Genomic DNA, 244,109 nt, shown 5'->3' on the forward strand with positions numbered 1-244,109 from the left:
TTGACGCTTCGCTCCCTCGCTCCCGCGGCCCCGCGCGAGGCAGCAGCGCCTTTCGATGAATACGAGCTCAGATAAGGAGCAGCCCTAGCAGAGGGGCTGCTTGGCCACAAACACGTCCTTGCTGCGCTACGCGTGGAAAACATTGATTTGCAGAAGGTGATGGGAGCAGCGCGCTCCAGGACGCGTCCCTCGTCGGGGAAGCTGCTGCAGCCAGCTGCGCGGGGACTGCTCCGATGGGCTGTGGGCTTGCATTGCTTCCCCCAACAGCCCGGGTGTCTGCACGCAGGGAAGGGGCTGTTCCTGCTGGGCAAAGCCTCGTCCTCCGCAGCACACGGGGGGTTTCACTGCTCCACGGGGACGGCTGGCACAGGGGGCTCAGGGTGATTTTGCTGGGTCACGGCAGCTATTTGGAACAGCTGCTGCAAATGGCGCTTGTATAGAAGGGAGATTCACAGCTGGGCTTGCCGGTTTGCCTGCCTCTTGCTTGCTTGCCCCGGGCCGGGAGCCCTGTGCAAGCTTCCTTGGGCCTTGGTGCTGGCGGAAGGCAGAGGCTGTAGCCCTGCACAGCGCGGCCCCTCAGCGGCACTGCTTTTGGGGGGCACTTGGGAGAGCTGTCAAAGCTCACACCTTGCCATGCAATCGCCCTCCAAGCACGGAGAGCCGGCCCTTCCTCCGTGGAGGCTGCTCAGGAGCTGCTGGGCTCGGCGTGTGTTCCACGCCGGGGCAGGTCATGCCCTGGGAGGGCCACGGCAGCCGGCGTGGGCTGCGGGAGGTGGCGGCTGGAGCTCCACAAGGCCGGTAGCCATGCTCCCATCCCCGTCCCTTATGGTCCCACACACCTTCCCCAGCCCACCTGGCCACCGACAGCCCCAGCACCCACACACACCTCATGGCGTGCCCCATGGGCACCCAAAGCACTGGCCCTGGGCCACCCGCCTTTACTCCGGGCCCTTCCCAGACAGACACGGCACAGGGATGCTGCTTGACGGCTTTATTGTGCTCGGTGGCAGGAGGGGACGGCAGCGCTGGCCAAGGCTCAGCCCTGACACCCACCAGGCCAGGGACGCCGGGGCAGCGGGGCGCGCTGCCTGTCCCCGGCCCCGGCACGCAGGCGCGCTCAGGACAGCCGCGACAGCCCCACCATGTTGTTGGCCCTGTCGAAGATCACGTAGTACTCGCGGATGAAGACGTCCCCCAGGATCCAGAGCTCGCCCGCCTCCGTCGGGGCGTTCATGCCTTGGAAGCCGAGCATGCAGGAGCCATCCATCTGCAACAAGGACACGGTGCATGGTGCTCACCAGCTGCCGCACACCCCCGACACCCCCCGCTCCCCTCCCGGGCGCCATGCTCACCTCTATCACGTAGGCGCGGGGCGGCACGGCGAAGGCATTGCCGTGGATGTTGAAGACGACGTCGGGCAGGCTGCTGATGGCGCTGCAGCTGATCTGGGGAGGGGACACGGTGGTGGCTGGGGCTCAGCGGCCACCCCAAGAGGGACCACGTGCCCCACGCAGCCATGGCGACCCGTGCGCCAGGGAGCAGCCCCGGGCTCCAGCCGGCCACCCCCAAAGGTGCCCAAAGCCCCGCGCGCTCCCCTGCGGCCTCACCTGCCCGTTGGAGCCAACGCTGACGCCGAGGGCACCCAGGATGGCTTTGAGGGCTCCGTTGGGCACGGCCAGCAGTGAGGTGCCCGTGTCCACGATGGCCTGGCAGCCTTTGGAGCAGGCCACGGGCTCCCCACCGATGGAGACGCTGGGGACAGGGGAATGGGATGAGCCTCCCGGGCACAGGACGAGGGCTGGCACCCCCTAAAACACCGTCTGGGGGCAAGGGGAGCCTGCAGGGCCTACCTGTCCATGGTGATCTGCCAGTAGGTTTCGGCAGAGAGGGGGATCCAGTGGATGCCGTTGGTGGTGTAGGCATGGTCGATGGCACCAAAGAGAACAAAGCTGCCTTTCTGCTCGTCCCTGCAAGGGGGGAGCCCTCAGCTGCGGGTCCCACACCACCACCACCACTACCACCACCACCCCCACTGCCACTGCCACTGCCATCACCCAGGGGGGCTTTGCTGCCATCCTCCACCACCGGTGATGCTGACGGCAGCGCTGAGCCACGTCCCCCAGCAGACAACGGGCAATGGTGCCACAGCCAGCCCCGGTGGCAGGGAAATCCTCGGCAAGGGCTGGGCGGCTCCGGCCAGGCCTTACTTGCTCAGGTAGACGGAGAAGAGGTCCTTGGCCACGAGGCCTTCCGACATCATGTTGTCAAAGACAGGGGTGGCTCCGGAGGAGGCGATGCTGGGGAAAGCCAGCCCCAGGATGCCATCAAAGAGGCAGTAGGAGAAGAAATTGCCAGGCTCGATCTCAGCCAGCCCAAAGATCTGGTCGATGACCTTGATGTCTGCGACCTGGTCGGGGAGATGTGGAGAGGGGCTTGGTTTGGGCAGGCGGTGCCCCAGTGTCCCCGCTCCCCTGGCACGAGGGGGCCGCTGCGCCACGCCTTACTTTGACGTTGTCGTAGCCCAGGACGCCGATCATGCTGCCAGTGCCGTAGGCGATGTAGAGGCTCTCGTTGGTGCCGACGAAGGTGGAGGAGTCCGCTGGATTGAAGCGGCGGTGGTCCTCTGCGGGGAGGATAGGGAGACGCTCACGGTGCGTCCTGTCCTCGGGGACCAAGGATGAGCCTCCAGTGCCTCCCCCATGGCCCGACCTCCCTTGGCAGAGACAGGGCAGAGCCCTCCTCGGCTTCCAGCCCCCCCAGACACCTACTGCAGCCCGGGCTGGAGCAGTACACCGAGGGCACCCACAGGTTGGAGGAGCCGGTGTCAAAGATCACGGTGAACTTCTGGGGTGGGGTACCGATGGAGATGGTGCCGAAGTACGAATTCTGTCAAAGCGGGACAGGGAAGGGATCAGCGGGGTGGGTAAGGGGCTAGCAGGACGAATAAGTGGCTAGTGGGATGGGCAAGGGCTTCGAGGAATGGGTAAGGGCTAGGAGGAATGGGTAAGGGGCTAGTGGCTCAGGTAAGGAGGTAGGTGGCCGGGTAAGGGTCTAGGTGGTGTCGCAAGGGGCTAGTGGGATGGTTAAGGGGCTAGTGGGTCACGTAAGAGGTTAGAGGAATGGGTAAGGGTGTAGTTGGTGCGGTAACGGGCTAGCAGGATGGGTAAGAGGCTGGTGAGTGAGGTAAGGGGTTAGGGGGAGGTGTAAGGGGCTAGAGGGTCAGGTAAGGGGCTAGCGGGATGGGTAAGGGGTTAGAGGAATGGGTAAGGGTCTAGTGAGGCAGGTAAAGGGCTAGCAGGCTGGGTAAGGGGTTAGAGGAAAGGGTCAAGGTCTAGTGGGTCAGGTAAGGGGTTAGGGGGATGGCTAAGGGTCTAGCTGGTGACGTAAAGGGCTAGCAGGTTGGATAAAAGGCCAGTGGCCCTGTGGGCTGCGCAGCCGCTGCCAGCCCCTCTGCCCCGCCATGCTCACGTCCAGGAAGTTGATCATGGGCTCCGCGGAGTGCTGCTTGGGGAAGTACTTGTCGGCCAGGTTGTAGGGGTGCTTCTTCAGGTAGTCCTCCAGCAAGCCATGCTCCTGCAGGGACTGCCGCAGGGTCTTGGCCCTCCTCAGAGGGACCCTGGGGTGCAGGGGAGAGGGGAGCCCATCCGTCAAAGTGCCTCGGGGGGGTGGCGGGTACCCCCGCCACGTGCTCGCCCTGCGCCTCCTCCCACAGACCCTCCTGTGGGACCCGCGGGCTGTCCTCGCTGCGGGGACCCTCGGCCATGCCCATGCTTGGGGGGTTGCAGCTCCTTCCCCCATCCCTGCTGCGTGCCGGGTGCCAGGCAGCCGCCCCGCTCGCCTCCCCCAGCGTGGCTGCTGGGGGTCCTCGGGAACGCACTGCCTCCCAGGGAACCCCCACACCCCGCTGCTCACCTGGACACCAGGCACTGGGACAGGGCCACCAAGCCCAGGAGCAGGAGCAACTTCATGCTGGCTGCTGACACACGGCCACCCAGGCAAAGAGACGCGCCGAGAGTGCCACCGGCCCCACACCGCCTCCTTATATCCCAACCACGCTTGTTTGGACAGCGGCCCCGATAACAAAGGCAAACGGCTCCGGGGGGACTTATCGCAATGACCTTAAGGCAGACGCGGGCAATGCCAAGGTGAGGGCTTTCCATCTTCGCTGGCCTCCAATGCCGCGGCGCAGGGATGCTTGCAGCAGGCTGGGGCTGGCACAGAAGCACCAGGGACAGGCACTGGGGGACGGGGGAGCTGGGCAAGGGGGACATGGGGCTCCCTGCGGCCATTTCTCGGCATTTACCCATGCTCCATCCAAATGCCTGGGCATTACGCGAGCCAACAACACCGCTGCGGCTCAGGAACCGCGGCGTAAATCAGGTGCCATTACATAAAAGCCATTATTTTCCAGTTGGTTCTAGCTGGCCGGGACACCCACTGCCACCACAGGGGACGACATTTTCCCCAGCCCCGGGGCACCTGTGCTACGAAGGCTCCTGGGGCTCCTCAGGACCTTTAAGATCATCCAGTCCAGATTTCTCTCTCCTTATTTCCTCCAGCCCTCGGATCAACTCCATCGCCCTCCCCTGCACCTCCTCGAGCAGGTCCACGTCTTTCTTATGCTGTACCTTAGGATCCTAGAATCGTTGAGGTTGGAAAAGACCTTTAAGATCATCCAGTCCAACCGTTAACCTAACACTACCAACTCCACCACTAAACCAGTTAAGGGGAGAGTCATCATTTCAGGTTTCCTGGCTTGCTGGCTGCAGTAATTCTGAACGAAAGTCAAACTAATTAAGGTTGGAAAGATCCTCTAAGATCCTCAGGCCAACCATCAACACAACACCACCACACCCACTAAACCATGGCCCAAAGTGCCACCTCTGCCCGCTTCTTGAACCCCTCCACGGATGGCGACTCCACCACCTCTCTGGGCAGCCTCTTCCAATGCTTCACCACTCTTCCCATCAAGACATTTTTCCTAATGTCCAGTCTACACCTCCCCTGACGCAGCTGGAGGCCATTTCCTCTCGTGCTATCGCTAACTACTTGGGAGAAGAGCCCAACCCCAAGGCTGGAGGCTTCAGACGCCTCCCTCTGTCCCAGGGCTGCCTGCGGAACTGGGCCCAGCTGGGAGGTGAAAGCGGGAGCAGGCGGGGGAAAGAGCAGCTCGGGATGCCGCTGCTTGGACCATGCCAAGGTCGCCCACGCTGGGCTGCGTCAGAGGCGCCCGGCGCTGGACCGGCCGTCCCAGCCTCCATCACAGCCCCACGGGCGTGACATGTGCCTGCTGGCACGGTCACCTTGTCCCGCGCTCGGGGGAAAACAAAGCCAGACCTTGCGCCAACGAGCTGGCACCAGCCTGACCACAGGCACCGTACGGCCTGAAGATGCCTTTCCTCCCTCGGCACCGCGTTCAACCCACCTCTGAAGACTGAAACCATTGAGGAGAGCTGCTAAAGTGCACCGGCACAATCAAATGAAGAAGAACCTGCCAGGAGCTGACGGGCCATGTTGGGAGACAAGGGATGAAGCATCGAATTCTCCCTGAGCGAAAGGGAAGATGGCAGGTGTTTGGTTTGGGGGTTGGGGTGTGGAAGGGACAAAGTCTTGGCTGAGCCCCAAAATGGAAAGTCCGGACGTGGCAGGAGGCCACAGCCTGGAAACCCCGCATGGAGCCTTGGCAGCGTCTTCCCCACTGGCCTCGTGAGCCACTCTGTGCCTGCAGGTAGCTGTAAGCTACAAAGAAAATCAGCGCTTGCACAACAGCATCTACTTGACGCTTCGCTCCCTCGCTCCCGCGGCCCCGCGCGAGGCAGCAGCGCCTTTCGATGAATACGAGCTCAGATAAGGAGCAGCCCTAGCAGAGGGGCTGCTTGGCCACAAACACGTCCTTGCTGCGCTACGCGTGGAAAACATTGATTTGCAGAAGGTGATGGGAGCAGCGCGCTCCAGGACGCGTCCCTCGTCGGGGAAGCTGCTGCAGCCAGCTGCGCGGGGACTGCTCCGATGGGCTGTGGGCTTGCATTGCTTCCCCCAACAGCCCGGGTGTCTGCACGCAGGGAAGGGGCTGTTCCTGCTGGGCAAAGCCTCGTCCTCCGCAGCACACGGGGGGTTTCACTGCTCCACGGGGACGGCTGGCACAGGGGGCTCAGGGTGATTTTGCTGGGTCACGGCAGCTATTTGGAACAGCTGCTGCAAATGGCGCTTGTATAGAAGGGAGATTCACAGCTGGGCTTGCCGGTTTGCCTGCCTCTTGCTTGCTTGCCCCGGGCCGGGAGCCCTGTGCAAGCTTCCTTGGGCCTTGGTGCTGGCGGAAGGCAGAGGCTGTAGCCCTGCACAGCGCGGCCCCTCAGCGGCACTGCTTTTGGGGGGCACTTGGGAGAGCTGTCAAAGCTCACACCTTGCCATGCAATCGCCCTCCAAGCACGGAGAGCCGGCCCTTCCTCCGTGGAGGCTGCTCAGGAGCTGCTGGGCTCGGCGTGTGTTCCACGCCGGGGCAGGTCATGCCCTGGGAGGGCCACGGCAGCCGGCGTGGGCTGCGGGAGGTGGCGGCTGGAGCTCCACAAGGCCGGTAGCCATGCTCCCATCCCCGTCCCTTATGGTCCCACACACCTTCCCCAGCCCACCTGGCCACCGACAGCCCCAGCACCCACACACACCTCATGGCGTGCCCCGTGGGCACCCAAAGCACTGGCCCTGGGCCACCCGCCTTTACTCCGGGCCCTTCCCAGACAGACACGGCACAGGGATGCTGCTTGACGGCTTTATTGTGCTCGGTGGCAGGAGGGGACGGCAGCGCTGGCCAAGGCTCAGCCCTGACACCCACCAGGCAAGGGACGCCGGGGCAGCGGGGCGCGCTGCCTGTCCCCGGCCCCGGCACGCAGGCGCGCTCAGGACAGCCGCGACAGCCCCACCATGTTGTTGGCCCTGTCGAAGATCACGTAGTACTCGCGGATGAAGACGTCCCCCAGGATCCAGAGCTCGCCCGCCTCCGTCGGGACGTTCATGCCTTGGAAGCCGAGCATGCAGGAGCCGGCCATCTGCAACAAGGACACGGTGCATGGTGCTCACCAGCTGCCGCACACCCCCGACACCCCCCGCTCCCCTCCCGGGCGCCATGCTCACCTCTATCACGTAGGCGCGGGGCGGCACGGCGAAGGCATTGCCGTGGATGTTGAAGACGACGTCGGGCAGGCTGCTGATGGCGCTGCAGCTGATCTGGGGAGGGGACACGGTGGCGGCTGGGGCTCAGCGGCCACCCCAAGAGGGACCACGTGCCCCACGCAGCCATGGCGACCCGTGCGCCAGGGAGCAGCCCCGGGCTCCAGCCGGCCACCCCCAAAGGTGCCCAAAGCCCCGCGCGCTCCCCTGCGGCCTCACCTGCCCGTTGGAGCCGACGCTGACGCCGAGGGCACCCAGGATGGCGTTGAGGGCTCCGTTGGGCACGGCCAGCAGCGAGGTGCCCGTGTCCACGATGGCCTGGCAGCCATTGGAGCAGGCCACGGGCTCCCCACCGATGGAGACGCTGAGGACAGGGGAATGGGATGAGCCTCCCGGGCACAGGACAAGGGCTGGCACCCCCTAAAACACCGTCTGGGGGCAAGGGGAGCCTGCAGGGCCTACCTGTCCATGGTGATCTGCCAGTAGGTTTCGGCAGAGAGGGGGATCCAGTGGATGCCGTTGGTGGTGTAGGCATGGTCGATGGCACCGAAGAGAACAAAGCTGCCTTTCTGCTCGTCCCTGCAAGGGGGGAGCCCTCAGCTGCGGGTCCCACACCACCACCACCACTACCACCACCCCCCCCACTGCCACTGCCACTGCCATCACCCAGGGGGGCTTTGCTGCCATCCTCCACCACCGGTGACGCTGACGGCAGCGCTGAGCCACGTCCCCCAGCAGACAACGGGCAATGGTGCCACAGCCAGCCCCGGTGGCAGGGAAAGGGCAGAAAATCCTCGGCAAGGGCTGGGCGGCTCCGGCCAGGCCTTACTTGCTCAGGTAGACGGAGAAGAGGTCCTTGGCCACGAGGCCTTCCGACATCATGTTGTCAAAGACAGGGGTGGCTCCGGAGGAGGCGATGCTGGGGAAAGCCAGCCCCAGGATGCCATCAAAGAGGCAGTAGGAGAAGAAATTGCCAGGCTCGGTCTCAGCCAGCCCAAAGATCTGGTCGATGACCTTGATGTCTGCGACCTGGTCGGGGAGATGTGGAGAGGGGCTCGGTTTGGGCGGGCGGTGTCCCAGTGTCCCCGCTCCCGTGGCACGAGGGGGCCGCTGCGCCACGCCTTACTTTGACGTTGTCGTAGCCCAGGACGCCGGTCATGCTGCCAGTGCCGTAGGCGATGTAGAGGCTCTCGTTGGTGCCGACGAAGGTGGAGGATTCCGCCGGGTTGAAGCGGCGGTGGTCCTCTGCGGGGAGGATAGGGAGACGCTCACGGTGCGTCCTGTCCTCGGGGACCAAGGATGAGCCTCCAGTGCCTCCCCCATGGCCCGACCTCCCTTGGCAGAGACAGGGCAGAGCCCTCCTCGGCTCCCAGCCCCCCCAGACACCTACTGCAGCCCGGGCTGGAGCAGTACACCGAGGGCACCCACAGGTTGGAGGAGCCGGTGTCAAAGATCACGGTGAACTTCTGGGGTGGGGTACCGATGGAGATGGTGCCGAAGTACGAATTCTGTCAAAGCGGGACAGGGAAGGGATCAGCGGGGTTGTAAGGGGCTAGCAGGACGAGTAAGTGGCTAGTGGGATGGGCAAGGGCTTCGAGGAATGGGTAAGGGGCTAGTGGGTCAGGTAAGAGGGTAGGTGGCCAGGTAAGGGTCTAGGTGGTGTCGCAAGGGGCTAGCGGGACGGGTAAGAGGCTAGTGGGTCAGGTAAGGAGTTAGGGGGAGGTGTAAGGGGCTAGAGGGTCAGGTAAGGGGCTAGCGGGATGGGTAAGGGGTTAGCGGAATGGGTAAGGGTCTAGTGAGGCAGGTAAAGGGCTAGCAGGCTGGGTAAGGGGTTAGAGGAAAGGGTCAAGGTCTAGGTGGTCAGGTAAGGGGTTAGGGGGATGGCTAAGGGTCTGGTTGGTGACGTAAAGGGCTAGCAGGTTGGATAAAAGGCCAGCAGGCCTGTAGGCTGTGCAGCCGCTGCCAGCCCCTCTACCCCGCCATGCTCACGTCCAGGAAGTTGGTCATGGGCTCCGCGGAGTGCTGCTTGGGGAAGTACTTGTCGGCCAGGTTGTAGGGGTGCTTCTTCAGGTAGTCCTCCAGCAAGCCATGCTCCTGCAGGGACTGCCGCAGGGTCTTGGCCCTCCTCAGAGGGACCCTGGGGTGCAGGGGAGAGGGGAGCCCATCCGTCAAAGTGCCTCGGGGGGCGGCGGGTACCCCCGCCACGTGCTCGCCCTGCGCCTCCTCCCACAGACCCTCCTGTGGGACCCGCGGGCTGTCCTCGCTGCGGGGACCCTCGGCCATGCCCATGCTTGGGGGGTTGCAGCTCCTTCCCCCATCCCTGCTGCATGCCGGGTGCCAGGCAGCCGCCCCGCTCGCCTCCCCCAGCGTGGCTGCTGGGGGTCCTCGGGAACGCGCTGCCTCCCAGGGAACCCCCACACCCCGCTGCTCACCTGGACACCAGGCACTGGGACAGGGCCACCAAGCCCAGGAGCAGGAGCAACTTCATGCTGGCTGCTGACACACGGCCACCCAGGCAAAGAGACGCGCCGAGAGTGCCACCGGCCCCACACCGCCTCCTTATATCCCAACCACGCTTGTTTGGACAGCGGCCCCGATAACAAAGGCAAACGGCTCCGGGGGGACTTATCGCAATGACCTTAAGGCAGACGCGGGCAATGCCAAGGTGAGGGCTTTCCATCTTCGCTGGCCTCCAATGCTGCGGCGCAGGGATGCTTGCAGCAGGCTGGGGCTGGCACAGAAGCACCCTCCAGTTACTCTGCGTCCGCAATGGAGAGGCACTGGGGGACGGATGAGCTGGGCAGGGGGACGTGGGGCTGCCTGCTGCCATTTCTGGGCATTTCCCCACGTTCCATCCAAGTGCCCGGGCATTACGCAAGCCGACAACACTGCTGTAGCTGAGGAACCATGGCATAAATCAGGCACCATTAGATAAAAGCACTTATTTTCCAGTTGGCTCCTCAAAGCCGCTAGCCACGGGCCCTTGTGGGTGTGACTCCCGCATGGGAGAGCCTGTGATGGAGAGGAAGGTCCTGCTGGAAGGTGGAAAGGGTCCTTGCTGCAGCCCCACTGCGGTGAGCGGATGGTGACCAGTGGGTGTGGGTAAGGAGCGATGCGGTGGGGGAGCAGGGCAGTAGGTGCCCCCTCTCCTTGAGCAGGGATGGAGGTCACAGTGATGCCAGGGTGGACTTTCCTCTCTTTGTGGGAAAGGTGTTAGCTGGGACATTCGTTCAGCAGAATACATCTGCTCAGGGTGGGGTGATGTAGGGGTGAGCTGCCTCCAAGTTTTCCTGCTGCACTGATGCTCATCCTGCATTAATTTTGGTAATGAGCAGAGTAACCTCCCTTGCTTTTGGGGCTGCCAAGTTTTGCCTTTTTTTTTGCCAGAACATTAGAGGAAACAAAAAAAGACAAGTTTTTCAAGAGCTGTTTATCTTTTTTTTTTTTTTTTTTTTCCCAATCAGTCAGCACGTTCAGACATAACATAAACCTCACTGGGCACAGAAGGCAGGGACTCATGGCAGTCCTCTTTCCGGACAAAGAGGATGTTTGGGGCGAATGCTCTTGGTCACCCTGACAGCGATAGGTTTGCCAGCAACTATAGCTGCATTGCCCAGAGCAGCAAACGGACTAGAGAAGCTGCAGCAGCTGAAAGCCTGCTCTGTTTGGATAAAAAGGTGTGTCCTGTGTTTCTGTGCTGATATACGGGGTTTCTAGGTGAGCCGGCCTCTTCTGAACATCCAAACTGCAACCCAAATTCAGTGATTGTATCATGTAATTAAGACTCGAAGCAATTTTCCAATCTTTTACTGCAGACAGCTTACTGCACGCAATTGTTGCTGAAAAAGAGCTCCACGTGAAAAGCTGTAATCACTGATGATCAGGATTTCATTTCTTTCAATGGAAAGAAATAATTTGTCAAATTATGGGAAGTTTTAGGATAAGCTCATTCTTCTGTCAATAGATTCCCATCACCAGGAGCCAATGAAAACCTCTGTTTTCAGACAGGTATTGATTTTTGGATGTATCATTATACACAGTATGAAGAAGTTGTGGAATTCAGCACCAGAAAAATCTCAGAACAAATATGTAGCACCATTAAAGTCAAGAACAAAGAATTGGGAGAGGATGGAAAATAATCACTTTTGGGGTGTGAAATGACTTTCTGATAAGGCTACGGAGACACTTTCTCAGCTGAGAAACCCTGAAGTGCATCTGATCAGTAGAGGGAAGGTTTAAAGCAGGTCAGCCAGCCCCCTGCCCTGGGAACTGCACAGCTCTCAAAACCGACTTGGCATCGTCGCTTCCTTCAGTCTTGATGGCTAATTCCTGGGGGAAGGGTTTTGCTGGAGAAACATACAGGCTTGGTCTTTCCTGAGCTGGAAGTGGTAGTGGCTCATGCTGATGGCTCCAGAGATAAGGGTCCTCTCCCTCCAGGACCTGGCTCTGGATCCCCCAGGGCAGGTCCACTGCAGTGAGGCGGCTGAAGGCAGCTGCCTGGCAGGACAGCCGGATTTCAGCCCTTTCCTATTGCACTGAGCTTCCCTGTGTTGGTGACAGTGTAACTCCGTGGCTCCACCTCCTTCCCGAGCCCTTTCCATGGAGGCTCCCTTCAGTCTTTATTATTATGGTTTTCGCAGCCCTCTGGGGAACATCAGACCCTTGGAGTTTGGAGGCAGATGTGGTGTGACCCATCTATCACTTAACATCCTTCCATGCCCTGGGACAGGAGGGGGAAATCAGCAGCACAAACAGCCTGGTGGGTTCATCGTGTTGGTAAAGATGGGGATGGCTCTGGAGGCAGCAATGCTGGGGTGGCCAGGCTCGGGATGCCGTCGAAGGGGGTGTAGCACAAAAAGGAGCCAGACTCAGGCCAATGGTCTGTTTGCTGACCTGGATGTTTCCAACCTTGGTAGAGAAATGGAAGGAACAAGACACGCCAGATTCTGGAAGAATCTGCCCTTTGCCCCCAGAGGGAGCAGGGAACCCTGAGGAAACTCAAAAACCAAGCTGCAAAGAGCTCGAAACACAACTCTGCTGCATCCCCACCGCAGCAGAGAAGGCGGCTGAGGGGAGGGCAGGGAGCAGGCAGTGCCTGAGGCAGACAGTGGGGCACAGGCTGGGTGCTGGGGCATGCTGGAGACAGGGCTGGGTGCCCAGGCTGGGTGGCAGAGGGTGGCTGCTCTGTTGTAGCTCTGCTTGGCGGCAGAGGGCACCAAATGATGGGGAGATCCCTGCTGTGTTCTCCAAAAGCAGATGAAGACCAGCTGGAGGGATGGATCTGGAGGCTTTTAGTTCTGCTTTGCCTGTTCCTGATGCAGCTGTGGCTGGGTTATGGTTCCTGTTCAATAAAATCCCCAAAGCGCTATGCTTGTGTTCAGAAAATGTAAGATTTCAGTATCTCGTTTCGGCGTCTGAGTAAAGCTGGATTTGACTCCCTGCGTGCAGAGGCTCTACCTGGGCTCACGATGAGCTTGGGCTATGCAGAAGCATTAAACGAGTCATATGGAGCACTAAAATAAAGCAGCAAGCAGCCCCAGATGGGCTGGTCAGTGGGTGGAGGACAGCTGGTGGTTGTGGTTGACTGCGGCGGCTGAAGAGCTGGGTGGTGACTTTGACCCCCCCCGCAGAGATGGGCTGCGGCTGAGGCGGTGCAGGACTGGTGACAGGAACGTTTTACGCTTTGCTGCTTCCAGTGATTGGCAGCAATTTGTGTGTGAAGAGACAGCCCCTCTAAAGGCTACATGAGATGCACTGGAGGTAACTCATAGGATTCCCTGAGCAATCTTTGTTATGAACAACAGGAGATGGGCACCTCCAAAAGCTGCCGTGGCTCCCAGATGTTGCCTGAGTGGCAAATAAATAAATAAATCCCTGTGTGTGGATCTCTGTCAGGAATGCAATAGCCGCAAGGCCAGGTGACTTGCAAATTCTACAATCAGTCCTGATGGCCAGGTGCCTAAAAGCCTCAATGGGAACTGTACAAGGTTAGGTAACAACACTTAGGACGCATTTGTCGTGGGGCTCACCCCCTGGGCCAAACAGGACTGTATACGGCTTTTCAGGCTTTCTGTATGGCAAAGGACTTTGCTGACTAAGCACAGGAACTGCCTTAACTTTATCTGTGCAGGCTTGAAAAGCTCAGCCTGAAAAAAAATCACCTTATTGAGATATACCTTATCTTAGTAACTGCAGATTAAGGAAGCAAACTTGTTTTCCAGTCCCTGTTCCTGGTCTTTCTGTCCGTCCCATAAAGGCGTTATCGTACGTCACACAGTTGCTTGATCAGAACCGTCAGATGAAAGGCACAAAGGCAGAGAGGAGGGACCTCCGGTTTGAGGCTCCTAAGACGTCAAATTCCTGTGATCTGATGTAAGAATGTTTGATTAAGTTATCAAGGACGCCCGCAGAGATGTCAGCTGATCCTTGCTGAGCCGGTGGCGGGTGGACTTTTGCTGGGGTAGGACCTCCAGGCGGTCAGGCCAGCTCGCTCTACCTGCTGTGGGTGATCCAGGACAGTGGCTAGTATCTTTTGTGGCCTCGGTCTGTGGTTGTTAAATCAGCGAACGTTACTCTCTGGGTTGCCTAGATAGTGGCTGGACCACGTGGACCACAAAGCTTCCTAGTTGTACAAGGGCAAGCGCAGAAAGGGAACTGGTTTGATTGCGGCTCGCTTGTGTGAGAGGCGAGCGGCAGCGAGCCAACAGACGGCCAGACATACACCTGTGAGATAACAGCTGAGAAGAGCTGAGAGAAACGGTGCTTTCTGATAAACTCCTGCTTAAAAGATGGGTGGGATTATGAGAAAGGCTCTTCTTTCGTCTGAATCCTTCCTTACCGAGGACCACAGGTAACATTGTCTTGAAAACAAACAGCATCACATTAAAAGAAATAAAGAACAGCACCATCAATTTTTTTTTTTTCCTTCTATTGGGAAACACTCCAAATTTCATTTGACTCCTGAGGTCAGGAAAATTCAACCAAAACCACAAAAGAACTTGGCCAGATAATAAACAAAAGGTGAAATCTGACAAAGGATCAGGATTGCTGAGATCAGCTTTGCACGAGGGTTTTTTTTTTTTTAACCTTGCTCTCTAGTCTTACACTGCCACCCTCCACTTCAGAGCCCAAGGAGCTGCAAACATCAGCTGCATTGATAGCAGACTCCGGAAAGTTTCCATTTCACTCCAAAACACTTTCTGGATTATAGCTTCATTTCCTCAGGAGAGTAAGATTTCAAACTGACCTAAGCTGCTTCAGAAGGTGGCTCTGTAGCTGAATGCTCCTTACGGAAAACATTTTACTCCTTTCTGCCAGTTTCATCCTAGGCCACGAGTGCTCTCTTCATCCAGAACAGCTCAGCTGGTGCGCGCACTGGAAATTTGGTACTTGGTGTAATTTGAACACTTACCCATCTTCAGTCATTTTCGCTCATGGTGCATATTGGCTATCGGCCTTTGCATCTTTCACCTAATGAAGTAGCTGTGTGATGTGTCATAATGACCAGCTGAAACCATCTCTTACACAAATTAACGATGCTAGTAAACAGATAATGGGCACATCCTTCAGTGTTAACCAGAAAATATCTATTTATCATATTTTTGATTGCTGGGTAACACTCTATCATTTAAGCAGATACTTTTCTGTTTCTTCCTTCATTGCAAAGAACAAATTGGAACACAGCTTAGTTTATCCTCTACTCAGTCCTTACAGTTTAATATAAATTGTTAACTAACCATGCTCCAGCCCTTCCATGTCCGCGGAGACAGCTTCTCAAACAAGCCTTGAAAATACCAATCTCCTCTTGGAAAGTCAAGTCCCCTTTCTTGCAATAACATTGGGGTTTGACCTGATTATCAGCCACGCTATGAACAAATTGTCCTTGATTAAACCATAAGGTACCTACTATGATTCATATGACTCATATTTATTATACAACAGGACTCACGTGGTGTGTGTCTCCGGCGGAGACGAGAGGTGCCTTTCCCAAGCCTGGATCGCAGCACTTCTGTAACAGCTGGGTGACCTTGCCCAGCCGTCCGCAGTCTCCTTCACATTCCTCTCCCCTCAGCACCTCGAGCATGTCTCATCCAGCAACGCGGAGCTTTTCCCCATCCTAATGCAATTCTTAGCCCTGCTCACATCCGCAGGAACATGGAAGTATGGGTGGAAAAGTGGAGGCTGGCTTCATGTAGAGGGTGACGGGATCCGAGCTTCCTCTGTCTCATGCTGCTCAGGAACTTTCCTGTTCCATGCAAGGAAGAGCTAACACAGGTATTCAAGAGGGATTTGCTTTTATCTCTTGGTTCCAGCTATGCCACCCCAAAAAAATGCCATTATATGAATTTTTGGCACGTTGTTGAGGTCTGCATGTACTGCCTCAGCGCAGCGGTATCTCAGCCCACAGCTAAGCACTCTGTATCCATTATCTCACCTTCTCTGCTTCTCTGTCCTCTCTTCTCTTGCACTTCCATCAACTCTTATGTCCCATCTCCAGCTCTGCTACACCTTCACTGACACTTACCTCTCCAAGCTCACGTTGTCTCCATCCCTTTACCTGTCAATGAATTTTTAATTTAATTTTTATTTCTCACAAGGCTGGACTGCTCAGGATTACGGCCAACAGAATTCCAAGTCACCCGAAACAACAGGCATTTGAGTGCTTGTAACACCAGCTGCTACTCAGCACGAGACAACCTGCAGAGAACAACGTGGCTTTGCAGCAGCTCTCCTTGCTCTTAGACCTCCGCAAAACATGAACTGCGTGGGAGGCCCCAGCTGCAAGGCGCTGATGAGGTCGTGACAAGGCAGAAACTGCTTCAAATCTCACCGTAAATCCAACCCAACGCTTGAATTTCAACCAGCTGCCTGCTCTGTACGCAGCACTAAGCTTTGTTGTAATGCCCTCCTTTTAACTCTTGTCATAACGATTAATCTCGCCTAATCTTTGGCTGTGGCTCTATGGCTTTCTGCTTTTGTGAACGAGCCACTGAAGACAAAAGTGTCCATGCAGCAGCTGCTGCTCAGGGCTCACGTGGAGACTTTGGATCGACGTACAGAAGAACCCGCAGAGCTGCTCTCACTGCTCCAAACCTCGATGGCCCTGATGGCAGGCAGGGCGACGTGGGGAACGTGCGCTCACCAGCAGCTTCGACGAGCAGCTCCTGTTTTACCGTCCCTGGGCTGACAGAGGAAGCTGACAAACCTGTTGCTAGCAGTGCTCAAGCTCACGCTGGAATCAGGCAACGCCAATGGCCGTACCCAAGTTAATTTGCTATGGTGTTGAAGACTGGAGTGAGGACGCATCGATAACACCACAAAATAATTTAGCAGACCGACAATTTTTCCAGGAAGGCATAAAACTCAATTAGAGTCAATTATAAGGGAGGCACAGCTGGGGGAAGGTACCAGAGTGTCAGGGCAAGCCCTACGTGATACAAATATGTAAGACGCAGAGGCTCAAGCAGGCCATAGCTCGAGGAGAGCTACACCAACAGGCAAAGACAGCGTATTCGTTTAAAAAAGACAAAGTATTTAGAAAATACAGCCTCCCTGCGCGGGCACGGTAGCCCTGACACAGAAGCCCAGGGCCCGGCCGCGCCTCCCTCCGCCTACCAGGCCGCCACAAGATGGCGGCGGCGAGATGTACCACCGGCCTCCCCCCCCCCCGCCGGGAAGGGGAGCCGCTTCGCCCCCCCCGCCCCAGCCTCGCGGTGGCACCGCCCACTTCCGCTCCCACGCCGGAAGCCGGAAGCGGGCGGCGGAGGGAGGGTCGCGGTTGCGCGGCGGTGAGTCCCGGGCCGGGGCGGCGGAGCCGGTAACGCAGACCTCCCCCCACACACACACTTTTGTGTCTTGCGAGGGGAGGCGGACCCGGCCAGCTGCTGCCCCCGGCGTTCACGGCCCCTCCGGTGGGCCATTGCAGCCGGGACCTCTGGGTTGGGGGGGCTCAGGCCTCGTACCGGGAGCTGCGGCCGCGGGGGAGGCCCCGTTCCGCCCGCACCGTGGGCCGCAGCCTCCCGGTTGCCGTCCCCCCCCGCCGCCCAGGGCGGGCCCGGTGTTGGCGGAGCAGCCTCCGCCGTGTCCCGGTTGGAGAGCGGCCCCGGGCCGGCCTCGCTCTGCGCTCCCCCGGGGTGGTGCGGCCGGCGGCCTTGGGCGGGCACCCCCGGCGCGGTGGGGGGGGCTTCCCCTTACCGGGGACGGAGCACCGAGGCGATGACCGGGGTGCGGCAGTCCGGTGGGCAGCCCTTCGCCGGTGCCCTCGGCCTTTCCGAGCCACCGGGGTCCCTGCGTTGCCCCTCGGAGAGGCAAAGTGTCACCTCGCTGGCTGTGTCTTACCGGAACGCTGCTAAAAACCGGCGAGATCCGTGAGGCGAAAGCCCCTGCCCCGTGCTGGTGCCCGGCCGGAGCCGGGGCAGTGCCCAGCTTTTTCCGTCTGCCCTTCTGGGGGCCATGCTGGCACTTCCCATGGACCATCTGTGATCTCTGCGCCTGCACGGCAGCGGGGATTGAGCTTTCTGCTTGCCACTATTCCTAATTTTTCCCTCTTATGCTCTGTGAACCTCGTTAATAACAAAAAAAACCCCATAAGTTTATTTCTGTATGCAGAGTGATGAAGTTACATACATGTATACGTAGTAAGGGAGCTCGTTTCCCAGCTTGTACGCGGTTGTTACTCAGACGGGTTTGGCTGGATCCTGAGTGAAGAGATTTGGTAACCCTCAGCCTTACTTTGTCATCCTGTGTTACGTGCAGAGGCTGATGCAACGTTCCCAGAGTGCTGTCGTTGGGATGTTTCACCCAGCTGAAAGGTAGAAGAGCCGCAAACAATTAGCACAACGCTGAAATCCCCGCTGGCTGTTTGGTATGTCCCTTTCCCTTTCAGTGGGAGAGCACTGCTCCCGTGTTTCTCACCTGTTTTTTAGTGCATTCCCATATTATTATGTCCCGCATCTTAGAACCTGTGACATGAACATCGGATATTTGCTAAATATTATCAGACAGCCCGGATTATTTGGAATAAGTCATGGACATCATGCAGAAAATCCATTATTTCCCTGATTTTAGTAATATTTCACCATTTTTTTATAATCGCAAGTACTGGATCAAGCTCACCACGTATGATTAAGGCTGTCACTTAATGTTTTCTAAGCGTAGCAGCAATAAGGGAGGGAAATGATGGCACCACATAGCTTGAAAGGAAAACACATATAAAAAAAATGCGTCAAATGAGACAGGAGCCAAGGAACTGGAGAGGTGGTGAGGTACAGGAAGACACAGGTGGCGACAGTGGCCCCGCCGTGGGCACAGTTGGATGCGAGCAGATCTGAGAAGTTTGCTCGGCAGAAGGGGAATCTGGAATGGGACGGTGGAGTGAGAGCCAGCTGGAGTTTGAGAGTCAGGGTGACGTCGCCCTGCTATCGAGTGGCTGTGAGTAGGTGTTCCCTTGACAAAACTGTCTGGCGCACACAAGAAATCTTTCCAAATACGTTGTGAAAAGGAAAAAAAAGTCAGCTGCCAAAGCAGGAACAAGTAGATAACGTTCTGTTTTCCTTCTCGCTCTGCCCTCGGGCTCACTGATTCTTTATAGCACAGGGGAACCTCTTTGGCATAGCTGTTTCAAGCAGTTTAGCAAAGCTGGTTTTAAATCCCTAATAGGATTAGGATCTATTTGCGGTTGGCTTTAGAAAACTTCGTCTTTATTTGACTTCCTTTCCTCTTCCTAGGAGTCTGCAACTCCTCTGAGAGGATGGACACCCTGAGGAACCGGACGGTGGAGGAACTCCAGGAGCTGCAGGAAAATGCAGAGGAGATTGAGCGCCTGGCCCTGGAGTCCCAGGAGGTCCGTGCGGACGGCGTGACGCCAGCAAGGAGCAGGCTGGGCTTCGGTAGCACCTCACCCACCGTGACTGTCACGTCTCCTTCCGCAGGTTCAGGAGCTGCAGCTGGAAAGGGAGATGGCCCTTGCTGCCAACCGGAGCTTGGCCGAGCAGAACCTGAAGTTCCAAGCGCCGCTGGAGACGGGGCGCACCGACCTCTCTAACAAATACGAAGAGCTGCAGAAGCTGGCTGAGCGGTGTAAAGAGCAAAAGGCAAAACTGGGTGAGCATTTGCAAACCTTGCACCCTTTCCGATGGAGTCACGTGGGTTGTAGTTAGTGCAACATCCTTCCCTTTTGCTTCTCTTGGCCATACTGAGCAGAAAAACTTTAGGGTGGTGGCAGAAAGGTCTCTGCTGTGTATAAGATCTATAGTCTCCTGTTTCTTGGTCAAACTCGGTTGGACAGATCAAGGATGCTGTCCCAGCGAAGAACCCTTCTAGTGCAGCAGTGGCTGAAGTTCCTTCCTCTTCCCATTTTCTCTGTGCATCAACAGTTTCCGAGGCAGGAAGGCACTCCCATGAGAGTGCAACAGGGCTATGTGCTAATGATTTTTCCCTGCTTTGTGTTTAACGTTTTGCTCTACTGCTCTCTTTGTTTCCCCAGAGAAATTTTCAGCAGCAATGCATCCTCAGACCTTGCTGGATCTCTTGCAGGTGGAAAGCCAGAAAATCGAAGAGGAGTCTGAGGTGAGCTTAAGGTTTAAATCCATTAGCAATTTGAGCAATTAGTCCTCGAAGACTTGCAGTTACACTCCCAAGCCTAATCCTTTAAATCAAGGATTATCTCTTTGTAGTTTGGCGTTGTTGCTCCAAAAAATTGGACTGCCCTTTGTTTGCTTGTGTGTGGTGCAATGGTCCCCTGTGTGTCTGACAGAGACATAAATCCTGAGCTGGGCTTGGGGAAGGAGAGTAGAGGGATGCAGCGCTGAACCCGAGGCTGTCTTCTCTTCCAGAAAATGGCCGAGAAGTTCCTGGAGGGCGAAGTGACCCTGGAGACATTTCTCGAGCAGTTTTCTGTGATGAGGAAGTTGTCTCACTTGCGCCGGGTCAGAGTTGAAAAGCTGCAGGAGATACTGAGGAAGTCAGAAGCATCTCAGGAGCCCGGCAGGGACTCTCAGCAGCAGCCGCCTCCTCACGTACCTGGGCCCGCAGAGCCGCCGAAGCCGCAGCCCTTCCCTTCAGGGGCTCCTTCCTTCCCTTTGCCCTACAGCCCAGCCCCAAGCATGCCGGTCGGCCCCACAGCCCACGGAGCTCTCCCTCCCGCTCCTTTCTCTGGCTCCCCGGTCACCGTGGGACACGTCGCTTCCTCTCAGCCGAGCAACCAGCCCACGTTTCCCTATAAACCTCCTCCAGGTCCCGGATACCCACCAGCGCAGGCTGCCGACTCCGCGCCGGGGTATCCCAAACCGCCCTCGGGAGGCTCGACTCCAGCGCCAGGCTATTCCTGGTCTCCGTCCAGGGGCCCGCCTCAGCCCCCACCGTTTCCTGGCTCTCACCCCTCTCCTCCGCCGCCCAGACCCGGGTACCCTCCCTACTTCCCCGCTGGGGCAGGGAGACCGCAGTGCCCCTACCCGACCCAGCCCCCGCTCCCTACTTTCCCAGTCCCCCCGCAGCCTCCGTATCCTCCTGGACCGCTCCCACCCTTTGGGTACCCCCCAACTCCAAACCCTCAGCGCCCTGCTTGGCCTGGCTACTAAATCAGGACTCCTGGGGAGCATCCTCTGCTGCTCCCTCCTCTTTTTGTGGACTGAGGAAGAAGAGCAAGCCCAGAGCATTGCTCTTCGACCCGTGGGTGCGAAAGCATTACGCAGGATAAGAGACGGTAGCTGCTCCGGGGGTCGGGCAGGCTTGACGCTGCCCCCGAGGGCTGCGGCTCTAGGTTGGGTTTGTGACGATCGCTGGTGGGCTGAAGCGTTTGCTTCCAAATCAGCTCGTCCAGGCTCTGGTGTGAAAACCAGCGAGTTATCGAGGTACTTGGCTGGGGTACGCGGGAACGATGTGCACTGATTGCAGCTGCTGCGTGCCGGACCCCCTTGTCTGTGTGTGTGCGTGCGTGCGAGAGAGACTGCTCCGTGTGTGCCTGTCGTTCGCTTTGTGGGTAACAGATATAGTATCGTAATTCTAAGCCTTTTCACAGGTCTTTAAAAGACACGCTGGGAATCTCTGACAGTATTTCTGACACAAAATACTCACTGCTTTCCAAGGACCTTCCTGGAAGTGAGAGGCAGAGCCAGCCCGGCTTGCAGGCGATTCGTAAGCGATTGCAGCAGGGAGAAGCAGGTAGCTCGCCCCTTGGGTGGGCCAGGCCTTTGAGATCTGTCTGTATTTTTATACTGCTGCGGGATAACTTCCACGCCAGCTCTGCTTGAGCCCTTCCCAGCCGGCTGTGAGGTCGGGCTTCCCCCCAGCGCTCTCTCCGCCTGCGCGGTGAGGATGTGTGCTCCAAAGCAGACGCTGTTCCCAACTTTTGAGGGGTTCAGGTGCTCCCAGCTCACCCGGGGAGGAAAAAAAAACACTTTGCTGCTGCTCCTGTCCAGCACAGGAGCCTTTCCCAGCCTGTGCTGGCTGTGCGCTGCCTTACCGAGGGCATGAAGGTTTCGGTAGCTCCCCAGAGTTCAACACATGGATATTATCTGTGCTTTTGAAGTAAACCGGGCTGGCACAACATCTCGGGCTGCTGCTGCTTTTGGGGCACGTGCCTTCGGTCACGGGGAGGAGTGGGAGTCGGTGCCTCCTGCCCAGCTCTGTGAAACGCAGCCTCCTGCATCCCTGGGCTCTCCTGCAGCGCCCGGGGGAATGGGGCGATTATTTGGGGTGCTACAGGCTCCAGCCTTCCTCACATCCCCCTTCTCAGGAAACACTAGGTCACGGAGAGAGCATCAATGTTAATGGAAATGGGATTTGCTTTGCTCAGCACTTTATACTACAAATCCTGCCCGTATCCCTGTAAGTTATTTATAAGGAGAGATTACTAATGGACTAGAACAAGGCAAATGCTTGTGGGGTTTCATGGAAACAATTCCTTAACTGTGGTTAATTACAGTAATAAAATTTGATAAATTGCACGCCGGGTCACAGCAGTGGTTGCTTTCGGAAATGACAGGGCATCCAGCTGACGCTTTTTTATCGATCTTTTTATGCCCTCCTGGCGTCCTCACACCAACTTCCTCTTGATTTTGTCAATAAAACCTTTCACCCTCTCGCAAGACCATCTTCTTCAAACTCATCTTTCCTGCTTGCTTGTTTTCATCTTCCCTAAGGGGCCCCTTTGCGTGGGGCTCTTCTGCCTCAGCCCGTCTCTCCCCTCCTCTGGCACCGTTTCTTGCTCATCCCTTGCACCGGCGCTGTCCTGCATTTTCCCTCCCCGGCTGGCGGGGTTAATGGTCTGAGGAATGGCACTGGTAGCGTTGGAAGGAAGCGAACAAGATGTAATTACTAGAAAAAAACAATTTTATTACGACGGTTATTGCTTATTAAATATCTCAGACTTGTTCCTACTATTTCTACCCTCCCTGCGCTCCTCCCATCCGTGCTTTGCTTTATGCATCTGCCCAAATCTCGCGCCGTCCCACGCAAACACAGCCGAGCGCATGTCTTCATGGCTCCTCCGGGAACCCGGCAGACACTGGTCTCGCAGTCTTTCTCATGAAGCTCAGCACCCCGGTATCGGAGCGCCTGGCAGACAGCAGCCGATTTCGCTTTCAGCCCGGCCTGGGTGGGAGGAGGAGTGTGGTTATCCTGGTTTTGAGAGACGGAGAAGCCGGCAAACCCCCTCCAAACGGCCGTGAGCGTGGCTGCTCGGCTCTCAGCGTGGGTATGAAGCCTGCTGCAACCCAGCTGCCTCTTAGACTCATACAAATAGCTTAAAAAAAACCCAACCAACCCCACCTCGCACTCCCCGATGAGGGAGGCTCAAAAGCAAGAGGAAGCTTTCTCAAAAAGATGCTCGGGTACCGGGGCGCAGCCGAAGCCGAGCCAGGCTGGGGTAGAGCTGAGCGATGCGTGCCTGGTGCCCGCTATGAGTGGATACGGAGGAGCCCGGGCGGGTTTGGCTCTGACTCTGGCAGGGTCTGGGGGGAATCAACCCCCGGAAGGTCTTCCATCGCGCCTGGGGGGGTGCAGGCGTGCTTTCTCCCGAGGTGAGCAGCGCAGGTATTTGTCATCTCTTCCGTCAGCTTCGTTCAGTTCATCATTGCGTAGAATCACAGAAGGGTTTGGATTGGAAAGGGCCTTCAAAGATCATCTTGTTCGATCCCCTGCCACGGGCAGGGACATCTTTTGCTAGGTCGGGTTGCTCAAAATTTACTTTTCTTGTGCTGCATCCCACCTCTGCCTGCAGGGCGGGAAGTTGGCTGGTGAAGGAAACGAGGTCGCTTGCCAAAAATGCAAGAAAAGCCGCTAATTCAGCAGTTGCACAGCTTTGCTGCCACGTGCGTGACCACCCCTGGGACAGCTTTGGGTGGCAGGCAGGGGGGGCGGGCATGGCTCAGCTGGGGACCAGGGCAGCCCGAGGGGGTCCCAGCTCTGGCGAGGAGAGGGGGGAAGGTCACACTCTGCGGGCAGAGTGCAGGTCGTAGTCGCTATCGGAGGAGTTGTCCGGAGGATTGGAAGCTCTGCACGCTCCTTCCAGGGCTGCGGGGGAATGGATGCGGCTCATTACGGCAGCTGGGGATGCACCCCAAACCCCGGCATTGCCCCTCGCCCGGTGGTGGCAAAAGTTTTGCCGTGATGCTCTTGCCTGGGCGGTTCATCCCCACCGGCGTGTGTGGGAAGGGAGCACGGAGGAGCCATTCCCGGCCTCCTCCTGCGCTTACCTGGGTAAGCCGAGAGGTAGGAGCTCTTCTGGGGGGGCTGAGCGTAGTCGTTGTCCCCACCCTGTGCCCGCTGCCCCTCGGCCCGCGGCCTCAGGGTGACGGTGCTGTTACGGTGGAAAGAAACTGGAAGAGACGGTGGGAGACAAATGAAGATTGAGGGGGGTTTTGGGGGCTTGCAGCAGCAGGTTCGAGGCAACGTACCCGCCCCACCGCCCGGGAGGTGAAGGGGGCTGAGTAAAAGCGGGACCCGCTCCTGCACCGCGAGCCGGGGCTCGGCTCTCCCGGCTGAGTTAATATCGCGCCGATGAGTCAACGCGGTGGCAGGAAGCGAGAGCCGGGGCTGGGCGCGAGCGCCGCTCACACCTCCGCCCGCCGGCGCCTGCTGCGGTCCGGGAGCGAGCGGCCCCCGAGCCAGCCCCAAACCCAGCCCCAGCCCCACGGCGGGGGCACTGCCGCGCGGCTCCTCACCCGTCTGGTTGAGTCCCGTGGGGCCGATCCACTGGCGCTGCTTCTTTTTGGAGACTGGAAGGCAGAGGTGGGAGGTGAGAGCGGGATCTCTCCCAGGACCTGCCTGATGCCCCTGCCCCAAGCTTCGCGCTTCCTCTGGCTGCCTCCCCCCGCACCGGCCCCATATGCCATCCGGAATAATCTCCCCCCTCCCGGTAATCCCCCCGCCGCCCCGTGAGACCCTCCGCCTGCTCTTTTGTGTCCGCTCAGTGCCTAATCCCCACCGCAGCCTGCAAAGCGCACCCCAGCCACCCCCCTCTGCTTGCCTGCGCTGCGTGGGGCAGGCTTGGGGACGATGGGGCAGGCTTGGGGACGATGGGGCAGGGGGGATTTGTGGGGCTGAGCGGCACATGCACCTCCCCAGCCCCTCTCCCCAAGGAGATGGGGGGGAAAGAGGCAGGGATGGATGCACGGGAGCTGCCAGCCCTGAGCTGCCACGTGGCGATGGCAAGGCTGAGGGAGGCAGAGCGGGAGGAGGAGGAGGAGGAGGAGGAGAGGATCCAGAGCTTGTCACCTACTTCTCTTCATCAGCCTCCTGTAGGCAGGAGGGCCGCAGATGAGCAAGAGGATGCCGAAGAGGAGCAGGGCCAGGCAGATGCTCACGATGGTGCCTGCCGGCACGCCCGTGGGATGCGGCTTTGAGTCCTGGCCTGGGGGGAGGACGGGCGTCACCAGACGAAACCCTTGTGCCCAGGCGGAGGCTGATGCCGGGAGCTTGAGCACCCACTGCCCTGCCGGGAGGGCTGCGGGGAGCCCTGGCAAGGTTTTCCCCATCCCCTGCCCCGAGCTCGCACGCTCTGCCCATTCCCCGGGTGTTCACACGTGGAAATCCCAGCTCCCAGCATCAGCCGGGGATGCCTGGCACCGGCAGCGCTGCCTGTACCCCACGGTCCCACGGGAATCAAGCCCAGCACGGCGGCTTACACACGACTCTGGTCCGGGAGCAGGTGCTGGGGGTCTCAAATCCGGTAGGGCAGAGGTGCAGGGTGGAGACCTTGCAGGCGACACCCATCGAGGAGGGGTCCTGGACCGTGGTGCTGGAGGAGAGGTTCCCACACTGCAGCTCCTGGCACAGCTGCCTGCCCCACGCGTCCCGCCAGTCCTTGTTGTCACATAGTGCCCGCCACTGCCCCTGGTGAAAGACCTCCATGTCCCCTTCGCAAGGCGTGGGGCCGGCTGCCAGCCTCCGCAGCGCCCGGGGCGGGGAGCCTGGGGGAGAGAAGCAGAGAGAGGGTCAGACCCATGGGGAGACATCGCGGCCGGCTGATGGGGCTCGGCATCCTGCCAGCACGCGGTCCTCCTTCCCCTGGGACCGGCGCAGGGATGCGCGGGGCATCTCAGCTTCCCCTTGTGCCACGGGGACCGGGGGATGTGCGTGAACCGTTCCAGGCCCAGGCGTTGAGGAGCTTTGAGCTGTCCCTGTGGGGAACGCAGCGGGGAAGCCCGCTCCGCCAGCTGCCGCGGTGCAGCCCCTCAAACCCCCAAATCCCGCAGGCGGGCTTCTAAGCTTGGGCAGATGGCAGGACGCGGAGCGAGCCAGCTCCGAGCCCGGCGGCTTGGCTCTCCGTGCCGCGGCACCAGCACCAAGCTGCTCTGCAAGGAGATGCTCGTGGCAGGGAGATGCTCACAGCCGAGAAGCGTGGACGAGCATGGTGCCGGGCTCTGCCGGGATACCCCGCACACCCGTGTTGGGTTTTGGGGTGCTAACATGGCGCTTGCTGTGCGCTGCGCTCGCTGCCCGGCTTTTCCTACTTGCAGCGCTGCTGCATTCGAAGCTCAGGGCTGGGGGTGCCGCTGCCAGGAACCGAGCACGCCGGGGAGATTTCCTGTTTTGCCTTCGCACACAGGAGAGGAAGGGCGGGAGTGGGTGGACGGGGTCCATGGGGCAGGCGGGGATGGGGCTGTTGCCCTGCTCAGGGCTTCAGCTGCCCGGCCAGCCCGCAGCCGGGCATCCAGCCCAGCGATCACCCCCCCGGGGCTCTCCCACCTCCGCAGCGGGGAAAGCAGCCCACGGCCCCGGAGCACGCCGGGAGCAACCCAGCCGGTCGGCCGGGGCAAACCGGGGGTCCGGGGGAAGGAACGGTGCTGCACCAGGGCGAGCTCTCACCAGAGCAGGTGATGAAGGCAGGCTTTCCCCGCCACCGGGCGCTGGTCCTGTTGAAGCAGTCGAGGAGCGAATGGCTCTCACAGGGCTCCACCACCTCCCACCGCACCGGCAAGTGGCTTCCCCGCTCCGGCTTGCCACCGTCCTGGATGTTGATGATGGCGCCGCAGCCGACATCCTGGCAGATGCGGGTGGCTAGCTCTGGCCAGATGCCTGGGCTCGCCGCCACGGTTCCCCACAGCCCCTGCTTGTGCAGCTCCATGAAGCCCGAGCAGACAAAATCCCCGTCCACCAGCCGCAGCCTGGCCGGTCCTGGCAAGGGACAGGGCAAAAAGCATCTCGTTACAGACCGGGACGACATTTCTTTCCATTCTTGAGCAGAAAGTCCCCGAGCCCGCCACGTCTGAAGCTTAATTAGTGCAAACACTATCAATGAGATCAAGCCATCTCGCAAAGTGGTGGGCCGTTTGCTCCCCGGTTTGGCCATTGCCGCTCCGCTCCCCTCTGCCGTGCCCGGGGCCGGGCAGGGATGGGGCTCTTACCGGTGGGCTCCGGGGTGGTGGTCGGGGGCACCGGTGGGGGCTCGGGGGTGGTTTTCACCAGCTCTGAAACGAGAAGAGAGGGGCCAGGTCGGGGCGGCTGGACCCCAGGGCTGGAGGTGGCCAGGGTGGGGGTCCAGGCTCACCGCTGCAGGCGAGGATGGCATGCTCTGTGCAGTTTCCCAGCTTCCAGCGGCACAGCGCCGGCGGAGATGCCAGCTGCACGCACGACAGCAACGATGTGTAGGACTCCTTCCCGCTGTTGAAGAGGATACGGGGGGGCTTGGCCGTAGGGGGGCCGCAGCCCAGCCGCTGGCAGATGACAGCCCCGACCTGGCTCACGCTCTCCTGGCACACGCGGTTCCAGCCGCCCTTCCACTTCACCTCCAGCATCCCGGCACAGCGGCAGCCGCCACCGGTGAGCTGCAGGCTGGGCTCTGCGGGGAAAACACAGGCGTTAGGGGCTTTCCTTCCCTTTGCAGTGCATCTTCCACCCGGGGCTGGAAAAGCCCTTGCCGGCTCGTCGCTGCAGCCAGGCGTGCGGCTTGGCACCAGCGTGCCCCGCGATGGCAGCCGGGGCTTCTCGCAAAGTGGGGCAGGAAGGAAACGGAGTGTTGGGGGGTGCATGGGCAGGCGGGGGGCTCAGGAGGGTGCAGGCGCCACGGGGCTGAGCCAGGGGACCCGGCTGCAAGAAGCCCACGATGCAGCGGAGCCGGCTTCCCGGCCGAGGCAGCTCTGGCAGCCGCCATGCTAACGAAGCCACGGGCGAGGGCCGCTAACGATGCCGCGGCGCGGTCCTCGAGGCGCTGCCCGCATGCATGCTCACCTCCAGGGCTCATGACCACTCCTTCATGCCTGGGCACGGCTGCAAGAGACAGAGGGACAGGGCGTCAGTCCGGCTGCTCACCCCGGGCAAGGCAGGAGCCCCCACGCTGGGGCAGGGGCTCCTGGCTCTTGACCTGTCGCTGGTTATTTTGGGGGAGAAAGGGGATTCTGCGGGCTCGGGTCAGCTTTTCGCCAGGGCAAAGATGCCGCCAGCGGCAAGCAGCCAGCGGTGGTGGCCAGGAGCTCGCCGGCCGTGCCATAGTCGGCGCAGATCCGGCTGTAATGCCGGGGGGACACCTCTGTCCCCAAAGCTCAGCGGTGAGGACGGAGCCCCGGGCTGGCCGCGTGCCCCTCCGGCGCCGGGGGCCGGAGGAGGAGGCTGGGTCCTGCTGGCTTTTTCCTTGGCAATAGAAGAGCATTTTCTGGCTTTCTCGGTGAATTTGCTCTCACTCCTCCTCCTCACACCTTTAATTAAAATAAATAAATACAAACGACCTCATGCAACCGGCCATAGTGCTGCCTGCCAGGCTGCCCATCCGTCTGCTGGTGGATAATTATGGCTGAAAAAAGACGGACAAGGGCGCCTGCTAATTACCGCTGACTAGCTAGCATCACCGCGGGCAGGAAGGTTTGGTCACGCAGCAGTGGATGGTGCCACCATCACCGCAGTGAGCTGGAGCGGCGCGGTGCCGGCGGATGCCACGTGGATCAAGGGGTGGCTGAGGATGGCAGGAGTTGGCAGGGAATGAGGATGGGGGGATGGCTGGCTGCCCCCCGGCACCTGTAGGCTCGCTCCTGGGGTGCGACGAGCATCCCAGGGACCCCCAGAGTTGGGGGAACCAGACCTGCATGGCCCCAGCCAAGGCGTGCCCGTGCTCACCTCGCTGCCCGCGTTTCGGCGGGGGCTCGGCAGCCCCGCCGCTGGTCACCAGCCCCTCGCCCTGCCTGGCCCGAGCCCCTCTGCTTCGGGCTTGCCCAGGGCGAGCACATGGGACCCCTGGCACGGTGCCATGGGTGAGCTGAGACGGGCATCCCGCTGAGCCCATGGCCAAGGGCACGGGGCTGAGTCACCTAAAACCCTCCCGGCTGCCTGGCAGCAGGAAAGCTGGGGGGTTTCGCCATGGGATTTCAGGGGTCCCGGGTTGGGGCAAGGCTGGGTCCCCCTGGGCACCCCCGGCACCGGAGCTGCCAGCCCGGCGGGTGCATTTGGGTAAAGCAGCCAGGGCCCCAGCACCCCCCGCCCCTCCGCAGCGCCGTGCACCCCACCGTACTCACCCCACATCCCCAGTAAGAGCAGCAGGCGCAGCGCGGACAGCCGGGCTGCCGTCGGCATGGCCGGCCGCCTCCTCCGCCCCGGCGCTGGCGGCTGAGCGGGAGGCTGCCAGGGGCACCGCCGCCTCTGCTACCCTGCCCAGGGAAGGCAGGCGAGGGGGGACGGGCAGGAACAGGCTGTTTTTCCTCCCTCTGTGGTTTTCTGCGTCACGTCTGCGCTCGTTTGAAGCCTCAACCTGGCAGCTGCCTCCCCAGGTCCCGCTGAGCATGAGAGCAACAGCAAAGGGGAGAGAAACCCGGGGGGCTCAGCCCCCACCGCATCCCTATTCCGGAGTCCCCCCCCCTCAGCCCCCCCATCTCTGCAGAGGGTGTGAGCCCAGAGGGATGGTGAAAAAAAAACCAATGCTGGGGGGTTCGGGGGACCCCAGCTCTCCCTTGGGTCCCCAAAAAGCTGCCGGTGGCTGGAAGGCAGCATGGCCAAGCCAGAAGCACCCGGAGCTGGCACCCAAAGGAGAACTGGGGGACATGAACTGGGAGGTGCAGGGGGGGTTCTGGGTGGTCGGAGCCGGCGGCATTCACCGGGCGGAAATCCCAGCCCCAGCGGCAGCTCCCTGGTGCCGGTGAGCTGCTTCAGGAGCAGGCATGCTGGATTGCAGCATGGAAAACCAACGGCCACTAAACCCACCAGCCCAAGCTCCCACGAGGGCCGGATCCCACCCTCGCTGCCGCAGGGAGACCTGCGGCCGCTCTCACGTAACAGCGGTCCCTGCCAAAAATAGCTTTCCCGTGCTGGTGGCTGCTTCCCTCCTCCTTCTCGCCGGCTTGCTTCAGCTCTGCCCCGGCTGCACCATCACCATCACCGCTGCCTGCGGTCACCCATGGAGGTGAGCGGCACCGCTGCACGGGGACAGGAAACACGCCGTGCCAGGCGCTGCCCATGCCACCGGCTCCTGCAAAAGGAGCTGATGCACGCTGTGCCATGCCACGCCACGCCATTCCCAGCCGCCACGTGCCCCGCAGGCCACGGCAGCGCCCGAAGCACCGTGATGGCCCCCTGGGATGGGGATTGGGAAGGTTTCATCCAGGCATGTCCTTGCTTCTCCCAGTTGCTGGCACCCCAGGAACACCGTATATCCCTGCAAGGGCACGTGGGGCACGGGCGGTGATGGAGAGGGGAAGGAAGAGGCGTTAATTGATTGTGCCCTAATTAATTCCTCCAAATCCAGGTCATGCATGCTAACAAAGGCAGCTGTTTTCCATTGACCCGGTGGTGTTTCTGCTGAAAGGAGAGTGCCCGGCTGGTGCCTGGGGAGTGGTGCTGGGGGGACTGAGCTTCCCGGGCAGCTCGGTGACATTGGGGAGAGCTCCCGTCCCCTCCTGCTGCCACTACCCTGGGCTGCTGCCCGGAGCCATGGGATGCTCTGGTCCCCAACCCCAGAGCAGGAGCTCAGCTCCCCTGGGAGTTTCCTGCCCCAAAACTCTCTCCGGGTTGAAGATTTTCCATGACTCAAGAGGAAGCTCGCTGGGGTGCGGTGGGTGGCAGGCAGCCGTGGGCTGCTGGGTGCAGGCAGGGCCAGGCAGAGATGCTCAAGGAGGCCGAGCAGCGATGCTAGGCGATGCCGGCAGCATGAGCACGCCGTCTCCAGCCAGGCCCTGGCATCCCTTGGAGGTAACCCAGCTCTGCAATCCCTTCCCAGCTCCTTTGGCTTCTTGCAGCCTCCACATCCCCTTGGCCAGGCAGAGCGGGGCCCCGTTCCTGCCCGTCCCCGCACTGGGCAGCGCTGAGCCCCCGCATTGCAAGGCTGTGGGCTGCTCCCGCTCATTCCCATCCCTCCTGGTCATCCTGGGGGGTCCTGCTGGCCCCCAACATCAGGCTGGGGCTGTGATGGGAGCAAGCCCTGCTGGGGTGTCCCATGGGGTGCTGGGGGTCCTGGTGCTGCCCCCCACCCACACATGGGCTCTGGGCTGGCACGGCTTTGGCAATGCACTGGGAAAGGGGTGCAAGACCCAGACCTGCTCCTGGGCCAACCCTTCCCATGGGACTCAGCTGGGGCTGCACCGGGGCCAACCTTGGGGGTCACATGGGGAGCTGAGACCCTCACCCCAAATTGACTTGAGGTCAGTGATTCACCCCGAGCACCCCGGGCCACTTTGCCTCTAGGAAAAGTCCACCTCTCCCCGTTATCCGAGGATGTCTGACCCCCATGGATGTGGGGTGCCCGGGGCCCAGACCTCCCCTCCGAGCCGCGGCTGTGTCTGGAGGCTCTGAGATGGCACAGGTAGGGTTTGTGCTGCAGCTCGGTTAGAGCATCCCTGCTTGCCGCCAGCGATGCAAGTCAGCTCTGCATCGTCTGCATGCTGTGACAGATAAGGATGATTATAATATCTTTCCGGAGGAGTCGGGGGGAGCGCTGGGACGTGCTGACATGCTGCCTGTCCGTGAGAAGCCTTTTAAGAGGCAGGAGCTGCCTTTGGTGCGAGCAGGAATGGGCTTTTCGGCTGTCAGCACACCGCTGTTATCCTAATGATGGTGGAAGTGGCGTTTCCCAGCACCTGTCACCGCGTGCAGGACCAGCAGCTCGAATAAATGGTTGGCACTGGTGTGTGGCTGGAGGTGATGCATGGGTCCTTTGTCCCATACCATGATGGGAACTGGGTTATCCCCCCGCTTCGGAGCATCGGTACCCCCGGGCATCGGTACCGCCCGGGCATCAGCATCCCCCAGGTCACTGCCCAGCCAAGCCATGGTCCAAAATGGCCCCAAGAGCTGCCCTTGCAAAGGTGCCACCACCTCCTCCCTTGGCACGGGGAGTCGCGAGCGCAGCTGGGGGCACCCCCTGTGCCCACCCCCCGTGCCCGCTCCTGTCCCCCCTCTGCTCGCAGCAGCCACCTCCTTGCTCTCGCCTCGCTCCCCTTTGTCTAGGGCTTTGTTGCTATTTTGGTGCTTCCTCCCTTGTTGCGGCACAGCCCCTTTGTTCGGGGCCGCCGGAGCCTCTCGCCTCGGTAAACAGCTGAAGGATGTGGCGGGGGGCAAATTTTCCACGGGGGCAGGTCTGAACCCCAACCTCCGCCGAGGCTCCACCTCGCCGTGCCCGGGGAGATGGAAACCCGCCGGTGGGTGTCGGAGCAGGAGACGCACCGTCGGGTTCGCCTTGCCGGCGGAAAGAGCTACGTGGGGCGCAGGGAAGCCCCCTGGGGCAGGGGGACAGAGGGGTCCCAGCCCATGGCTTGGAGCACCTAGCTCAGCGGGGTGCAGCCCCCCAAGCCCATCGGTGTCCCTGTCCCCAAGCTGTGCATGGCACAGGGTGATGCTGCTTTGCTCGGGCATCCTGCTGGGGCTTGGGAGGACCATGGGATGCCCCAGCTTTCTCCCCGGCGTGGGGGATCATGGAGGGGGTTATCCCTTCCTCGGGGGCCATACCCCAACCCCCTGAGCTCTGGGCGAGGGGGACAAATCCACCCTGGAAGCTGGCTATGTCCCACTTCCCAGCTTGGTATCTGCCCTGCAGCCCCAGGCTGGGGTGAGAAGGGTCCAGGACCCCCCAGCACCACCATACAGCACTGTCCAGTGTGCTCAGGATGGGACCCCAGTGCCTCCCCTGCCAGCATCCCTCAAGCCCCCCAGCCAGTGTTTATGGGCACGGTGGCCAGCGTGTCCCCGGGATGGGTAGCCCATGGCCCGGCGGAGTGCGAGGAAGGTTGGGGGGGTCTCTGTATCCATCGCTGTGTTGCCACAGAGTGTTGGGGATGGCTGTGGGACACTGCGACCCCGCATCCCCACCACCTGCCCCCCTGCAGGGCCAGCCCTGAGGACCGATGGCCACCCGCAGTGCTGTGGGGCTGGATCAGGCCCTGCCTCTCCCCTCTCCCTGCTGCCGTGGGCTGGGGACGGGAGGTCTGGCTGCTCCTGCCCTGCCCAGCTCCGGCAAGTCCCTGCCAGCAGCCGAGACCTGCGGCCGGTGCAGGCGATGCCGCTCGCCGTGGCCGTGACCAGCCTGGCAGGGGACCGCAGGAAGGGACATCTTTGGGTCACTTATCCCTTGCTGCCCCACGGGCAACCGGGAGCCCTTGGGAGTGGCTTGGTGACCCAGCCTTGCTGGCCGAGAGACACGGCGACCTGCTGGGAAAAGCTTTTAATTGCAGCACGCAGCCCAGCACATCTCGCCTGCGCTGAGCATCCCCCCCCGGGTGCCACCGGGACCGGTGCCCGCGCCCAGGCATGGAGGACAGACGGAAAAATCGAGAGATGTGGGCAGCGGGATGGCGAGTCCTCGGCTGCACGCAGTGCCAGGTCCCCCCTGCCATGCCCCTCTGTCCGTGGTGGTCTGGCAGCCTCAGTAGGCAGAACCCTGGATGTCATCGTAGTCGCTGCCCTCGGAGGAGTCGGGGTCCTGTGCGTGTCCCCCCGAGGGGCAGGACGGAGCTGGCCAGCCTGCAAGGGAGAGGCCGTCGGGCAGAGCCGGGCTGCGAGCGGGAGGAGGATGCTGCGGGGGCACAGGAGCCCTGCAACCCCCCCCGTGCCGCCCAGCTCCTGCCCTACCAGCGCGGGGTCCTCACCGGGGTGCGGGGACGGGTCCCTGGGTGGCTCCACGCCCTGCACGTTTTCGTACCACTCCCCCGAGGATGTGCTGGAGCTGTCGGCGGGATCGGGATCTGCTGGAGACACGGGAACCCAGGGGTGGGAGAGCACTGGGGTGGGTACCTGGGGCATTGCTGGGGGAGCTGGGGGAAACAGGTTCTTTTACTGCCACTTTTCATGCCTGCGCCCATCCCCTGGGGTCCCCGACTCCCATTCCCTCTCTGGGGTTGTCCCCATCCCTGCTCCCATCCCCCGGGGTCTCTCCATGCCTGCTCCCATCCCCAGGGCTTTCCCCATCCCTGCTCCCATCCTTGGGGTCCCCCCACCCTCATTCCCCTCCCCAGAACTGTCCCCATCCCTGCTCCCATCCTTGGGGTCTCTCCATCCCTGCTCCCATCCCCAGGGCTGTCCCCATTCCTGCTCCCCTCTGCAGGGCTGTCTCCATCCCTCTTGCCATTCCCAGGGTCTCTCCATCCCTTGCTCCCATCCTTGGGGTCTCTCCATCCCTGCTGCCATCCCCAGGGCTGTCCCCATCCCTCTTCCCATCCTTGGGGTCTTCTCCATCCCTGCTCCCATCCCCAGAGCTGTCCCCATCCCTACTCCCATCCTTGGGGTCCCCCCACCCTCATTCCCCTCCACAGGGCTGTCCCCATCCCTGCTCCCAATCCTTGGGGTCCCTCCATCCCTTGCTCCTGTCCTTGGGGTCTCTCCATCCCCACTCCCATCCCCAGGGCTGTCCCCAGGGCTGTCCCCATCCCTGCTCCCATCCTTGGGGTCTCTCCATCCCTACTCCTGTCCCCAGGGCTGACCCCATCCCTGCTCCGGACCCTGGGACCGCAGAGCCCACCGGCAGTGCCCACCTGTGCCAGGGAAGTTGCTGTAGCTGTGGGTGGTGGGTGCTGTGTGCTGGTGGGTGCCATTGGCGGGGGGGCAGACCCAGGTGTGCGGGGGGGGTGCGCCGTTATTGCAATAGGGCTCGGAGGAGGAGGAGGAGGAGGTGGAGGAGCTGCTCACCCTGCTGCGGGACGGGGGGCCCAGCCTGGCCGGCACTGCGGGGCACAGGGCTCACGTTAGCCCCGGCTGCAGGGCGGCCCCTCACCCACCCATGGGCAGGATGGGCAGACAGCCAGTGCTGCAGGACAGAGGGACAGGCACCCCTCGTGTCGTACCCTCCACGGGGAATGGCTCCATCCCGTCCTGGCTGGGCATCAGCGGGAGAAGGGGGTCCCCGGGCGGCCGGCGCAGCGAGTCTGCGGGGAGGGCAGGGAGGGGGCATCAGCGGGGGCACCCCCGGGCACCCCGGGGCAGGGCGGTGGGGGTCCCGGGCCCGGGTGGGATGCTCACTGTAGAAGGTGGAGAGGGCCACGGGCGGCTTGCTGCTGAAGTCGTAGTGTTCGTAATCGGAGTCGGAGTCCTTGGCAGCGGGAACGGCTGTGACTGGCGGGTCTGGGGGACAAGACAGGGATGGGGGAGCCATCGCCAGCCGGGACCTCCTGCCCCACAGCCCCCCGCGGCGGGCCGGTGATCTGCCAGACCTACCTGGTCCTTTGGGAATGCTGGAGGGCATCTCCCTGTAGTCGTTGGAGGTTCCGGAGGGCACGTCGGGGCTCTGGGCGCTGTGGGTCACCAGGACCGGCCCGGCTACCCCGAGGGAGGACACGGTGTGGGCTGTGGGGACAAGGAGGGGGTGCGCCCGCTCAGCTGCTCCATGGCACAGCCGACCCCGCTCCCGCGGCTGAGCTGAGCCCAGGAAATGGGGTGGCCCTGGCTGGGCTGGCAGTGTCACCCCCCGCCACGGCCAGAGCCTGCCATGTCCCCGCTGGGGCTCCTTACCGCTCATCTTCCTCACCCTCAGCAGGGCGGCGGTGAAGGCCAGCACGGTGAGCAGGAGCAGTGCTGCCAGGACCAGGCAGAGGATGAAAAGGGGCATGTGCAGGAGCGGCTGTGCCCCCGCGGTCGGGGAGCCCTCCTCGGCTGCGACAGAGAACGGACACAGCTCGTGGCACCTGGGACGCCCTCTCTCCAGGTAAGGGGGGGAGAGTTGGGCGCTCCCTGCAGCCCTCCCAAGCCCGGGTCACAGCTGGAGTTCTGCAGGACACTCACCGCTCAGGAGCGTGACATTGCCCGGTGTCACCACGGCCATCGTGGTTGGCATCTGCAAGCCCTGGGAGCCTGGCAGGAGGGGGACGGGGGACGGGGGCGGAAGAAGCCGGGTTGCAGCTCATCTGCAGGGGACCCCCATGGCCACGAGCAGGCGATCAGCCCCCCCAACACCCACGGGGCCAGGTGGGGGGGTCCCATACCGTTGCAGATCACGCCGGCAGCCCGGGACTGGTGGCAGGGAGCCGATTTATTGTAGGTCCAGTGGCAGTCGGCCAGCGATGGCTGCTGGCTCCCGCACTGGTAGAGCATCCTGCCGGGTAGCGTGTGGCCGAAGGAAAGTTTCCGGAGGGGCTCCCCACAGCCCAGCGTGCGGCACAGCATGCTCGCCTCCAGCTCGTACCACGTGCTGTCGCACACCGTGCTCCACGTCCCACGGAAAAAGACCTCGACCCGGCCGGCGCAACCGTCCTGGCCGCCGGAGAGCCGCCACTCCTGGTGTTCTGCGGGCAGAGAGCGGAGCTGGGGATGCGCTGCCTGCGCCCTGCCTGATCCCTCTGCCCACCAGATCCCAAACCCTGCTTGATGTCTGCTGGACGCGGCACATGCCAGACCCACCTGAGCAAACCACGCCAGCGTCTTCCTTGTGGCTGCAGTCATGCTCCGACGTGGCCGGGCAATCCCAGAGATGCTCCTCGTGCCCCTCGCAGCCCACCTCATCCCGGAGGATGGGGCCGGTTCCCCGGCCGAAGGCAGCAGCGTCGTGGACACGCACAGCCCAGCCACACTGCAGTTGCCGGCACACGACGTTGGCGTCGGCCAGGTCCCAGGCGTCGTCGCACACCGTGCCCCAGGCACCCGCCTGCTCCATCTCCACCCGGCCCTCGCACCGGCTCCGGCCGCCGGCCAGCCGCAGCGTGCCGGGACCTGGGCAAGACGGAGGGGAAGGGGGTAGAGGCGGCCCTGGCACCGTCTCCCATGCCACTGCCAGCTCCACGTGGCAGAAGCAGCGGGATGGGATGCCGCCGCCCCCAGACTCTCCCCTCCCCACCGAAATGTGGGTGCAAGGAGGTCCCTGGCCCTCCCGCGCTCACCTGGTGCCACCGAGATGTTTCCAGCCGTGCTGCCTGCCGGGGTGCTGGGAGGTCCCATCCATTCTGCAGGGGCTGCAAGGAGGAAGGGGCAGAGGGTACGAGGGGCTGAGCCCACCGGGATCCCCCCATCCCTCTTCCCAGGGGCTGGACGGTCGCTCTGAGCGCGGCAGGAGGTGGCACGGTGGGAGCACGGGGCTGATGGCTGCAGGACAGACGGACATGCCACCGGACAGACGCACAGCCAGCGCCCCGCCGAGAGCTGGCAGCCGCCAAGGCGAAAGCAGGAGTAAGGTCAGTGCGCACCGGGGGGCCAACCACCCCTTTTTTGGCTCAGCCCCGGCTCTCCTGGCAAGGCGCGGGGATGCGGCAAGGAGCAGACGGACCGGCTGCCGCCAGCGCCGGAGGCGAAGCGGGCGGCTCGCCGCTCCCGTGCCGGCTGCTGGGCTCTCGGCAGCTCACAGATGGCAAACCGGAGGGATGTGGCTCTGCTGGCACCCCGGCACGCAGCCGTGGGGAGGGTGGGGGGCAGACAGGGAGGGTGCAGGAATGTGCACCCCGGCCCCCCGAAAAAAATATGCTGCTCTGGGGAAGGATGGGCAAAATGGGTGGCCCTGTGTGGAGCCCCCTCAAGCCCTGGCCGCGCGGGCAGGGCTCTCTTGCACCCCTAAAATTCAACCCCCGTGTCCTCACATCAGCCCCCCGCAGGGGTGGGGAACGTGCCCCGGGGCCAAATCCTGGCGTGGGATCTGTTCGCAGGATGGGGGAGGCAGGATCTGACCCTAAATGCGGTGACACCGGGACACGGCTCGCCGGTGGGAAAGCTGAAGCGTGGGATGCTGCCACGCAGCCGAGCTGCTGCCGCCGCTGCCGCCCCCCAACCCACCGCCCCTGCCCCCAGAGGGGGTCTGCCCGCTGCCTGTCCCTGCCTGCCCGCACCCCCAGCACGGCCCCCCGCCAGTCGGTGCCGCAGGGGAGTGGATGCTGCTGCCAGCGGCGTCTTATTTTAGGGTTTTTCCCTCTCCCCAGGCACCCCAAGGGCACGGCATCATTCCAGGCACGGCACCATTCCGGGCGCGGGGCTCAATCCCATCCTCCCCGTCCCCTCGCTCCCATCCATTTGCCGCAGCATCACATCAGCAACACAGCAGCAGCCTGCTGCAGCTGAGCTGCTCGCCGGGCTCCTGCGGTTATCCTGGAAAAATTCACCATTCGGCTTCTCCGGAGCGAAGGATTCACCCCCACGGGTGATGCGAGGTGCGCTCGCTGTCATCGCCACCAAAATTGTGGCTTTCTCTGTACCCCAACTGCATGGGGCGCGATAATGCAATTATTGCAATAATGATTTCTGACCAAAAAAGGGCACTTTTTTGCAAACCGCTACGTCAGCCCGCCCTGCTGACAGGGCCTGCTCCCACCTTTGCTCGTCGATCGCTGCAAGAGGCCTCTGTAGTTATTTGGGGGGGACTGGTGGGGTGCATGGGTTGGGCATCCTGGGGAGCCGGTGGGCTCCATGGGAAACCACCGCCTTAGCCGGTGGGCTCTGGTTTAGTGTTAAAAAGAATTAAAGGAAAAGGTAAGGGATGAGCGCAGGAGAGGGGGGACGTGGTGGGGAAGTGCTGCTCCGCGGGGGTCCCGGTGCCGGGCAGCACCGTGCCTTGAGCAGGCAGGGTGCAGGCAGCCGGCAGCGCGTCGGCGAAGGTGCGGGAAGGAGCTGTTAGCGGAAGCGAGGGCGATGGCGACGGTTCCCTGATTGATCAGAGGCATCGAGGCTGCTTCTGGCAGCCATTTCGGGTGTGAAACCACCCTAAACCCTGCCAGACCCGGGGGGGAGCAGGCGGCATCGTCCCCAAAAACCATCCTGGGGTGATGCTGCTGATGCGAGCGGGTGGGTTTTGGCCTGTGTTTGCCAAAACCGGGAGAGCATCGCCCTGTCGCCGCAAGGCCAAGGGCGGGAGCCGGCGGGTGGGACGGCCCCGTGGAGGCCTTTTAGGGTCCCCAGAGTCACCAGCCCCCAGCAAGGACCCCTGTCCCTCGGTCCCAGCGGGCAGCGAGGGGCGCGTCGAGGAGCGGCGGAGGTCAGACCGGCCGTGCCGAGAGCCTCGGGAAGGGGAAGAGCTCGACTTTGCAGAGCTGCCTGCAGAGCGTTCTCGCTCGGCACCGAAACCCCGCCGGTAACATCTATGTGCACGCACCGGCACCCCCTGCCCCAGCAGGACCCAGCCCGGGGAGGTGGCAGGTACCAAGCTCCGAAATCAGCAGAGCCGCCACCCCGGGGTCCCGGCACACAGGAAGGGAGAGGGTGGGGATGTTGACGTACCTGGTCCAGACGCTGCGGCGGAGAGAGCCGCCAAGAGCAGGCAGAGCCCCTCCATCCTGCTCAGCGGCTGTGGGGCAGCCCCATGGCACTTGGGGGGGGGGATGTCGGGTGGTCCTGTCCTCCTGCCGCCTCTCTCAGCGGCTCGGGGACATGGTTGGGACGCGGCCCCGCGCGCTGCCTGCCGCTCGCGTGCCGTCTGCTCCCGGCTTGTGGTCGAGGGCTGCAGGAAGCCAGCTCAGCGCCGTGGGGCGGAGGAGCGCGATGGGGTGGCTCTATCCTGCACGCTCGCGGGAGGGGAAAAGGGAGGGGGGGGGGGGGTCAGGAGGAGGTGGGCTCCGTTCCGGGGACCACGCCACACGCTTGCGGCTTCCCGCGGGGTCACGGGTGTCACGGGGACCTGGCGGGGTCACGCTCAGCCCCCCCGGGGCCGCGGATCTCGCAGGAGCCGCATGGTATGCCGTCATGGCACGGGCTTGGGACGGCATCGCCGGTGACGCCGTGGGACTCGGGCTCCCCCAAGCTCTGGGACCTCCGTGGGGTGATGGAGCAGAGCGTGGGGCTCCCTCCTTCTCCCCCATTTTCTAGGGTTGAGGCGGGCAGGAGGATGCTCGCGGGGCCAGGGGCAGGTGTGACATGGCCGGCGCCTTTCGGTGCTGCCTGCTGGAGGGTCCTTCACACCCCCCTGCACCCCACGGCATGAGAGACCCGCAGGGGACAACCCACGGTGCCCCCAAAAACGTGCCACCCAGCTCCCCCGCCTCTCTGCCTGCCGAGCCCTGGCAGGAGGGAGGTCGGCGGCAGGTAGGTGGATGTTAAAAACATGGTGGGCTGTGCTGGGTGTCCCCCCCGCCGCAGCCAAAAAACACGGATTCAAGGCTCTTCCCTCGCCCAGTTGCTGCTCATCGCAGAGCTCATCACCCCCCCCATCCCAGAGAGCTCGGCCCTCTGCCAAGTGGGGCTGCCTGACGGCCGGGGCCGCGGGGATGCCGGGAGCCATGGCTGCGGGCTGCGGAGCTTTGGGCTCTTCCCCTGCCCCGGGGAGCCCCGGGGGGCTTGTTTTGGGGCCAGGAGGGGGTGCAAGGGCATGGAGGAGCTGGAGGATGCTGCAAGGGGCTGGAAACTCCTGTGGTCTGGGTGGAAGTTTGGGGGTGTGGAGGGCTGGGAGGGTGCATGCCCGTTGTCTCTCACCCCTGAGCTTCCTGCCTTTCTCAGCTACTAATTTTTTGGTTTTTTTTTTAAACTTACGGAAACTTAAAAGCTTTGCGCTGTCTTGCTGCCGAGTCCAGTGGAAAATATCAGAGTGCGAGAGGCAAACAGGCACACACAGCCCCCCCCCCCAGCCCCATTTCCTTAGGAAAGCAGGCTGCAAAATAAACCCCTGTGCACTCGTGACTCAGGGATTTTGCGGGGGGGTGTGCACATGGCAGCCCCGAGCTCGGCTCACCCCAGCTTTGCATTGGTCCTGGGAGGCTCCGGTGGGTGCTGGTGGGTGCACAACATCCCCCGGCACACGCAGGGCTCGGCACCCCCCATAGCAGGGGGACACCCCAACCTCAGCAAAGGGTTTTGGTGCCCAGGACCCAGGAGAGCTGTGCTGGTGGCGGGGGGAGGCAAAGCCCCCGCCTGAGGTTTGGGGGACACAGGGAAAGCCCCAAGAAAGGAGAAGCTGTGCTGGCTGACGGGGATTTTCGTTTCTGAGCCGTCATATGATTTGTCTGTTCTGCAGGAATGGGGAACTGGGAGCCGGGGAGGGACAGGAACGGAGGACGCCCACCCGGCGAGGCGGGCAGCCCTCAGAGGGGCCAAGGGGGATGGAGAAGGGGCCGTGGTGGGACGGGGACCCCCGGCTGCATCGCCCGCTCGGGGTGATGAAGAGCAGCAGAGCCAGCACCGAGAGGCGCGGTGCTCCGGGGCAGGGCATAGCCAGGACGGGGGACGGCGGGGAGCGGACCCCCTTGCTGGGGGGGACACCCCTCAAGGGGCGCGGGGCAGCGTGCGCGGCCGTGCTGGCGGTGGAGGCTCTGGAGCGGGCGGCTTTCTTCGGCATCACGGCCAACCTGGTGCTCTACCTCACCAGCGGCACTTTCGGCTGGGGGGACACCCAGGCATCCTGCGCCTGCCTGCTTTTCCTGGGGGCTTCCTACCTGCTCTCGCCCATCGGCGGCTGGCTGGCCGACGTCTACCTGGGCCGCTACGGCACCGTGGCCCTCAGCTTCTTGCTGTACCTGCTAGCGGCATGCCTGCTGCCCGCCACCGCATCGCTGGACGGGCGCCTTTCGGTGTGCGGGCAGCTGCCCGCCAGCACCATCCGAAACTGCTCTTGGCACCGCGGTGGGACGTGCTGGGGGAAACCCCCCGAGCAGTACTGTGCCCCCACCATCTACAGCGGCCTCCTGCTCTTGGCGCTGGGCGTCAGCTCCGTCAGAGCCAACCTCACCTCCTTCGGCGCCGACCAGGTGAGTGCGGCAGCCAGCGGCATCCATCCCCGTCTCCCCCTTCCCAACCGGCTCCTCCCAGCACCATGCCATGGACCTGTGGGTTTCCCTTCCTTCTCTGCCGAGCCAAGGTGAGTGGGGTCTCCCATGGGGTGGAGGAGATGTGGTTGCACCCCATAGATCACCTCCAAATCCTTCAAGACCCCTGGGACATCCGTGCTGGGGGAAGGAGGGAGGGAAGCCGAGAGGTGAGGGGTGGGAGGGTGGTGGGATGGGGCATGGGGGGATGCAGGAGGATGGGGGGACATCGGATGAAGCAGAAGCCCTGCATTTGGGGTTGGGTGCTGCCGGGGCTGAGAACCAGCCCCGAGGCCCGTCCCTCCACGCTGGCAGGTGAGGGACCGGGGCGGTGACGCCATGCGGCGCTTCTTCAACTGGTTCTACTGGAGCATCAACATCGGAGCCGTCTTCTCCCTGCTGGTGGTGGCCTTCATCCAGCAGAACGTCAGCTTTCTGGCCGGTTACCTCATCCCCGTCGCCTGTCTGGCCTTGGCCCTCCTCATCTTCCTCCTGGCCACCCCTACCTTCGTCACCAAGCCCCCCACGGGCAGCCAGGTCTCTGCCATGATCAAGCTGGCCCTACAGAGCTGCGGTTGCTCCTGGCTGGGGGGCAATGGGGCCAGGTAAGAAGGGTGGGGGGGTCTGCGGGGGGCTGAGCCCTCCCAGCCCTGGCCTTTCCCACGCTGTCCCTCTCCCCAGGCTGAGCGCTCACCAGTGGGAGGCTGGGGACCCTCTCCCCAACAGTAGACCCCAGCCCGGAGCCCCTTCGCCCGAGGAGGACCGTGCCAACTTCCAGGTGCTGGCCCGGATCCTGCCCGTGATGCTGACCTTCATCCCTTACTGGATGGTCTACTTCCAGGTGAGGTGCCGGGTGGGCTCTGCACCAGGCAGGGACCATCGGTGGTGGCAGGTCCGTCGGGGAGCTGAGCCCGTGATGCCACCATCCCACTGCCTTTCAGATGCAGTCAACGTATTACCTGCAAGGTCTGCACCTCCACATCCCCAGCATCTTCCAACACGGCCAGGACCGCGCCAACACCCTCCAGGGCTACACGGTGAAGGATGGGGCCAGCAGCTCCGTGGACCTGATGGGTGACGGCTGGGGTGGGAGCCTGGGCATCCCATGAGATGCTGAGCTCCCCAGCGCCAGCTGGGGCTTGACCTGCCTCTGCCCCGCAGTTCCCAGATGCCTGGCTGCTCCTGGCCAACGTGGTGGTCTTGCTAGCCTTGGTGCCCCTGAAGGACCACGTCATCGACCCCTTCCTAGCCCGGCGGAGGCTGTTGCCCTCAGTGCTGAAGCGGATGGCTCTGGGCATGTTCTTCGGCCTCGCCTCCATCCTCGCAGCAGGTAGGACCCAGGCTGGGGCGGGATGCTGCGGCGGGCAAGGGCTCGGTGGGCGCTCAGCCCCCTTGCCCGCATCCCACAGGCATCCTGGAGAGGCAGCGGCTGCAGTACGTGCACCGCAACCAGACGGTGTCACAGCTCATCGGCAGGGACCGCTACCTGGCTGCCACGCTGCCCATCTGGTGGCAGGTCCCCCAGTACCTGCTCATCGGCATCAGCGAGCTCTTTGCCAGCATCCCCAGTGAGCGACGCCCACCTCTCTCTGGCCCCGGGGTACCCACCGCAGCCCCCCTGCCACGGTGGGTGGGTTTGTCGGAGGAACCCCGAAAGGTTCAAGCCTTTCCCCATGTTCTTGCTGCTTTCCCGCAGGCCTGGAGTTCGCCTACACCGAGGCCCCCAAGTCCATGAAAGGAGCCATCATGGGTCTCTTCTTCTTCATCTCCGGGGTGGGCTCGCTGCTGGGGTCGGGGCTGCTGACCCTCCTCTCGCTGCCCACCCACGGGTGGATGCGCTGCCTGGAGGACTACGGTGAGTGCTGGCATGGGGACACGGGTGTCACCTCCCGCTTGGGGTGTCTTTGTGGGGACAAGAGTACACCGACACGGGGTTGTCCTGAGGGCCACCACCCTCCCCCGGGTTCTGACCACCCTCCCGCTGGCAGGGAGCATCAACAGCTGCCGCATGGATAACTACTTCTTCCTGCTGGCGGGGATCCAGTCGATCACCTGCCTGCTCTTCGCCTGGATCTCCAGGCGCTACCGGAGCCGGCCACCGCAGCCGGCTCCCCCCATCTTCTGCACGGGGCTGGAGGAGGACTGAGGTGGTGCCATGGGGGGGTAACTGGGCATCACCCCCCTCCTTCCCTGGGGACAGGGGTGCTGGTCCCAGTGCCAACAGGGCATTGGGGGGCGGGGGGGGGGGGGGACAGGACCCCAGGCAGCCAGAGCGGTCACCCCATCTCCGTGGCCCCATGGGTTTTTGGGGAGCTGTGGGGATGGCTCGAGCCCCGGAGTGGGGCAGAGGGAGGGGGGGGAAAGGTTGGGTGGGTGCCAGCCCAGCGTGGGGAGCCCGCCAGGAGCAGGGTGATGGGGGGGGGGGGGGGGGTGTGCTGCTATCACCCAGGGCGATTTGGGAGTGTCTTGGGATCGCTGGGGGGCTACTGGGGGGACTGGTGGGGTGGAAATCCCCATGGCATCCCTGAATAAAGGGACCTGCTGGCCCATCGCCTGCAGCTGCTATTGCAGGAGAGACACTTTGCTGGGGTTTGGGGGGGATCGGGGACCGGCCATTGCAGGGGGGGGGGACACCCAGGAACAGGCAGGGATGAGCTGCTTCCTGGTCGGGGGTGTTGGGGCTGGACAGGCTGAGGAGGAAGGCAGCAGCCCCTTCCTCGTGGCAGGACACGGGTTGAGGGACCTCCTTCCTCCAAGGTCACCCAGCTGGGCCAGGGCCAGGACCGGCCCCCGAGCCCATCTTGTGACCACCTCCCACGTTCGTCCCCACGTGGAACCAATGTCAAGGGCATGTGCCCATCCCCAGGAGCCCGGCGGGCTCAGCCATGCCTGGCAGAGCCGGTCCCCACTGGCAGCACCGCGGTGGTACCCCCAGCACCACACCTCCACCCTCTCCCATCCCTGCCGCCCATGCCCAGCGCTGGCAGGATGCGACCTTGCCGGTACCCGGCGGTGGGAACAGATGCCATGGCACAGGGGGAACTGCCTGTCTTTTTTTTTTTTTTAAATATTTTATTTTTGTAACAACGTCAGAATTAAAAATATTCCATAAATAACAGCCCCTCATAGCAACCCCTTCCTGGGGCGTTACAGGTAGAAAATGCCAGTCGTACAAAACGGATGCGTGGCCGGGGGTGAAGGTGGGGAGGGCGCGTGTGCCCCCCTCCGCCCCACGGCACGGGTGGGGCGGGGGGCACGGGACCCTCCTCGGGATCAGACCACAGGACTCATCATCATCATCATCATCACTATGAACACAATGTCGCAATGAGACCCAAAGCAGTAAGGGCACCCTGGCTTCCTCCCCAGTGCCACCGAGGCAGGGGCTGCTGCGGACCCCGAGGAGGGGGATGCTCGGAGCTGGGTGGAGACACCCCCCCCACACACACACACACCCCCCCCGGGCATCTGGGGCTGGTCCCATGGGTGGCCCCGCTGGGGCAGGGCTTGGGCCACCAGAAGGGATGGGCCAGTGGTCCCCAGGAGCAGCACAGCCCGCTGCGGGCATGGGAAGGGGGGACACGTCCCCTCGGAGTGGCGCGGGGAGGAGGTTGGTCCCTTACTGGTTTGCCCGGGGCTGGGGGGCCGGGGGCAGCCCCCCGGGGTCAGGAGCTGCCCCGAATTCTCTCCATGTAGCTCCTGAGCTCCTCGGGGTCCCGCAGCCCCATGTCCTCGCACACCCAGCGAATGTCATCCTCGCTGGCCACCAGGATGGACTGGACGTTAGGGGCGGGCTGGGGGGGCTCCTCGGGGTCCCGGGGGGGTGCGAAGGTGACGAATTCCACCCGCTTCCTCCGGCCGCCCCCCGGCGTACCCCTCTCCTTGCGGGGTAGGGGAGCCCCGGGTGTTGGGGTGCCGGGGGGACCCCCCGTTTCGGAGCTCGGCGCGGTGCCCGGGGGCACCCCGCAGCAGCAGCGCCCGGCCTCGGTGCCCGCCTCGGGGGCCGGGGGCTCGGGCTGCCGGCGGTCCAGTTGCCGGCTCAGCTCCTCCTGGTCGGTGCCCAGCCAAACCCAGTTGTGGGGCTGGGGGGCCGAGGGGGCCGCGCCGGCATCCGGCAGCTCCTTCTGCTGGTAGCGCAAGACGAAGAAGATGCAGTTGACGAGGAAGATGAAGATGGCCAGGCAGAAGACGCCCAGCAGGACGTACATGCCGATCTCCAGGTCGGTCACCCGCTCGGGAGCCTTCACCATCTCATCCTCCTCCTCCTCCTCCTCCTCCTCCCCGCCAGCGCGGTTGTGGCCATAGCCTTCCTCCTCCTCCGAGGAAGACCCCAGCCCCTGGAGCTTGGTGGAGGCAGGTCCCACGCCGGCAGGGTCCCTCCGCCGCGGCTCGCCGGCCGCCGTCACCGCCTCCCCCGACATGGCCCCCTCAGCCCGCGAGAAGGGTGAGCTGGGCCGGGGCCGGCCACCACGGGGCTGGGGGCTACCAGGGGTGGGGGCACGCCGACCGTCCCCCACCTCAAGCCAGGCGGTGCCGGTGGCCAGCGCGGCCGCCCGGTGCCGGCCCCGGCGGCAGGCGTCTGAGGGGTGCAGATTGAGCTGCAGCAGAGCCCCCCGCCCCGGCCCCTCTGCCACAACCCACGGGCGGGCGGCGGGGACACCGGGCGAGCCCCCCACGGTGGCCACGGCGGGGTCCAGCGAGGTCACGGTCAACGCCGCGTCCTGCCAGCCGTACAGCTCCAGCGGGGCCAGCGTGCGGTCAGAGAAGGACAGCCAGACGGACAGCATCGCCTCCTGCCAGGGATGCCGGCAGAAGGTGGCACCGGCGGCGGGGACCGGGCACCCCGGCACTGCCCACCCTGGGCACCCAGGATCGGGCCCCCCCCCACCCACCCACCCATCTCACCTGTTTGGGGGCACGCAGGGTGGCCGTCCCCTGGGCGGTGGCGGTGAGCACGGCGGGGTGGCCCGGCTCTGCCCGCAGCGTCAGGGACAGCCCCGACACCAGCCGGGCGCGCAGCTCCGTCACCGTCACCTTCTCCTCCGACACCGCCAGCATCTGCTCCCCCAGGATGGAATCCGAGAGCGGGGAGCGGACCTGGGGGCAGGGGGGGGCACCAGGGAGACCTTGTGAGCCCCCAGACTTCATGGCCTCCACCCCTCCATCCTCCCGGCGTGGCCCCCCAGACCCCCTTTTCCCTCCCTCCAGCCCCTCCAGCCCCCCCAGGACCCCTTCCAGCCCCCCTTTTCCCTCTCTCCAGTCCCTAAATCCCTCAGCCTCCCCTGGGACCCCTTCCAGCCCCCCTTTTCCCTCCCTCCCTCCCTCCCTCATCCCCCCCTGGGACCCCCTCCAGCCCCCCCTTTTCCCTCTCTCCCTCCCTCATCCCCCCCTGGGACCCCCTCCAGCCCCCCCTTTTCCCACCCTCCATCCCTCAGCCCCCCCAGGACCCCTTCCAGCCCCCCTTTTCCCTCCCTCCCACCCCTCCATCCCTCAGCCCCCCCTGGGACCCCTTCCAGCCCCCCTTTTCCCTCTCTCCAGCCCCTAAATCCCTCAGCCTCCCTTGGGACCCCTTCCAGCCCCCCTTTTCCCTCCCTCCCACCCCTCCATCCCTCAGCCCCCCCAGGACCCCTTCCAGCCCCCCTTTTCCCTCTCTCCAGCCCTCCAGCCTCCCCAGGACCCCTTCCAGCCCCCCACCTCCCTCCCTCCAGCCCCTGCACCCCCCAGCTCCCCTCTGCCCCCAGGACCCCCCCTCCACCCCCCCCCAAAAGATGAGCCCCCCACACCTACCTCCACAGAGGTGACCCCAGGTTCCCGGCCGACCACCACCGTGCCCCCCTCCAGCGAGGCCACGCGAGGGTCCTGCACCCGGGTCCGGCTGGCCACCAAGTGGGTGACATCCAGGAGCCATTCGGGGCCGGGCAGGTAGGCGAGGTGATGGCCACCATCGAGCGGGTGGGCTACAAAGTGCGCCAGGACCCTCACCGCCGTCCGCTGGTACTGGGGCCGGCAGCCCCGCGCCCGCCGCTCAGCCTCCTCGCCGGGCTCCTCCACCTCCGCCGGGGCGCTGGGGGTGGCAGGGACACCGGTGTCACCAGCCCCACGGGGCTCAGTGGGGCTTGCCGGGGGGTGTGCCATGGGGGGGGGGGACGACGTGTCACGAGTGCGTGGGGGGTTGGCGGGGCAGGGGTGCACGGCACCGTGGGGCTCAGCAGGCAGGGACCTGTGTCACGAGTGCCACGGGGCTCAGCAGGGCTGAGCGTGGCCCCTTACATGGAATCATGGAATCGTTGAGGTTGGAAAAGACCTTTAAGATCATCCAGTCCAACCAGTAACATAACACTGCCAAGTCCAACACTAAACCAATTAAAGGGAGAGGAATAATTTCAGGTTTCCTGGCTTGCTGGCTGCATTATTTTTGAATGAAAGTAAAACTAGGAATCACTAAGGTTGGAAAGGATCTCTAAGATCATCAGGCCAACCATCAACCCAACACCCCCATGCCCACTAAACCATGGCCCAAAGTGCCACCTCTGCCCGTTTTTTGAACCCCTCCAGGGATGGGGACTCCCCCACCTCTCTGGGCAGCCTCTTCCAATGCTTCACCACTCTATCCATCAAGAAATTTTTCCCAATATCCAATCTAAACCTCCCCTGGTGCAGCTTGAGCCCATTTCCTCTCATCCTATCACTGGTTCCTTGGGAGAAGAGCCCAACACCCCCTTCCCTGCACCCTCCTGCCAGGAGCTGCAGAGAGCGATGAGGTCTCCCCTCAGCCTCCTCTTCTCCAGGCTGAACACCCCCAGCCCCCCCCAGCCGCTCCCCACCAGCCCTGTGCTCCAGACCCTTCACAAGCGCGTGGGGCTCAGCACCCCGTGCCGGCTCCCTCCTCGCCCATCACCGCGGTGGCGGGGGGTGGTGGCGGGGACCCCCCCCCCGGGTGCCGGGCTCACCTTTCGGGGCCGCCGGGCAGGCGCCAGCCCCGCACTTGCTCCAGCGCGGTGTCGCCCAGCTGAACGCGCAGCGGCAGCAGCGGTGCCCAGACGGTGAAGCGTAGCGAGGCGTGCAGGCGCCGCGACCAGAAATCCACCCGCGCCCCTCGGGCACCCCGGCTTTCCTTGCCCCCCACAAACACCGCGTCGCAGGCATCCGAAACCTGGGGGGGGGAGGTACGCAGAGGGGCAAGGGGAGCGGGCAGCCCCTGGGCAGGGTTGGGGGGTGGCGGGGGGACGCCGGGAGCCCCGCTCACCTGCAGCACCTGCTTGTCGGCCGACTCGCAGCCCGGCGGTTCGGTGAGCTCGGTCACGCCGCCCCCAGCCTCCACCATCACCAATTTCACCGGCACGGCACGCGGGACCCCCGTCAGCGGGGCCGTGTTCAAGATCTCCAGCTCCTGCGGGACAGAGCGGGGCTGAGCGCGTGGTCCCGGGGGGCCGGGGAGGCACCGGGGTGGGGGGCACCCACCTGCACCAAGGGGACGAGGGCGCGGACGTCCCGCTCCGAGACTTGGATCTCCCACACCAGTTTGTCCTTCTGGGCCTCGGGGTCCTGGCCGGGGTACTCCACCTGCCAGGTGAGGGGCCGCGCTGGCGCCAGCCCCCCGGTCCCGTTCTCCACGGCCAGGTCCAGGTGCAGGAACGTGGCGGAATCGGCCGCCCTGTGCCACCACAGGGGGATCGGGGCTGCCCCATGCCCCCCAGCCCTCCCACTGGGCCATACTGGGATGGGAGTGGTGCAACGCACAGGTCCCACTGGGCCATACTGGGACGTACTGGGCCATACTGGGATGGGAGTGGTGCAATGCACAGGTCCCACTGGGCCATACTGGGACATACTGGGATGGGAGTCGTGCAATGTGCAGGTCCCCCTGCTCCAACCGGGCCATACTGGGATGGGAGTGGTGCAATGCATAGGTCCCACTGGGCCATACTGGGACATACTGGGACAGGGGCAGTGCAATATACAGGTCCCCCTGCTCCAACTGGGCCATACTGGGATGGGAGTGGTGCAATGCACAGGTCCCCCTGCTCCAACCAGGCCATACTGGGATGGGAGTGGTGCAATGCACAGGTCCCACTGGGCCATACTGGGACATACTGGGACAGGTGTGGTGCAATGTACAGGTCCCCCTGCTCCAACTGGGCCATACTGGGATGGGAGTGGTGCAATGCATAGGTCCCACGGGGCCATACTGGGATGGGAGTGGTGCAACGCATGGGTCCCACTGGGCCATACTGGGACATACTGGGACAGGGGCAGTGCAATATACAGGTCCCCCTGCTCCAACTGGGCCATACTGGGATGGGAGTGGTGGCACAGGTCCCCCTGGGCCACACTGGGCCATACTGGGCCATACTAGGACAGAGGTGGTGCAATGTACAGGTCCCCCTGGGTCATACTGGGACAGGGGTGGTGCAATGTACAGGTCCCCCTGCTCCAACCTGGCCATACTGGGATGGGAGTGGTGCAATGCATAGGTCCCACGGGGCCATACTGGGATGGGAGTGGTGCAATGCACAGGTCCCCTTGCTCCAACTGGGCCATACTGGGATGGGAGTGGTGCAATGCATAGGTCCCCTTGCTCCAACTGGGTCATACTGGGATGGGAGTGGTGGCACAGGTCCCCGTGAGCCATACTGGGCCATACTGGGACAGGGGCAGTGCAATGCACAGGTCCCCCTGCTCCAACTGGGCCATACTGGGATGGGGACAGTGTCATGCACAGGTCCCCTTTGCTCTTACTGGGCTGCATTGGGCCCCCATGCAGAAGTCCCCTCCCGTCCCGGGGGGGTCCCCAAGGACCCGGGGCAGCGTCCCCGCTCCCTACCTCCAGCCGCCGCGGGCGTCCCCGCTCCGCCGGCAAGTCACCACGGCCGTCGAGTGCTTGGGACCCCGGCTGCGCTCCAGCTGGGCGGTCCAGGCGGTGGGGGACCCGGGGCGGGCGGCCATCACCTGCAGCCCCTTCTTCGCCTTGATCCTGCCAGCGGACTCCGGTCACACAACGTCCACCTCCCGGCACCCCCCCGGCCTCTACGGGGGTCCCCCACCCACCCGGGGGAGGGTGGGCTCACCGAAGCGTCAACTGGTCGGCGGTGAAGTTGTGCCGCAGGGCGAGGGTGGCGGTGAAATGCTGCCCCGGGCGCAGCGTGGCGTCGGGCACCCGCAGCAGCACCTTATCGTCCAGCCGGACCTCCTGCCGCCGCGCCGGCTCAGCCGCCCGCAGCTCCAGCGTGCCCAAATACCACGGTGCCTCCCCGCCGCGGCCCCGCTCCCGGCCCCCGCCGCGGCCGCACTCCCCCGGCCCCGCCACGCCGTAATGCAGCTCGGCCAGCTCGGGGGGCTCGGGGCGCCCGGGGGGCTCGGCTGCCCGGCGGCGGCTGCGCGGGGCAGGGGATGCTGGGGAGAACCAGCGCGGGGGGATCTCCAGCTCCACCACGCAGACGCCTAGGGGTGCCTGGAAGGGAGAACGTGGTCCTAGGGTGCGGGGGGGGGGGGGCCAAGCGGGGTGGCCCCCCAGGGTGGGGGGGGTCTCCAGCCCCCGGTGGGTGGCACTGACCTGCATTCGGCATGTCCCACGGGCCACCCGGCCCCGGTGCTGCGCATGGAGGGCGACGCAGGGCAGATCCCCTGGGTGATCCCGCTCCATGGAGTGATCCCGCTGCCTGGGGTGGTCCCGCTCCCCAGGGTGGTCCCGCTGCCCCGGCAGCCAGTCGGGACCCTGCAGGTGGAAGAGGACGCGGGCGAAGGGCTCGGCGGGGGACACGGCGTTTTCGAGGGAGACGGCGCGGATGGCCCAGGCTGCCGAGTTGTCCCTCCCCGGGGGGCTCTCCGTGGGCACCTCCTGCAAAAAGCCAGGGATGGTGGCAAGGGGGCCGGGCTGCCCCGGGGTGGCGGGGGCGGCGGGGACCATTTTACCTGCCGGGTGCTGAAGGGCGAGTAGGTGGCCTGGACGAGGGGCTGCATGGCGGAGCCGTGCCGCAGCAGCAGGAAGGTCTCGGTGCGGGCGTGCAGGGAGGCGTTGGCGGGCAAGTCCTGGTCTGCCCGCTGCAACCGGTAGTACTCGGGCACGCCGAGCACCTCCAGGTCTGCCGGCAGGTACACGGGGTCCGGAGGGTCCCCGTCGCCCCTCGCTGCGAGGACAAGGGCTGTGTCACCGGCCTCGGGGGCCACAGAGGTTGCCCCGGGGTGACGAGCCGGGGGTCTCCGCGCCCACTTTCCGCGTCTGAGGCTGCAGCTTGGTGCCACGAGAAGAAAGCCGGCTTTGGCAGTGCCGTGGCATCGCACAGCCCCCCGACCCCGGCCATCCCAGCCCCCTCGGGGACAGGGTCACGGCGCGTCGCCGGAGGTTGTCCCTTTTTTGACGCTGCACCCTCGCGGTGCCCCCCGGGAGCGGGTGCTGGGGGGCGGCGTGGCACCCCGCTAGCGCCAGGGTCAGCGGCGGGGGGGCCGGCACGGGGGTCAGCACGGTTTCTCCAGGCCTGGCTGCTCCCCACTAACGAAGCGGCGCTCGTCAGGCTGCCCCGGCTCCGCCAGCGGCGTGGGGTCCCGCTCCCCCAGGGCGGAGAGGGATGGTGCCGGGTCCCGTGGGGTGGGATCCAGGATCAGGGTATCCAGATCACAGGGATCCCCGTACGCATGGAATGGATCCCGCCGGGATGCCCGGGCAGGGCTCACCCACGGGGCTCGGGGATAGATCCCACCCGATCCACGGCTCCCCGTGGGCATGGGAGCGGGGCAGCTCCCCGGGGCAGATCGCGGGGGATCCGGTGAGCGGGGAGGGAGGGAGAGGACCGGGGCAGATCCCGGCTTCCCGGGGGCAGCGGATCCCCTCGGACTGCAGGGATCCCGCGTGGATGAGGAGGAGATTTCCCCGCCGAGATCGCAGCGGATCCCACCTTCCGCCGGGGGATCCCCTCCGGATGGCGGGGGATCCCAGCTGGTGGGAGGGGGAGCGGCTGCTCTCCGCCCCGGAGGAGACCCTGCGGGCGCGGGGGGGAGCGGATCCCCTCGGGATGGAGCCGGGAGGCGGGGGAGCAGATCCCGGCGATCCCGACGGCGGGGAAGGCAGCTCGCCCCGGCTGGCGGGAGCCCGGCGGGAGCGGATCCAGGCGGGATGGCGGGGATCCCCCGCCGCCACCGGCTGCGGAGCCCGGCTCGGGGCTGCCGGCGCTGCCCGCGGCGGGGCCGGTACCGGTAACCGGTGCCGGTACCGGTGCCGGTACCGGGGCGGCCGCGCTCACCTGAGGCGCAGAGCAGGGCGGCGGCCAGCAGCGCCAGCCGGCTCCCCGGGGCCGGGGCCGGTGCGGGGGCCATGGCCGGGCGGGCTCCGCGGCGCGTCCGTGCGAGCGGCTCCGCCGCTCCCGTCCCTCCGCCTCCGCGCCCAGACAATGGGGCCGGGGCGGGACCGGCACCGGCGCCGCCTCGTCCCGCCGGGTCCTAAACACCGGCCCTGCCCGCCCTGCGCAGCGCCGAGCACCGCAGCGTCCCCGGCCCCGCTCCCCGTCTCCGTCCCCGTCCCTATCCTGCTCCGCGTCCCCGCTCGCCGTCCCCACCCCGCTCCCCAAAGCCATCCCCGCTCCCCATCCTGCTCCCCATCCCTGTCCTCATCCCCATCCCCATCCCTGCTCCTCATCCCACTCCTCATCCCCATCCCCATCCCTGCTCCTCATCCCCATCCCTGCTCCTCATCCCACTCCTCATCCCCATCCCCATCCCTGCTCCCCATCCCACTCCCCATCCTGCTCCCCATCCCCATCACACTCCCCATCCCTGTTCCCCATCCCGCTCCCCAAACCCACCCCTGCTCCCCATCCTGCTCCCCATGTCCATCCCCATCCCCGTTCCCCATCTCCGTCCCCGTCCTGCTCCCCAAACCCATTCGCCGTCCTCATCCCTGCTCCCCATCTCCGTCCCCGTCCCTGTCCTGCTCCCCAAACCCTTTCGCCATCCCCATCCCGCTCCCCAAACCCATCCCTGATCCCCATTCTCATCCCTGCTCCCCATCCCACTCCCCATCCCACTCCCCAAATCCATCCCCACTCCCCAGCCTGCTCCCCATCCTGCTTCGCAAACCCATTAGCCATCCCCGTCCCACTCCCCAAACCCACCCCCTCTCCCCATGTCCATCCCCGTCTCCATCCCCATCCTGCTCCCCATCCCCATTTCCCATCCCCATCCCCACTCCTCATCCTGCTCCCCATCCCCATCCCTGCTCCCCATCCCGTTCCTTATCCCGATCCCTGCTCCCCACCCCCATCCTCCTCCCCAAATCCATCCCCGTCCCCATACCACTCCCCATCCCCATCCCTGTCCTTATCCCCATCCTGCTCCCCATCCCACTCCCCAAACCCATCCCTGCTCCCCATCCCGCTCCTTATCCCTATCCCACTGCCCGTCCCCATCCCTGCTCCCCATCCCACTCCCCATTCCGCTCCTCAAACCCATCCCCGCTCCCCATCCCACTCCCCATCCCCATCCTTGTTCAAAAAACCCATCCCTGCTCCCCATCCCCATTCTCCATCCCTTCTTCCCCAACCCATCCCTGCTCCCCATCCCGCTCCTTAGCCCCATCCCACTCCCCATCCCCATCCCTGCTCCCCATCCTTGCTCCAAAAACCCATCCCTGCTCCCCATCCCTGCTCCCCATCCCCATTCTCCATCCCTTCTCCCCCAATCCATTCCTGCTCCCTGTCCTGTTCCTTAGCCCCATCCCACTCCCCATCCCTGTTCCCCACCTTGCTCCAAAAACCCATCCCTGCTCCCCATCCCTGCTCCCCATCCCCATTCTCCACCCCTTCTCCCCCAATCCATTCCTGCTCCCTGTCCCGCTTCTTAGCCCCATCCCCATCCTCATCCCTGCTCCCCATTCCCATTGCCCATCCCTGCTCCCCAAACCCATCCCCGCTCCCCATCCCCACTCCTGGGCCGGGCACACCGGGCCTTGTGGAGAGATTCCCAAGCCCGGAGGGGGCTGCCCCACGGCTGGCATCCGTCCTGCCCTGTCCCATCCCCAGCAAGGGTGGCACTGGGACACATCTGGGGACACAGGAAGGGCCTGGAGCGCAGATGTGGCTGGGGGCACGGAGCCAGCGGGAGGGAGGCACGCCAGGCTCCGTAGGGGACGGCTGGAGGGCGATGGGGACACGGAGAAGGGGCCAGAATCTGGCACGGATAAACACCCCCCCTTCCTCCTCCTCCTCCTCCTGGGTGCTTGGCACCGGCCTCAGCAAACAGAGAGGGACACATGCAGGGTGAGCAGCCGAGCCAGGCCGCGACAACACCGTTTTTATTCAGAACCACATAGCCAAACAGTTTAAAAAAGCAGCTTAAAACCCAAGAACTGACAGCACGGGGTCCGGATGCTGGCCCCGAGGGGGGCTGCGTGCCCCCCCTGCATGAGCAGAGCCCCCATTTTGGGCTGGGGAGACCCCCGGAGCCGGCTGGACGGGCACGACGGGGCAAGTGGGGCTTAGGACGCCCTCCTCCCCTCCATGACAGGCCCGGATTTGGGGCTGGGGGGGGGGTGCAGGGGGCTGCCGAGGCTACAGGAGCCCCCCTCCCCGGGGGAAGGCACCTTTGGCTCGCGTGAAGGCACCGAGGCGCGTGCGCAGGGAGCGGGGCCCCAATTTTGGGGGTGCTGCAGGGAAGGGGGGCCCTTCCTCTGTGCCTCCAGCGGGACGGGGCGGAACTCCCGGGCTGGCGTTCACCCCGGGTGTCCTGCTTTTGGCTGGGATAGAGTTAATTTGCCTCCTCGGAGCTGGCGGCGGGCCCTGGTTTGGATTTAGGATGCGAATAACACCGATAACCCGGCTGGCTGAGTTATTGCTCGGTAGCGCTGGCACCGCTCAAGGACTTTTTAGCTTCCCGTGCTCTGCCGGGTGCACAAGGAGCCGGGAGGGGGGCACGGCCGGGCCAGCTGCTCCAAAGCGGCCGCAGGGACATTCCATACGACACGACGTCACGCGCCGTATATAAACCGGGGCGGGGGGGACTTGGCCGAGGGGCTGCTGGGTGGCGGTCGGCGGGTGGTGAGCGGTTGCATCATTTGTTTTCCCTGGGTTTTGCTCCTCTTTTGGTTGTTTTCCTTCTCACTACAATTTTTTGTTATTATTATCATCATCGTCATTACTGTTATGATTACTATCATTATATTATTATCATTATTATCATCATTATTATCATTATTCTCATCATTATCATCATTATCATTATTTTACTTTCCTTTATTCCAATTATTAAACTGTTTTTATCTCAACCCAGGAGTTTTCTCACTCTTACCCTTCCGATTTTCACCCCCATCCCAACGGGGGGCAAGCGAGCGGCCGGCTGCGTGGGGCCGAGTTACCAGTTGCGGTTAAACCGCAACACCGGGGCAAGGGGCTAACGGGGGAACCGAGCCCCCCTCCCGGGGAGAACCGGGACAGCGGTGGGGGGCAGAGGAAGGGGTGCGGGGGCTCAGCAGGGAGGACGCACGCTTTTGGCGGGGGGATGGAGCCGGAGCCGAGGCGGGAGGGACTCACTCCTCCCGATTACGGGGGCCCCCCCCATTTCTGCCGCCGCTGCAGCTCCTCCACCTTCCACTCCAGGCTGCGCACGGCAGCATCCAGCTGGGTGCTGGGGTCTGGGGGCCCCACCAAACGCCCCAGGAGGGCGTAGAGCACCCACAGCCCCAGCAGCATCTCCGCCTGCACCGTGGGGCTCTTCTGGGAAGCGGCGACGTGGAAGAAAACACCCAGGAAACAGCAGAGCTTCAGCCAGCGCAGCATGGGCAGCAGCAGCCCCCGCAACCACGACAGCAGCCGGGAGCCCACCAAGGCAGCCAGCCCCCACAGCAGCACCCGCTGCACCTCGCTGGGACGCAGCGCCGCAGCACGCACCAAGCGCTCCCCTGGGAGGGAGGCGGGTGTCACCAGCAGCACGGCGGTGGCACTGGGGCCGGGTGCCAAACCCGGCTGCTCCCCACCCCTTTCCCCGGTCCCTGTGTGTGTGTGCGTGTGTCCCCCGCTGCTGCTGCTCACCACCGATGCCGGAGACGGCCAGGAGATCCCCCAGGATCCTGCAAAGCGTGGTCAGGGCCGCCGAGATCCCCAAGGACACGACCCAGAGGGCGGCGGAGAGGCTCTGCGGGGAGACACGGGGTTTTGGGGAGCGGTGCCGGGGGGGGCGGCGGCGCCTGGGTGAGACGCAGCCCCCCGCCCCACCTCCCTACCCTGCAGTGGGGCAGGAGGGGACACCGGGGATGGCCCCCTCGTGTGCCGTGGGGCCGGGACCTTACCTCTGCCACCAGCCGCAGGGGCTGGGGGCCCAGCCAGCTCTCCAGGCTCTCCCAGGCGGCTCGGCCCAGCTGCGACAACAGGTCATCGCTGGCAGCACCCCAAAAACCATCCTGGCCGTCCTCCGCCCGGTCCCCTGCCGCCCCGAGGAAGGGGACCCACAGCAGCACGGCCAGCAAGGCCCAGCGCCCCGCGTCACCCCCCATCTTAGCTCCTGCCTCCGGCCCGGGGGGTCCCTGCGGGGAAAAGGGAGAGCGGGGCGGGAGCGCCGCGGGACCCGGGCACCCCTCGAGCTGCCGACGCCTCGCGTCCCGTCCACGCCGGGGTCACCTCCGTCACCCGGGAGCGGCAGCGTGGGCGCCGTCCCAAAACCATCTCCGGTTGGGGGACGGAGGCAGCGGGGTTCCCCCCGCTGGCTTTTGGGGTCCCCCGAAGCGGGGGGGGGGACGCGTCCCCCGGGTTGGGCTGGCGCTGCCCGGCCGCCCCGGTTATCTTTAGGATGGGCGTCAGCGGGATGCGGAGCCCACCCTGCCCAAGGGTACGGGCCCGGCCCGGGGTGGGGGGGGACCGGGCACCCCCTGCCCCGGAGGAGGGAGTGGGGTGCTCCGGGATGGGCCGCAGCCATCGCCGTGCACCCCAGGAGACCCCACGCACCCCCCCGCATCCCGGCCACCCCACTCCTCCCTGCCCCCGTGTGCCCCCCCCCCCCCGGTCACCGGGAGCCCTGTCCCCCCCCCCCAGTCCCGGGGTGCCCCGTTCCCCCCCCCCCCCAGGCACCCTGTCCCACCGGGCCCCCCCAGACCCCCGCGGGGCTCCCCTTCCCCCCAGGGAGCCACCCCCGGTGCCCCCCTCCCTCCTCGTCCCCACGAGTTCCCCCCACCCCATCCCACGGGAGACCCCCGACCCCCCCGCGATCCCCCAGCCCCGGCACCCCCACTCGCTCCAGTCCCCCCAAACCGGGGCCCACGCCCCCCCCCCCGCCGCCGTCTCTACCCCGGGGTGTCCCCCCCCCCCACTTTACCCCCCCCTCCGGCGGACCAGCGCTCACCGCCACCGCGCGGGGGCGCTGCGGAGCCGGGCGGGCCAGGCGCGCGCGCGGGGGCGGGCCGCCCTTAGCGGCCGCCGCGGGGCACGACGGGAGTTGTAGGCCGGAGCGGCCGCGCGCCCCCGTTGCATGCCGGGATCCGGTCGCTGTGGCAACGGCCTCCGGGGAAAAGGGGAGGGGGGGGCAGCGGGGCCCAGTGGCGGCGCGCGGGGCATGCCGGGAGGCGCCGGTCTCCCCCGGAGGAGCGCGGGGGGGGGGGGGGCTGGCGCGGTGCATGCCGGGAGCGTTTCCGTTTCCGGCGGCGGCGGCGCCCGCGTGAGCCGTTGGGAACGTCGCGGCCGCCGCGCGCGCGCCAGCCGGAACCGGAACCAGAACCAGAACCAGAACCAGAACCAGAACCAGAACCAGAACCAGAACCAGAACCAGAACCGTCGTCGTTGTTGCCGCCACCGGAACCGGAGCGGGGCCGTAGCCGGAGCGTCGTGGCCGCCCGGCCTCCGCCATGGCCCTCATCTGCTCCAGTGAGTGCGGAGGCGGCAGCCGCGGAGCAGGCCCCGTGGGTTACCGGGGGCGTTACCGGGCCGGGGGGGGGGTTACCGGGCTGCGGGGTCCCGGTCCCTCGGCGGTGCCGTAATCCCTGCTCCCCTCCTTCCCTCCCAGTTTCCAACGAGGTGCCCGAGCACCCCTGCGTCTCCCCGGTTTCCAATCATGTCTACGAGCGGCGGCTGATCGAGAAGTACATCGCGGAGAACGGCACCGACCCCGTCAACAACCAGCCCCTCTCCGAGGAGCAGCTCATCGACATCAAAGGTACCGGGAAGAGGAGGAGGAGGAGGAGGGGATTGCGCCGGTTCTCCCGGGAAAAGCACCGGCAGGAGCGGGGGTGCAGGCCGGAGGTGCGCGAGTTGTTTGGGGTGCAGGAGGGTTTATTGACGGCGCGGGACTACGGCCAGGAAAAAAAGGGTTTGGAGGAGAAGCGGCGATGGCGGGGCCCTGCGCAGACGCCAGATTTGGCCGCTGTGCCCGGCCTGGGGGAGCCAGGAGTCCCCAGCCGGGTGCTGGCACCCTGAGAAAGGATTCCCGAGGGATCGGTCAGCGACGCTCTCCCTGATAGCCGCGGCAGGCAAACCATCAGCCCGACGGGGTCGGAAAAGCTGAGCCGAAGGGCTCAGGTTGCTGCGGGGTGTAGAGCCAGGGGCGCGGTCGTCTGAAGGCATCGCCGGGAGCGTTGAGGATGCGGTTGATGTGTTCACGCTGTCTCGTTGGCAGTCGCCCACCCGATCCGGCCCAAGCCTCCGTCTGCCACAAGCATCCCAGCCATCCTGAAAGCCCTCCAGGATGAGTGGGTAAGCGCCGGGTCACGGCTGGGAACGGAGCTGAGCGCCGGCAGCTGCCTGCGCCGGAGCTAACACCTTTCCCTCTCTGCCCGACTCTGCCTCGTCCCATTAGGATGCCGTCATGCTGCACAGCTTCACCCTCCGCCAGCAGCTGCAGACCACACGCCAGGAGCTGTCCCATGCGCTTTACCAGCACGATGCCGCCTGCCGAGTCATCGCTCGGCTCACCAAGGAGGTCACCGCCGCCAGAGAAGGTGACGTGGGTGACATGGGATGGGGGCTGCAGGCCTCGGGGAAGGGGAGCTGGGGAGGAGCAAGCAGCGTGTGGCCCGGCAGCAGGTAGTCTCGGTAGCCATCGCTGTGCCGGACGCCGTCTCCTTTCCCCTTCGAGCGTTTGTTAAACTCGCAGCCTTTCTCTGCCTCCGCAGCTTTGGCGACTCTGAAGCCACAGGCTGGCCTCATCGTGCCCCAAACGGTGCCGTCCTCCCAGCCGAACGTGGCGGTGAGTCCCCTGGTGCCTGTCTCAGCGCTTTTCCCTTTGGTCCCCCACTGCCTGTCTCCACTCATTCCCCCTGTTTTCCTCCTCCGGGTGTAACCAGCTCTTTTCTCTGCCCCGTGCAGGGAGCTGGGGAGTCCATGGATCTGGGAGAGCTCGCAGGCATGACCCCCGAGATCATCCAGAAGGTAAGGAAGGGGCCTTCGGCAGCAGCCATTCTCCAGCCTTCCCTCGTGGGAGCCCCAGTCACTCTGTGACCGCTCTTCTCTTGTTTTGCAGCTTCAAGACAAGGCTACGGTGCTCACCACGGAGCGTAAGAAGGTAAGCGGCCCCGTTTCGCTCTGAAGATACAACGGCAGCCGTGATGTGCTATGCCCTGAGAGAGGCCGATGTTTATCTCCGCGCCGTTTTCCATTTGCAGAGAGGCAAGACTGTTCCAGAGGAGCTGGTGAAGCCGGAGGAACTCAGCAAGTACCGGCAGGTCGCCTCGCACGTGGTGAGTGCTGTGATGCAGGCCGGGGTTTGAAAACTCCCCCATGTTAGCCGGGCACGCGGAGCAATCCTGTGCCGCTTTGCAGCATCAATAAGCGACAAATCTGCTGCTGGGCAGAGCAAGGAGCAGGTCGTGACGCTCTGTGCCGCTGCCAGCAGGGATCTGTGCTGGAATAGATGCGGCACGGGCTCCCGCTGTTGGAATGAAACACCTTGGGCTCCTTCGAGGGCTTTTCAATTCCCTTTGGGGGCATTTTCTTGCTTGCGGCATTAATCTGGCATCCTCCTACCTCGTGCAGGGGCTGCACAGTGCCAGCATTCCAGGGATCCTTGCTTTGGACCTCTGTCCTTCCGACACCAACAAGATCCTGACCGGTAAGGGAGCCTCCTCCGCTTGCTGGGGACTGTGTGATGTTAGCTCAGAGCCTGCAGCTGCCTGGGAGCAGGTCCCTTTCTCTCTGCTTTAGGGGATAGAGGCGGGGTGAGGGGCACGAGGGATTCTCACCTCATGGCAAAGCTTCTCCGGACAGTGGTCCCTAGAAAAAGTGGGTGGACTTGGACTTGGTTGGCCACAGACTCCTGTCTCTCACCGCTCCCTGCTTTGTTTTCCAGGCGGGGCTGATAAAAACGTCATCGTCTTCGATAAGAGCTCGGAGCAGATCCTGGCGACGCTCAAGGGGCACTCCAAGAAGGTTACCAGTGTCGTTTTCCACCCGTCTCAGGTGCGCTTGGGGCTGCGTTCGGCCTCTTCCCTCACAGCCAAGTTGCCCCAGATCTGATTTTCTGGGCTGCCTTCTGGTGCTCTCTTCTGGTGGGGTCTCTGCTTCGTGGCGGGCCAGTTCTCTCCTGTAGGGAGCTCTCTCAGGTGGAGAGGTGAAAGTCTTTTGCTGTTTTAACTTTCCTGCCTCATCCCTGTCTAGGACTTGGTCTTCTCAGCTTCTCCCGATGCTACTATCCGCATCTGGTCTGTGCCCAACGCTTCGTGCGTCCAGGTTGTCCGTGCCCATGAGGGCTCCGTGACGGGGCTGAGCCTTCACGCCACAGGCGACTACCTCCTCAGCTCTTCTGATGACCAGGTGAGCTCCGGGCCACAGACCTTCCCCCCCTGCTTCTCATCCCTCTGTGCCCAACACGCTGTTCCTCTCTTCCAGTACTGGGCTTTCTCGGATATCCAGACAGGCCGCGTCCTCACCAAGGTGACGGATGAGAGCTCTGGCTGCGGTAAGGCTTACGGCTGAGTGTCCCTACCCTGGGGAGGCTGTTGCCAGCCTGGAGAGAAGGGATTTTTCTTCCTGTGGGTCCCTGAGCTCCTCGAGCTCAAAAGAACTCTGAAGAGAGGCCTGCTAACGAAGTGAGAAAGTCTCCTCAACGCTCCGAATCTCCCCTTCTGTCTCTGCAGCTCTCACTTGTGCCCAATTCCACCCGGACGGGCTCATTTTTGGAACAGGGACGATGGACTCTCAGATCAAGATCTGGGATCTGAAGGTAGAGCTGGCCCTGGGCGTGTGGGAGGGGACAGGGAGGCAGCGTGTCACGGGGGGTGCTTGGTTTGGCGCTCAGCAGAGCGTTCAGTCCGAGGCGTGGTGCCCGTGTCTGCTGGAGTGGGGCTTTGGGGACTTTCTTCTGTGTTTTTCTCCAAAAATACAAAGCTTCAGCTGAAAAACGGCCACTTCTGATGCCGTAGCTGGCGATCGGGGGTTCTTTTGAGGCGAGGAGATGTTTGCTGCGTCCCCAAGAGAATCAGTGAGGAACAGGAAGGTTCGCAGGCAGGCTGCCTAGCTCTGCTGCGGGATGGGTCTGTGCTGGATGTCCGTGGGTCTCGCTCAGTCCCGCAGCTGCGAATTTGTCAGCGCAGCTCCACGGTAGCGATGGGCTGTAGCTCCAGCACAGGAGCAGCTCCGGCTGTCGGCAGGTTAGCTCTGTAGTCCCATGTTGACCTGTTGAGCCATGGTTCAGGGCAACAAAGCGTGTACGGAAGCCGCGCAGCCTTCGTTCACCCACTTGCATTTTAACTCTGAAGCGGACTGATGACAGAGACTGACGCTGCCCGCCCGGCTGCAGTTGCAAGGATCTGAGATTCCGGTGCGAGGGTGCTGCTGTTTCCTGCCGGCAGCCGGTCTCTAACTGCTTTATCCCCAGGAACGCACCAACGTGGCCAACTTCCCGGGACATTCGGGCCCCATCACCAGCATCGCCTTCTCCGAGAACGGCTACTACCTGGCCACGGCAGCGGACGACTCCTCTGTTAAGCTCTGGGACTTGCGTAAGCTCAAGAACTTCAAGACGTTGCAGCTGGACAATAACTTTGAGGTGTGTGATTGTCCCCTTTTCCCCCCTGACGGCGTGGCTGGGCAGGCTCTCCCAGCATCCGCCATCCCACACCTGCGCTCCCCTGCTTTGGGGGAGCCTCAACGTGGAGGTGCTGCCCCCCTGGCACCCCGAGAGGCCGTTTGGAGCTTCCTGGGCCTGGTTTGAAGCCTCATTCCCCTTCTCCTCCACAGGTGAAGTCTCTCATTTTTGACCAGAGCGGTACCTACCTGGCTCTGGGCGGGACGGACGTCCAGATCTACATTTGCAAGCAGTGGACGGAAATTCTCCACTTCACAGGTGAGGGGCTGGGGCTGGTGGGGGCCATGGGAGGGCGGAGGCGGGTGGGGAGTGTGTAGGTCCCCTCCTGAGGAGGAGGAAATGCTCTCCTGCGTCTGCAGAGCGAGCTCTGCCTGCAGTGAAACCTTCCCGTGGCTGCCCAGCCCAAGCTTTCAGCTTCCTCGGCACAGGCAGGCGTGGAAGCGGCCCGGTTCTGCCCGTGCCACCCTCAGCGGGGAGCGGGCAGGGGCTGACTCCCCTCGGTGCTGTAACCACGGGCTCTCTTCCCTCCCCAGAACACAGCGGCCTCACCACGGGAGTGGCTTTTGGCCACCACGCCAAGTTCATTGCTTCCACGGGCATGGACCGGAGCCTGAAGTTCTACAGCCTGTAGACGTGGGGCCGGGGTCTCGTTGCTGGGCTGGGGTTTGGGGTGGGAGGGCGGGAGGGAGGATCGGGGTCAGGGGAGAGGGAAGCAAATGGTTCATTGCTTCTCCGGCCTCCCCTGCTGTAGTTGTTGGCAGAGGGGAAGTTGGATGTTGCCTTCCCCATGCTCTATGGATTTGTTGTTTTAGTTTTCTTCTTTTCCAGTTCCGTGTGCGTCTTTTCTGGCTTTAGATATTCTGTTCTGTGATTGTAACTGATGCAACAAAAGCCTCCGGCCCTGGCGCTGGTGGCTATTTGCGGCGCGGGATGTGTGGAAGGAGGGAGGGAGGGAAGGACGGTGCAGGTTTTGTAAGCAGTTATCTAGTTTCATTACGGAAATAAAGAACTATTCACCGTAGCCATGCGTGCCAGCCCCTGTCGTCGTGGGGGTGAGGAAGGCTGCTCTGAAGGGCTAGAGTGTAGCACAGAGGAGAGGAGGCTCCGACAGAGCAGGCGGAAGCGCGGGGTGGGACAGGGAACATCGCAGCCCCCAGCCAGCAGGGCTGAGGGGGGGAGCAGGGAGGAGATGTGGGTGCTGCCAGCTCTGGGATGGGGACAGGGGCCCCTGCTCTTCCGTCCCGTCACCCAGGGACAAACCACCGCCGCAGCCTTCGCTTTGAGCCGTGCTATGCACTGGTTTATTTTTTTTTGCAGCTTGCCTGGAGCTGTCAGGCAGCGTCTGGCTGGAGGCAGGCGCTGCGCTGGAAGAAGAGGAGAAGAATTAGAGCTGGGATGAAGGAGCGGTTTAGGGAGCGGAGGGCACTCACCCAGCGCCTTCGGGGCTCAGCCTCGCCGCAGCTTGGGGACTTTTGGCAAGATGATGCGTCCCTGGGAGGTGATGGTGCCCGCGGCTTTAGCTGTCCTGTTCCCCGGAGACCGACGCGCTCCTGGGAAGGGACAGGGGGGTTGGCGTGGAAAGCTGGGGCAGGCGGAGGTCTCCCCATGGCTGGCTGCTGAGGAAGCAGGCAGGAGCCAGTGGCACCTAAACTTACGTGAGGGTACTCCCAGCTGGCAGGAGGGCCGGCAGGGCTCGGGCTGCGCGAGGTGGCACACGGAAGCGCTGCAGGAGATGTACACCTGGAAGCCACAGGTGGGCCAGCGTCAGCGGCCCGACGGTGCTGGGGGTCCCTGGAGAAGGTGCTCCAAGCTCCAAGGAAACCCCATGTCCCAGCAGCATGGGCTTCCCGCTGCCGTTGTGGGACCAGAGCGGAGCAGCGCTGCGCCAGCACCGTGGGCAGCTGGGCGGTTTGCTCGGGAAAGGTGCTGGGGTGGGTTTGGGGGCGACATTGGAGGGCTCGGGGGGGCCCACCAAGGACCTCTGAAGTCCCTGACCAGCCCCCGGGGCCACCCCTGGCCCTCCCTCACCTCTCCCTCCAGCACCTCCATGGAGGGGGGCTCCACGAAGGTGAAGGTGGAGATGACGAAGCGTTGGTAGTGGCTCGGGAAGGGCAGCTGCGGCGAGGCCGGACCCACGGGCACGAGCTGGGTCCTGTAGTTGTCCCCTGTGAAGGGGCACCTGGGCACACGAGAGGGACCCTCGGTTGGTGCCGGTGAGCCCACACCCCCCCCCAGTCTCCATCCTCCTGTTCCCCCCGCTTCCTTGCTCACCCATCCACCAGGATGGGCCACTGCGGCTCAGCCGCGGCGTCGGTGCTGGGGGCCGCCCAGCAGTGATGCAGGACCAGCACCAAGTTGGGGTCCGTCTTCTGCAGGAGGCGAACCTCCACGTAGATGGGGTCCCGGAGCACCCTCACCAAGGGGTAATCGCTGTCGGGGTGGTAGGAGCTGTAGCTTTCGTCTGCGGGAAGAGCGAGAGGCTGAGCGGGGTTGCAGGGACGGCGTGGCTGGGGGGCACGGCAGGGGGGTTGCTCACCCGTGGCGATGCGCAGCTGGAGCCCCAGCGGCCCTGGCATGGCCAGGGGGGCGGCCGTGGAGGGCACGGCCACCTCCATGCGGAGCGGCAGGAGGTCACTGGCGTTGTAGATGCAGCGAGCTTGGAGGCTGCGGGGAGCAGAGCGGATCTGGATGCTCCCTGCGCCCTCCAGCCCCCACCCGCGGCATCAGCTTCCCCCAGCCCAAGGAGGGGTGGGCACCACTGGGGCATCTGCTGCCGGGGACCCCAGTACCAAATACCAGCAAGGATGGGGGGAGCTGGTCTAGGGGAGCTGATGGGCTTTGCAGAGGCGGGGTCCCGGCTCTCTGCCTGGCTTCGCCCACCTTCCCCTTACATGTAGATGCTGTCCCGCGTGATGGAGCCGCGGGGGGACCCCTGGACATCGATGGTAGAGATCAACTGGTTCTCATAGATCAGCCGGTCCTCGATCACCTGGGGTGGGCACGCACACGGGGTCAGGGTCCCCACCCTGAGTGGCTGGGGGGGGTCTCAGAGCTGGGGGGGGGTGCCGCATCCCTACTTGGACGGTGGTGCCGCACTGCGTGACGGGGAAGCGGAACATCACGAAGGTCTCCGTCGCCCTGACGGGCTCGCAGCCGGCCTGGGTGCTGGCGAGGCGCACGCTGTCCAGGTTGTAGGGCTGGGTGGCGAGGCCCCGCGGCACCACGAGGACGAAGTGCCCGTCCAGCAGGCACTGCACGGTGGCTGCGGCACGAGGGAGCGACCCCATCAACCTCAGCGACCCGCGGGGGCCCCCCGCTCCATTCTCCACGCCGGCTGGCCAAGGCGGTCGCCCATGGGATGTCCCCAAGGACCCCACCGAGCATCCTACCCGTGTTGCCGTAATAGCAGGGTGCGACGCGGTCCATGTCGTCGTAGCAGCAGCCCGCTTGCAGGCATGCATCCCGGCCCTGCGGGGCCACGCAGGGCATCCTCCCCACAGCTACCTGGCACTGCTCCCGCGTCAGCTGGGTGCCTGGGGTGGCAGAGGCGGGGACGCTGCCCTGAGCATCGCCCCGAGCAGCCCCCTGCCCTGTCCTCCCAAGCAGCCCCCTGCCAAAGCAGCCCCCTGCCTGCCCCAAGCATCCCTTCATGGCTGCGACATGCTGCTGCGGGGACGGAGGGGACCCAGCCCCAGCTGCATCATCCCACCACGCTGGTTTACCTGCCCCTGCCGAGGGGTAGAAGAGAGCCGTGGATTGCAGCAGACTGGGCTGGGATTGAAGCCCGGGACGTAGCAAACCAGGCTGGGCTTGAGGCTGCAGTCCTGGACGCACCAGACCCGGCTGGGGCTGAGCCTGAAGGCCAGGGCGCACCAAACCCGGTCGGGATTGGGGTCCCGGGCGCAGTAGACCCAGTCGGGGATGGCTGGGATGTACCGGCCCAGTTTGGCTCTGGAGAGCCGGGCGCAGCAGGCTCGGCTGGGAGTGGAGCTGGGAGCCGGGGTGAGGCAGCCCAGCTTGGCTCTGGAGCCCGGGGCGGAGGAGACCGGCTTGGGAGTGGGTCTGAAGGCTGGGGCGACCGAAGCCCGGCTGGCTTTGGGGCTGAGCTCCCGGGCGTACAAAGCCTGCTTGAGTCTGAGCACCAGTATGCATTAAGCCAGACTGGACACCGGCGTGCCCCAGCCCAGGCTGGTTTTGGGGCACAAGCCCTGGACGAAGCCCTTGTTGGGTTTGAGCTCCGGGGTGCACCAGCCCCAGCTGGTTTTGGTTCTGAAGCCCTGGGCGGAGAAGCCCTGCTTGGTTTTGAGCCCCAGGGTGCACCAGCCCCGGCTGGTTTTGGTTCTGAAGCCCTGGGCGGAGAAGCCCTGCTTGGTTTTGAGCCCCGGTGTGCGCCAGCCCTGGTTGGTTTTGGGGCACAAGCCCTGGACGAAGCCCTTGTTGGGTTTGAGCTCCAGGGTGCACCAGCCCCAGCTGGTTTTGGGGCACAAGCCCTGGGTGGAGAAGCCCTGCTTGGTTTTGAGCCCCGGGGTGCACCAGCCCTGGCTGGTTTTGGTTCTGAAGCCCCGGGCGGAGAAGCCCTTGTTGGGTTTGAGCTCCAGGGTGCACCAGCCCCTGGTTTTGGTTCTGCACGCCCGGGCGTATTAAGCCCCGCTGGGGCTGGGTGATGGGGTGAACCACGCCTGGCTGGGGCTGAAGCCCCGGGTGAACCAGGCTGGGCTGGGATTGGGACTGCAGCCCGGGGTGCACCAGCACTGGCTGGGTCTGAGCCACGGGGTGAACCTGCTCCGAGTGGGCTTGGGGAGAGAGCTGGGGTGCCGGGAGGGTGAGGGTGGACTGGGACACGTGGTGCAGGAGGCCAGGTTGGGACAGGGGGACAAGGACATCAGGCTGGGTCTGGTGGACGCTGTTGCCCCGACTGGCCCGGTGCTCCATGTGTGTGTTGCTCTCCGTGAGGATCTCGTAATCCGCCGGCTGCGGGCAGGTCATGTTGACTTCGTAGGAGGCAGCCAGGACCCCGCTGAGCAGCATCTCCTCCAGCTGCACCCTCAGGACGTAGCGGTCCTCCTGCAACGGGGCGGGAGGGACGGTCACCCCCCCCCCGAAGCCCTCCGGCACCGTGGGGGGACCGCGGGTGGGACGGGATCCTCACCTTCACCAGGACGTGGCAGCCCTCGTAGCCGGAGGAGAAGATGACGGCGCCGTCCGCCCCGGCGTTGAGCCAGTGGAGGCAGATGGAGCAGTTGGCCACGTCAAAGCGGGTGCCAAACTCGTCTGCGGGGACGCCGCGGGCACGAGAGAAGTGAGGCGGCACAACCGGGCGCTGTGGTGCTCCCTGGCGAGGCAGGCGCACAGAAACCCTCCCCGGCAGCGCGGCACCCCCCCCACCAAAAGCTCATTCAGACCATTGGGCTCATCCCATCGAGCTCATCCCATCAAGCCACCAGCAAGCCCACCAAGCCACCAGCACCCAAAACTCGGGTTTTTGGGGTAACCCCGGGGCGATCCGGCACACACCCCCAAGGAGAGCTGGGGGGGGGGGGGGGGGGCTCGCGCCTGCCTGCCCCCCACTCACCCATGACTTTGAAGCGGACGGTGCGGCCGCGGGTGGGGTACGCCAGCAGCTGCATGCCGTAGTCGCCGCAGTCGTAGCGGTACCGCAGGAGCGAGAAGGCGGCTCCCGGCCCCGGGGGCAGGAGGAGCAGCAGGAGGAGGAGGAGGAAGGAGCAGCTCTGTCTCATGGTGGCGAGCGAGGCCGAAGCACGGGGATCGCCGTGGTCGGCACTGGGGGCCGTGGATTTATACCCGGCCGGGATCAGATGACCGCGGGGCTGTGCCGGCACGGTGCCTCCTGCTCTGCCCAGGGCTCCTCGCTCCCCTGCCGCCAGCGACCTCGCTGCCCCCGGCCCCGTGGTCACCTCCCGTAGCCGTGCCAGGGTGACCGCGGAGGAACCGAAAGCTCTTCAAAGAAACACTTTGTCCCACAGCGGGAGAGACTGGCCCTGCGAGCGGGGAATGGAGACGGCACCGGCCGGGATGCCCAGCTGGACCAAGCCATCCGGGCTAGCGTGTGCCCACCTCCCCTCTTGCCACACAGCCTTGGGGTTTGCCGCGAGCCGGTGAGGACGGCACTGGCATCTGGCTCCCCGATGGACACCCCGCTGCCAGGGCAGCCGTGGGACCGGGAGCCTGCGGAGGGACCGGGGGAGCAGGGCGGCACGGCCCTGGTGAAGTCTGAGGCGCCGGAGAGTCGGGCAGTTGTCCTCAAATCACCTTCCCGGCACTGCACGCCACGGCTCTGCCCCGCTGGCAGTGCCATGGGCGAACCGAAAGTCCTTCAAAGAGCACTTTGTCCCGTGGCGGCGAGGCGTCGGGAGAAACTTCCTGCAAACGGGCAATCGAGACCTGCCCTGAGCATGGCGCGAGGCCAGGGGACCCCAGGCCACCCCTCAGGGCCGGCTCCTGCACCCTGCCCCGGCACGTGCCGGGCGTGAACGCGCCCGTTTGCCATCCGCTGTCCCAGCCCAGGCACCAGCCTCGGCGTTTTCGGTGTTTAAAACCCACCTGCCTCGTGGGAGCCGCTGTCCTCAGCATTCCCAGGGGAAAACAGGACATTGAGGTGCTGGAGCGTGTCCAGAGAAGGGCAACGGAGCTGGGGAAGGGTCTGGAGCACAGGGCTGGTGGGGAGCGGCTGAGGGAGCTGGGGGTGTTCAGCCTAGAGAAGAGGAGGCTGAGGGGAGACCTGATCGCTCTGCAGCTCCTGGCAGGAGGGTGCAGGGAAGGGGGTGTTGGGCTCTTCTCCCAAGGAACCAGTGATAGGATGAGAGGAAATGGGCTCAAGCTGCACCAGGGAATTTTAGGTTGGATATTAGGAAAAATTTCTTGATGGAAAAAGTGGTGAAGCATTGGAAGAGGCTGCCCAGAGAGGTGGGGGAGTCCCCATCCCTGGAGGGGTTCAAAAAACGGACAGTGGTGGCACTTTGGGACATGGTTTAGTGGGCATGGGGGTGTTGGGTTGATGGTTGGCCTGATGATCTTAGAGGTCCTTTCCAACCTTAGTGATTCCTAGTTTTTACTTTCATTCAAAAATAATGCAGCCAGCAAGCCAGGAAATATGAAATTATTCCTCTGCCCTTAATTGGTTTAGTGGTGGACTTGGTAGTGTTAGGCTAATGGTTGGACTGGATGATCTTAAAGGTCTTTTCCAACCTAACGATTCCATGATTCTATGAAAACCCACCCTCAGCTCCCACCAGCTTGTGGCACCAAACCCGGGCTCAGGGTGAAAGGGCGCATGGGTTTTGGTCATGTCCCCCCCCCTTAAAACCTTAACCACCTCATTGAAGAGCAGTATCACCTACAGCGACACCCCCACACCCCCCAGAGCCATGGCCATGCCTATATATGGACCTATATGCACACAGGGGTCCTCCCGCGTGCCATCGCTGGGACCTGGTGCCCCCATCCCATGAGTGCAGGCAGGACCAGGCAGCACCTGCTGGCAGGGTGCACTTTATTGAGTAGGGCGATGAGCCCGGGGGCAGCCCCGGCCCCCTTTTCCCCATCACCTCCCCACAGCCATCACAGCTTCATGGTGGCGGCGAGGCCCAGGTGGAGCTCCAAGAACTGGACGATCTCCTGCCACGAGTGCTCCTGGGCCTTGGCGTGGGGTTGGGCTTCACCCCCCCACACCACCGGCCGGGGGGTGCCCCGAATGCTGGAGATGCTGCAGAGGGGCGAGCCAGGGGGCTCGATCAAGTGCCCGGCTCCGGGGTAGGAGAGGAGGCGGCAGCTCTCCGGTGGCATCCGTGCCATGGCCAACTCGGCGAAGAGCTTGCTGTTGAAGCTGCGGTCGGCCTCCCCCACCACGAAGAGGACCTTCCCCCGGATCTTCTCGACCGGGATGGCCGAGGCGCTGTACGCAGGGTCCCGGGGATCGGCGAAGATGGCCGAGTTGTCAAAGGCCCCCACCTCCGTGAAGATCACGCGCTCGGTGTAGTAGGGGATGGGGGGAATGCGGAGATCCTTGTAGACCAGCGGGTTGCCGTGGAGGAAGGCCGTGCCGTTGATCCACACCGTGGCCACCACCTGTGGGAGGAAGGTGGCCATGGCCAAGGCCACCTCTGCTCCCTTGGAGACGCCGACAACGCCCAGGCCGGGGCCTCGCACCTGCAGCGGGGGGAAACAGAGCCAGCTGGCAGCACTGCTCACCGGGACGTCACCGGGATGTCCCCAGTCATGAGGACAACCCGCTTGCTGGGACATCCCTGGTCACCAGGATATCCCATGCTTGCCAGGACAGCCCCAGTCACCAGGACATCCCACTCACTGGGATGTCCTTGGTCATCAGGACATCCTGCTCACTGGGATCAGTCACCAGGACATCTTGCTTATCAGGATGTCCCTGGTCAGCAGGACATCCTGCTCATTGGGATGTCCCCAGTCACCAGGACATCCCACTCACTGGGATGTCCCCAGATCACCAGGACATTCCTGCTTGCCAGGACATCCCCAGATCACCAGGACATCCCACTCACCAGGACATTCCTGGTCATCAGGACATCCTGCTCATTGGGATCAGTCACCAGGACATTCCTGCTTGCCAGGACATCCCCAGATCACCAGGACATCCCACTCACCAGGACATTCCTGGTCATCAGGACATCCTGCTCATTGGGATCAGTCACCAGGACATCTTGCTTATCAGGATGTCCCTGGTCAGCAGGACATCCCGCTCACCAGGACATTCCTGGTCATCAGGACATCCTGCTCATTGGGATGTCCCCAGTCATCAATACATTCCTGCTCGCCAGGACATCCCCAGATCACCAGGACATCTCACTCACTGGGACATCCCTGGTCATCAGGACATCCTGCTCATTGGGGTGTCCCCAGTCACCAGGATATCCCACTCACTGGGATGTCCCCAGATCACCAGGACATCTCGCTCACCAGGACATCCCTAGTCACCAGGACATCCTTGATCACCAGGACATCCTTGATCACTGGGATGTCCTCAGTCACCAGGACATCTTGCTTATCAGGATGTCCCCAGGACATCCCTGCTCACCAGGACGTCCCTGCTCTCAGGGGCCACCCACCACGCCGCAGGGCTCACCTTGGGGTGCTGGAGGAGCAGCTTGGCCGCCTCCTCGAAATACTCCAGGTCGAGTTGGACCAGGGTACGGGGCAAATCGTCGTAGGCGAAGAAGGCCAGCGCCAGCACCGCAAAGCCCCGGCTGGCCAGCAGCCCCGCACGAAACTCAATGAGGCCACCTGCACCCCCAAAGAGGTCGATCACCCCCGGGAAGGGTCCCGGTCCTGCAGACAGACAGAGAGACCGTCAATGCCGGGGGCAGAGGAGCCACCGGTGCCATCCCACGCCCCGGGGGTCCCAAAACCAGGCATCCCAGGGTCCCCCATGCCCCACTGCTCACCGGGCGGCAAGAAGAGGGCCCCACGGACCCTGCCCTCCCGGATGGGCAGCCGCTGAACGCCAGGACCCAGGTACCACCGCTCAGCCTCGCAGGAGGCCAGCGGCTGGTCCTGGGGCCCGGTGATCAGGGAGAGGCCATCGAAGACCTCCAGACGGACGAGGAAGGGGCTGCCGGCCACGTCCCGCTTGACCAGCCGTCGGAAGAGGGTGTCGGGCTGCAGGAACCAGAAGAGCCCCATGGGACAGACGCCGGCGTAGCTGCCGCCCAGGGCGGCGTGGCGTCCAGGGTCCACCTCGCCCGCCTCGTCGGCGCGGAAGAAAGCACGCGCCTGGAAGCGCTCGCCATGCTCGTCCGTCAGCGAGGCCCGCAGGGTGACCAGCTGGGAGGGGGACAGCCCCCGTGCCACTATCTGCACCGGCCGGTCGGCCAGCGAGGACTGCGGTGTCACCGTCACCTCCACCATGGTGTACCTGGGGATGGAGATGAGCATCACTCCCGAGCATCCCACTCAGGGCCCGCGGTCGCCCCACCCAGGGATGGAGGGGCTGCTTGGTGGCCCACCGCAGGCTGGCAGCGGGGGACTTGTCCCCCAGGGAGCCCAAGGAGGGGCCACGGGATTTGCGGATCACACGATGGGGTTTGCAGCCCAGCCCGTCCCACTAGCATCCCCTCCCGTCCCCCCCTCCCCGAGGACATGCAGCATCATGTCCCTCCCCAGCACCTCCCACCCTAAACCCCCCTCCGGCAGCCCCCCCAAAACGTGCCCGGCAGCAGGGACACCCGCAGAGACCCCCCCCTTTTTCTTCTGTCCCCCAGCCCTGACGTCCCCAGCACCCACAGTTCCCTCTCCCCATTCTCCTCCTCTGCACCCCGAGGCCAGACCAGGGTAGGGGGTCAGGGTGCAGGGGCTCCGGGCCCCCCCAAACCCGCACAGACCCCGTTTCCCCTCCGTGCAGCCAGGCAGGCCGTGGCAGCAGGCAGGGAGCCCGGCGAGATGCTGGCCCCAACCCAGCCCTGGGAGGAGAAGCCGAATTCGCCCATGTACGCCCTGCCAGGAAAGCAGCCCCCCCCGAAACCCTGCGCCCTCTGAAGCCACAGGGATGGGCTCCAAGCTCCCTCTTACCCGGCCAGGGCAAAGGCTGGGCTGGTGCTGGTGCTCTGGGAAGAGAGTGGGTGGGAGAGGCAGGGTTCCCATGCTGCTTCGGCAATCATTAATCCGGGAAGCGGCGAGGGCAGAGCCCTCCTGCCCCATGACCCAGGGCAGGTTGGCAGCCGCCCCACAGCTCCCCTCTGCCCTATAGCTCCTGCCAGCCCTGCCCTGGGCGTGGGTGGGGAACCCCCGCTCCCCAATTCCTGCTCAGTGGGGACAAGGGGGAGCCCTGCCCCCACCTATTGGGGTCCCCGAGATGCCCCCCAGCCTGGATTAACCCCCCCCGGCGCTTTGCTCTGCCTCAGGGTGGGGGGGGACACACAGGGCCAGCTCCCCCCACGGCCAAAAGCTCGTCCCCCCTCCAGCTGCCACCCCAGGATGAAGCTCCTGGGCCCTGGCACCACTGTTGCCCTCCCACGCCATGGCTCCCCACTGCAAGCGCTGGCTTATCCTGCCTGCAGCTTCGTGTTTGCCCCCACACCGACACCCTCAGCCCCCCCCACCCCACTGGTCTGGCTCGCAGCAGGCTGAAGACACGGCCCTTAACAGGAATGCAGGAAGGGGCGCATTTACAAAGCAAAAACCAGGAAGGTGGAGAGATCCAGGTGGGTTTCCAACCCCAAACCCCTTCCCTTCCAGCCACCCCTAAACCCACCCCGCAGAGCGACAGAGATGGGCCCCTTCCCTTCGTGACAGGCTCCAGGGCTCATTCCCGGGGGGGGCGAGACCCCTCTTTGAGGAAGGGGAGCCTCAGGGGGTGAGGGGCCACGGCGCTCCACAATCCCAGGAATGCTGAGGGAGATCTCGGCAGAGGGAAGGCCCTGAGCTGGAGCCACCAGCACCCCTCCCCCGAGGCATTGGAGGCAAGTTTGGGTCAGTTCCTATTCATTTTTTATAAAGGAAAAGCAGATCTGGGCAGGTGAAACAGTTCTTCCAGCCCCCGGCCGTCAGCAACACCCCAACTTCACAAGGCAGGGCGGGGGCGGATCCAGCCGCCGCTTCCTGCGGGTCATGGTGCTGCGTAACCCGCCCCAGCTCTGTCCCACTGTCTGTCCGAGGCCCGGGCAGTGAATCCTGCCCATCGAGCTGAGGAAGCACCCCTGGAACGGAGCGAGACCCACAAAAACCCCGGCTGCCCAAACCGGGCATCAGGGTGCCCCATCTCCCATCTCAATCCGTGGCTACTTTGCGCCGCACGGGTGTCTTCTGGAGCAGGGCCAGCGTGTCCCGCTTCTCCACCCGCCGCAGCTGCTTCTTCTTCGCCCGCTTGAGCTTCAGCGGGTTCCGGATCTGGATTGGGAGAGAGGGGGATTTCAGGCACAGAGATCGCACCGGAGGGAGCCAGGTGGGACGGGCACGGCAGGGCTCCCAGCCTCCCACCCCCATGGCACGACCGGCGCAGCCCCAGCCGGAGCCAGGCCCCTCCGCACGGAGCTGCGGGATGGGATTTTCTTCCTCCCACTGCCAAAGCGGCAGACGTAGCAACGATCAAAGCCTGTACATGAAGTCGTCTGGCTCCTGATCAGATTTATCCTAAAATTCCTCCCTGGAAACACCTCCAAGTTGCCCTGGTGTCGGGGGGACAGACAATAACCCCATCCTTGCCACCACCGTGGGGCTGTGCAGCTCTTCCCCACACCTGACCCGAGCTCCTGGGTCTCTTCCAGACAGAAAAGCCCTGACTTCCCCACATGACAGTGTGCTCGGATCCCCGTCGGTGCCAAATTTCCCTTGCTCTATTGCCCTGTGTGCCAGCGATCCCCCCAGGGTGACCGCCTCCCTGGTTTTCTCAAGATGGAAAGAGAAGCTGTCCCCCCACCCCACCCTGAAGGACACCAGCTGCTTGCTCGGCAGAGCAGACGCCCTCCCGGTGCAGCTGGGTTTGGTTGGATTTCCCCAATCCTCCCAGTGCTGCCCACAGCGTCCTTCAAAGCAGGAGCCCTGGTGAGGAACTGGAGCAAACTGGAGCCCAACACCCGGGGTCTGGAGGTGCCCCCAGCCAGGACCGAAGTCGCAACTCACCACTTGGACAATCTCCGCCTTCCGCTCGTTCTCCAGGCGCCGCTTCAGGTTTTCCTCTCGCCGCCGCTTCTTCTCCTGCGGGAGCAGAACCCAAACCTTCCTTGCAGGTCCCTCCCTCTGGGCTTAAACCCAAACCAGCATCAACCCACGGCCGATGCAGACACCGATCAGGTAGCTGCAGGGCTACAGCAGCACGAGTGGCACCTGCCCGAGCGTGAAATCTGCTGCACAAAGCCAAACCAGCAGCGCTTTTTCCCTGCCTCCTGCATGAGGTTTGAACAGACCAAGAGAGTTTATTCCAAGTCAGTGACTTGCAGCACGTGACCGTCGCAGCCTGGATTTGGCAGGACGACAGGGAATTCGCCCTCGGGAAGGGGAGCCTGTCGGGTTTGCGCTCGCTGTTGAGGCAGGCAACCCCACAGGGCTCTGCCACAATAACGCCACGGCCCCAAAGCCCGGGATGCAGGCAGAGACATGTAGTTGCGTACAGAAAGAGGTGAAAAGTCTCCGATCACGGCCTGACTCTGCAATGCGGCGCTCAGCTCGCCCTAGCAAAGGGAGCGGGTAGCTCCAGCCGAAGGCTGGGACAGCAGAGCCCCTGGCTGCCTGGCAAACCTGCCCCACGGGACGCTGGAGTCAGGAGCAGGGTCGCTGCCCCATGGAGACAGCAGGCACAGAGGGGCTGAGCCCAAGGCCCAGCTCCCAAGCCCCGTTACCTCTCGCTCTCTCTGCTTCCCCTCCTGCAGCTGCCGTGCCAGGTCCTGGACGAGCTTCTTCTCCTGCCGCTCCTTCATCTTCCGCGCCCAGGAGGTGCGAAGGGCCTTGTCCTGGATCATGTGTGAGAACCTGAGCAGGCAGATGCGCCATGTCAACAGCTGGAGGAGGCAGAGCCACACTCCCTGGGGCTCACAGAAACCCTAAGCAGCTTTACCCCCTCTGGGCCCTCTCCAGAAACTCCTGGAGCCAGAATTCTGTGAAACTCCCCCAGCTCAGAGCCTCCCACAGCAGCCTCATCCCCTGGACAACCCCTCCAACCCTTCCTCCCAGCTCAGGACTCCCCCAAAACAGCCTTGTCCTCTCCGTGTCCTCCCTAAAGTCTATGGGCAGCTCCGGAGTCCCCCTACAAACCACCCCCTGAGCCCCACCACAGCAGCCCTGCCCGCCCCACGTCCCTCCCGGGTCAACCCGCCCCTAAAACGGCCCTCTCTGCCCCAGAGTCCCCCCCAGAGCACCCGCAGAGCCTCTCCTCACCTCAAGAATCCCCAAACAGCCCCGCCTCCGCCCCAGCCCCCCAAAGCGTGTGTGTGTCCCCCGCCCCGAGGCCTGACTTCCCCCCCCGCCCCCGCGCCCACCTCTTCTTGCCGGGGTCCTTCCACACCCGCCCCGACTTGGGCCTGCCCCGCGGGATGGCCGCCACCGCTTCCTTCCGCTTCTTGGCGGCTTTCCGACGCCGCCGGGCCGGGGCCGGGGCCTCCCCGTTGAGCTCCTCGGGGCCCGGGGCCAGGGCCGGGGACGCCCCGCTGGGCTCCCCCATTCTCCACGCGGCCCCTTCCCCGATGGCGCCGTGAGAAGACGTCAGAGAGGCGCCGCGCATGCTCAGAGCGGAAGAGCGGCGGCGCCGAGCCCCCGGCCGCCATTTTAGTGTCGGGCAGCGCTTCCCGCCTCCCCAACGGCGCCGGGCGGAGGCCGCCATGTTTGTGGCGGGCAGAGGCATACCGGTGCCCATCATCCCGTCGTCGCGGCAGCCCGGGGCCGGTGCCCTCCACCCCCACCCGGTGCCAGGGCCCGGCGAGGTGTCCCCCCACGTCCCCTGAGCGAGCCCCGGAAAGACGCGTGGCTTGGGCTGGGGGGAGAGGCCTTTATTGGGGGCCAAACCCACGGAGGGGAGCGGCCTCCTTCCCGGGGCCCGGCCCGGGGCGCGGAGAGGGCTCGGGCCCCGGCCAGCTCCACCGTCAGGCACAGGGAGGTCCCCCCACCCGGGCTCCGGCGTGCAGTGGTCCTTAGCAGGGGATGGCTGTGGGCTTGGCCATGGCTACAGCACCTAGGAGAGGAAAAAAGGGGAAATCCCACTTTTGGGGTCATGCAGAGAGACCCCCCCACCATGGGCTACCGGCCCGGGGAGGCCCCTTGGAGGAAAGAAGGGGGTGGGCAACGCTGCCCCGCTCCTGCCGAAACACCGGAGCTGGCACCCCAAGTCTCCCCAGTGTTTTGGGCTGCAACGGGGCCCCGCGACAGCCCCGGCCCCCCTCACCATGCGCGTGTAGTTGTGCTGCTTGATGGCGTTGTAGCCGAAGGCCAGGGCCGCCACTGCTGTGCAGAACTCCAGGAAGCAGAAGATGACGAACACGGAATCCAGCCCGTTGCTCAGCATCTGTGAGGAGGAGAGTGGAAGGGTCCTGCAGGTCCCGCTCGCCGGCAGCACCCCTCGTCCCGCTCCGCTGCGTGGCAATCGCCCTGTTTGCTTGTCTTGCGCGGCAGTGGGAGGCTCGGCTCCACCACCTGAGCAAGACCAGGAGCCTCTACCTTGGTCTTAGCGTCGAAGCACCACTCGGCTTTCAGCTGGTACAGTGTGTTGGTCTCGCAGCCGGGGATGTCGCGAGTGATGGCTGTGGTATGGATAAGAGTGGCCACCAGCGTGCTCAGGATGACCACCATGTTGACAATGCAGCAGGTCTTCACCTGTGTGGGTCACCTCACATCAGCCATCAGCAGCTCCGTCCCTTCTGCTCCTGCCAGGAGCTGTGCAGGTGAGAGCATGACACCCACCCGGCCGGAGACCCCCTGTGAGGTGCCACAAGAGCCGAAGGAGAGGCTGCTTGGGGCTTTCTGTTTGAGCTGTCTGAGCAGGGGCATCTCCAAGCTGGATTATTCAACTTGGGTCAAGTATATTCCTGGAGAAGCCACCCAGGGCAGCCGCTCTCCAGGACACCTTTTCTCCCTGTCATCCAAGACGTGCGCTTGCAGCCCAGAAAGCCAACCGAATCCTGGGCTGCATCAAAAGAAGCATGGCCAGCAAGTCGAGGGAGGAGATTCTGCCGCTCTGCTCCGCTCTGGTGAGACCTCAGCTGGAGCCCTGCGTCCAGCCCTGGGGCCCTCAGCACAAGAGGGACATAGACCTGTTGGAGCGGGCCCAGAGGAGGCCACAAAAATGATCTGAGGGCTGGAGCACCTCTGCTATGAGGACAGAGAGAGTTGGGGTTAGGGTTGTTCAGCCTGGAGAAGAGAAGGCTGTGGGGAGACCTTATTGTGGCCTTTCAGTACTGAAAGGGGGCTGTTAGGAAGGACAGGGACAGTCTTTTTAGCAAGGCCTGTTGTGACAGGACAAGGAATAATGGTTTTAAACTAAAGAAGAATAGATTTAGACTGGATATAAGGAAGAAATTTTTTACACTGAGGGTGGTGAAGCACTGGCACAGGTTGCCCAGAGAGGCAGTGGAAGCCCCATCCCTAAAAACATCCCAGGTCAGGTTGGGCAGGGCTCTGAGCACCCTGATCTGGTTAAAGCTATCCCTGCTCACTGCAGGGGGTTGGGTTGGGTGATCTCTAAAGGTACCTTCCAACGCAAAGCATTCTATCATTCTATGACTTGCTGCACCAGGCCCCAAGTGTCTTGTGGAGGCCCTGAAGTGTGAAGGATTGCCCACCCTCTGGTTGACAGGGAGAGAGCTGGGCACCTCCCAAACAGGAGACAGGCTTTAGGTGCCTCACTGTAGACCCTGCGGGGTGAATCCAGGCTGTGGAGGGGTCCTGCCAGCCGCTGGGAGGGGCAGAATCATAGAATAGAATCATAGAATCATTTAGGTTGGAAAAGACCTTTAAGATCATCCAGTCCAATCATTAAAGAAGTCGCAGAAGCAACGGGGGGACGCTTCATCACTCCCAGCCTGGCCACAGGGGACCCCCTTACCAGCAAGATGTTATCTCTTTTTTCACTTTCCACCAGCAGAGAGCCTGAGACCAGGAGCTGCTCGGAAAACAGAGGGAGGAGGGCGTCAGCAGCAAGGCACCCCTCCCCGGCATCCATCCCGCACGTCCCGGCGCTCCTCCGACTGCGAATGGGAGTTCAGGGCTGCACGCACCCACTTTCCCTCCCCAGAGAGGACAGCCAGAAGATGTGGGTGTAAGAGGAGGCCCTGGTGATGAGGGGATCTGGCCCCTGATCCACTGAGATCCCCCTGTCCTCATCGGATGACGAGGAGGCGAAGACCCCACATCTCCCCGCTTACCATGAACCCAAGCCAGAAGAGGACCCCGCTGGCCACAGGGAGGGAAGGGGTCCCGTACTCTGACACCGTCAGGATGATCCCGAAGCAGACGTGGACGATCCCAGTGAAGATGTGGATGGTCTGGGGAAGGATGGGGGAGAGGGATCCCCCCGGTCACTCTTGGCCCAAAGCGCTGCCTGTCTGCCAGCACCGGCAAAGGATGGATATCACCGTTGCTGTTAGCCACGTCCCACCCCGATCCCACCGTCACGCTGCGTCCCGACTGCGCCCGGCGGTGCCAAGAAGGGACTCAGGACAGCTGGGTGTGCCGGCACTGGGCGCAGCGGTGTGAGCCAGCAAAGGGAGCTGGTCCCAACCGTCACCTCTGCCACAGCCAAGGGGGAGAGCCCCAAAACCCCAAGAGGGGCAGTCCCTGGGGATACTCGGTCTCCGCTTTGCCCCCACGGTGCCCCGTCCCCCTGGGACGCTGCGGTCTCACCCCCAGCGCCTTGGGCTGAGCCCTTCTGAAGCCTCTGACTTGAAATGAGGACACAGCAGGCACAGGCGACCTGGAGCTGGAGGCCAGCTGGGCCGCTCGGGGGTCTGTGGCTGGGATGACCTCCGTGATGATCCTCACGCCCCCGGAGTCGGTCACCGCGGTGGCTGCCATCGCCTGTGGGCAGAGCGGGGCTGGGGAGCCAGGGCAGACAGGGAAGCTGAAGGACCAGGCCAGCTCCCACCCTGCCCAGGAACCAGCCCATGGAACGTGTCGACATGAGCGGTGACACAAGAAGCGCTGACGTCCTCTGACAAAGATGTCCCACACCCCGTCCTGCACCCCACACCTCGCCCCCCTACCCAGGTACCTCCTTCAGCCTGGGCTTTCCCTCCTCTTCCTCCCCACGGCTGCTGTTAGCGGTCCCTTCGCTGTCCGAACCTCCCCGGGAGGTGGTGGTCGGGCAGGGACACAGTCCCGCTGCCCTTTGCTCCCTGCAGGAAGTTTGTTCATGGAAATCTCGGCAGGCCCCTCTTGCTCAACAAGGCGGCTTTGCCAACGGAGGGGAGAGAGGCTGGCGAAAACCCTGCATGCACCTGCCTGCACGGACGAGGTGGAAGGAGAGGGCGGAAAGGAGAGGGGCTTTGCAAGTCTGGGGTGGGCACCCCATCCCATGGCTTTGCTGGACGCTTGTCCCTTGGGATTCTCCGAGGAGGAGATCCGTCCCCTTGCTCAGTCTTGGGCGAGTTTTTTCCATCCCCTCTTGTGGGTGCTTTGCTCGGGCATCATCATCTCCGCAATTAGCCATGTGCCAGCCCTGGCGGGGTCCTAACGAGGTGCTCGGAGATTTATTTGGCTGCCTTTGTTAGGGCCACTACGAGACAGCCAGGCCTGGCAGTTTCTTTTACAGGGAAATGGCCTCAAGCTGCGTCAGGGGATGTGTAGACTGAATATTAGGAAAAATTTCTTCATGGAAAGGGTGGTCAAGCGTTGGAAGAGGCTGCACAGAGAGGTGGTGGAGTCCCCATCCCTGGAGGGGTTCAAAAAACGGGTAGATGTGGCATTTTGGGCCATGGTTTAGTGGGCATGGGGGTGTTGGGTTGATGGTTGGGCTGAGGATCTTAGAGATCCTTTCCAACCTTAATGATTCCTAGTTTTACTTTCATTAAAAAATAATGCAGCCACCAAGCCAGGAAACATGAAATTGCTGCTCTACCCTTAATTGGTTTAGTGGTGGACTTGGCAGTGTTAGGTTACTGGTTGGACTGGATGATCTTAAAGGTCTTTTCCAACCTAAACAATTCTAGGATTCTATGATTCTATGAAATAAAAGGAGTGAAACAGGACACAGCACAAACATTATAAACCCTGTTAGTCTACAAAGGTCCCAGGGAAGCTCCTTTATTGCCTTTTTATTTTCTTTGGGGTCCTCCTTCCTTCACGAGCGCCTCGACCCTGTGGGTCTGTCCCCAGTGAGGACAGCCCACCCGCAGGAGCGAGCCGGCGGGGGCGGCAGCACGGCGTGCAACGGCACGGGCCCGGCGGGAGCAGAAGGGAAAGGAGATGCGGTTGTTTCCGATAGGAAATGAGAGCTCAGCCTGGGAACGGAGCCACCGCACATGGCGAGGAGCTCCCGAGGGGCAAGCTCGGAGGCCGCTTCCTCCCTCCGCCGGCCACCGGTCTCCAGGTCTGCCAGAAAACAATTATTTCCTTCGTGGCCGCCATCCCCATCTGCTCACCAGGAGGGCTGGGGTCCTCCACGCCGGCCTGCGAGGACCCCCAGGTTTCCTGGACGTTTGATGGGTGCGGGGTAGGGTGCTGTGGGGTGGGATGCTGGGTGCCTGTCCCCTCTCATCCTCTTCTGTGCTCAGTAAAACCCCCAGCACTGGGCACTGCAGGGAGCTCTGGCTCTGGGACTGCGCAAGGGAACAAAGCCGAGGGGGCTGCTGCGCAGTAGAAGAGGACAAGGGACAAAAGGGACGAGGTTTGACTCGACCTCCACCCGTGAGACCGGACATGGTCGGGTCTGATTTGGGGTGCGAGCAGGAGGGCACAGGGCTGGCGGACATGGGCTCTGGGCCCCTGCTTGGGCTTCTTAGAATCCTAGAATTGTTTAGGTTGGAAAAGACCTTTAAGATCATCCAGTCCAACCATTAACCTAACATTACCAAGTCAATTCTTCCTCCCTTAGAGGCTGCAGATGTCTGACCACTGCCCAAGGCTTTACCCGAGCTATTTCTTGGTGGAACAGGAATATTTAGGTACGGGGTTCTGGCATCTCCGAGCTTGGCTGCAGGCGACTAGGGCCACATTGGCAGCCACAGGCATCACCAGCGTCAGGGGCCCCAACACCCCTGTCTCTGCCCAAGCCTCCCACCGCAGACCCAGGACCCTCCACAGCCCAGTTCCAGCTGAGGATTTTAGGAGCAGGTGGAGCAACTTTTGGAAGTGTTTCTTCCTTTCCTTTGGCCCTAGAGGGAGCTGAGACGCCTGCTTTGGAGGCACACCGCTTCCAGAGCTCGGCAGAGGCTTCCAGCTTTGGGGCCAACAGTGGGGCGCGATCCCCAGCGAGGGGTGAGCGGCCGCAGCCCCCCATTCTGGGCTGCCCCAGGGATGGGTGCAGGCTGTAGGTCATGGAAAGCAGCCACGTCTCGCTGTCTCCTGGGAGAGCAGAGGGACCAGCAGCACAGCCACGTCCTTGGCTCTTGAGTTTGTAGAGACACCGGAGCGAAGCTGTCTGGCCACATATCCTCCCAGACCCTATGTTTCTCCAGGGACTTTTCCAAAGGTTTTCTTTGCATCCCTACTGCGTGGGATGGAAACCAGGGGACTGACCAGCGGCTGACCGGCACTGGTGAGGCCACACCTGGAATACTGTGCCCAGTTTTGGGCCCCTCAGTACGAGAAGGACATTGAGGGGCTGGAGCGTGTCCAGAGAAGGGCAACGGAGCTGGGGAAGGGTCTGGAGCACAGGGCTGGTGGGGAGCGGCTGAGGGAGCTGGGGGTGTTCAGCCTAGAGAAGAGGAGGCTGAGGGGAGACCTCATCACTCTGCAGCTCCTGACAGGAGGGTGCAGGGAGGGGGGGGTTGGTCTCTTCTCCCAAGGAACCAGCAATAGGACAAGAGGAAGTGGGCTCAAGCTGCATCAGGGGAGGTTTAGATTAGATATCAGGAAAAATTTCTTGACAGAGAGGGTAGTCAAGCATTGGAAGAGGCTGCCCAGAGAGGTGGGGGAGTCCCCATCCCTGGAGGGGTTCAAAAAACAGGCAGACGTGGCACTTTGGGCTATGGTTTAATGGGCATAGGGGTGTTGGGTTGATGGTTGGACTGAGGATCTTAGAGGTCATTTCCAATCTTAATGATTCCTAGTTTTTACTTGCATTAAAAAAATAATGCAGCCACCAAGCCAGGAAACATGAAATTGCTACTCTCCCCTTAATTGGTTTAGTGGTGGACTTGGCAGTGTTAGGCTAATGGTTGGACTGGATGATCTTAAAGGTCTTTTCCTACCTCAGTGATTCCATGATTCTATGATTCTAAGCCTAGGAGCAGGATGGTGCCGCAGAGGAGGGAGCGGAACACCGGGCAAGACTCAGCAGCCAAGCTGGGGCTGCGGGGTCTCAGCTCTCCCCTGTCCCATTTTGGGTCCTTACAGCCAGACCATTTCCCGAGCTCCTTGTCCGTTGGCTAACGAGAGAGAGCACAGTCGGTCCGTGCCCTCCCCATGCTCCCACGCACCGAGGAATGGAAGGATTTTCAGTACAGCAGCAGGAGTTGTTTAGGTGGTAAACCCAGAGCACGGCTGAGCTCTGGCCCTGGAAGATTTGCCCATAGCTGGGAGGTGGTGGATTCCCACCAAACCAGCCTAAATCAGGTCTTGGAAAAGAGCTGGTAGGACAGACCTGGCTAGCAACGAGCACCAAGCGACTCGCATCTCCACCCCGGCTGGGTTCATGCTGCTTCTGAGCAGGCAGCGGGAGGAGAGGGCAGGGGGCTCGCCGGGCACCGCAGCCCACCTGCATCCCTCATCCGAGTGCGGCAAATACCAGACGGAGACAACCTGCTGCTGACAGCCCCTGCATGCTGGGGAGGAGCTGCCGATGGCGTTCCTCCATCCTGCGCCCCGGCGGGGGGAGCGAGCGCTTGGCCTTGTAAAGGGCCGCAACTGGCGGCACGGCTTTCCAGGAAAAACACGGAGATGGATGAGATTCAACCGCGCCTGTTCATCACACTCCCGATGCCTCTTAGCCTTTAATTTCTGCTGGTAACTCGTCAGCGTGTCTCTTGACACCCCGATGCTAACAAGTCCCACGCTGGCTGGGATCTCATTCCAGCCCCGGCAACACCCGAGGGGTAAGGAACACTTTAGCACCCGTGGAAATGCCGGGATCCCCTCTTCAGCCTTTAGACAGGCAGGGTGTCCTCCAGCATAAGCGAGAGCTTGTGTTCCCAGCCGAAACCGCCTGCTGCGGTGGATTTCCTCCCAAATCCGCCTTTTCAGATTCCTAAAGCATTCCTGAAGTTTCAGCCTTTCAGCCAGAAACAGCCGTGACTGCCCTCGGCCCGGCAGCCGGGCTTGGTGAAGTGGCCGAGCAAAACCCCTTTCCAAGCGCGGTATCCGTGGAGAAAGCGTTCTTCCCTTTCTAAATAAAGCCAGGTCCAGCTGGGGATGGCAGGAGCCCAAGGTAGGATGTTACGATTTATTTTGGAAACAGATGCCAGAGGAGGTGAAGCTTTTAAGCGTCTGGCTGAGCAGATGCGGGGAAGTGGCAAGCCCGGTCGGTGGAGCCTTCCAGCCCTTTATTTGCAGGAATTTCTGGCTTTGCTGATATATACAACACGTTCCTTGGATGGTTTTTTATTTTTTTTAGGTCCAGTTTTGCTCTCCTGACAGCTGGAAGTCTTTTCTTCACTGCTTAGTCTTCCTTTTAAATCTCCAGGAGCCGCTCACGCATGGGCTGAGCGCTGGTGCCGGGCGAGACGTCTGCCCCACGAAAGCCGTGGCTTTCGGCATGGCTCGAGGGGTGCAAACACACCTGGTTTGGTGGCTGGGGACTCCCACAGCGATGGCTTCGGTACAACGGCCCGGTGTCCCTTAGGATGTCACGGGACGGATGGGTGAAGCCTGGCCGGGTGCTCAGGCTCGGTGGGGGGGGGTTCAGTGAGAGCCCCTCCAGCATCCCCTCCCACCAGCGCAGGACAAGTTTACGAGCCTGGTGGAACTGAAAGTCCTTTTCCAACCCAAAAAGCCCTGCTTTTTTCCAAAGAAAATAGATTGCGACGGAGAAATGCTTTTCACAGAAAGTTGCTGCTTCCTGTGAAAAACTTTATATCCCCATAAAAATACCAAAAGTCAACATTTTGCTTTGCCTCCAAATGTTTCTGGTTCTCACAGGGCTATTACGGTACTGGTTCCAGAATGAGAAAGCCACATTTTCTGGGACAGGTTTCAGGTTTTTGTGTTGTTTTTTTTTAAAAAAAAAAAAACAGCTGGCTTTTATCTGTGCCGTATTCCCTGGGAGGTATGGGAGTCCCTGGGTTTATATTTTCACTGCAGACCAACACGCTGGTCTGTAATCCCAGGACCATGGTCTGTGTTTTCCCTGCTCTGTGTCCCAAAATCCCATGGAGGGAACCTCCTCCGAGGGTGTTAAACACCGAGGTATCCGTCCCGGCTTAGGAAATCTGGAGCCAGGAGCAGGCAGAGGCAGGCAGGGAGGCTGGGGGAGCACCGCTGCCTGTTAGGGTGGTCCTTACCCTTTTCATGGCACAGAGCAGATGGGGATGGCTGCTCCAGCGCTGGTGGGAATAGCCATGGTGGGATGTTTCTGCTCTTTGGCACTTTAGGGAATTCAGCTGCCCCACGGAGACACAACAGGGAGGGAAATGCCTGGCAAGGAGGGAGCTCAAACCGCAAGCGGAGATGATCTTTCGGAGCAGGGACAGCACTGCCGAAAACCCCTGGAACAAGGGGCTGTCACGCGTGGCGCACGCAGAGCCAGCATCCGTGCCAGCTCTGAGCGAAACCCCACCGAGCCACCCCAAAGATTTTGGGGCAGGAGCGCAGCAGGCGGGGTTTGCGCCGTCATTCGGGGCGCAGCCGCATCGCAGCCCATCCCAGATGCGTCCATCGTCACCTTCCCGCTACCTTCCAGCCTTTGGTCGGTTCGCTCCCGGTAAAACTCACGCTGCGGAAAAGCTCCAGCGCGTCTCCAAGGCTTCACTGGCACATGGCGGGGTTTTGGCAGGGCAAGGAAGCTCTGCCCCGAGATGGTCCCTGCCCCGTCCCGGTGGGGTGAGCGCACGGAGGAGACACAGGAGCGATGCCATGGGCAGGAGAGCTCCATCCCTGCCTGAGCCTCGTGTAGAGCTGCATGGAAACGGGGACCATCGCCGCCTCTGCCCGCCGGGCATCAGCTACGGCATCCTCTGGGGCTTCCCGTTAACGCCCGAGGCTAATTAACACCAGCCGGTTAACGGCGTGTGAGCCCTCCTGCCAGCCGTCCCAGGGCTTTGCCCAAACCAGGGCTCCCCAGGGTCGTACCAAGCACCAACAAATCCCCCAAAGCCACTGGGACACAGCCCCCCACCCTGTTCAGCCCATGGTGGGACCGAGAGGTTACCTGGGACTGGTGACCTGCCCCAGGCACGTGTCCGGATCCATTTCCCACCCCGACCCTCTCCCGAGGCGCAGAGCCCATGGATGGGGCAGGGTTGCATCCTCCCCTAGCATTCCTGTCACCCTTTTCCCAGCCTGGAATCCCTCCCCCAATGCTCCCGGAGGCAGAAATCCCCCTGCACACCCACCCCTGCAGGGCTCACTGGTGCAGATCCGGCCAGCCTGGTTTTCCAGCCAAAAACAGAATCATAGAATCACGGAATCATTTAGGTTGGAAAACACCTTTAAGATCATCCAGTCCAACCATTAACCTAACATTACCAAGTCCACCACTAAACCAATCAAGGGGAGAGGAATAATTTCATGTTTCCTGGCTTGGTGGCTGGATTATTTTTAAATGAAAGTCAAACTAGGAATCACTAAGGTTGGAAAGGATCTCTAAGATCATCAGCCCAACCATCAACCCAACACCTCCATGCAGCACAGGTACGCAGCCCTGTGCCCGGTGCGGGGGGGTCCGGCGTGGGGGTCTCCCTGGGGAACATTCACAGCTCCCGGACACAGTTGAAGAGAGCCAGAGCTTTCCAAGCGGTGCTGGTGATGCCGGGCAAGAGGGGCTCATCCCGTGCTCCCCACCTCGGGGACGGCTGCGGCAGAAGCCATAAACAAGAGCTGCTCGGAGACGCCACATGCCGAGCCCGGCGTGAGCCAGAACTGGGGGCTCCCTCCGCCTCCCCCAGCCCGGAGATGCTGCCGGAGGCCACTGGGCAGGGAGGTCGCCCCACAGGGGTCCCTACCCTTCGAACCCCCCAACTCTCCCCATCACAGTGGGGAGGCGACACGGGGGCACACAGCATCTCCCCCCAGCCATGGGGCACTCACCGTGACGTCCCTCAGGGCTCCCGGCAGGTCCTGTCCTCGCCAGCATGGGACAGCGGCTGCCAGCCTTTACCCCGGCATTTCTCCTGCCTGCGTTGCCCAACTTTTTATGATCCTTTGGGCGCTGCAACCTTCCCGGCTCGCTAACACCATGTGTCCCCGAGCGGGTCCCTCCCCGTCACCCCGCCAGGTCCCCAGACCCTCTCTGGTCACTGTCCCCAGCCCCGAGAGGTACCCGCTCCTCCCCGGGAGGTTTCAGGGCTGCAAACGCGTAAAAGTACACATATAGAAAAGAAACACATTTCCATAGAGCCTTAAAACACCGATTCCTGCATTTCCAGACAAAGCCGCGCCCTAAACACAGCGAAGCGGCGGAAAACCTTGAAAGCCCGTGAAAAGATAATCATGGTTTAAAGAGTGAGGGGCCCGTCGGGGTTATCGCCGTGCTAACGCCCGATTTCACGGGAAGGGGCGATTTGCAGTTGGCAGCGGCAGCAAGAGGCTGGCCCCGACCCAGCAGCGGCTTGGCATATGGCAGTGGGATGCTCCGGGGAAAGAAAAAGAAAAAAAAAAAGAGCCCGATGGCTGGCAGAGGATGAGTAAGGAGGGGACCACCATGCTGGGCAAGGACAGAGGGACCTGCCAGCCTGGTTTTGGGGGGGCAACAGAGCTTCGTGGTGGCCCCCCCGGGGCTGGAGAAGCTCCCTGGCTGCTGTGGGAGAGGGGGTACGGGAGGCTCCGAAACAGCTGAAAAGCCGGAGGCGTAATGGGCCATGAACACGGGGTGAGCGGAGACAGCTTCATCCCGCTCCCCCGATCTCTGGGGTTTTTCCTACCAAAGCGGCTCATTATTTTTTCAGAGCTGGGACCAGAAATAACTGACAGCGAGTGAATAATCCATGAGGCTTTGGCCGAGCAGCGTGAGCATTGTCAGGGCGGGGAGGAGGGGAGCTGTTGAAACGAGAAAGAAAACATTTAACTCAACCCCAAACTAAAGAGCTGGTTCAGCCAGGCGCTCCTTGACCCTGCTCTGGGGCTGGAGGTGAGGTTTGGGGGCAGACAACGTCCCCAAATATTGCCGGGGGGGATGCCCCGGGGAGCGAGAGCAGATGGAGAGCCCAGCTTAGGGCACCAACAACTCACCAGCGTGCTCCTACCCTTCCAAAAATCAGCGCCGGGCTCTCCCCTCCTCACCTCCATCCCAAGCTCTCCGTGAGTGCCGGCTGCTCCTTAAATCGCCTGCCTCCTGTGCCGGATGCTCGTCACCACCCTTGCTCCTCGTTCGCTTCCCGAGCATCCCCACCGCTGCAGGGTGCTTCAGGATGGACATCAGTAACGAGCTCGCCGGGAGCCGACAAACTGGTTAAAAACAGGCCAAGAGCCCTTTGGTTTCAATTCCTGCCCCGTAAGATAAGTGATTTTTGAGGGACTGCGGCACGGCTGAGGTGCGGGAGCACCCATCAGGTCTCTCAGCTCCGTTCCCATCGACACGGGATCGCCCAGCCGCTTCCGCAGCCTCGTGGGAATGGGGAGCACGTCCCTGCCGTCGCCCCAAGGAGCGGCCCCAGCCCGGCGGCAGCTCCTCGGCTGCTGTAAGAACCCGGAGCTGCTACCGTCACCAGCATTGCCGCCGGCTGACCAGCTGCGCTAAATATAGCGAGCCGTGCTGCTCCGTGTATTGGGGGGGGGGGGCGTTTAGGGCGGCAGATTTCCTTAGCGGGGGAGCAGGTCCCATCGCTTCTTGCCATCTCCAGCAGGATCAGATGCGATGGGCACAGGAGACCCCCCGAAGCCGGGCAGGATGAGCCCCTTGCCTGATGGACAGAGGCTCTGCGGGAGGGATTTGCAGCTCCCGTGCTGAGAAATCCACAACACAAGATGACACAGGCCCGGCTAGAGCGTTTATGTCAAAGATAAAATAAAGCGAACAGGGTACGAGCCGAGGTAGACGGTCTGGCTACCCACGCGGCAACTGGCGTGCGTCGGGTTCTCGGTAAGCTACCTGCTATGCGGCCACCAGCCCCCAAAGAGGTCCTGAACCCCGATGTGAACGAACCCCAGCAGCCAACCGGGTATTTAGGGGCAAAAAGACCCCGTGAAGCCCCGAGATACCCTCCCCGGAGAAGCCCCAAAGCAGCCAGCAGGCAAAGAGCCCCTCTTTGAGACCTAGCACGGGAGCAGATGGGCAGGGAGGGGGCAAATTAGGGGTGCTTGCTGGCTTTTGGGAGGGGGTACCAGCGTGTCCCAGCCTGCAGCGCAGCGGGAGGAGGATGCCGTAGCCCTGGCCACGGGGAACCAGCTGGGGACAGTTTTGGGAGCGTGGAGGCAGGACCCCGCACCGACGTCCTCCGGGCCAGCGCCTCGCTTAGACTTCAGGGGCGGCCAGCTGCAAAGAAACCCAAGAGCTGCTGCTTCTGCGAGGGGACAGGGCTCAGGGTGACCCCCCAACACCCACCGCCCCGCCGGGTCTGTGGCCTCTCCTCCACCCCCCGCGCCCACCCATGCCTGGAGCAGCAGCCGGTGCAGCGAGGCGGAGGTGCTGGGTGCTCCCCGGGGACGGGGCTGGCATGCTTTGCCGGGGTGGGGAGGCACCGGCAGCGGTGGGAAGAAGGTCTGTCATGCAGGCAGGGGTCGGATGCTGCTCCTGGGAGCCGGCCCGGCCCCGGCTTCGCTTCTAGCTGGGCTGCTCTTTGGGGTCGTAGATCACCTCGGCGTAGCTGGGCGGCTGGGGCAGGTCAGCCAGCGGCACGGCCAAGTCCGCCTGCGTGGCACTGGGCACGATCAGCATGGCCTGGGGGGGGAGAGCAGGGGGGAACGGTGCTGGGGGGCCGGCCGGGGGTCAGCCCGGTTCCCCTCATCCCGGCTGCGCTTCGCCCCCCTGCCCTACCTCGTTGGAGTTGAGGCGGGTGGCCCGGCACCAAAAATTAGCGGTGGCTACGGCAATGCAGAACTCCAGGATGGTGAAGATGAGCAGCACGATGGAAATCCCGTTCCCTGCGAGCTCCAGGATGGGGAAAACCCCATCAGCAGCGCCCAGGAGGGGGAAACACAGGCTCGGCCCCACAGTATGGACCCCACCTCACATTTTGGGGCGAGGATTTTGGGGCTGCCTTCCTCTGTCTCCCACTGATTCTAAGCACTGCAGCCCCGGCTCTGCGAGCGCCGAGGTCTCGCTCGGAGCCCTCCACCTCGCTGCTTTTACGGCTTGCGGAGAGAAACGGGCACTTCCAGGGCATGAGTCATCTCCCGGGGTATCAGCCTAAAATAGGTCAGGCGCACGGCACCGTGCCGGCAGACGGCCCTGCGCTCGGGGTGCCGCCAGCCATGGGCTCCCCGCTCAACGGCGACAGGGCTGAACCCCGCAGAGGAGCCTGGCAAACCCCCCCCCCGCCCCCCCCCGCAACCTAGAAAGGACTCAGGCAGCGTTCCGGAGGAGGCACAACATCCCCGGGGGGGATGGAAGGATGGAAAAGGGAGAAGGAAGGTTCCCAAAAGGCTTAGCCCTGTCCGGGCAGGCTCAGCCAGCCCTGGGCACCGCTGCTCCGAAAGCGGAGGCTGGGGGATCATCCGCGCCCCCGCTTACCAGGACGAGATAGCTGTAGTAGTCGAAGCTGGAGCGGTAGAGCCCGTTCAGGTTGAGGTCTACGATGAAGGCAACGATGCCCAGCAAAGCGAAGATGGCGCTGATGATGTTCATGGTCTGGCTGCCCTTCACCTGTGGGCGCAGAGAGGATTTGGGGGTGGCTTTGGGGCAGGCATCAGACCCCAAAGTCCATGGGGGGGACGCCCACCACCCCAGATCTGGGGCACTGCCCAGCCGAGCCTTGGGGACCAGCCGCAGGTGACAGCTCAGGCTGCATTTAGAGTGGTTTTTTTCCTTCCCATTGCTCATTTCCAGAAATAACCCTGGTGCAAGCTTCAAACGGGACTTTGCCCCAATGGGTTTTGCCCTGATGGGTTTCGCCTGGGGTCCAGCTGCTCCCACCCGCCTGCCCCCCTCCTCCAGCAAACGGGGCAGCGATGGGGGTCCCCGGGGACACTCACCGCGCACTCCGTGGGGCTCTTCTCCGCCCCGATGGAGAGGCAGCCCGAGATGATGAACTACAGCAGGAGAGAGGGGGACAGTCAGCCGCCGCAGTCACCCCGAGCCCCCCCCAAACCCACGCAGCCACGGGGGTACTAAACACCCACCCAAGCTGCCCACGGGCACGGCCCCACAGCTCTCAGGGGCCCGGTGATCCCTCCTTGTACATCGCTGGTCCTTGAGTTTTAGAGTTGATGAATCAAAACCCTGCTGTTCCCAGTCCCCAGGAGCCCCGGGACCCCGGTGGGGACCCCTCCCCGACCCCACGCTACGCACAGACACGCCGCCCAAGAAGGGGATCTCGCCGATGACGAAGACAGAGGTGTAGACATTGGTGAGCGTCGTCAGGACGATCCCGAAGCCGATGTGCATGAAGCCAGTCATGATTTGGATGGTCTGTAGGATGGGGCAGGGTAAGAATGGGACCAAATCCCCCCTCCCCCGGGGATGGGGGTGTCCCGGTCCCCGAGCTGCTCCGGGGTCGCAGCATCCCCCGGGGGATCAGCAGGAGGAGCTGAAACCTCCGGGGATGGGGCGAGGGGGGGGATTTTCCAGGGGTGCCAGCCCCCCCTCCAACCCCAAACCACCCCTCCGAACCCCAAACCGCCCCCCCCGCCCCCGACTCACCCCCATGACTCGGTTCTTGCCCTTGGGCAGGGTCTCGGCCGTGTACATCACGGCGCGGCTGCCCAGCCGCAGGTTCCCCATCCCCTGCATGGAGGCAGCGGGGGGCACCGGGACACCCCCCCCCCCCCCCCCAAAAAAAAAAAAAAACCTGCACCGGGATTTCCCCCCCCCCCGCCCCCCCCCGCCCCGGAGCGTCGCGGGCCCCGCCCCACCCCGCCCAGCGCCCATTGGCTCAGCGCTGGTGATGTCAGAGGCTGCAGCATCCCCGGGGCCACCGCCCAGCCCAAGGATGACCCCCCCCCCCCACCCGTGGACCCCACCGCCCACCCCCCCACACACTCACCAGTGGCCGAGGGACACGGAGCAGATAGAAATTAAGAAGGGGGGTGGCACGGGGAGAGGCGGCCCCCCCCGCCCCCAAAACCCACCCCACCTGTGGGTGCAGCCCCCATGGGGAGCAGCAAGTGGGGCACCCAGGCTGCGTGGGGGAAGCTGCCCAGGGTTGCCCCCCCCCCCCCATTTAGCAGCCCCACGGGGAAAGATGCTGAACACCCCCCCCCACTCCAACCCACATGAAAGGCAGAGGAGGAGGAGAGGAGGAGGAAAGCGGGGTGCCAGGGCAGCAAGATCACCCCAAAAACCCCCAACCCCCCCCCAGCTGTGTCCGTGTGTCCCCCCCGGAGCGGAGCTAAGCCCTGCTGAGAGCTGCGCCCAGCCCCGCTTGCGGCCCGCCTGCCCCAGACACAAGGCTGTGTTTGCGGGAGCTCCGGGAAGAAAAAAAAAAAAAAGAAAGAAAGAAAAAAATGCTCTCTGCATCGAGTTCCTGGAAGAAAGATCCATCAAGAGCCATTAGGCACAAAATGCCTCCTCCCTGCAGAGTTGGGGGGCTGCGGAGAGCAGCATGGGGGGCTGGTCCCTGCCAGGATGCGGGGCTGGGCACTGCTTGGGTAGGATCCCCCCAAATCGTAGGGTCCAGACCTCCTTGGCACCCCCTTCCCCAGGCAGGGGTGGTTTCAGGCTGCACATCAGCCTGGCTCTACCCCGGGGAAGGTCCCTGCGCCCGGAGGTGACAGGCAGAGGGGAGCCCAAACCGGTCCCATCATCATGTGGGTGTCCCCCCCATCACAGCCAGCTACTCCCCACTGCTGTGGCTTCAACACCCAGGGTGCTGGCCCACAGGTTTGGGGGGTCCGGCCAAGAGCAGAAGCCAAGAACTCCAGGTAGGGATAAAAAAAAAAACCCACCCACACCCAAAAACCACCAAGTCAGTAAATAATTAAAGCCCTGTGGGCAAAGGGGGCCATGCACCACCGCCCCACGCGCCATCGTCCCGCGGCCGATAAGGTGAGGGTCCGCACAGCTCGGTGGTGACCGTGGCACAGCCCACCAGCAGCTGAGGACGAGCATGGCTCCGGCAGCCTCTCACCACGCAGGAGAGCGGCACAAGGACCCCCAGAGCCACGGCCCCCCCAGCCCAGGGACCTGCCCCACCGTGGCCGAGCAGCTTTGGGAAGAGCAGCGAGACCCCTGCAGCCCGTCTCCCCCAACCCCGGCAGCCTAAGGCCGCACAGCCCCACGCCCGGCAGAACCAGGAGGTGCCCGGGAGGTGCCACATGGGATGCAAACCCTGCTACGCAGCTCTTGCCCCTGCTTCTCCGCAAAATTCCCCCGGCATCCAGCACAGCATTCCCAGGGGAGCGGGGCTGCAGCCATGCTGGGGAGGGGGCTGTGCTCCCAACATCCTTATGTCAGAGACAGACACTTTCCACCCACCTGGGCTCTGCCCCCCGAGTTGACCAGCTCCTACAGAGTCACGGCACAGGAGCCATGCTTGCCAGGGACCCAGCCCTCCTTCCCACCCCGTGGTGGGTGGCGTGGGCTGTCCAGCAGCACCCCAGTGGGACCCTTTGGGGTACACAGAGGCACTGGGGCCACATTACATCCTCCCCACCCACTCACCCCAAGTACCCAGGGGAGTACGGGGTCTCCATGGCCCCCTCCACACCGATCTGGCACAACTGTTCTGCCACAGCTTTATTTCTGAAACAAGGAGGCTCACACCATGGCAGGGTCCGCAGGGGTGGCCCAGGCACTGCTGGCTGCGGTGGGGGCCATGGCCACAGCACGGGGCTCCCCCGGGGCTGCTTCGGGGTCCCCCAGCGGCTGCCCGCTCCGCTGGCGCCGCACCGAGCAGTAGCAGCCGGCCATGCCCACAGCGGCGAGGATGGAGCACATGGCCACCATGGCCAGCGTGGTGCCAGGGATGGGGAGAGCCGGCTCTGCGGGGAGAGGCAGGGGGGTGAGGGGGACCAGCAGGGTCACCCCAGCCACCCCCCCAGCGCCATGGGGTAGCTCGCACTCACCTGAGTCCCTCTTCTCCCCCCGCACCACGGGGATCGAGGGGCGGCGAGGCGGTGCCGTGCTGGGCTCCGGTGCCATCGGGAGCCCCGTGGGGAGCCCTGTGGGAGCCAGGGACGAGCTGGGCAGAGCCGAAAGCAGCTCCAGGGGACCGAGGCGGACGCTGGCTTCCTCGAGGACCCCTGCAAGAAGCCCATCAGGCACTGCTTGGCACAGGCATCCCCCATAAGGGCTCATGGATTCCACCAAGGGGTTCCTCTTACCTCCACTGCCAGCCAGCCGGCGCTGCCGCCGGCCCCCGCAACCGGCCGGAGAGCCGCAGCATGAGCAGTCGGCCCCATCCAGGGAGCGCCAGGCAGCTGCCACGGGGTCGTAGGAACAAGCTTTGCCGGAGGTTTTGCCGTCCCCCTCTGCCACAGCCTTCAGGTGACAGCGGAGGAAAATCTGCAGGGACAAGCATCCTCCTGCCACACCACCCGAGCTGCCCCATGAGCTCTGCACTCATCACCCCCAGCCACCCCTTCCCCGCACCGGTGGGTGGGCATCACCCCGCAACCCCCAGACCCCGCTGGCACAGACCTGGCTGCTGGAGGAGTTTGGGAAGAGGAAGGTGTCCAGCTGGAAGCGGAGGAAGCGGTCCCCACGCTGTGGTAGGAAACGGGAGCGACCAAGCTGCCCGTCGAGCAGGCACCTGCCGGGGTGGGAGACGCGGTGAGATGGGCGCTGCCACCCCGCCGGGGCCACCCGGGCTCTGCCACCACCCACAGGGTCCCAGCAAGGAGGGAGAGCGGCAATTTGGGGCAGCAGCCACCACCCCATGCCCAGCCCCGGCGCTCACCCGTTATCAGCGATGACCCGGTATTTCGGCAGCGCCGCTGCGCCGGGGCTGGCCACGCACTCGTCCACGAAGACCCTCAGGGGTAGGTGGGGGTGGGTGCTCACCGATGCCTCAATGTTGATCAGCTCCCCAAGGGAATAGGTGGGCTGGCGCAGGCGGGAGGACCAGGTACCTGGAAGAGACATGGCTGTGGCTGCCCCCAGCAGCGCCCCAGGGGCCTTGGTGAGGTGGGGGGGGTCACCCAGCCAGCCAGGGGAACAAGGGGGTCCCACACAGGGGAACAACAGGGTCCGGGGCTCCCCTACTCACTGTCATACACGTCCAGGGCGAAGCGCAAGCGTCTCCGTTGAGCGACGGTGAAGCCGAAGGGGACCCAGGTGGGCTGGATGGCCCTGGCTGAAACGCTGCCTGTCCTGCACCATGGAGCACCCCTGAGCAGGGTGACAGGCTCCCGGGGGGCAAGCAGGGAGCACCCCTGCACCCCTGCCTGCCACATGCCCCATGGGTAGGCACCCCCCCCTGCACCCTCCCTGCCTAGGGCGGGCTGATGGACCAGGCACCGAGGGGTCCCATCGTGGATCACACCCGGGGAGCATGGGCTCAGCCAGATCCCGGCTCCACGGAGCTCCCCACTTACCTGGGGTAGTAACAGTCCACGGGGAGGGAGAAGGCTCCGGCACGAGCCACGGGCCCCCCAGCCGAGGGGAGGTAGCGGAGGACATTGCTGTAGTGGATGCTGTCCGGGAGGAGCTGGGGTAACGAGCAGATGTGGGACTGGGAGGTGTCACCCAGCTCAGAGCTGGTGTCCCCTCCCTGTCCCCAGCACCCTGGGACAGGCACTGCCAGCCCAGGAGCCAGAAAGCTCCTCGGCACACGGCGAGAGCCAGGTGTCAGGTCATCGGTAACCATCCCGCTCACTTTAACACACCCTTGCACAAAAGGTGGTCATCCCCGTGGGTGCTGCCAGGGTGCCCTCCCCATGGGGACCACTCCGGGCAACGGCAGGACCCGGGGGTCCAGCCCTGGAAGTTCAGCCAACGCATGGGTGCAGTGACAACAGTGGGCACCCTGGGGAGAAGGGTGGTTGCAGAGGACCCACCACGCCTGTCCCACGCCTTTTCCTTCCCAGCCATGGGGACCAAGGATGCCCTGATGTTGTCCCTCCCCGCTGGGACATGGTCCCCTGCCACCTCCATCCTACACCCACCCCAAGGAGGACCACGCTGCTGTGGCACCCCCATCACGGACACATGGTCACCCCTGGCTCCTCACCTCCAAGGTGGTCCCACAGCCCACGAGCGGGTGCTCCAGCTGGTACGTGTCCCCGTCAGCAGTGGTCACCCCGCAGCCGGATCCCAGCATCAGCTCCCCAGTGGCCGCATGGCTCCCCAGGAGGCCAGCCGGCACCGCCACAGAGAGCCACGCGTGGCCACACGTGACGGAGACTGCAGCACGGCAAGGAGACGGAGGGCTGAGCCAGCTTATTAGGGACCCCCAGGGTTCCTGCTCCCAGGGGAGCAAGCCAGGCAAGCCCCTGGCACAGATGTCCCCTCGAGTTCCCTCATTTTAGCATTTCCAGCCTTGGGGAGGACAGGGAAGGAGGTGGCCCCAGGGGCTGAGCTGCTTTATGCTGGGCACCAACATGGCCATGATGCTCCCAAAGGGTCCCCACAAGGAGATGGGGGAGATGCAGGACACATCCCAGGGTTTTCCTCATTCCGGATCTGACCTCTCAGCCCCGAGCCCAGTGCTTGAGGAAGCCTAACCTACAGACCTGACCTGCCTGGGGTGGAGAGGAGACCATAGTCCTCCTCCGCTGGCAGCCAGGCATCACCCATGCCCACCGCCCCACAGCAAAGAGCTGTGCCTGGGGCAGAGGCACCCCACAGCCCATCCTGGGGGCTCTGCCTGCTCCCCCTCCCCAGGAAGGGGGGCCAGACCCAGCAGGATTCCCCGCCCAAAACAGCCCCTTACCCAGAGCATCCTGCGCCCAGGCTGCGGCCACAAGGAAGAGCACAAAGCACCTTCTCATGAGAACCTGCATGGTGACAGAGGAGGAAGAGGAGGGGCAGCCTCCATTGATGGCTTTTACACCTGGGCCAAGGTGGGCGGCCGCAGCTCTCCCAATGGGAGGCCGGGTGGTCCCTGCAGCCCCACGCCCAGCCCCTCGCACCCACCTGGGGCCCATCTCCACAGAGGTCTCCTCCTCCCTGGGCGGCAAACCAAGGGCCCCGGTCCCTGTCCTTGTCCTTGTCCCAGCCCTGCTCCTTCCCCTGGTCCTGATCCCAGCCCTCGTCCCTGCCCCTGCCTGAGGGATGATGGAGAAGGTGGGGGTCAACCCAAATCAAAGAAATTTTTTACAGTGAGGGTGGTGAGGCACTGGCACAGGTTGCCCAGAGAGGCGGTGGAGGCCCCATCCCTAGAAACATCCCAGGCCAGGTTGGACGGGGCTCTGAGCACCCTGGTCTGGTTAAAGCTGTCCCTGCTCACTGCAGGGGTTGGGCTGGGTGAGCTCTAAAGGTCCCTTCCAACCCAAAGCATTCCTTGATTCCATGATTCTATGATCCTATGATTCTACGATTCTATGATCCTATGATTCTATGATTCTATGATCCTATGATTCTACGATTCTATGATCCTATGATTCTAATCTCTGGCCATGTGCTGCCTTCCTCGCCCCAAAAGCAGGCTGGCCCTCACACGAGCACGTACAAGGGGACGAGTACATCCGTGGAGCACCCCCCCACTGCAGAGCCTCTGGAGAAACTGAGGCACAGAAGGGCGCAGACCCCTGTCCCTCGGAGCTGTGCTGGGACGAGGGGGCACCCAGCTCAGCCCGGCCCCCCCCCCCACACCTGCCCTCCCCATCCCAGCTGCCTCCGGGCTCCTCTCTGCTCCGTGGGGGGGACTCTGGACTCCCCCAGTCCCCCTCTGATGGGGGGGACTCTGGGACAGGCAGGGCTGGTCCTGGCACCGGCCGGAGCCTCTCCCCAGTGCCAACCCTTAGCCCATGGACCCCATGGGGTGGGCAGCCCCCAGCACCCTGTGGGTGAGCAGCCTGGGGCAGAAGGTGACCCGGTCGGTGGACCCGGAGTTGCCGCCGAGCCCCTGCATCCTGCAAGCCCCTGCGTCCTGCAAGCCCCTGCCCGGAGCGCGGAGCTGGAGGCAGAGCTGCTGCGTAACCGTGGGTGCTACGTGGTCACCCACGCCGGTAAGGAAGGTCCCCGCAGGTGTGTTCTGTCCCAGGTGCAGCATCCGGCACTTGTTCCTGTTCCTGAGGGGCTGGAGCGTGTCCAGAGAAGGGCAACAGAGCTGGGAAAGGGTCTGAAGCACAGGGCTGATGGGGAGCGGCTGAGGGAGCTGTGGGTGTTCAGCCTGGAGAATCCTAGAATCCTAGAATCGTTGAGGTTGGAAAAGACCTTTAAGATCATCCAGTCCAACCGTTAACCTAACACTACCAAGTCCACCACTAAACCAATTAAGGGGAGAGTCATAATCTCATGTTTCCTGGCTTGGTGGCTGGATTATTTTTAATGAGAGTAAAAACTAGGAATCATTAAGATTGGAAAGGATGTCTAAGATCATCACTCCAACAGAAGAGGAGGCTGAGGGGACACGTGATCGCTCTGCAGCTCCTGACAGGAGGGGGCAGGAAGGGGGGTGTTTGTCTCTTCTCCCAAGTAACCAGCGACAGGATGAGAGGAAATGGGCTCAAGCTGTGCCAGGGGATGTTCAGATTGGATATTGGGAGAAATTTCTTCATGGAAAGCATAGTCAAGCATTGGAAGAGGCTGCCCAGAGAGGTGGGGGAGTCCCCATCCCTGGAAGCGTTCAAAAAACGGGCAGACGTGGCACTCTTTGACATGGTTTAGTGGGCATGGTGGTGTTGGGTTGATGGTTGGACTGATGATCTTAGAGATCCTTTCCAACCTTAATGATTCCCAGTTTTTACTTTCATTAAAAAATAATGCAGGCAGCAAGCCAGGAAACACGAAATTATTCCTCTGCCCTTAATTGGTTTAGTGGTGGACTTGGCAGTGTTAGGTTACTGGTTGGACTGGATGATCTTAAAGGTCTTTTCCAACCTCAACTATTCCATGATTCTAAATGTCCTGCCATTGACGATTGCCCAAAGCTCCCACCCAGGCAGGTTCCTCGGCAGGGTTCTTGTGCCCCGAGCGAGTCACCAGCACCTCCCAGTTTGGTATCGTCACCAAACTGGCTAAGGGTGTGTTCAGCTGCAGTGAGTGCTCTCCAGCCAGCTGCAGCCCCATTCCCCGCACCTCTGTGAGCCCATTCTTCACCCTGTACCTGCTCATCTCACAGCTGGACGCCTTGTCCAGAAGGATGCTGTGAGGGACAGGATCAAAAGCCTTAGTAAAATCCAGAAAAACAACATCCACCCCACCTTCCTGTCATCTACGAGGCGGGTGAGTTTATCGTAGCAGGATGTCAAATCAGTTTAGACGGGATTTCCCCTTCGTTAACCTGTGCTGACCATGCCTGCTGATGGCATTGTCCTTTAAATACTTTTTCATAGCTCTCAAGATGACTTCCTCCATCATTTTTCCGGGTACTGAGGTTAGACTAACAGGGCTGTAGTTTCCTGGAAAGTACAAGGCCTTTTTGTAAATTAGGATACGGCTGGCGAGCTTCCAGCCAGCGGGGACCTCCCCAGGCACCCAGGACCTTGGGTAGATGATTGGGGGGGGGGGGGTCCAGAGGGGTGGTCCTGCTGTGACACCCACCAGCTCCTTCAGCACCCCAGGATGAATTCCGCCCAGCCCCACAGGCTCACAAGCATTCAACCGGTACAACTGGTTTCAGTGCGATTTTGGTGACCTCAAATGGAAAATCACTGGCCCCGCAGTCGTGACCCTCCTACTGTTTGACACCCTTGGGCACACAGATAAGCTGGCAGTGCTTGGCAGTGCCGGGGTGGCTGTGGAAGGGCAGATGACCGGAGAAGGGCATCAGAACAGCTAAAAGCGGAGAGAACACCCGGAAAGACGAGTGCCTACAGGACTCTGCCGGCCTGAGTGGATCTGCTTGCCCTGAGGACGAGAGGATGCTCGGCGTGGCTTTTGGCATCGGGCTCCTGCTGGCCCTGGCAGGCGGCACAGCCACACAGGGCTGCGGTGAGTGTCAGCCCTCCCACGGAGGCACCGGAGAGGGACCAGTGGCCCTGCGAGGGGCTGCGTGGAGGGGACGTGGGGTCCCCAGTGACCTCCCGCCGTGAGTGCCAGCGGGGTGCCTGGCCCCTCTCCTTCCAGTTGCCCCAGCCAAACTGGTCGCTCAGATGCTGCAGCGCCTGGAGGACTCTGTCCCTGTGAGTGAGCAGCCAAATCCCAGTGTCCTGCTGGCCATGAACTTGGCCGGGGCCACCAACAGTGCTGCCCACAAGATACTGCTCCAGCAGATACAGGAGGATGCCGTGAACAGAGCCCAGAAGGGTAGGGAGGGGCGGGGGGTGCACCCCTGCCGTGGCACCAAGTCCCAGCAGAGCCGGTACTGCAGATTTGGCACTGCCGGCTCTCTGCACCCTGGCTGGGGACCGGGGTGCCAGGTCCCGGCCACCCGCACGCCCCATGTGCTCTCTTGTCCCCGCAGACATGACCTCAGGAGAGGTGGCTCTGTACGTGCTCGCCCTCCTCTCCTCCTGCCAGGACCCCAGGCACGTCCAGGCCCTGGGCCAGACCGTCAACCTGCTCCGCATCCTGCAGGAAAAAACAGCTGAGGAGATGGAAAACCTGGGTACGCTGGGATGGGAGGGAGGAGCCGGGGTGCCGGGGGAGATGTCTCCCTCCCTGCACCCCGGCCCCCCGGCAGGTCACCACACTTTGCTTTGCAGAGAATAATGGCGTCCCAAAGACCACCCTGTACAGCGTGAGCCTGGACGCCCTGGCCCTGTGTCTGGAGCAGGTAGACGGCTACCAAAAAGCATCCACGGTCCTGGCCAAGGAGCTGCTGAGCCCTGAGAGCCACCTTTCTGTGGGTAAGGGACCCCTCCGGCCCCACCGTGTCCCCTCCACTTGCAAAGCCCCACTCCCGGCCGCTCTGCCCCGGCGGGCTCGGCAGTGACGCCGTGATCTCGCAGACACCCGTGCCGTGGCGGTGCTGGCACTGGCGTGCATGCACAACCGGACAAACAACCACGACATGAAGCACCTGCTCCAGGATGCGTTGCGGAAGGTGACCAACGACTTCCTTGACGAGCAGGAGATGAAGAATGGCATGATCGGGAACATCTACAGCATGGGGCTGGCCCTGCAGGTATGGCAGGGGCTGCGGTGCTGTGGCCGCCCGGTTCTGCTCCCGCTCCGGGGGCTGCTAACGCCACCTCCCGCCTCCTCCGCAGGCACTGGAGGCCACGAGCAAGTTTTACGCCCCGCGGAAATGGGACTGCGCCCAGGCCTTCTCCAAGGTGCATGGCCATGACTACCGCCAGCCCATGGCCATCGCCCAGGTCCTGCCTGCCCTTGTGGGCAGATCCTACCTGGAAGCAGCTCACGTGGACTGCGTCAGCGCCAGCATGTCCCCAAGCCTACAAATGTCCCCGTCCTCAACGTCGGAAACAAGCGGGGCTTCCAAAGGTATGGCTGCTCCTGCCCGGAGCACCCCCCAGATCCCCACGATGCTCCCAGAGCCTTCCTGCCCTGTGCCCCGTGGCACCGTGGCGGGCGCCCACCCTGCCCCTCTCCCCTCCTGGCAGCCCTCATCACAGTGCAGTACTCCATCACCAACAAGCTGCAGGGAAGGCACTTCAGCTACACCACCTCGGTGCAGGTCCCGGATGGCTCCACGCTGCTCAAGGTGATGCAGGTGGCAGAGGAGGACAAACCCAAGATCTTTAGGTGAGAACCAGAGGGGCCGGATGGGGTAAGGGGGGGCCGTGGCATCCCCCCACCCAGCCCTGAGCCCACCCGCCTCCCCGGCAGCTTCCAGACAAAGCCGACGTCCTGGGGCCCCATGGTGACATCCATCCACGGGCTGGAAGCCAACTCGGAAGACAGGACCTACTGGCAGTTCCTCAGCGATAACAACGCCATCGAGGAAGGTGGGCAGCCCAGAGTGGGGGACGCAGGCGACCATGCTGGGGGTCCCGTTCCCCGGTCTCATGCCTGTCCCTTTGCCGCAGGGGTTGGCTACTACCAGCCGAGGAACGGGAGCCACGTCGAGGCCGTCTTCAGCACCTACTGAAGCCACCGAGGGACTCCTGGCCCCGCCGGGCCCGCGGTGGAGACAATAAAGAGCCATTTGCAGCACAGCCCCGTGTGTGTGTGTGTGTCTGAGGCAGGGGGCACACAGGGCCCGGACCCCCGCTGGGGACAAGGCCTCATTGGGGCAGGCCCTGGGGGGGGACAGGGGAGCCTCGATGACACACCGAGGCGAGGGGGAATCCTCCCCGGTGGGGATGCTCCATGCCCGGCATGGCGTGGAGGGTCGGGGACGACGTCGTGGAGGGACACGGATGGGGGAGATTCCGCCGGGCTGCGCCCCCTCCCACGCGGAACCAATGTTCCCTCCCCGAGTTTCCCGGGTGCGCCGGCGGGACGAACCTCTCTACCGGAAGTGTTCCTCACCGGGCGGCTTCGGGGAAGGACAACATGGCGGCGCCCTACAGGCACTTCCGGCCGGGCGGCGGGGCGGCCCGGCGATGTGGAGATGGTGGCTCCCGCGGTCGCTCACGGCTGGAGGAGGTCAGGGGAGCCCGGGCAGCGCTTCGCGGGGTCGCCGACTGCCTGGGGAGGCCGTGGGGGAAGCGTGTGCGGGCACCAGGGTCCCGGTGGGGGACGAGGCGGGGACGGGACGGGACGGGGCTTTGGTATCCGGACGCCCGGGCCCGATCCTGCATCAACCGGGCGGCGTTGGGGTCTGGGATTCCCGGCTCAGCTGTGGTGGCCGTGGGGGGATGTTGGGATCCGGGGTTGGGGGTCCGCTCGGGGGAAGCGGCGCCACCCCCGCGCCCCGCTCCCGGTGCATCGGGCCCCGCTCTAAGCACCCGCTCTGTCCCTCAGGTCCCGGCGGCGTCGCCGTCCCCCGGGCGGGCCTCAAGAAGTACGTGCTGCCCCCGGACTACAGCGGTAAGAGGGACACGCGAGGGGAGAACCCCCCCACCACGGGGTTGGCGGGGGCACCCCCCAATCTGCTGCCGCCTGTGTCGCCCTGCACTGGGGTGTCCCGGGGCCGGTGATCTTCACCCCCATGTCCCCCGGCAGGTATCACCTTCCCGGAGAAGACGAAGCTGAAGTTCATGGATAAGGTCCCAGCAGTGCCCAAGGTCAGGCGGGAGCCCCGGCAGCTGCGTGATATCCGTGGCCCGTCCCGGGAGGCCACCGACTTCACCCAGGGGCAGTACGGGATCCTGGTGAGCAGGACGGGGCCCTGCTCCCCGCAGCTGGAGCCAAGCGGGTGGCAACGGGGGAGCCTGGAGGGGCTGGGGGCTGCGTTTGGGGAGCCTGGGCAGGGGGTGGGGAGGGTGCAGGAGCTGGGGAGGGTGCAGGAGCTGGGTGCGCCCAGGCTGGCGTCCCATGTCTGATGCTGAGCCCTCCTGTGGGTGCTGAAAACTCCAAACAAACCAGCAACTGGAGGGAACCGGTCCCAAACTGGCTCCGAAAAGCCAGATTGAGTGAGCTGCCTCTGTTGGGGACGGCCTCAGTTTTTAGTGGGCATGGTGGTGTTGGGTTGATGGTTGGACTGACGATCTTAGAGATCCTTTCCAACCTTAGTGATTCCTAGTTTTACTTTCATTCAAAAATAATGCAGCCAGCAAGCCAGGAAACATGAAATTATTCCTCTGCCCTTAATTGGTTTAGTGGTGGACGTGGTAGCATTAGGTTAATGGTTGGACTGGATGATCTTAAAGGTCTTTTCCAACCTAAATGATACTAGGATTCCCCAGCGAGGGGGTAAGGAACGTAATACCGAGCTTAAATCGGAAAGGCAGCTTTGAGATGTCCTCAGTGAGGCTGCTCCCCCACCAAAAGCACGTGCAAAGGTTAGGGGGCACGGCTGCTAGTGCAGGGCAGGACAGGGGAACCTCTGTCCCCCTCACCCCTCCAGCGCTCAGACCCTGAGGTGCCCCATCCTTCCCCCCCAGGCTTTGGGGGGCGGCTACCTCCACTGGGGCCACTTCGAGATGATCCGCCTGACCATCGGCCGCAACATGAACCCCAAAACCATGTTCGCCATCTGGCGCGTGCCAGCCCCTTACAAGCCGGTGACGCGAAAAAGCCTGGGCCACCGCATGGGGGGTGGCAAGGGCCCCATCGACCGCTACGTGACGGCGGTGAAGAGTGGCCGTCTGGTGGTGGAAGTAGGCGGGCGCTGCGAGTTTGGGGAGGTGAAGCCCTTCCTCACGCAGGTAGCCAGGAAACTGCCCTTCCCCGCCATCCCCGTCAGCCGCGACAGCCTCCAGCAGATGCGGCAGGAGGAGGAGGAGAAGCAGCTCAACAACCAAAACCCCTGGACCTTCGAGCGTGTCGTCACCGCCAACATGCTGGGGATGCGCAAGTACCTCAGCCCCTACGACCTGCACTTCAAGGGACGCTACTGGGGCAAATTTTTCCTGAAGCACAGGGTGTAACGAGCAGCTGGGGAAGGGGCTGCTTTAATTAAACCTTCCCACAAGAATCTGTGTCAGCTTCTGTGGTTTTTGGAGGCGCAAGTATGGGGCCAGGAGCATCCGGGTGATGCATGCATCGGGGCTTGTCTCCCACTGCTGAGACACCCACCCCGAAACAACGCAGCACCCCGGGGCAGAGCGTGGGTGATCTCTTTATTCAGGAGGAGGGCTCCGGTGCGGGTGGCTGCGCATCCGGAGAGCCGGCGAGACAGAGAAGTCGCCGCAGACGAGCTCCGAGCGAGGGGAGAGCCTCCTCCTTCCACCCCGAGCAAGGCAGAGCCCTCTACGTCGCCCGCACGCTGCCCCGGGGCGGAACGCAGCTCCTCCGGCCGCTCTGTGCCGCCGAGGAGGGGGCTGCTTTTCGCAGGAACCGCTGACCGTTGGCCAAATGGAGGATGGGGTTGAGGGGGGGGGCTTGGGGCGTTCGCCCGGCGGTGGGAGGGAAGCGGGGAGTGGGGCAGGTGGTCTCCATTCCTCCGGGGACGCGTGGGCTGCAGCGAAAGGATGTCCTCAGGGCTGCGGGGATGAGGGCTTGGCAGGCAGGTCCCGGGGCCGGCGGTCGGGGTCTCTCTGATGGCTGGAGCCGCAGGCGGATGCGGGCGGGATCATCCGGGCAGTGGGGCAGGACGGGGAAAGGCCACCTGCAGCGGGGAGGAAGGTGAGGCGCCGCTGAGGAAGGGGACGCGGCTCCCACCGCTGTGGCTGTCCCCGTCCCTCCCCGACATGGCTGCCTGGGGACACCCGGTCTCCGCCAGCGCCTTATGGAGGTGTTGGCAAGTCAACGGGGGGTGAATCCCACCCAGCTGAACCCCACCGAGGCCCAAACCCGCTCCCCGGGCGTGGGGCGGTAGCAGGGACCCCGACTGCCACCCTCCCGCCGCGCACCCCAGTCACCTGGAGGGCAGCAGGTGGGGGGCTCAGGCGAAAATGCTCCAAATGCTGGAAGCCAAGATGATGGCAAGGATGATGCAGCAGACCATGATCATGATCTTCTTCTGCGTGGGGAGAGAGGGGCCGTGAGGCAGGGCTGTGGGTGGCATGGGGCTGGGGAGGAGGGGACAAGGGGCAGGGAGGGGGGTTGGGGAGGCGGCGGGGAGGGTGAGAGCTGGGCCTGTGTAGAATCATGGAATCGTTGAGGTTGGAAAAGACCTTTAAGATCATCCAGTCCAACCAGTAACCTAACACTGCCAAGTCCACCACTAAACCAATTAAAGGGAGAGGAATAATTTCATGTTTCCTGGCTTGCTGGCTGCATTATTTTTGAATGAAAGTAAAACTAGGAATCACTAAGGTTGGAAAGGATCTCGAAGATCATCAGGCCAACCATCAACCCAACACCCCCATGCCCACTAAACCATGGCCCAAAGTGCCACGTCTGCCCGTTTTTTGAACCCCTCCAGGGATGGGGACTCCACCACCTCTCTGGGCAGCCTCTTCCAATGCGTCACCACTCTTTCCGTGAAGAAATTTTTCCTAATATCCAATCTAAACCTCCCCTGATGCAGCTTGAGGCCATTTCCTCTCATCCTGTCGCTGGTTACTTGGGATAAGAGACCAACCCCCACCTCCCTGCCCCCTCCTGTCAGGAGCTGCAGAGCGATCAGGTCTCCCCTCAGCCTCCTCTTCTCCAGGCTGAACACCCCCAGCTCCCTCAGCCGCTCCCCACCAGCCCTGTGCTCCACACCCTTCCCCAGCTCCGTTGCCCTTCTCTGGACACGCTCCAGCCCCTCAATGTCCTTCTTGTACCGAGGGGCCCAAAACTGGGCACAGTATTCCAGGTGCGGCCTCACCAGTGCCGAGTATGGGGCACGGTTGCTGCGCTGCTCCTGTAGCACTGGGATGTGGCTGCACTGGTGTCCCTGTGGGACAGGTGGCCAAGCACCAGTGCACAGCGGGGACATGTCCTCATCGCTGTGACTTACCCAGAACCACGGAGGACGATGATCTGGGCCGGCCTGGCAGAGCCCATGGGGCTTGGGGGTGTCCCCAGACCCGTGTTTCCCCATCACATCTCCACCCCGAGGGGCTGCTTCGCTACAGCACCCAAAAATGGGGGCTGCTCCCAGACCCCGAGTCCTCAGCCAAAGCCGCCAGCCCGGCCACGATGCCACGGCCACTGTGACCTGAGCCGGAGCCGTGCTCAGCCTGGGGGTTGCCCCCCCCTGCTTTGGGTGTCTGGGGTGCCAGCACCCCGCTTGTCCCCCATGCATCGCATCGTGCACGGAGAGGCGAGGCGCAGGGAGGGCAGGGATCTTTATTGTAACAAGAATGGAATAACCGCGCCCACCGCGTCCTCCCGCCCCAGCTCCCCGCAGCACCGGGGCTATCGGCGTCGGGGTTCGTGCCAGCCGCAGACATCAAGGCCAAGAGGGGACAGGGTCCCCGGTGGCTCCGTCCGCTGTGGCACAGGGGACAGCAAAGCGCGGCCAGAGCAGCCGCTGGTGCCACCAAACCCCCTGTCCTGACCGTATCCCTGTCCCTCGTCCTCCTGGGTGAGGGTCTGGCCCTCGCCTGCCCCGAGCAAACACCTCGCCTCCTCTCGCTGGGGCCGCGGCGCTGGCTGCCACATCCCCACGGTGTCACGGTGTCGGCGTGGCCCCCGGCGCCCTCGCTCCCCCCTCCCTGGCAAGAGATGGGCGACCAGGAGAAGTTGATTTATCAGCAAAGGGAAAAATAAATAGTTGAGTCCTGTCTCCTTCCCGCAGGGGACAACATGAGGACAAGAGGGGCAGACCCCAGGGACCGGCAGGACAGCGGGGGCTGCAGGGGACAGTCCGGCGGGGGAAAGCGCTCCGGCGATGGGATCCCTCCATGGAGGAAAGCCGAGCTGGGAGCCAGGCAGGAGCCGGCACACGGGGGCTGAGGGCAGCAGGTCCGGGAGAAGCGGGAAGAGGAGAGGGGCCAGACTGTGGTGTCGGGGAGGGTCCCGCAGGGAGACGTCGCCACTGGGATGGTCGGGAGCGTCTGGAGGAGGGAAAGGGGGAGACATCAGCCCCCAGCCGGAGGGGCCGGCGGGGAAGGGGACGAGGGGCTGCAGCAGGGCCCTGCGGGTCTGGAGGGAGCAGGGATGGCAGAGACCGATGTGGGGAACATGCAGCCAAGCACAGAGCTGAAATCCAGACCCTTGAGCACCACGGAGCTCCGAGTGCTGCAGACGGCCGAGCAGCTTGGGACCCCCAAGCACTGCAGAGCCCTGAGCATCACAGAACCCGAGCACCGCAGAGCCCTTGAGCACTGCAGACCCTCAAGCACCGCAGAGCCCTGAGCATCGCAGAGCCCCGAGCACCGCAGACCCTCAAGCACTACAGACCCTCAAGCACTGCAGACCCTCGAGCACCACAGATCCTCAAGCACCGCAGAGCCCCGAGCACCAAAGACCCTCGAGCACCACAGAACCCCACGCATCACAGACCCTTGAGCACCGCAGACCCCCAAGCACCGCAGACCCTCGAGCACCGCAGAGCTCCAAGCATCACAGACCCCCGAGCACCACAGACCCTCGAGCACCGCAGAGCCCCAAGCACTGCAGACCCTCAAGCACCATGGAGCCCTGCACACCGCAGACCCTCGAGCACCGCAGAGCCCCAAGCACCGCAGAGCCCTGAGCATGGCAGAGCCCCGAGCACCACAGACCCTCAAGCACCGCAGACCCTCGAGCACCGCAGATCCTCAAGCACCGCAGAGCCCTGAGCATTGCAGAGCCCCGAGCACCACAGACCCTCAAGCACCACAGAGCCCTGAGCATCACAAAGCCCTGAGCATCACAGACTCTCAAGCACCGCAGAGCCCCGAGCACCAAAGACCCTCGAGCACTGCAGAACCCCAAGCATCACAGACCCTCGAGCACTGCAGACCCCCAAGCACCACAGACTCTCGAGCACCGCAGAGCTCCGAGCATCGCAGACCCCCGAGCACCACAGACCCTCGAGCACCGCAGAGCTCTGAGCATCTCAGACTCCCAAGCACCGCAGAGCCGAGAGCACCATGGAGCCCTGCACACCGCAGAGCGGAGGCTGCCGGCTGGCGAGCACCCAGACCCAGCACCCCCAGCCCCAAAAGCAGCAGCAGCAGAAACCAAAGCACCGAAGAGCTGGACCCCGGCCCGGGGACACAGAGCCCCACGGGCAGGCGGAGCAGCCCGGGCAGGGTACGATGGCGGGGCCAGCCCAGCCGTGCCTGCCCGCCGTCCCTGAGCCCACCGGGGTCCCGTGGCCCCGCGGTGATGCTCCCCTGCCCCCGGGGACACTTACAGACCACAGCCCCCATCTTGGAGTCTATTTCTTGTTTAGCCCCACGGAAAGACCGATGATGAGGGCAATTATCCCCAGCAAGAGCACCACTACCACCGCCAAAATCAGCATCTTCTGGAGGGGGCGAAAGGGGAGATGGGGGCCGGTTACGCCTGCCCTGTTCGGGGTTGGGAGGATGGAGAGCAGAGGTGGGCACAGAGGAGCCCAGAAGAGCCAGAGATGCTGCAGACCCGGGGGACAGGGCAGGAGGAGCTGAGCCCTCACCAGCTCATCACACCTGGGGGTAGGACGGGGCTCAGGGCTGGGGCTGGCGGCGGGGGGGACAGGGGGACAGAGAGGGACAGAGCCACCAACGCCATGGAGGTCACAAGGGAGGAGCAGGGACCGGTGCAGGGGGGCTGGGGGTCACGGGAGGTAGGTAGGAGCCATTGGGGTCATCTGGGGGGGCACTGGGGACACGAAGGGTAGCTGGGGGACACGAGGTGTGGCTGGGGGACACGAAATGGTTAGGGTCACCAGGGGGGTCTCGGGGCCACTGGAGGATATGGGGAGATACTGGGGGCACTGGGAGACGTGAAGGCACACTGAGGGACAGCGGGAGACGCTGGGGGTGGCTTTGGGGTGCTGGGGGCTATGGAGGGGACACAGGGGGACACTGGGGCCGTCGGTCCGTCTCACCCTCCTGGCCTCACTTTGGTACTTCACGGCCTTTTTGGTGTCAGCCACGGCCCGCTCCACGAAGCCGACGGACTGGTCCATGTTGTTCTCTATGCGGTCGATCATGGCTCCCTACGGGGCGCGGGGGCGGCGGGGCGGAGGCAGAGAGAGACAGAGAAGGGGGGGACACACGCAGACGCTGAGAGCACCCACGGGTGCTGGCACCCACCCACCTTGCGCGCCTGGCCCTGGTAGTGGAGAGCCTTCTTGGTCTGCTGGTTCGCGTGCTCCACGTGCTCGGCCGTGTGCATCACGTACTGCTCCACGTTATCCAGCAGCCCACCCTGCGGGGACGGGAGAGGGGACATGCTCAGCAGGGATCCCACGGCACGGCCCCATGGCACGTGGCACGGTCCCACGGCACGACCCCACAGCGCAGGTACTCACCCTGCCCCGGTGCACACGGTGGCTCCTCGCATTGCATGGGGGGGACAGAGAGGGGCTGAGAGAGCGGCCGGGACCACCGCGGTGTGGGGTGCACCCCTGCTTCCCGCCCCACCCACATCCCCCACGGGCGCGGGTGCTGGGTGGCCCCACGGGGACCTGTGCAGGTGCCCACGTGGCTCCGTGCCACCTTGTGTCCCCACGGAGCCCTGGGCAGCCCTGCGTGCCAGTCCCTGCGCGGCTGCAGGCACAGGACCCACTCATCCTCATGCACGGGTCCCCACTCGTCCCATGCAACGCATGCACGGGTCCCTGCTTGTCCCCTGCAGCCCCATGCACAGGTCCACACTTGTCCCCTGCAGCCCAGGCACAGGTCCCTTCTCGTCCCCATGCAGCCCATGCACAGGTCCCTGCTCATCACCTGCAGACCCATGCCCAGGTCCCTGCTCATCCCCTGCAGCCCATGCACAGGTCCCTGTTCGTCCCCTGCAGCCCATGCACAGGTCCCTGCTCGTCCCTGTGCAGCCCATGCACAGGTCCCTGTTCGTCCCCTGCAGCCCATGCACAGGTCCCTGCTTGTCCCCGTGCAGCCCATGGATGGTTCCCTGCTCATCCCCTGCAGCCCATGCACGGGTCCCTGCTCATCCCCTGCAGCCCATGCACAGGTCCCTGCTCATCCCATGCAGCCCATGCCCAGGTCCCTGCTCATCTCCTGCAGCTCATGCACAGGTCCCCGCTCATCCCCGTGCAGCCCACACACAGGTCTGTGCTCATCCTGTGCAGCCTACACACAGGTCCCTGCTCGTCCCCTGCAGCCCATGCACAGGTCTCTGCTCATCCCCACGCAGCCCACACACAGGTCCCTGCTCATCCCCATGCAGCCCAGGCACAGGTCCCCGCTTGTCCCATGCAGCCCCATGCACAGGTCCCTTCTCGTCCCCATGCAGTCTGTGCACAGGTCCCCGCTCCTCCTGTGCAGCCCATGCACAGGTCCCTGCTCGTCCCATGCAGACCCATGTACAGGTCCCTTCTCGTCCCCATGCAGTCCGTGCACAGGTCCCCGCTCCTCCTGTGCAGCCCATGCACAGGTCCCTGCTCGTCCCCTGCAGCCCATGCACAGGTCCCTGCTCGTCCCCTGCAACCCATGCACAGGTCCCCACTCGTCCCCATGCAGCCCATGCACAGGTCCCTGCTCGTCCCCTGCAGACCCATGTACAGGTCCCTTCTCGTCCCCATGCAGCCCATGCACAGGTCCCTTCTCGTCCCCGTGCAGCCCATGCACAGGTCCCCACTCGTCCCCATGCAGCCCCATGCACGGGTCCCTGCTCGTCCCCTGCAGCCCATGCACAGGTCCGCACTTGTCCCCTGCAGCCCATGCACAGGTCCCTGCTTGTCCCCGTGCAGCCCATGGATGGTTCCCTGCTCATCCCCTGCAGCCCATGCACGGGTCCCTGCTCATCCCCTGCAGCCCATGCACAGGTCCCTGCTCATCCCATGCAGCCCATGCACAGGTCCCTGCTCATCCCCTGCAGCTCATGCACAGGTCCCCGCTCATCCCCGTGCAGCCCACACACAGGTCTGTGCTCATCCTGTGCAGCCTACACACAGGTCCCTGCTCGTCCCCTGCAGCCCATGCACAGGTCTCTGCTCATCCCCACGCAGCCCACACGCAGGTCCCTGCTCGTCCCCATGCAGCCCAGGCACAGGTCCCCGCTTGTCCCATGCAGCCCCATGCACAGGTCCCTGCTCGTCCCCATGCAGTCCGTGCACAGGTCCCCGCTCCTCCTGTGCAGCCCATGCACAGGTCCCTGCTCGTCCCATGCAGACCCATGTACAGGTCCCTTCTCGTCCCCATGCAGCCCATGCACAGGTCCCTGCTCATCCCCTGCAACCCATGCACAGGTCCCCACTCGTCCCCTGCAGCCCCATGCACAGGTCCCTGCTCGTCCCCTGCAGCCCATGCACAGGTCCCTGCTCGTCCCCTGCAACCCATGCACAGGTCCCCACTCGTCCCCATGCAGCCCATGCACAGGTCCCTGCTCGTCCCCTGCAGACCCATGTACAGGTCCCTTCTCGTCCCCATGCAGCCCATGCACAGGTCCCTTCTCGTCCCCGTGCAGCCCATGCACAGGTCCCCACTCGTCCCCATGCAGCCCCATGCACGGGTCCCTGCTCGTCCCCTGCAGCCCATGCACAGGTCCGCACTTGTCCCCTGCAGCCCATGCACAGGTCCCTGCTCGTCCCCGTGCAGCCCATGCACAGGTCCCCGCTCATCCCCGTGCAGCCCATGCACAGATCCCTGCTCGTCCCCATGCAGCCCATGGATGGTTCCCTGCTCGTCCCCTGCAGCCCATGCACAGATCCCTGCTCGTCCCCATGCAGTCCATGCATGGGTCCCTGCTTGTCCCCTGCAGCCCCATGCACGGGTCCCCACTCGTCCCCGCGCAGCCCATACCTGGTTCTCCACCAGCATGGCGATGTCGACGAACATGTCGTGGAGCTCCTTGATGCTGCTCTCCAGCCGCACGATGTCCTTGTGCCGCCCCTCGATCTCGCTCAGTGCCTGCTTCGAGATCTGCGAGTCCATGATCTGCAACGGAGCGGGAAGGGGCCGGGGGCCGTCAGCGGAGCGGGGGGGGTGGTCCTGGCCCCCCGTGTCCCCCCCGGCCCCGCCGGCGCGGTGGGCGCTCACCCCCGAGGTGAAGATGGAGGGGTTCCCGCTCTCCAGCATCTCCTCCAGCTCCTCGTCCGTCGTGTTCTTGCCGGCTGCGGGCGTGCGGGGCGGTGGTGGGAACAGGGCCCGCCCATTCCACCAAAGGGGGCGGAGTCTGCGGGGCCTGGCTCCACCCACTTTGCCAAAGGGGCGGGGTCTGTATCATCTGGTTCCACCCACTTTGCCAAAGGGGCGGGGTCTGTGGGGCCTGGCTCCGCCCACTTTGCCAAAGGGGTGCGGTCTGTGGGGCCTGGTTCCACCCACTTTGCCCCCCCCCCCAAAAAAAGGCAGGGGTCTTTGGGGCCTGGCTCCACCCCTTTCACCAAAGGGGCGTGGTCTGTGGGGGCTGGCTCCACCCCTTTTCACCAAAGGGGCGGGGTCAGCAGGAGGAGACCCCGCCCACTCCGCCCGATCACGCACTGATCTCGAGCTGGCGCTGGATCCGGCCCTTGCTGCGCTCCCGGAAGTCGACCTGCGCCTCGTTGTACTTGGTCATGACGTCAACGAACTTGCGGGACAGGACCGAGTGCTGGGGATGGGGACAAGGACATGGGACATGGGGCTGGGGACATCCCGGGCATGGCACCTCCCCAGCCCCCGGGGGACAGGACCGAGTGCTGGGGACGGGGACAAGGACATGGGACATGGGGCTGGGGACACCCCGGGCATGGCACCTCCCCAGCCCCTGGGGGACAGGACCCAGTGCTGGGGACGGGGACAAGGACATGGGGCTGGGGACACCCCGGGCATGGCACCTCCCCAGCCCCTCAGGGACAGGACCGAGTGCTGGGGATGGGGACAAGGACATGGGGCTGGGGACACCCCGGGCATGGCACCTCCCCAGCCCCCAGGGGACAGGACCGAGTGCTGGGGATGGGGACAAGGACATGGGGCTGGGGACACCCCGGGCATGGCACCTCCCCAGCCCCCAGGGGACAGGACCGAGTGCTGGGGATGGGGACAAGGACATGGGGCTGGGCACACCCCGGGCATGGCACCTCCCCAGCCCCTGGGGGACAGGACCGAGTGCTGGGGATGGGGACAATGACGTGGGGCTGGGGACACCCCGGGCATGGCACCTCCCCAGCCCCCAGGGGACAGGACCAAGTGCTGGGGACGGGGACAAGGACATGGGACATGGGGCTGGGGACACCCGGGGCATGGCACCTCCCCAGCCCCCGGGGGACAGGACCGAGTGCTGGGGACGGGGACATGGGGCTGGGGACACCCCGGGCATGGCACCTCCCCAGCTCCTCGGGGACAGGACCGAGTGCTGGGGATGGGGACAAGGACATGGGGCTGGGGACATCCCGGGCATGGCACCTCCCCAGCCCCCGGGGGACAGGACCGAGTGCTGGGGATGGGGACAATGACGTGGGGCTGGGGACACCCCGGGCATGGCACCTTCCCAGCCCCCAGGGGACAGGACCAAGTGCTGGGGACGGGGACAAGGACATGGGACATGGGGCTGGGGACACCCGGGGCATGGCACCTCCCCAGCCCCCGGGGGACAGGACCGAGTGCTGGGGACGGGGACATGGGGCTGGGGACACCCCGGGCATGGCACCTCCCCAGCTCCTCGGGGACAGGACCCAGTGCTGGGGATGGGGACAAGGACATGGGGCTGGGGACATCCCGGGCATGGCACCTCCCCAGCCCCCGGGGGACAGGACCGAGTGCTGGGGATGGGGACAAGGACATGGGGCTGGGGACACCCTGGGCATGGCATGTCCCAACCCCAGGGGACAGGACCCAGTTCTGCAGACAGGGATGGGGACATGGGACACCCTGGGCATGGCATGTCCCCATGGCCTGTTTTCCCAGGGGACAGGAGCAAGGACAGGGGTGTGAGGCTGGGGACACCCCGGGCATGGCACAGCCCCAGCCCAGGGGACAAGGTGGGGTGCTGGGCATGGGGACGGGGAGTCAGAGCAGTGACACCGCGGGCATGGCGTGTCCCCAGCCCCAGGAGTTAGGGCAGGACGAGGTGCGGGGACTGGGGACAGGACCATGAGACGCAGGGGACCCGGGATATGGCGTGTCCCAGCCCATGGGGGACAGGACAGGATTTTGGGGACGGGACAGAGGGCCATGAAGCCTGGGAGCACCCAGACATTGTGTGTCTGGGACGGGGTGCTGCTGGGGACAGGGGACAGAGATGGGACACCTGGGGACACCCAGGACATGCCACATCTCCAGCCCGTGGGGGACAGGGTGGGACGGGGTGCTCAGGACCTGGGGGTGCTGGGTGGGGACAGCCCCGGCAGCGGGTGCCAGGGAGCGGAGCTCACCTGGGACTTGCGTATCCGGAGGTCAGCGGAGGATCGCGCCTCGTCCTGCTCGATGTTCCTCTCCATGCCTGGCGAGAGCCAGACCCCAACCCGTCACACCCCGTGGCCCCGGTGTCCCCAGCGCACCCTGCCCTTCCCACGGGGACAAGGGGACCCACGGGGCCGGGTGGCACGGCGGCGGGGACGTGGGCCACTCACTCTTTAGCTTGTTGCGGACGCTGTTGGCCATTTTCTTGATCTCCGCCGTCAGCTGCTCCAGGTCGTCTTTGGTCTCTGCGGGATCACGGCACATGGGACGGGGAAGCCACCACGGGAACGTCGCCGGGAAGGGGACCCATGACCCGGGGCGGGAGGGACGCGACCGCCACACTCACTCTGCTCGGGGATGGGGGCCGAGAGGATGATGCTGTAGAGCTTCTTGGCTTCCTCCACGTTCTCCGAAATCTTGTCGATGTTTTGCCGCGTTTCCTCGATCTAGAGAAGCCGGGGAAGATGGCGGGGGTTAGGAGGCAGCCCCGCACCCCCCAAACCCCGCGCCAGCCCCCCGCCTCACCTCCGAGAAGAACTCATCCATGAACGCCGTGTTGTCGACGGCGATCTCCAGCTCCTCGGTGTCATCGTCCACGTCTTGCTTCTGCGGGGCACGGCGGGCCGGGCTCAGGGGTGGCACCCACCTACCTGCACCCCGGGGGGACCCCCCCCCCCCCAACCCCGGGGTGACAGCCACCCCACGGGACCGGCGCTGCGGGATCAGGGGGGACGCGGCGGGAGCAGCCATGGGGACGCGGTGGCCCAGTGGGGGACATCTGCGGCAGCGGGGGGGGGGGGGGTGTGGGGGGCACCGAGCTCGTTTCACATCTGGCCGCACGCGCAGCCGGGGAATTAAGGGATTGCCGGGCTTGGTCAGAGGGAGGGGACGGGGACGGGGACGGGACAGGGTTTTATGGCCCCCGACCTTCGTCCCGTGGCGGGTCTGAGCAGTGCCGGGGCTCAGCGGGGGGCCCAAACGTGGCTGTTGCCCATCACCCTGGCGTCGCGCCTGGCCACCCACCCATGGGCTCCCGGCTCCGTCCCTTCCCTGGGTGCCAGCCCCGGCTCCTCCGCCTCCCCTCGCCCCCGCTCAGCTCCGCCAGCACCCTGGGGGTGCCCGGTGCCCGGCTGCGGCGTCCCCAAAGATGGGGGTAGGCCCTGGTTGGGGACCCCTGCGCCCCCCCTGCCTCCTCCCGCCGGAGTAAAAATAAAATTAATCCCTTCTCTGCCTCCCAAGGGTTTTATCTGATGGCTTCATAATCCCCGCTAAATCCCCGCCAAGCCTCCCTGCCACGGCTTCTGTGCCCCACGCTGGGGCCCGGGTGCGGGGTGGGGGGCTGCTGGGACACCCCCACTGTGCCGAGGGGGAGCCGGCACCGGGGTGGGGAGGCCCCCGGGGAGTGGGGGGCAGCGGGGCCCCACGGCAGCGCGGGCGCAGGATGAGGAAGCGGCGATGGTGGCGGGGAGCCCGGCCAGGCGTGGGGAACCGGATGGGGTGCTGGCCCCCGCGGGCACCCCGAATCCACTCCTGGCCCCCCAAGGGACGGCCACCCCTGCCCCACACACCCCGGGGGGGGCTGGCGTCTCCCCATTGCACCCCACAGCACGGGGGGTACAGCCTTTGCCTGGCAGGGTGATCCCCCCCCAAAATACCCTCCCTGCCCACAAACGACACCGAGGGCTGACCCCCCCGGTCCCCTCTGCCTGACACCCCCACTGCTGTGGGGCTGGCTCTCAGGGTCCCCCATCCCCGGGGTGCCCCCATGCACCGTGGGGTGGGATCTCAGGGACCCCAACCCTGTGAGACCCCCACGCACTGTGGGGTGGGGTCTCGGGGTCCCCCATCCCCATGACACCCCCATGCACCGTGAGGTGGGGGTCTCGGGGTCCTCCATCCCCGTGAGACCCCCATGCACCATGGGGTGGGATCTCAGGGACCCCCATCCCCGTGACACCCCCATGCACCGTGAGGTGGGGGTCTCGGGGTCCCCCATCCCCGTGAGACCCCCATGCACCATGGGGTGGGATCTCAGGGACCCCCATCCCCGTGACACCCCCATGCACCGTGAGGTGGGGGTCTCGGGGTCCCCCATCCCCGTGAGACCCCCATGCACCATGGGGTGGGATCTCAGGGACCCCCATCCCCGTGACACCCCCATGCACCGTGAGGTGGGGGTCTCGGGGTCCCCCATCCCCGTGAGACCCCCATGCACCATGGGGTGGGATCTCAGGGACCCCCATCCCCGTGACACCCCCATGCACCGTGAGGTGGGGGTCTCGGGGTCCCCCATCCCCGTGAGACCCCCATGCACCATGGGGTGGGATCTCAGGGACCCCCATCCCCGTGACACCCCCATGCACCGTGAGGTGGGGGTCTCGAGGTCCCCCATCCCCGTGAGACCCCCATGCACCATGAGGTGGGCTCTCAGGGACCCCCATCCCCATGACACCCCCATGCACCATGGGTGGGGTCTTGGGGTCCCCCATCCCCATGACACCCCCATGCACCGTGGGGTGGGGTCTCGGGGACCCCAACCCTGTGAGACCCCCATGCACTGTGGGGTGGGGTTTCGGGGTCCCCCATCCCCATGACACCCCCATGCACCGTGGGGTGGGGATCTCGGTGACGTCCATCACCGTGATGTCCCCATCCACCACAGACCTGGGTTTCAGGGCCCCCCCGTCCCCACCGTGCCCCCATGCACCATGGGGTGGGGTCTCAGGGACCCCCATCCCCATGACACCCAGCTCCCCGGAGGAGCGGGGGTCCCAGCGAGTCCCGGGGACCCCCACCCCACGAGGTGCCCCCCATCCCCTCCCCACCCGGGGGTCTCTCACCGCCTTGAGCTGCTCCAGCCGGTCCTTCATGGTGCCACCGAGGGCTGGCGGGGGGGCGGGGGGTCCCCGTCCTCGCCCACCGCAGGGATGGGGGATGCCACCCTCGGTCTTCCCCGGCCGGCCTGGCCTCCTACATCCAGACGAGGTGGCCGGTGGCCCTGTCCGCTGTCCCCAAGCCCAGGGCTGTCCCTGCGCTAATCCCCGGTGACAGGCAGAAGGAAGGCGCCGAGGGGGAGGGATGAGGTGGAGCCACCCCACACCTGGGGCACCCCGGGGACACCGGGGACACCGGCCCCGTTCAAGGCGGTGGCGAGGCTTGGGGGTGCCCCCGGCCACCCCAGGAAGTGGTGGCAAGGCGAGGGAGGGTGTGGGGTGGCCATGAGGAAGCTGGTCCCCGCAGGGTTCGTGTGCTGGCGACGTGTCCTCCCTGGCCACGCGTGGCTGCAGCCGGGGAACGGCTGGGGACAGGGGACACGGCTGGGGACACGGCTGGGGACACGGCTGGGGGACATGGTGGGGGATAGGGGACACGGCTGGGGACTTGGCTGGGGACATGGCTGGGGGACATGGTGGGAGATAGGGGACACAGCTGGGGACATGGCTGGGGACACGGCTGGGGGACATGGTGGGGGATAGGGGACACAGCTGGGGACATGGCTGGGGGACATGGCGGGGGGATATGGCTGGGGATAGGGGACACAGCTGGGGGACATGGCGGGGGGATATGGCTGGGGATAGGGGACACAGCTGGGGACAGGGAACACGGCCGGGGATAAGGGACATGGCTGGGGACATGGCTGGGGGACATGGCGGGGGGATATGGCTGGGAACAGGGGACACGGCTGGGGACACAGCTGGGGACATGGCGGGGGATAGGGGACATGGCTGGGGATACAGCTGGGGGATATGGCTGGGGGACATGGCTGGGGATAGGGGACACGGCTGGGGGGACACGGCTGGGGATAAGGGACATGGCTCGGGATAGGGGACACGGCTGGGGATAGGGGACATGGCTGGGGACAGGGGACATGGCTGGGGATAGGGGACACAGCTGGGGGGACAGCTGGGGATAAGGGACATGGCTGGGGCACACAGCTGGGGGGACACGGCTGGGGACATGGCTATGGATAGGGGTCACAGGTGGGGGGGACATGGGTGTGGATGGGGCACAGCTGGGGACAGGGGACATGGCTGGGGACACAGCTGGGGGAGCCATGGCTATGGACAGGGGACACAGCTGGGGGCACAGCTGGGGATAGGGGTCACGGCTGGGGGGACATGGCTGGGAATAGGGGACATGGCTGGGTGACAGCTGGGGGGACATGGCTGGGAATAGGGGACAAGGCTGGGTGACAGCTGGAGGGACATGGCTATGGGTGACAGCTGGGGGCACAGCTGGGAATGGGGGTCACAGCTGGGGGGTACATGGCTATGGACAGGGGACATGGCTGGGGGGGACAGCTGGGGATCGGGGACATGGCAGGGGACACAGCTGGGGGACATGGCTATGGATGGGGTGACAGCTGGGGGACACGGCTGGGATAGGGGACATCCCTGGGGGGCATGACTGGGGGGTAGGGGACATGGCTGGGGGACACGGCTGGGCGTAGGGGACATGGCTGGGGGACATGGCCGTGGATAGGGGACACGGCTGGGGGGGGACACAGTTGGGGATGGGGTGACAATTGGGGGACATGGCCCTGGATGGGGGACACAGTTGGGGATGGGGTGACAATTGGGGGACATGGCCCTGGATGGGGGACACAGCTGTGGAGAGGGGACACGGCCCTGGACGGGGGACACAGTTGGGGGCGGGGTGACAATTTGGGGACACGGCCGTGGATTGGGGACACGGCTGCAGGCAGGGGACATGGAAGTGTGACTGCTGGGCGCGTGCACCAGCGCGCGGAAAAGCACCGCACACGCGTCCCTGAAGGATTGCGGCCGCGGGGAGAAAAGGGGCCGCTGCGCCTTTAAGAGCACGCCGAGGCGGGTGCTTATAAGGAGGCGGGGTTAGCGCTGGCCACGCCCACCAACGGGCGGGGTTTGTCGCCGTTGCATTGCGCATGCGCCCCGCCGCCCCGCTGGCGGCGAGGGGAGGGGGGAGCGTGGGTGACGTCATGCGCCTGCGCCCGCGGCGGCGCATGCGCGGCGGGGCCCGGGGCCGGAGCGGGCGGCGCGGAGCCTACGGGCGGTGGGCGCCGCCGCCGCCGCCATGTTCCGGTATCAGGTGAGGGGAGGGGAAGGAGGCCCGGAGGGGTGGGGAGGGTGGGATGGGGTCTGTGGGGGTGAGGAGGGGGACGGCGGGGCGGGGGGGGGGGGAGGGGGTGCGCCGGGCCGGTTACCGGCCCGGCGCACCCCCCCCCCCCCCGCCCCGGTGCACCGGGAGGGCTGTGGAAGAACCGAGCAGGAGGAGGGGGGGTGGCGGGGGTCGGGAGGTCGGTGTGGCTCACGCCGAGGGAGCGGGGGGGGGGGGGGGGTTACCGGGGAGGTTTAACGGGCTGGGGGACCGGAGAGGGAGAGTGTTTGGGGGGGGTCCCCGCGGAGGGAGCAAGGGTTGTGGGGTGCGGTGGGAGGCCGGTGCTGACCCCCCCATCGCCTCCTCGCTGTCCCCAGTCCCTGGAGGACTGCCCGCTGGATGAGGATGAAGACGCCTTCCAGGCCCTGGGGGAGGAAGATGAAGACATCGACCAGTTCAACGACGACACGTTCGGAGCCGGGGCTGTCGGTGAGCGCTGGCTTTCCCCGCCGCCAAACCCCCGCAACCCTCCCCTTGCCCCTGCGAGCGCGTCCCTCACCGCGGCTCCCTTGCAGACGACGACTGGCAGGAGGCACACGAGCGGCTGGCGGAGCTGGAGGACAAACCGGTGGCAGCCAGGGAGCAGGATGGGCCCGGCAGCGAGGAAGCGGATCTGCTGGGAGAGCCCGAGGACACGCTGGCCGAGCGACTGACCAGGCTGGTCATCGACAGCGAGCTGGAGGACCCTGCCATCATGCAGGCCGTGCAGACCCGGGCCCCCGCGCAGGTGGGAAAGGTGGCCGAGGAGCTGGGGTGGGCGCAGACCTGGCAGAACCGGGGCGGGTGCGGGCCCAGCAGTGCCGTGCTGATTCCTTGTCTGTTTTCCAGCAGCCTGGAGGGCTGAACTCCAGCATCTGGGACAGCTCAGCCGTCCTGCGGCGCATCCGGGGGCCGCTTCTCACTCAGGTACGGGGCCGGGGCGCAAGCGGCAGCCATTGTGGCGTTCCTAATGCCCCCCAAACACCTGTGGCAGTGAGCTGGGCGCTGAGGGACGAGACGTTACTGGAGTGCCGCGGGCTCATCGGTGCTGGGGAGTGCCTGCAGATCAGCCTGGGACAGTGGGGCGTTCTGCTTGCCTCTGGCTGGGTGCGGGTAGCCGCTCTTTGGCTCGTTTGTAGCCCCTCTTAGACATCATCCCTTGTCCCACCTCAGAGGCTGGAGAGCCGGGCCGGGGAGTTATCGCTGATCCGTGATCCCTGGTGATGTCTGAGAGACGTCAGCGCTCCCGTCAGGGTTTGGGAATGTCGGCGCCTCAAGGCAGAGGATTTTTTTTGTTGCGGTTTAATTAAGAGTTAGGCTTTTAAGTGCACGCGGAGCGTGCTGTGCAGCCAGCCCTCTCCCGGCTCTGCAGGGCTGACGAGGGCTGGGAACCGAGCGCGTGTGTGCAGCCTGCACGGCGGTGGCACAGAGTTCTCACCCCGCGCCCAGGCAGTGCCATCACCACAAACGGGCGCCTTGGCAGCACCATGGGCTCCGCGGGGCAGGCCCGGGGGGTCCCCAGGAACCCCCGTCATCGCGTGGGGCTCCTGGGGAAGCACAGTGGGTTGCGGAGGAGAGCTGGCAGGATGTCGCCATTGATTCCTGGGAACGTCCCTGGGACACGCGGTGCTGGTCCTCCCCATCGCAGTCAGTGACTGTTATCCTGGGGGGGAGTTTTCCTCTCCCCTTCCACTTGCAGGAGATGCCGTCAGTGTCCGTGCTGGACTACGCTCTGCCTCAGAGACCTCCGCAGGGTCGAGAGGAAGAGCGGGACCCCTCCGAGCGGGCGCTGCCCCGGCGTTCGTCGTCCCCTGTCATCGGGAGCCCCCCTGTCCGGGCTGTCCCCATCGGCACCCCTCCCAAGCAGGCTGCCGTGCCCAACTTCAACCAACAGGTACCTCCCCCCGGCCCCGCTCGTAGCTCAGAGGGCGCAGGCTGGTCCCCGAGGAGCTGACGAGGGGACTGTGCTGCTTCCCTCCTCCTAGATCCTGTGTCCGAAGCCTGTCCACATCCGAGCTACCATGCAGCAGCGCTACCCCGCTCCCTACGGCGAGAGGATGTCCCCCAACCAGCTCTGCAATGTACCGGTACCCAGCCCGCTCTGCCGCACTGCCTTCGAGCCCCACACCCATTGCTGGGAGCTCTTCCAGCCTCCCCAGAACCCCCCAACACACTGTTCCCTTCCTCCCACCTGCAACTCCAGGCCCTGATGGGGTTTGACCGTCGCTGTCACACTCAGCCAGCTGGCTGCTTGTCCCTGCTTCCGTAGCTTGGCCCGTCTGCCTCATCCCGCCAGATCAGCCCCACTCCCTGGAGCCTGGCCTGGCTCCCAGCCTGCCCAGGGCACTCTCCTGGGGCTTCGTCTTGTGCCGTCGCCCGCTCCCCATCTGCCCACCATCAGCTGTGCCGGGGCTGTGACCGGGGCTCCCTTTTCCTTTCTCTTTTCCCCAGAATTCCTCCCTTCTGGGCCACCCGTTCCCCCACAGCGTCTCTCCCGTCCTCACCCACCTGCAGCGAGCGCAGCTGCTTGGAGGAACCCAGGTGAAGCCCCCTTCGCTCCCTTCCTGCGCTTTCCTGGCCCTGCTATGGGCCCAGTCCCGCATTTCTCTTCACGGGACTGCAGGAGCTGGCTCTGCGTGGCTCTTTCTGGCCATCCCAGACACAGCTGCCCTGGCTCGGCCTTTCCCTTTGCCCCCAAATCCCCGCCCCGGCTGACTCCGGGCACCCTCTCTGCTCTGCCAGGCTGGCCGAATGTCCCCCAGCCAGTTTGCCCGGGTCTCTGGCCTGGTTGGGAGCCCCCTCCCCTCCGTCAATCCCAAGCTGCTCCAGGGCAGAGTCGGGCAGATGATGTCTCCGGCCAGCGGGTTTCGTGCCTTCTTCGGGGCTCCCCCGGCTCCACCTCCCTCGCAGCCGCAGCACCCGCCGGGCCCCGGATCCCACCTGCAGAGCCTGAGGTAGGTGCCATCCTCCTTCTCCCGGCTGCCTGCCTGTTCTCCACAACCGCCTCTGAGACTTCCCGCTCTTCCCAGGCCGCAACCCCAGATGTTCCGGCCGGACACAACCCACCTGCACCCCCAGCACCGCCGGCTCCTGCACCAGCGGCAGCAGCAGAACCGAAAGTGAGTGCTGGCCCTGTGCCGGAGCCGGGAGGGGCTGCCTGGCATGGTGCCGGGGGGTTGCATCGTCCCTCCGCCGCAGGGGGGTTGTGCTGCTGGGGCTAGCCTGTGCACCGCTCTCTGTCCCTTCCTGTAGCTCCTGTGTGCTCACGGGTGCCCTTCTTGCCTCCTGCCAGCCAGCACCGGAGCCTCAACGGCTCGGTGGGGGACCGAGGGGGCCACCGGAGCAGCCATCAGGAGCAGATGCGCAAAGACCCCTACGCCAACCTCATGCTGCAGCGGGAAAAGGACTGGGTGTCCAAGATCCAGATGATGCAGCTTCAGAGCACTGATCCCTACCTGGATGACTATTACTACCAGGTACTGGAGAGGGAGAAGCGCCCAGCCCGCTCTGCTGCATGTCCCGTGGCTGCTGGCAGGGCAATGCTTTCACATTCCCATGGGATCGGTGTCTTCCCGGCGCAGCCTCTGTGCCGAGGGTCGTTGGGTGGGAAGGGGGTGCTGGTGCTGAGCGTGATGCAGCGGAAGAAGCGTTTCTAGATCCAGTCGTGGGGAATGCGCTGGAGGAGAAAGGCAGAGGGACGGGGTAGGGCAAGCATCCCCAGCAAGGGAAGAAGGGGAGCGGGGCAGCGGTGAGGGAAGAACGCCTTCCTGGTTTTGGGCAAGATCTCCAGGGGCGAGGAGATGTTGGGGGACTCGGGCAGCATGGATTTGGAGGGCGCAGCAGAAGGCCCAAGATGACAGGAGAGCAGCTTGCCTACAATCAGAAGCCGCATGTGACGGCAGTAGAATAAAACACCCGGAATGGGAGACAGGGAAGCTGCTAAATGGAAAACGCAGGAGAGAGCTCGGGGCAGGGAATGGCTGCGTAAGGAGGACTCCAGTCTGACAGGAGGTGGTGGTGAAGGCCATGGGGTCCAAAGAGCGAGGGGGAGAAGGTGGATGGGGAGAGACTGCTCCTGCTCTTTTCCAGTTCAGGAATTGGGAGTGCCAGACAGGGTTGGGAGGAGGCAGATTTGGAGCAGAGGAAGCAAGGTGACGGCTGGGCTCTTGCTGATGGTAGTAGATGCTCAAAGCTCAGCTGGGTTTGAGGGTACACAGGGCAATTTCATGCGAGGGAAATCTGTGCAGGACTTCAAGCTACATAGGATGGATGTCCTGGCTTGGGAGATCGAACAGGGCTTGCGGGGTGGCTGGGAGTGTATCTGGGGCAGGCATAAGCTGTGCCGGAGGTTTGGCCTGCGTCTTCATGAAGGGGGTGCAGAGGAGCCAGCTGTACACCCAGAAAAGTCGCAGAGCAGTCGGTGCAGCCGTGGGCGCGGGGCAGAGCAGGGAGAGCAGTCACCAGCGCGGTGAAATGGGTCAGAGCAGTCCAGTCCCCTCCGTGGTGAGCCAGGGCCCGGTGGGAACGGGGACGAGCGCTTGCTGCGGGTTGTCTGAGCTCCGGTGGGAGCTGGCAGGAGAGCTGCCGACGGCGGGTCTGTCTGCTCTGGGGCTGACAGGAGGTATCGTGCTGACAGAGGGTTTTTTTGGGAGCTGTGGGTGAGCCGATCCCCAGTAGAAGTGGGGAACTGGTGCAGCCGCAGCTGAGACGTGAGTCAACAAAGTTCTGCCGTTGCGAAAGACGCGAACGTTGGCCGGAGCGGACGGGAAGAGCGCGTGAGCACCAGTGTGGGAGGCCCCAGCCACGCGCTGCCCAGCCTGGGCAAGCTAACTGGAATGTGCTGGAAAGGACTGGGAGCCCGAGACCTCACAGGGAGAGTGGTTTCATCGTTGTATTGAGAAAGAGAGGGCTGAGGAGGAACCTCGACCTCTGTAATCCCAAGGGATGATAAAGAGGAGTATGCAATTGTCCCCTCGTGTGCTGAGGGAAGAACGGTGGTTTAAAATGCAGCTGCTGGCATTGGGAAGACCAGGAAGGTATCTTGCATCAGTCCTTGCCAACTGTTTTTCGGGGGGTCTCAACCTCTCCTCTCCTTGCCTCAGAATTACTTCCAGAAGCTGGAGAAGTTGTCAGCAGCGGAGGAAGTCCACGGTGATGGTCCCAAGAAGGAACGCACTAAACTCATCACACCTCAGGTGGCTAAGCTGGAGCACACCTATAAGCCAGGTAAGCGCACCTTTCTCCACGCAGCCCGGACCTGGGCCGGAGATAAAGGGGGGTGAGGTGGGGTCAGGCCCGGATTGACTCCTTTTGCTTCCCTTCTCCTCACTTCGTGCAGTGCAGTTTGAGGGCTCGCTCGGGAAGCTCACGGTTTCCAGCGTGAACAACCCCCGGAAGATGATCGACGCGGTGGTAACCTCCCGCAGCGAGGATGACGTGAGTTCTGGCCCTGCCTCCCCTCCGACGTGGCTCTGCGGCTGGTGCTCAGGCCGGCGCAGGAGCTGCCCGCAGCCCTGACTCGCTGTCCCTCGTCAGCAGGAGACGAAGGAGAAGCAGGTTCGGGACAAGAGGCGCCAGACCCTTGTCACGATCGAGAAGGTGAGTTCGAGGGCAACTGGGGCAAAGGAAGGGCCAGGGAGAGCGCGGTGCAGTACTGATGAACTCTGGACATCCAGCTGGGGACAAGCCAGCACTTGGAATCCTAGAATCATTAGGTTGGAAAAGACCTTTAAGATCATCCAGTCCAACCATTAACCTAACATTACCATGTCCACCACTAAACCAATTAAGGGGAGAGGAATAATTTCATGTTTCCTGGCTTGGTGGCTGCATTATTTTTGAATGAAAGTAAAAACTAGGAATCACTAAGGTTGGAAAGGATCTCTAAGATCATCAGGCCAACCATCAACCCAACACCCCCATGCCCACTAAACCATGGCCCAAAGTGCCACATCTGCCCGTTTTTTTGAACGCAAACACACTTGACAGTGGCTGAGGCCCGGCTTGCAGGAGAAGGGGGTCCCTGGAGCAGAAAGGCTGGAGCCGGGTATCAGCCATGCCTTCACCCTGCCCCAAAACAGCCTGGACGGGCTTTGCAGGGTCCGTTACTGACTCACAGCCGCAAGGCAGTAACGCCTCGGCCCTCTGCAGCTGCCGCACGAGAGGATGGACGCTTGTGGGTCACAGAGTTCAGTCTGCTCTTGCGCTGGGTCTGAAGGAGGCTTTGACGTGGTTTGGGCCAGGATCTGCGGTTCCTGGAGCAGCAAAGGAGACGGGAGGGCGCTGGCTGGGGGCCAGGCACGTCCTGGATCTCTGCGGAGCAGGGCTAGCAGATCCTGCCGCAGATCCCTGTGCCCTGCCCTGATCACCGTCTCTCCCGCAGACGTACAGCCTCCTCCTGGACGTGGAGGACTACGAGAGACGCTACCTCCTGAGCCTGGAAGACGAGCGGCTGGCCCTGATGGGCGAGAGGAAGCAGAAGATCTGTGATATGTATGACAATCTGCGGGGGAAGGCCCCCGGGCAGGAGAGGTGAGCAGAGCCACCGACTTGGTCGCTGTTGGGAACTCACAGAGTCCGTGGGCGCTTGCAGCTGCTGAAACTGGCTTTCCAGGGACCTGTTTCCCAAAGAAGAGTCGGGCTGATTCTTCCAAGAGTGCGTTGGGAACTGGGGGCTGAAATAACCTTTCCCCCCCCCGCCCCTTCCCCTTTTTTTAACCATTTTCCCCACGCGATTGTTCACTGTGTTTATGATCCTATACCAACTTCCATCCCTGCAGCACGGGTGCTGCGAATAGTGCCTGTCTGCATGCTCGTTGGGCATCTGTCCGCCCGCAGCTCTGCGCCCCGGCACATCTCTGGGTGCCTGTTTTGAAGTCTGTCGCCTCTTCCCTGACCTGTAGCCTCAGCAGCACAGATGGGCAAGGAAGGACACGGGGGCTCCTTCTCTGGTGCCCCTTCTCTGGTGCCCCATGGGAGTGGGGCCTTGTCCTCCTGCCTCGCCCTCCAGACAGGCAGAGGTTAGGGTTAGGGGTGTCATTCCTCCATTGCTTCTCCCTCCCCAGGGATGTTTTTTTGAGGCAGGCGTGTTTTCTGCCTGGTGCCGGTGCAGAGCTGGCTGTGGGGTACCCACGGGAACACCCCGTCTGCCCTGGGACGCTCCCAGCTGAGGGTCGGCACCTTTCTCCTCTCCTTGGCAGGCCAAGCGACGACCACTTCATGCAGATCATGTGCATCCGGAAAGGGAAACGCCTCGTGGCCCGGATCCTCCCCTTCTTGTCACCCGAGCAAGCGGCCGACGTACTCATGGCGACGGCCAGGAACCTGCCCTTCCTCATCAAGAAGGATGCTCAGGACGAGGTGAGATTCCTGGGGCTGGGAGGGTTCCCCTGGCTCGCCGCGAGATGGGGATCGGCGCAGGATCTCCTCTCCTCCATGGGGAAGGCGGCAAACGGCATCGCGTTTCTGCCTCTCCTGGGAGGCCGCCGGCAGCCTGGGGAGGCTGCAGGAGCTGTGAGCTCCTGGCAGGGCCCGTCTCCCGTGCCTGCCGGCTGGCACGGAACGGCCCAGCTTCTCTGGGAAGGAAGCGGGGAGGGTTTCTGCTAAATGGTGCCTTTGTTTAACGAGCCCAGCTCTTGGCTGAGCGCTTGTCTAAAGAGTTGCGTCTCTTACTCATGGGGTGACAACAGGAGAGTCCATCTTCCAGAGGTGGAGAGCTGAGGGCAGCATCTTCAGAGGGACACGCTCTCAGCTGTCCTTTGCGATCTTCTTTTTTTTTTTTTTTTTTAATATAGAATCCTAGAATCATTGAGGTTGGAAAAGACCTTTAAGATCATCCAGTCCAACCATTAACCTAATACTGCCAAGTCCACCACTAAACCAATTAAGGGCAGAGGAATAATTTCATGTTTCCTGGCTTGGTGGCTGCATTATTTTTTAATGAAAGTAAAAACTAGGAATCACTAAGGTTGGAAAGGATCTCGAAGATCATCAGGCCAACCATCAACCCAACACCCCCATGCCCACTAAACCATGGCCCAAAGTGCCACGTCTGCCCATTTTTTGAACCCCTCCAGGGATGGGGACTCCCCCACCTCTCTGGGCAGCCTCTTCCAATGCTTGACCACTCTTTCTATCAAGAAATTTTTCCTACGGAACAAAAATAACAGCCATCTGCGAATAATAAATAAATACTACTAAATAAACCCCAGCTTGTTTTGGGAAAGGGGATGATTTAAGAAGGAAAAAGACTTGCCTGAATTTAAAGCAGGCCAGTGCCGTTGTGGGGATGAGGGGGGAGACTGTTAGCGAGTCCCACCCTGAGCGTGTGAGGTGGGGCTGCAAGCTGGGGGGCTGCTGGTGCATGTATAGCAGCAAGGCAGCGTCTTCTTGGGGTCCATGAGGCCCCGGGGCAGCCAGCCGGCCACGGAGAAGCCTGTCTTCCTGTTGCCACAGCTCCCAACTCCTCCGCTCCTCTCTCCGCAGGTGCTGCCCTGCCTGTTGAGGCCCTTCTCGCACGTTCTCTACCACCTTCCCTTGGGGACAGTCACCAGCCTTGTGCAGCAGCTAACGAACCTACCTCAGAGCGCGACCGCGCCAGCGCCCACCAACCTGCACCTCAATGCTGTGCTCCAAAACAAGGTGCGTCCCTCTCCCTCGCTCCGCTCCCCCAGGGTGGGACACGGGTGGTGCGATCTCATCCCTCCCGCCCCGGCAGGTCCTGATGTTTCCCCGTAGCTGGGAAACTGAGCTCCCCCGGCAAAATTGGGTGGCAAAATTGGATGCAGCCATGGTGCAGGAACGGCACGGGAGCCGCAGACTGCCGGCCCCTGGCGCTCTCCCCTTCCCGTGCTGATTAACGAGGGTGGCTGGCAGATTAATCAGTCGGCTGAGCTGGCCTGGGACTCCGCTGCAGTCTTGACAGCCGGTTCCCTCATCTGTCCCGCTGGGCTGCAGACTCCTGCCCTGAAATTCGGGACGGGAGGGCCGCTCCTCTGCCGTGGGTTGGTGAAGACGTACCTCCGAGCTGGGCAGGGGTTGGTGTGTCCCTCACACAGCCATCCACAATGCCTGCTGTGATGCAGGCCTGTCAACAGCTTCCTCCTCCTCCTCCTCCTCAGGGGGCTGCAAAGGCAGCTGGGAATCCTCCCGCTTGTGCCGCTGTCCCCAGGATTGGGAGGGTGGAGGTGATTCTCAGCCCCCTGCCAAAAAATGCTCGGAGGGGAGGAGCAGTGGGAGGAAAGCTCGCCCTGCCCTGCCTGTCCCCTGCCGCAGGGATTTCCTCGCCAGGCACAACAGCCCTCGGGAGGCCAGCGATGGCTCGCAACAGCCCCGGCAGGACATCTCCTCCCCAGCAGGCTCCCGGCGCCTTCCCTGACACCCTCCCTGACACCCTCCCTCTCTCCCCACAGTTCGGCCTGTCCCTGCTGTACTTGGTCTTGAGCCGCGGGGAGGAACTGCAGAGCTCGGACGCGAACACGGAGCTAATGCAGGACAACCAGTGGTGAGCGCCTGTCCTGGGCTGCGCCTCGGGCTGGGGGGGACGGCGGCTGATGCCGTTGGGGTTGGACGCTGTGCCGTGCAGGGTGCGAAGGACTCGGGAGGCAAAGTTGATGAAGAAGGAGGTTTAATTGCGGTCTCTCGGCAGCAGCACTGGAAACGGCCATGGTGCTGAAGGAAAGAGAGAAAGGCAGGCCTGAGGCAGAGGGAGAACGCGGTAGATAGAGCTTGGGACGTGTCGAGACCGGTCCCTCAGAGGTGCAGGGAAGCTCCCGCGCCTCAGCGGAGCGGCCGTGGCGCTTTTAGCCTGAGCAGATACGAGATTGCCGAGTCTGGCTTAGCCCGCAGCACGGGGCGCGGCGTTACCACTGTTCTCCCGGGGCTCCGGTGTGTCCCCACGAGTTCCTGCGTGGCCGAGTTATGAGTCCCTGGGGGGAAAAAGCCTCCCTCGGTGGGGGGCCAGGCCCCGCAGAGCAGCCAGGGCATCTCAGTGCTGTCAATCGCAGGCAGGACCCTGCCCTGCGGCGAGGCCGGTGTCCCAGGACACGGCACGGCACCGCTCCCTCCCTGGTTCCAGTGCCAAAACGCCTTGAGGTTTGCGTAGCCCAGGGCACCCCGGTCCCCTGAGTGGAGTTGGAGAGCACCCGGCTCCCCGAGCACCCAACGGCTCTCACTCCTCCCTTCTCCCCTCTCCGGCAGGACGGAGCTGATGCTCATGGCAACCCGGGAGCTCCTGCGGATCCCTCAGGCGGCCTTGGCCAAGCCAGTGTCCATCCCCTCGAACCTGACCTCCCTCTTCTCTCGCTACGTTGACCAGCAGAAGCTGAACCTGCTGGAGACGAAATTGCAGTAAGCGTCAGCCCCTCTTCTCCCACGCGAGCGTGGCCGTGGCCTACGAGGGGACGGGAAAAGGGCGAAACCAGAGGCGGGGGGAAGCTGTGGGCAGGCCTGGTGTGGGGTGGAGGGGGAAGCCTGCCCCAAGAAGGGCCCCGACGGAGCAGTCTGGGGCGAGGGGAGTCGCTGCCTCCCCCCTCCCGCAGCTCCTCTGACCCCCCCTCTGCCATTGTTCCCCCCGGTACCAGCTTAGTGCACGGGATCCGGTAGGAGATCTCCGCGGCTTGTCGGCACCGGAGCGTTCCAGAGGATGGATGGATGGACAGATGGATGGAGGGCAGGCGGTTCCCCCCCCTACACCCCGACCCCGACGCCCGGCCTGGCGGGACGGCGTCCCCTGGCATAGCTGGTGCAGGAGGCGCCTCCCGTCCCCCGCCACGATCCTGCCTGGGGGTGAGGGGAGGGTTTGGCTGCTCCCTGCCCTCCCCCACGAAACGCTGCGTCTCCCTGCTGCACCCAAGCCCCTTCCGCTCCCCCATACCGGCTGCTGCTTCTCCCCACACACACACACACACACACACGCACACTACTGAGGAAGGCGGGCGCCCCGCCGGTCCCGGGAAGGGAGAAGCCCCCTCCTTGCTCCGTCTGCAGGGCGGCAGGGTGCCCTCCCCTCCTTCCCCGGTCCTTCCCCAGCCCCTCCAAGCACTGAGGTTTGGTCCCTGCCCTTCCCCGGCTGCGCACGCAAGCGTGCGTCGCACCTCTTTTGCACACTTGGCCTTTGTCTTCCCGAGAGTCGGCTCCTTCCCTCGGCTCCTTCCCTCGCCCTTCGCTCGCCCGCGCCCCAGGTTCGGTCCCAGCAGCTCCGGAGGCCGAGGGGGGTCGGCTCGGCCATGCCCTTGGCCTTCCTCTCCTCCAAATCCGGGTGGATTCTGCTGTTCTGTTCCTTGGGGAGTGTGGTGGAGGGAGGGGTTAATTTTACTGGTTTGGTTTGTTTTTTTTTTTTCTTGCTTTTAAAAAGAAAAACAAAAAGATTTGCACATAGAGGTATTTTACAACCGGTAACTCCTCCCTGGCATTAACCAGCTCCCTCCCCTCGGCTGCTTCCCGGCCCCCTCCGCCCTCGCCCCCTCATTTTCCTCTGACCGATCAAGTGGAAAGTTCATTTATTATTTTTTTTTTCCCCCTCCTTTTGTGCTTTTTTTTTTTTTTTTTCGTTTGGGTTTGTTTTGGGGTTTTTTTTTTTTTTTTTTGGGCCCCCTTTTTCCCCTTGCCCGGTTTTTGGTTCTGGTTAATGAGAAATAAAATTTCTAAATTTACATTTTTATAGGGTATTGTAAATAAAGATGAATTGTATACTGCCGGGAGCGTGGCCTCTCCTTCTCCGGGGGGCACAGGGGACCGGCACACCCCCCCCCCCCCCCCCACAAAAGGGGCCCCCGGGGCGGAGCAGAACTCGGGCCCCGCCGCCCGCCCCGGGCTTTCAGGGGACCCGGGGGGGCCCTAAGGGGAAGCCCCTGCGGTAACGACCGGTTCCGCCGGGCAGGGCCGCCCCAAGGCTGCCCCGGGAGCGGTTCGGTCCCCGCCGGGGCCGGGCCCTAGGCCTCGCCGCCCCGTCCCGCTCAGAGGTCAGCGCCGGCCCCGGTGACAGGCCAACGTCTCAGCCAATGGCGGCGCGAGCAGCGGGAAGACCCGCCCCCAATCACTGGCGGGATGAGTCACCGCTCCGCCAAGCGCGCCCTGACGTCAGTGACGCGCGGCTCGCCTCTCCTCCGCTCATTGGTCCGCCGCGGAGACAGACGGGCGAGAGGACAAGTGGGGAGGCGAAGGGCGGGGCGCGCAGCCTCACAGCCTTAGCGCAAGCGCGCCAGCAGCCAATGGGAGCGCAGGCTCCGCCCCGCGCGGGCGACGGCACCAATCCGCCTGTCGGGGCGGTGCGCGCGGAAGACGCCGCCGCCAATGAGGCGCGTCAGGGGGCGGGGCGAGTGACGACAGCGCGGCGGGGCGGCGGCGGCGGCGGCGATGGCGGAGCTGCGCTCGGGGGCCGCGGGCCCCGGCCCGGCGGCGGCGGCGCTGCCCGGCCCCATGGCGCTGCCCGCGGCGCCCGGTGCGGCCCCCGCCCTGCCCTCACCGGCGGCGGGCGGTGGGGCGGGCCCAGGCCCGGGGGCGGGCGCGGCGGCGGCGGCGGCAGCGGCGGGGGGCGGCGGTTCCGGGGCGGGCGGCGCCGGGTCCGGTTCGGCCCGTGAGGGCTGGCTCTTCAAGTGGACCAACTACATCAAGGGCTACCAGCGCCGCTGGTTCGTGCTCAGCAACGGCCTCCTCAGCTACTACCGGTACGCTACCGGGGACCCGCCCCGGCCCCGCCGCACCCCCCTCCCGGCAGGCTCCGCTGCCCCCCCTCCCCCCGCCCCCAAATCCCCCCGCCGTGACCTTGGGCCCGGCCCCCTCTCCCCGCCGCCAAGCCCCGGGGCGTGGGGGCTGGTGTGGATGCGTCCCCGAGCCGGTGAGGCCTCGGTGCTGCCCGCGGTCCCCCGGTGCCAGGTGGGGAGGGGACCGGGCTGTCACCTCCCCGCCCGGGCGGAGCGGGCAGCCTGGCCCCGGCGCTGTTCGCGGGGGACCCGCTTGCCTGCCTTGCCGGGGGTCTCGGTGTCCCTCCCCGAGCAGCCCTTCCCCGGTGGCACCGGGGGCCAGGCTGGCGGCGGCGCCGGCCCCTCCCCGCCGTGGCACCGCTTGGTCCCCACGGGGACACCTGAGCCCGGCCGCGGGGGCCCTGCCCCTCCCCGGGCTTCCATTATTCATGGGGCAACTGGAGCCTGCAGGCAGCTGCCAGCTCCGGTTACAGCCCGGGGGGAGGCACCGGCCCCCCGGGCCGGGCTGGGGGTGTCCCAGCCAGCTCCGGTTCCCTCCCTCCCTCTCCCGGCAGACCCGGTGACGTGGAAGGGGTGTGCCGGGCTGGCACGGCCTTGCACCGTTCCGGTGACTCCATCCTTTCTCCCAGGCCGTGCCGGGATGCGGGAGGCACCAAGGGGAGCCCGGTGGGGTCCCCGAGGCTGCTCCTAGGGGCTGCTGGGCCCTGCCTGGGGGGCTGCGGACCCCTCCCTGCGCCCTCCCCTCCGCCCCCCAAAGCAGCGTTGCCAGCTTTGGCCCCGTTCCGGTGCTGGCAGTGAAACCCCATGCCGGCTGCGTGCCCGCCCAGCTTGGCAAAACCGCCCGGGGCCGGAGCCGGTGCCCTATTAATAGTCCAGCCTGCAGGGTGGGGAATGCCAGGCCCCCGCCATGGCCCCCCGAGGGTTCAGCTCCCGCCCGGGCCGGGCTACGGGGCACCTCCTTCCTCCAGCCCCCTGACCGTGCCCCGGCTCTGCCTCCCCGCGCAGGTCCAAGGCGGAGATGCGGCATACCTGCCGCGGCACCATCAACCTGGCCACGGCCAACATCACCGTGGAGGACTCCTGCAATTTCATCATCTCCAACGGCGGAGCCCAAACCTACCACCTGAAGGCCAGCTCGGAGGTGGAACGGCAACGCTGGGTCACCGCCCTGGAGCTGGCCAAGGCCAAAGCTGTCAAGATGCTGGAGGAGTCAGGTACGGCCCGTGCGCTGGGGTGCCTTTCCGGCCCCCAGGTGCCGTTCCATCCCCCCTGGAGCCAAGCAGCACGTGTCAGCCCCCTGCTACGCCTGCGTGGGTCGTGCTCCTTGGGCCCAGGCGCTGTTTTGTCCCTCTACAGAATGTCGCCCCTCGTCCCCTCCCTATTCCCAAGTCCCCTTTGCTCGCTGCTGACCAGAAACGCAACCTGCTTTTCCCTATCCGTCTCCCGTGCCCAGCTGGGGTGCTGCGCAGGGACAGCGTCGCAGCGCGTGGCCTGGGGTGCTGGCAGCCGCTCCCTGAGCGGGATTCAGAAGGGGCGGCTGCAGCCGTCCATGCGTGAGCTCGGCAACGCTGTCCTGCCTGCTGCGGCCGTGCCGGCACGGAGCCGGGTTTCCCTGCTACCTGGCTTGAGGAGCCGCCAGCAGCCTGGCACGCGCTTCCTCGCTAACGTGGCTGCTCGCGCACCAGCAGATCGGCCATCTGCTCCGAGCTGCCACTCCCTGCCACGACATCACCAGCCGGGAGCGCCCCATGAGTGGCCCCCAGCCCCTCAGGGAGCTGGAGGGGGTCTCCTGCTGTGCCCATCCTGGCGGTGCCAGGGTCAGAGCCTGGCATGGCTCAGAGGGCAGATGCTCCCGCTGCTCCCAGCGCGCAGCTTCCCCTTCTTCCCCCGTGTCCTGGGAGGAGAGAGAGGTCCCCACAGGGCCACACTAACGTCCCTTCCCGCTGGCAGATGACTCCGGTGACGAGTCGGTGTCACAGACGGACAAGACGGAGCTGCAGAGCACGCTGCGCACCTTATCCAGCAAGGTGGAGGATCTGAGCACCTGCAACGACCTGATCGCCAAGCACGGCACGGCCCTGCAGCGTTCCCTCAGCGAGCTGGAAACCCTCCGGCTGCCAGCCGAGAGCACCGAGAAGATCAAGCAGGTGAACGAGCGAGCCACCCTCTTCCGCATCACCTCCAACGCCATGATCAACGTGAGTCTGCACCCCATCCCGTGGGGCGGGGTCCCACGGCGGGGATTTGACCCTCCCGCATGCTGACTGTGCGCTGATGGGGCCCCCCTTTCTCCTCACAGGCCTGCCGGGATTTTCTGATGCTGGCCCAGACCCACAGCAAGAAGTGGCAGAAATCGCTGCAGCATGAGCGGGACCAGCGTATCCGGCTGGAGGAGACGCTGGAGCAGCTGGCCAAGCAGCACAACCACCTGGAGAGGGCCTTTCGCGGCGCCACTGTCCTGCCCGCCAGCGCGTCCGGCGCCGGCGGCTCCGTCAAAGGTACTGCCCGCAGCCCCTGCGCCACGTGCTGGGGGCCGGCTGGCGGGGAGCGAGCGGCGGTGGCGCGCGACGGAGCTGATATTGCGGGACGGAGCTAAGGGAAGCCACCAGCACTGTGCCTGGGGTAACCCCCAGCTGCTTCCAGACCCTTCCCTGAGCCAGGATCAGCTTCTGATGCCGAGCAATAGGTCCGTCCAGTCTCTCCCGCACAACCGAGTGGGCTGCGACGCTTACAGTGAGGCAGCTCGCTGCCCTGCGGCACGCAAAACCTGCTCGCTCTGCCCCTGCTCCTCCTAAGCCTTGTCTGCCGGCCCTCGGTCCAGCGTGTGGCCCCTCGTGTGGCTGGTGGTGACGGGGAACCTTCCAGAACCCGCTGGGGGAAATTGGGAGGAACCTTGTACTCGCTGCCTCAACTGCCCTCTTCTCCCTCCCCGTGCCCAGATCCGTGCTGCCCTGCGAAAGGTGACCTGAGCGACGAGGACGATGACAACGAGTTCTTTGACGCCCCAGAGATCATCACCGTGCCAGAGAGCATGGGTCACAAGTGAGTGCCGGGGCACGGGGCTGCCCTCCCACCCCCTGCCCCCTGCTCGGGCCTGATTCTGCCCCTCTCCCCCCCCTCCCCAGGCGCACTGGCAGCAACATCAGCGGCACCAGCAGCGATATCAGCCTGGATGAGCAGGTAGGAGGGATTTTTTTCCGCCAGCGTCCTGTGCCGAGCCGGCTTTTGGAGGAACGGGGCTGCCGGCAGGGGCGGCTGCGAGGCTGGGCTTGGGGTGCCCACGGTTTCCTCCCGCGGAGGGGTGTGGGGGGGGTCACGGCGGCGTTGCGGCAGCCCTCGTCTTGCCCTCAGTACAAGCACCAGGTAGAGGACACCAAGAAGGAGAAGAGAACCCGCATCCCCTACAAACCCAACTACAGCCTCAACCTCTGGAGCATCATGAAAAACTGCATCGGGAAGGAGTTATCCAAGATCCCCATGCCGGTGAGCGGGGACGCAGCCGGCTGGGTGGGTGCAGGGCACCCCAGGACCCGCCTTCTTAACCTCTCGCTCCCCTCCAGGTGAACTTCAACGAGCCCCTGTCCATGCTGCAACGCCTGACGGAGGACCTGGAGTACCACGAGCTGCTCGACCGGGCGGCCAAGTGCGAAAGCTCGCTGGAGCAGCTGTGTTACGTGGCCGCTTTCACTGTCTCGTCCTACTCCACCACCGTCTTCCGCACCAGCAAGCCCTTCAACCCTCTCCTAGGAGAAACCTTTGAGCTGGATCGCTTGGAGGAGAACGGTTACCGCTCCCTCTGCGAGCAGGTACCGCCAACCCCGCTCCTCCGGGCCCACCGGCTCGCTCGGGGTGGCTGGCGCTGACCTCTCCCCTCTCCCGGGGCCAGGTGAGCCATCACCCGCCAGCCGCTGCCCACCACGCCGACTCCAAGCACGGCTGGACGCTTCGCCAGGAAATCAAAATCACCAGCAAGTTCCGAGGCAAATACCTCTCCATCATGCCTCTGGGTGAGCTCCGCGGCACCGGGAAACGCTTTGGGAAGGGAAGGACGTCTGCTGCGCATGGGAGTGGGGTGGGTTTGGGGACCGCTCGAGTTTCCGTGGGCCGGGCAGGCTCCAGGGAACCATTCCCGGCACAGCCTTCCGTCCCCAGGTACCATCCACTGCGTCTTCCACTCTTCCGGCAACCACTACACGTGGAAAAAAGTCACCACCACCGTGCACAACATCATCGTGGGCAAGCTCTGGATAGACCAGGTGGGATGAAAGCCCGGCGACAGCGTTCTCCGCGACCCCTTTGTGCCGCTCCCGTACAGCGGCATGGATCCCCACGTCGCCCCGTGCCTCAGTTTCCCCCGCCACCGGGGAAAGGGCCACGGGCCGGATCTGACTGTCTCCTCCTCCCCTCCACAGTCGGGTGAAATCGAGATCGTCAATCACAAGACAGGCGACAAGTGCAACCTCAAATTCGTTCCTTACAGCTACTTCTCACGGGACGTGGCGAGGAAGGTAGGGGTACAGGGAGGCTGGGCGGGATGCGCTGGGGTGCTCGTGGCTCCTGGGTGTCCTGATTTAGGCTGTCCCCTGTCCTGGCAGGTCACCGGGGAGGTGACAGACCCCGCGGGGAAGGTGCATTTTGTCCTGCTGGGCACCTGGGATGAGAAGATGGACTGCTACAAGGTGACACAGGGCACTGGGGACAACGGAGCAGAGGGGCGGCAGAAGGCCCACGAGGCTGAGGACAGCCGGGTGCTGCTGTGGAAGAGGAACCCGCTCCCGTGAGTAGGGGACACGGAACAAAAGGTGTCCTGGGAGCTGGGAGGGGGCCGGCTCCGAGTCCACGGCGAAGAGCAGGGAAGCGGGGCCAGGCGTGAAGCCCGTCGGCGGCGGGACTGAGCTCCGTTCCCCTTCCCCGGCGCAGGAAATACGCGGAGAACATGTATTATTTTTCGGAGCTGGCGTTAACGCTCAACGCCCCGGAGAACGGCACGGCTCCTACGGATAGCCGCCGGCGCCCCGACCAGCGCTTGATGGAGAACGGTCGCTGGGACGAAGCCAACGCCGAAAAGCAGCGGCTGGAGGAGAAACAACGCATCTCCCGCAAGAGGCGCGAGGCCGAAGCTGCCAGAGCCACTGAGGACGGTAAGGAAGGGGACAAGCGGCCCCCCTCAGCCCGCACCCCACGGCCCTCACCCCCTTTCCCTGTGCCCCCCCCCAGGGACCCCCCTACGACCCCTACAAGCCGCTGTGGTTCGAGCGCAAGAAGGACCCCCGTCACCCAGGAGCTGGCGCACGTCTACAAGGGCGGCTACTGGGAGAGCAAAGAGAAGCAGGACTGGACCTTGTGCCCGGACATTTTTTGAGCCGGCGGGGAGGAGTGGCGGGCAGAGCGGGGGGCAAAGGCCCGGCCGGCTGCCAAGGGAAAGCCGCTACGCCGGGCCGGCACCGCCTGGTGCTCGCCACAACCCCGCCGTCTTGTCTGTCCGTCTGTCTTAACCGCCCGCCTGCCCCCCACGCGTGGCCGGGAGCGCCTGCCGGGGTTGCCTTAGCCGATCCAAACTGACCTTGGGTGCCGGGGGCGAGGAGCAGGAACTGGCACGGGGTGTGGGGGTGTCCCCCCCCTCATCCCCAACCCGCTTCGGGGACAACCAGGGGGGTTCCCCTTCGTCCCCGCCCCGGCGCAGGAGACACCGGTGCCCTGGGTGGCCCCCCGGGGCGGGGGGCACAACCCCCGGGGAGGGCAGGGGCCGGTTCTGCCCGGGTGGTGGGCGCAGCGGGGCGAGCCCGAGGCTGGCCTTGGTCTCTTCCCACCCCCTTTCCCTTATTTTTGTGTTTTTTTTTTTTTCGTTCCGCCCTCCCCAAGCACTCGGGTGCTTTCGGGGTGCCAGCAGCCTGTTCTATCCATGTGTATTATATATAGAAAGGACCGGGGTCCCCTTCTCTCCCTGCCCACGGGGGAGCGGGGGGCACCCAGTTACCCCCAGGCTGGGGTGCCCCGTCCCCCCACCCCCCCCGGGGTGTCCCCCCCCCTCCACGTGCCTTCCCGTAGGATGTTCAGGGCATGGGGGAGGTACTGGATTTTGGGGGGGGGGGGTGTTGTCTCTCCCATCCATCTCCGGGGAGCAGCAGGCCCTTGCACCCCCAAACACTACAGGGGTGGGGAGATGCGCTGCGCGAGGGGGGGGTCTCTGCACCCCCAAAACTGAAAAAAAAAATGGGAGGTGTATGATGCCTTTTTGTTCTTTTTTTTTTTTTGTCTTTTTCATTTTTTTTTTTTTCCTCCTCCCTCCAGGAAAGCAACTAAATTAAAATCTGCCATTGTCCCAGCCCGCCTGCGCCTGCTCTGTGTGTGTGTATGGGGGGGGGAGCGCTGATATCGGGGACCCCCCCCTTGCTCCTGGGACACTGCGGGGGGCTATGGGACCAATCTATGCCCGCAGGGCTCCTGTACCCCCCCAAAAAATATTGGGGTGGCAGCGCCCGAACAGGGACTTGAACCCTGGACCCTCAGATTAAAAGTCTGATGCTCTACCGGCTGAGCTACCCGGGCAGCTCCTGCTGTGGGGGGGCGCCGGGGGGGGGACACGTGCTCCCCAATTTTCCTCTTCTTCCTCCTCCTCCTCATCCTGGCCCCGTGGGCACCTTGGTAGGTGCCCCCCCCACGATGCCACCGTGGGTGCTCAATGCACACCGTGGGTGGCCCCCCCCCCCTCCCCCCCCCCAAGCGCCCCCTGTGGCAGTCTGGGGGTCTGTCCCCCCCCAGCAAAAAAAGGGGGCTGCAGGCTGCCAGAAGTGGGGGTCAAACCCACAAGGGGGGGGGCTGAACTCCAAGGGCTGTGGTCCCACCCACGCTGGCCCACAGCCCCCGGGGCTGTCCTGGGAGGGGTCCCCGTGTCCGTGGGTCGTGTCCGTGTGTCCCCCACCCCCGCAGCAAAAATCAGCGACTCTGGCGGGACTCGAACCCACAACCTTTGAATGGCCGCCCCCCGTTAGAAGTCCAACGCGCTCTCCCTTGCGCCACAGAGCCACCCACGGGACCCCCCCCCCGCCACCCACGGGACCCCCCCGAGACACCCCCCCCCCCCACGGCAGGGGACACCCCACGGGGGTCCCCGGGCCCGGCCCCCGGCCGGGCGCTGCCAGCCCCGGGGCTGAGGGTGGTGGGGAGGGGGACGGGGGTCCCTTCGTGTCCCCCCCGGGGGTCCACTCGTGTCCCCTGGGGTCTCCCGCTGGATTTGGGGGGGTCCCGGGACCACCCCCCCCCCCCCCCCCCCGCGCTGCCAGCCCCGGGGCTGAGGGTGGTGGGGAGGGGGACGGGGGTCCCTTCGTGTCCCCCCCGGGGTCCACTCGTGTCCCCTGGGGTCTCCCGCTGGATTTGGGGGGGTCCCGGGACCACCCCCCCCCCCCCGCGCTGCCAGCCCCCGGGGCTGAGGGTGGTGGGGAGGGGGACGGGGGTCCCTTCGTGTCCCCCCCGGGGTCCACTCGTGTCCCCTGGGGTCTCCCGCTGGATTTGGGGGGGTCCCGGGACCACCCCCCCCCGCGCTGCCAGCCCCGGGGCTGAGGGTGGTGGGGAGGGGGACGGGGGTCCCTTCGTGTCCCCCCCGGGGTCCACTCGTGTCCCCTGGGGTCTCCCGCTGGATTTGGGGGGGTCCCGGGACCACCCCCCCCCCCCGCGCTGCCAGCCCCGGGGCTGAGGGTGGTGGGGAGGGGGACGGGGGTCCCTTCGTGTCCCCCCCGGGGTCCACTCGTGTCCCCTGGGGTCTCCCGCTGGATTTGGGGGGGTCCCGGAACCACCCCCCCCCCCGCGCTGCCAGCCCCGGGGCTGAGGGTGGTGGGGAGGGGGACGGGGGTCCCTTCGTGTCCCCCCCGGGGTCCACTCGTGTCCCCTGGGGTCTCCCGCTGGATTTGGGGGGGTCCCGGGACCACCCCCCCCCCCGCGCTGCCAGCCCCGGGGCTGAGGGTGGTGGGGAGGGGGACGGGGGTCCCTTCGTGTCCCCCCCGGGGTCCACTCGTGTCCCCCCCCTGGATTTGGGGGGGGGGTCACAGGACCCCCGCGGGCGGCTCCATAGTGTAGCGGTGATCACGTCTGCTTTACACGCAGAAGGTCCTGGGTTCGAGCCCCAGTGGAGCCACCGGCCCCACGCGGGTTTTTTTTTGGGGGGTGGGCACGACACCCTCGGCCTCTTCCCAGGGTCCCCTTTTTGCCAGGGGGGTGTCTCCAGCCCGGACACGCGGGTCACGCAGCCGTGGGGAGGGGGTGACACGGGGGGGAGCAGGGCTTGCCCCCCCCCCCCCCCCAGCCGTGCCTGCCCCCACGGCACATGGGCCCACCCCCCCGCCTGCTGATTGGCCAGCTGGCACTGACGGCCCGTGCTTATTGGCCAGCACGGGGCTCTCTGCGGATTGGTTGAGCCGCTGCCCTCCCACGCGCTGATTGGCCAGTTCATTTGGGCAAACCTCACAGAGGGTTGATACCCCGCCCCCCCATACACACACATTAATTGGTGTGCGCTGATTGGACAGACGGTTTGGGGATGCTGATTGGCCGGCTGGTTACAGCGAGGGGGATCATCCAGCCAATGGCAGAGCGCGGGTTGGCAGCCGGTGCCCCGGGCCCTGCCTGTACCCTTGAACCCTGCCTGCACCCCCGGGCCCTGCCTGTACCCTTGCACCCTGCCTGTACCCTTGCACCCTGCCTGCACCCCCGGGCCCTGCCTGTACCCTTGCACCCTGCCTGTACCCTTGCACCCTGCCTGCACCCCCAGGCCCTGCCTGTACCCTTGCACCCTGCCTGTACCCTTGAACCCTGCCTGCACCCCCGGGCCCTGCCTGCACCCCCGGGCCCTGCCTGTACCCCTGAGCCCTGCCTGTACCCCCGGGCCCTGCCTGTACCCTTGAACCCTGCCTGCACCCCCGGGCCCTGCCTGTACCCCCGGGCCCTGCCTGCACCCCCGGGCCCTGCCTGTACCCCTGAGCCCTGCCTGCACCCCCAGGCCCTGCCTGTACCCCCGGGCCCTGCCTGTACCCTTGAACCCTGCCTGTACCCACGGGCCCTGCCTGTACCCCCGAGCCCTGCCTGTACCCCCAGGCCCTGCCTGCACCCCCGGGCCCTGCCTGTACCCCTGAGCCCTGCCTGTACCTTTGAACCCTGCCTGCACCCCCAGGCCCTGCCTGCACCCCTGAGCCCTGCCTGTACCTTTGAACCCTGCCTGCACCCCCAGGCCCTGCCTGCACCCCTGAGCCCTGCCTGCACCCTTGAACCCTGCCTGCACCCCCGGGCCCTGCCTGTACCCCCGAGCCCTGCCTGTACCTGCTGAGCCCTGCCTGTACCCCTGAGCCCTGCCTGTACCTTTGAACCCTGCCTGCACCCCCCAGGCCCTGCCTGCACCCCCAGGCCCTGCCTGTACCCTTGAACCCTGCCTGTACCCCTGAGCCCTGCCTGTACCCCTGGGCCCTGCCTGTACCCCAGCGGGCTCCCCAGGTGCTTTGTGCCTGCAGCAGTGCAGAGCAGGCACCTGGCATGCACCTGCCCGCACCCTGCCCGCACCCTGCCCGCACCCTGCCTGCCCTGCCTTCTCCCCCAGCTCCCCTGCTCTGCCCCCCGCCCAGGGCCGGCTGCGTGGGCCGTGGGGAGGAGCAGCCGCTGTCCCTGTCCCCCGTGGGATGCCCCCCCGCCCCTGGCACTGAGCCTGTGCTGCCTCCCTGGGGTGGCTCAGGGTGGGCAGGGGCTGGGGACGGTCACACCCCACCCCGTGTCCCCTCCCAATGACCGACAGACACCTTCCTCCACTCTGTCCAAGAGGGTTTATTGGGTCCCCCAGCCTCCCCCCCCGGCTCTGCCGCCAGCCCCAGGGGGCTGTTGGGGTCGGGGGTCTCGTGTGTGCCCTGCTCCCAGCCACGGGTTCAGCTCCAGCTGTTCACTCTGAACCCTAATGCTGGCAGAGAGGTTGGGCTGATCGGCTGGGCAGGGAGCGCCTGATAAGGATCGGGGTGGGGGTGAGGCGGGTCCCCTCCTGCCCCGAGGCTTCGTTATCGCGATGACAGCATCATAACGAACTCTGCGGGCCGAGGGAAGAGGGTGTGAGGGGACCTGGGGCTGAGCCACCTTTCGCAGCCCCCGGCCACGTGCCACAGGGGGGCTGCAGGGGAGGCCCCCTCACCGTCGAAGTCCACGCGCCCGTCCCCGTTAAGGTCGACGTCCTGCAGGATCTCGTCCACCTCCTGTGCCTTCAGCTGCTCGCCCAGCAGCGCCGCGATGGCCTCCCGCATCTCCGCGCTGCTGATCTCCCCGTCCCCGTTCACGTCGAACTGCGGCGCCCGCAGGTTGGGGTCACCCTCTCCACCGGCCCCACCACCCTCCCTCCAGGGCCACGGTCACCCCCTGGTCTTCTTGTGGTCACCATCCCCTCCATGCCCGTGGTTACCCCCATGGTAACCATTTCCCTGCAGTCAAGGTCTCCCCGTGGTCTTCCCATGGTCACTGTCCCCTCCATGCCCATGGTAACCCCCATGGTCACCATTTCCCTGCAGTCATGGTCACCCCATGGTCTTCCCATGGTCACTGTCCCCTTCCATGCCCATGGTCACCCCCATGGTCATTGTTTCCCCATGGTCATGGTCTCCCTGTGGTCTTCCCATGGTCACCATCACCTCCATGCCCATGGTCACCCCCATGGTCATCATTTCCCTGTGGTCATGGTCTCTCCGTGGTCTTCCCATGGTCACCGTCACCTCCATGCCCATGGTCACAATTTCCCCGTGGTCATGGTCACCCCATGGTCTTCCCATGGTCGCTGTCCCCTCCATGCCCGTGGTCACCCCCATGGTCACTGTTTCCCCATGGTCATGGTCACCCCGTGGTCTTCCCATGGTCACTGTCCCCTCCATGCCTGTGGTCACCCCCATGGTCACCATTGACCCGTGGTCATGGTCACCCTGTGGTCTTCCCATGGTTGCTGTCCCCTCCATGCCTGTGGTCACCCCCATGGTCACCATTTCCCCGTGATCATGGTCACCCCATGGTCTTCTTGTGGTAACCAACCCCTCCATGCCTGTGGTCACCCCCATGGTCATTGTCCCCCCATGATCTTTCTGTGGTCGCTGTCCCCTCCATGCCTGCGATCACCCCGTGGCCGTGGTCCCCCGTGGCAGTGGCCATACCTCACGGAAGGCGATCTTGAGCTCCCTCACGCCCACCATGTGGGCCGTCTCCTCCCGCAGCTTCGGCCCCATCATCTGCACAAAGTCCTCAAAGTCCACGCGGCCGCCCACTGCACATGGGAAAGGGACAACCTCAGCGCCCCACGTCCCATCCCCTGCCCCCCAGCCTCCCCCCAGGCCTTGCCCCACGGCAGCTGGCCCCACGCTCACTCCTCATCTTGATGTGTTGGGAGATCTCGATGAGCTCCATCTCGGTGGGCATGTATCCCAGGGTGCGCATGCAGGCACCCAGGTCCTTGTAGCTGATGTACCCGTCCTGGTCCGTGTCGAACTCCTTGAAGGCGTCCAGCAGCTCTGCCCACACACGCGGGCACACGTGGGCATGTGGACCCCGTCAGGCATGGGGGGGTCTCCCAGGCACCGAGCCAGCCTGGGTCAGGTGTCCCCCCCCTCGGATGCGGTACCATGGCACGTGGCCCCATGGCACTGCACCCCTTGGAAGAGCCCTCCATGACACATGTCCCCATGGCAAGAGCCCTCCATGACATGTGTCCCCACGGCATTGCATGCCATGGCAGAGCCCTCCATGACATGTGTCCCCATGGCAGACCCCTCCATGACACGTGTCCCCATGGCAAGAGCCCTCCATGGCACGTGGCCCCATGGCATTGCACCCCATGGCAAGGCCCTCCATGACACGTGTCTCCATGGCACTGCACCCCTTGGAAGAGCCCTCCATGACACATGGCGCCATGGCAAGAGCCCTCCATGCCACATGTCCCCATGGCACCACGCCCCATGGCAGAGCCCTCCATGACACGTGTCCCCATGGCAAGAGCCCTCCATGACATGTGGTCCCCGTGGCACTGCACCCCATGGCAAGGCCCTCCATGACACGTGTCTCCATGGCACTGCGCCCCTTGGAAGAGCCCTCCATGACACATGTCCCCATGGCAGAGCCCTCCATGACACATGGCGCCATGGCAAGAGCCCTCCATACCACATGTCCCCGTGGCACCACGCCCCATGGCAGACCCCTCCATGACATGTGTCCCCATGGCAGAACCCTCCATGACATGTGTACCCATGGCAAGAGCCCTCCATGACATGTGGGCCCCATGGCATTGCGCTCCATGGCAGAGCCCTCCATGACATGTGTCCCCCATGGTAAGAGCCCTCCATGACACGTGGCCCCATGGCATTGCACCCCATGGCAAGGCCCTCCATGACACGTGTCCCCATGGCAAGAGCCCTCCATGGCACGTGGCGCCATGGCATTGCACCCCATGGCAAGGCCCTCCATGACACGTGTCCCCATGGCAAGAGCCCTCCATGACACATATTCCCATGGCACCACGCCCCATGGCAGAGTTGTCCATGGCACGTGTCCCCCATCCCCACAGACCACCCCAGCCCGCCATGCCCCCCCGTGTCCCCCCAGCTCACCATCCAGCTCCTCTGGTGACAGCTCCCGCTCCTGGGCCAGGCACACATGGGGTGGGGACAGAATCAGCCCCAGCTCAGCCCCACACCCCCCCGCCCAGCAAACCGCAGTGTCACCTTCGTTAAGCGTGGGCCAAAATTAACTCCAGCGGGAGGGATTAGAGGGATTGGAGGCAAAGCCCTGCCCTGCCCCGTGCCTGCACCCCCAGCCCGCCCGGCCCCCCAGGCCCCCTTCTCCCACCGCCCACCCTGGGGCTGCCCCAGTCTGGGACCCCCCAAGCTCCCAGCAGGATTTGCCCAGCACCCATGGGTGCTGCCAAAGGTGAGCCATAGTCCCGGAGGTCTCCTTCCCAGGGTATCACGCTGGGTGTCCCCTCCATCCCTGGGGTCCTGGAGCGTCTCCTCCTCCATCCCCAGCATCCCAGAATATCCCCAGCACCATCCCCACTGCCTCCCATGTCCCCTCCATCCCCATGGTTCCAGAGCATCCCTGACCCTGTCCCCAATGCCCCATGTCCCCTCCATCCCCATGGTTCCAGAGCATCCCTGACCCTGTCCCCAATGCCCCATGTCCCCTCCATCCCCATGGTTCCAGAGCATCCCTGACCCTGTCCCCAATGCCCCATGTCCCCTCCATCCCCATGGTTCCAGGGCATCCCTGACCCTGTCCCCAATGCCCCATGTCCCCTCCATCCCCCGGGGGTCCCAGACCATCCCCAAACCTCACCCCTATGCCCCCATGTCCCCTCCATCCGCAGGGTCCTGGACTGTCCCCGTCCCCATCCCCAGTGCCTCATTTTTCCCTCCATCCCCAGGGGTCCGGAGCATCCCCAACCTCATCCCCATATCCCCTCCATCCCCAAATGTCCCCCGCCCCATCCCCTGCCTGGCCATCCCCCACCTTGCCGAAGACGGTGTTGAGGAAGGGGTAGTAGGTCTTGGTGGCAGCAGCATGGGGGTCCCCAGGGACCTTCTTGCCATTCTTCTGCCCGTGGCTGCCGTGCCGGGACTCGGAGCTCTTGGTGCCCGGGGAGCCACCGTCCTCGGGGCCTTTGGGGGTTTTCTCGCCCTCCTCCCTGCTTTTCCCCTTGCACGGGGCCTCCGTGTTTTTGGGGGTCCCTTTGTCCCCCCGGGTGCGTGGCATGGGGCCGGGGCCGGGTGGGCAGGCGGGCAGGCGGGCAGAGAGCGGGACCCCGGGGTGGCCGAGCCTTAAGAAGGCGGGAGGGAAATCAAATCCTCTTACCATGGGCCCCCCCGCGTGGGCTCCCGCGCCCAGGGCAGGGCAAAGCCAATTAGCGGTGATTAGCGGCGGGAAACGGCCACCGGCCACCGCCACCCTCCACGGCCTCACGCCGGGGCAGAGCCACGCGGCCACGGCACCCCCGGCCACCACTCGTGTCCCCGGCAACAACCCACGTCCCCTGCATCAACCCACATCCCCAACACTGACACCCACGGCCACCACCCGTGTCCCCCGTGATACCAACCCACGTCCCCAGCACCAACCCACGTCCCCAGTGCTCTCACCCCATGGCCACCACCCATGTCCCCCACAATACCAACCTATGTCCCCAGCATTGACACCCATGGCCACCACCCGTGTCTGGATGATCTTAAAGGTTTTTTCCAACCTAAACGATTCTATGACACCCACAGCCACCACCCGTAACCCTGTCATACCAACCCATGTCCCCAGCGCTGACACCCACGGCCATCACCCGTGCCCCTAGCACCAACCCACGTCCCCAGCACCAACCCACGTCCCCAGCACTGACACCCACGGCCACCACCAGTGTCCCTTGCACCAACCCACATCCCCAGCACCCACCCATGTCCCCAGTGCTCTCACCCCATGGCCACCACCCGTGTCCCTTGCACCAACCCACATCCCCAGCACCAACCCACGTCCCCAGCACTGACACCCGCAGCCACCACCCATGTCCCCAGCCCAGACACCCATCCCCCCAGCAGGGACGTGCCAAGTGTGGATGCCGCGGCGGGCGCAGGCCCCCGGCCCCCCCATAACCCTGCGATACCATCGGCCTGGCTCAGCAGCGGCAGGGCAGGCGGCAGCAGGAAGCCAGCGGGTGACAGAGAGATGCCATCGCGGGACCGCGGCTGCACCGGCCCCTGCACGTGCCCGCTGGCACGGCCACGGCGCCCGTGTCCCCCACGCCCCCACCCACGGGGGGTCCCTGCTACCCCGCGACCTCCAACCTGATGCTTCGCGGGGGCCAGCGCTGGGTGGCCGTGGGTCAGAAGGGGGTCCTGCCACACGGGTGCCCCCCCTGCCCCACGCCACTGTCCCGGAGCACTGATAGCGGGGCCCCTTCCGCTCTGCCTGCAGCGGCTGCCCTGCCCGATAATGGGCAGCGGGCTCCCCACAAGCCCCCCACACCGATGGGTGGGGAAACTGAGGCAGGGCTGGGGCCACCCCACCCTGGCCCCCCCCCAAACGCAGGGCCAATGCCAGGGGGGGTGTTTGAGAGATTTGGGGGGGGTCACTGCCGGGAGGGGGGGGGGGGAATAGTGGGTGGAGCTTCAAAACTGCAGCCCCTCCCACCTGCTCCCACATATAGGGCACCCTGCAGCTGGGTGCCCCCCACCCGCCGCCTCCAGCTGGGCTCTCCCCACCATTAAGGTAGGTCCTACAGTATTTACTGCCCTGGACCACCGCAGCAGAGGGGCTGGTGGGGTATCCCCAGGCTTGGCTGGGGCATGAGGGACTCGGTGGGCACAGGGTGGCACGGTGGGGGACAAGGGGGGGGGTACCCCAAAATGAGGGTAGGAGAAAACCAGGTTGCGGTGGGTCGGGGGCTCTGGGGTGGGGGACAACGGCGTGGTGCTGCAGGATGGGGTGACATGGGAGGAAGATGGGGGTGACATGGGAGGGGGTGGCACCGGAGGGGGTGACACCCCTTCCCGCAGCCCTGAAAGCCACCCGCGCTGCCCGCAGGGCCAGAGCCCGGGGCGATGGAGCTGTCGAACGCCACGCAGCCCCCCACCCTGTCCCTGCGGTCCCCCGGCACCCTGTCGTGGGACGGGCGGCTGCTGGTGGCCTGCGCGGCGCTGGGGCTGCCTGCCAACGCCTTCACCCTCTGGTTAACCGGCTGGCGCCTGCGGTGCCAGGGCCTGGCCGCCTTCATCTTCAGCCTGGCCGCTTCTGACTTCCTCTTCCTCGCCAACTCGGTCCTGCAGATTTGGTCGGTGGCCCACAGTCACCTGTGGGTGCTGGGCACCCACCTGTGCCGCCTCCACCAGTTTCTCTACGGCTTGGGCTACTACAGCGGGCTCTTCTTGCTGGCGGCCATCAGCCTGGACCGTTGTCTGCTGGTAGCCGCCCCGCTCTGGTACCGGTGCCGGCGGCCGTCCCGTTTACCGGCGATGTTATGCGCGGGCGCCTGGCTGACGGCAAGCGGTTGCAGCGTGCCGGATACGCTGCTGTCGGCGGCGGAGGAGCTGCTGCCCGGTTTGGTGGTGTGCCGGAGCAAGAGGGGGAGCTGGGAGGTGCCGATGCGCTGGTTGGAGGTGGTGGTGGAAGGGTTGCTGCCCTTCGGCGTGGTCGTGGCTTGCCACGGGGCCGCCTTGGTGTTGGCCCGCTGCCGGCGGGGCCAAGGCGCCCGCCCGCCCGCCCACTTCCAGCACATCGTGGTGGCCACGCTGAGCGCCTACATCCTGCTGCATCTGCCCTTCCAGGTCACCCAGCTGCTGCAGCTGGTGGCCCCCAGCCCCCTCGGCCACCTCTTCTACGTGCTGGGGCTGGCCTTCAACCTCAGCAGCTGCCTCAACCCCTGCCTCTACCTGCTGCTGGGCTCCCGCGCCTGCCACCACCTCGCCCGCCTGCTGCGGGCTGTCCTCGCCCACCTGCCGCCCGCCGCCCTCAGACCTGGGCCACCCGCTGCCACCATCACCCCCGGGCCACCCGCCGCCCTCAGACCTGGGCCACCCGCTGCTCTCAGACCTGTGCCACCTGCTGCCACCGTCACCCCTGGGCCACCCACCACCACCATCACCCCCGTGCCACCCACTGCCCTCAGCCCTGAGCCCCCCACTGCCGTCACCCCTGTGCCACCCACCACCATCACCCCTCTGCCACCCACTGTCACCCCTCTGCCACCCACCACCGTCACCCCTGTGCCACCCACCGCTGTCATCCCTGTGCCACCTACCACTGTCACCGCTCTGACACCCACTGCCATCCCCTCTGACCCACCCACCACCCTCAGCCCTGAGCCACCCACTGCCATCACCCCTGTGCCACCCACCACTGTCACCCCTGTGCCACCCACCGCCCTCAGCCCTGAGCCACTCACTGTCACCCCTGTGCCACCCACCGCCATCCCCTCTGACCCACCTACCGCTGTCACCCCTGTGCCACCCACTGCCCTCAGCCCTGTGACACCCACCACTGTCACCCCAGTGCCACCCACTGCCATCCCCTCTGAGCCCCCCACCGCTGTCAGCCCTGTGCCACCCACTGCCATCATTCCTGTGCCACCCACTACCATCCCCTCTGACCCACCTACCACTGTCACCCCTGTGCCACCCACCGCTGTCACCCCAGTGCCACCCACTGCCATCCCCTCTGACCCACCCACCACCATCACCCCTGAGCCCCCCACCGCTCTCCCCCCCCCCGCCGGCCGAGGGGTCCCCACCGGCAGCTCCGTGAGCTGCCTCCCCCGTCCCTGCCCAGCACAGCTGTGGGGTGACACGGGGCCAGGCGTCCCCCGTGTCCCCACTGTGCCCCCGGCTGGGGAGACCCCCACCACATCCTGCCAGACCCCACGTGTGGGCCGAGCCCTGTGGCCACCCACAAAGATGGGGGCTTGGTGGGGCACGGCCACCTGTGGGGACATGGGGCACGGTGTGGTGCTGGCCAGGCTCAGTGGGTGCCACCAGTGCCCGGCCACCGTACAGGGGGAGTGACCCTGCCCACAGGGCGACCATGCCCACGGGTGACACTGCCCCCAGGGTGACCGTGCCCCACGGGGTGACCCTGCCCATGGGACGACCCTGTCCCCGGGGTGACGTGCCCATGAGGTGTCCCTGCCCACAGGTGATCCTGCCCACGGGGCGACCCTGCCCACGGGTGATCATGCCCACAGAGTGACAGTGCCCACGGGGTGACTATGCCCATGGGACGACCCTGTCCCCAGGGTGACCGTGCCCATGAGGTGGCCCTGCCCACGGGTGACACTGCCCACAGAGTGACTGTGCCCACGGGTGACCCTGCCCATGGAACAACCCTGTCCACGGGGAGACCGTGCCCATGGGGTGTCCCTGCCCACGGGTGACCCTGCCCACGGGGCTACCGTGCCCACAGGGTGACCCTGCCCACGGGGCTACCATGCCCCACGGGTGACCCTGCCCTATGGAGTGACCCTGCCCCCGGGTGACCCTGCCCACGGGTGACCGTGCCCCACGGGTGACCCTGCCCTATGGAGTGACCCTGCCCCCGGGTGACCCTGCCCCACGGGTGACCCTGTCCTATGGAGTGACCCTGCCCCTGGGTGACCCTGCCCCCGGGTGACCCTGCCCCACGGGGTGACCCTGCCCCCAGGTGACCCTGCCCTATGGAGTGACCCTGCCCCCGGGTGACCCTGCCCACGGGTGACCCTGCCCTATGGAGTGACCCTGCCCACGGGTGACCCTGCCCCACGGGGTGACCCTGCCCTATGGAGTGACCGTGCCCCCGGGTGACCCTGTCCTATGGAGTGACCCTGCCCCCGGGTGACCCTGCCCACGGGTGACCCTGTCCTATGGAGTGACCCTGCCCCCGGGTGACCCTGCCCACGGGTGACCCTGCCCTATGGAGTGACCGTGCCCCCGGGTGACCCTGTCCTATGGAGTGACCCTGCCCCCGGCTGACCCTGCCCTATGGAGTGACCCTGCCCCCGGGTGACCCTGCCCCCGGGTGACCCTGCCCTATGGAGTGACCCTGCCCCCGGGTGACCCTGCCCACGGGTGACCCTGCCCTATGGAGTGACCCTGCCCACGGGTGACCCTGCCCCACGGGGTGACCCTGCCCTATGGAGTGACCGTGCCCCCGGGTGACCCTGTCCTATGGAGTGACCCTGCCCCCGGGTGACCCTGCCCACGGGTGACCCTGTCCTATGGAGTGACCCTGCCCCCGGGTGACCCTGCCCACGGGTGACCCTGCCCTATGGAGTGACCGTGCCCCCGGGTGACCCTGTCCTATGGAGTGACCCTGCCCCCGGCTGACCCTGCCCTATGGAGTGACCCTGCCCCCCGTGTCCCCCCGTGTCCCCGCCGTCCCCCGGTGCCGTGCCGGGTCCCCCCTCCCCCCGGTCCCGGTGCCCCCCCCCCCCCCCCCCCCCCGTCGCGGGGCGCACGCGCGGGGCGGGGCGGGGCGGGGCGGCTCCGGTCACTTCCTGCCCCCGCCCCCTCCCGCCTCCGCCACCGGCCCCGCGCGCGCCGCCGCCCGCTCCCCCCCGGCCCCGGCCCGGCCCCGGCCGCCGGTGAGTGCGGGGACCGGACACCCCCCCCCACACCCCCGCCCCCCGCTGCGGGCCCCGGCGCCTCCCGGGGCCGCGGGGATGGGGCAGCCGCGGGTCCCGGCCTGGGGGCACCCACCCGACCCCCACCCACAGCCACCGGCCCCGGGCCGGCCCCCGAGGTGCCCCCTCCTGCTTCCCGGGGGGCTGCCCCGGCCCCGGCCCCGGCCCCGTACCCCGCGGGGCCACCCCCGTCCCCATCCCCGTCCCCACCGGGGCCACCCCCGTCCCCACCCCCGTCCCCACCGCTGTCCCCATCCCCTTACCCCGCGGGGCCACCCCCGTCCCCATCCCCGTACCCACCGGGGCCACCCCCGTCCCCATCCCCGTACCCACCGGGGCCACCCCCGTCCCCATCCCTGTACCCACCGGGGCCACCCCTGTCCCCATCCCCGTACCCACCGGGGCCACCCCTGTCCCCATCCCTGTCCCCATCCCTGTCCCCACCCCTGTCCCCATTCCTGTCCCCGTCCCCACCGGGGCCACCCCCGTCCCCATCCCCGTCCCCACCGGGGCCACCCCTGTCCCCATCCCTGTCCCCACCCCTGTCCCCATCCCCTTACCCCACGGGGCCACCCCTGTCCCTGTCCCCATCCCTGTACCCACTGGGGCCACCCCTGTCCCCATCTCTGTCCCCATTCCTGTCCCCTTACCCCGCGGGGCCACCCCCATCCCCACCCCTGTCCCCATCCCCGTACCCACCGGGGCCACCCCTGTGTCCCCATCCCCTTACCCCACGGGGCCACCCCTGTCCCTGTCCCCGTACCCACTGGGGCCACCCCTGTCCCTATTCCTGTTCCTATTCCTGTCCCCTTACCCCGCGGGGCCACCCCTGTCCCCATCCCCGTACCCACCGGGGCCACCCCTGTGTCCCCATCCCCTTACCCCACGGGGCCACCCCTGTCCCTGTCCCCGTACCCACCGGGGCCACCCCTGTCCCTATCCTTGTCCCCATCCCCTTACCCTGTGAGGCCCCCCCTGTCGCTGTCCCCATCCCTGTCCTTGTCCCCTTACCCTGAGGGGCCACCCCTGTCCCCATCCCTGTCCCTGTACCCACCAGGGCCACCCCTGTCCCCATTCCTGTCCCCTTACCCCGCGGGGCCACCCCTGTCCCCATCCCTGACCCTGTCCTTGTTCCCTTCTCTGGAGGAGCCACCCCTGTCCCCATTCCTGTTCCCTTACCCCACAGGGCCACCCCCCTCCCTGTCCCCTTACCCCACAGGGCCACCCCGGTCCCCGTCCTTGTCCCCTTACCCCACGGGGCCACCCCTGTCCCCATCCTCGTCCCCCTTACCCCACGGGGCCACCCCTGTCCCCATCCTCATCCCCTTCTCCCTGTCCTCCTTCCTGTCCCCATCCCTCTCCCCAGGGTGATGTCCCCATCCCCATCTCTGGAGGAGCCACCCCTGTCCCCATTCGGGGCGGGGGGACACGGACGCTCCCTGCCCCCCTGCGAGCCCCCCGCCGTGGGGCAGGGCAGGGCAGGGAGGGGTTTGTTTGCCCGGCGGGCACAGGGCAGCCCCGGCTTCCTGCTCCCGGGAGGGGCCCAGCCGCCCTTTACCCGGGGCGGGGGACAGGGACAGCCCCCCCCGGCATCCCGTCACCCATAGCGGGGCGCACCCCGATTCCCTCGCCCCAGCGCTGGGTGCCCCGTCCCACCTCCCTTGTCCCTGGCTGCGCCCTGCCTCTGCCCCGCCTTTTGGGGTGTCCCGTCCCCCCCGCCGCCTCCTCGGCGCTGACCCCGGCCCGGGGTGCGCCCCAGCCATGTCGTTTCGGAAGGTGGTGCGGCAAAGCAAGTTCCGGCACGTTTTCGGGCAGCCGGTGAAGACGGAGCAGTGCTACGATGACATCCGCGTCTCCCGCGTCACTTGGGACAGCACCTTCTGCGCCGTCAACCCTTCTTTCGTCGCCATCATCGTGGAGGCCAGCGGCGGCGGCGCCTTCCTCGTCCTGCCCCTGCACAAGGTGCCGGCGGCGATAACCGGGGTGCCGGCGCGGGGAAGGGTTCTGCGGCGGGGGGGGTCCGCGCCGGTGGGTGACCCCCACCCCCTCCCCGCGTCCCTTTGTCCCCAGACCGGGCGTATCGACAAGTCGTACCCCACGGTGTGCGGGCACACGGGCCCCGTCCTCGACATCGACTGGTGTCCCCACAACGACCACGTCATCGCCAGCGGCTCCGAGGACTGCACCGTCATGGTGAGGGGGTGGCCAGAAGGTTGGGGGGGGGCGGGTGCGGTGACGGCGGGGGGTCCCCCCGGCTTTGCCCACCGTCCCCTCCGCCCCGGGCAGGTCTGGCAGATCCCCGAAAACGGGCTGAGCCAGCCGCTGACGGAGCCGGTGGTGGTGCTGGAGGGGCACTCGAAACGCGTGGGCATCATCGCCTGGCACCCCACCGCCCGCAACGTCCTGCTCAGCGCAGGTAACGGGGGTTTGGGAGGCGGGGGCTGCGGGGGGGGTCGGCGCGTGGCCGAGGTGACCCCCCCCCCCCACCCCCCCGAACCCGCTGTCACCCAGGTTGTGACAACGTGGTGCTGATTTGGAACGTGGGCACGGCGGAGGAGCTGTACCGCCTGGAGGGGCTGCACCCCGACCTCATCTACAAGCGTCAGCTGGAGCCGGGACGGCGCCCGCTTCTGCACCGCCTGCAAGGACAAAAGCGTCCGCGTCATCGACCCCCGCCGCGGCACCGTGGTGGCCGTGCGTCCCCCGGGGGACCCGTCGCCCTGCCCGTGTCCCCGAGGCGCCCTCCCGCCCCGCTCCTCGGGGGGAGACCCCCCCAACCCTGCCCTTGTCCCCCCAATGTCCCTTGGGTGCCCCCGTCCCCTGCTCCCCGCCCTTCCCGGGGGTGCCGGGACGGCGCCGCTGACCCCGCGTCCCCTCCCCAGGAGAAGGAGCGGGCGCACGAAGGGGCTCGGCCCATGCGGGCCATCTTCTTGGCCGACGGCAAGATCTTCACCACCGGTTTCAGCCGTATGAGCGAGCGGCAGCTGGCGCTGTGGGACGTGGTGAGGAAGGGCCCCGGGGGTCCCGCGGGACCACCTCGGGGTGCCCCCCGGGGCTGACGCGTCGCCCCACAGGAGAACCTGGAGGAACCCATGGGATTGCAGGAGCTGGACTCCAGCAACGGGGCTCTGCTGCCTTTCTACGACCCCGACACCAACGTGGTCTACGTCTGCGGCAAGGTACGGCACCCCCCCCCAACCCACCACCCCCCCGCCGTGCCCCCCGCCGCCTCTCGCCCGTGGACCCCTCTAACGCCGCGTCCCCCCAGGGCGACTCGAGCATCCGGTACTTTGAGATCACGGAGGAGCCGCCCTACATCCATTTCCTCAACACCTTCACCAGCAAGGAGCCGCAGCGGGGCATGGGCTGGATGCCCAAACGCGGGCTGGACGTCAGCAAGTGCGAGATCGCCAGGTGGGCACGGGGGGACACGAGGGGGACGAAGGGGGTGGTCCCCATTTCCGTCTGTCCGTCCCCCATGACCCCCCCCCCCCCCCTCCTTCTGTCCCCATCCCCGGCAGGTTTTACAAGCTGCATGAGCGCAAGTGTGAGCCCATCATCATGACGGTGCCCAGGAAGGTCGGTGGGGACGGGGACACCCCGCCGCGGGGCGTGGCAGCTGGGTGGGGGTCCCCTGGGTGGGGGGGGGGGGTGTCCCCAATCAGGCTGGTGGGGGTCCCCATGGGGGCTGCGTGGGGCAGGATGTGGTAGCTGAGGGCAGGGGGGGGCTCATCGAGATTGTGCAGGGTGCCTGGGGCAGGGCATGGTGGTTGGGTGGGGGGTCCCCAATCAGGCTGGGTGGGGGGGTCCCCAAATGCATTGATAGGGGGTCCCTGGGCAGAACGCGGTGCCTGGGTGTGGGGGTCTCCAGGCTGGGTGGGGGGGTCCCCAAATGCACTGCTAGGGGACCCTGGGCAGGACATGGGGGCTGGGTGTGGGGGGGTACCCAATTGGGCTGGGTGGGGGTCCCCAAATGCACTGATAGGGGACCCTGGGCAGGACATGGGGGCTGGGTGTGGGGGGTCCCCAATTGGGCTGGGTAGGGGTCCCCAAATGCACTGATAGGGGTCCCTGGGCAGGACATGGGGGCTGGGTGGGGGTCCCCAGTCAGGCTGGTGGGGGTCCCTGGGCAGAACATGGTGCCTGGGTGTGGGGGTCTCCAATCAGGCTGGGTGGGGGGGTCCCCAAATGCACTGATAGGGGGTCCCCGGGCAGAACACGGTGCCTGGGTGTGGGGGTCCCCAATCGGGCTGGTTGGGGGTCCCCAAGTGCACTGATGGGGTCCCTGGGCAGGACATGGGGGCTGGGTGGGGTCCCCAGGTAGAACACAGTGCCTGGGTGGGGGGGTCCCCAAATGCACAGATAGGGGTCCCTGGGCAGGACATGGGGGCTGGGTGGGGGTCCCCAGGTAGAACACGGTGCCTGGGTGGGGGGTCCCCAATCAGGCTGGGTGGGGGGATCCCCAAATGCACAGATAGGGGTCCCTGGGCAGGACATAGGGGCTGGGTGGGGGTCCCCAGGTAGAACACGGTGCCTGGGTGGGGGGTCCCCAATCAGGCTGGGTGGGGGGATCCCCAAATGCACAGATAGGGGTCCCTGGGCAGGACATAGGGGCTGGGTGGGGGTCCCCAATCAGTCTGGTGGGGGTCCCTGGGCAGGATGTGGTGCCTGGGTGTGGGGGTCCCCAGTCGGGCTGGTTGGGGGTCCCCAAGTGCACTGATGGGGTCCCTGGGCAGGACATGGGGGCTGGGTGGGGGGGGTCCCCAATCAGGCTGTGTGGGGGTCCCAGTGGGGGCTGTGTGGGGTCCCTGGGCAGGACATGGGGGCTGGGTGGGGTCCCCAGTCAGGCTGGTGGGGGTCCCTGGGCAGGACATGGGGGGCTGGGTGGGGGGGGTCCCCCAATCAGGCTGTGTGGGGTCCCTGGGCAGGATGTGGGAGCTGGGTGGGGGTCCCCATGGGGGCTGGGTGGGGTCCCCAGGTAGAACACGGTGCCTGGGTGGGGGGGATCCCCAAATGCACAGATAGGGGTCCCTGGGCAGGACATGGGGGCTGGGTGGGGGTCCCCAATCAGTCTGGTGGGGGTCCCTGGGCAGGATGTGGTGCCTGGGTGTGGGGGTCCCCAGTCGGGCTGGTTGGGGGTCCCCAAGTGCACTGATGGGGTCCCTGGGCAGGACATGGGGGCTGGGTGGGGGGGGTCCCCAATCAGGCTGTGTGGGGGTCCCAGTGGGGGCTGTGTGGGGGTCCCTGGGCAGGACATGGGGGCTGGGTGGGGGTCCCCAATCAGTCTGGTGGGGGTCCCTGGGCAGGATGTGGTGCCTGGGTGTGGGGGTCCCCAATCGGGCTGGTTGGGGGTCCCCAAGTGCACTGATGAGGTCCCTGGGCAGGACATGGGGGCTGGGGGGCGTGTCCCCAAATGCACAGATAGGGGTCCCTGGGCAGGACATGGGGGCTGGGTGGGGGTCCCCAATCGGGCTGTGTGGGGGTCCCCAAATGCACAGATAGGGGTCCCTGGGCAGGACATGGGGGCTGGGTGGGGTCCCCAGTCAGGCTGGTGGGGGTCCCTGGGCCAGGACATGGGGGCTGGGTGGGGGGGGTCCCCAATCAGGCTGTGTGGGGTCCCTGGGCAGGATGTGGGAGCTGGGTGGGGGTCCCCATGGGGGCTGGGTGGGGTCCCCAGGTAGAACATGGTGCCTGGATGGGGGGGTCCCCAAATGCACAGATAGGGGTCCCTGGGCAGGACATGGGGGCTGGGTGGGGGTCCCCAGGTAGAACACGGTGCCTGGGTGGGGGGTCCCCAATCAGGCTGGGTGGGGGGATCCCCAAATGCACAGATAGGGGTCCCTGGGCAGGACATAGGGGCTGGGTGGGGGTCCCCAGGTAGAACACGGTGCCTGGGTGGGGGGTCCCCAATCAGGCTGGGTGGGGGGATCCCCAAATGCACAGATAGGGGTCCCTGGGCAGGACATAGGGGCTGGGTGGGGGTCCCCAATCAGTCTGGTGGGGGGTCCCTGGGCAGGATGTGGTGCCTGGGTGTGGGGGTCCCCAGTCGGGCTGGTTGGGGGTCCCCAAGTGCACTGATGGGGTCCCTGGGCAGGACATGGGGGCTGGGTGGGGGGGGGTCCCCAATCAGGCTGTGTGGGGGTCCCAGTGGGGGCTGTGTGGGGTCCCTGGGCAGGACATGGGGGCTGGGTGGGGTCCCCAGTCAGGCTGGTGGGGGTCCCTGGGCAGGACATGGGGGCTGGGTGGGGGGGGTCCCCAATCAGGCTGTGTGGGGTCCCTGGGCAGGATGTGGGAGCTGGGTGGGGGTCCCCATGGGGGCTGGGTGGGGTCCCCAGGTAGAACACGGTGCCTGGGTGGGGGGATCCCCAAATGCACAGATAGGGGTCCCTGGGCAGGACATGGGGGCTGGGTGGGGGTCCCCAATCAGTCTGGTGGGGGTCCCTGGGCAGGATGTGGTGCCTGGGTGTGGGGGTCCCCAGTCGGGCTGGTTGGGGGTCCCCAAGTGCACTGATGGGGTCCCTGGGCAGGACATGGGGGCTGGGTGGGGGGGGTCCCCAATCAGGCTGTGTGGGGGTCCCAGTGGGGGCTGTGTGGGGTCCCTGGGCAGGACATGGGGGCTGGGTGGGGGTCCCCAATCAGTCTGGTGGGGGTCCCTGGGCAGGATGTGGTGCCTGGGTGTGGGGGGTCCCCAATCGGGCTGGTTGGGGGTCCCCAAGTGCACTGATGAGGTCCCTGGGCAGGACATGGGGGCTGGGGGGCGTGTTCCCCAAATGCACAGATAGGGGTCCCTGGGCAGGACATGGGGGCTGGGTGGGGGTCCCCAATCGGGCTGTGTGGGGGTCCCCAAATGCACAGATAGGGGTCCCTGGGCAGGACATGGGGGGCTGGGTGGGGTCCCCAGTCAGGCTGGTGGGGGTCCCTGGGCAGGACATGGGGGCTGGGTGGGGGGGGGTCCCCAATCAGGCTGTGTGGGGTCCCTGGGCAGGATGTGGGAGCTGGGTGGGGGTCCCCATGGGGGCTGGGTGGGGTCCCCAGGTAGAACATGGTGCCTGGATGGGGGGGTCCCCAAATGCACAGATAGGGGTCCCTGGGCAGGACATGGGGGGCTGGGTGGGGGTCCCCAATCAGTCTGGTGGGGGGTCTCTGGGCAGGATGTGGTGCCTGGGTGTGGGGGTCCCCAATCGGGCTGGGTGGGGGTCCCCATGGGGGCTGTGTGGGGGTCCCTGGGAGGGTCCCATCACCATGGGGGCTGTGTGGGGGTCCCCGGGAGGGTCCCATCAGCCCCTCTGACATTGGGGGGGGGGGGGGGGGGGGGGGCGCAGTCGGACCTGTTCCAGGACGACCTGTACCCCGACACGGCGGGCCCCGAGGCGGCCATGGAGGCGGAGGATTGGGTGGCGGGGGCAGACGGCGGGGCCGGTGCTGGTGTCCCTGCGCCAGGCCTACGTCCCCAGCAAGCAGCGGGAGCTCAAGGTGAGCCGCCGCCCCCTCCTCCATGACACCTGCGCCCCCCCCGCCGCCGCCACGCCGCCCACCACGCCCCCCGCCGTGCCTGCCCCCGCCCGCCTCAGCGCTCCCCCGGCCCCGGGCACCGGCACCGCTGCGCCCACGGTACGTACGGGGCGGGGCGGGGGTGGGCGGGGCCTCTGTGGGTGGGGCTGGGAAATGGGTGTGGCCTCTGTGGGTGGGGCTGGGGAGTGGGTGTGGCCCCTGGGTGGGGCTGGGGTGGGTGTGGCCTCTGTGGGTGGGGCTGGGGAGTAGGTGTGGCCTCTGTGGGTGGGCTGGGGAGTGGGTGTGGCCTCTGGGTGGGGTTGGGGTGGGTGGGGCCTCTGCGGGTGGGGTTGGGGAGTGGGTGTAGCCTCTGTGGGTGGAGTTGGGGAGTGGGTGTGGCCTCCGTGGGTGGGGCTGGGGAGTGGGTGTGGCCTCTGGGTGGGGCTGGGGTGGGTGAGGCCTCTGTGGGTGGGGTTGGGGTGGGTGTAGCCTCTGTGGGTGGGGCTGGGGAGTGGGTGGGGCCTCTGTGGGTGGGGTCAGGGAGTGGGTGGGGCTGGGGTGGGTGTAGCCTCTGTGGGTGGGACCTTGGGGTCAGGGAACAGGTAGGGCCTCTGTGGGTGGGGTTGGGGAGTGGGTGGGGCCTCTGTGGGTGGGGCTGGGGAGTGGGTGTGGCCTCTGTGGGTGGGGCTGGGGAGTGGGTGTGGCCTCTGGGTGGGGCTGGGGTGGGTGTGGCCTCTGTGGGTGGGGTTGGGGAGTGGGTGTGGCCTCTGTGGGTGGGGTTGGGGGGTGGGTGTGGCCTCTGGGTGGGGCTGGGGTGGGTGTGGCCTCTGTGGGTGGGGTTGGGGAGTGGGGTGTAGCCTCTGGGGGTTGGGGGAGTGGGTGTAGCCTCTGTGGGTGGGGCTGGGGAGTGGGTGGGGCCTCTGTGGGTGGGGTTGGGGTGGGTGTAGCCTCTGTGGGTGGGGCTGGGGAGTGGGTGTGGCCTCTGTGGGTGGGGTCAGGGAGTGGGTGGGGCTGGGGTGGGTGTAGCCTCTGTGGGTGGGACCTTGGGGTCAGGGAATAGGTAGGGCCTCTGTGGGTGGGGTTGGGGAGTGGGTGGGGCCCTCTGTGGGTGGGGCTGGGGAGTGGGTGGGGCCTCTGTAGGTGGGGCTGGGGAGTGGGTGGGGCCTCTGGGTGGGGCTGGGGTGGGTGGGGCCTCTGTGGGTGGGACCTTGGTGGGGGTCAGGCAGTGTGTGTGGGCTCTGTGGGTGGAGCTGGGGGTGGGGTGGGGCCTGTGGGTGGGGCTGGGGAGTGGGCAGGGCCTCTTTGGGTGGGGTCAGAGAATGGGTGGGGCCTCTGGGTGGGCCCGGGGAATGGGTGGGGCCTCGGTGGGTGGGGCCTGGGATTGGGTGGAGCCTCTGGTGGGTGGGGTCAGAGAATGGGTGTGGCCTCTGCGGGTGGGGATGTGGGGCGTGGCCAGGCTGGGGCATTGGGTGGGTTCTCGGTAGGGTCGGGGGGGGTGAGTCTAAGGGTGGTTGCGGCAATAGGTGGGGGGGTGGAAGGGTGGGTGGGTGGTGTGTCATGGGGTGTGGCGGGGTGGGCGTGGCCCCGGTGGGCGTGGCTGACAGCGACGTGGCGGGGGGGGGGGGGGTCACGCAGGGGCCCGGGCGGCTGGAGGAGGTGCTGCAGGAGGTGGCCACGCTGCGGGCGCTGGTGGCCGAGCAGGGCCAGCGCATCACCCGGCTGGAGGAGCAGCTCAGCCGCCTGGAGAACGGCCACGTCTAGGGAAACCCCCCCCTGGGACCCCCGCAGGGACCCCCAGCCCCCCGCAGGGACCCCCACCCCCCCATAGGGACCACGCCTGTGCCTCAGGCTCCCCCAAACCCTCCCCCCCACCCCCCCAAATCCCCCCCAACCTCCACTGCCGGGTCCTTCTCCGTCGGAGGGCTGGCCGCCCCCCCTGGCAGCCCCCCCCCCTCACCCCCATTGCCTTATTGGGTGCTGCCCCCCCTCCCCAGAAAATCATGGACCATTCCTACCCGCCTCCCTGCTCCACATCTTGGGGCTGGGGGCTGCTCCTGGGATCAAACACTACCCCCTGCACCCCCCCCCGTCCCCGGGTGGGGTGGGCTTTTCCCCCCCCTTCCTGTGGGGCAGGGCATGATCTGGCCCCCCCCCCCAACTATGGGATATTGGTCCCCCCTATATTTTGGGGGCTTCTTCCCCTTCCTTGTGTCCCCCCCCCCCCCATTACAGTGCAGGGTCAAAAACTATATTTTCACTCCAAATAAAGGACTTTATAAGAAAAATGCCGGGTGAGGCCGGGGCAGAGGGGCCCTGGGGAGGCTCGGGGGGGGTTGCTGTGGGGTTGGGGGGGCTCATTGGGGGGGGCCAGGGAGCTCTGAAGGCTGGGGGGGGGGGGGGGACATGGGGGGGGGGACACAGGAAGGCGCCAGCGGGCGCAGGCTCGCCCCGCCTCAGGCAGGAAATTGGGGGGATGCGGTGGGGACGCTGGGGAGATGGCCCCCCCCCCCCCCCCAAAATAGCGCTGTGCCGTGGGGCAGGGGACCCCTCTGTGTGCCCCATCGCCCTGCCCTGGGGGGGGTCCCCTTGGTGTCCCCAGGGGGTTGGTGGCATTGGGGGGGGGGGGGGGTGACCTCAGGGTCATGGTGGGGAGCAGGGGGACAATGGGGGGGGTCAGAGGGGGCAACGGGGGGGGGTGAGAGCGGGTCCCCAGGGCTGGCAGCCACCCTGGGTTGCCAGGGCCCTTGGGTGCATTTTGGGTAGGCGGGGGGGACACGCAGACACGGCACCTCGTCTCCCCCCGCGGCGATACATCCGCTGCCGGGGGCAGGAAGCGCCGGGGGGGGGGGGGCCCCCCCCAAGTACGACTTGTGCCTGCGGCACCAGCATCGGCTCCGGCAGCACCCGCTGATGGTAAGCACCCCCAAAACCGCGCAGGATGGGAGATTGGGTGTCTGGGGCCTGGGCGACGGGGTGGGGGGGGCATCGCCCAGAATGGGAGTGAGCTGGCGGGGGGGGGGGGGGGGGGGGAAGCCATTCCCCAGCCTCAGTTTCCCCTGCTAAATCTGGGGGGGGGTTGGGGGGGTGGCTGCACTTTGTTCAAATTTGGCTCCCCCCCCCGACCCCACGACCGGTGCTGCCCCGTGGGCTTGGGGTTTGGGGTGGGGGGGGGCAGCAGTGGGGGGGGTCCCTGGAGCAGATCCCCCTCCCACAGCGGGGCTGGGGGGGGGGGGGGGGGGGGCAGCGGGGCCTGGCGCTGCTGGAGCTGGGGGGGCAGGTTTTGGGGGGGGGGGGGCAAGGGCAGCACAGTGGGGCTGGGGGGGCAGGTTGGGGGGGCGAGGGCAGCACGGTGGGGCTGGGGGGGCAGTTTGGGGGGGTGAGGTCAGCACGGTGGGGCTGGGGGGCAGTTTGGGGGGCAAGGGAAGCACAGTGGGGCTGGAGGGGGGCAGTTGGGGGGGTGAGGTCAGCACGGTGGGGCTGGGGGGGGCAGTTTGGGGGGCAAGGGCAGCACAGTGGGGCTGGAGGGGGCAGTTTGGGGGCAAGGGCAGCACGGGGGGGGCTGAGGGGACAGTTTTGGGGGGGCGAGGTCAGCACGGTGGGGCTGGGGGGGGCAGTTTGTGGGGCGAGGGCAGCACGGAGGGGCTGGGGGGGCAGGTTGGGGGGCGAGGGCAGCACGGAGGGGCTGGGGGGGCAGGTTGGGGGGCGAGGGCAGCATGGGGGGGCTGAGGGGGCAGTTTGGGGGGTGAGGGTAGCATGGGGAGGCTGAGGGGGCAGTTTGGGGGGATGAGGGCAGCACGGTGGGGCTGGGGGGGGTCAGTTTGTGGGGCGAGGGCAGCACGGAGGGGCTGGGGGGGCAGGTTGGGGGGCGAGGGCAGCACGGTGGGGCTGAGGGGGCAGTTTGGGGGGGGCAAGGGCAGCACGGTGGGGCTGAGGGGGGTCAGTTTGTGGGGCGAGGGCAGCACGGAGGGGCTGGGGGGGCAGGTTGGGGGGCGAGGGCAGCATGGGGGGGCTGAGGGGGCAGTTTGGCGGGATGAGGGCAGCACGGTGGGGCTGAGGGGGCAGTTTTGGGGGGTGAGGGTAGCATGGGGGGGCTGAGGGGGCAGTTTGGGGGGATGAGGGCAGCACGGTGGGGGCTGGGGGGCAGGTTAGGGGCTGTGGGTGCAGGGCTGGGTCGGGGGGGGACACCCAGAAACATGGCAGGGGTGCTATGGGGGGGGGGGTGCAGCGCTGCAGGAAGGGGCGAGGGGTGCCGTGGGGCTGTGCAGCCATGTCGGGCGGCCTGGCCCTGTGCAGGCACGGTGTGGGGGCGGAAGGCCCCGGGCTCCTCTCCCCCAGCCACCTACAGGTGCTGCGGCACCCGCCGACCGCAGCTTCCCGTCACGGGGCCAGCACCGCGCGCCGGCTGGCCACCTGCCTGGCCCCCCACTGCCCGGCGAGCTTCGGGGGGCACACAGCCACCTCGGGTTCCCCAGGGCCTTCGCCCCGGCCCGACCCCGCTTTCCAGGCCAGGGCGGCCACGGCAGTTTTGGGAAGGGCCGGGGTGGGTGCCAGGCCCATGGCGGTGACCCCGTCGCCTTCGCCCCTAGGCTGGAGCGTGGCGGCGCCCGCCGGCACCGGCGCTGCTGGCGTTGGCCAGGCTGGTGGCGGCGGGGGAACCGGTGGGGAACCACAACGACCGGGTGGTGGGGGCCCTGGTTGGGCTCCTGCTCTTCTTGGCGGTGGGGCTGGCGTTGGCCTGGCACCGGCTCTGCCAGCTCTCAGCCGGACGCTACCACCCCCCGGCCCATGGGCCGCCGGGCCCTGGCCTGCTGGCTGCGGGGCCGCTGGCACCGGTTACGGGGTGGCCCCGCGGCGCAGCCCTGCCCGGGGACGGGGAGGTGGCGTCGCCCCAGGACGAGGAGGAAGAGCTGATGCTGTGGAGCCAGGAGCAGCAGAAGGAGGAGGAGGAGAAGCGGAATGAGGATGAGGAGGCTGAGCGGGAGGAAGAGCAGGAGGAGGACGAGGAGGCTGAAGCAGCCCCGGAGGCCGGGGAGAGCCCCCCGGCTGGGGGAGCAGGGCGGTGGGGGGGCAGCGCCGAGGCTCTGCCTCAGCGACCTTCACGCCTTCTCGGGGACGGCGGCCTGGGGGGACGCGCGGCCCCATGTCACGGCCCTGTGACCCCCCCTGCCTGCCCCCCCGGGCAGCAAATAAAAGACCGGTTCTGCCCATCTATGGCTGCCAGTTTTGGGGGGGGGGGGGGGGGGGGGGGGGTGTGGATTGGGGGAAGGGGGGTGTGGCCAAGGGGAAGGGTGTGGCATGGGGCGAGGGTCCTGATGGAAGAGGCAAGGGTCCTGATGGAAGGGGCCAGGGGCCTGATGGAAGGGGGCGTGGCCATAAAAGAAGGGGCGTGGCCATAAAAGAAGGGGCGTGGCCATAAAAGAAGGGGCGTGGCCATCTAGTGCAGGGGCAGAGCCATAAGAGAAGGGGCGGGGCATAGCGCAGGGGAGGTGGAGCCATACGAGAAGGGGCGTGGCCATACGAAAAGGGGCGTGGCCTAGCGCAGGGGGCGGAGCCTGCACCCTGCCCTCATGGGGCAACCAATCTGCTCCCCACCCCCGGTGCGCCCCAAAACTTCCCCGGACACCCCCACCCCCACCCCCCCCCAGCACAGGACCACCACGGCCTCATCAAGTCCTTTAATTGGCACGCGTCCAGCAGATGGGGGCCACGCCCTTTTTTTGGGGGGGGGGGTCCACACCCCAGGGAGCCACACCCTGGGGGCCACGCCCCAGGGGGGAGGGGGGGGAGGCGGCCCCTACTCCCCCCCCCCCCCCCCCCCCGCCCCCCCCAAACCCAGCCTGGCAGCAGCATAAGCGGGCAGGGGGCCAGGGTTGGGGGGGGGGGGGGGTCCGTGCCCCGCGGCGACACCAGCAGCATCGTGGGGTGCCCCCCCCCCGCACCCCATGGGGGGGCACCAGGCCCGCCCACCCACCACAGGCACCCAGCATCCTCCCCCCCACCCCGAATTGTACCCCCACCCCCCCCACCCCTACCTGGGCACCCGCCCCCGGCCCCCCTTCTGCTTCTTGGCACCCCCAGAGGTCTTGATGGGCAGGGGGGCTGTGCCCTCGGGCGGGGGGGGGCAGCCCAGCCCCCAGCTCCATCGGCTCCCCCGCCGCCCCCGGCTTGAACGCCTCGAAGGGGGAGAACTTCACGGGGCTGGAGGGGGACACAACACATTTTGGGGGGGGGCGGGGCGCGCGGGTGAGGGGGGCACCCCCCCGCCTGGCGCGTGCCCCTTCCCCAACCTCAGCGTGCGCCGGCAGCACCAAACAACCCCCCCCCATCCTCCCCGCCGCCCCCCCAGCACCGTCCCCTCGTACCCAACGCCCACCCCATGGTGCCCACCCCAAATCACCCTCCACCTCCGTCCCGCTGCTGTGCCCCGCAGCGCCCACCCCGTGCCCCCACCCCGGGGGTGCGGCGGGTACCTGACGGGGGTGCGGGGGCTGCTGTTTGAGGCGGCGGGGGGAGCGCACTTTGGGCTGGAAGGAGAACCCCTCCTTGATGCTCTCCAGCACCGAGGGGGCCACGTAGGTGAAGCCCTGCGGGTGGGGGGGGGGGTGTCGGAGGGGCCGTGGGTGCTGGGACCCCCACCCCGCCGCAGGGTGTGGGTGCCCGACGCCCCCCCCCACCATACCAGGAAGGCTTGGTTGGCGCTTTCGCTGATGGCGGCATCATCGGGGCTGTCGACGGGGGTCTGGCGGGGTGAAGCGGGTGTCGAACTGGCTGACGTCTTCCTCCGACTGCTGCGGGGGGCGGGCGGGTGGGTGCTGCCGTGGGTGCCCCCCGACGCGCACCCCTGCCCACCCTGCCTTTCCCACGCCGCCCCCCACCCCAAAACCCCAGCCCTACCAGGCAGGGTTTGAAGGGGGGGTCCAGCCTGCGGGCCAGCAGGTCCTCCCAGTTGATGTGGCGGAAGAAGGGCTGCTTCTGCGGGCAGAGGGGCATCATGCGGGGGGGGGTGGGGGGTCCGCCGGGCACCCCCCCCCCACTGCCCGCTCCTGCCTGTACCTGCACATCGGCCGCGTCGCCCGGGCCCCCCCCCGACCCGCTGGTTGGGGTTTCTCTTGAGGAACTGGAGGAGAAAATAGGGATGGAGCGGGGCGTAGGGGAGCGTTTTGGTAGGACCTACAGAAACAATGCGGGGCGGGGCGGGGGGGGGGGGGGGGTGTTGGGGGGTACCTTTTTGAGCAGGTCCCGCGCGTCGGGCGTCAAGTACGGCGGCAGAACCAGCTTGCCCTTGAGGATCTTGTCGATGGTCTTCTTGCGGTTCTCGGCGGTGAAGGGCGGCTGCGAGAGGCACCGGGTGGCGAGGAAGAGCCGGGCGGACGAGGAAGGCTCGGCATCCCGCCGGTAGGGACCCCCCCCCCACCCCCTCACCCACCCCAGCGGGCCCCCCCACACCCTCCCGTACCCCCACCCAGGGGGGAGGAAAGAGCAGGAGTGGGACTTGCCGATCCTGTGAGCATGTCGTACATCAGGGCGCCCAGGCTCCACCAGTCCACCGCCCGGTTGTGCCCGCTGCGCACCAGGATCTCGGGGGCCCTGGGAGGGGTGCAGGGGGGGGGTGCCCTGAGCTGGGGGGGGGGGGGAGGGGCTGAGGGGGGCCCAGGGTCCCCACATCCCCCCCGACAACGCCGCACCCAGCTCACATGTACTCAATGGTGCCGCAGAAGGTGTGGGTGACGGCCCCGTCGTGGATGGATTCCTTGCAGAGCCCGAAGTCCGTCAGCTTGATGTGACCTGGCGGGAGACGGAGGTGGCGGTGAGGGGCGAGGGGGGGTCAGTGCAATCCCTGGGGACGCCCCCCCTGCACCTCCCGGCACCCCCCCACCCCGCCCCAGCCCACCTTGGCTGTTGAGCATGATGTTCTCCGGCTTGAGGTCGCGGTAGATGATGCCGTGGGAGTGCAGGTGGCCCAGCGCCAGCGTGATTTCGCTCAGGTAGAAACTGGGTGGGGGGACGGACACACACACACACACACACACACCACGACGACGACCGTGAGCGGCGTTGGGGTCCCGGCCACCCCCCCTATGCCCCCCACCCCGCCATCCCTACCAGGCGGTGTCCTCCAGGAAGATGCCCCTCCCGCTCCAGCTGCATGAAGAGCTCTCCACCTGCCAAAAAAAAAAAAAAAAAAAAAAAAACCAGCTCAAGCGGGACCCCGCTGAGCCATCCCTGCCCCCCCCCGGACCCCCCCCCCCACCCATGGCCGCCCACCCCTACCGCTGAGGCACTCCAGGATGAGGTAGAGCTTGCCGCCCGTCTGGAAGGCGTAGATGAGGTCGACGATGAAGGGGTGCTTGACGGCCTCCAAGATGTTCCTCTCGGCCCGGGTGTGCGCCGTGTCCTTGGCGTTGCAGGCGATCTTGGCCTTGGGGGGGGGGGGGGGAGCAGTGAGCGGGGGGCTCCCCGGGGGGAGCCGGGGGGGGGCCGGGCCGGCGCTACCTTCTTCAGGACCTTCATGGCGAAGATCTTCCCCGTGTTAGTGCCTTGTACTTTGCGGACCTGGAACACCTGGAGGGATGCGGGGGGACAGCTGGGGGATGCCCGGTTACCCCCCCGGGCACCCCCAAAGGCCCCCACCCCCCCACCCCGGCGTGCCGGGCCCCCCCCACCTTGCCGTAGCCGCCCTTGCCCAGGACGCGGAGCAGCTCGAAGCAGTGGGGACCGATGTGCTCGGGGCCGTTGTTGACGCTGCTCTCCGAGATCTCGATCTCCTCGTAGTGCCCCACCGGCCTGCCGGGAGAGGGGGTGAGCGGGGACGGCCCCCCCTGCCTGCCCCCTGCCTGCTCCCTGCCTGCCCCCCACTTACTCCAGGCCGTTCCCCCGGGGCTCCAGCTCCATCTCCTGCGGGAGGGAACCCACGGTCAGCGGTGGGCAGGGGGCCATGGTGGGCAGGGTGCTGGCAGCAGGCAGGGTGCCCGTGGCAGGCAGGGGACCCGGGAACCCCCGGCAGGCTGGGTGCCCGTGGCAGGCAGGGGACCCCCGGCAGGCAGGGTGCCCATGGCAGAGAGGGTGTCCACAGCAGGTAAGGGACCTATGGCAGGCAGGGCACCCATGGCAGGCAGACAGGAAGGCAGGGCACCCATAGCAGGGAGGGCACCCATGGCAGGTAGGCAGGAAGGCAGGGCACCCATAGCAGGGAGGGCACCCACGGCAGGGAGGGCACCCACGGCAGGGAGGGCACCCACGGCAGGGAGGGCACCCACGGCAGGGAGGCAGGGAGGCAGGGCACCCACGGCAGGGAGGCAGGGCACCCACGGCAGGGAGGCAGGGAGGCAGGGCACCCACGGCAGGGAGGCAGGGCACCCACGGCAGGGAGGGGACCCGGGAACCCATGGCAGGGAGGGCACCCATGGCAGGTAGGCAGGGAGGCAGGGCACCCACAGCAGGGAGGGTGCCCACGGCAGGGAGGCAGGGCACCCAGGGCAGGGAGGGCACCCAGGGCAGGGAGGGCACCCAGGGCAGGGAGGGCACCCAGGGCACCCACGGAAGGCATGGCACCCATAGAAGGCATGGCACCCATGGCAGGGAGGGGACCCAGGAACCCATGGCAGGGAGGGCACCCATGGCAGGTAGGCAGGGAGGCAGGGCACCCACGGCAGGGAGGGTGCCCAGGGCAGGCAGGGCACCCACGGCAGGCAGGGCACCCACGGCACGCAGGGCACCCACGGCACGCAGGGCAGGGCGCGGTGCCGTGCCGGCCCAGCCGGATGTTTTTGGGCTGAGGCAGGGCCCGGCCCCGCGGGAGCCTCCCTCTGCCCGGTCGTACCGGGGGGGAGCCGGGCCGGTACCCCCGACTGCCCCCCGCTGCCCCGGCCCCACGGCCAGCCTGCCTGCGCCCCGGCCCCGCCGCCGGCAGCCCCCCCGCTGTCCGCCCCGGTCCCCCCTCCCGCAGCTGCCCAACCTCCTGCCCGCCCGTCCCGCCGCCCCCAGCACCGGGCGGGCCCCGGGGCACCCCCCCGCGGGCTCCCGGTGGGGCTCACCCCCCTCCAACCCCCATCCGCGCCCCCGTCCCCAGCCGGTCCCGGTGCCCACCTCCCTGTCCCGGTCGCCCCCATCCCCGCTCCACGCTACCGCAACCCCCCCCCCCCCCCATTCCCGGTCCCCCCCGCTCCCCGCCGGTGCCGCTCCCCCGCCCCGCTCACGGCGCCCAGCTCGGGCTCGTCCCCGTCGCTGCCCTCCTCGGTCTCCAGGTCGATGTCGAACACCCCCGCCATGACGGCTCCGCACCGGGACCCCGGCGGGACCCGCCCCGCTGGCCACGCCCCCTCCCGTTGACCACGCCCCCCTCTCCCGCGCGTCACCGGGGGGCACCCGGGCATCCCCGCCGCGGGGCACGCCGGGAGATGTAGTCCCGCGTGGGGGACCCCCCACGCCCCCCCACGCCGACACACGCGGACACGCGGGGGTGGCGGCGCAGGGACCACGACAGAGCCGGGCCGGCCGCTGACAGCCTTTACTGGGGGATCCCCCCGCTCGGCCACGCCCCTTCGGCGTCACTGTGACCTCAGCGGCGCCGCCGTGACGACAGCTGAGGCGGGAGGAGCGGCCCGGGAGGGGACGGAGACCCCCGCCCCAAAATGCTGCCGACCCCGCTCGGGGTCCGCGCAGGTTTACAGGGCACGAGTGGCGCTGCGGGGCCGGCGCGGCTGCGTGGGGCTGCAGGGCGCTGGTGTTATTGTAGGGTCGCAGGGGCTACAGGGCTGGGTGTTATTGTAGGGTCACGTCTGTTATTGTAGGGTGTGGGGCACTACCGGGGCTGTATGTTATCGTAGGGTCACGTGTGTTATTGTAGGGTCGTGGGGAGTACAGGGGCTGTGTGTTATTGTAGGGTCACTGGTGTTATTGTAGGGTCGCAGGGGCTACAGGGCTGGGTGTTATTGTAGGGTCACGTCTGTTATTGTAGGGTGTGGGGCACTACCGGGGCTGTGTGTTATCGTAGGGTCACTGGTGTTATTGTAGGGTCGTGGGGAGTACAGGGGCTGTGTGTTATTGTAGGGTCACGTGTGTTATTGTGGGGTGTGGGGCACTACCGGGGCTGTGTGTTATTGTAGGGTCACTGGTGTTATTGTAGGGTCATGGGGAGTACAGGGGCTGTGTGTTATTGTAGGGTCACTGGTGTTATTGTAGGGTCGTGGGGAGTACAGGGGCTGTGTGTTATTGTAGGGTCACTGGTGTTATTGTAGGGTCGTGGGGAGTACAGGGGCTGTGTGTTATTGTAGGGTCACTGGTGTTATTGTAGGGTCGTGGGGAGTACAGGGGCTGTGTGTTATTGTAGGGTCACTGGTGTTATTGTAGGGTCGTGGGGAGTACAGGGGCTGTGTGTTATTGTAGGGTCACTGGTGTTATTGTAGGGTCGCAGGGGCTACAGGGCGGGGTGTTATTGTAGGGTCACTGGCGTTATTGTAGGGTGTGGGGCACTACCGGGGCTGTGTGTTATTGTAGGGTCACGTGTGTTATTGTAGGGTCGGGGGCACTAACCAGGGCTGTGTGTTATTGTAGGGTCGCATGTGTTATTGTAGGGTTGTGGGCACTACCGGGGCTGTGTGTTATTGTAGGGTCGCATGTGTTATTGTAGGGTTACGGGTGTTATTGTAGGGTCTTGGGGAGTACAGGGGCTGTGTGTTATTGTAGGGTCACTGGTGTTATTGTAGGGTTACGGGTGTTATTGTAGGGTCACGTGTGTTGTTGTAGGGTTGTGGGCACTACCAGGGCTGTGTGTTATTGTAGGGTCACTGGCGTTATTGTAGGGTTGTGGGCACTACCGGGGCTGTGTGTTATTGTAGGGTCACGTGTGTTATTGTGGGGTGTGGGGCAATACCGGGGCTGTGTGTTATTGTAGGGTCACGTGTGTTATTGTAGGGTCGGGGGCACTAACCAGGGCTGTGTGTTATTGTAGGGTCGCATGTGTTATTGTAGGGTTACAGGTGTTATTGTAGGGTCGTGGGGAGTACAGGGGCTGTGTGTTATTGTAGGGTCACTGATGTTATTGTAGGGTTGCAAGGGCTACAAGGGCTGGGTTGTTATTGTAGGGTCATGTGTGTTATTGTAGGGTCAGGGGCACTAGCGGGGCTATGTGTTATTGTAGGGTTGCATGTGTTATTGTAGGGTTACGGGTGTTATTGTAGGGTCTTGGGGAGTACAGGGGCTGGGTGTTATTGTAGGGTCACGTGTGTTATTGTAGGGTTGTGGGCACTACCGGGGCTGGGTGTTATTGTAGGGTCGCATGTGTTATTGTAGGGTTACGGGTGTTATTGTAGGGTCTTGGGGAGTACAGGGGCTGTGTGTTATTGTAGGGTCACTGGTGTTATTGTAGGGTCACGTGTGTTATTGTGGGGTGTGGGGCACTACAAGGGCTGTGTGTTATTGTAGGGTCACGGGTGTTATTGTAGGGTTGTGGGCACTACCGGGGCTGTGTGTTATTGTAGGGTCACTGGTGTTATTTTAGGGTTGTGGGCACTACCGGGGCTGTGTGTTATTGTAGGGTCACTGGTGTTATTGTAGGGTTGTGGGCACTACCGGGGCTGTGTGTTATTGTTTCGTGGGACACCCGGCTGCCCTGCTCTGGGGCGGGACCGCGTGCCGGGTTGTGTCGAGTCTCAGGTGTTACGTTGGGTCCCTGGGGCTGGTTTGTTATTGTAGGGTCTCCCCAGTGACAGCCCTTTGTCACAGGGGCTCCCCACACAGGTCTCTTCCCGGAAGAGTCTTCCCAGCTGCTCCGCTACCACTGGGAATTCCCGGGTACTCCTGTGTTATTGTAGGGTCTCCCCACACTGGTTTGTTATTGTAGGGTTTTCCCACACAGGTCTGTTAGTGCAGGGTCTCCCCACCTAAGTCTGCTACTCTGGGGTCTCTCTCATGCTGGTTTGTTATTGTAGGGTCTTCCCATGTAGGTCTATTACTGCAGGGTCTCCCCACGCTGGTTTGTTATTGTAGGGTCTCCCCATGCTGGTTTGTTATTGTAGGGTCTCCCCATGTAGGTCTATTACTGCAGGGTGTCCCCATGCAGGTCTGTTATCGTAGGGTCTCCCCACATAGCTCTATTACTGCAGGGTCTCCCCACGCTGGTCTGTTATTGTAGGGTCTCCCCATGCTGATCTGTTATTGTAGGGTCTCCCCATGCTGATCTGTTACTGGAGGGTCTCCCCACGCTGGTCTGTTATTGTAGGGTCTCCCCATGCAGGTCTGTTATTGTAGGGTCTCCCCACGCTGGTTTGTTATCGTAGGGTCTCCCCACGCTGGTCTGTTATTGTAGGGTCTCCCCACACAGATCTGTTATCGTAGGGTCTCCCCACGCAGGTCTGTTATTGTAGGGTCTCCCCACACAGATCTGTTACTGCAGGGTCTCCCCACGCTGGTCTGTTATTGTAGGGTCTCCCCATGCTGATCTGTTATTGTAGGGTCTCCCCATGCTGATCTGTTACTGCAGGGTCTCCCCACGCTGGTCTGTTATTGTAGGGTCTCCCCATGCAGGTCTGTTATTGTAGGGTCTCCCCACGCTGGTTTGTTATCGTAGGGTCTCCCCACGCTGGTCTGTTATTGTAGGGTCTCCCCACACAGATCTGTTATCGTAGGGTCTCCCCACGCAGGTCTGTTATTGTAGGGTCTCCCCACACAGATCTGTTACTGCAGGGTCTCCCCACGCTGGTTTGTTACTGTAGGGTCTCCCCACGCTAGTCTGTTATTGTAGGGTCTCCCCATGCTGGTTTGTTATTGTAGGGTCTCCCCATGCTGGTCTGTTACTGTAGGGTCTCCCCACGCTGGTTTGTTACTGTAGGGTCTCCCCATGCTGGTTTGTTATCGTAGGGTCTCCCCACATAGGTCTATTACTGCAGGGTCTTCTCACGCTGGTTTGTTATTGTAGGGTCTCCCCATGCTGGTCTGTTATTGTAGGGTCTCCCCACGCTGGTCTGTTATTGTAGGGTCTCCCCACGCTGGTCTGTTATTGTAGGGTCTCCCCGTGCAGGTCTGTTATTGTAGGGTCTCCCCACACTGGTCTGTTATTGTAGGGTCTCCCCACACAGATCTGTTATCGTAGGGTCTCCCCACGCTGGTCTGTTATTGTAGGGTCTCCCCACGCTGGTGGGTGCAGGCACACCCCAGGCTGCACCCGCTGCTCTGGTGGGGCGGCCTGGGTGCCTCTGGGGGGGCTGCCCTCCCCCCCGTTAGCAAAGGTTCGTTAACGGGGGAACGGGGCCGGCGCGGGGGGCAGCATCCCCCTGCCTGTCCCTGGCATGGCGGGGGGGGCACTGGTCGTGTCCCCCCATTGCTGTGGGGAACGGGGGACACCGGGCGCAAGGCGTCGGGGGGGGGGGGGACACAGAGGGGACGGGGTGCTGGGGGGGGGGGGGGGACACCCCGAGGCGGCGGGGCCGCGGGAGACGGGGAGGGGGTGCCAGGGCAGCAGCGGGCGGGCGGCCGTGCCCCCCCACCCTAGCCGCCGCGCCCCGCGCCGGCCCCGGGGCTATTTGAAGTGGGACAGAAAATGGCCGACGGGGTAGCGGGGCGAGTCGATGCCCAGCGCCTGGCAGAGCCCCAGCAGGCGCAGGCAGGCCTCCGGCCGCGTCGCCCCGCCGCAGGCGACGCTCAGGCAGGGCTCCTCGTACTCGCCGCTGCCCGCCGTCTCCTCGAAGAGGCGGTTGAGGCGGACGAGGCCCCGGCTTTGCAGCTCCCGCAGGGCCGCCAGCCCCCCGCCGCCCCCCGCCAGCGCCGGCCCGTGCTCCGAGCCCAGGCACATAACCCCGGCTAGGTGGGTGCGAGCCGCCGGGCGAGCGGGCAGCACCGGCGGTAGCCCCAGTGCCACCAGCACGGCCGCCAGCAGCAAGTCGGGGCCGTAGACCTCCCGGATCCAGTCGCGGAGGTAGAAACCCCCCATGCGGGGGTTGATCTCCAGCAGCCGCGGCCCGCCCGGCCCCAGCTTCAGCTCCACGTTGAAGACGCCGTCCCGCAAGCCGCAGGCCAGGCAGCACTGCAGGGCTGCCCGCACCAGCTGCGCCTGCCGGTCGGCGGGCAGGCAGGAGGGCAGGCAGGCAGCGGTCTCCAAAAAAGCGGGCAGGCGCGTGGGGCCGTTGTCGGAAACCCAAGCGCCCAGCAGCCGCCCCTCGAAGACCACCAAGTCGACGTCGTGCTCCGTGCCCGGCACGTACTCCATCAGCAGCATGGCGTTGCCCCAACCCAACCCGATGCCCGGGTGATCGGCGTCGTCCCGCAGGTCCCGCCAGAGCCGGGCGGCGTGCGCGTGGCACTGCCCGGCGCTTTCCACCAACCGCACGCCCACGCCGCCCGCCCCGAACTCCAATTTCGCCACGGCGGGGAAAGGCACGGCGCCGGCCGCCCGTTCCACGTCCCCGTGGCTCTGCAGCCGGCGGCAGGGCACGGCGAAGGCGGCGGGCGGCGGGCGGCCCCGGCGGCACCGCTGCAGGTGCTGGTGGGTTCGGCTTTTCTGCTTGGCCACGCGGACGGCGGCGGGGGGGCTGCCGCGGAGCCCCAGGCGCTGGCACACCAGTGCCGCCAGCACCACGCAGTCGTCCCAGTAAGAGAGGCAGGCGTGGGGCCGCAGCCCCCGGGCGCGTACCAGCTCCGTCACCCGCTCCGCGTGCTCCTCGTCGCGCCGGTGCTCCCGGCTGTCGTAGGGCAGGAAGGTCTGCACCAGCCCCGCCGCGAAGTGCTCCGGGTCCGACTCAACCAGGTGGATCTGCGTCCCCAAAGAGGTGTCACTGTGGGGCACCCGCCCCCGGCACCGCAAGCTGTGCCACCCTCCCGACGGACTGCGCCGGCGGAGAGACCGCCTGAGGCCTGGGTGCCGTGCGTTCACTCTGAAACCTACTGACGGCCGCGCCCACCAGCCGGCGCCCCGGTCCCCTCACCCTCAGGCCGTAGTCGCGGGCCGCCTCCCAGACGAAACTCTTGCTGATGCCGCCGGCCCCGATGAGGAGGATGTCCTTGCCCTCGACCAGGTGGCACTGCGCCCGGTGCAGCAGGGCCTCGGCCAGCAGCCGGGGCAGGTCGCCGGGGGGCTCCCCCACGGCGCGCCCCATGGCCTCGGCCAGCAGGCAGGTCTCCAGGCACCGCTGGCTGTTGGCAGACAGGGCCACCAGCTCCAGGGCATCATCCACGCACGCCAGCAAGAAGTCCACGCCTGGGGACGGGGACGCCAGCGCTCAGCACCCCCGGGGGCCAGCGCCACCGCCGGCGGGGTGGCCCCCGGGGACCCGGCGCCGTCGTCCCCCCTGCCCCGCGCTCACCCAGGAGGTCGGTGCGGGCGCGGGCGCCGCCGCGCTGCTGGGGGCTCAGCTCGGCCTCGGCGGCCAGGAGGGCGGCCATGGCGGCCTCGGCGGCCCCCCGCAGTCGCGTGGCCAGGGCCTGCTGCTGGCCCGGGGCCACCACGCCCCACTGCTGCAGGCTGGAGTCCAGGCCCTGGGGCAGCGCCGCCCCGTGCCGTACCGGTGCCTCCGCGCGCCCCACGCCGCACGCCACCTGCGGGGACACGCCGGCACGGGCGTGGGGACGGCGGCTGCTACCCCGTTGCCCAGGGATGTGGGTGGCCACCATGGCCTGGGGACAGTGATACCACCATGGCTGGGGACATGCAGGGCCACCAGGACATGGGGACGTGGATGGCCACCATGACCTGGGGACATGGGCGGCCACCATAGCCTGTGGACACGCAGGGCCACCATGGCTGGGAACGTGCAAGGCCACCAGGACATGGGGACATGGATGGCCACCATAGCCTGGGGACATGGGCTACCACCATGGCCTGGGGACATGCAGGGCCACCAGGACATGAGGACATGGGCTATCACCATGGCCTGGGGACGCACAGGGCCACCATGGCTTGGAGACATGCAGGGCCACCAGGACATGGGGATATGGGCTACCACCATGGCTTGGGGACACACAGGGCCACCATGGCTGCAGATATGGGCTACCACCATGGCCTGGGGACATGCAGGGCCACCATGGCCTTGGGACAGGGGCTACCACCATGGCCTGGGGACACACAGGAGCACCATGGCTGGGGACATGGGCTACCACCATGGCCTTGGGACAGGGGCTACTGCCATGGCTTGGGGACACGCAGGGCCACCATGGCTGCAGATATGGGCTACCTCCATGGCCTGGGGACATGGGCTACCATCATGGCCTGGGGACATGCAGGGCCACCATGGCTGGGGACATGGGCTGCCACATGGCTGGGGATATACAGGGCCACCAGGACATGGGGACATGGGCTACCACCATAGCCTGGGGACATGGATGGCCACCATAGCTTGGGGACATGGATGGCCACCATAGCCTGGGGACATGCAGGGCCACCATGGCTGCGGACATGGGCTACCACCATGGCTGGGGACATGCAGGGCCACCAGGACATGGGGACATGGATGGCCACCATAGCCTGGGGACACGTGCCACCACCCCATAGCCTGGCGGGACACCCATGGCCGCACCCCGCCCATGGGTGGGGATGCCCACGGCCACGCCCCCTGCCCCACCCAGCTGGAGGGGCGGAGCCTGGGGTGGGCGGGGCCGTACCTGGCAGAGCTGGGGCCGCTCCCCCCAGGACCTGCAGACGAGGGTGCAGATGCGCAGGGCCATGGGCAGCCGTGGGGCTGGGCTGCCTGGGGGGCGAGGGACAGGGCAGGCACGGCCGCTGCCCAGGGACAGGGGTCCCTACCTGACCCCCACCCCCCCGGGGGGCTTCTGGCACCCCGTGTGACATCGCCGTGGCCCCCGCCAACCCCAACCCCGGGGGACTGCGGGGGTCAGCGTGGCCACTGTCACCCCCCCAGCCCCATGGGACCGGAGGGAGGCGAAGGTGGTCACCCCACCACCCTGCCCTGTGCCAGGGGACCATGGGGGTCCAGGGTGGCCACCTTACCCCCCAAAACCCCCAAGAGACCGTGGGGGGGTCCAGGGTGCCCTTCTCCCCCACCCCAGGGGGACTGTGGGGGTCCAGGGTGGCCACCTTCCCCTCCAAGGGACCATGGGGGGGTCCAGGGTGCCCTTCTCCCCCACCCCGAGGGGACTATGGGGGTCCAGGGTGGCCACTTTCCCCTCCAAGGGACCGTGGGGGGGTCCAGGGTGCCCTTCTCCCCCACCCCAAGGGGACTGTGGGGGTCCAGGGTGGCCACCTTCCCCTCCAAGGGACCGTGGGAGGGTCCAGGGTGCCCTTCTCCCCCACCCCGAGGGGACTGTGGGGGTCCAGGGTGGCCACCTTCCCCTCCAAGGGACCGTGGGAGGGTCCAGGGTGCCCTTCTCCCCCACCCCGAGGGGACTGTGGGGGTCCAGGGTGGCCACCTTCCCCTCCAAGGGACCGTGGGGGGGTCCAGGGTGCCCTTCTCCCCCACCCCAGGGGACTGTGGGGGTCCAGGGTCACCACATTCCCCCCCCAAAACCCTCAAGGGACTGTGGGGAGGTCCAGGGTGGCCACCTTCATGCCCTGCCCCAGGAGCCCAGGAGTTTGGTTGCCCCGATGACCACCCAGCCACCCACCCACCAGGGGACGGACATGTGGCCGGCACAGCCGTAGGGACCCATGGCAGGGGGACGGGACCTTTCCCTCCCATCCCAGGGTGGTGGGCACCCAAGGGCGGGGGTCTTACGTGGGGGGGGCACGGGCAGGCGGGCGGTGGGCACCATGGCCTCCAGCAAGACGCTCTCCTCCTCCCGCAGCCCGCGGAGCCGGGCACCCACCGCCTGCGCCACCGCCGCCCCCTCCGCCTTCCCGTGGGTGCTGTGGGTGCCCGTCCCACGCCACCGCCAGCCCGCCGGCCGCACCACCACCTGCGGACACCCCTGTGTCACCCCCACGCCGTCATCACCCCCGCCGCCTACACGTGCCACCCCACAGCCCGCATGCACCACCGTGACACCCTGTGACACCCCGTGACACCCCATGACACCCCACCATCTGCATGCACCACTGTGACACCCTGTGACACCCCCCCATGACACCCCACCATCTGCATGCACCACTGTGACACCCCGTGACACCCCCCCATGACACCCCACCATCTGCATGCACCACCGTGACACCCCGTGACACCCCCCATGACACCCCACCATCTGCATGCACCACCGTGACACCCCGTGATACCCTGTGACACCCCCCCATGACGCCCCACCATCTGCATGCACCTGCGGACACCCCTGTGTCACCCCCACGCCGTCATCACCCCCGCCGCCTACACGTGCCACCCCACAGCCTGCATGCACCACCGTGACACCCTGTGACACCCCGTGACACCCCATGACACCCCACCATCTGCATGCACCACTGTGACACCCTGTGACAACCCCCATGACACCCCACCATCTGCATGCACCACCGTGACACCCCATGACGCCCCGTGCCACCACCCCGTGACACCCCGTGACACCCCAACAGCCACCCCACCGCCTGGGTACCATTATCACCCTGTTATCACTGGTGACATCCCACTGGCATGAGCCCCACGGGTGTCCCACGGGTGCCTTCCACCCTTGTGCCCCCACCATGCCGCACAGATGCCCCTGCACACCCCGTCGTGCCCCTGTACACCCTGCCATGCCCCATGGGTGCCCCCCGCACCCCCCCATGCCCATGGGTGACCCTGACCACTACACCCCAGCCGTGCCCCCACCGTCTCCCTGCCCACCCCCCCCATGCCCCATGGGTGCCCCCATACGCCTTGCCATGCCCCATGGGTGCCCCCCCATGCCCCATGGGTGCCCCCCACGCCCCCCCATGCCCATGGGTGACCCTGACCCCTACACCCCAGCCGTGCCTCCACCATCTCCATGCCCACCCCCCAATGCCCCATGGGTGCCCCCCACACCCCCCCATGCCCATGGGTGACCCTGACCCCCACACCCCAGCCGTGTCCCCACCATCTCCCTGCCCACCCCCCAATACCCCGTGGGTGCCCCCCGTGCCCCGCCGTGCCCACCTGGCTGTAGGGCTCCATGGCGGTGCCCCCCAGGAAGGCACCCACCTCCTCCTGCACCAGGCTCTCCTGGCTTTGGGGGTCCTCCAGCCGCACCAGCCTCACCCCAGGGACCCCCGGGTCCGTGGGCAGGTCCCCCCCGGACCCCAGGACAAAAGCCAGGGTGGGGGGCACGGGCAGGCCGGCGCGGGCCGCCAGCACCCAACGGGTGACCAGCGGGTCCTCGAGCCGGCGGGTGAGCGGGACCGAGCCCCCCGTGGGGCAGTCGAGGTGGCGGGTCAGCTCGCCCACCCAGCCGCCCTCGGGGTCCCCCGCCGCGAAGGTGCCCGTCACGTAGTTGGCTCGGCGGGGGGGCACGAAGGTCTCCAGGGTGCTGTGCCCCCCCGCCTCGAAGGAGACCCCCCGGGAGAGCAGCAGCGTCCAGGCACCCGGGGACGTCTCCGAGGGCACCCGGCTGGCCCAGGCGGGCGACAGGCACAGCACCATGGCACCTGCGGGCAGGCAGGGGCGCGGGCAGTGGACCCCTGCCCTCAGATCCCCCAAAAGGCAAAGGGGGGCACCCACCCAAGGAGCGAGCACGGGGTGGGGAGCGACGCTGCGGCTGCCCTAGCGCCCTGGGGTGGCATTTGCTGCCAGCACTGGTGTGTACTGGGGTTAATGGGGCTGCAGATTGGGGCACGGAGCGGGAGTGGGGTCAGTGCCACCCTCAGCCCCTGCCTCAGTTTCCCTCCCGGTCCCGGTCGCGCAGGCACAGCGGGGGTGGGCAAGGCCTTGACCTGGGGTTGGAGCAGCTGGGTGGGACGTGGGGAGCACCCGCTGTGGGTTCATGGATGTCCCGTACGGGGTGAGGATGAGGAGGCCGTACCCACCTGGGCAGCGGGTGCCACCCTCCAGCAGGACGGGCAGGAAGGCGGTGGGGGAGCCCAGGATGCAGACGGTCATGTCCAGCGGGCCTGATCCTGCCAGCAAGGCAAGGGTTAACCGCCCCGGCCTGGGGACCCCGTTGCCACCTTGTCCCTGGCACCCCGGCTGTGAACCCCCTGCCACCCCTGTGTCCCCCCAGCCTGGCACCGTGTCCCCATCTCCATCCCAATCCCTGCCACTCCCCTGTGTCCCCCCAGCCTGGCACCGTGTCCCCATCTCCATCCCAATCCCTGTACCCCCTGTCCCCCCCGTCCCCCCCAGCCTGGCACTGTGTCCCCAGTGCCATCCCAATCCCTGTACCCCCTGTCCCCCCCAGCCTGGCACTGTGTCCCCAGTGCCATCCCAATCCCCGTACCCTCACGTCCCCAGCCTGGCTCTGTGTCCCCATCTCCATCCCAATCCCCGCCACCCCTGTGTCCCCCCAGCCTGGCACCGTGTCCCCAGTGCCATCCCAATCCCTGCCACCTGCACCGTGTCCCCATCTCCATCCCAATCCCTGCCACCCCTGTGTCCCCCCAGCCTGGCACCGTGTCCCCATCACCATCCCAATCCCTGTACCCCCATGTCCCCAGCCTTGCACCGTGTCCCCAGTGCCATCCCAATCCCTGTACCCCCATGTCCCCAGCCTTGCACCGTGTCCCCAGTGCCATCCCAATCCCTGTACCCCCATGTCCCCAGCCTTGCACCGTGTCCCCAGTGCCATCCCAATCCCTGCCACTCCCCTGTCCCCAGCCTGGCACTGTGTCCCCATCTACATCGCAATCCCTGTACCCTCATGTCCCCCCCAGCCTGGCACCGTGTCCCCATCTCCATCCCAATCCCTGCCACCCCCCTGTCCCCCCAGCCTGGCACCGTGTCCCCATCTCCATCCCAATCCCTGTACCCCCCTGTCCCCCCAGCCTGGCACCGTGTCCCCATCTCCATCCCAATCCCTGTACCCTCATGTCCCCCCCAGCCTGGCACCGTGTCCCGATCTCCATCCCAATCCCTGCCACCCCCTGTCCCCCCAGCCTGGCACCGTGTCCCGATCTCCATCCCAATCCCTGTACCCCCATGTCCCCCCAGCCTGGCACTGTGTCCCCATCTCCATCCCAATCCCTGCCACCCCCCTGTCCCCCCAGCCTGGCACCGTGTCCCCATCTCCATCCCAATCCCTGTACCCCCATGTCCCCCCAGCCTGGCACCGTGTCCCGATCTCCATCCCAATCCCTGCCACCCCCCTGTCCCCAGCCCCCTGCCCCCCACCCCAGCCTCGCCCGTGCCCCCCACCCGTGCGGGGTTCTGCGGAGCGATCCAGCGTGGGGGGCAGCCCCTCCTGGCGCAGGGCACCCTGGAGCAGCTCGTAGGCATGGGTGGCACAGTCAGGGTCCCCGCCGTCCTCGGGCACCTCACCATCGGGGGTCTCATCCTCCAGCCAGCCTGGGCACAAGGCCTCCGGCCCTGCCCACTCCTGCTCCTTCGGGCTCGGCGCTTGCTCCATGCTCGTCTGCTCCACCGAGAGCTGCGGGTGGCAAAGATGGGGCTGGCACGGGGCTGGCGTGGGGCTGGCGTGGGGCTAGGGGGTTGGCATGGGGCTGGCACAGGGCTGGCACTGGGCTAAGGGACTGGCATGGGGCTAATATGTTGGCATGGGGCTCACACAGGGCTGGCATGGGACTAAGGGGCTGGCACGGGGCTAGGGGGTTGGCATGGGGCTGGCACGGGGCTAAGGGGCTGGCACGGGGCTAAGGGGTTGGCACAGGGCTAATAGGCTGGCGTGGGACTGGCACAGGGTTGGCAGGGGGCTAAGGGACTGGCATGGGGCTAAGGGTTTGGCACAGGGCTAATAGGCTGGCATGGGGCTAATGGGTTGGCATAGGGCTTGCATGGGGCTGGCACTGGTCTAAGGGACTGGCATGGGGCTAATGGGCTGGCTTGGGGCTGGTGTGGGGCTGGCACGGGGCTAAGAGGTTGGCACAGGGCTAATGGGCTGGCATGGGGCTGGCACGGGGCTGGTGTGGGGCTGGCAGGGAGCTAAGGGACTGGCATGGGGCTAATGGGTTGGCATGGAGTTCACACGGAGCTGGCACGGGACTAAGGGGCTGGCACAGGGCTGGCACTGGGCTAAGGGACTGGCAGGGGGCTGGTGTGGGGCTGGCACGGGACTAAGGGACTGGCATGGGGCTAAGGAGTTGGCACAGGGCTAATGGGCTGGCATGGGGCTGGCATGGGGCTGGCATAGGGCTGGCATAGGGCTGGCATGGGGTTGGCACAGGGCTAAGGGACTGGCACGGGGCTAATGGGTTGGCACAGGGCTTGCACAGGGGCTGGCACAGGACTAAGGGGCTGGCATGGGGCTGGCATAGGGCTGGCACTGGGCTAATGGGCTAGCATGGGTCTAAGGGGCTGGCACGGGGCTGGCATGGGGCTGGCATGGGGCTAAGGGGCTGGCATGGGGCCGGCATGGGGCTAATGGGCTGGTACAGGGCTAATGGGCTGGCATGGGGCTAATGGGCTAGCATGGGGCTGGCATAGGGCTGGCACTGGGCTAATGGGCTAGCATGGGTCTAAGGGGCTGGCACGGGTCTGGCACAGGGCTTGCACGGGGCTGGCATGGAGCTAAGGGGCTGGCATGGGGCTGGCATGGGGCTAATGGGTTGGCATGGGGCTGGCATAGGGCTGGCATGGGGCTAATGGGCTAGCATGGGTCTAAGGGACTGGCACAGGGCTGGCACGGGGCTGGCATGGGGCTAAGGGGCTGGCATGGGGCTGGCATGGGGCTAATGGGCTGGCACGGGGCTGGCATGGGGCTGGCACGGGGCTAATGGGCTGGCACGGGGCTGGCACTGGGGCAGACACTGGGTGGGCACGGGGGTAGGGTGCTGCCATGGGGGGCATGGGGCAGGCGTGGGGGCAAGGGGCTGGTGTGGGGCAGAGGGGCACAGGGCGCCGCTGCCCACGCGTGGGTGGGGGTGTCGGGGTGCTGCTGGGGGGCTGCGGGTGCTGGGCACAGAGCCTCCCCCTCGGGGACAGCGGGGCAGTGCCAGCCGCCGGGGCCGCCAGCTCCCGGACAAAGCGTCCCCTTGTCCCCACGGGGTCACGCGGCGGGTGGGCACAGCGCGCCATGCCGCCCGCAGCAGTGCCCGGCACCGCCGGGGCTCACCGGGGCCCTGCCCCACGGGGATGGGGCACCCACATCCACCCGCGATCTCCCCCCCCCACCCACCCACCCAAGCCGGGGCCCACTCACCATCCTGGTGACCGAGGGGCTGCAAGAGACAGGCAGGCAGAGTCAGCGGGGCTCCTCGGGGACCCGTCACCCCCCCCGGTCACCCCCTCCCCAGCCCCACAGCACCCAGGGCACCCCTTTTGCAGCACCCACCAGGGCCAGGCACCCCTTCCTGGAGCACCTTTCGGTGCCAGCCCCGCTGACCCCAGGTTGTCCCCTTGGTGCCAGCCCCGGTGACCCCGGCAGCTCCGGCTGAGCCGGAGCAGGGATTAGCGTAATCCCACGCCAGCTCGGCGCAGCCGGGGACAACCCCTGCTTCGGGGTGCCAAGGTGCCCCGGGGGCTGTGGAGCCAGGCACCCGGGGTGTCCCCGTACCCCAGCACCCAGCCTGGGTGACCTGGGCACGGAGGGAAACTGAGGCACGGAGCTGAGCGCTGCAGCCCCCCACCCAGGCTCCCCCCCAGCCCCGTGCCGGGACCCCAGGGGACACGGGGAGGGTGTCCCCATGGGGTGGGTGGGACGCGGTGACAGGGTTAAGGGACGCATGGCTCGGTCCCTTGCCCGCCGGTGAGCGCCCGCCAGCACGAGGACCCCCCCAAAACGCAGATACAGGTTGGCCCTGGGGGTCTGTGCCCCCCACCCAGCCTGGGGACCACCCTCCGTCCCCGGCTGCGGCATGGCCCTGGGTACCTTGGGGTGGGAGCCGTGGCCTGAGAGCACGCAGGGGACGAGGCCTCGGGGACGCCTGGCACAGGGGACAGGATTCGGCTCTGGCCTTTAAACCACCCCCCCCCCCGTGCCACCCCGGGGTGCCCGGCCCCCGGCCCCGTGCCCCGGATTAGGCAGCGGCCATGCCAGGCGGCACAGAGCCCCATTGTCCCCTCCGGCACCGGGGAGGGCACGGGCACCTCGCGCCAGGCGCTGGCACCCTCGCCCTGAGCTGGGCTTGCACCCCTGTCCCTGGCCTTGTCCCCCGTCCCCAGGGACAGCGGGGAGGCCATGGGGACACGCTGCCGCAGCGGGACCTGGCGCGGTGGCTCGGTGTGCCGGAGTGACCCCCGTCCTCCTGTCCCCGTCCTCCTGTCCCCGTCCCCGAGCTGGGCACGGCCCCCCGTCCCCCTTCTCCCCAGCATGGCAGAGCTGCCACGCCGCACGTCCCCCGGCTTAGCTCCAGCTGCCCACGGCGTCACTGTCACCGTCACCGTCGGGCACAGAGCCACCGGCACGGGCCACCACGCCGCAGCGCCCTGCATGCCCTGCCACCCATGCCCTGCCACCCATGCCCTGCCACCCACCTGGTGACACCCGGCACAGCCGTCACCCGCACACCCGCCCCGGCACAACACCCCACGGCCACAACCGCCCCGCCAGCCCGGGCTGCGCTGCCAGGCTGCTCTGTGCACACACACGCGTGTCCGCATGGACACAGATGCGCATGCACACGTGTGTGCAAACATGCATGCGCGCGCACACACGTGCATGCACACGTATGCAGGCAGACATGCACATGCACACATGCATGCACACAGGTGTGCACACGTACGCAGGCAGACATGCAGACGTGCACATGCACAGGCCCACACATGTGTGTACACATGCACACAGACATGCATGCACGCATGCACATGTGCACAGGCAGACGTACTGACATGCACATGCACACGCCCACACACATGTGTACACATGCACACGGACACGCATGCACACGTGCATGCAACCGCACACGTGCACGTGCACAGGCATGCACATGTAAACAGGCAGACATGCAGACGTGCACATGCATGCACGCCCACACACGTGTACACATGCACACAGACATGCATTCACACATGCATGCAACCATGCGTGCGTGCACGCATGCACATGTGCACGCACACAGGCGTGCACACGTACACAGGAAGACATGCAGAGTGCACATGCCCACGCCCACACACGTGTGTACTCATGCACACGGACACGCATGCACGTGTGCACGCGCACAGGTGCGCACACGGACACAGGAAGATATGCAGAGTACATGTATACACATGCACGCGCATGGACATGCCCACACACGCGTGTACACATTACACATGCACACAGACATGCGTGCACGTATACATGCACGCACACGGACACGCATGCATGCAGACGTGCCTGCGCACACACACACGCACCCCGACATGCCCGCACGCGTGGAGACGCGCACACGCACGCACACGCGTGCACACACACACACGCGTGGGCACATGCACACACACCCACACCCCCCCCCCAGCACCAGCACCCCCGGCGCGTGCACTCACCCCCCCCCCCCCCCCCAAAAAAAAAGAAAAGCACCCACACCCACGCACCCCCCGGCCCCCCAGCCCCACTCGCGGCAGCACCCACGGGCGGGGGGGGGCGGGCGGTCTGTCCGGTGCTGTCGGTCCCGGCGCAGCGGCTCTGCCCGCTCCGGTCCCGGCGGTGGCGGCGGCGCCTCCTGCCCGGGAGGGGCGGCCCCGGGGGGGGCGGGGGCGGGGCCGGGGGGGTGCAGGGTGCGGAGCCTCGGGGTGCGGGGACAAGGGGGGAGCGGGGAGGCGGGGGCGGCGGGGCCACCGCGGGCAGCAGAGGACGGGGCCGGGGCCAGGGCCCGGGGCCAGCCCGGGGGGGTCACCCGGGGCCGGCTGTAAAACTGACACCGCGGAGCCGAAATGTCAGGGCTGCACCCACCCCCCCGCCCCGGGAGCTATTCCCGACTGTGGCACGGCACGGCATGGCACGGAACGCGGGGAATGGCACGGCACAGCACAGCATGGCATGGCATGGCACACGGGGATTGGAATGGAATAGAATGGAATGGAATGGCATGGCATAGCATGGCACGGCACAGCATGGCATGGCACACAGGGAATGGCATGGCATGGCACACAGGGAATGGCAGAGCATGGCATGGCATGGCACATGGGCAATGGCACAGCATGGCAGACAGGGAACGGCATGGCATGGCATGGCATGGTACATGGGGAAAGGCATGGCACGGCATGGCATGGCACATGGGGAATGGCATGGCATGGCATGGCATGTGGGGAATGGCATGGCATGGCATGACTTGGCATGACTTGGCATGGCACACAGGTGATGGCATGGCATGACGCGGCATGACATGGCACAGCATGGCACACAGGGAATAGCATGGCATGGCATGGCACGGCACAGCACAGCATGGCATGGCATAGCACCCAGGGGATGGCATGGCAGGCAGGGAATGGCATGGCATGGCATGGCATGGCATGGCATGGCACATAGGGAATGACATGGCATGGCACGGCATGGCATGGCATAGCACCCAGGGGATGGCACGGCAGGCAGGGAATGGCATGGCATGGCACGGCACGGCATGGCACGGCATAGCACGTGGGGAATGCATGGCATGGCATGGCACATGGAGGATGGCACAGCATGGCACGGCGCGGCACGGCACACAAGGAATGGCACGGCATGGCACAACACGGCATTCCTCCCAGCCGGCAGGGGGCGCGGTCGCGCCCCGCCTCGCCCCGCCCCGCTCCCGCCGGCCGCTCCCGCCGGGTGCGCGGTGACGTAGGGCGGGGCGGGGAGGGGCGGGGCGGGAGCGTCCGGCGGCCATGGCGGACACCGAGAAGCTGAACCTCGACTCCATCATCAGCCGCCTCCTGGAGGGTGAGCAGCCCCGCCGCCCCCGCGGCCCGACCCCCCCCCGGGGCCCCTGGCAGCCCCGGACCCCCCCCGCCACCGCCTCGGGACCCCCTTAAGAGCTCGGGACCCCCTTAAGGGCCCCGGCCCCCCCCCCAGCGTCCCCAGCCCCCTCTTAAGGGCCCCGGCCCCCCCTTAAGGGCTCCGGCCCCCCCTTAAAGGTCTTCTGCCCCCCCCCCCAACGTCCCCAGTGCCTCCTTAAGGGCCCCAGCCCCCCCCTTAATGGCCTCTAGGCCCACCCCCAGCCCCCCCTTAAGGGCCTCCAGCCCCCCCTTAAAGGCCGAAGCCCCCCCCCCAACCTCTACCCACCCCCAGCCCCCCCCTTAAGGGCCCTAGCCCTCCCTTAAAGGTCTCCAGTCCCCCCCAATGGCCTCAGGCCCCCTTAAGGTCCCCAGACCCCCCTTAAAGGCCCCAGCCCCCCCCCCCAATGTCCCCAGTGCTCCCTTAAGGGCCCCAGGCCCCCCTTAACAGCCTCCAGCCCCCCCCAACCTCTACCCCCCCAGCCCCCCTTAAGGGTCCCAGACCCCCCTTAAAGACCCCAGCCCTCCCCCATGGTCTCAGCCCCCCTTAAGGGCCCCAGCCCCCCCTTAAAGGTCTCCAGTCCCCCCACAACGTCCCCAGTGCTCCCTTAAGGACCCCAGGCCCCCCTTAACAGCCTCCAGCCCCCCCAACCTCTACCCCTCCCAGCCCCCCCCCTTAAGGGCCTCCAGCCCCCACTTAAAGGCCCCAGCCCCCCCCCCCAATGTCCCCAGTGCCCCCTTAAGGGCCCCAGGCCCCCCTTAATCTCTAGCCCCCCCCCCAATGGCCCCAGTGCCCCCTTAAAGGCCTCCAGTCCCCCCCAATGGCCTCAGCCCCCCCTTAAGGGTCTCCAGGCCCCCCTTAAAGGCCTCCAGCCCCCCCCAACCTCTACCCACCCCCCTTAAAGGCCCCAGCCCCCCTTTAAGGGTCCCAGCCCCCCCTTAAAGGCCTCCAAGCCCCCCCCAACCTCTACCCACCCCCCCCTTAAAGGCCTCAACACCCCCCTAAGGGCCCCCAGCCCCCCCCCCCCAACCTCTACCCACCCCCAACGGCGACAATCCCCCCCTAACAGCGTCCAGCCCCCCCAAACGGCCCTGGCCGTCCCGGGGGCTCCCCCGCCGCCAGGCCGGGGCAGCGGGGGGCTCGGCGGGGGAGGTGGGGGCCGTTGTAATTTGGGGGTGGTTTGCAGGGCTGAGCAATGGCTCGGGGTGGGGTCCCTGAGGGGCACGGGTCTGTACCCCAGGGTGGTGGTGGGGGGGGGGGGGCTGGAGCTGAGCCTTCAGGGGTGGGGGGGCCTGGAGAATATGGGGGGCAGGGTTGGGGGGCTGGGGGCTGTGTGTTGGGGGCAGGTAGAGGTGGGGGTCTGGGGCCTGGCTGTTTTGGGGCTGGGTACTGGGGGGCTGTGGAGGGGAGGGGGCCTGGAGATTGGGCTGGGAGGCTCAGGGGAGTGGGGGGCTGCTGGGTTTGGGATAGGCGGGGGGGGGGGGCGGCATTAGGGAATGTGGGGTGAGGGGTGTGTGGGGGCATGGGGGTGCCACATTCAGCAGGCCCTGCGGTTTGGGGGGGGCCTGCCACTACCCCCAGCTCCAGCAGGAGAGGGGTGCCCAGGGGTGGGGGTGTTCCATGCCCAGCCCTCCCTTAACGGCCTCCAGGCACCCCCAAACCTCTACCCACCCCCCTTAAAGGCCCCAGCCCCCCCTTAAGGGCCTCCAAGCCCCCCCAAACCTCTACCCACCCCCCTTAAAGGCTCCAGGCCCCCCCAACCTCTACCCCCCCCCCTTAAGGGCCCCCAGCACCCCCTTAAGGGCCCCCAGGCCCCCCCCCCAAACCTCTACCCACCCCCCTTAAAGGCCCCAGCCCCCACATAAGGGCCTCCAGCCCCCCCAACCTCTACCCACCCCTTAAAGGCCTCGGTCCCCCCATAAGGGCCCCCAGCCCCCGCTTAAGGGCCTCCAGGCCCCCCCCAACCTCTGCCCCCCCCCTAAAAGCCCCAGCCCTCCCTTAATGGCCTCCAGCCCCCCCCCCCAACCTCTACCCCCCCCCCTTAAAGGCCCCAGCACCCCCTTAAGGGCCTGCAGCCCCCCTTTAAGGGCCGTTTCTGGGTGGGGGGGGACACCCCCAAATCCCTCCTGCCAGTCTGTGGGCACGGGGCGTTGCCACGGCCCCGATGCCCGTCCCTCGGTGCCGGCACGTGGGGTGCACGTGGGGCACTGGCGGAGGGCGGGGGGGGGCGTCCCTGACGTCTGTGTCTCTGGTGGGGCCAGTCCAAGGATCGCGGCCGGGGAAGAACGTGCAGCTGACGGAGAACGAGATCCGGGGGCTGTGCCTCAAATCGCGGGAGATCTTCCTCAGCCAGCCCATCCTGCTGGAGCTGGAGGCACCCCTCAAGATCTGCGGTGAGGGCTGGCTCAGCGCCGTGCCAGCCGGGCACCCCAGCCACAGGCTGGGCGAACCCCCGGGATGGGCGCGGGGGCCAAATCGGGGCATCCCGGCACGATCCCGTGCTTCCCCGGGGATGTGGATGGGCAGCGCTGGGGCCCGTTGCGGGGGGTTGTGGGGAACCGGGGTCCCATGCGCACCCTGTGTACCCCCCCCAGGTGACATCCACGGGCAGTACTACGACCTGCTGCGGCTTTTTGAGTACGGGGGCTTCCCCCCTGAGAGTAACTACCTGTTCCTGGGCGACTACGTGGACCGGGGCAAGCAGTCGCTGGAGACCATTTGCCTGCTGCTCGCCTACAAGATCAAGTACCCCGAGAATTTCTTCCTGCTGCGCGGCAATCACGAGTGCGCCAGCATCAACCGCATCTATGGCTTCTACGACGAGTGTGAGTGCTCGGGCCGTGGCCCCCCGCGACCCCGCTGCCATCCCCGCGCACCCCTTCCCCGGCGTCGTCCCCGTGCTGTCCTGCGCCAACCCCTTCTGCAGCTGCCAGGAGCAAGGGGAGTCCCCCTGCCGCCCCCGTGTCCCCCTGCCACCCCTGTGCCATCCCTGTACCCACAACCAACCTGTGCCACCCCAGTGCTCTCCACGCCGAGCGTCCCACGCCCACCTTGTACCCCCACCCGCCAAAAATTTCCACAAGCGTGCGCCCCAGGGACACCCCCTGCGCGACGCAGACCCACGCCACGGCATCGTCCCCGTGCCACCGGGGCCGGCGGGCCTCTGGGCAGCTCTGTGCTTCACCCCGGGGGGCACAAACCCATGCGGGGGGGCTCGTGGGGAGCCCCACGCGCCCCCATATTCCGGAGAGGCAGCGCTAGGCACCCACACCCGCTGCTTCGCAGGCAAGCGGCGGTACAACATCAAGCTCTGGAAGACGTTCACCGACTGCTTCAACTGTTTGCCCATCGCCGCTATCGTGGATGAGAAGATCTTCTGCTGCCACGGAGGTGGGCACGGCCCCGCCCGGGGTTTCGGGGAAGCAGCCACCGGCAGCCAGAGCAGGGAACCGGGAGCTCTGTGCTTCTGGGGGTGCCCAGAGGGGAACAGGGGCTGTTGCCGAAAAGGCAGGACCTGACGATGTCCCCCCGCTCCCCGCAGGGCTGTCTCCTGACCTGCAGTCGATGGAGCAGATCCGGCGGATCATGCGCCCCACGGACGTGCCGGATCAGGGCCTGCTCTGCGACCTGCTCTGGTCCGACCCCGACAAGGACGTGCAGGGCTGGGGCGAGAACGACCGCGGCGTCTCCTTCACCTTCGGGGCGGAGGTGGTGGCCAAGTTCCTGCACAAGCACGACCTGGACCTCATCTGCCGGGCGCACCAGGTACCACCGGGCACCCCGCTGCTGGGGGAGCAGGCGGGTGGATCCCTGGGGGGCAGATTTGGGTCCTCAGTGGGTGCTGGGCATGAGGCGGGCGTTTCTACCCCTAATATTTGCCCCTCCAGGGCAATATTTGCTCTTGGGGCTGCCTGGGTCTGCACAGGTTTGGGTCCTGGGTGGGTATTTCCCCACAGAGGGAGATGTTTGACCTTGGGGGTGTTGGGGGGGCTCGTTGGGACTGTGTGGGCTGGACCCCTGGGGGTATTTGCCATGGGGCCGGGGGTATTCGCCCCAGGTGTTCCCGGCTTAGCGCCGACTCCCGACGCCCGCGCAGGTGGTGGAGGACGGTTACGAATTCTTCGCCAAGCGCCAGCTCGTCACCCTCTTCTCGGCGCCCAACTACTGCGGGGAGTTTGACAACGCGGGGGGCCATGATGAGCGTGGACGAAACGCTGATGTGTTCGTTTCAGGTGGGCTGGGGGCACGGCCGGCGGCGCGGGGGGCAAGCCCGCGGTGACTGTGGGTGGGTGGGGGGTCTGTAAGGAGGACCCCAGTTCCTGCAGGGAGTCGGGGGGGCTGCAGGAGGACCCCAGTTCCTGCAGGGAGTCGGGGGGGGGGGCTGCAGGAGGACCCCAGTTACTGCAAGGTGTCCGGGGGGGGCTACAGGAGGACCCCAGTTCCTGCAGGGAGTCGGGGGGGGGCTGCAGGAGGACCCCAGTTCCTGCAAGGTGTCCAGGGGGGCTGCAGGAGGACCCCAATTCCTCCAAGGAGTTGGGGGGGGCTGCAGGAGGACCCCAGTTCCTGCAGGGAGTCGGCGGGGGGCTGCAGGAGGACCCCAGTTCCTGCGGGGAGTGGGGGGCTGCTGCATGCAGGGCTGGGGGGGCAGGAGGGAGAGCAGGGGGGGTCCCCTGGTGCCCGTGGAGTTGGGGGGAGCCTCCACCCTCAAGGCAGGAGGGGAGCAGGGAGCTGGGGTGGGACGGGCACAGCAGGCAGACCCCCACTCACTTCTTCCCCCTGCCCCTTCCCAGATTTTGAAGCCGGCCGATAAGAACAAGGGCAAATACGGGCAGTTCAGCGGGCTGAACCCCGCGGGACGCCCCGTCACCCCTCCCCGCAACTCTGCCAAAGCCAAGAAATGAGCTGCGAAGCCACCCGCCCCGGCCGGGGCCCGGCCCCCGCCCCCCGCCCTCCTCAGCATCAGGTCGCTTTTCTTTCGACTCGTTTTTTATTTGTAAGAGCCTGCCCCCCCCCGCCCCCGCCACACTCCGCCGAACCAAATACAGCCCCCCGCCCCAGGGCTGGGACCGCTGGGGTGAGGGGGGGGGGAAGCCCAGAGCCCAGCCCTGGGATGGCAGTGGAGGGGTGGGGCAGGAGGATTTTTTGGGAATAAACTTGTAACGTGTCATGGGGGGGGGTGCCTGTGTTTGGGGGCCGATGCTGGGTGGGGGCGGTGGCCGGACGCCGCGGGGGGGGTGTGCGGGGCGGCGTGCCGGTGGTGCCGCGTCCTCGGGGCTCTCAGTACTCGCCATCGCTGTCCTCCGCCAGCACCTCCTGGGTGGGGGCCGGGGTGGCCCCCCCCGGCGTAAGCACCGAGCCAAAAAACAGGGAGCGAAACTGTAGGAAGAGGTGGAGGTCAGGAGGGTGCTGTGCCCGTCCCCTGGCACGCCCATGCCCATCCCAGACCTTCTTGTGAGGCGGTGTCCCCGGCACAGCTCCTTCCTCTTCCCCCTCCTCCTCCTCCTCCTCCTCGTCCTCGGGGTTGCTTTCAGCTGGATGTGGGGTGCGCAAGGGGAAGGTCGGGCTGGGGGACACCCCCGCGCCCTCCTCGTAGGCACTGGTTTCCATGGCAATCATGTAGGATTCGAGGTCATCGGCAAAGTCATCGGATGGGGCGGGCACGTGGGACGCGCTGTGGGGGAGAGCGCGGGTAAAGGGGAGCGGCATGGGGGCTGTTCACTCTGGTCCCTACTGATGGCAGCCGGAGGGGCTGAGCTGCCGCTCTCACCCACCCCCGAGGCTGACACAAGCCCCGCTTTTACCCGTTGGCCGTGGGGGGCTGCGAGCCGCTTTCTGGGTCCGAGAGGGTGGCCAGCACCAGGTGAACCTCCAGCACGGTGTCGTCCAGGGTGAAGACCACCGGCCTGGGGGGCACAGAGAGCCTGAATGGGGGGGTCCAGGGGCAGGGCCAGTACAGGGGGAGCCGTGGCGCCCGTTCCTACCTGCCAGGCACGTCATAATGGATGGCGAGGGGCAGGTTGGAGGCCTCGGCGAAAGTCAGCAGCCCCTGGGGACAAAGGGGGGGTTGAGGGGGGCCAAGGGGTGACCCCGGGGCTGGCGGGGGGCCGGGCAGGGACTCACCCGAAATTCCTTGAGGCAGAAGGTGATGTGGGAGCCCGGGGCCACGGCCATCGTTTGGAACTCGTCCTCGGCCAGCCACAGCTCTGTAACCATCGTCTTGCTCGGCTCTGGGGTGGAGGGGGGGAAAGAGGGGGGTCAGGGGGCTGTGCTGGCACCCCAAAGCCAGGGAAGGGGCACCCCCGCCCCCCTGGGCTCACCTGCGTCGTCTTCCACGTAGTTTCGGAGGCTGATCTTGCCCCCGGGGCCAGCCCCCAGCGTCACCTCAGCCAGCGTCAGGGGGAAGTGGACCACGGCCTCCGCCAGCACCCTGTGGAGGGGGACATGCGGGGGGGGGGGGGGGCTGAGCACCCCAAACCCCGCAGGGACCCCTCCTTCCATCCGCCCCTCATCCCCTTCCGCAGCCCCCCGCCCATCCCAGGGCCACCCCGCTGTCCCTTTTGTGTCCCGCCCATGCCAGTGCCACCCACGTCCCCTGTGCCACCCCAATCTACCGGCAATCCGTCCCCGGTGCCGGTGCCGCTCACCGTGCCGGGGCGCGGAGGCTGCTGGCGCAGCCCCGGGTGTCGAAAATGGCCTGCAGCCGCTCGCACTCCTGGAAGGCCAGGTTGTGGGTCTTGGTGACGCCTGGCAGGGAGGGGACACCGGCTCAGCGGGGTCAGGACCAGCGTGCTGACGAGGCGACGGCACCGGTACCGGCACTCACCGTACTTGCAGTGGAGCTGCACGACCAGGCGGCTGGCGCGGGGTTTGAGCAGGATGAGGCATTTCCACACCGTTTTCTCCAGCGAGGGCAGCGAGCGGAAAATGCCCAGGAAGGACTGCGGGTAAGGGACGGATACGGGGACGGTCACCCCGCCTGTATCCCCCTGCCCACCCTAGAGCAATGGGGGGCTTTGGGGGGTGCCCAGGGGGGTGGGTGCTGCACCTTCATGAGGACTTTGCATCGGAGGAGCTCTCTGTCGGGCTGGGGGCCGCCCGGTTCGTACAGCTGGAAGAAGAGGGGCGCGAAGAGGAAGGAGGCGAAGGCGGAACGCGAGGAGTTGACGGCGCGCAGGGACAGCTGAGGGGGACAGACGGACGGGCAGACGGACGGAGGGTGTTGGCACCCCCTGCCCACCCCCCCAGCAGGGATGGAGGGGGGCTCGGTGGCCCCCCCAGCTCCCAGCCAGGCCCCCCCCCCCCCCCCCAAACACCGGTGCCCCCGTACCCCGCTGTCGGTGGGCTCCAGGTAGAGCTCGTCCCCGATGCGGGACAGGGAGTGCACGGCTCGGCCGAGGACTGGGGGGGGCGAGGGGAATTGGGGGGGGGGGGGGGTGAGGCAGAGCACCCCCGTGCCCCCCCACCCCCGCGCCCACCCCCCGGCCCCGCTCACCTTTGATGTTGCCGCCAGCGACGATGCACTTCATGGCGTGGGACCGGGACCGGGACCGGGACCGGGACCGGGACCGGGAGCGGGCGGGCACCGGGGGGCTTCGCGCCTGCCTGCCCCAGGCCCCGCCCCCGAGCCGAGACCACGCCCCCGACCACGCCCCCAGCCACGCCCCGAGGCCTCGCCCCCACCAGATGGTTGCGTCCGGTGCTCTCGCCCCCCCCCCCTCCCCGCCGATGGACGCGCCCAGATCCCCCCCCCGCCCCGGAACGCCTCGGCCGTGCCGCCCCCCTCCAGCGGCCCCCGGAATGGTCCCACCCGTCCCCCCCCCCCCTATCTACCCGCCAGTGGTTCCGCCCGCTGCACCTCCGCGCCGCGCCGGCACCTTCCCCGCTCCCGCACCGCCCTAGCCCGCCGCCTTCCTATTGGCTGAAAGCTTGCCTCCGTCCCGCCCCCGCCGCCGGCTGATTGGTCGCCGCGGCCGCCTAACGGCCCGGCGGCGCTCTCCACCCGGCGTTCCCGCGCCGGGCTTCGCCTCACGTGATCAGGGGCGGCTCCGCCCCGTGCTCCGGGCGCCCGGCGGCGCGCGCGCGGGCAGGCCCGCCCCCCTCCCCTGCGGTCGCTCGCTATTGGGCGGCGGCAAGGCGCAGGCGCCGCCGGCCTTTGGAGTGACGTGCCGCTCAGCCAATGGGGCCTCGACGGCGAGCGGCGGCTGTGCGCCCCTCCGCACGGTGCCCCGGGCCCCCGCCCGCCCTCGGCCCGGCCCCGGGCCCTCGTCCTGCCCCCGGGGTCCTTCCCTGGGCCCCCTGGCTCGTCCCTGGGCTCTCCCCGGGGTCTGTCCCCTGCCTGCAGCCTGCCAGGCTCCAGCCCTCTCCCGGGGGGGGGGATCCTCGGGGGTCCCCGGGCCTCTCCGAGGAGCCTGTGCCATCCCCCGCCATTTTGGGAGCCTGCGCCACGGCTCTCGGCGCGACCCCGGGCCCACTCCCCTGCCCCTCGGCCACGGCCTTGCTGGGGCTCCAGCCGCCCCCCTCGCAGCGGGGTCCCGGCAGCGCCGGGCGAGCATCCCCTCACACCGGCCTCCCCCTTCCTTCCCAGCAGCGTCCGGGGTCAGGCCGCCCGCCGTCAGCTTCGCCCTCTCCTCCCGTTCCCTTCAGCTCAGCCCCTTCCATCGAGCTGCTGCCGCCAGCCCCTGCCCACGCTCCCGGGGCACGGTGCTCCCCGGTGCCCGCCCGTGGGGCTGGGAAGGGCTGCGGCTCCCCGGAGCCAGGTGCCGTCCTCGCTCCAGTGCCTCCCGGGAGCCCGGTGTTTGGGGGACCCGTGCCTGTGGGCCTCTGCCTGCCAGGCGGTGGCTGAGGGCACGCGGGGATGCCGCACCCAGGTTGGCAGCGGTTCACGGTGTCTCCGTACAGGAACTGCCGGCTGTGGTGTGGTGGAAAGCGGGAAGCTCGTACCTGGAAGGCCAGCGCCGTGTCGGAAGCGGGCGAGGGTACGAAAGCAGTAAAGAGGGTAAGGGGGTCCCGCCGGGGAGGCTGGGCGAGGGGGGAGCTCAACAAATCGCTTTCCTCACGCAGGCAGCCGGCCCGGAGCGACTGGCTCTCAGGTTGGGGCCTCGAGGGAGGCCGGGGGGATCTGGCTGCGAGGAACTTGACTCGCGCTCTCACAGCGGGGTCCTTCAGCCGCCTCCCGCCCGCAGCAGGATCAGCGGCTGCCCAAGTCCCTCCTCCTGGGCTCGGTGGCCGCGGAGCCCAAGCCGAGGGGCCCCAGCGCTCAGCCTGCGGAGCGGGGCTGGCACCCAAGGGGGGAGGCGGGGAGGGGGGCACGGAGCCCCTTTCCTATGGCCGCCGTCCTCCCACACGCAACCACGGCCTCTCCTCCTCCTCTTCTCTTCCCTCTCAGGTGTGCTGCTGGCGCTCGGCGCCTCTCCCAATGCCCCACGTCTGGGATTTTGGACCCGACGCCCCCTCGGCGGCGCATCCCCTCCAGGTACGCAAACTTTCGACCTTTGCGGGGCCGCTCGGTGGGCCAAGCCACGTGCGTGCGGCTGGGCTCGCGCCGCAGGCAGGGAGCTCGGGGGACTCCCCAGCCTGCCTTGGCCTGGGCTCGGGGTCCGGCCCCCCGGGGTCGGCTGGATCTGCCTCCCTCCGCCCCGGGGGTGAGCACTGGCTACCGGCCCCTTCCTCCCAAGAGGAGGAGGAGGAGGACGGGATTGTGTGTGAGCGTCCGTTCCAGCTCTTGAACAGCAGCCGGGCTCCTCTGGAGCCGGCATCCCCAGGAGGGGCTCTGGCCTCGGGGCTCGGCGTTTTATGGGGCTGCGGATAGGACGCAGCTGGCTGCGGTCGTGACACACACACCTCGGCGGTGGCCAAAGCCACGCGCACCCCTCCCTCTTCCCCTGGCCGCCCTGAACCGGTGCTGACGAGGCACCGGGGACCAGGCTGGATACGGGGCCAGGGCCAGGAGCCTGGCAGCCCTCGGGGGGCTCCGGCACCCCCCAGGCTCAGCCCACCCCCGCTCCGCCTCTCCCAGCACCCCGTCGGGCGTCGGGGACCCTCATCCCTGTCACCTTCCCTGCCATCCCTGGGTGACCCGTCTCACCTGGCGGGGCTCGAGGCCGTCTCCCAGCACCGGCGGCTGCCCGCTCCCCCGTGAAGCCACGGCTTCCTTCCCGGCACGGCATCCCGAGCACATGGCGCGGTGCCCTCGCCCAGCCAGCGGCGCGGGGAGACAGACGGACACAGCTGGGCTCCCGCTCCCTGCCCGGCAGGAGGGGACAGGCGCCCGCCACCGCCGGGCCCAATGTCTGCTTCGTGGCCCGGAGACATCCCCTTGGCAGCGCCCCAGGGGTGTCCCCAAGGAGCCAGGACGGCGCCCTGCCTGCCCCAACCCACGGCTCGGAGGGGGCTGCAGGCGTTTTGGGGGTAAAACCCTCCCCGGTGCGGGGCTTTCTGGGTCCGCACTGGCACTCGGGGCGCTCAGCAGCCCCTCTTCTCTCTCTTTCCTCCATCTGCCAGGGGTCCGGGCCGCTGCCGCAGCCCCGGGGTGACGTGGATGGTGCTGGATGTGGAGCTGGGGGGCCGCGGAGGGGCCAGGTAGGGAGGACGGGGGGCCGTGGCGCGGCCGCGGGCGGCGAGCTGCCCGCCGCAAAGGTCAGCAGTGGGAGGCAGGGCCGGCAGCGGCGCCGGGCGAGGGACGAAGGTGAGGTCAGCTGCCCACGGCGCTGCCGGTGACGCGCTCCCCGAGGGCACGGCCTCACCCACGCCGGGCCCTTGCTGGAGCCCGGGGCTGGGCGAGCAGGGTCGTGAGGAAGAGGAGGAGGATGAGGATGATGATGCCTGGCTGGGGCTTTCTGGCGTCTGCCCTGCCTGTGCCTTGTGCCACCGCCGTGCCGGGGCAGGGGCTCCGTTTCGGCAGCGCCGGCTGGCATGGGGCTCTGCGGTGGAGGAGAAGGGGGCTGGGGAAGCCCGGAGGCAGCTGTGGGGAGGAAGGAACCGGCTGTGGGAGGCGGGTGGGGGGTCTTGTGCTGGCTGCTGGCTCTTTGAGGGGGCTGCCACGGCGCTGCCGGATCGGGGGGCTCGTGCCACGTCTGCTGGCCGCATTACCCTCCTCCTCCTCCTCCTCCCCTCTTCTCCCTCAGGTGTTGGCCCAGCGTGAGCCCTGCGGCCCCGGAGCTGGGAAAGTCGCCAGAAACGACCCCGGTGCTGCCTTTTGGGGAGGGGACGGGGCAGCCCCGCTGCCGCCTCGGCAGGCAGGACTTGACACCCCCCGCCAGCCCTGCCGCCGCCACCGGGGCTGGCAGCCGCTCCGGCAGCCCCCGGGGAACGGGAAAGGCGGCTTTTCCCAACTGCTCCGCGCCGCTGGCGGGGGCTGTTTGCTCGAGGGGGGAAACCAGATACCCTGCACCGTGGCTGGGGGAGCGGAGAGGCCGGCCCCATGCCGTACGGGCAGGGGTGGAGGTGGGGGACCCCCTCCGGCACGCTGCCGGGGAGCCGGGGCCAAGGCACCTTCCCTTGGTGGAGCCGCTCTCGCCGGCTCTCCCGCCGGGAAAGCTCCGGCAGCTCCGTCCCGCCACCTCCGTAGCCCTCACCCTCGGGGCTGCGGCACCCCCGGAGCGAGCGCCGGCAAACCTTCGCCTTCCCACCCTTTCGGCATCGCCTTCCCCGCGGCGTGTGGCAGCCGAGCGAGCGGCGGCATCGCCCCGGCCGGAGCAAGGCGGGGAGAAGCCCCCATCTTAAGCAGGGGGATCCAGAGCCGCCCCGGAGCACGTGTGTTGGGTGCTTCCTTGCCCATTCAACACCCAAAATCTGCGCCTCCCAACCAATAAATCGCCCCGGCACCGCCGCAGCGTGTGGTTTATCGGGACGGCGGGTTCGGCACGGAGAGTCCCCGTGGATTTGGGGCACCCCCTTGCTCCGTGCCCTGGAAAAAGCCGGGAGGAGGCGATTGCTGCCGGCAAAGGAGCCGGGAAGGTTCAGACCTGGCCAGGGCCGGGGGGCTGGAATGGAAACAAATCCGCCTTTTACCTCCCGGCCCTTCCCGGCGCTCCCGAGCAGCGCCGGCCGGGCCAGCGTCTTTGTTTTAAACAAAGCTTTTTTTCGGGGGAGCCAGCGCAGGCGAGGACGTTCCCCTCGCCGCCCAGAGAGCCCCTCCGGCCTCCCCTGCTCGCGGCGGCGAAACTCCGCTGGCCTCCGTGGCAGCACCCACTCGTGGGTGTGTGTCACGAGGGGAAGGGACGGGGGGTCCGGCTGGGGGATCGCCCCCGCTGGGGGGGGGTCTGTGCTTGGCCCTGGGGGTCTGCCCTCGCCCCGGCACCCACCCCCGCTCGCCCCGGGTGGGTTATGGGGGTCGCCGCGGGCGTTGCCGAAGTCCCCACGGGCCGCCGGCTCGGGGTGCGTCCTAACGGGGGAGGTTAATTGGGGATGGAAGGGGCTGCTGGCTCCCGCGCCCCACGGGAGGGGGACTGAGGGGGGTCGTCTGCGGGATCGGGCTCCCTCCCCACCCACGCGTGGCCGTGGGGGGTCGGGGGGTGCGGGCAGCGGGAGCTCGGAGCTGGTGGGACCTTGGGGGGGGGGGGGGGGTGAAGCTCCGAGGGGCTCCGGCGGCCGGGACCCCCGACGGCCGCGCTCCCCCCCCCCCCCATCCCCACTCGTGTCCCCGCTCCCCGCCGCTCACCTGCGGCCGCCCGGGGCCGTCCCGGCGGGGCAGCGGCCGCGGTGCTGCGGGTCCCCGCGGGTCCCCAAAGCTCCGGTCCCCGCAGCCGGGAGCGGGGGTGCGGGGAAAGAGGGATGGGGGGGTGTGGGGGGGGTGGGTGTCGGTGCCCCCCGGGACCCCCCCGTCCGAGCGGCAGGGGAGGGGGCTGGCGGCGGCAGAGGAGAGGCGAGGACAGCCTCCCTCTGCCTGCCTGCCTGCCTGTCTGTCTGTCTGTCTGTCTGTCCCGCCACCCGCCTCGCACCGGCCCGGCCCTCCAGCCGCCCCTCCCCGCTTCCACCGCTCCTCTGCCCCTGCCCACGGAGAAGTGGGGGGGGGGGGGGGCAGGCTGGCACCCCACGCCCCCCACACCCCCCCCCAAACCCCCCCACACCCCCTGGCCCCGCTGCGGGGCGGCGAGAGGAGCCGCTCCGCCGCACCTCGCCCCGCTCCCCCCCCCCCCTCCCCTCCCCGGACCCCCCCCCCCCCCCCGCTTCCCCGGGGGACCGGGCTCTCGGCGTGCGGCGGCGGCGGCTCTGCACGTCGTCGGGAGGAGGAGAGGCGAGAGGGCTCCGACCGGCAAATGGGAGCCGCGGTCCCGGTGCGGTGTGCGGGACCCGCTGCCTGCCTGCCTGCCTGCCCGCCCGGGAACACCCCCTACACCCCCCCCCTCCCCAAAGCACGCACCCACCGCCCCGGCCCCGCGTCCCGTCCCGCATGGAGCTGAGAGCAGGTAGGAGACCCCCGCACCGGCCCCGCACCGGCCCCGCACCGGCCCCGCCGCTCCCACTAACAAAAGCCGGGCGGGAGCCAGAACCGGGATTGGGGAGGGGGCGGGGGGGGGGGGGGGGGGGGGGAGAAGCGAAGGGAGGGAGAAATCGGGGAGTGGGGGGGACACCCCCGCACCTACCCACCCCCGCACCCCTCCTGCCCGGCCCGCAGCACCCCGCGGACCCCCGTTCCCCTCCCTCCCCACCGCTCTCCGGGGCACCGGGGCTCGGCTCCAGCCGCCCCGGCTCTGCCCGGCGCCGGGACCCCGGGGATGGGGAAGGGGAGGGGAGGGGAGGGGGGGGGGAAAGGCCGGAGGAGAGGGAGGGAATGAATGGAGCCCGCTCTTGTGTACAATCGCATCAAATACATTCTTGAAAGCAACCTGGTTCTGCTTAACACTTGAAATTTGGAAAGAAAAAAAAAAAAAAAAGGGGAAAAAAAAAAAAAAAAAGAGCGAAGAAGGGAGGCAGCAGCTTGGAGAGGGTGTATGCGAGCTCGCGGGTTTTTTTTTTTTTTTTTTTTTTTATTCTTGCATTCCTGGACACCAATCAAAAGAGCAAATCAAGGGAGGTGGAAGGGGGAAAGGCGGCGAGCGAGGCAGCCGGAGCGTGGTGCGAACCGTGCACGCACTCACACCCCAAAAAACCCACCCAACCCGGACGGCTTCTTTATTTTTTTTTTTATTTTTTCATTTTCATTTTCCAACCTAACACCCAAGCAAACACAAAAAACAAATAGGGAGAGGACCAACAACAACAACAACAAAAAAAGCCAAAAAAAAAAAAAAGAAAAAAAAAAAAAAAAAACCCCAACCAAACCCCCGAGCGAGCGCAAGCGAAGGAGCGAGCCAGGGCAGAGGCGAGCAGGCGGGCTCGGCCGGCCGCTCGGGGCGCGGAGCAAGAGCCAAGCCCCCCCGCTTTGGGCTCCTCTCGCCTCCCCCTTCTGCGCCTTCCGTCCCCCCCAAACCCCACCCCGCACCCCGACTATGCTAAATGTTGCTGGGGAGCTCTCAGGTAAGACCGAGCTGCTGGGTGCTGCCGGCCGGGGCCGGGGCGGGGGGCTGCCTGCGCTCTGCCTGCCATGGTTTTTCCTTTCCGAGCCACTGCTGATTTTAATTTGATGTGATTAAAACGTCTGTCTGGCTTTGGGATTGATTTAAGACTTTCCCCTCTCTGGGTTTTGGGTTTTTTTTTTTTTGCCTTTTTTTTTTTTTTTTTTTTTTTTTTTTCCTTTCTCTCCTTCCCTCTTTTCCATGCATGTTTGTGATTACCAGGGAGGGAACCGCCGCTGAGCACGGAGAATTAAACCCCGGGACTGACAGAGGGGAGGAAAAATGAAAGTCACTGGGATTTGGGGGGGCAGGAAGAGTTCTTTTTCCTGCCCCGGGGCTGGATTGCGGGGCTTGCCACGGAACGCTTTTGCTGGAGCGGGCGAGATTCCTCTGGGAGATGGCAGCGGGATTTTGGGGTGCCGGGGAAATGTCGCTCTCCGGAGGGGACCCTCCCCCGGGCTCCGGCTGCGGCTGCGGGATGGTTTTGTTCCCCCAGCGCGAGCGGGGACTGGGAGAGCCAGGGCGGTTGGGGGCCTGGCCGGCCCCATGGCACACAGGGATCGGGGGGCTCCTCGCCTGGAAAGGACGGGGAAAATGCTGGAAAACACCCTTAAAAGGTCAAACTGTGGGCGCCGCGAGGCTCCCTGGGCTCCCACCCGGCGGCACCGGGGCCGGGGCAGCACGAGGCCGGCGCTGGGTTTGGCTCCGGCTCCCGCGGTGCCGGTGTGACGCAGGACGGGCAAAGCGGGGCGAGCGCTGGGGAACCGGAAAAGCGAGGCCGGGATCCCGAGCGGCTCCATCGCTCTCCCTCGCCCTTTTCCTCTCCCCCTTCCCGCCTGCCGCCGGGGCCGGTGGACGTGACCAGGGAGCCGGTGGCACAACCGGACGCCGGTGGCACAGCCGGACCCCGGGGCCTGCGGTCAGCGGGCGGCCGGCACCGGGATGGGCAGGGAAGGGGACGCCGAACCCGCTACGGCGGGAGGAGCCGTGGGGCGAGATCCCGGCCGCCTCGGCCCTGCTCCCCATTTTGGGGCATCCCCGGCCGGCCGCAGCCCAGCCTTTCGGCCGCGGCAGGGCTCGGGGACGCTCGGCAGCACCGGTGTCGCCGCGCCTATTTAGCAGGCTGCGCGAGGGCACGGTGGCGGCGCACATCTGGGCTGCATTAGGCGCAGCCCGCGAGCAGCCTCCGAAGGGAAATGCGGAGGGCTCTGCTTACAGGGCCGGGCTGGGGGGAAGATTTATGCCCTGCTAAGTGGCACGGAGCTCCATAAATCACCCCCCCACACACCCCTGCCCCGCTCCTACCTGCCTGGCCGCCGGCGCAGCACCCGTCCCCCGCCGTGCCGTGGGGGCTGGCACCCCGCTGCCCGGCACAGGGCGCCCGGCAAAGCACACGGGGATGCGCTCGCCCCGGCGCAGACGGGACATCTGGGCGGCAGCCGTCCTGGCTTGCGCCGGCAAAGCGCCGGCCCGGCGGTGCCGTGGCCTGTGGGTGACGGAGGTGTCCTGGGCTTTGCCAGGGTGCTGGGGGACGTGGGGCCGGCGCGGGGCGTCAGGGCTTGGCCGTCGCCAGCGGGCACGGCCACACAGAGCTGCCGGCCCCACGCTAGCCCGGCAAGGTCCCCGTGGCACGGTGGTGGCCGCCGGCTGGGAGATGCCGGCGGATCCGGGAGTGCCAGGGGATGGGGAGGGATGTGCCACGCAGGGCTCCGTAGCGCCACGTGCGCTGGCACCGGGGATCCCACGCGCCGCCGGAGAGGGGACGGCCCGGCTCTGGTGCTGGGCTCGCCGTGGCCGCACCGGCGAAGCACCCGAAGGCGGTGCCGGGGCGGCTGGCGATGGGCAGCCCGCGGGTCCGGGGGGCTGCGCGGCTCCGTGACCCGCGCCGGGAAGGCGGCCGGGGTGCCTCGCATGGCTCGCGGGTGCCGGCGGCGGTGGGTGCCGTGCCCGTGCCAGGCCGGCTGTGCGTGCGGGGCGGTGGGATCTGGTTGGGATTAGGGGCCTGCGCCCCCCTCGCCGGCGGGGGTGTTTCCATCGTGCCGCTGGCTGGAGCCGGATGGGAAATCCAGGCCCAGCTAATTACGGCCTCGCTGGAGTCTCCCGTGCGCGGCCGCATTTATAAACAGACGGAGGAGACAGGATGTAAACACTCAGTGCTGCGAGCGCAGGCACGGCCGGCGCGGGGGGGACGCGGGGCCGTGCTCACCCCACCCGCTCACCCGCCGGCGGCTTCGCTCGGCGGGAGCCGTGCGGGGACAGGGAATTCGGCGGGGGCCCGGTGGGCGCCGGGAGCTGCAGGCAGGGGCGAGGCAGGGGCTGCAGGCAGGGCTGGTGGGTTTTGGTGGCTCCCGGAGAGCTCGGGGTAGGACGGAGGTGTGGGCTGGGAGCAGGCAGGTGGTATCCCATGGGATGGGATGGGATGGGATGGGGACCCCGCGACAGTGGCCGTGGCCCCTGTTGGAGAGCAAGGACGTGTCCTTGCCATCCGAGGATGGACGTGTCCGTGCCATCCGAGCTCGGGGACCGCCGTGATCACCGACGTCCGGGCGCAGGGCGCGTGGAGAGCACAAGCATCCTCACGTCTCCACCGTCCCGGCTCCACCGCGCTGCTGCTGCTGCGCCGGCCGGCCGGGCGCCACGGCCTCACCTCCCCAGCCACGGCGGGGTTAAATGCCAGCGGCATGGGGACACCGAGGTGTCTGTCCTTGCACCCTTGAGCATCGCCCGCTCCAAGACCCACGGAGCGGCGGGCAGAGGCTGGCTGCCGCTTTGGGCAGCGAAACCGCCCCGTGACGGCGCGCGGGGAAGGGTTAAGCGGTGCCGGTCGGGGTGGCCGGCAGCCCTAGCCGGGAAGGTGGCCGCTGCCCCGTTGCCTGCTCCCTGCCTTGCCCGCAGGCAGGGCGACTTTGTCCTCAAGGCCGCGTTCGTGCCTGCTCGCCGCGGGACCTCCCGGGCCGGGGATGGGGCCGCGGGGCGGGATGGGGCTCTGCTCGCCGCTGGACACCGGCCCATCAGATACGGCAGCTCCCGCCGCGGTGCTGGGGGCCGGCTTGGCTCTGAGCGCTGCCCGGCAGCTCCGGAGCGAGGGTCCCCCCTTCCCGGCTGCCGCCCCCGCCCCGGGCGCCGCTTTTGCAACGAGGGTTTCGGGAAAAGGGCTCTGGGCGGCTTTTGTGGTCGCTCCTGACCTCGGCGGCTCTGCCCACAGCATGCCCGGGGAACAGCTCACCCGGCACCGTGGCTGCGCTCCCGCCTCGGCCGCTCGCCGGGAGGTCTGGCCAGCGTCGGCCGCGGGGGTGGGTGGCCGGCGGGAGGGCAGGGGTCCCGCCGGCGCGCCCGCGGCTCCGCGCGCATCCCACCGAAGGCGGCCGAGCCAACGTCCCTGCCGCCACGTGCGCGAGGGATGCCCGCGGCACCGCCGGTGCCTCCTGCCGCCCGCCGCAGCCCCTCGGCCTCAGCAGCATGGGTGCCCCGGGCGCGCTGCCGGCACTGCCTGACGGAGCCATGGGGTGCCCGGTCCCATGCCCCCGGTTGCCCCGGTTGCCCCCAGGGCTGAGCGAGTGACCCCCGGGCAGCCACGCCGGGAGCTGCTTACGTGGGCTGGGAGCATCCTGGCCGGGCTCCAGGGCCGGTTTTGAAACCCTCGGGCTCTTCCTCTCCGACGTCACCGGGATCCAGCTGTGCCGGCCCCGCGCCTCCCTCCTCCCCACCGCCGCCGCTGCCGCCGCCGCCATTGTCTGTGCCGGTGCCCAGACATTTTCTACCTGGTGCCGAGCCGCTGTGACCGGGGTGGGCGAGGGAGAGCAGCTGTTCCGTGGGGTACATGGCATGGCTGGGCCACCACCGCTGTGCCATGGCCACCGTCACCGCTGTGCCACCCACACAGACGTATCTGTGCCACGGCCACCGCCGTGCCACTCGCATTGCTGTGCCATGGCCGTGTCTGTGCCGTGGCCGCCACCATGCCGTGACCGTGTCTGTGCCGCTGCCATGCCGTGGCCACCGTCACCGCTGTGCCACGGCCACCATCGCCACTGTGCCGCCGCCACTGCGGTGCCATGGCCACCGTTACGCCACCACCATGGCCGTGCATCCCGCCGCCTCCTGGCCTTCGGCTATCCACCTCCGCATCCCCTTCCTCCCTCCTCCTCATCCTCACGCTCCTCCACCCGTGTCCCGGCCACCTGCCCGGGAGCTGCCGGCGGCTCCGTCCCCACCGCGGCCCTGCCAACCCCGGCCCCCCAGCCCGGCTCCCCCGGCTGTGTTTGGTTTGGCCGCGGCAAGGCCGGGGCTGGTGTAAATCCCGCGCTGGAAACTCGAGCCGGTGGCGGCGGCGGGCGAGGGTCCGGCCAGCCCAGCGTGCCGGGGCTCGGCCAAAGCAAACACCCGGGGGCGGGTGAGTCACCGTGGCGGGTCCCCCCCCACCCCGCCGCCCGTCCCACGCACGCTTGCACGCACGCGAGGCAGGACGGTGGCACGCTCCACGCACCGGGCCGCGCCGGCACGCCACGGGCAAGCGGCTGCACGTGCCCACCGCGGGGCACGGCCGCGTGTCGGGGCGCCTGGGCTCGAGATAAGTCGGCGGTGTGCGTGCGCCGGCATGCGCCGTGTGTGTCACACGTGGGCGCAGCGTGTCACGCGCCTTCGCGGTGCGTCACGCGCCCAGGCCGCGCCGCACACTTGTACGGTGCATCATGCGTGCACGGATTGTTGCACACTTGTATGGGGTGTCACGCGTGCATGGCGTGCCGCAAACTTGTATGGTGTGCATCATGCACGGCGTGTCGCATGCTTGTATGGTGCCTCATGCACAGCGCGTCGCACACTTGTATGGTGTGTCATGCACGGTGTGTCGCACGCTTGTACAGTGCATGATGCATGGTGTGTCGCACGCTTGTGCGGTGCATCATGTGTGCATGGCGTGTCGCACACTTGTATGGTGTGTCATGCACGGTGTGTCACACGCTTGTGCAGTGCATGATGCATGGTGTGTCGCACGCTTGTACAGTGCATGATGCATGGTGTGTCGCACGCTTGTGCGGTGCATCATGTGTGCATGGCGTGTCACACACTTGTATGGTGTGTCATGCACGGTGTGTCACACGCTTGTGCGGTGCATCATGCATGCACAGATTGTCGCACACTTGTACAGGGTGTCACGCGTGCATGGCGTGCCGCAAACTTGTATGGTGTGCATCATGTGTGGCGCGTCACACACTTGTACAGTGCGTCACGCGTGCACAGCGTCGCAAACTTGTATGGTGTGTCATGCACGGCATGTTGCACACTTGTATGGTGCATCATGCGTGCACAGCTTGTCGCAAACTTGTATGGTGTGTCACGCGTGCGTGGCGTGTCACAAACTTGTATGGTGTGCGTCATGCATGGTGCATCACACACTTGTATGGTGTGTCACGCATGCACGGCGTGTCTCACACTTGTATGCTGTGTCATGCATGCACAGTGTGTTGTAGGGTGTGTCATGTGTGCACGGCGTGTCACAAACTTGTATGGTGTGTCATGCATGGTGTGTTGCACACTTGTATGGTGCGTGATGCGTGCACGGTGCATCGCACACTTGTACAGTGCGTCATGCGTGCACAGCCTGTTGCACATTTGTACGGTGTGTCATGCCTGCATGGCGTGTCGCACGCTTACGTGGTGTGTCACGCATGCACGGCGCGTCACACACCTTTGCGGTGCATCGCACATGCACTGCGTGTCACACGCCTGCGCAGCGTGCATCCACACGCTCGCGTGGTGTATCCCACGCGTGCACGGCGTGTCACGTGCCTGCGCGGTACGTGACGGTCCTGCACGGCGCACTGCACGCCTGTACGGCGCACCACGTACCCTCACGGCGTGTCGCACACATGCATGGTGCGTTACAGCCGTGTGCAGCACGTCGTACGCGCGGCGTCTCACGCCCGCGGGGTCCGTCACACGTGCGCGTGGCGTTTCACGTGCTCGCGTGACGAACCGCGCCGTGTGTTGCGCGCCCACGGGGCGCATCGCTGGCATGAGCGGTGTGTTGCACGCCCGCAGGGAGTTGCACACCCGTACGCTGCTGGGAGCCGGGTCTCTCCCCGCCTTGGGGGCTGCCGGGTACCCACCGCGGCAGGGCTGGCACAGCCGGAGTCAGGGTGTCCCCGAGGACCCTCGTGCGTCACCGGGGTTTGGCTGCTCCCGGCTTTCCGAAACCTCCCGGCGGCTCGTGACGGGGAACGGTGACGCGCGAGGGCACCACGGGGCTCCCGCCGGCCTCGCCGCTCTTGGGGGGGCCACGGCGGGTGCTGCCCACGCCGGGAACCCCGCCGAACCCTGCGGTGATGAGCTGTGCCGGCGGTGGGTCTTCCCGGCGGAGGAGTTGCCGGGAAGCCCGGCTCCGGCCTGCCGAGAGGTGCCAGTTGGCCGGGAGCATCCCGACCACGGGCCGTGACCTTTGCACAACCGCCGGCTAACGAGGCCGGAGCTCGTTAAGGCCGCCCTGACGTCAGGAGCGATGACGGGGAGCCGGCCGGCGCTTTCCGGCAACCTCGGCAAAGGTCACCCCATGCCCCGGCCACCCCTGGGGGGGTCCCTTGTCCCAAATCTCCCCTTCCCTGGGGCCCCTTGGTCGGGGGGTCCCTGCTGCCGGCAGCCCCGCGGGATGCCCGGCCCGCTGCGGCAGCGCTGGTGGGTGAGTTGCCGTGCCCAAATATAACCCGGCCGTGCCGTCCCGGCGGGAGCGCGGCGAGCCGCGCTCGCTCCAGACCATATAAAGGATTGTTGCTGCAGCCCGCGGGCGGGAGCACGCCGAGGGGAGCCCGGCTTTCGGCGGCGCTGGCGGGGTCAGCGCGGCACGGCGGGGGTCCCCGCTGCACCAGCTGTGCCGGCACCGTCGCTCTGGGCTGCCGGCACTGCTCTTGGCCATGCCGCGGCATGAGGTGCCCTGTGCCAGGGTGGGTGCTGAGCTGTCGCAGGCGTGGGCGCCCCTCGACCGGCGACGCCTCGCCTTTCCGTGCCTCAGTTTCCCCACTTGCAGGTGGGTTGCCCCGCAGGGTGGGGGTTTTGCCGGGCTCAGCCGTGCCGCGCCGAAGGGCAGAGCGACCGGTGGTGCCGGGGGGTCCTGCCCGCAGCCGGCGCGTCCCTGGCACCCCAGGCCCACGGAGGGTGGGAGAAGGGGACCCCCCGCCAAACTTGTGCCCCCTCCCTGAGGCGCCGTCTCCCCGCAGGAGACTCTTGGGGGATCTTCACCTTCTTGTGCGCCGCGCTCTGCAACCTGCCGGCGCTGCCCGCCCTGAACTGCACGGAGGAGCTGGGCGCCGGCCAGTCCATCCAGAAGACGTACGACCTGACCCGCTACCTGGAGCACCAGCTCCGCACCCTCGCCGGCACCTACGTGAGTAGGGGCTCACCCGTGCCGTACCCCTGCCCCGTTCATCCTTCCCGTGTCCAGTTCCCCTGGGAGACTTGGGGTTCCCCGGAGCGGGTGCACCCCACCGGGGTCCTGCGCCCACCCGCTCCTGGGCGGCGGGGGGCCGTGCCCGTGGGGAGGGGAGCGGCTGCCCCGTTGCGGCGGCGGGTAGGGTGAGGGTGGGCACACGCGTGGGGGGATGTGCATGTGTGGGGTTATGCACGCGTGTGGGAGCGCGCCTGCGTGCCTGCACACGCGTGTGTGCGTGCGTCGGTGGGGCTGCCTGCATGCGGCTACACATATGTGCGTGGGTGTGCGTCAGCGTGGCTGCCTGTGCGTACACATGTGCGTGCATTAGCGTGCCTGCATACATGTGCCTGCACATGTGTGTGTGTATACTTGTGCATCAGTGTGCCTGCATGCGTGCACACCTGCACACCTTTGTGTGTCTGCATGCACATACGCGTGTGTGTACATTGGTGCGGCTGCACACGTGTGCCTGCACACCTTTGTGCATGTGCATCGGTGTGCCTGCCCGTGTGTGCCTGCACATATGTGTGTGCTTGTGCATCAGTGTGGCTGCAGGTGCGCATGCCAGCACGTGCGTGTGTGCATTGGAGTGCCTGCATGCATGTGTGCCTGTACACCTGTGTGCCTGCACATGCATGTGTGCCTGCATGTACATGTGTGCATGTGCATCTGTGCCTACACATGCATATGTGTCTGTGCATCTGTGTGCCTGCACATACATGTGTGCGTGTGCACCTGTGTGCATTTGCGTCTGTGTGCTTGCACATACATGTGTGTCTGCACATACGTGTGTGTGCATGTGTGCCTTCACATACATGTGTGCTGTGCATCTATGTGTTTGCACATACGGGTGTGCCTGCACATACATGTGTGCATCTGCATATGTGCAGGCATATACATGTGTGTGCCTGCACATGCATGTGTGCATCTGTGTGCCTGCACATGCATGTATACATGTGCATGTGTGTGCCTGCACGTGCATGTGTGTGCATCTGTATGCCTGCACATGCGTGTGTGCGTGTGTATCTGTGTGCTTGCACGTACATATGTGCGTGTGCCTCTGTGTGCCTGCACGTACATGTGTACGCGTGTCCCTGCACGTGCGTGCGCATCTGTGTGCCTGCACATACACGCAGGTATGTGCGTCACTGTTCCTACACACACACACACACGCATGCCTGCACGCACGTGTGCATGTGCACACGCAAGGCGCATCCTTGCCAGGTCTCCCTGCCCATGACTCCCCGGCCACACGTGTGCCGTAGCACGCCCTGTAGCTGCAGGTGCCATGTTGGCACCCACGTGCCCTTGGCCGGTGCCAGCGGTGCCGGTGCTGCCCACCTTCCCGGGGGCCGTGGGTCTCCCCAGCCGTGCCCGGCTGCACCCGTGCCGGCGGCCAAGGAAATGTCTCATCGGCTGAGGCCCGGGAGCCGCCCCGCGCCCTCCGGCACAGGGTGCAGGCAGGGGTGCAGGCAGCCGCCTCTCCCTGCCCGCCGGCGGCACCGGCTCACCGGTTCCCCATCTCTGCCCTGACGTGCCCCCGGTGCTGCCGGCTGGTGGGTGACGAGGGTGGCAGTGCCGTGGGGCTGGGTGCAGGTGGGGCTCGACCCCACCGGTGGGTGCCTGCAGGTCTGTGGGCACGGTGAGCGGGGTGGGGAGACCGGGGGCGCGATGGGGAGAGGGACCTGGAGGCTGGGGACATGGGTGGGTGGGACACTGGGGACATGGTGGGCACGTCCTTGTGGGGCACATGGGCAGGGGGACATGGAGACTGGGGACATGCTGGGCACGTCCTTCTGGGGGACATGGGATGTGGGACACGGTGGGCATGTCCTCCTGGGGGACATGGGACCTGGGCAGGGGGAGATGGGATGTGGGCAGGGGGACATGGAGACCAGAGACATGGTGGGAGTGTCCTCCTGGGGGACATGGGACCAGGGACATGGTGGGCACTTCCACTTGGGGGACATGGGATGTGGCCAGGGTGACATGGAGACCAGGGACATGGTGGGCATGTCCTCCTGGGGGACATGGGACGTGGGCAGGGGGACATGGAGACCGGGGACATGGTGGGCATGGAGACCAGGGACATGAAAGGGAAGGGGACGTGGTGGGCACGTCCAGCTGGGGGACATGGAGACCTGGGATGTTGGGGACATGGAGACTGGGGACATTGTAGGCAGGGGGGGCATGGAGACCTGGGACATGATGGGAAGGGGGGACATGACGAGCAGGGGGACGTGGTGTGCAGGGGGACATGGAGACCTGGGATGTTGGGGACATGGAGACTGGGGCCACGGTGAGCAGCGGGGCACGGAGACCTGGGACATGATGAGCAGGGGGACATGGTGTGCAGGGGGACATGGAGACCTGGGATGTTGGGGACATGGAGACTGGGGCCATGGTGTGCAGGGGGACATGGAGACCTGGGATGTTGGGGACATGGAGACTGGGGCCATGGTGAGCAGGGGGACATGGAGACCTGGGATGTTGGGGACATGGAGACTGGGGACGTTGTAGGTGGGGGGGGGACATGGAGACCTGGGACATGATGGGAAGGGGGGACATGACGAGCAGGGGGATGTGGTGTGCAGGGGGACATGGAGACCTGGGATGTTGGGGACATGGAGACTGGGGCCATGGTGAGCAGGGGGACATGGAGACCTGGGATGTTGGGGACATGGAGACTGGGGACATTGTAGGCAGGGGGGGGACATGGAGACCTGGGACATGATGGGAAGGGGGGACATGACGAGCAGGGGGATGTGGTGTGCAGGGGGACATGGAGACCTGGGATGTTGGGGACATGGAGACTGGGGACATTGTAGGCGGGGGGGGACATGGAGACCTGGGACATGGTGTGCAGGGGGACATGGAGACTGGGGCCACGGTGGGCAGCGGGGCACGGAGACCTGGGAGCCACGGAGAGCGGGGACCTGATGGGAAGCGGGATGTGATGGGCAAGGGGACAGAGAGTCCTGGGACGAGGGGGACATGGAGACTGGGGACACGGTGGGAGGGAGACCGGCGACAAGGGGGTCCTCAGCGTCCCCCGCGGCACCCCCCCGATGCCTGACAGCCCGATTCCCTTGCAGCTGAACTACCTGGGCCCCCCCTTCAATGAGCCCGACTTCAACCCCCCGCGGCTGGCGCGCGCCGAGCGGGTGCCCAGCGCCACGGTGGACTTGGACCTGTGGCGGGGCTTGACCGACAACGCCCGCCTGGCCGCCAACTACCGCGCGTACAGCCGGCTGCTCTGCTACCTGCGGGCGCTGGACGGGCAGGCGGGCACCGCCGAGCTACGCCATCGCCTCGGCCATTTCTGCTCCAGCCTGCAAGGGTTGGTGCTCAGCATCGCCGGCGTCATGTCCTCCTTGGGTTACCCGCTGCCCGCCGGGCCAGCCGGGCCCCCCGCGCCTCCCGGTACCCCCGTGGCTCCCAATGACTTCCTCAAGAAAATGGATGATTTCTGGCTGCTGAAGGAGCTGCAGACCTGGCTGTGGCGCTCGGCCAAGGACTTCAACCGCCTCAAGAAGAAGGTGCCGCCCGCCGTGGTCACGCTGCGCCTGGAGGCGAGGGGCTTCTGAGCCCCCCGCCCCGATGGCCCCCCCCCCCCCCCAACCCGCCTCGCTGGGGTGGGGATGGGGCTCCTGACCCCGAGGGGCCACCGCACGTCCCCATCGCTGTGCCTTGCAGGATGGGGCTCCTGACCCCCAAGTGCCACCACAGCCACCCGTGTCCCCTCTCCGTCACCACACTGTGCCTTGAGAAATGGGGATCCTGACCCTGAAGTGCCACCACGGCCACCCTGCATCCCCATCATCACCTCACTGTGCCTTGAGAAATGGGGCTCCTGACCCCAAAGTGCCACCAAAGCCACCTCACGTCCCCACCATCATCACAGTGCCTTAAGGGACAGGGATCTTGACCCCAAGTGCCACCAAAGCCACCCATGTCCCCTCTCCATCACCAGTGTCCCTTGAGAAATGGGGTTCCTGACCCCAAAGTGCCACCATGGCCACCCCACAGCCCCACCATCATCACAGTGCCTTAAGGGACAGGGATCCTGACCCCAAAGTACCACCATGGCCACCTCACGTCCCCACCATCATCACAGTGCCTTAAGGGACAGGGATCTTGACCCCAAGTGCCACCAAAGCCACCCATGTCCCCCCTCCATCACCAGTGTCCCTTGGGAAATGGGGTTCCTGACCCCAAAGTGCTGCCATGGCCACCCCACATCCCCACTGTCACCATGCTGTGCCTTAAGGGACGGGGCTCCTGACCCCAAAGTGACACCATGGCCACCCCACAGCCCCACCATCATCACAGTGCCTTAAGAGATGGGGAACCTGACCCCAAAGTGCCACCATGGCCACCCCACAGCCCCACCATCATCACAGTGCCTTAAGGGACAGGGATCTTGACCCCAAGTGCCACCAAAGCCACCCATGTCCCCCCTCCATCACCAGTGTCCCTTGAGAAATGGGGTTCCTGACCCCAAAGTGCCACCATGGCCACCCCACAGCCCCACCATCATCACAGTGCCTTAAGGGACAGGGATCTTGACCCCAAAGTGCCACCAAAGCCACCTCACGTCCCCACCATCATCACAGTGCCTTAAGGGACAGGGATCTTGACCCCAAGTGCCACCAAAGCCATCCATGTCCCCTCTCCATCACCAGTGTCCCTTGAGAAATGGGGATCCTGACCCCAAAGTGACACCAAAGCCATCCATGTCCCCACCATCATCACAGTGCCTTAAGGGACAGGGATCTTGACCCCAAGTGCCACCAAAGCCACCCATGTCCCCCCTCCATCACCAGTGTCCCTTGGGAAATGGGGTTCCTGACCCCAAAGTGCCACCATGGCCACCCCACAGCCCCACCATCATCACAGTGCCTTAAGGGACAGGGATCTTGACCCCAAAGTGCCACCAAAGCCACCTCACGTCCCCACCATCATCACAGTGCCTTAAGGGACAGGGATCTTGACCCCAAGTGCCACCAAAGCCATCCATGTCCCCTCTCCATCACCAGTGTCCCTTGAGAAATGGGGATCCTGACCCCAAAGTGCCACCAAAGCCACCTCACGTCCCCACCATCATCACAGTGCCTTAAGGGACAGGGATCTTGACCCCAAGTGCCACCAAAGCCACCCATGTTCCCCCTCCATCACCAGTGTCCCTTGGGAAATGGGGTTCCTGACCCCAAAGTGCCACCATGGCCACCCCACAGCCCCACCATCATCACAGAGCCTGAAGGGACGGGGCTCCTGACCCCCAAGTGCCACCACGGCCACCTCACGTCCCCACCGCCTGTGCCTCGAGGCAGGGGGTGGTGCCAGCACGGTGTCCCCACGGCCGCGCCGTGCCCACCCCACCAGCGTGCGCGGGTCCCCTCGGGACCCTCCCCACAGCCGTGGGGCTGGGGAGGGCGGCAGTCTCCTCCCCCTGCCCCACGGCGGCAATAAGCCCCGCCCCCCAGGGGCTCCAGAGCGGCTGCAAGCCCCGCCCACCCCCTGAAAGGACCAATCCCCCAGCGCATAGGAATAAGCCCCGCCCCTCCCCGCAGCAAGCCCCGCCCCCAAGAGCGCTAGGCTCCGCCCCTCCCCGGACGGCAATAAGCCCCGCCCACCAGCCTGTGTAGCAAAAGCCCCGCCTCCTCCCTACAGCAGGCTCCGCCCCCTTTTGCCCAAGCCCCGCCCCTCCCACGGTTGCCTAGCAACCCACAGCGCCCCCCCCTTGGGGAGGGCGTGGCTTTGGGCTGCGGTGGGCGGGGCGGGAGGCGGGGCCCCAGGGCCGCTGTCCCGGTGCGTCTATGAGTGTTTATTTATTGGAGATGTTATTTATTGGGGTATTTATTGCAGAAGATCTATTCTTGTATGAACGAATAAAAGCCTTTCTCCAGCGCCCCCGCCCCGCCCGCGCCACACGGCCCTTGGGGGGGGGCAGGGGGGGCCCAAGGAGCCAGTGGTGCCATCAGTAGGGGCCAGAGTGAACGGGCAGCTGCGCCAGATTCTGAGCTCAGTGCAGGGGTCGGGGTGTTCCCCCCCTTCTGTGGGGGGTGGCGGGGGGGGGGGAAACCAGGACCCTCCCAGGCCCCGGTAGCCCCATTTTACGCCCTCCCCACCAGCCGTGGCTTCCCTGCCATGGGGGACATGGGGGGGGACCTGCATCCCCCCCAGCCCCGGTGGGGATGGCACGGGGGAGCTGCTGCACCCGGGGATGGGTTTGGGGACCCACCGTGTCACCCAGGGGTGTGTGTAGGGACCCTCATGTCACCCAGGGGTGTGCTCAGGGACCCCTGTACCACCCAGGGCTGTGACTGGGGATCCCCGTGTCACCTGGGGATGTGATTGGGGACCCCTGTGCCAACCAGGGGTGTGTGTAGGGACCCTCGTGTCACCCAGGGGTGTGCGCGGGGACCCCTGTGCCACCTGGGGATGTGCTTGGGGGGTCCCCATGTCACCCAGGGATGTGTTGGGGACCCCTGTGCCACCCAGGGATGTCTCGGGGACCCCCATGCCACCAAGGGATGTGACTGGGGCCCCTGTGTCACCCAGGGATGTGTTGGGGACCCCTGTGCCACCTGGGGATGTGCTTGGGGGGTCCCCATGTCACCCAGGGATGTGTTGGGGACCCCTGTGCCACCCAGGGATGTCTTGGGGACCCCCATGCCACCAAGGGATGTGACTGGGGCCCCTGTGTCACCCAGGGATGTGTTGGGGACCCCTGTGCCACCTGGGGATGTGCTTGGGGGGTCCCCATGTCACCCAGGGATGTGTTGGGGACCCCTGTGCCACCCAGGGATGTCTCGGGGACCCCCATGCCACCAAGGGATGTGACTGGGGATCCCTGTGTTACCCAGGGATGTGACTGGGGCCCCTGCTGCCACTGTGCCCCCAAGTGCCACCACACGTGGGGTCTGAGCATGTCCCCCCCCAAGCCCCCCCCCCATGCTCTGTGGGGTGCTGCCAGGGCGGGGGGCACCCACAGCAGCTCCTCTGGGCACAGGTGGGTCAGGACAACGCCAAAATAGGGCCAGAAGCCCACCAGCACCTCGTGGGTGGCCGGGTTCCCCCGGGGCCACTGTCACCACGGCCCCCAGGACCTGCAGGACAGGGTCAGCGCTGGGGGGGACACGGGGGGGCTGTGACGGGCAACGGGGACGAGTCCCTCTGTCCCCCCACAGTGCCCAGCTGTGCCCCGGGTGCTGCCAGCTGCCGTCGGTGCGGGGGGGGGGCCGGGTGTGGGGAGCACCCCGGGGTCCCTGTCACCCGGTGGGGAGGGCACAGGGGACCCTGTCACCAACATAGAGGGGACAGGGGTCCCTGTCACCCAGTGGGGAGGGTACAGGGGACCCTGTCACCAACATAGAGGGGACAGGGGTCCCCGTCAGCAGGTGGGGAGGGCACAGGGGACCCTGTCACCAACATGGAGGGGATGGAGGGTACAGGGGACCCTGTCACCAACATAGAGGGGACAGGGGTCCCTGTCAGCGGGTGGGAGGGTCCAGGGGACCCCATCATGAACATGGAGGGGATGGAAGGGACAGGGGTCCCCCATCAGTGGGTGGGGAGGGTACAGGGGACCCTGTCACCAACATAGAGGTGACAGGGGTCCCTGTCAGCGGGTAGGGAGGGTACAGGGGACCCTGTCACCAACATGGAGGGGATGGAGGGGACAAGGGTCCCCCATCAGCGGGTGGGGAGGGCACAGGGGACCCTGTCACCAACATGGAGGGGTCAGGGGTCCCCATCACCAACATGGAGGGGACAGAGGGGACAGGGGTCCCCATCGCCAACATGGAGGGGACAGAGGGGCCCCATCAGTGGGTGGGGAGGGTACAGGGGACCCTGTCACCAACATGGAGGGGACAGAGGGGACAGGGGTCCCCATCAGCGGGTGGGGAGGGTACAGGGGACCCTGTCACCAACATGGAGGGGACAGGGGTCCCCATCACCAACATGGAGGGGACAGAGAGGACAGGGGTCCCCATCAGCGGGTGGGGAGGGTACAGGGGACCCTGTCACCAACACGGAGGGGACAGGGGTCCCCATCACCAACATGGAGGGGACAGAGGGGACAGGGGTCCCCATCAGCGGGTGGGGAGGGTACAGGGGACCCTGTCACCAACATGGAGGGGACAGGGGTCCCCATCACCAACATGGAGGGGACAGAGGGGACAGGGGTCCCCATCAGCGGGTGGGGAGGGTACAGGGGACCCTGTCACCAACACGGAGGGGACAGGGGTCCCCATCACCAACATGGAGGGGACAGAGGGGACAGGGGTCCCCATCAGCGGGTGGGGAGGGTACAGGGGACCCTGTTACCAACACGGAGCAGACGGTGACACGGAGGATCCCGGGGCTGTGGGACAGGGTGTCCCAGCTGAGCACCTGTCTGCAGGAGGCTGCCGGGCTGGCCCCATGCCTGGTGCCCACAGGACCCTGCCCGCTGCCCCCGTATGGGGCCGCCCCCCGGGCAGGGGGCACTCGCCAGCCCGTGACGGCCGGTGGTGGCCCTGGGGCCCGCCGGTGTCGCCGCCTGCCACACAGAACCAGGGACCTGCTGGTGTCACCACCTGCCCCACAGTCTCCAGACGCCTGCCCCACGGAACCCACGGCCCCCAAAACTGCTGTGGGGTGAGTGCTGGAGGGGTTGGGGACCCCCCGGGGCTGGGCACTGCACGGTCCCTGCTGGGGACAAGGACGGGGACAGGGATGGGGACCCACCTGGGGGTCCTGTCCCCCTGTTATTGTAGGGTCTCTCGGCAGGACCATGCTGATCCTGACGTGCCCGGCCCAGCTGCAGCGGCTGGAGGGGGCCCTGCGGAGGAGCCTGCCCCTCGCCCTGCCGGTGACGGGGACCCCGCCGTCACCCCCTGCCCCATGCCGTGATGGGGACCACAATGACACCCCTGCCCCGTGCCATGTTGGGGACCCCAATGGCACCCCTGCCCCATACCATGATGGGGACCCCGCTGTCACCCCCTGCCCCGTGCCGTGACCCTGCTCTCACCCAGGCCCCATGCCATGATGGGGACCCCGCTGTCACCCCCTACCCTGTGCTGTGACCCCGCTGTCACCCCTGCCCCATGCCATGATGGGGACCCCGCTGCCACCCCCTGCCCTGTGCTGTGACCCTGCTGTCACCCCTGCCCCATGCCATGTTGGGGACCCCGCTGTCACCCCCTGCCCCGTGCCATGACCCTGCTGTCACCCAGGCCCCATGCCATGATGGGGACCCCGCTGTCACCCCCTACCCTGTGCTGTGACCCCGCTGTCACCCCTGCCCCATGCCATGATGGGGACCCCCGCTGTCACCCCCTGCCCTGTGCCATGACCCCGCTGTCACCCCTGCCCCATGCCATGTTGGGGACCCTGCTGTCACCCCCTGCCCCGTGCCATGACCCTGCTGTCACCCAGGCCCCATGCCATGATGGGGACCCCGCTGTCACCCCCTACCCTGTGCCGTGACCCCGCTGTCACCCCTGCCCCATGCCATGATGGGGACCCCGCTGTCACCCCCTACCCTGTGCCGTGACCCCGCTGTCACCCCTGCCCCATGCCATGATGGGGACCCCGCTGTCACCCCCTGCCCCGTGCCGTGACCCTGCTGTCACCCCTGCCCCATGCCATGTTGGGGACCCCCGCTGTCACCCCCTGCCCCGTGCCATGACAGGGACCCTGCTGTCACCCAGGCCCCATGCCATGTTGGGGACCCCACTGTCACCCCCCTGCCCCGTGCTGTGACAGGGACCCCGCTGTCACCCCCGTCCCTTGCCCCCCGTGATGGGCACCCAGTGTCACCTCCCCACCAGTGACAGTGACCCCAGTGTCCCCCCCCCGCCCCCCCCCGGGCTGTCCCAAGTCCAGGCCAGGCAGCTCCTGGGCGTCACCCAACCCCAGGGCTGGCTCCAAGCCCACCAATCCCAGCCCAGCTGGACTCTGCCCTAACCAATTGCAGCCCAGTCTGCTTCCGAGCCAGCCAATCCCCTCCCAGAACCCTCCGCATAGAAGCCAACCAATCCCAACCCACCCAGCGTGCAATGCAGCCAATCCCAGGCTTCCTGCCTGCCCCGCCCACTCCACCGAGCCCCACCCACTTGTGGGCACCCCGGCTTTAGGCACCGCCCCCTCTGCCTTCACCCCACCAGGCCCTATGGCGACAGGGTGACATCTTTGGTGAGGGCAGGGTGCGCCCAGGGCTGTGCCGGCTCGGGGAGCCCCCCCCGGGGAACCCCAAATCTGCCCCCTGACCCCATGTCTGACCCCTTCGCCCGCAGGTGTACGGGGCCGTGCTGAACATAAACCGGGGGAACCCGGGGGAGTTGGAGGTCGCGGTGGACTCGTGGCCCGACTTCAGTGCCGTGCTGGCGCGGCGCAGCGGAGAGGTGGCCGGCGGGGACCGGGGGTGGGGGCACGGCGGGGTGGCCGCAGAGTTGGGGTGGGCACGGTGCCCCGGGCACATGGCCGGTGGGCTCAGGGCACCCATGGGTGCCCCCGCAGATGCCAGTGGATGACTGCTACAGGAACATGCACGCGGCTTTCTACCGGGACGTGGGCGCCTACCGGGCGCTGCTGGAGACCCCCGGCTGCCTGCCCTGGGACGCCGCCTTCCACGTCTTCGGTGGCCCGGGGATAGGGGGGTCCTGGGGGGCATCGGGGGGGCAGCGGGCAGCGCTGCGGGCGGGAATCGGGGGTGCTGGGCGGCACTGGGGAGCACTGGGGGCATGGGACGGTGGGGAGAGCCATTGGTGATACAGGCGTAAGGAACTGGAGGCACTGGGAGGTACTGGTGGGAGGAATTGGGGGTGCTGGGGGGCACCGGGGGCAGGGATGGGGTTAGCGGGGGCACTGGGGAGCGTCGTGGTTGGACTTGGGGGTGCTGGGGGCACCGGGGGCAGGGATGGGGTTAGCGGGGGCACTGGGGAGCGTCGTGGTTGGACTTGGGGGTGCTGGGGGGCACCGGGGGCAGGGATGGGGTTAGCGGGGGCACTGGGGAGCGTCGTGGTTGGACTTGGGGGTGCTGGGGGGCACCGGGGGCAGGGATGGGGTTAGCGGGGGCACTGGGGAGCATCGTGGTTGGACTTGGGGGTGCTGAGGGGCACCGGGGGCAGGAATTGGGGTGCTGGGCACACTACGGGCAGGGATGGGGCTACTGGGGCTAGAGACTGGGGTTGTGGGGAGCCCCTGGGGACACTGGGGAGGGCAGAGCTGGCGTGCTGGGGGCAGAAAGGGGGGGGGCCGGGGGCAGGAAGGGGGTGCTGGGGGAGCGGGGCCCCCTGACAGCACCGTCCCCAGGGCTGCAGGAGGGGGTGGCCACGGTGTCGCAGGCCATCGCGGGGGCCAAGGGCATCGAGCTGGAGGTCTCCGAGTACTACACCTACGTGCACCCCGACCCCAACACCATCCCCGAGCCCCGGTGAGCCCCCCAAACCCACCCCGGTGCCGGCAGCCCCCCCACCCCACCGCCGCCGCTGACGGCCACCCCTCGCCTCAGGCTGGACCCCGACGTGCGGGTGGGCTCACTGAGCCCGGCGCACGTGGATCTGCTGAACGAGACGTGGGCGTACGGGGGCAACGCGCGCAGCCGGCGCTACCTGGCAGAGCTAGTGGAGCGCTTCCCCAATCTCTGCCTGCAAGACGGGGCCGGGCAGCCCATCTGCTGGAACCTGACCAACCATTTTGGGACGGGCACCCACGGCTACACCCTGCCTGCCCACCGCCGGCGCGGCCACATGCAGGCGGTGATAGCCCTCATGGCTCGCCGGGCGCAGGCCAGCGGCTTCCCGACCTTCGGGCACACGGCCTTGGGCAACCGGCCCATGCAGCGGCTGCAGGAGGAGCTGGGCCACCAGCGGCTGCCCGGGCTTTGCCGCTTCATCCTGCACAACCCTGGCCTGGGCATGGCCAAATTTTGACACCCACCCCCCCCCCCCCCTTTATCCCCCACCCTGGGGTGGGGAAGTCCCTGTGCTGTGGGGCAAGGAAGAAAACAAAAAACCCAAACCAAAACCAAAAACCAAACCAAAACCAAAACAAAAAGGGGTGCGGACTCTCTCTGATGGCTGCGATAGGGTTGCGTCTCCCACCAGCACCAGTTTTTTCGCACCTGGCTCGGCGCTGGCCGTTACAGCTGTGAGCCGGTGGTATCACCACCGAGGGATGCAGCTGCGTCCCTGGGGAGTCACCCCGTCCCTCCGTGCCAGGACACGCACCGTGGCCCTTCCCCGAGCTATTCTTGTGCCCCCCCCCCAGGGAGAACCAAAAAGCCTCAGGCAAATCTGCACCGGTGGCACCTGCTGTGTGTCCCCCCTGGGACGGTGTCACCACAGCTGGGGGGGGGGGGGACAGACAGGCGCAGCGCCTGTGGGTCACTGGCTGTGCTTCTCGGGGCAGGGGGGACAGCCAGAGTGCTGCGTGGGGCAGAGGGTGACAGCTGCAGGGTGTGAGTCACGATTGAGTCACGGCTCGTGGGGGTGACGGGGACGGGCGGGGGGGGTGACAGTGTGTGGGGTGATAGGGAGCGCTGCGTGGGGTGACTGGGACAGGCGGGGGGTGACAGTACCTGGGGTGACGGGCACAGCCATGGGGGTGACAATGTGTGGGGTAGTGAGGAGCGCTGTGGGGGTGACAGTGTGTGGGGTGACAGGCACAGCTGCGGAGGTGACAGTGTGTGGGGTGATGGGGACAGGCAGGGGGGTGACAGTGCCTGGGGTGACAGGGAGCACCATGGGGTGACTGGGACAGTGCCTGGGGGGGTGACAGTGTGTGGGGTGATGGGGAGCACCATGGGGTGACAGTGTGTGGGGTGACTGGGACAGTGCCTGGGGGGTGACTGTGTGGGGTGATAGGGAGTGCTGCGTGGGGTGACTGGGACAGCCAGGGGGTGACAGTGTGGGGGGTGACCAGGACAGGCGAGGGGGTGACAGGCACAGACTCTGGGGTGACAGTGTGTGGGGTGATGGGGACAGAGTGTGGGGTGACAGGCACAGCTGGGGGGGTGACAGTGCGTGGGGTGACGAGGATCACCATGGGGTGGCAGTGCGCAGGGTGATGGGGACAGCCGCAAGGTGACAGTGCGTGGGGTGACGGGGAGTGCTGTGGGGGTGACAGCGCGTGGGGTGACTGGGACGGCTGGGGAATGACAGTGCCTGGGGTGACGGGGAGATCCGGGGAGGTGACAGTGCGTGGGGTGATGGGGAGATCCGGGGAGGTGACAGTGCGTGGGGTGACGGGGAGCGCCATGGGGTGACAGTGCGTGGGGCGCCCGGTTCAGCCGGGGGGTGACGGGCACAGCTGGGGGGTGACAGTGCCTGGGGTGACGGGGACCACCGTGGAGTGACAGTGCGTGGGGTGATGGGCACAGCCGTGGGGTGACAATGCGTGGGGTGCCCGGTTCAGCCGGGGGGTGACGGGCACAGCCGTGGGGTGACAGTGCGTGGGGTGACGGGGAGCGCCGTGGGGTGACGGGTACAGCCGGGGGATGACAGTGCGTGGGGTGCCCGGTTCAGCCGGGGGGTGACGGGCACAGCCGGGAGGTGACAGTGCGTGAGGTGACGGGCACAGCTGGCGGGTGACGGGGAGCGCCGTGGGGTGACAATGCGTGGGGTGCCCGGTTCAGCCGGGGGGCGACGGGCACAGCCGGGGGGTGACAGCGGCCGCTCCCCCCAGCCCGGCCCCGCCGCTTCCGCCCGGGGAGCGGCGGGAGCGGGGCGGGGCGGGGCGTCCGGTCGCCGGCAGCCGCGGGGGAGGAGCGGGGCCGCCGCCGCCGCCGCCATCATCCGCGCTCGGGATCCCGCAGGGCCATGGAGCAGCCCCGGCGCATCACCGACTGCTTCCCGCGGCGGCGGCGGCGGCGAGCGGGGCGAGCCCCGGGCAAGGCCAAGGGCAGGAGCTGGCCCCGACCCCGCGCCCCGTCGCCCACCGAGGACCCCCCGCCGCCCTCCCCGGATCGGGCCCTCCTGGAGATGTTGCGGCGTTTCGACCTCGCCTGGGAGTACGGGCCCTGCACCGGTGAGACCCCCCGGCCGCCCCCCGGTCGCCCCCCGGTCCCCGGTCCCCGCTGAGCCCGGCCCTCCCGCAGGTATCACCCGCCTGCAGCGGTGGGAGCGGGCGCAGGCTTTGGGGCTGAGCCCCCCGGACCCCATCCGCGACGCCCTCCTGGAGCACCGGGACAACCCCGATGTCACCTACAGGTGGGTGAGGGATTGGGCGGGGGGCACCGGGCACCCCCTTTTCCCTCTCCCCGGTGCTCCCCACCACCCACCGACCGAGGGTGGGGGGCACGGGGCGCCCGCTGACCCCCGCTGTGCCCCACAGCCTCTGGCACGAGTACGCCCTCTGAGCCGCTGCACCCCACGTCGGAGGGAGGAATTGGGGGGCGGGGGGGGCTTTGCCCGCTGCCCCCCCACCCCACCCCACCCCAGGCCTGTCCGCAGCCGTGCCGCAGCCCCGGGGGGCACCGGGCGGATTAAAGGCTGGTGTGAGCGAAGGTGGGGGGCTGCTGCGTGCTGTTTGGGGGGCACCCGGGGTGGGGTGGGGGTGAAGCCCCTCCGTGGGGCACTGGGGGAAGGCAGGAACTTGGATCCCCCCCCCCTCCCAAGAGAGAGCCAGGTGCGTTGTCCGGTCACACAGAGTTTAATGCCAGCCCTGGGAGCACCGGGGGTCTGTGCCACCCCACGGTGTCCCCACACGACGCCCCACAGCTCCCCCACGGTACTGAGCAGATGGCAATCCCTCTGCCCCACACACCCCCTCGCTCGGGGGCAGGCAGGCATCACCGCTGCCCTTAGCCCCCCTCGCTATGGGGGTGCTCCTGCCCCAGAGGGCCCCCCCGACACGCACGCACCCCACGAGCAGCGCAGAGAGCCTGGCAGAGGGACGTACCGGGGCGCAGCACAGGCAGGGCGGCTTCGTGATGGCACCCGTGGGGACAGAGAGCGCTGGGACGGGCAGGACAGAGGCAGGGGGATGGGCAGGACAGGCTGCCGGAGCGGGGAGGCAGGGACCCTACCTTGATGGGGGTCTGGGCGGAGGCAGGACGAGGCTGGTGCGGGTGTCGAAGCCAGAGCTGACGTGCAGGCGGCGGGCATGGTCGGCAGCGGGCAGGGTGGGCTGGCAGAGGGTCTGCAGGCAGCCAGGGTGCCCACCGGTGCCCGGGCACTCGGTGCTGAGGAAGCTGTAGGCCGGGCACGCCGCTGGCTCTCTGTCTGGGGTGGGAAAGAAGGAGCTGAGCGCCACAGGGTGCCCACCGTGGCTCGTCTCCCGCTACGCCGCTGGCCACTGGATGCTGCTGGGCACTAGCCACCCCCTGCCAGGCACAGAAAGGGTGAGGGGAGCTGGTGAGCCCAGATCCAGAAGCCGGGACACCCAGTAACACCAGTGGGACCAGTCAAGCTGGGAGAGGGGAGCCCTTCGGACAGCGAGCACGGGCGTAGACACGGCGCTGGTACCTGGGAGGGCAAAATGCTGCTGGTTCGTCCTCCGTCTTCCGCAGCTGGAGAAAAATCAAAGAGGAGCCATGACGCGAGTCGCTGCCCATCTGGGTGCCCGCAGCAGGCAGTACCACCTGCCCCGTCCCTGACCAGGGGTGCCCATGCCCCGGGGTAACACGAGGGAGGGTGTGGCGGCCAGCAGTGCTGGAGAGCCGGGGACGAAGGTGTCCCCAGGCTGGCAGGGGCTCGGCTGGATGTCGTGGTTTAGCCCCAGCCGGCAGCTCAGCACCACGCAGCCGCTCGCTCACTGCCCCTGTGCCGGTGGGATGGGGGAGAGAATCAGAGGAGGAAGAGTAAGAAACACTCCTGGGCTGAGATAAGAACAGTTTAATCATTGAAATAAAGTAAAATAGTAGTAGCAATAATAACAATATAATAGTAATAATAGTATACAAAGCAAGTGATGCACAATACAATTGCTCACCACCTGCCGACCGATACCCAGACAGCTCCCAAGCAGCGATCGCTGCTCCCCGGCCAACTCCGCCCCAGTTTCTATACTGCCCATGATGCCATATGGTATGGAATAGCCCTTGGGTCAGTTTGGATCAACTATTCTGGCTGTACCCCCTCCCAGTTTCTTGTGCCCCTGGCAGAGCATGGGAAGCTGAAAAGTCCGTGACTAGCATAAGCAGTACTTAGCAACAACTAAAACATCAGTGTGTTGTCAACATTATTCTCATACTAAATCCAAAACACAGCACTATGCCAGCTGCTAGGAAGAAAATTAACTCTATCCCAGCCAAAACCAGGATGCTGGAGCACGCCATCACCGGTTGGTATGGGTGGGGGGCGTATTGGGACCATGGGTGGGGGTTGGAAGGGGTAGCAGGGGAGTCCCAGTGTCCCTGTGCCCACGTGTGCCCTTACCTGCGCACACGAGTGCGTCCTCCATTTGCGGTACCCCCAGGTGACGGCCTGGATGTGGCATTTCCAGTACTCACCCTCCATCATCCCCGTCTGCAGTGCACGGACGCGCGTCACCGCGAGCGTCCGGCGGGCACCGCCACCCACCCACCATGCTGCCAAGGGGGTGGTGGGCTCGGCGTGACATGCTGCAGCACCCCACGGGAGCTCTGGGGATTGGGGGGGGGGCTGCTGGGGCTCACCTTCGGACCACAGTGCTCCTGCCTGTCCCCGGCCTCCAGCAGCATCACAAAATTGCAGGCAGGATTGCTCCTCTTCTCCATATCTGTGGGAAGAAGGGAAAAGGGCTGATTTCACTGCTCTCCTCTCCCACGCCTGCACCGTGCCACCTTGTCAGGCAGCGACGCACCCTGGGGCTCGGGAGGAAAGGGATGGGTGGACGCTAGAAAAGCCCCCCCATTTCTAGGTAACCACACTGGGAGTCCCATAGAAAGCTGAGGCTGCCTAGGTGGTAATAGCAAAAACGTCATATTTGGGTATGGATGAAACAAACCTGGGACCCCCAGAGAAAAAGGAATTAGGAGTAGGCTGCTTGGGTGGAGAAAGGAAGGTGGAAGGGGAGCAAAAAAAGGCCCAGAAATAGAAAAAAAGGGAGAATAAAGTATAAAATCAGGTAAAGGTCAGCACAAGAGCGATCTTCTGATATTAGGGGTGCAGATGACCGTAGTGCCGTCGTCCTGCAGAGCTGGGTCTGGCAGGCACGGCCCCTGACTCCAGGCCACTGGCAATTCCGAAAGGACCTTCCCCGCAGGTGGTGGGGAGGGAGGAGTGATAGAGCTGTCAGTCAACAGCAGTCCTGTGGGGATTCCTAAGATTAAGAGCCATAATTAGTAGCTTCGCTGTGTGCAGAAGCCTTTCATCATAAATTAATAATAGGCTGCGTTTGTTAATTATTTAGGTTACCGATTACTTAATTTATTAGCTCTTCATGTTGCTTAATCAATAAAATGAATCGGTTATATCCCAAGCCTGCAATCGAGTGGTGGAGAGCCGGACGCGGCAGTAACCCAGGCCAAATCCCGGGAAGAGCGGGCGGGACAGGGTGGGATGGGGGGGCTGCCTGCAGTGCTGGCCCCACTCATACTGGCGGTACCAAGCCCTCCAGATTGCGTTGTTCAGCCGGATCTTAGCCCACTGTAGGAGCTTCAGGCCCTTGAACATCTTCTATTTGGGGGGGGGGGGGAGGGGGGGGTGACATGATTTGCCTGCTGGGAACAGGATGGAGGAATTTAGGGTGCAGACCCCCAATAGGCAAGCGCCCTGTGCCCAGCGTCGCACCCAGCAGGGCCCTGGGGCCAGGAGGAGGGAGGCAGCCAGCAGGGCATCCTCCAAGGGCAGCTTGCAGACCTCACCCCGCTTTCTCTGCCCTAACCCCGCCCCAGATCCAGCTTCGTGCCACGGTCCCACTGCACCCGGTGGCAGCTGACACCACGGCAGAGAAGGAAGTAGGAAAACCCACCCAAAGGCATGGGGGGTGGCGATCAAGAAGACCACAAGCCACGGCAAAGCAAGGAAAGGCTTCAGGGAGAAACAGCATCTGTCTTATCTCTAAAAAACACAGGCAGGATGCCCTGCACAGCTTACAGCAGTGCTGCAGCCCCTTGCTCCATCCCGTGGGTCGTTATCAAGACAACCCCAAGCCACAGCAGAGTGAGGAAAGGCTTCAAGAAGAAACGGGGTCTGCCTTATCTCTAAAAAACACAGGCAGGATGCCCTGCCCAGCCCACAGCACTGCTGTGGCCCCTCGCTCCATGCCGTGGCTCCTATCTCCCTTCTGCCCCACATCCCGCCACGGGAAGGGGATCTGAAGAGGCTGGTGGCACTTCGCCCTCTGCCCCGGGGGCCCAGGTTGCTGCTGTGCCCGGCTCCTCTGCCCCTTCCACAGCGGTGGCTGTGGGACGTGAGCGACGGAGCAGAGCAAAGGTCGGGGTGTGGGCAGAGCCCAGCAGCGCGAGGCTCTTGCTCAAGTCGGGTCTTTCCTGGCGGGCCGCAAGCCAGCGAGGGCTCTGGCCACGCTCCAGCAGCTCTCTAAGGTGCGGAGGCCCAACCCGCTGGGTGCTCCGGGGCCAGGGAAGGCTCTGGGCTGGCTCCATGCCCAGAACAACAGCCTCAGGGCAGGCTCCAGTCAGGACAACCTTCCTCAACACGGTCCCTCACAGTCAGAGGCGATGGGCGACCTTCTAGCTCCGTGTGGGGCTCCACGTTGGCTCGCCCAGCCTCAAGAGGATCCCTGATCTGTGGATCAGCCCAGGACAGGCTGTGCCTAAGCTCTGCCCTCCCGGGTGTCAGGCTGATCAGCGCCAGGCAGCCCGGTGTGTGGCTTTCCTCCCACCTGCCCTCACCTTTAGGCCAAGGTCATGCTCAGTGAGGGAGGCATCGATGCTGAGGGTGCTGCAGGGACCATAGCCGTAGGTCTGGTGGGTGCCCTCATCCACCATGCTGAGCCATAGGCCCCTGCCCCTGCCCGGCTCCCGCCGCTGCCCCAGGGCCCTGCCCCTTGCCCCTTGAGCCCCACTCCCGCCTCGGCGTGCAGCCCCAACACCATGAAGTAGCCACTGTGGATGACCTGGCTATGGCGGAGGCCTCCCTGCCGCCTCCCCAGCGCCCGGCCTGCCCCGCCACTACGGCCACAGCAGGCTGCCGGCTCCCTGCCTCGCTTCACTCCTCCGCTGCCGGTCCCCGGGCCTGCCCCAGTCCCGGTCCCGGCCCCGCGGCGCAGCGCGGCCTAGGCCGCTGTGGCCTTGGCAGCCCTGCGCCCGGCTGCCATAGCAACCAGGCAGGAGCCCCGCACGCATGCTCAGAGCCCCGCACGCATGCGCAGAGCGGCCCCCCGCGCAAGACATGCTGGGGGATGTAGTCCTCCCCCCGCCCCACGGCGCATGCGCGTCTCCGCCGCACAAGATGGCGCCGGCCCTTCGCGCTACCCCGCCGCGCCCCGTCCCCGTGTCCCCCGGCGGCAGGGCGGGCTGTGGGGCGCCGGCACCCCCCGCCCCGGGCTGACCGGGCTCCCGGAGGTTACACCCAACCCCCGGTGCCCCGGGGAGAGGCCCTAGGCGTTCACTCTGGCCCCTACTGATGCCACTCACCCCTGCCCCCGGCTGGGCAGGAGGCCCCACGCTTGTCCCCACCGCCCCCCGGGGCAGGACCCACGCCAGGGGCAGCCATTTCCACTCTTTATTCTCAGTGCCGGCGCGGTGCGGGGTGGCAGCGGGGCCCTGTGCGTGGCGGGGGGGTGATGAGGCGGGGCCACCTCCGTCCCCCAAAAGTGCAGGCAGCGCGGGGTGGTGGGAGGGGCGCGCCGGCTCCCTGGCCACGCCCCCAGCAGGCCCAAGCCCCGCCCCTTTCCCTTTGGTGCCGTGGCGACGGGGGCGCTCCGGGCCCCCCGCTCCGGTTAGGGGGCGGGGTCGGCACAGGGGGCGGGGTCAGAAGGGCTGGAGGGGGCGTGGTCTCGGTCGGTGGGGGCGTGGTCTGGGGCGGGGCCTCCGTCCAGGCTGGCCTGGCGCACCACCCGGCGGGGCCGGGAGGAGGGCCGTGCCCCCGGGGGGGGTCCCCGCGGCGGGGGTCCCTCCTCAAAAACCTGCAGGGGGGTACGGGGGGGGGGGGGCTCAGCCAGCGCTACGACCTGGCGCGTCCCCCCCGCGATCCCTGCCCCGCGCTCACCTCGTTGGCGAGGGGCTCCTCGGGGGGCTCGGGGGGCTCCAGCAGGCTGATGCTCCGCATGACGGCGCACAGGGAGATGCGGGGGCGCCGGGAGGGTCCCAAAAGCCCCGCCCCGCTCGCTTCCTCGGGGGGCTGCGGGGAGGGGGCCGGGGACAACCCGCCCTCGTCCCCCCGGGTCACCTCCGGGCCCTCCTCGGGCCGGGGCGCCCGCTCCGCCGCTTTGGGCTCCCACAGGCTGCTGTGCCGGCTGCCGCGCACCTGCCAGTCAGCGGCTGGCCCCGCCCCACGCGTGGAGCCACGCCCCTTCCGGGGCAGGGCGGGGCTCCCGCAGGCCCCGCCCCCCCAGCCATAGCAGCAAAGTGCTCCGGGGCGTGGCCACAGCAACCCCACCCACCCTGCGCAAATGGGGTGTGGCCGTGGCAGACCCCACCCGCCACGTGCGAGGGGCGTGGCCGTGGCAGACCCCACCCACCACACCCCAGGGGTGTGGCCATGCCAGACCCCACCCACCACACCCGAGGGGCGTGCCCGTGGCATGCCCCACCCACCACTCCCGGGGGGCGTGGCCACGACAGACCCCACCCACCACACCCGAGGGGCGTGCCCGTGGCATGCCCCACCCACCACTCCCGGGGGGCTTGGCCACGACAGACCCCACCCACCACACCCGAGGGGCGTGCCCGTGGCAGACTCCACTCACTACACCCGAGGGGCGTGGCCATGACAGACCCCACCCACCACACCCGAGGGGCGTGCCCGTGGCAGACTCCACTCACTACACCCGAGGGGCGTGGCCATGACAGACCCCACCCACCACACCCGAGGGGCGTGGCCATGTCAGACCCCACCCACCACGTGCAAGGGGTGTGGCCGCGGAAGACCCCACCCACCACAGCCAAGGGGCGTGGCTGTGGCAGACCCCACCCACATCGCCCCAGCAGCCCCTCTCCCACCCAAGGGGGTGTGGTCACACCCGCCCCCACCCTCTCCTGCCCGAAGGGGCGTGGTCACACCCGGCCCCGCCCACAGGGCGTGTCCCGCCCCGCCTCTTGCCCCGCCCACCTGGCCTGCAGGATGCCCTGGTAGAAGTCGAGCTGGCGCATGAAGCCGGGGTTGGGCAGGACGCCGGGGCGGCAGTGCCGGACGTGCCGCAGCGCCCGCTCCAGGGGCCACCCGAACTCCTTCATGGCGTAGGCCAGCACCGTGGCCGCCGAGCGGCTCAGCCCCATGCGGCAGTGCACCAGCGCCCGGCCCCCGACGGCCCTGCGGCACCCGCCCGCGCTGCCACCGAGCTCCTGGCGCGTCCCCAGACACCCCCCTGTCCCCAGGGACCCCGTGCCCCAGGGCTCCCACTGTCCCCAGGGACCCCGTGCCCCGTGCTTCCCCTGTCCCCAAGGCTCCCCATGTCCCCAGGGACCCTGTGCCCCATGCTTCCCCATGTCCCTAGGGCTCCCCGTGTCCCCAAGGCTCCCCATGTCCCCAGGGCTCCCCGTGTCCCCAGGGCTATCCATGTCCCCAGGGCTCCCCGTGTCCCCAGGGACCCTGTGCCCCATGCTTCCCCTGTCCCCAGGGCTCCCCGTGTCCCCAGGGCTATCCCTGTCCCCAGGGCTCCCCGTGTCCCCAGGGACCCCGTGCCCCATGCTTCCCCTGTCCCCAGGGCTCCCCGTGTCCCCATCCCCAGGGCTCCCTGTGTCCCCAGGGACCCCGTGCCCCGTGCTTCCCCTGTCCCCAGGGCTCCCCATGTCCCCAGGGCTCCCCGTGTCCCCAGGGACCCTGTGCCCCATGCTTCCCCTGTCCCCAGGGCTCCCCATTTCCCCAGTGCATCAGTGCCCCGTGCTTCCCCATGTCCCTAGGGCTCCCACTGTCCCCAAGGCTCCCCATGTCCCCAGGGCGCCCTGTGTCCCCAGGGACCCCGTGCCCCATGCTTCCCCTGTCCCCAGGGCTCCCCGTGTCCCTGTCCCCAGGGCTCCCCGTGTCCCCGTGCCCCAGGGCTCCCCGTGTCCCCAGGGACCCCATGCCCCGTGCTTCCCCTGTCCCCAGGGCTCCCCATGTCCCCAGTGCATCAGTCCCCCAGGGCTCCCTGTATCTCCAGGGACCCTGTGCCCCATGCTTCCCCTGTCCCCAGGGCTCTCCATGTCCCCAGGGCTCCCCATGTCCCCAGGGACCCTGTGCCCCATGCTTCCCCTGTCCCCAGGGCTCCCACTGTCCCCAGTGCATCAGTGCCCCAGGGCTCTCCATGTCCCCTGGGCTCCCACTGTCCCCAGGGACCCTGTGCCCCATGCTTCCCCTGTCCCCAGGGCTCCCACTGTCCCCAGTGCATCAGTGCCCCAGGGCTCCCCATGTCCCCAGGACTCTCCACGTCCCCAGGGCTGCCACTGTCCCCAGGGGTCCCCGTGTCCCCAGGTACCCCATGCCCCAAGGCTCCCTGTACCCCAAGGACCCCAAGCCCCAGGACTCCCCAAGTCCCCAAGGACCCCATGCCCAGGGCTCCCCATGTCCCCAAGGACCCCATGCCCCAGGGCTCCCCAGCTCCCAGTGCTCCCAGTGTCCCCAGAGCTCCCAGTGTCCCCATGCCCCCCAGCACCTCAGTCATCAAGACACCTCCCCCTGTGTTCCCCCCCATATCCCCCCCGCAGCCTGCCCCTGGCTCCAGCCCCTGCCCCTCCGTGTCCCCCATACCCTGTGCCCAACGCGTGTGCCCCCAATGTCCCCCACCCCACCCTGCCCGTGCCCCAGGGCTGGCCCTGGCCCCACTGACCGGACGCGGGAGAGGAAGAGGAAGGTGTCATTCCAGTGGGGCAGGAGCTGGGCCGTCTCCTCGTCGTACACCCGCACGTTCATGTAGGTGAACAGCGCCGGGAAGAAGTTGTCGATCTCCCGCGCCACGTTGAGGATGTGGGTGACCCTGCGGTGCCGCGGGGCAGGGGACACAGCCGGCACGCAGGGTTGGGGCTCTGCCCGTGCTCTATGGGGTGCCCCACAGTGCCCCGTGTCCACCCTGCCGCGGTGCCACAGCCCTGCTGCACCCACCCTGCCAGGTATCCTGTGATGACCCCAGGCCCACCCTGCTGCGTGCCCTACAAAGACACCAAGCCCACCCCAACGGGTGTCCCACATGACCCCATGCCCACCCCATCAGTGTCCCACGATGACCCCATGCCCACCCCACCATGACAACCCACGGTGACCACATGCCAGCACCACCACGACAACCCGTGATGACCCAGTGCCCACCCCACCATGACCCCTCATGATGATCCCACACCCACCCTGCTGGGGCACCTCATGATGACCATGTGCCCACCCCACCACAGGCCTATACCCACCCCACTGTGACACCCCAGATGACCCCGTGCCCACCCCACCACAGCCCTATGCCCACCCCCACTGGGATGCCCCAGATGACCCCATGCCCACCCCACCATGACACCCCATGATGGCCCTATGCCCACCCCACCATGACACCCCAGATGACCCCACGTCCACCCCACCATGACACCCCAGATGACGCCATGTCCACCCCACCAGGACACCCCATGATGGCCCTATCCTGCCCCACCATGACACCCCATGATGGCCCTGTGCCACCCCACCATGACACCCCAGATGATCCCGTGCCCACCCCACCGTGACACCCCATGATGGCCCTATCCTGCCCCACCATGACACCCCATGATGGCCCTGTGCCACCCCACCATGACACCCCAGATGATCCCGTGCCCACCCCACCGTGACACCCCATGATGGCCCTATCCTGCCCCACCATGACACCCCATGATGGCCCTGTGCCACCCCACCATGACACCCCATGATGGCCCTGTGCTACCCCACCATGACACCCCAGATGATCCTGTGCCCACCCCACCGTGACACCCCATGATGGCCCTATCCTGCCCCACCATGACACCCCATGATGGCCCTGTGCCACCCCACCATGACACCCCAGATGATCCCGTGCCCACCCCACCGTGACACCCCATGATGGCCCTATCCTGCCCCACCATGACACCCCATGATGGCCCTGTGCCACCCCACCATGACACCCCAGATGATCCCGTGCCCACCCCACCGTGACACCCCATGATGGCCCTATCCTGCCCCACCATGACACCCCATGATGGCCCTGTGCCACGCTACCATGACACCCCATGATGGCCCTGTGCCACCCCACCATGACACCCCAGATGATCCCGTGCCCACCCCACCGTGACACCCCATGATGGCCCTATCCTGCCCCACCATGACACCCCATGATGGCCCTATCCTGCCCCACCATGACACCCCATGATGGCCCTGTGCCACCCCACCGTGACACCCCAGATGATCCCGTGCCCACCCCACCGTGACACCCCATGATGGCCCTATGCCCACCCCACCATGACACCCCCGATGATGCCATGTCCACCCCACCATGACACTCCATGATGGCCCTGTGCCACCCCACCATGACCCCCCAGATGACCCCGTGCTGCTCCATGCTCACCGGTTCTGCTGCAGCTCCTCCAGGTTGGCCGCGTTCCACTCGGAGCCCTGCGTGGTGACGGCGGTGAGGGGCGGGGACGGCCCTGCCCGCCCCGCCCGCCCTGCCCGCCCCGCTGCCCACCAGGTAGAGGTGCGGGAAGACGCGGGAGGGCCGGTCCATCTGCGCCAGCACCAGCAGCATCTCGTTGTCGATGAAGTCCTTGTGCTGGGCCAGGCTGTGCCCCGTGCGTCGCTCCAGCTCCTCCCGCACCTGGGCACCGTCGTGGGGTGAGGGATGGCCCCCGTGCCCGCCCCTGCCCGCTCGCCGGGCTCTCTGCCCGCCGGGCCCCCCGGCCTGGTGACACCCACCTGCTTGGAGGTGACGCTCTCCAGGTCAGCGCTGGCCATCACGTCCCGCAGCAGCCCCCGCACCGCCTGCTCCGACAGCTCCGGCGCCGCCGGCCTGGCGCCCGCGTCACCGCCACGCCAAGGCGCTCACCTGCCCCACCCAGGCCACGCCCTGCCCAGACCCCCGCCTCCTCCGCTCCCAAACCCCGCCCCACACGGGAAGCTCCACCCCGTTCCTTTAAGCCCCGCCCCTCCGCCAGACAAGCCCTGCCCCTTCCATTAGCCACGCCCCATCGAGGCCACACCCAATATAGGCCACGCCCCAATCGAGACCATGCCCAGAGACCACGCCCCACACGAGGCCACGCCCCACACGAGGCCACGCCCCACACGAGGCCACGCCCCTCCGCACACCCCCCTCCTCCCTACCAGAGCCCCGCCCTCACAGCCCCACCCAATCGCCCCACCCCTTTACCGCAAGCCCCGCCCCACCCGCACGCGCCCCCCCCCACCGCAGGAGCGGTGCCGATTGGCCGGCCAGCGGAGGGGCGGGGCGAGGGGGCGGGGCTTACCGGCGGGGCGGGGGCGAGGCGGGGCGCACGGACTCCAGGTCGGCCATGGCCAGCCACTCGTTGAGGCAACTCTGCTCCGAGGCCAGCGCCGCCGCGTAGTCGCCGGCCCAGGCCAGCGCCGGGCCCCCCGGGATGTGCCCGCCGCGCGACGCTTCCTCGCAGGCGCGGTGCAGCTCCTGCAGCACGGCCCTGCCGCACGCCACCTGCCGCCACCGCCCCGGCCGCCGCCCGCGTCTCCTCCTCGGCACCGCGGCCAGGCGCGGTGCCCGCGGCCATCCCCCCCGCCCCGGTTTGGCTCCCTCCGGCACGTGGGTGCCCACATCCCCTCTCCCAGGCGTGCGCGGCTCGCGGCCGTGCCCAAACCCGCCCCACGCCCCCCGCTCCCGTGGCTGTGCCCGTGGTGGTGCCCAAATCCCCCATGCCCATGGTGGTGCCCACGTCCCCCAGGCCCATGGTGGTGCCCACGTCCCCCAGGCCCATGGTGGTGCCCAAATCCCCTGTGCCCAGGGTGATGCCCACGTCCCCCAGGCCTACGGTAGTGCCCAAATCCCCCATGTCCATGGTGGTGCCCATGTCCCCCATGCCAGTGCCCACATCCCCCAGGCCCATGGTGGTGCCCAAATCCCCTGTGCCCAGGGTAGATGCCCATGTCCCCTGTGCCCATGGTGATGCCCACATCCCCCAGGCCCATGGTGGTGCCCAAATCCCCTGTGCCCAGGGTAGATGCCCATGTCCCCTGTGCCCATGGTGATGCCCATGTCCCCTGTGCCCGTGGTGGTGCCCAAATCCCCTGTGCCCAGGGTGATGCCCATGTCCCCTGTGCCCATGGTGGTGCCCACATCCCCTGTACTCATGGTGGTGCCCAAATCTCCCATGCCCACGGTGGTGCCCACGTCCCCTGTGCCCATGGTGGTGCCCAAATCTCCCATGCCCAGGGTGGTGCCCAAATCCCTCATGGCCATGGGGGTGCCCACAGGGGTGCCCACGTCCCCCAGGCCCATGGTGGTGCCCAAATCGCCTGTGCCCATGGTGATGCCCATGTCCCCTGTGCCCATGGTGGTGCCCAAATCTCCCATGCCCAGGGTGGTGCCCACGTCCCCTGTGCCCTGGGTGATGCCCACATCTCTCACGCTCATGGTGGTGCCCACGTCCCCTGTGCCCATGGTGGTGCCCATGTTCCCCATGCCCATGGTGGTGCCCATGTCCCCCATGCCCATGGTGGTGCCCATGTCCCCTGTGCCCATGGCGGTGGCCACATCTCCTCGTGCCCATGGCGATATCCATGTCCCCCATGCCCATGGTGGTGCCCATGTCCCCTGTGCCCAGGGTGATGCCCATGTTCCCTGTGCCCATGGTGGTGCCCACGTCCCCTGTGCCCATGGCGGTGGCCACATCTCCTCGTGCCCATGGCGATATCCATGTCCCCCATGCCCGTGGTGGTGCCCACATCCCCTGTGCCATGGTGGTACCCACACCTCCCCTGTGCCCAGGGTGCGTGCCCACATCTCTCGTGCCCACGGGGGTGCCCACGCCCCCCCTGCCCACGGACACCCCCGGGGCTCGCTCACCACATGGTCTGGACAGAGATGGGTTTGAAGATGCGGGTCTCTCCCCCAGACGTCACGCTGAACCCCCTGGGCACCGCGGGGAGACGCGTAGGTCAGGGTGGGCACCCCAGCCCCACCCCTCCCCACAAGCCCCACCCAAACCTGCCAGCCCCACCCTCATAAGCCCCTCCCCTTCCCAGAAGCCCCGCCTACCCCTTACCCATCGCCGTCGAGGAAGACCTGGGTGTCGCTCCAGAGGGGCAGCACCATGCCCAGGGTGCAGCGGGTGGCCCTGGGATGGGCAGAGGTCAGGGGGTGCAGCCACCCCCCCCGTGTCCCCCCTTCCCGCGCCCCGCTCACCCCTCGTGGGCGAAGTCCACGCCCAGCAGCACCGTCTCCCCCTCGGCTCCCGCCTCCTCGGGCCGCACCACCAGCAGGTACCGCACCCGCTGCGGCCGCGCCGACTCCAGCCGCACCGCCTGGGGGGGGGGGGGGAGGCCATGAGGGGTGTCCCCTGCACCCCCGGGGGCAGCGCTGCGGGATCTGCCCCCCCGTGTCCCCAGTGCCCGGGGAGGAGCATCGACACACTGGGGCGCAGGCTGGGCTGTATCCCATCCCCATCCCATCCCGTCCCGTCCATCCCCATCCTGTCCCCATCCCCATCCCATCCCATTCCATCGCCTTCCCATCCCATGCCCATCCCATTCCATCCCCATCCTGTCCCCATCCCATCCTATCCCATTCCCATACCCTCTTCCCTGTCCCATCCGTCCCTATCCTCATCCCATCCCATCTCATCCCATCCCCATCCTGTCCCATCCCATCCCGTCCCATCCCATCCCATCCCATCCCCATTCTGTCCCCATCCATATCCCATTCCCATACCCTTCCTGTCCCCATCCCTATCCCATTCCATCCCCATGCTGTCCTCATCCATCCTATCCCGTTCCCATACCCTTCCTGTCCGCATCCCTCTCCCCATTCTCATCCCATCCCCATCCATATCCCATTCTCATACCCATCTTTTCCCCATCCCTGTACCCATCCCGTCCCATCCCATCTTGTCCCCATCCATATCCCATTCTCATACACATCTGTTCCCCATCCCTGTCCCCATCCCGTCCCATCCCATCTTGTCCCCATCTATATCCCATTCCCATCATGCCCCCATCCATATCTCATTCCTATACCCTTCCTGTCCCCATCCCATGTTGTCCTGTCCCATTCCCATCCTGTCCCCATCCGTGTCCCCATCACACCCCATCCCATACTTTCCCCATCCCATCCCATCCTGTCCCCATCTCATCCCTATCCTGCCCCATCCATATCCCATTCCCATACTATTCCTGTCCCCATCCCTGTCCCCATCCCACCCTCATCCTGTCCCCATCCATATCCCATTCCCATACCCTTCCTGTCCCCATCCCTGTCCCCATCCCACCCCCATCCTGTCCCCATCCCATCTCATCCCATCCCATCCTGTCCCCATCCATATCCCATTCTCATACCCATCCTTTCCTCATCCCTGTCCCCATCCTGTTCCATCCCATACTGTCCCCATCCATATCCTATTCCCATTCTGTCCCCATCCATATCCCATTCCCATACCCTTCCTGTCCCCATCCCTGTCCCCATCCCATCCTTTCCCCATCCCTGTCCCCATCCCCATCCCATCCCATTCCACCCCTGTCCCCATCCCTTCCCTATCCTTCCCCCATCCATATCTCATTCTCATACACTTCCTGTCCCCATGCCTGTCCCCATCCCATCCCGTCCCATCCCATTCCCACCCTGTCCCCATCCATATCCCATCCCATCTTGTCCTGTCCCATCTCATCCCCATCCTTTCCCCATCCCTGTCCCCATCCCATCCTGTCCCCATCCCTGTCCCCATCCCACCCTCATCCTGTCCCCATCCATATCCAATTCCCATACCCTTCTTGTCCCCATCCCTGTCCCCATCCCCTCTTGTCCTGTCCCATGCCATCCCCATCCTGTCCCCACCCCTGTCCCCATCACCATCCCCTCCATCCCCTCCATCTGCCCCATCCCCTCCATCCCCTCCATGCCCTCCATCCCCTCCATCCTCTCCATCCCCTCCATCCCCGCCATCCCCTCCATCCCCTCCATCCCCTCCATCCTCTCCATCCCCACCATCCCCACCATCCCCTCCATCCCCCCCATCCCCTTCATCCCCTCCATCCCCGCCATCCCCTCCATCCCCTCCATCCCCTCCATCCCCCCCATCCTCTCCATCCCCTCCATCCCCGCCATCCCCACCATCCCCTCCATCCCCTCCATCCCCACCATCCCCACCATCCCCTCCATCCCCGCCATCCCCTCCATCCCCACCATCCCCTCCATCCCCACCATCCCCTCCATCCCCCCCATCCTCTCCATCCTCTCCATCCCTCCATCCCCACCATCCCCACCATCCCCCCCATCGTCTCCATCCCCTCCATCCCCTCCATCCCCACCATCCCCTCCATCCCCCCCATCCTCTCCATCCTCTCCATCCCCTCCATCCCCACCATCCCCTCCATCCCCACCATCCCCACCATCCCCTCCATCCCCTCCATCCCCGCCATCCCCACCATCCCCGCCATCCCCCCCCATCCCCCCCATCCCCCCATCCCCTTCATCCCCTCCATCCTCTCCATCCTCTCCATCCCCTCCATCCTCTCCATCCCCACCATCCTCTCCATCGTCTCCATCCCCTCCATCCCCACCATCCCCACCATCCCCACCATCCCCCCCATCGTCTCCATCCCCTCCATCCCCTCCATCCCCACCATCCCCGCCATCCCCTCCATCCCCTCCATCCCCGCCATCCCCCCCATCCCCCCATCCCCTTCATCCCCTTCATCCCCTCCATCCTCTCCATCCCCTCCATCCCCACCATCCCCGCCATCCTCTCCATCCCAGCCATTCTCTCCATCCCCCCCATCCTCTCCATCCCCTCCATCCCCAACATCCCTCCATGCCCTCCATCCTAACCATCCCCCCCAACCCCCCCATCCCCCCCATCCCTTCCATCCCCTCCATCCCCCCCATCCCCGCCATCCCCTCCATCCCCTCCATCCCCTCCGTCCCCTCCATCCCCCCCATCCCCTCCGTCCCCTCCATCCCCCCCATCCCCTCCGTCCCCTCCATCCCCCCCATCCCCTCCATCCCCTCCATCCCCTCCATCCCAGCCATCCCCTCCATCCCCTCCATCCTCTCCATCCCCCCCATCCCAGCCATCCCTGCCATCCCCTCCATCCTCTCCATCCCCTCCAACCCCACCATCCCCTCCATCCCCTCCATCCCCCCATCCCCACCATCCCCTCCATCCCCCCCATCCCCCGTCCCCCCATCCCCGGGTGGCCGTGCCCTACCAGCCGGACGGCGTCCTGGGGACGCAGCAGCCGCATCATGAGCTGCAGGTGCTGCTCCTGCCGCCCCGGGGCCTGCCCGGGGGGCTCGGCCGGGGGGGGCTCGGCTGCCAGCGGCTCCTCGGCGGGCAGCAGCAGGGCGGCCCCCTTGACCATGACAAAGCTCTGCCTGGGGGGCAGGAGGGCCCCGAGTGGGATGTGGGGCCCGGCCCGCAGCACGACCCAGCCCCCATGGTTGGGGTACCCCCAAAGCGCTCCCCTGAGATGGGGGGAGAAGCTTGGGGGTGGCTGGGGCACCATGGGGGGAGCAAAAATGCTCCTCGGGGTGTAGCTGTGTCCCATCCCCCCCCCGCAGCGACCCGTCGCGTCCCCCCCACGCCGTTTGGGAGCCCCTTCTCACCGCCGCTGCAGCTGCCTGCGCCGGGACGCATCTTCCTCCTGCGAAGCACGGGGCGGGGGGCAGTGCCCCCGGGGGGCCATGAACTTGGGGGACAGACCATGCCCGGGGGGCCTGGCAAGCACCCTCGGCATGTCCTGCCGGGGCACCGCGGGCCCGGGACACCCTGCCAAACTCCCCCCCCACCCCCCGCCAAATCCCAGCAGCATGGGGCATTGGCAGGGCCCCCCGTGGGGGAGCATGGGGGCCATGGGAGGGGTCCCACTGGGGTTAAGATCCCGTGGGGAAGCATGGGGGCCCTGGCAGGGGTCCCACTGGGGGGTAAGACCCCGTGGGGGCCCTGGCAGGGGTCCCACTGGGGGGTAAGAGCCCATGGGGGAGTGTGGGGGCCCTGGCAGGGGTCCCACGGGGGGGTAAGACCCCATGGGGGAGCGTGGGAGCCCTGGCAGGGGTCCCACGGGGGGGTAAGAGCCCATGGGGGAGCGTGGGGACCCTGGCAGGGGTCCCACGGGGGGGTAAGACCCCATGGGGGAGCGTGGGAGCCCTGGCAGGGGTCCCACGGGGGGGTAAGAGCCCATGGGGGAGTGTGGGGGCCCTGGCAGGGGTCCCACTGGGGGGTAAGACCCCGTGGGGGAGCGTAGGTGCCCTGGCAGGGGTCCCACTGGGGGGTAAGAGTCCATGGGGGAGCATGGGTGCCCTGGCAGGGGTCCCACTGGGGGGTAAGACCCCATGGGGGAGCGTGGGGGCCCTGGCAGGGGTCCCACTGGGGGTAAGAGCCCGTGGGGGCCCTGGCAGGCGTCCCACGGGGGGGTAAGACCCCGTGGGGGAGCGTGGGGGCCCTGGCAGGGGTCCCACGGGGGGGTAGATCCCTGGGGATCCGCCCTGGGATGCCGGGGGGGTCCTGTCCCCGTGTGTCCCCCCCCCGGGTGCTGCCCTGGGGGGAAGTGCTCGCAGGGGGGGCCCCTGGGCTGTGCACCCAGATAACGCCCAGTGGTTACTCGGAGGAGGGGGCGGGGGGCGGGTACTGGGAGCACTGGGGACAGTGGGAGCAACCGGGGACAACCACCCCCCCCACGCACCCCCTCCTTCCCTAACTACGGGGCAAACCCCAGCCGGGAGTAGGGGAGACCCCAAAGTGTGCTGGGGGCAACCGGTTCCCGGGATCTTCCCACCGGGAGCAGCCGGGACAGCCCGGACACCCCCCCCCCCCACCATCCCGGGACTCCCCGGGGCAGCGGCGCTTCCCACCGGAGCGCCCGGCCGAGCCGGGACCGCCCCCCCCCCCCCCCGCCTCCGGCAGCCGCTCCCCGTCCCGGCAGCACCCGGCGGCCCCGGATTCGGCCTTTACCGAATCGCCTCCGTTCCCGGAGACCGGCCCCGTCCCGCACTCACCGCGGGGTCCCCGGCGGAGCCCGCCGCCCGCCGCACCGTCACCAGCGCCATGCCCGCCGCCGCCCCGCCGCACCAGGAAGCGCCGCCGCCGCTGCCCCGCCCGGACGGGAGCGGGCCCGGGCACGGCACGGCCTGCAGCGGGACACCCCCCCCCCCACCCCGCCCCGGGAGCCCCCGGGCCGCCCTCCCCCCGGAGCCCCCCCCCGCCAGGTCCCCGGGACATCCCCCCCCCCCCCCCCCGGCAGCCTTCCCCGGGACCCCCATCCGTCTTGTCCCGGCCCCCCCCCCCCCCCAGCATCCACCCCCCGGCACCTGGGACCCCCCGCCCAAGGTCCCCAGCAGGCGGGAACCCCCCGAGGGTCCCCAGCACCTGGGACCCCCCCCCGCCCCAGGTCCCCAGCACCTGGGACCCCCCACCCAAGGTCCCCAGCAGGCGGGAACCCCCCGAGGGTCCCCAGCACCTGGGACCCCCCCCGCCCCAGGTCCCCAGCACCTGGGACCCCCCACCCAAGGTCCCCAGCAGGCGGGAACCCCCCGAGGGTCCCCAGCACCTGGGACCCCCCCCCGCCCCAGGTCCCCAGCACCTGGGACCCCCCACCCAAGGTCCCCAGCAGGCGGGAACCCCCCGAGAGTCCCCCGCACCTGGGGGCACCCGGGACCCCCCCCCCCCAACCCAAGGTCCCCAGCACCTGGGACCCCCCACCCAAGGTCCCCAGCAGGCGGGAAACCCCCCGAGGGTCCCCAGCACCTGGGACCCCCCCCCGCCCCAGGTCCCCAGCACCTGGGACCCCCCACCCAAGGTCCCCAGCAGGCGGGAACCCCCCGAGGGTCCCCAGCACCTGGGACCCCCCCCGCCCCAGGTCCCCAGCACCTGGGACCCCCCACCCAAGGTCCCCAGCAGGCGGGAACCCCCTGAGAGTCCCCCGCACCTGGGGGCACCCGGGACCCCCCCGCAACCCAAGGTCCCCAGCACCTGGGACCCCCCACCCAAGGTCCCCAGCAGGCGGGAACCCCCCGAGGGTCCCCAGCACCTGGGACCCCCCCCCGCCCCAGGTCCCCAGCACCTGGGACCCCCCACCCAAGGTCCCCAGCAGGCGGGAACCCCCCGAGGGTCCCCAGCACCTGGGACCCCCCCCGCCCCAGGTCCCCAGCACCTGGGACCCCCCACCCAAGGTCCCCAGCAGGCGGGAACCCCCCGAGGGTCCCCAGCACCTGGGACCCCCCCCCGCCCCAGGTCCCCAGCACCTGGGACCCCCCACCCAAGGTCTCCAGCAGGCGGGAACCCCCCGAGAGTCCCCCGCACCTGGGGGCACCCGGGACCCCCCCCCCCCAACCCAAGGTCCCCAGCACCTGGGACCCCCCACCCAAGGTCCCCAGCAGGCGGGAACCCCCTGAGAGTCCCCAGCACCTGGGGGCACCCGGGACCCCCCCCCCAACCCAAGGTCCCCAGCACCTGGGACCCCCCACCCAAGGTCCCCAGCAGGCGGGAACCCCCCGAGGGTCCCCAGCACCTGGGACCCCCCCCCGCCCCAGGTCCCCAGCACCTGGGACCCCCCACCCAAGGTCTCCAGCAGGCGGGAACCCCCCGAGGGTCCCCCGCACCTGGGACCCCCCCCGCCCCAGGTCCCCAGCACCTGGGACCCCCCACCCAAGGTCCCCAGCAGGCGGGAACCCCCCGAGGGTCCCCAGCACCTGGGACCCCCCCCGCCCCAGGTCCCCAGCACCTGGGACCCCCCCACCCAAGGTCCCCAGCAGGCGGGAACCCCCCGAGAGTCCCCCGCACCTGGGGGCACCCGGGACCCTCCCCCCAACCCAAGGTCCCCAGCACCTGGGACCCCCCACCCAAGGTCCCCAGCAGGCGGGAACCCCCCGAGGGTCCCCAGCACCTGGGACCCCCCCCCGCCCCAGGTCCCCAGCACCTGGGACCCCCCACCCAAGGTCCCCAGCAGGCAGGAACCCCCCGAGAGTCCCCAGCACCTGGGGGCACCCGGGACTCTCCCCCCCAACCCAAGGTCCCCAGCACCTGGGACCCCCCACCCAAGGTCCCCAGCAGGCGGGAACCCCCCGAGGGTCCCCAGCACCTGGGACCCCCCCCCCGCCCCAGGTCCTCAGCACCTGGGACCCCCCACCCAAGGTCCCCAGCAGGCGGGAACCCCCCGAGGGTCCCCCGCACCTGGGACCCCCCCCCCGCCCCAGGTCCCCAGCAGATGGGAACCCTCCAAGGGTCCCCGTCACTTGGAACCCCCCCACCCGGGTCCCCCGCAGGCGGGAACCCTCTGAGGGTCTCCAGCACCTGGGGGCATCTGGGAGCCCCCTGCCTCGGGTCCCCAGCAA

The 244,109-nt window shown here is 66.2% G+C and overlaps 33 protein-coding genes and 3 non-coding genes across 39 annotated transcripts; 15 read left to right on the plus strand and 21 right to left on the minus strand.

Annotated features, from left to right (window-relative positions):
* Positions 1-1,117: 1,117 nt before the first annotated feature.
* LOC142593740 (pepsin A-like) lies at positions 1,118-3,992 on the minus strand. The gene is made up of 9 exons (XM_075712283.1): positions 3,913-3,992; positions 3,469-3,616; positions 2,769-2,886; positions 2,505-2,623; positions 2,208-2,407; positions 1,851-1,967; positions 1,608-1,752; positions 1,353-1,445; positions 1,118-1,267 (listed from the first exon to the last, which is right to left on the minus strand). The coding sequence occupies exons 1-9, from the start codon at positions 3,966-3,968 to the stop codon at positions 1,118-1,120; spliced, it is 1,146 nt and encodes a 381-aa protein (XP_075568398.1). The 5' UTR covers positions 3,969-3,992.
* A 2,901-nt stretch (positions 3,993-6,893) lies between these two features.
* On the minus strand, positions 6,894-9,676 carry LOC142593743 (pepsin A-like). The gene is made up of 9 exons (XM_075712286.1): positions 9,597-9,676; positions 9,154-9,301; positions 8,555-8,672; positions 8,291-8,409; positions 7,994-8,193; positions 7,627-7,743; positions 7,384-7,528; positions 7,129-7,221; positions 6,894-7,043 (listed from the first exon to the last, which is right to left on the minus strand). The coding sequence occupies exons 1-9, from the start codon at positions 9,650-9,652 to the stop codon at positions 6,894-6,896; spliced, it is 1,146 nt and encodes a 381-aa protein (XP_075568401.1). The 5' UTR covers positions 9,653-9,676.
* Positions 9,677-16,925: 7,249 nt separating this feature from the next.
* Positions 16,926-22,136, plus strand: VPS37C (VPS37C subunit of ESCRT-I). 2 transcript variants are annotated; one of them, XM_075712279.1, is made up of 6 exons: positions 16,926-16,952; positions 17,920-18,028; positions 18,891-19,006; positions 19,095-19,266; positions 19,649-19,731; positions 19,998-22,136. In XM_075712279.1, exons 3-6 carry the CDS (start codon positions 18,914-18,916, stop codon positions 20,739-20,741), a joined length of 1,092 nt encoding a protein of 363 aa, XP_075568394.1. In that variant the 5' UTR covers positions 16,926-16,952; positions 17,920-18,028; positions 18,891-18,913; the 3' UTR covers positions 20,742-22,136. The 2 variants fall into 2 exon arrangements, with proteins under 2 accessions (XP_075568394.1, XP_009476439.2); XM_009478164.2 differs by lacking the exons at positions 16,926-16,952; positions 17,920-18,028 and adding an exon at positions 18,576-18,594.
* Positions 22,137-23,567: 1,431 nt separating this feature from the next.
* On the minus strand, positions 23,568-29,166 carry CD5 (CD5 molecule). Its single transcript, XM_075712260.1, has 10 exons — positions 29,109-29,166; positions 27,835-27,873; positions 27,155-27,445; positions 27,012-27,074; positions 26,473-26,781; positions 25,290-25,574; positions 24,884-25,015; positions 24,327-24,380; positions 23,859-23,981; positions 23,568-23,676 (listed from the first exon to the last, which is right to left on the minus strand). The coding sequence occupies exons 1-10, from the start codon at positions 29,164-29,166 to the stop codon at positions 23,591-23,593; spliced, it is 1,440 nt and encodes a 479-aa protein (XP_075568375.1). The 3' UTR covers positions 23,568-23,590.
* Positions 29,167-33,439: 4,273 nt separating this feature from the next.
* Positions 33,440-38,148, minus strand: CD6 (CD6 molecule). Its single transcript, XM_075712267.1, has 11 exons — positions 38,085-38,148; positions 36,879-36,950; positions 36,403-36,711; positions 35,988-36,287; positions 35,788-35,856; positions 35,518-35,658; positions 35,224-35,352; positions 35,029-35,130; positions 34,788-34,934; positions 33,657-33,818; positions 33,440-33,546 (listed from the first exon to the last, which is right to left on the minus strand). The coding sequence occupies exons 1-11, from the start codon at positions 38,146-38,148 to the stop codon at positions 33,440-33,442; spliced, it is 1,602 nt and encodes a 533-aa protein (XP_075568382.1).
* A 2,858-nt stretch (positions 38,149-41,006) lies between these two features.
* On the plus strand, positions 41,007-43,854 carry SLC15A3 (solute carrier family 15 member 3). Its single transcript, XM_075712273.1, has 8 exons — positions 41,007-41,651; positions 42,024-42,313; positions 42,390-42,549; positions 42,650-42,745; positions 42,870-43,038; positions 43,118-43,276; positions 43,405-43,563; positions 43,697-43,854. The coding sequence occupies exons 1-8, from the start codon at positions 41,007-41,009 to the stop codon at positions 43,852-43,854; spliced, it is 1,836 nt and encodes a 611-aa protein (XP_075568388.1).
* Positions 43,855-45,373: 1,519 nt separating this feature from the next.
* On the minus strand, positions 45,374-53,018 carry TMEM132A (transmembrane protein 132A). 2 transcript variants are annotated; one of them, XM_075712841.1, is made up of 12 exons: positions 52,946-53,018; positions 51,621-51,835; positions 51,262-51,546; positions 51,103-51,159; positions 50,777-51,045; positions 50,533-50,682; positions 49,170-49,362; positions 48,955-49,098; positions 48,659-48,861; positions 47,496-47,772; positions 46,614-46,805; positions 45,374-46,501 (listed from the first exon to the last, which is right to left on the minus strand). In XM_075712841.1, exons 1-12 carry the CDS (start codon positions 53,016-53,018, stop codon positions 45,374-45,376), a joined length of 3,186 nt encoding a protein of 1,061 aa, XP_075568956.1. The 2 variants fall into 2 exon arrangements, with proteins under 2 accessions (XP_075568956.1, XP_075568955.1); XM_075712840.1 differs by having other exon boundaries at positions 50,777-51,159.
* Positions 53,019-56,233: 3,215 nt separating this feature from the next.
* On the minus strand, positions 56,234-57,183 carry TMEM109 (transmembrane protein 109). The gene is made up of 3 exons (XM_075713396.1): positions 56,980-57,183; positions 56,723-56,825; positions 56,234-56,592 (listed from the first exon to the last, which is right to left on the minus strand). Exons 1-3 carry the CDS (start codon positions 57,181-57,183, stop codon positions 56,234-56,236), a joined length of 666 nt encoding a protein of 221 aa, XP_075569511.1.
* Positions 57,184-58,500: 1,317 nt separating this feature from the next.
* Positions 58,501-63,334, plus strand: PRPF19 (pre-mRNA processing factor 19). Its single transcript, XM_075713395.1, has 16 exons — positions 58,501-58,543; positions 58,683-58,832; positions 59,292-59,368; positions 59,472-59,613; positions 59,788-59,861; positions 59,981-60,043; positions 60,135-60,176; positions 60,277-60,351; positions 60,647-60,722; positions 60,960-61,069; positions 61,268-61,423; positions 61,499-61,568; positions 61,747-61,832; positions 62,487-62,657; positions 62,849-62,954; positions 63,230-63,334. Exons 1-16 carry the CDS (start codon positions 58,525-58,527, stop codon positions 63,325-63,327), a joined length of 1,515 nt encoding a protein of 504 aa, XP_075569510.1. The 5' UTR covers positions 58,501-58,524; the 3' UTR covers positions 63,328-63,334.
* Positions 63,335-64,142: 808 nt separating this feature from the next.
* Positions 64,143-68,434, minus strand: ZP1 (zona pellucida glycoprotein 1). Its single transcript, XM_075713393.1, has 11 exons — positions 68,269-68,434; positions 67,846-67,967; positions 66,419-67,760; positions 66,086-66,229; positions 65,774-65,958; positions 65,588-65,685; positions 65,233-65,360; positions 64,968-65,157; positions 64,725-64,875; positions 64,352-64,436; positions 64,143-64,246 (listed from the first exon to the last, which is right to left on the minus strand). The coding sequence occupies exons 1-11, from the start codon at positions 68,432-68,434 to the stop codon at positions 64,143-64,145; spliced, it is 2,715 nt and encodes a 904-aa protein (XP_075569508.1).
* A 1,840-nt stretch (positions 68,435-70,274) lies between these two features.
* On the minus strand, positions 70,275-72,593 carry LOC104030139 (acyl-coenzyme A amino acid N-acyltransferase 2-like). The gene is made up of 3 exons (XM_009481741.2): positions 72,131-72,593; positions 71,812-72,014; positions 70,275-70,862 (listed from the first exon to the last, which is right to left on the minus strand). Exons 1-3 carry the CDS (start codon positions 72,591-72,593, stop codon positions 70,275-70,277), a joined length of 1,254 nt encoding a protein of 417 aa, XP_009480016.2.
* Positions 72,594-74,154: 1,561 nt separating this feature from the next.
* Positions 74,155-76,896, minus strand: CCDC86 (coiled-coil domain containing 86). Its single transcript, XM_075712295.1, has 4 exons — positions 76,655-76,896; positions 76,019-76,148; positions 75,303-75,377; positions 74,155-74,570 (listed from the first exon to the last, which is right to left on the minus strand). The coding sequence occupies exons 1-4, from the start codon at positions 76,894-76,896 to the stop codon at positions 74,451-74,453; spliced, it is 567 nt and encodes a 188-aa protein (XP_075568410.1). The 3' UTR covers positions 74,155-74,450.
* A 438-nt stretch (positions 76,897-77,334) lies between these two features.
* LOC104038642 (membrane-spanning 4-domains subfamily A member 15-like) lies at positions 77,335-80,177 on the minus strand. The gene is made up of 6 exons (XM_075712305.1): positions 80,007-80,177; positions 79,529-79,648; positions 79,210-79,266; positions 77,826-77,981; positions 77,554-77,673; positions 77,335-77,343 (listed from the first exon to the last, which is right to left on the minus strand). Exons 1-6 carry the CDS (start codon positions 80,175-80,177, stop codon positions 77,335-77,337), a joined length of 633 nt encoding a protein of 210 aa, XP_075568420.1.
* Positions 80,178-89,865: 9,688 nt separating this feature from the next.
* On the minus strand, positions 89,866-92,301 carry LOC142593845 (membrane-spanning 4-domains subfamily A member 12-like). Its single transcript, XM_075713219.1, has 7 exons — positions 92,212-92,301; positions 91,861-91,980; positions 91,545-91,601; positions 91,084-91,215; positions 90,388-90,501; positions 90,208-90,291; positions 89,866-89,886 (listed from the first exon to the last, which is right to left on the minus strand). Exons 1-7 carry the CDS (start codon positions 92,299-92,301, stop codon positions 89,866-89,868), a joined length of 618 nt encoding a protein of 205 aa, XP_075569334.1.
* A 1,965-nt stretch (positions 92,302-94,266) lies between these two features.
* On the minus strand, positions 94,267-97,451 carry LOC142593760 (zona pellucida sperm-binding protein 3-like). The gene is made up of 9 exons (XM_075712347.1): positions 97,382-97,451; positions 96,680-96,852; positions 96,045-96,157; positions 95,717-95,820; positions 95,408-95,579; positions 95,149-95,260; positions 94,833-95,013; positions 94,575-94,751; positions 94,267-94,490 (listed from the first exon to the last, which is right to left on the minus strand). The coding sequence occupies exons 1-9, from the start codon at positions 97,449-97,451 to the stop codon at positions 94,267-94,269; spliced, it is 1,326 nt and encodes a 441-aa protein (XP_075568462.1).
* A 3,024-nt stretch (positions 97,452-100,475) lies between these two features.
* Positions 100,476-102,607, plus strand: CBLIF (cobalamin binding intrinsic factor). The gene is made up of 9 exons (XM_075713164.1): positions 100,476-100,545; positions 100,681-100,860; positions 101,018-101,161; positions 101,259-101,402; positions 101,505-101,680; positions 101,766-102,000; positions 102,120-102,261; positions 102,346-102,464; positions 102,546-102,607. The coding sequence occupies exons 1-9, from the start codon at positions 100,476-100,478 to the stop codon at positions 102,605-102,607; spliced, it is 1,272 nt and encodes a 423-aa protein (XP_075569279.1).
* A 407-nt stretch (positions 102,608-103,014) lies between these two features.
* On the plus strand, positions 103,015-105,000 carry MRPL16 (mitochondrial ribosomal protein L16). The gene is given in 5 exon segments (XM_075713012.1): positions 103,015-103,050; positions 103,053-103,107; positions 103,426-103,491; positions 103,627-103,775; positions 104,508-105,000. Coding segments are annotated over 5 exon segments (792 nt in total). The 3' UTR covers positions 104,994-105,000.
* Positions 105,001-105,949: 949 nt separating this feature from the next.
* STX3 (syntaxin 3) lies at positions 105,950-118,285 on the minus strand. 2 transcript variants are annotated; one of them, XM_075712043.1, is made up of 10 exons: positions 118,256-118,285; positions 115,941-116,021; positions 115,762-115,861; positions 115,586-115,660; positions 115,388-115,455; positions 113,517-113,625; positions 113,076-113,149; positions 112,839-112,973; positions 109,961-110,071; positions 105,950-106,027 (listed from the first exon to the last, which is right to left on the minus strand). In XM_075712043.1, exons 1-10 carry the CDS (start codon positions 118,283-118,285, stop codon positions 105,950-105,952), a joined length of 861 nt encoding a protein of 286 aa, XP_075568158.1. The 2 variants fall into 2 exon arrangements, with proteins under 2 accessions (XP_075568158.1, XP_075568159.1); XM_075712044.1 differs by lacking the exon at positions 109,961-110,071 and adding an exon at positions 110,173-110,283.
* A 2,185-nt stretch (positions 118,286-120,470) lies between these two features.
* PATL1 (PAT1 homolog 1, processing body mRNA decay factor) lies at positions 120,471-131,206 on the plus strand. Its single transcript, XM_075712489.1, has 19 exons — positions 120,471-120,485; positions 120,872-120,983; positions 121,070-121,281; positions 121,383-121,460; positions 122,233-122,427; positions 122,519-122,620; positions 122,985-123,081; positions 123,277-123,487; positions 123,563-123,652; positions 123,826-124,009; positions 125,636-125,759; positions 125,872-125,969; positions 126,072-126,131; positions 126,916-127,064; positions 127,733-127,892; positions 129,018-129,173; positions 129,944-130,035; positions 130,731-130,880; positions 131,114-131,206. Exons 1-19 carry the CDS (start codon positions 120,471-120,473, stop codon positions 131,133-131,135), a joined length of 2,307 nt encoding a protein of 768 aa, XP_075568604.1. The 3' UTR covers positions 131,136-131,206.
* Positions 131,207-132,887: 1,681 nt separating this feature from the next.
* On the plus strand, positions 132,888-138,612 carry OSBP (oxysterol binding protein). Its single transcript, XM_075712045.1, is given in 15 exon segments — positions 132,888-133,198; positions 134,240-134,448; positions 135,185-135,432; positions 135,534-135,732; positions 136,174-136,276; positions 136,360-136,414; positions 136,586-136,717; positions 136,795-137,040; positions 137,121-137,241; positions 137,387-137,490; positions 137,647-137,742; positions 137,830-138,011; positions 138,155-138,378; positions 138,456-138,502; positions 138,504-138,612. Coding segments are annotated over 15 exon segments (2,370 nt in total). The 3' UTR covers positions 138,597-138,612.
* Positions 138,613-139,710: 1,098 nt separating this feature from the next.
* Positions 139,711-139,783, minus strand: TRNAK-UUU (transfer RNA lysine (anticodon UUU)). The gene has a single exon. It is a non-coding gene; the product is annotated as a tRNA-Lys (tRNA).
* A 391-nt stretch (positions 139,784-140,174) lies between these two features.
* TRNAR-UCU (transfer RNA arginine (anticodon UCU)) lies at positions 140,175-140,260 on the minus strand. Its single transcript is given in 2 exon segments — positions 140,175-140,210; positions 140,224-140,260. It is a non-coding gene; the product is annotated as a tRNA-Arg (tRNA).
* Positions 140,261-141,292: 1,032 nt separating this feature from the next.
* On the plus strand, positions 141,293-141,365 carry TRNAV-UAC (transfer RNA valine (anticodon UAC)). The gene has a single exon. It is a non-coding gene; the product is annotated as a tRNA-Val (tRNA).
* Positions 141,366-143,262: 1,897 nt separating this feature from the next.
* CABP4 (calcium binding protein 4) lies at positions 143,263-146,980 on the minus strand. Its single transcript, XM_075711753.1, has 6 exons — positions 146,738-146,980; positions 145,840-145,870; positions 144,604-144,747; positions 144,394-144,503; positions 143,394-143,541; positions 143,263-143,291 (listed from the first exon to the last, which is right to left on the minus strand). Exons 1-6 carry the CDS (start codon positions 146,978-146,980, stop codon positions 143,263-143,265), a joined length of 705 nt encoding a protein of 234 aa, XP_075567868.1.
* A 1,829-nt stretch (positions 146,981-148,809) lies between these two features.
* On the plus strand, positions 148,810-151,453 carry GPR152 (G protein-coupled receptor 152). Its single transcript, XM_075712352.1, has 3 exons — positions 148,810-149,743; positions 150,179-150,504; positions 151,400-151,453. The coding sequence occupies exons 1-3, from the start codon at positions 148,810-148,812 to the stop codon at positions 151,451-151,453; spliced, it is 1,314 nt and encodes a 437-aa protein (XP_075568467.1).
* A 2,665-nt stretch (positions 151,454-154,118) lies between these two features.
* On the plus strand, positions 154,119-161,609 carry CORO1B (coronin 1B). The gene is given in 12 exon segments (XM_075711752.1): positions 154,119-154,319; positions 154,428-154,550; positions 154,644-154,773; positions 154,869-154,954; positions 154,956-155,051; positions 155,240-155,359; positions 155,432-155,536; positions 155,626-155,771; positions 155,879-155,936; positions 159,680-159,757; positions 159,759-159,968; positions 161,484-161,609. Coding segments are annotated over 12 exon segments (1,479 nt in total).
* A 2,506-nt stretch (positions 161,610-164,115) lies between these two features.
* Positions 164,116-165,005, plus strand: PTPRCAP (protein tyrosine phosphatase receptor type C associated protein). Its single transcript, XM_075712353.1, is given in 5 exon segments — positions 164,116-164,193; positions 164,435-164,623; positions 164,625-164,711; positions 164,714-164,932; positions 164,934-165,005. Coding segments are annotated over 5 exon segments (645 nt in total).
* An 871-nt stretch (positions 165,006-165,876) lies between these two features.
* Positions 165,877-170,116, minus strand: RPS6KB2 (ribosomal protein S6 kinase B2). Its single transcript, XM_075712018.1, is given in 20 exon segments — positions 165,877-165,982; positions 165,984-166,046; positions 166,319-166,344; positions 166,346-166,432; positions 166,528-166,593; positions 166,595-166,636; positions 166,743-166,820; positions 166,902-166,934; positions 166,936-166,965; positions 167,073-167,180; positions 167,345-167,435; positions 167,543-167,633; positions 167,740-167,840; positions 167,952-167,977; positions 167,979-168,010; positions 168,120-168,267; positions 168,342-168,410; positions 168,512-168,632; positions 168,709-168,743; positions 170,045-170,116. Coding segments are annotated over 20 exon segments (1,425 nt in total).
* Positions 170,117-174,363: 4,247 nt separating this feature from the next.
* On the minus strand, positions 174,364-182,249 carry CARNS1 (carnosine synthase 1). The gene is made up of 8 exons (XM_075713173.1): positions 182,024-182,249; positions 180,700-180,789; positions 179,834-180,321; positions 178,508-178,688; positions 177,438-177,523; positions 176,144-176,375; positions 175,766-176,037; positions 174,364-175,593 (listed from the first exon to the last, which is right to left on the minus strand). The coding sequence occupies exons 1-8, from the start codon at positions 182,232-182,234 to the stop codon at positions 174,364-174,366; spliced, it is 2,790 nt and encodes a 929-aa protein (XP_075569288.1). The 5' UTR covers positions 182,235-182,249.
* Positions 182,250-187,565: 5,316 nt separating this feature from the next.
* PPP1CA (protein phosphatase 1 catalytic subunit alpha) lies at positions 187,566-192,577 on the plus strand. Its single transcript, XM_075712135.1, is given in 8 exon segments — positions 187,566-187,622; positions 189,938-190,069; positions 190,271-190,501; positions 190,962-191,066; positions 191,218-191,441; positions 191,773-191,862; positions 191,864-191,908; positions 192,467-192,577. Coding segments are annotated over 8 exon segments (993 nt in total). The 5' UTR covers positions 187,566-187,567.
* Positions 192,578-192,953: 376 nt separating this feature from the next.
* Positions 192,954-195,202, minus strand: RAD9A (RAD9 checkpoint clamp component A). Its single transcript, XM_075713006.1, has 10 exons — positions 195,169-195,202; positions 195,004-195,074; positions 194,722-194,856; positions 194,500-194,614; positions 194,321-194,420; positions 193,994-194,103; positions 193,797-193,903; positions 193,658-193,722; positions 193,478-193,579; positions 192,954-193,347 (listed from the first exon to the last, which is right to left on the minus strand). Exons 1-10 carry the CDS (start codon positions 195,200-195,202, stop codon positions 192,954-192,956), a joined length of 1,233 nt encoding a protein of 410 aa, XP_075569121.1.
* A 6,903-nt stretch (positions 195,203-202,105) lies between these two features.
* Positions 202,106-213,181, plus strand: CLCF1 (cardiotrophin like cytokine factor 1). Its single transcript, XM_075713129.1, has 3 exons — positions 202,106-202,133; positions 209,383-209,549; positions 212,690-213,181. The coding sequence occupies exons 1-3, from the start codon at positions 202,106-202,108 to the stop codon at positions 213,179-213,181; spliced, it is 687 nt and encodes a 228-aa protein (XP_075569244.1).
* A 5,195-nt stretch (positions 213,182-218,376) lies between these two features.
* LOC142593763 (glycine N-acyltransferase-like protein 3) lies at positions 218,377-221,521 on the plus strand. The gene is made up of 5 exons (XM_075712356.1): positions 218,377-218,454; positions 219,884-219,991; positions 220,107-220,227; positions 220,902-221,022; positions 221,101-221,521. The coding sequence occupies exons 1-5, from the start codon at positions 218,377-218,379 to the stop codon at positions 221,519-221,521; spliced, it is 849 nt and encodes a 282-aa protein (XP_075568471.1).
* Positions 221,522-223,402: 1,881 nt separating this feature from the next.
* POLD4 (DNA polymerase delta 4, accessory subunit) lies at positions 223,403-224,077 on the plus strand. The gene is made up of 3 exons (XM_075713135.1): positions 223,403-223,616; positions 223,687-223,798; positions 223,923-224,077. Exons 1-3 carry the CDS (start codon positions 223,409-223,411, stop codon positions 223,945-223,947), a joined length of 345 nt encoding a protein of 114 aa, XP_075569250.1. The 5' UTR covers positions 223,403-223,408; the 3' UTR covers positions 223,948-224,077.
* A 618-nt stretch (positions 224,078-224,695) lies between these two features.
* On the minus strand, positions 224,696-227,028 carry LOC142593771 (carbohydrate-responsive element-binding protein-like). Its single transcript, XM_075712415.1, has 4 exons — positions 226,687-227,028; positions 226,207-226,289; positions 225,968-226,057; positions 224,696-225,099 (listed from the first exon to the last, which is right to left on the minus strand). Exons 2-4 carry the CDS (start codon positions 226,285-226,287, stop codon positions 224,995-224,997), a joined length of 276 nt encoding a protein of 91 aa, XP_075568530.1. The 5' UTR covers positions 226,288-226,289; positions 226,687-227,028; the 3' UTR covers positions 224,696-224,994.
* Positions 227,029-229,415: 2,387 nt separating this feature from the next.
* On the minus strand, positions 229,416-241,826 carry SSH3 (slingshot protein phosphatase 3). The gene is made up of 14 exons (XM_075712357.1): positions 241,776-241,826; positions 240,387-240,424; positions 239,990-240,155; positions 236,973-237,091; positions 236,833-236,904; positions 236,634-236,699; positions 235,066-235,254; positions 234,515-234,608; positions 234,288-234,416; positions 234,168-234,214; positions 232,443-232,589; positions 230,747-230,947; positions 229,685-229,931; positions 229,416-229,601 (listed from the first exon to the last, which is right to left on the minus strand). The coding sequence occupies exons 1-14, from the start codon at positions 241,824-241,826 to the stop codon at positions 229,416-229,418; spliced, it is 1,752 nt and encodes a 583-aa protein (XP_075568472.1).
* Between the last annotated feature and the right edge of the window lie 2,283 nt (positions 241,827-244,109).

This window comes from Pelecanus crispus, chromosome 6 (assembly GCF_030463565.1).
Source record: "Pelecanus crispus isolate bPelCri1 chromosome 6, bPelCri1.pri, whole genome shotgun sequence".
Classification (NCBI taxonomy): Eukaryota; Metazoa; Chordata; class Aves; order Pelecaniformes; family Pelecanidae; genus Pelecanus; species Pelecanus crispus.

Coding starts and splice junctions, on each gene's coding strand:
- VPS37C (XM_075712279.1), top strand. CDS start 18,914: ATGGACACCCTGAGGAACCGGACGGTGGAGGAACTCCAGGAGCTGCAG. Junction 19,007..19,094: donor TGGCCCTGGAGTCCCAGGAG/GTCCGTGCGGAC, acceptor CTCCTTCCGCAG/GTTCAGGAGCTGCAGCTGGA. Junction 19,732..19,997: donor AAATCGAAGAGGAGTCTGAG/GTGAGCTTAAGG, acceptor CTTCTCTTCCAG/AAAATGGCCGAGAAGTTCCT.
- SSH3 (XM_075712357.1), bottom strand. CDS start 241,826: ATGGCGCTGGTGACGGTGCGGCGGGCGGCGGGCTCCGCCGGGGACCCC. Junction 235,255..236,633: donor ATCTCTGTCCAGACCATGTG/GTGAGCGAGCCC, acceptor GGCGTGCGGCAG/GGCCGTGCTGCAGGAGCTGC. Junction 232,590..234,167: donor GAGGAGCTGCAGCAGAACCG/GTGAGCATGGAG, acceptor GCGGCACCGCAG/GGTCACCCACATCCTCAACG.
- LOC142593763 (XM_075712356.1), top strand. CDS start 218,377: ATGCTGATCCTGACGTGCCCGGCCCAGCTGCAGCGGCTGGAGGGGGCC. Junction 219,992..220,106: donor TGGCGCGGCGCAGCGGAGAG/GTGGCCGGCGGG, acceptor GTGCCCCCGCAG/ATGCCAGTGGATGACTGCTA. Junction 221,023..221,100: donor AACACCATCCCCGAGCCCCG/GTGAGCCCCCCA, acceptor CCCTCGCCTCAG/GCTGGACCCCGACGTGCGGG.
- LOC142593760 (XM_075712347.1), bottom strand. CDS start 97,451: ATGCAGGTTCTCATGAGAAGGTGCTTTGTGCTCTTCCTTGTGGCCGCA. Junction 96,158..96,679: donor GCTGTGGGACCACCTTGGAG/GTGAGGAGCCAG, acceptor TCGTTACCCCAG/CTCCTCCCGGACAGCATCCA. Junction 94,491..94,574: donor GGGGGAGAAGAGGGACTCAG/GTGAGTGCGAGC, acceptor CTCTCCCCGCAG/AGCCGGCTCTCCCCATCCCT.
- PRPF19 (XM_075713395.1), top strand. Junction 60,352..60,646: donor GGCAGGTCGCCTCGCACGTG/GTGAGTGCTGTG, acceptor TACCTCGTGCAG/GGGCTGCACAGTGCCAGCAT. Junction 62,955..63,229: donor GGAAATTCTCCACTTCACAG/GTGAGGGGCTGG, acceptor TTCCCTCCCCAG/AACACAGCGGCCTCACCACG.
- LOC142593771 (XM_075712415.1), bottom strand. CDS start 226,287: ATGGAGAAGAGGAGCAATCCTGCCTGCAATTTTGTGATGCTGCTGGAG. Junction 226,058..226,206: donor AGGAGCACTGTGGTCCGAAG/GTGAGCCCCAGC, acceptor CGTGCACTGCAG/ACGGGGATGATGGAGGGTGA. Junction 225,100..225,967: donor GGACGCACTCGTGTGCGCAG/GTAAGGGCACAC, acceptor ATTTTTCTCCAG/CTGCGGAAGACGGAGGACGA.
- CD5 (XM_075712260.1), bottom strand. CDS start 29,166: ATGCCGACGGCAGCCCGGCTGTCCGCGCTGCGCCTGCTGCTCTTACTG. Junction 25,575..26,472: donor TGCCTTCATCACCTGCTCTG/GTGAGAGCTCGC, acceptor TCTCTCCCCCAG/GCTCCCCGCCCCGGGCGCTG. Junction 25,016..25,289: donor CTCCCGGACCAGAGTCGTGT/GTAAGCCGCCGT, acceptor TCCTCCCCCCAG/GCCAGGACTCAAAGCCGCAT.
- LOC142593845 (XM_075713219.1), bottom strand. CDS start 92,301: ATGCAGGGGATGGGGAACCTGCGGCTGGGCAGCCGCGCCGTGATGTAC. Junction 91,602..91,860: donor CCTTCTTGGGCGGCGTGTCT/GTGCGTAGCGTG, acceptor CTCCTGCTGTAG/TTCATCATCTCGGGCTGCCT. Junction 91,216..91,544: donor AGAGCCCCACGGAGTGCGCG/GTGAGTGTCCCC, acceptor CTGCGCCCACAG/GTGAAGGGCAGCCAGACCAT.
- CABP4 (XM_075711753.1), bottom strand. CDS start 146,980: ATGCCACGCACCCGGGGGGACAAAGGGACCCCCAAAAACACGGAGGCC. Junction 143,542..144,393: donor TCAAGATCGCCTTCCGTGAG/GTATGGCCACTG, acceptor CGGGCGCCGCAG/TTCGACGTGAACGGGGACGG. Junction 143,292..143,393: donor CGGGCGCGTGGACTTCGACG/GTGAGGGGGCCT, acceptor CTCGGCCCGCAG/AGTTCGTTATGATGCTGTCA.
- PATL1 (XM_075712489.1), top strand. Junction 122,621..122,984: donor ACCAGCTCTGCAATGTACCG/GTACCCAGCCCG, acceptor TCTTTTCCCCAG/AATTCCTCCCTTCTGGGCCA. Junction 130,036..130,730: donor CTAATGCAGGACAACCAGTG/GTGAGCGCCTGT, acceptor CCTCTCCGGCAG/GACGGAGCTGATGCTCATGG.
- TMEM109 (XM_075713396.1), bottom strand. CDS start 57,183: ATGGGGGGTGACGCGGGGCGCTGGGCCTTGCTGGCCGTGCTGCTGTGG. Junction 56,826..56,979: donor CCCTGCGGCTGGTGGCAGAG/GTAAGGTCCCGG, acceptor GTCTCCCCGCAG/AGCCTCTCCGCCGCCCTCTG. Junction 56,593..56,722: donor GGCCGTCTCCGGCATCGGTG/GTGAGCAGCAGC, acceptor CCTCCCTCCCAG/GGGAGCGCTTGGTGCGTGCT.
- CCDC86 (XM_075712295.1), bottom strand. CDS start 76,896: ATGCGCGGCGCCTCTCTGACGTCTTCTCACGGCGCCATCGGGGAAGGG. Junction 75,378..76,018: donor GGAAGCAGAGAGAGCGAGAG/GTAACGGGGCTT, acceptor CTGCTCCCGCAG/GAGAAGAAGCGGCGGCGAGA. Junction 74,571..75,302: donor AGGCGGAGATTGTCCAAGTG/GTGAGTTGCGAC, acceptor CTCCCAATCCAG/ATCCGGAACCCGCTGAAGCT.
- CARNS1 (XM_075713173.1), bottom strand. CDS start 182,234: ATGGAGCAAGCGCCGAGCCCGAAGGAGCAGGAGTGGGCAGGGCCGGAG. Junction 176,376..177,437: donor AGCGGCCCCAGCTCTGCCAG/GTACGGCCCCGC, acceptor GTGTCCCCGCAG/GTGGCGTGCGGCGTGGGGCG. Junction 176,038..176,143: donor CGCCCGCACCGACCTCCTGG/GTGAGCGCGGGG, acceptor CCCCGTCCCCAG/GCGTGGACTTCTTGCTGGCG.
- TMEM132A (XM_075712840.1), bottom strand. CDS start 53,018: ATGGCCCCCGCACCGGCCCCGGCCCCGGGGAGCCGGCTGGCGCTGCTG. Junction 51,836..52,945: donor CGCCCTGCTCTGCGCCTCAG/GTGAGCGCGGCC, acceptor TTGTCCTCGCAG/CGAGGGGCGACGGGGACCCT. Junction 51,547..51,620: donor CGCCCTTCAGCACCCGGCAG/GTAAAATGGTCC, acceptor GGCTTTTTGCAG/GAGGTGCCCACGGAGAGCCC.
- LOC104038642 (XM_075712305.1), bottom strand. CDS start 80,177: ATGGCAGCCACCGCGGTGACCGACTCCGGGGGCGTGAGGATCATCACG. Junction 79,649..80,006: donor CTCAGCCCAAGGCGCTGGGG/GTGAGACCGCAG, acceptor ATCCTTCCCCAG/ACCATCCACATCTTCACTGG. Junction 77,674..77,825: donor GCTTCGACGCTAAGACCAAG/GTAGAGGCTCCT, acceptor TCCTCCTCACAG/ATGCTGAGCAACGGGCTGGA.
- STX3 (XM_075712043.1), bottom strand. CDS start 118,285: ATGAAGGACCGGCTGGAGCAGCTCAAGGCG. Junction 115,862..115,940: donor TGGATGAGTTCTTCTCGGAG/GTGAGGCGGGGG, acceptor CGGCTTCTCTAG/ATCGAGGAAACGCGGCAAAA. Junction 106,028..109,960: donor ACCAAAGTGAGGCCAGGAGG/GTGAGACGGACC, acceptor CTCCCCACGCAG/AAGAAGATCATGATCATGGT.
- LOC142593743 (XM_075712286.1), bottom strand. CDS start 9,652: ATGAAGTTGCTCCTGCTCCTGGGCTTGGTGGCCCTGTCCCAGTGCCTG. Junction 8,673..9,153: donor CCATGACCAACTTCCTGGAC/GTGAGCATGGCG, acceptor CCGCTTTGACAG/AATTCGTACTTCGGCACCAT. Junction 7,529..7,626: donor TGGCAGATCACCATGGACAG/GTAGGCCCTGCA, acceptor CCCTGTCCTCAG/CGTCTCCATCGGTGGGGAGC.
- GPR152 (XM_075712352.1), top strand. CDS start 148,810: ATGGAGCTGTCGAACGCCACGCAGCCCCCCACCCTGTCCCTGCGGTCC. Junction 149,744..150,178: donor TGGGCCACCCGCTGCCACCA/TCACCCCCGGGC, acceptor CCACCGCCATCC/CCTCTGACCCACCTACCGCT. Junction 150,505..151,399: donor GGGTCCCCACCGGCAGCTCC/GTGAGCTGCCTC, acceptor CCCTGCCCCCAG/GTGACCCTGCCCTATGGAGT.
- ZP1 (XM_075713393.1), bottom strand. CDS start 68,434: ATGAGACAGAGCTGCTCCTTCCTCCTCCTCCTCCTGCTGCTCCTCCTG. Junction 66,230..66,418: donor CTACCCCTCGGCAGGGGCAG/GTAAACCAGCGT, acceptor CTGCCACCCCAG/GCACCCAGCTGACGCGGGAG. Junction 64,437..64,724: donor TGGAGGTGCTGGAGGGAGAG/GTGAGGGAGGGC, acceptor TGTGGCTTCCAG/GTGTACATCTCCTGCAGCGC.
- SLC15A3 (XM_075712273.1), top strand. CDS start 41,007: ATGGAGAAGGGGCCGTGGTGGGACGGGGACCCCCGGCTGCATCGCCCG. Junction 41,652..42,023: donor CCTCCTTCGGCGCCGACCAG/GTGAGTGCGGCA, acceptor CCACGCTGGCAG/GTGAGGGACCGGGGCGGTGA. Junction 43,039..43,117: donor CGCCTCCATCCTCGCAGCAG/GTAGGACCCAGG, acceptor CGCATCCCACAG/GCATCCTGGAGAGGCAGCGG.
- LOC104030139 (XM_009481741.2), bottom strand. CDS start 72,593: ATGGTGGAGGTGACGGTGACACCGCAGTCCTCGCTGGCCGACCGGCCG. Junction 72,015..72,130: donor GGCCCTCTTCTTGCCGCCCG/GTGAGCAGTGGG, acceptor GTCTGTCTGCAG/GACCGGGACCCTTCCCGGGG. Junction 70,863..71,811: donor TGCTCCTCCAGCACCCCAAG/GTGAGCCCTGCG, acceptor CCCCCGCTGCAG/GTGCGAGGCCCCGGCCTGGG.
- CD6 (XM_075712267.1), bottom strand. CDS start 38,148: ATGACAGCGAGCGCACCTCGCATCACCCGTGGGGGTGAATCCTTCGCT. Junction 33,819..34,787: donor TCTGCCCATCCTGCCCATGG/GTGGGTGAGGGG, acceptor CAGCTCCCCCAG/CAATGCCCCAGGTACCCACC. Junction 33,547..33,656: donor GTCCCCGCACCCCGGTGAGG/ACCCCGCGCTGG, acceptor CCGACGGCCTCT/CCCTTGCAGGCTGGCCAGCT.
- RAD9A (XM_075713006.1), bottom strand. CDS start 195,202: ATGAAGTGCATCGTCGCTGGCGGCAACATCAAAG. Junction 194,615..194,721: donor GATGCAAAGTCCTCATGAAG/GTGCAGCACCCA, acceptor CCTTACCCGCAG/TCCTTCCTGGGCATTTTCCG. Junction 193,904..193,993: donor CTACGTGGAAGACGACGCAG/GTGAGCCCAGGG, acceptor CCTCCACCCCAG/AGCCGAGCAAGACGATGGTT.
- CBLIF (XM_075713164.1), top strand. CDS start 100,476: ATGCTCGGCGTGGCTTTTGGCATCGGGCTCCTGCTGGCCCTGGCAGGC. Junction 100,546..100,680: donor CACAGCCACACAGGGCTGCG/GTGAGTGTCAGC, acceptor CTCTCCTTCCAG/TTGCCCCAGCCAAACTGGTC. Junction 100,861..101,017: donor CGTGAACAGAGCCCAGAAGG/GTAGGGAGGGGC, acceptor TTGTCCCCGCAG/ACATGACCTCAGGAGAGGTG.
- CLCF1 (XM_075713129.1), top strand. CDS start 202,106: ATGCTAAATGTTGCTGGGGAGCTCTCAG. Junction 202,134..209,382: donor TGTTGCTGGGGAGCTCTCAG/GTAAGACCGAGC, acceptor GTCTCCCCGCAG/GAGACTCTTGGGGGATCTTC. Junction 209,550..212,689: donor GCACCCTCGCCGGCACCTAC/GTGAGTAGGGGC, acceptor ATTCCCTTGCAG/CTGAACTACCTGGGCCCCCC.
- LOC142593740 (XM_075712283.1), bottom strand. CDS start 3,968: ATGAAGTTGCTCCTGCTCCTGGGCTTGGTGGCCCTGTCCCAGTGCCTG. Junction 2,887..3,468: donor CCATGATCAACTTCCTGGAC/GTGAGCATGGCG, acceptor CCGCTTTGACAG/AATTCGTACTTCGGCACCAT. Junction 1,268..1,352: donor CCCGCGCCTACGTGATAGAG/GTGAGCATGGCG, acceptor TCCTTGTTGCAG/ATGGATGGCTCCTGCATGCT.
- POLD4 (XM_075713135.1), top strand. CDS start 223,409: ATGGAGCAGCCCCGGCGCATCACCGACTGCTTCCCGCGGCGGCGGCGG. Junction 223,617..223,686: donor GGAGTACGGGCCCTGCACCG/GTGAGACCCCCC, acceptor GCCCTCCCGCAG/GTATCACCCGCCTGCAGCGG. Junction 223,799..223,922: donor AACCCCGATGTCACCTACAG/GTGGGTGAGGGA, acceptor TGTGCCCCACAG/CCTCTGGCACGAGTACGCCC.